We start from the raw sequence: 230,258 nt of genomic DNA, 5'->3' as shown, positions 1-230,258 counted from the left end.
AGCATTTTTCCTCATCATGCTTCTCAAACTAATATTCCAAGCAGATACTACCAATCCATTGGCGTTAACGTGCTAGAGAAAATCAGTTTGCCATTCCTGCTCTGGGGCAGATGAACACTGCTTCTGCTCTGCCACCAACTCCCCCACAAATACTTTTTTTCCCATTGGCCCTGGCTAACAATTAGAATGTATTCCTGTGAAATCAAACAATACATCAGTACCCATGATACCAACCCACAGAAACAATTCAAATAAGCCTGAATCAAAGGAAACAGTTTTTCTTTATGCTCAAGACATTTTAAAAAGTACTTATTTTTGTAAGGGTCAGTTCACATTTGCAAGGGGAAGTCAGTCACACGGCAATCTTTATTTGAATATAATGGAGCAAAAAATGCTCTTTTATTGATCTGATGTCCATTAAATATCTTTGCAGCTGTTACATGAATGTTGGTTGTCTGGCACATAAATGTACACACACGTCCACAGCTGATAGACTTACGCTGTACACGAGTCACCCGATGGAGCATGCCCTCACTCACACAAGGTCACACATGGCTGTCTTGGGCATTTGTCAAAACACACTTGGTCAAACATTTTGGCAATACGGGAATCAGACACAGAGGAGCATACCAGAAAGATGAGTTCACAAGAGGACCAGCTGTACTTAAGAGGAAAACTCCAAAAACCTGAAACAGAATTTATTGGGGTTCCCACATGCAGCACATATATACAGTACACTTGGGGGTAAAGGGAACATTCATAGCAGGAAGGCTTACATAGCATAAAAACAGACGAGAAACAAGACATAACAAAACGCCCAACGCCAAAACCAAGAAGAGGACCACTGCCAAGATCTCATTGCAAAGGAGAGTGAATTGTTGGGTTTTACATGTCTGAAATGGAGATCCACCCAAAATAAAAAGCTCTTCGAGGACTTTATTTACAGGATGTTGACATTAATAAAGGATGTATGGTCTGTTCAGTGTGTTCCTGGATCAAGACAAGGATACATAACCACATTTTGGATAGTATGAAACACATATCAGGAAAGAACATTTCTTTTTTTCTTTTGATTTAGGATATAGATTCAGTACAATAAATGTATAACAATAGCAGAGGAAATGAGATTAAGCCAAGCTGTCCAGTTCTATCTAGTCAGGCCTGTTAAATGTCAAAGGCAAGGAAGGAGTTGTAATTCTTCAACACCTACTTGGGTGCGAGAGGGAGATGCTTTGTAACTTCAAACAAATTTATTCCTGCTTGCACAGCATAAATAGCCAATTTGTTGTACATTGCCCTGGAAGGAACAATACTTAAAGGAGTGGTGGATTCTCTGCAATGCGGGTATTATTCTGAATCAACACAAATGCAGAAAGTAACCTTTGCATACCGACGTGAGGTTGAACTTGCTGAGTTTTTCCTTCTCTTGGGTTGATGGGCAATGCTGACCTGCAAACCCAGGGGACTCAATTTGGTGTGGTCCAGGTCAATGGAGTGGGTGGCCACGTACTGGTCAGGGCTTTAGGTAGCGGAATGCAGACCACTGTCTGGTGGGAGGAGTCTGATTTGTAGCATCTATCAATATTTGTGGTGTAAGTACTCCCACCATGGCCGATTTCAAGTTACAAAGGTGAAATCACGGGACCTGCAGTTGGGAAGGGATGCTAAGGAGCCCAGCATCACATGGTATTTCTATCACACAGACACAGTAGCCGTCGGTTATGTCAAGGGCATAGATAACACTAAAATGGAAGAAAATAATTAGGAAGTGATGAGTTCTGAGTATTTTTTACCTTTGCTTGAAAATATAATGACTGTAAGTTCACAAGTGTTAATGTTTAATAATGGCTGTTTCTCAGACATATAGAACAGACTTTTGGATACAGTGGGGGAAGGAGAGGGTGGGATGATTTGAGAGAAGAGCATTGAAACATATACATTACCATAGATAAAACAGATAGCCAGTGGGAGTTTGATGTATGACGCAGGGAACCAAAGCCGGTGTTCTGTGACAGCCTAGAGAGGTGGGGTGGGAGGGAGGGGACATGTGTGCACCTATGGCTGATTCACGTTGATGTATGGCAGCAACCATCACAATATTGTTAAGTAATTATCCTCTAACTAAAATTTTTTTAAAAAAATGACTGTTTCTCAAGTGGCTCACAAAATTCCTGAAATGGTCAGCTCTGAGGAACTGGTTTGCAGCTGCTTCAGCCCCTCCCTGGCTTTTGATGACCTGGCCCCTGTGAGTGGCTGTCAGTCATTCTCCAGGCACCTGAAATCTGCTTAGGACTCTGCACCCCAACTTCCAGGGTGGGCCGCTAGCTGCTGTGAAGCCCTGTGAGAGTCTGAGCAGAGGGCCAGGGTCTGCTTTCTCCTCCTTCCAGTTCTGGACATGAAGCCAGCATAGACATGGTAGGGTAGGCAGAGAGCAGGCACCCTCTGCAGCTTCAGCACTTAAATTCAGGACTTCCCTGGCAGTCCAGTGGTTAAGACTCAGCGCTTGCAATGCAGGGGACATGGTTTTGATCCTTGGTTGCTGAACTAAGATCCCACATGTCTCAAGGTATGTCAATAAATAAATAAATACCACCCCCACCCCCACTTGTGTGGAAGGCACCCAGCCTTCTGCACCAAGTATGAGGGTGTGTCTAGCTCCTCCGGGTCTGTGAATTCCAGGCACCTCACTGCAAGCCTTCTTGCTTTTCAGGAGTCAAGCTTTGAGCTCTAAGACTTCTGCCTCAGAGATGGACCTTGCTCAGATGGACCTCGCTCAGATCTCATGCCAGTGGTGCCCAGCACATCGTGTGCAGGAGCTAGGAAGCAGCTGGAAATCTTGCCCAGCATGGGGAGCTTGTCAAAGCCAATAGTCAAGAGCTCACACCCGCTGACACCCACTGCCCTTCCCGGGGCCTCTCCAGCCAGTACAGCATCACATTCCTTAGTCCTAAGGGCCCCGGTCAAGCTCAGCCTCGATTTCTATGCCACGAGAGTCAAGAGGAGGCAAGAGCAGGTGGAGAAGAGAAGGGAGAAAGGAAGTGAGTGCTTCCTGTCTAGAGGAGGGCAGGAGGAGAAAGTCAGTGGAACAAAAGGAAGTGGAGACTCTGGGAGGGGAAGGAGGCGGGTGGCTGAAAACCACCTTCTCTGCTTGCACCTCGGGCCCCAGCCCCCAAAGGCCGTTTGCAACTTCCAGACACTTTGCAACACCATGTGCTGGCCTTAAACTGAAGTCTGAACATCGCCCGCCACCGACTGTCAGAACTTGTTTTCTGGGTGGCTTATCTGCTGAAAGTAAAGATGAGGAAAGCTGCTCTAGGGGATCTGCAGACAGCTGACTTCATCACAAGTCTTCAGCATCAGAAGGGAAACACCCTGGAAAGCCGAGGCGGGACTGGCAGCAGCTGGGGGATTTGCTGACTCTGCTGCTCTCAACAGACTCCCCAGCACCGCCAGGAGTTTAGGCCATGAAAAAGAAGGCCCCAGAAGAAACTAGAACTTTACAGACCAACACCTCTATACAGATGGGGCCATCTTTGCTGCTGATTCTTTTCCTTTAACACACAGCTTCTTGCCAGGATATTTAAAGAAATAGCACATGTATGGCTCCACTTTCCTCATTTTCCAAGTAGGTACTAATCAGTAGTTCCTCCAACAAAGGCCAGGCAATTGTCAAAGACAGTGCCAATTTCTGAGTAGTTTCTGCACTGCCCACAGTAGGCTATTACTTCTTTTAAATTTGGAAAAATTACATTTTGTGTTTATGGGGAGGGGGTATCAACAGGTAATGGAAATCAATATAAGACATTCACCCTCCCCACCATTACAGATGTTTTCTCTTTCATTCTCCCTGTTTCCCTGTCATTATTTAAGTCCTGCAAAGGATTAACTACCTGCATACAATGCAGGGCCTCAACCTATTTAATAGCACATGCAAGTTAATAAATATTTATTCATGAGATGACAAGTGATCGTGAAAGTTCTGCCCAGGCCCTTCCTCCATCAGTGCTAATAACCTGAAACCAGGCCCATGAACTGTATCCTTGCCACTCAAATCCTGGGATTCCTAAACCGGATTGAGGAGGTCTTGTTGGAGGGAGATGAAAGTCAGTCCTGGAAACGGCTGTGTCTGGTTGGTAAGACACCGTGGATAGGAAGAGCAGTCAGTATTTAGAGCAAAAGAACATCACATGGAGAACTGTCACTCCACACCTGAAACAAGCAAGGGACACACAACGAATCAAGAAGCTACTGACAACTTTGTCTACATTACAGGTTGTGAAAGAAGCTTTACTCAAAACACACTTGCAGAAACAAAAACTATAAGAAATGTACAGTCCATTTCAGAGTGCCCTACTGTGTAGGCTTATTTTTGCTGTGGCAAGTTGACTGGTATTTCTGTAGGTTTGGTACCTGGACTAAGTACAGAGTGATATGGGAGTTAATGGAAATGCAAATATCCAGGCAACATGCCCTTAACAGTCAACTGATTGCCTTTCCATGACACCAGGTGAAGGCCAAATCCAGGCATTTCTGGCTTGAGAACCTTGAATACATGAACAAGTGAGGCGTTTTACTGAAGATAAATAGGTAAAGGCTATTTGGATATGAGACAGAAAAAAAAATTGGAGAATATCATATTCTGTTTTGATTGGCAGAGGGAATCAGAAGCTATTTCCATGGAATGCTTTAGAAACGACCCCAGGCCTTGGGAAATCTTGATTCTGCCCTAGTCTCCTCATTAGAACCTTCTCAGTATCTTGGACTCTCCTTTGTGTCACTACATTTCTTTTCCCACCTCTCGCTTGATATCCCAAGACATCCAGAAGAGCAGTGACATAACTTAGTGCAAACCTGAACTTAGATTCAAGAGATTTGTAAATGAAGGTGCATCTGACAGCTCAGGTAAAATCACGTAAGACCATGTTTCATCAATGCAATGGAGTAGAGCCAGGAGAGCTTTGGGGGGCATCCTCTCTCAAAGGACCGACGAGCGAGGCTTCTAATGTCTGCGTCCCACAGGGCGGGGCCCTTTCCTAGGCAGACACTGGGAACCATCAAACCAACAGTGAATGGAGATGACACTTGGGATTCTAAGAAGCTGCAGCACAAACAACACGGGAACCATCTCACCTGTCCCACAGGGCCTTCCCAAACAACTTCCTGAGCTCTTGCAAGCTTGTCTATTTTTTTCAGTTTCTAAATTCAACCTGTTTGGTGCTTGTAAAGATGAGTTTAGCATCAGAAGAAGGTAGACAGTAAGATGAACCTATTTTTGTGAGGGTCTTCTAGAGTCTTGGACTAGTCCCAGCAGCAAATTAGTCCCAATCCTTTGCTCCACAGATGGGGCAACTGAGGATCAGAGACGCTCAATGACTCACATCCTCCTCAGCGAGATCTGGGTCTCCCTGTTGGTTAGTGGGAGAGTTTGGGCTAGGACCCATCTGTCTTATCTCCCAGGGTTAGTCCTTAGGGTGTAAAATAATCCCTGGCTGCTGGGTTTGGCTTCCAAGGCAGTGAGATTAAATGAGAGGAGGGTAAAACCTATTACTGGGGGTATAATGTGGTTCAGGACTTACAGAGTGGAACAGCTGGGTTTATTTCCTACTGAGAGGACCAGTGATAACAACAGGATTTGGGAACATTCTGGATTGATTCAAAGCACGTGAGGAAATTTTAGATAGAAAAGGAGTTAGAGATCTAGGAGCCAGCGGGACTGTTTCCCAGGCTTCCATTTACACATGTACTCTCATTTTCTTTCTATTGCAGATGAAATGAGATGCTGGCTGCGTGTCCGAGTGCCAGCAGCCTGCTGCACTGGATAGAATTGAGAGTTTCCGTCTAATCGCACGGCTCTATCTTAATCCTGCTCACCCCACAACAAGCCAGACAGGCCACACCACATAGCTGGGGAAGAACCTGAGCTCTCTCATTGAAAATGCCAGTGTGGGTGGGGAACAATGTGAAGGAGGCAGGGAAAACTGCAGGGAAGGTGGTGACCAAGAAGGTTTGTGACCACAGACCGTCCAGGAGATTAGAAGAGATCCCTCTTGGGCCACCTGGGAGGTTTGGATTTAAGTGACAAGAAGGTCAAGAAAGGTCATTCCAAAGGGGATGCATGCAGGCAGGTCTCATCTGGTGTGGTTCTGCTGGTTAATCCTATTCTGATCCATCAAGCATTCAGATAAAATTCTATGTAAACTGTGCTCTGCATATTTGATGCATTTAAAACGATCACAGACATCCGAGACATTTCTAAAAGTAAAGACAGTACAGTAAGCAAAGTTGACTGTGGCAGAAGATCTGGAGATAGCAGCATCCGTGCATGTTTCTATTTCTCTTTTGAATGGGTTGGTGGAGATACACTTGTCACTTGAGCAGTTATCACTGCACAGGTGACATTCAACTAAAAAATCTGCTCAGGTCCCCAGATATGTCTCTTTGAAAAAGATAAGCCAAGGGGTAGGTGGGGAGAAGAGTACATAATGAAGAACATCCAGGATATGTTCATGGGTTGTCTGACTTGTCTTTGTTTTCCAACAATATTCCAGAAGGCAGAGGTGAGAGTTCTGCTTCTTTCCATTGACAGCATTCTAATAGATTTGTTGATATTGTTCTACTAGATCCCGTCCAGTCTTTACCGGTTTGCCTTCTTCCAGCTGCCTTTGTAGTTTGGGGTTTGAGTTTTCCTGATATTCTGGCCCGGAGCCTGCATCCCCAGGGAGTTGCCCTCTTCCTGTGAGCCCCCCCACACCAGGCTGCCGCCCCATATAGGCCTGAATTACTTCAAGGGAGAGTCGATTAATGGCTTATGTTAATGAAAGCAGCTTTTCACAGTCTGAACTCTGCAGTCTGGAGCTCTAGGAGGATCAGGAGGAAGGGGAGAGAGAGGCGGAGTGCCCTCTGGGGTGAAGACAACTTTGAGTGTCATGACTCTTGGAAACAAAGGCTCTCCCTTCCTGGAGGCCCAGGGCCATGACCTGTTGGAAATGCCTATAATAAGTAACAAGGATAACCCTCTAACAAGACACAGGGAATTTAAAAAAGGAATATTGTTTTAATATGGGATTTATTCCTGGCTGCTGGTCATCACTGCAAGTTGACTTGGAGGTTTCAGATTTCAAAGAAGATGAGTAAAAAGGACCAGCGTGGAGGAGCGGCGGCCCCAAGGGCTGAGAAGGTCACACAGCTGACAGCCTGTGGGAATGTCCTGCTAGCCTCTCTCTTGCAGGCCAGGAGGATTCCAGAGGTAAAGTGAGCAGCCAAAAGCCCCCAGGAGATGCAACCCTTGTCTGCCCAAGGGCTCCATGGAGCTCAGCGGGCTGCGATTTCACACAGAGGCAGCGGCTGGGAACACACTGACCGGCTCCAGCCAGGGGCACTGCTAGAAAGTCCAATGTCACTTCCCCAGGGATACTAGCCCCAAGACACTGGTCCCCTCGAGGTATCATTTGGCATTTACAAATGGCTTTAGGTCTGAATTTCTAACTCATTTTCAATTTACAACAACTTAGATGGCTAACAATCTGGAGAAAGAGTTTGCGTGAATGACGGAATCAGGTGGGCAGACCCAGTTAGAAAGTGGCTTTTTCCCATTAATTGTGTTATCTGGCAAGATGGATGGCAGCTGTGGGTGGGAGCAGGGCGGGGGTGAAGGCAGGCTGAAGATCTGAGTTCTGTTCATCTGACATTCTGAACCACGTGCCACAATCACAGACATGACTAACGGCCCTTTTCCTCCTATTTTTCAGAATTTCGTCAGGCTTCCTGGCAGAAATCTTGCTCATGTCACTCACAGATCTTTGTTGCTAACTGCAGAGCCTCTATTTTTCTTGTCAGCAGAGTCATCTTAATTGTCAAGCCTGAAAGAGCTCCACCCAGTTCAGTTTGGTGCCGCAGGGCTTTTTTTTTCTTTTGAAAGGCCCTGCTGTAACAGCAAGAATTGCTGGGTGTCCTTTTCTAAGTAAACAGGAAATATCACTGCAAAAAAAAAAAAAAAAGAATCTCTTCCCTCAGCACAGATGCACTAATACGCCGATTTATCTTTCCTGTGAATGCTGAATTAGGAGCAGGATTGTTTCTTAGAGCAGTCCAGTCCTCTTCTTAGCTTCTGAACCTTACACTGAGGAGGATCTCAGGAAGGCTCGACTCACAACACACTTAAAAAATTCTGATTTCTGGAAGGCAGTAGCATCGCAGTTAGGAAAGACAACAATGCATGAAAAAAAAAAAAAAAAAAACCCAAACCCTGCAAAATCACACTGAAGGGATGAGACGGTATGCATCTACATTGTCGTCACAGCAGGTTAGTGTTCTGGTATTTGACCACCCTTCTGGAGCCTTGAGTCAGTAAGGGGAGTTGACCCAGGGCAAGAGAAGGAAGTACAGGATGGATGGCTTTTTTCCATTACATCAGGACCTGGGTTCGTGTGTCAGGCAGGCGCAGCCCCACGAGTCCTCCACACACCAGCACGGTGGAGGCCAGGAGGATGGGGATAGCTTTGGTGATGCTGACCAGGGAGCCAAATATCAAGTTTCCCAGGACGGCCGCTGCTTTGCACAGTGCGTTCAAGAAGCCAAAGCCTGTTGCCCTGCAAAGGACAGAGACATGAACAAGGCTGAGAAAGTGTCTTCCAAGAGTCCAACTTTAGACACAAATGTCTCCTATAAGAATTTTCAGTGATCTTCACGTAGACTATTCTGTATATCCTTATTTAGTCGCTCAGTCGTGTCTGACTCTTTGTAACCCATGGATTGTAGCCTGCCAGGCTCCTCTGTCTGTGGGATTTCCCAGACAAGAATGCCGGAGTGGGTTGCCATTTCCTTCTCCAGGGGATCTTCCTGGCCCAGGGCTGCAACCCACGTCTCCAGCCTTGGCAGGTGGATTATTTACTACTGAGCCACCAGGGAAGCCCTGCATGACCTTAGAACAAGTAATTAGCTATCTGTCAGCACATCTGGAAGCAGAGAACCCCAGCTGCTGGTATCAGTCCTTCAGCCCTCTTTTGACTTTCTTGCCACCTTGACTGATTCTTATTCGACCCATGAGCTTATTAGTGAACAGAAAGAGAATGGTCAGAGAGTCAGAAAAGTTTCTTCTCTCTTCCAGAACTAAATTAAAATGTATGACCATATATGTCTTTAAATTTTACTTTCTACTCCCTACTTCCTCTTAGTTTAGTTCATTTATGATGTTTTAAATAATTATAGAACATAGGAACTTTCAGAGAAAATCCAGGATGACTGGGTTGCATTCATTTTTCTCATACCATGGAGGTGAACTATTATGACTTCATCCCAAATGTTTTTGGTAGCAAGCAGAAACTCATCCCTGAGCTTGGTGGCCTCAAATGAGCTAGGGGGCCTCAAATGAGCTAGGGACACATTTCTTGCACCCTCGTCAGAGTTCTGGGTGGATAATCAAGCCCAAGACAGAGGAAAATCAGATTGAAGGCCCATAGAAAACCTTGCTTAATTCTGCTGACATATAATATATGCAGGTGGTATATAAATAAGACGTATCCCATTTCTTAAGAGATTCTTCAGAAAAGAAAACTTTTACTATCTTTATGGGTGTTGAATATAATTTTACTATGGTCTTCTAGGCAAGAAACTTCATCTTGTTCATGAGAGTACCGATACTGCTGACATCATGAGATAATACGGATTTCCTCTGCCTTTATGCCAGCTCACTGTTTTTTAGCCTGTCACTGGGTACACATGTCTAATAAAGGCACACTGAATGCAGGGTAACTGCTGGATACATTTTTTCCCCTCTAGAGAGATATGTATTTTATATGCTGTAAAATGCAGTACTTAGTACACGTCTTTCTTTGACTGATTTGTAAATTTGTTAAGTGTAGGTTTTCCTTTGGCTAGTCAGGACAACTACTTATCATGACTTATGCTATTCCAAGGGATACTTTCTACAACGTGTAGATATTTACTACAGGGATTATACAGCCATCCCCCTTCCCACACCACAGGAAAGGGAAGGGCACCTCTCTTGTGCTGAAGGAACCAAGCCCTTCATTTTGCTGGTTAGAACAGACCTACAATGGGCAGCAAGCGCTACCTTTCTTTTCTGGCCAAAACACCTAGAGCGTCGAGTAAGCGGCCTCCGCAGCGTCGCAAAGTTGCCAACTGTTTGGATCTTGGAAGGGGTGTAACAGAATCTCTGATGGAGGAAAACAGGAACTTCTCGAGAAGAGGGTAAGCTCATTATGTATTCTTCTTTTTCTTTTTGGTTTGTTTTTAAAGAAAGAGACTAGCAATAGCAGCAACCACCAGAGAGGAGATTTAATGTACTGATAACTATTTTCAAATGAAATTGCTTGAAGGTTACATGTTGGGTACCACAGAATACGTAAGTAGAATGACACCATCATCTTCGGCTTCCCCTAGCTCCATTGGAGATGCCATGAGGCCAAACTGCCTTTTTTTTTTTAATTAAAAGATTTTTTTGAGCAGTTTTAGGCCTCCAAAAACTGAGCGAAAAAAAAAAAAAAATTTCCGTATCATCCCTTGCCTTGCACCCCTATTGTGAACATCTTAGTGTGGTTAATTTTTTATAATTCATGAGTGCATGCGTGCTCAGTTGCTCAGTTGTGTCCGATTCCACATGACCCCATGGACTATGGTCCACCAGGCTCCTCTGTCCATGGGATTTTCTAGGCAAGAACACTGGGTTGGGTTGCAATGCCCTCCTCCAGGGGATCTTCCCAAACCAGGGATCGAACCTGTGTCTCCTGCATCGGCAGGCGGATTCTTCACCACTGAGCCACCTTGGAAGCCCCGTGTTACAACTGATGAGGCAAAATTAATATATTATTATGAATTAAAGTCCATAGTTTACATTAGAGCTCACTGTGTTGTGTGTTTTATGGGCTTTGACAAATGTATAATGACACGTATCCACCACTACAGCATCATGCAGGACAACAGTTTCAACGCCCCAGAAATCCTGGCAACCTCTCATCCTTTTACTATCTCCATAGTTTTGTCTTTTCCAGAATGTCATATAACTCAAATTATATAGTATGCAGCCTTTTCAGACTAGCTCCTTCCACTTTTTTTTTTTTAACTGCATGTTAGTTTCTAGATTCTAGAAGTATAAATTACCCAATGCATCTTAAGGTAGTGAGATAAGCTGTATTGTTCTGAGGAAAATGGCCGGGCTGTGTGTTACTGATGAGCGAATGGGAAACAGTCTATATGAAGAAGTCTCCTGATGCTAAAACTGCAGAGTGAGCCAGGGAGAATTTGTACTGGGGCTAAAATAACCGCATTTTGCCAAGCTATCAAACACTGGCACAACTCAGAACAGGGTATAAAATACAGGCAGCGATCTCCTTTTATTACTGAAACTATAACAGAGGAATAGCTGACTTCCTGAGACCTCAGAGCAGCACCGAGAGAGACGTGTCAGGAGCATCTGGTATCTGAAGCCTCTAAATAAGGTGGTCAAATTCTTATCTCCTAAGAATCTCTGCTTCCATTTATCAAGCAGAGGCAGTTGTTTGGATGACAATCTGGTGTGGCTACAAAGCACACAGCCTCCTTAGTGTTGGCACTCCAGAAAACATGACTGTGTGAAATAACAGGTAAGTTATTTCTTCAAATACTTGAAGCTGGAGGGTGTGATTTTCTACACACAGCAGACACAGTTGTATTAGAAAAATCATTCTCAAAGTGGCTCTCCCTTGGGATTATCCGTGTATAAGTAAAGAAGCTTTTCATTAGTTCATTTGTTTCCTTGTTCTTATTTAAAGGAAGCCATGAACTTCCACAAACACCCCAAGCACAAGTTACCTTGTGCTCAAGTCCTTGGAGGCTGGTGTTACGTAGTTAGAATAAGGAACAGGTGTCTAAAATAGTGGTGGCTAAAAGACAAAGAAAGGGAAAAGCACACGAAAATAGGACAAAGGAAGGTCTGAGGACCAGAGTGAGAACCTCAGGTGACAAAGAGCCCTCCTGGCTAGCCCAGTTTACACAGGACAGGCTCGGGGGAGGAGAAAAAACATATAAAAAGAGGAGCCAAAACTGAGCCAGGGGCTTCTCTACTCTTTGCCTCTTTTGGGTAGGCCCACCCTCACGCCTCGATGTATTTTCCTTTGCTTGCCAAATAAAACTGAGTCGGACGTGACTGCAATTCTTCCAGAAATATCTGCACTTTTGAATTGGTTTCGATTTACTGTTATGTACTAATGGAACCTACAGAAGAAAAACATCCACTCCACCTCTCCAACAAATGTTTTTTGTTTCTGAATTCCCTTTAGAATCCAATCATATCCATATTTTTGCAAATCACAGGATTTCTACAGGTTTCCTTTTCTGCTTTCCCCCAATCAGTCATAAAGCTGCTTGTCTCAGGTTATTTGTGTTTTGATTAAAATGAAATGATATAGCACAGAACCATTATTTCTGTAACCATAACACTGGATAACAGAGCTTTCCAAACTTGGGGGAACATAAACAAGATTGCAATGAACACCTTTACATATATCGTGCGTGCTAAGTCACTTCAGTCATGTCCGACTCTTTGCAACCCTATGGACTGTAGCCTGTCGGGCTCCTCTGTCCATGGGATTCTCTAGGCAAGTGTACTGGAGTGGGTTTCCACTTCCTTCTCCAGGGGTCGAACCCACATCTCTTATGTCTCCTGCATCAGCAGGCGGGTTCTTTACCGCTAGCGCCACCTGGGAAGCCCCCTTTACATACAGGATCTTCTTTGTTTGGATGTGTTCAATAGGAAATATCACACAGTACAACACAGCCAAGAGAACACGTTCATGATGCGGCGTGGGGAGACTGAGGACAACGAGGCACACCATGGTCCTCAGGGGAGGCCACTCCAAAGGCTTTGCACAACCTCTTCTCCTGCCCTCTCCCTGCACCTGCTGTCTTACTTTACGCTGCTTTGCACAGCTCATTTTCACTAGAGGTAATCAGTTTCTCATCTAACCTGCATCATTTCCTTTCCTTCCAGCAATTACCTGGACTCTGGACAGCGGTGAAAGCTCTCCCTGCTGGACTGGCCTCCTTCCTGCTCCCCTCCTAAACCTCAGGGCTCTCCCTTTGGGGTCTAGCCTTATTTAGGTCCTGGCTACATCTCTAGGGTGGGGCTGTGGAGCCTTTACATTGACTCATCAAAAACTTCTTTCAGGACTGGCACAAGGATGCAAAGGATGCTTGTGAAATGAACTAAGGAATTTTCTGATATCTTCACAATACACTGGAAGTATATTTCTGTAATGGGCATTAAAAAAAAAACTGAAATAAAGTTAATTTACAATGTTGTGTTAGTTTTTGGTGTACAGCAAAGTGATTCAGTTTTATATATATGCATGTGCATATGTGTATATACACACACACACACACACATATTCTTTTCCATTATGGTTTACTGCAGGATACTGAGTATAACTCCCTGTGTGATACAGCAGGACTTTGTTGTTTATTTTATTTATAGTAGTCTGTATCTACTGGGCCTCTCTGGTGGCTCAGACAGTAAAAAATCTGCCTGCAATGCAGGAGACCTCGGTTCAATCCCTGGGTTGGGAAGATCCCCTGAAGGAGGGAATGGCAACCCATTGCAGTATTCTTGCCTGGAGAATTCCACAGACAGAGGAGCCTGGTGGGCTGCAGTCCATGGGGTCGCGTCGAGTTGGACACAACTGAGCAGCAACTAATGCACCTGTATCTACCAATCCCAAATGCACATTTTAATGGACATTAGTTGGTCCATGTTTGTGTATTGATGCCAGACTATCACCTTGCTTTTGCGGAAGAAAAAAAACCAAGTTTCACATTCTTAAATCTGGAAGGACTGAATTCAACTGCTTTCTAGTTTTCAAAGGAAGAGAAAATTTGTCTCATCTAAGCAGTAAGTGTAGGTGTGTGGTGTGTGTATGTGCCCTCCTTAACTTAGAAGGTGGCATCCCGTATCACAGCAAGCAGGGCCTTCCTTACAAACAAGTGGAGGACTTTCCTGCAGCTGTGAGCTTGAAGGAATCCCTGGGCCCAAAGTGGGCCTCCATCTCCCTCCCAGCCTACAACCACCAAGGATTGTATTATTGCTTGTTCCTGTTTAAATGCAAATATATTCACAGACAGTTCATAATGGAAGCCTTTGTGTCTTATCATTTATCTGATAAACCTCAGCTAGGAAGTGAGTCCCTGGGCTGGGGTAAATAATGACAGAATGAAAATGAGCCCTGGGAGGCAACCTGGAGTTCATTTAAGGCCACAGTTGATGGACACGTCTGTACACCCCCAAATACCAGGTAAGCTTCTTAGAAACTGATTCCCAGAGCCCCACCCAGACCTAATGGGAGGTCACAGACCAGGTTTATGGGTGCTGAGAGCCACAGCAGACAGTCATACATCTGGGTTGTAACACAGACACTCCCAAAGAAGTTATTGAGTAAATAAATTAACAATATTAAAATTCATACTGAGATGGATACACATATTTTTCTTATTCTTCCTATTAAACATAGCTAAAAGTCCTCAATGTTATAAAATAAACCTAAGACGACTCTGGAAAATAAAGAAAAATGGCAGAGCTGCTACAGAGCTGGGTAATGGTGAGTTCCTGCATTTTCTTTTTGCTTCATAGATCTGAGACTTGGAACTTAAGAAGCTGGCAAAAGAAAATACCAACAGGTACAGATTTAAGTAACACCCGAACCAAAGCCTGCTCTCTCTACCCAAAGGGCCAGGATAGAGGCATCCTAGCAAGACAGAAAATATTTAGATGATAACCTCTCTTCTCCAACCAAATACCAGAAAAAAATTGTAACTCAACTGCCAGCCACACCAACAAAGGTCGAGTGGAGCATCTGGACTTCCACCCTCATGGGCCTGTAATGAGGGGCCTCAACATCACCACTGGGGTGGTGTGGGGGAAGGCTAAGCAGGAAGCTAGGATTTTCATCCCTCCTGGCCAGTAATGAGCTTGTCTCTTCTTTCCCTCCACAGTATCAATAATCATGAGGGGAGCCTGGACTCCCACCCCTGTGCAGCAGGAATGAGGATACCCTTTCTTGGGTGTCAATGGAGGTTGAATGGGAACCTGGACATCTACTTCCAGGCAGTAATGGGTGGCATCCCTTCTCCTCCAAGAGAGGTGTTTGGGGAAGCCAACCAAAACTAAAGGCTTAATAAGATCAGAATGACTGCTTTCAATTGAATACTACTTGTCATCTGAATAACCAGGAAGATCTCAAATAGAAAGTGACAATAAAGAGATGTCAACATTGAGATGACGGAAATGTTAACATTATCTGATGAAGATTTTAAAGCCATCATGATAGTAAGGCTTCAGTAGGCAATTATGAGGGCTTCCCTAATGGCTCAGATGGTAAAGAATCTGCCAGTAATGCAGGAGACCCGGGTTCAATCCTTGGGTATTATGAACATGCTTGAAACTCTTGAACACACTTGAAATATAGAGCACATCATCAAAAAATAGAAAAGATATAAAGTCTCAGGAAAGAAATAGAAGACATAAAGAAGAACCAAATTGAAAATTTATAAATGAAAATACAATAACCAAAATAAAAATCTTAGTGTTCAGGCTCAACAGCAGAATGAAGGAGAGAAGTGAAAGAATCAGTAAATTGAAGGTAGAACAATAGAAATCCAATTTGAAAAACAGAAAATAGACTTAAAAAAAAGGGCATCAGCAACCTGTAGGACCATAACAAGAGATCTAATACTTATGTCACTGGAGTCCAAGAAGGAGAAGAGAAAGTATTCAAATAAATGGTGGCTGAAATTTGAAATAATGGTTCACAAATTTGGCAAGAGACACAAATCTACAGATCCAAGAAGCTGAAGGAATCCCAAATGTGATAACCCAAAGAAATCTACACCAAGACAAAGAAAAAAATTTTGAAAGCAGCCAGAAGAAGCACTTTACCTATAGGGAGAAACAGTTAGGTTGCTAGATTCTCCCCTCCAAAAATGTTGCACCTGTTTTTAGAATTCCCACAACAGTCTCTAAGCAGTAATTTTACCATCACCCCTTCCAGTTAACATGAGTTTTTTTTATCAGTCTTTAAAACCTTGGATTTTCTGCATAATAAAAGAAAATTATATATTACCATTGTTTTAATTTGAGGGCTTCCTAGTTTGCTTCAAGATGGGGTTGGTCTCCATAAAAACTAACCATATGATGAGAGGCCTGGAACTTTCAGCCTATCCTGCCCCACCTTAGGGAGGGGACAGAGGCTGAAGATTGAGTTCAATTACAAGTGGCCAATGATTTAATCAATCATGCTCACATAATGAACTCTTCATAAATCTAGAGAGCTTTCAGACTGGTGAATGCATCCACATGCTGGCAGGGCAGTGCACCCCAAACTCCAGGATGACGTAAGCTCCTGTACTCAGGAGTCTTCTGGACCTTACCCTATGCACAGACATAGCTCATTTTACTGTACATCATTTTATTATACTTGAAAGATACTGTATTTTTTAACAAATTGACCATTTGTGGCAACTCTGGGTCTAGAAAGTCTATCAGCATCATTTTCCCAGCAGTATTTGCTCACTTCTTGTCTCTGCGTCACATTTTGGTAATGCTCACCAAATATTTCCATTACTATTATATCTGTTATGGTGATATGTAATTGAAACTTAGCAGGACCCTGTGGGGCTTCTGAGCACTAAGGCCTCTCCGTGTCCCCCATTCCTTGTTTGTAGGGAATAGACTCCAGCCTCCGTGAGGTCTCCTTGAGTCCCAGGGGCAGATTCGAACTATTGCTAATCAGGGAAGGGAAGGGACGCTGAGACAAGGGAGGAGCCAAGAAACAATAAAATCAGGACCTGGGGCAGGTCCTGATTCTACCTCAAGGGATACACACAGACATATCTTTAAGGCTTTCTGGGTATGCAGTGGTAAAGAACCCACCTGCCAACGCATGAGATGCAAGAGACTAGGGTTGGATCCCTGGGTCAGGAAGGTCCTTTGGAGCAAGACATGGCAACCCACTCCAGTATTCTTGCCCGGAAAATTCCATGGACAGAGGAGCCTGGGGCTACAGTCCATGGGGTCGCAAAGAGTAGGACAGACTGAGCACAGAGAACTAAAACCCCCAACAAATGGAAGATGTCGGCATTCTTCATTCCAGATTAAAGGACCCAGAGAAGCTCTTCAAGAAGACCACCTGAGGCCAGAACTCATTAGATTACCTGAGACCAGAGAATAGACACATGTGTATGTATGGCTGAGTCCCTTCACTATTCACCTGAAACTATCCCAACATTGTTAAGGGCTATACCCCAATACAAATGTTTTTGGTGTTAAAAATAGAATAAAGGAGTGTAGGCCCTAATCACACACTCTAATCTAATCAGCAGCCCTGCCCTTGAACTATAATAACTTGCTATAATAACTCCTCACCAAATCTCCTGGGGTTGGGACAGTTTTCGAGGGTAAGAGCCTGTGTGTCCCTCTTTGTCTGGCAAAGCAATAAACTCATTCTTTTCTACTTCACCCAAAACTGTCTTGGAGATTTGATAAGGCACCGGTGCACAAAGGCTGAATTTTGGCATCATTACCAGAAAAGAGCAAGGGATTAGAGGTTGTTTAGAGAGTTGAGGACACAGGGCTGGAGATGAAGCTCTATAAAATCTCTTGAACAACAAGATTTGATGGGCTTCCCGGTTGGCAAGAGCACAGAAGCACTGGGAAGGGGTGGGCCTGGATGGGGCACAGAGCGCCGTGCTCCCCCTGCTGTTCACACCTTGCCCAATGTGTGCATCTCTTCTGTCTGGCTGCTCCTGAGCGGGAATCTCTTATAATAAATCAGTAAATGCGAGGACATGTTTCCTTGAGTTCTGTGAACCGTTCTGCCAAGTTATCAAATCTGAGGAGGGGTTGTGAGAACTCCACTGTGCAGCCAGTCGGTCAGATGTACAGGTGATAATCTGACTTGTGTTTGGGGTCTGAAGTGAAGGCGCTCTTGTGGGAATGGAGTCTTTAACCTGTGGAATCTGATGCTATCTCCAGGTGTGTGTGTGTGTGTGTGTGTCCGTGCACGCGCGCGTGTGTACGTGCGTATGTGTGCATGCGCACACGTACTCGCACACACGCTTGTCACTCAGTCATGTCAGATTCTTTGCGACCCCATGGACTGTAGCCCACCAAGCTCCTCTGTCCATGGAATTCTCCAGGCAATCATACTGGAGTGGGTTGCCATTCCCTTCTCCATGAGTGAACTCCGGGAGTTGGTGATGGACAGGGAGGCCTGGCGTGCTGCGATTCATGGGGTCGCAAAGAGTCGGACACGACTGAGCAGCTGATCTGATCTGATCTGATCTCCATGGTAGATTATATCAGAACTGAGTTACATTTTAGAACATCCAACTGGTGTCTACTGGGAATTAAAGAATTACTTGGTATTGGGGAAAAAATAGCTCCATATTTGGTGGCCAAAAGTAAAGTATTGAGCATGGAGGGAAAAAAAAAAAAAAGCCCAACTTTTCCTTTAAAAAAGTGTTTGCAGTGACTGCTCAGCTTTATTTTCTCTGGCACAGAAAAGGTGCTGCTCAATAAGTACACAAAATTTTAATTTCAACATTTCCTGCCTCTTTATGAAACAGTTTAGAGTAGCTTATAAAAGACAAAGGGTTTCCCGGGTGGCTCAGCAGTAAAGAATCTGTCTGCAATGCAGGAGCCACAGGAGATGTGGGTTCAATCCCTGGGTCAGGAAGATGCCCTGGATAAAGGCAAGGCAACCCACTCCAGCATTCTTGCCTGGGAAATCCCATAGACAGAGGAGCCTGGCAGACTATAGTTCATAGGGTTGCAAAGAATCAGACACAACTTAAGTGACGTAGCATGCACACATGCATAAAAGACAAAACTAATAATACAAGAATACAAGAGAGCAAACCAAGATGAGGAGGAGCAAAGCAAATATCTGGACCCTGGAGATGTAACACTGACACAGAGACTCTGTCTCTTGATGCACAGCAGGGAAGGGAATGTGAGGAATTACTAATTTCTATCATATGAAGTGAAGAGACAGAGCACCTCTTCAGAGTAGGTCCTGAAATGCCCTGCAGATCCAGTGGTAAGCTCTATAGAGATGAACGGTGCTTTCACAGTCAATGCAAATGTAACCCCTACTAAGAGTCAGAGGTATAACATCACAGATCAAGTCCATACTGTGGGTGACAAGTGTGGCTTTCAGGTGTTACAACTTTCATAGCACTTAGATTATATCCTAAGTTATGTTCCCTGAATAGAATCATTTGCCCTGGGATTCTGATAGGAGTTGGCTATTAAATGGCTCATGAGGCTACTTTTTAGTCAGAGTGTTCTTTTCTGATCATTAAGGACAGATTCTAGAAACTGGGTGAGGAGCTGACAGTGCTAAAGTTCTGGTATGAAACAATTATAGCCTCTAACCAGAAGTGTTTGTTGGGATGTATTCTATTCTCCTTCCACAGGGAGAGAAAGCCAGAGGGTACCACACACAAAACACTTGGGGTTTACCTCTAACAGCTGAGCCACAGTTCAGTGGAGCCCTCCCATGAGACCCAGAGGACCGCAGCAGAGATAGAAGAGAAGGTTTTAGCCTGAAACAGCGTAGGTCATGCCAGCTAACTCATTATGGTGCTGGCAATGCAGCTCTGGCAGATAAGTTATCTCCCCATCATTTAAGAAAGTGACTTCCTGTATATTATCTTGCAACATCAAATTAAGTGGTAGAGAATATTTGCTAGCAGCAGCATGGTCAAAGTGAGGATGCACTTTGCCAATTTCTGAGTCCTGGTCCAGCTGCCATGCTCTGAAATGCATTTCCAGGTTTCACTGCTCCAGTAACGGAATGTAAGAGGAACACTGTGGCAGGCTGGTGCCCCCAGGACAAGCAGGACCCCTCTAAAGCTGGCTTTTAGCACAGCAATGCCAAGCCTTCCTGAGACCGCTCACTGGTGGCCTGGAACACTTCCACACAACTGGTCTTCCTTCTTCACTCTTTCATGGGCTCAGGCTTGCATTGTGGCCAGACTACACCTCTCTCCCTGTTTTCTCTCATAACTTGCATTTCCTTTAACAAAATCTGCATGTTTAATCCCATTTTGTCTGCTGCTTCTCAGAGATCCTGAACTAATACACAGAGCAATTTCTATCTTTATCTTGCTTGATGTTTAACCTTTCTGAAGACAGAAACACAGCAGGTCCATGTTTCTCATGGACGACCTGCCCAGTTCATGGTGTTTTGTTTTTAAGCCAGGTTCTTGCCACAGGAGAGTACTCACCCTTTATCCTTCCATTCTATAGCAGAGGGATAAGGGGCTGATTTCATCTAAAATAGTATCAAACTTTTATAATGCAAAATTAAAAGGTTGCAGTCTATGAAATAACTTTGCTTTAATGAGGAGGGGCTTAGTTTAAATGTCTAGTTTAATCCACACCTGGGCCCAGTTTACAGAATGAGCATGAAATAAAGCTGCAGAGTCTTGATCTTGCCTTGGCAGCACCCTCGTCCAAGATCCATGACATCCATCCCAGGAGCTTGCCCACAAAAGAGAACTACTGTTGGTTTAAAGAAGGAAGGAGATGCTGGACATGGGTTGCATGGTCCCTTTCAGAGCCTAAGTTATCAACAGGAGGTTATTAATTAGAATATCTGATAAGGAGAAGTCCATCAGAGTTCCCAATGGTCTGCAGGGAGGTGGATACAGGAGAACATATAAGGTTCCTGTAAGCTTGGTAATAGAAATTCATGAAGAAGAAATATAAGTTAGAAAGTCTGGGCGTGCAGCAAATGTACCCCACTGTGGCCAATAAATAAAAGAAGGGACTCAGGATCAGTGAAAATTGATATCCCAAATGTCTCTACACTGTCCTAGGAAAAACCCTCCTCCACTTCAAAGTCCAGAGAATCCTGACTCCATGCTCTAGCAGACAGGGCTCCATGGTGACAGAGCAGGCACAAAATAAAAGGCAAAGGCCATTTGTCTTCACGTGTGGCAAACGGCAAAACAGGGCTCCTATTCTTCTAATGAATCGGCTGCTGAAGCTCCACCCCAAGGCCCTCCTGTTTTGTCCTTTTTATGATATGAAGTGCAGAGTCTTCATGTCTCCATTTTGGAACAGACGCGTAATTTTATTCTAATGGTGATCTTTTTGTGGTCACTGGAAATGTGTTGGGCTTCCCTTCAACAGACCAGCAAGGTCAAGAGGTGTGTTCTGGAGACCTCTCCGTGTTGCCTTAATGCAGAGCTCATCTAGGCATTTGCAAACATGAGGTAAAGACCTTCTCAGGACCAATGAGGGGTCCACAGAGGCTCTTGCAGCTGATCCCTCCCTGCTTCACTGTATCTTCCTCATAGCCAGCAAGCTAAGTCATGGTCATGGTTAACTCTCTTCACCGGCTTCATTGCCCGAGTAACTCCTGCTAGCTACTATATTCCCCAACATGTTCTTTTTAAAATATATGAGTAGATGTATAAAATAAACCAGCTGCAAGGACCTATTGCATAACACATGGAATATAGCCAATATCTTCTAACAACTATAAATGGATATAGCCTTTAAAAGTTGTGAGTCACTATGTTGTACATCTGAAACTTTTATATTTAACATCAACTATACCTCAAAAACACAATCAGGTTTAAAAAAAAAACTTCAGAGCTTCCTTGGTGGCTCAGTGGTAACCAATCCACCTACCGATGCAGGAGACATGGCTTTAATCCCTGATCTGGGAAGATCCCACGAGCATCGAAGCTACCAAGCCCAGGTGCCACCAGTGCTGAGCCTGTGCTCGAGAGCCCGGGAACTGTGGCTACGAAACCCATGTGCTGCAGTGCTGAAGCCTGCGAGCCCTACAGCCCATGTTCCCCAGCAAGAGAAGCCTCCGCAATGAGCAGCCCGTGCACTGCACTCTCTAGCTGCCCTCACTGCCTGTAACTAGAGAGCGTCCCCAACCCCCTAACTAGAGAAAAGCCTGTGCAGCAACAAAGACCCAGCACAGCCAAAATAAATAAAAATAAAACAAATATTCAAAGTGTTACTTCAATGTGTTATTAATGTCTAATAAATTAAATACTCATGTATACTCAAAAGCCTTCACAGTTCCTAGGCAAACCTGATTTTCCCATACCACATTATAGTTAAATGTAACTATAATATTTAGTATATATATTAATGCTAATACTGAATATATGTTTAACTATATAATACACATATTACATATAGTTAACTATATAATACATATATTGCTATAAAAATATCTAGCTGTAAATAAAATAAAGCTGTAAAGATCTGGGAACAATTTCCATTGTAACTATTCCAACGTAATATTTAGCACTGAATTCATGACTTTCCCTTCTCAGCAATCATCATAAATCCCCAGGAATGTTTTCAAATTGTGAAACTAATCTACAAACTGTTTTCAAAGTAATAACATTTTTATGGTACTGAGTGTAATAGTCAATGAAGAAGAAATCATGTTTGGCCTTATTAAAAAATGAAGAATAAATGAAAGATATGAATAGAACCTACAACTTCATAAGCCAGATTTTTTTTCTTTGGAATTTTGATTTGGGGAGGAAATGACAGTTTGGCTGATTTTCAGTGGTCCCATGGGGCTCAGAGCACCTCTTGCTGGAGGCCCATTTCAACATACCTCCGATCTGTAGGGTACAGCTCCACGGTGACCACATCAAGAGAGTTCCATGCCGAGATGGTCAGCCCATTGTACAGACACAGCATGCCTATCATCATGGATTCGCTGGTGCCAAACCAAAGGAAGAAACAACTGATCCCCGAAAGCACCATAGAGCCACCTGCCAACGTAGCAGACAAAAGGTGGGGGTGTTTCCTGTTATCTCAGTAGAGCAAGGACCCCTGGTTCTCTGACATCTCACAGCAAAACTGAATCCCAAGAGGAAACTGCACTCTGGGTTCAAAAAGCTCAGCTACCGGTACATTTATCTGTATATAAGCTTTACCTCTCAACTACCTTCTGAACACAGCAAGCATGAAACACACATCACCAATTACTCAGCTACCTAAGTAGAAAAATAGACATTAGTCACACATAATTAGTTTTTCAGTCTGTTAACTCACAGAAGTGGTTCAAATGAGATGTAATTAGACATATATATATATATATATATATTTTTTTTTTTTTTACTAAAATTTAGTCTTAATGAAAGGTCTTAGGAAATTTCTCCTCATTTCTGTGGGATGCAAATCCTAGGGGGGTGGGGAGGGTAGCAGGAGACAGGCTCCCTCTAGATCGCAAGGGCAGCTCCTCTGTTTTACACGAAGCCAAGCACATACCTAGCATCGTTAAGCGCCCAATTCTGTCCATCAGGAGAGCAGACACGATGTTCCCTGGCAACACTGCCAGTGTCCCCAGGAAGTTGACAAAATAAATCCAGTAGGCACTATAGTCATCATCAAAGGTAAACTGGCATCCTGTCTTGTTGTACAAAAATGTGCTGTTTTGAAATCTGCAGTTAATGAATTTATATGGCTCAAAATCTGCGGACATAAAGAAAGACAGTTCAGTGCATCAGGCTGGCACACCCATATGAGCAAGCTTGCCAAGAATTCAGAAAAAAACCATGGTATTGGAAGCTCCCTGAGGGTTTCAGAGCTGGCCAAGGCACAGGGTCTAGTCAAGTACCCTGGGTTACAGGGTCCCAATGCAGCTGAAGGAAGGAATCCCTTTATTGCATAAAGGAATAAATTAAGTCCAATTATTCTGATTTCTTATGGTTGGTCATTGCTAATTATACTGCTTGCTGACTCCTTTATGTTGTTACTTTGTTCTAATTACCATGTTACGTAAGGACCATCATTAGAGTACTAATAGCTTTTACACTACAATTACAAAAATAATTTGTTCTAAAATGTGCATGAATCAGCCTTACTACTGCCATTTTATAGGGCTCTGAAGCAGTGAGAAGAAAAAGGACTTCCCTTGGGTCCTTGAGGCTGAATTTGCAAGTGAAGGTTTAAATGAAAGAACCCACGGAGGAACCAGAGTTGGTCTCATTGGACAGTCACCAGCATTCACTGCTGATTTTTTTTTCTAATTTTATTTTATTTTTAAACTTTACATAATTGTATTAGTTTTGCCAAATATCAAAATGAATCCACCACAGGTATACATGTGTTCCCCATCCTGAACCCTCCTCCCCTCCTCCCTCCCCCCATACCATCCCTCTGGGTCGTCCCAGTGCACTAGCCCCAAGCATCCAGTATCGTGCATCGAACCTGGACTGGCGACTCGTTTTCTTACATGATATTTTACATGTTTCAATGCCATTCTCCCAAATCTTCCCACCCTCTCCCTCTCCCACAGAGTCCATAAGACTGTTCTATACATCAGTGTCTCTTTTTGCTGTCTCGTACACAGGGTTATTGTTACCATCTTTCTAAATTCCATATATATGCGTTAGCATACTGTATTTATGTTTTTCCTTCTGGCTTACTTCACTCTGTATAATAGGCTCCAGTTTCATCCACCTCATTAGAACTGATTCAAATGTATTCTTTTTAATGGCTGAGTAATACTCCATTGTGTATATGTACCACAGCTTTCTTATCCATTCGTCTGCTGATGGACATCTAGGTTGCTTCCATGTCCTGGCTATTATAAACAGTGCTGCGATGAACATTGGGGTACACGTGTCTCTTTCCCTTCTGGTTTCCTCAGTGTGTATGCCCAGCAGTGGGATTGCTGGATCATAAGGCAGTTCTATTTCCAGTTTTTTAAGGAATCTCCACACTGTTCTCCATAGTGGCTGTACTAGTTTGCATTCCCACCAACAGTGTAAGAGGGTTCCCTTTTCTCCACACCCTCTCCAGCATTTATTATATCACTGCTGATTTTTGTCCTGAACTTGGATCTAGCCAAAAGGCGTTGCAGATGATGGTGGGTTCTGCTGAAAGGTAACGAGGATCAAAACAGTTATCCTCGCTGATCAAAATCGGCCTAAAAAGCTGGTCTCCTGAGGTTGAATGGGTTGGAAGACAGTGAGGGACCACTGTTTAAACAAATCCTAAGAACCCTGACCCCATCCTCACTTGGAGCTAGGCAGAGGTGGCTCCTGTCTGAGCATCAAGAAGCCAGGGCTGGTAACAAAGTGGCGCTGGTCCTTCTGCTGGTGTTGGGCCATTATTTTGACCTCATGGGACAGAGCGACCAATGTGTGGGGTGATAGAGCAGGGGCTGTGTGATCAGATGAGCCTGGGCTCATATGTCAGCTATGACCAGCTGAACAACTGTGGCCAAATTACTGCAGTTTTTGAAGCTTCAGCTATTGTGAAAATTAAACAGGACAATGAGTGTCTAATAACCTGAGGTAGGAACCAGCATATAGTCAGTGTTCAGTCAATGTTTGCTTCCCTAAACTTTTTCCCTGGGGTGTTTCCTAGACTCCATTAAGTGGATTGAATTAAAAGACTGTATGTGACTGAGCATGTACTGTCCATCTCTGTAGACTGTAGTTCAGGCCAGCTCACTTAAGCTAACAGCAGAGTTTGAAATCAAGACTGTCAAATGACTACAGGTTAATTCTCTGCTTTAAAAATTATTCACCACAGGATTATTATTATTATTATTTTTTGCCAACTTTGAGCTCAGCCTGTTCCATCTGCATTAAATACGACAAAAACAGTCACTACAAGCTCAGCTTTGATCCAACCTGATGGAGGGAGTTTGTTCATTTATACTTTAACGTTCACTTCCCCCATAAGCGTCTGCCCACACCTATCACCAAATAGGTATCACGTCTCTGCCAAGAGCCAGGGCTGTGAAGAGGACCCAGGCAGGGTTAAGTGGCACACCTACCTGTTTTGTTAAAAACGGTTTCAATAAATGTGCAGTTCTTGAAGTAGGTGTTGACTGAAGTCACATCCTCAAAGGTGCAGGACTTAAAAACTGAATTTTCGAAAGTTATAGATTTGAACCTGATCCCTGCAAATCTGTCCAACACACACAAAAAATTCATGTCAATGATTGTGTCTATCAGGGTACAAAGTTAAGTCAAACAGATTTAGAGATGTGATGTTCCCCTACGGGCTGTGCTAAATTGCTTCAGTCGTGTCTGACTCTGCGACACGATGGTCTTTAGCCCACCAGGCTCCTCTGTCCATGGGGCTCTCCAGGAAAGAATACTGAAGAGGGTTACCTGAGGTTCCACTATGGACTCTCTTAATTAAAAAGGACAGTGGCTTCTGGGTTTTCTACACTCTTAGCTCTCCCCCCTCTTCCTCGTGGAGCCTGTCCTTTTGACTATCTCATTGCTCCCAATATTATTTTCCACCAGAAAAAGAGATGGCATCCAAAATAACTTCATGTAGGCTTCAGCAATGTTGGTAAAAGGGTGTTTGTGGGGTATACAGTTGAAGGCATTGAGCTTGGAGATTACCTGTGGCTACCGATTCTTTGTTTTTTAATCCTATCCTCCCTCTTGCTCCTTCACATATGCCTTTATTTGAAAATTCTCTATTTGGGGTTAACAGCTGTAACTTGAGCATGTGTTCCCATGCTTACTTTTATTTCCAAAGCTGATAACCTGAAGACTCTTTATTCTAGTGTAGGGACTTCCAATTATCTTAAAGAGAGGATGGGAGAATCACTTATGTGACAAATGATTATCTCAAGGGTCAAGAAACTTATTGCTCACAGTCATTTCCAAGAATATTTTTCTTCTCAGTGCCAAGAGGTGTTCCTCAAACCAAGCTGAATGACCATAGCTCGGCCTATTTTTGGAAATGGTAGAATGATGAAACTTGCTCTGATTCATTTTGGGTGATGCAAGAGGGAAGGTGGAGATGATAATAGTCACAATCATTCTGACATCTTAGAAGAGTTTATGGTTCAGATATTAAGTGTTGATAAAGACCCTTGGGAGACATGTATACATATCTATCAATGTGTCTTGGTAATGTATTAAGAGACTGTGAATGTATCCTTCACCAGTCATTGAGAGGAAAATGCTTATTCAACTGGGGAAGAAGTTAATACACCATATACCAGTGTTGTTAGGGCAGAAAGGGACCAATCCTCTTAGGCAAGGAAGATGACTTAAAAGTAATTTACTATTGAGATTTTAAAAATTATCCTCACTCTAATGCCAGACTGCATTTGTCAGCTCAGAATGCGCTAAGTGCCTACGAGACCAACCTCCATAAAACATTCACCCCCTACTCTAGGAGTTCAGAGGAAGATCGCCTAAGCCATAAATCTATCTACAGAAGGAGGGTAAATCATGGCACATTTTAAGAAGATCACTAATTTTCTGAAGTGAAACTGCATTTGGAAAGGGGAAACAATTTTTCCTCCCCCCCAGGGGATGCTATCTGCATAGAACACACATGGAGAACAATTCAAAATGTTCAAAAAGGAAAAAGTAAGTCTTTGCCCTCCCATCCTCAAGCTACCCAGTTCTTTTTCCCAGAGAGGACCACTATTGTCATTTGCTCGTACGCTCTTCAGGGAGCGCTCTGCAGACACTACTCTACACTTTGCTTTGTTCTCCTCAGAGTCTACTTCAGAGGCCACTCCTTATCAGTACACGAAGAATTGCCATTTTAGAAGGCTGAACAGGAAAACTATTTTTAAAAACTGAGTTAGTGGTATTTCAAATTTCCATGAAAGACAAAAAAATTTTTTTCTATCACCTTCTAAAATAAACTTATGGGCTTTACAAGGATTTTAATATTATTAAAATTATTAATCATTACATTGCCAAAGTAAAGAATTTCTCCATGATTGACCATATTGGAGACCATATGACCATACTGTCATATATTTTTTTTAAATATGACATACTAGAAATTTCTAATGGGATTACAATAATTTTTAAATAATGAAGTCAATTTTCAACCTAGAATTCTAGAGCACTTGACTCCAAGATTTCTGTAGAAAAACAAGTACAGATTCAAGTCAGTATTTTGGGAGGGAGAGTAAAGGTGATCCTCTGTGGATCAGGCCTCCCAGTGAATTGCCAATCCATATAGTTACCTCCTAGTTGGTAACTCTCCTTTTCATTACACAAACCATAAGCATCCCACAGAATTAATTTTCATCTTTCCAAACTGGTTTTTGCCCAGAGAAACTTTTATCAATTATGTTTGATTTTTACTTTGATCTCTTTTTAAATTGGGAGGATTTCCTAAGAATGATGTAAACCAACAGAAAGTCATACCAGCAACCATTTGCTCAGATAAATAATGGGTAGAAACAAGGACCTTGTCTGTCCTTTTCCATCTCCAAAAAAATAAACCAGACCATTTCTTGAATCAGTTCTTCCTCCTCATCACGAGGAGTTCCACACTCCATACTCAAAAATGTCCTTTGCTAACTTATCTTCTATTTTTAAAGCCCTTAACTTTGGAAAATCATTCCAATTCTTTAACTGAAACTTTCTCTGATACAACTTAACCCCAATTCTTGAACCAGCATAGTGGAGAAGGGAGGAATTCTGAAGAGTAGCAGCCCCCTTTTCCAGAGACAAAGAACAGGCATGAAATTACATGTCAGATTTCCTCTTTGAGTTAAATAACACTATAACCTGTTTTCTCATAATCCTTACTCTTCCCTTCCATAACTTATTTTGCTCGCTTTCCAGGGCCTCTCTGAATTTTGTTTTCATACCAGTCAATTTCACTCCTTTACAAATGGGAAGTAGCTCAGTTTAAGAAGTAATTTAAGTGAATTCACTGATATACGTGTATCTTTTCTTTAAAGGCCATTTGGAAGCATTTGAATTCAGTCTGAAAATGACTACATGTACAAACTGAAAAAAAATTGTGCATACGCATATTTTAGTGTTATGAAGGCAAATAAGAAATACATTTTTAAGATGAGGTAGGATTAAATGATTTAAAAGTTTCTGGACCTGCCATTGTCACATTCCATTCCGGTAATAATCTGATTTGCCATTGTAAAGTTAATAGTTGCATTTGAAAATTTCACTTTTGGTTCATCTACATTTTTCAACACATTCGACTGCAGATGTTTAATGACATCGGGGAACCAAACAGATAATCCGTAGTACCTGCAAAGACAAAGAAATGTGAGTTTGTAAAGGTGTTTGCTTTCAAGGGTTTTGATCATCTTTACTATCATTATTCTGAATTCTTTTTCAGGTAGTTTGTCTATTTTCCTCTTCATTTTTTTTTTTTGGACTTCTGTGTTTCTAGTTTGTTCCTTCATTTGTGTAGTATTTCTCTGTCTTTTCATTATTATTATTATTATTTAACTTATTGTGTTTGAGGTCTCCTTTTCCCAGCCTTCAAGGTTGAATTCTTTCTTCCTTTTGGTTTCTGCTCTCCTAAGATTGGTCCAGTGGTTTGTGTAAGCTTCGTATTGGGTGAGATTTGTGCTGGGTTTTTTTCATTTGTTTGTTTTTCCTCTGATGGGCAAGGCTGAGTGAGGTGGTAATCCTGTCTACTGATGATTGGGTTTATATTTTTGCTTTGTTTGTTGTGGTTGGGTGATGCCTGGTCTTGTATCTAAATGGTTTTCTTTGTGTGAGTTCTCACTGTTTGATACTCCCTAGAGTCTAGAGTCTTGGAGTCAGTGCTCCCACTCCAAAGGCTCAGAGCTTGATCCTTTTTAAAGAATGATCACATTTCAGGATTCCATATCACAGAGAAACCATCTTTTCCCGTCACTTCACCTGGAGCTGCTGCCGGAGCTGTGGCCATGGCCGTCACCTGGAGACCCAGTGGGTGCATGCTATAAAGGTGTCTCTAAAGGTGCCGGCACTCTAGTGGCCATGACCATCTCCCTGCTATTTTCAGAGAGGTAGTGGTTCCTGGAGAAGCACTGCTAATTAGGACTGTGCCCCACTCCCCCTACCCCCACCCCCGTCCCTTAGCATTATGGGTCATCAAATAGGAATCTCATTGGCCCTTCCTCATCACAGGTCTGCAAGAATCAAGCTAGAGGGATGGCCTGGGTTTCCCTGGAGAATCTCAGGTCCTGAGTCTCTCCTTGGGAAAGAGACATGTGTAAGAATTCTATCCTACACAGGCATATCCTGGCCCAGAGGTTTCTCCTCATCCCCTCAGGCTGCACTGAAGAATCCTATCTCCTAGTCTCTAGCTACAAACTCCTGGGGTCCCCAAACTGTGAGGGCCCTTAGAGAATGACCTCTTTATTAACGGATGATTTTTCTTGGTTCCTTCACTACTGTGGTCCTGTTAGCCTGGGGGGCAGAGCCCATGCCCTCAAGGTTCAAGGCTGGGAAAAAGGCCATTTAAGTATTTATTGGAAAAGCCAGGTTATTGCCCACTTTCTACCTCTCGCTGGTAGTATGTTATTCTAACAGGTTACAGCTAAGCCACGCTGCCATGATCTTCAAAGCAGTAGCCACTAACCACAGGTATGAGCAGTTAAATGTGACCAGTCCAGATGAGACATATGTATGGGAAAAATGTAAAATTAGGTCATTAATCGTATTGATTAAATGATAACATTTTGGACAAAACAAGTAAAATAAGATATATTATTAAAGTTTGTTTCACCAGTTTCCTTTTCCTTTTTTTCCACCCCTTTTTAAATGTGACCACCAGGACATTTAAAATGATGCACGTGGCTGATGTTATATCTTCACTGGACAATGCGGCTCTAAATTGGTGCTTCCCACCCAAAGCAGGGTCTCTGGACCAGCACCATCAGAATCACCTGGGAACTTGTTAGAAATGCAGACCCTCGGGCCTCATCCAGACCTGCTGAATCAGAAACTGTGGGGTGGAGTCCTCCAAGGAACTCTTCTGATACTCAAGTTTGAGAACCACTGCTCTGATTTATCCCCAGTTACACTGAGCTACACAGCGGAAGAAGTGGTTATGAGAATCACTTGTGCATATAGACAAGCTAGGTTTAGAATCCTGGCCTTGCCACTTACCAGCCATGGGATCTTGGGCAAGTTATCAAAGCATCAGTTACCTGCCATCTCTAATATCAGAATGATGAGAGTAACCACCTCCCCGGGTAACTGCTTGGATTAAATGAAATGCAAAATACCCAGCACATAGCGAGTGCTCAAAAGGCTAAGTCGTTTTTATCATCAGCATTGTCAACAGGATTCCTGAACCATCTCTGCCTCAGGATTCCATAGATTCCAGCCTCTTGTCTTCACATATCATGAAATAATTACTGCAGGGGTATGAGTGGTGGCCACTGAATATGAAATGACTCTGGAGGCAGCAACTCTGCAGGGCTCTCTATTTGTATCCAGAGGATATAAATCTTCAAAAATGTCAACAATGAGGGAAGCATGACACCCTGGAACATTCATCATCAATAACATGGAGGAGTTTCTGCTACGTTCCATTTCTTCAGCCAGTGTTTACTGGATAGCCACTGAATGCTACACATTGTGTGAAGTTTCAGGGACTTTATAAGGAAATTATAAAGCTTAAAATGTGGTCAATAACAGGTAAGTAAACAAAAGAAATCATAGATATTATCCTGTAACTCTTCATATTTCAAGAGCAAGACATTTGTTTTGCTTTTTCTTTGGATCTAGCCAGTGTTTAGCATATAGTAGAAACTTGCATGCATCCATGCTAAGTCGCTTCAGTTGTGTCCACTCTCTGCGACCCTATGGAGTGTAGCCTGCCAGGCTCCTCTGTCTGTGGGATTCTCTAGACAAGAATACTGAGGTGGGTTGCCATTTTCCCCTCCAGGGAATCTTCCTGACCCAGGGACTGAACTTGCATCTCCTTGACTTCTGCATTCAGTTCAGTTCAGTTGCTCAGTCTTGTCCGACTCTTTGCCACCCCATGGACTGTGGCATGCCAGGCTTCCCTGTCCATCACCAACTCCCAGAGCCTACTCAAACTCATGTCCATCGAGTTGATGATGCCATCCAACCATCTCATCCTCTGTCGTCCCCTTCTCCTCCCGCCTTCAGTCTTTCCCAGCATCAGGGTCTTATCCAATAAGTCAGTTCTTCTCAGCAGGTGGCCAAAGTATTGGAGTTTCAGCTTCAACATCAGTCCTTCCAGTGAATATTCAGGTCTGATTTCCTTTAGGATTGACTGGTTTGATCTGCTTATAGTCCAAGGGACTCTCAAGAGATTTCTCCAACAAGTTCAAAAGCATCAATTCTTCGGTGCTCAGCTTTCTTTATAGTCCAACTCTCGCATCCATACATGACTACTAGAAAAACCATCTAATAAAATAGCGTTGACTAGATGGACTTTGTTGGTAAAGTAATGTCTCTGCTTTTTAATATTCTGTCTAGGTTTGTCATAGCTTTTCTTTCAAGGAGCAAGTGCCTTTTAATTTCATGGCTGCAGTCACCATCTGAGTGATTTTGGATAAATCAAGCCTCAATAAAGTCTCTCACTTTTCCATTGTTTCCCCATCTATTTGCCATGAAGTGGTGGGACCGGATGCCATGATCTTAAGTTTTTTGAATGTTGAGTTTTAAGTCAACTTTTTCACTCTTCTATTTCATTTTCATCAAAAGGGTCTTTAGTTCTTCACTTTCTGCCATAAGATAGTGTCATCTGCATATCTGAGGTTATTGATATTTCTCCCGGCAATCTTGATTCCAGCTTGTGCTTCATCCAGCATGGCATTTCGCATGATACACTCTGCATATAAGTTAAATAAGCAGGGTGACAATATACAGCCTTGACGTACTCGTTTCCCAATTTGGAACCAGTCTGTTGTTCCATGTCCAGTTCTAACTGTTGCTTCTTGACCTGCATACAGATTTCTCAAGAGGCAGATCAGGTGGTCTGGTATTCCCATCTCTTTCAGAATTTTCCACAGTTTGTTGTGATCCACACAGTCAAAGGCTCTGGCATCGTCAGTAAAGCAGAAGTAGATATTTTTCTAGAACTCTCTTGCTTTTTAGATGATCCAAAGGATGTTGGCAATTTGATCTCTGGTTCCTCTGCCTTTTCTAAAACCAGCTTGAACATCTGGAAGTTCACAGTTCACATACTGTGGGAGCCTGGCTTGGAGAATTTTGAGCATTTCTTTGCTAGCATGTGAGATAAGTACAATTGTGTGGTAGTTTGAACATTCTTTGGCATTGCCTTTCTTTGGGATTGGAATGAAAACTGATCTTTTTCAGTACTGTGGTCACTGTTGAATTTTCCAGATTTGCTGGCACATTGACTGCAGCACTTTCACAGCATCATCTTTGAGGATTTGAAAGAGCTCCACTGGAATTCCATCACCTCCACTAGCTTTGTTCGTAGTGATGCTTCCTAAGGCCCACTTGACTTCACATTCCAGGATGTCTGGCTCTAGGTCAGTGATCTCACCATCGTGGTTATCCGGGTCATGAGGATCTTTTTTGCATAGTTTTTCTGTATATTCTTGCCACCTCTTCTTAATATCTTCTGCTTCTGATAGGTCTATATCATTTCTGTCCTTTATTGTGTCCATCTTTGCATGAAATATTCTCTTGGTATGTCTAATTTTCTTGAAGAGATCTCTAGTCTTTTCCATTCTATTGTTTTCCTCTATTTCTTTGCACTGATCACTGAAGAAGTCTTTTCTTATCTCTCCTTGCTATTCTTTGGAACTCTGCATTTAAATTTGTCCCCAAAATTGGCAGGATGATTCTTTAGCACTGAGCCCCCTGGAAAGCCCTGACAACTATTTATTGAGCACTTATTTTGTCCCAGGACCATATATCAGTGAGCAAAACAGTTTAAAATCTCTGTTCTCACAGAGCTTCCAGAGGAGGAAGACAGAGCTTTCTTTATTCCTACAGAATGAAAAAGCTTTTTGTCTATTAGAAGATGATAGAAGGCACAATGGGGAATAATAAAGCTGAGAAGGGGACAGGGAATCTGAAGGGGGACTGGGAAGCTGCAGTTTTAAAAAGGTATTTGGGGAAGTATCACTGTGAAGGTGGCATAGGAGGAAAGCCTCAAAGGAGGAGAGAAATGAGCTGGTCCACGTCTGGGGGCAGGGCACAGACCCGAGATGGGACATGTTCAAGAAAGTTCTGGCACATTGGAGGAAGAACAAAGAGGCCAGCGGGGATGGAGCTCCGCCAATGTGGAGAGAGCGGAGAAATTATGCGAGCAAATCATCCTTGGTCTTATTGAACTTTCCAAACACTGTTGGTTTTGCCATCCCAGCTTTATGACAACATACAGAAATGATTGCTTGATAAAAACTGTAACTGTTAGCAAATCTAAAATGAAAAAAAAAATATCCTAGAGTTAATAGCATCACACAGTATAAGAGAAGGAAGCAGCAAGGTTGGGAGTTACAGTATGGAAATTTAAAGATTTCGTTTACCAAAAATGTAAGGACCACTTACCCAAAGGATAGCGTGAACCATACAATCGTGAGTTTTATGGTATTTTCCCTGACTGGGTAGGTGAAACATCTCATAAAAGTCAACCAAATCTGTAAAATATCAGAGAGTTAGTTTTCTTATGCCAGTCCCTAGGCAACTCTACTTCCCAACCCCCTCTGACAAATTATAAAATTGTTGCCTCTTCTTTGGGCTGGATTCATTTGGACTTAAAGTGTAAAAGCTAAGGGCTGCTGCTGCTGCTGCTAAGTCGCTTCAATCGTGTCCGACTCTGTGCGACCCCATAGACTGCAGCCCACCAGGCTCCCCCATCCATGGGATTTTCCAGGCAAGAACACTGAAGTGGAGTGCCATCGCCTTCTCCAAAGCTAAAGGCTACAGGACACCAAATGCTGGAATTTGTATTTATCAGCTTCCAACAGACAAAGTAACTCGAGATGTTGGTGTACCCGTCACTGGTAGGACTCCTTGTTTAACACCTGCCCTCCCCCCAAAAAGCAACATCTTGGCTACCCCGCTGATCTCAAGGGAATCCTATTACCTGGTCCCACACCAGGAGTCAGGTGCCCTGGGCAGGAGGGGGAAGAGCCCCACTCACGGGGTGGATTCTGCCAACCCTGTTTCTGACTAACCTCCAGCGACAAGCGAGCCCGCGAGTCAGAGGGGCTTGATACTTACTCCATACAGTTCTGTGCGGATGCGAACGGAGCACCTCCTGAACCATGTTCCTGTGTCGCTCTCAATTTCAATCAGTTCATCTATCTGTCTTGGGGTTTTGATTCTGTTTACCTGTAAGGAGCAACAGAGGGCAAAGTGCTGAGTTTTCGTCTCTGAAGTTGTAGCGTTTAGGCTTACAATTTGTTTTTAAAAGGAGTGAAAGCTGACGCCAACCAAAAGGAAGCAGGTGTTTGATACATAAGCAGGTATCCATAAATAGGAGACCACTGGTGTCAGTATACAGACTCAAAGGCACCTAAGAGAACAGAATAAAGAATGAATGAGAGGGTGAATACCATAAAGAAGAGGGGGAAGAGTAAGTAGTAATGGAATTAAATGAAACGAAACGCCCTTCTCTGAGTCACGACTCAAAAGGCACACACTGGGAGGTGGGGGAGGGAAGGATTCAGAGTTTGGGATTAGCAAACTATGACAAAGAGAAGGGATAAACAACAAAGTCCTACTGTACGGCACAGGGAACTGTATCTTGTGAAAAACCATAATGGAAAAGAACACGATAAAGAATGCATATACATGTAATGAATCCCTTTGCTGTACAGTAGAAATTAACAACATTGTAAATCAACTCCATTCCAATAAAATAAACTTTAAAAAAAAGGCACACACTAGCAGATAAAACTCCAGATAGAGTCACTTGTGGATTAAGAACTACTTTGCTTAGACAAAAGTGACTGAACACACTTTTCTTTGGAACCTACTTACTTGATGAATTTGGCTCCTAAACAGAGTTCTTAGAGCTTTCCCATGTAACTTCCATTCTTGACCCTTTCTTCCTTCTCTCACAGCCAAATAGTGTGTGTTCAGTCATGTCTGACTCTTTGCAACCCCATGAACTGTAGCCTGCCAGTCTCCTCTGTCCATAGGATTTCCCAGGCAAGAATACCGAAGTGGGCTGCCATTTCCTCCTCCAGGAGATCTTCCTGGCCCAGAGATCAAGCCCATGTCTCCTGCGTTAGCAGGCAGATTCTTTATCCCTAGCATCGCCTGGGAAGCCCAAGCCCACAGTGACTAGTCAGCAAATACCCACAGGCGACCTGAAGGTGAAGTCCAATGACTGAGTTTAAGTTGCAAGCACCAAGACTGACTCTTCAGTGACAGAAGGGGAACAAATGATGGAGGTATAGCCTGTATCCATGACTTAAGCTAGCCTCCTTCTCCTAAGGAAAAGAGCCAAGAGTCAGGAGAAGCAATACCTTCAGCACACAGAATGAAGCCTGAAAAGAGGTGGGGTTGGAGGGGAAGGGAAGCGCTTTCCCTTTGTGGACCTATCCCATCTTCCCTTGTTAGTCATAATCTACCTGCTTTTGACAAAGCTGAGAGAGGACAGAAACGTGCACACACACTATCCCTGCCAGGGATAACTTCTGAATAGATCTTTCTGGAGAGACTGCCAACATCTGAAGCAGTACTTCTACTGCACAAAACCAGGTACCAAGACTGGCTTTTGACAGAGGTGATTTGAGGACCCTCGGTATCTTTCAAATTATACCAGGTGGGCAGTAGCCTGTCCCTGACTATATAAAGAAAGATGTCTGTATTTAGTGACGATGATGTCTGAGTTAAAAGCAGGATTGCAAATAGGGTCAGCTACAAACCATTCATTATTTTGTGACACTTTAGAGTTTTGTTTTCTTTTTAAATCACAGGGGTATTCCTTTTTTTTTTTTTTAAGATAGCATCACTGACTCAATGGACATGAACTTGAGCAGGTCCCAAGAGATAGCGGAGGACATGGAAGCCTGGCATGTGGCAGTCCATGGGGTCGCAAAGAGTCAGACATGACTTAGTGACTGAACAACAAATTCTTGGACATGACTTAGTGACTGAACAACAAATTCTTTTTTTGTCCTGAATGAAAGATTCATTGAATTCTATCATGTTTTACAATTTTCAAAAGTTCCACACAAATGATTTCATATGATCCCATAATAATTTGTTTTTTTTCTCCTGCGCCTTCACTGCCCCTCTCCTCTCCCCGCTTCCCCCCACTGCTAACACTAGTTTGTTCTGTATGCCTGTGAGCCCACTTCTGTGTTGTTACATTCACTAGGTTGCTGTGTTTTTTAGATTCCACATAGAAGTGGTACACAGTATTTGTCTTTCTCTGTCTGAATTATTTCATTTAGCACAATGCTCTCCAAGTTCACCCATATTGCTGTAAATGGCAAAGTTTTATTCTTTTTTATGGCCGAGTAATATTCTACTGTTTATGATATCATCTTCTTTATCCATTCATCTGCTAATGGACACCTAGACTGCTTCTGTATCTTGGCTATCATAAATAATGGTGTGAACAATGGGTTGCATGGGTTCATGTATCTTTTCAAATTAACGTTTTTGAGTTTTTTGGGGGATGTATACCCAGGAGCGGGATTGTTAGGTCATATGCTGGTTCTATTTTCAGTTTTTTGAGGAATCTCCCTACTGTTTCCCACCATGTCTTCACCAATTTACTCTTCTCACCAACAATGTACAAAGGGTCCCTTTTCTCCACATTCTCACCAACATTTGTTATTTGTGTTTTTTTTGACGAAGGCCATTCTGACTCAATATATTCCTTTTGAGAGGCTTCTTCTCCACTCATTAATGTTTGTTTGTTTGTACATTCTTTCATCGGCATCCATGGGAGCCAGGACTGGTATAGACCCTGGAGATGCAATCATAAAGCATCGTGCTCTCTAAGCAATTACCATATAAATTAGAAAGTATCCCAGTGGCAATCTACATCAGATGGGAGAGACATACTGTACAGAACACCCAAGCTGACCTGGGAGTGAGAAAGAAGACTTGATGGACTGTGGAATTTGAGCTGGAGCTTATGGAGAAGTATGTCATTTGCCATGTGTTATCAATGATTTGAAGGGCATTCCAAGTGGGAGGAATACCACATGCAAACATCCAGAGGTGTAAGAGAAAAGACTGTATTGGAAACTACAATGAATCTTTGTGATTCCTGAAGAATGGTGCAAGGGCAGAGGGCAGTGAATAGGGAGGAATGAACCAAATGAGCGGCAATAAGGGTAGAAAGTAAGAGACAATGATGAGAGATATTTAGGATGGAGAATAATAAGACATACTAGATTTTTTGGACATAATAGAGATAAAGGAAAGAAAGAAATAGGATAGTTTTCAGGGGTCTAGTTTTGGTGGTGCTGGTGGCACTTGCTGATAAGTCTTTGGACAAAGAAGAGATTTGGAGACTCTTCAGGTGCGAAGTTCAGATTTAGAAATTCAGAATTTGAAGGGCCTCTAGTACATAGGAGTATGGCCACAAAGCCCTTCAACATGTATGTCTGGAGCTCAGTTTGTCCATTTGGAGAAAAAGATCTGGGAAGTAGCTGAGATCAGCTAAGGAGAATGTGAATGAACTTAAAAGAGGAGTTTGCTGCAAACAATGTCCTGAAAAACAGTATTCAAGTTAGGTACACAGGAAGAAGACCTTTGAGGAAGGCATGTGAATTCGCCGTGTTGTAGATATAATAAGAAAAAGATCAAATGTGTCATGGCAGAATCCTGTAATGACCTTGGAAGTCACATATAAATGATTGAAATGACCCATTCTTTTAGAGTGGTCAAATCTTATTCCCACCTAATCTTTATACAGTCATATTAATGTGGATGATCATGAATGAACTTGGTAACTCAGACTTTCTGGAAGAAAAAGCAGGTTAGCAGGACAATGAGGTTCTACAGAGACACCTTCTCAGAAATCTTGGGTAGAGGGTTTATTCTCAACCGGCTGAGAAGAGTTAGGTGACATTGAGTATCTACATGACACCTCAAGATTCCTTTGCCGTATGATCCTTGAATTTACTCTTTCTCTGTAGTGCATCTACTCAAAAGAAGGGTTCACTCAAAGGATTCCAGGTCCTCAATGGTGAACATCCATTATTTACCTTTGTTCCTCCATTACACTGCAGAAAACATTTATATTAATTAAGAATCTGTGATCATTTAGACAGAGGCCAGACTGAATTATACCTTCATATTACAAAAAATCTGTTTCATATTAAAAATGTAACAAGTCAATAAGTGTCAAGGGATTGTTTAATCAGGAACTATTTCACTTATTTTAAGAACTATAACTGATACTGTTTATAAGACATTGAATATTTTGCTTATATCACCTTTAAACCTAACTTAGACATTTGGCGTAATTACATGTTGCCTACATCAAAGGATTTAAAAACCACTCTTTTTTATTTTGGTGGAGGTTCTGAGAAAAAAAATACTGTTCTTTCCAAAAAATACTATGCGTTCAATTTTTTATTAGTTTAGACGAGTTTTCCCATTGAGAATACATTTTGTAACTGGAGGATGGAAGACCATTCCATGCAGAGGTAAAAGCACGTACAACAGCCATGCAGCAGGTAAAACAGCAAGCATGAGATACTGAGAAACGAGTGGTTGGTGCAGCCAGAGGGGAATTTACGACCAGGCCTTTTCTGAAAAGGTTTCTCGGCCTTTGGCATAGAGGATTCACTGAGAAGCAGTACTCACCGTGAAAACCTTCTCAGGCTGACCCCGTGCTCTCATGTTTGTGTCGTGAATTAACTTCAGAATCATCCAGGCTTCATCGTGTTTTCCAATCTAAAAGATATGAGTAGACAGTGAATGGCCAGGAGGTGAAACACACATGCTCCCCGATTTTCCGATCACCATGTGATATTGTCAGATCCCATTGGGTGCAACAGTGCAAACGGTTTAGGTCCATCCCATTGGAAACACAGACTACCTGGATGCCCTGAGTGCAGCAGCACCTCAAGGAATAGTGTTTCCTTTATAAAACAATAAGGCGCATTTTCTTCAATGAGGGAAACCACTTGCTTGAGGAGGAACATTAGCGCTTTCAGGCCATGAGGCAGCCTTTTCGCCTGCTGGTTGTTGAAAGTATGTCTCCATGAAACCAAACCCTCCATAGTTCTGTAGTAGGAAGGAAAAATGTACCTCCTGAAGAGGCAAACATACTCTCCTAGGGTTAAAAGGAACTTGTTTCAATGTCTCTGACTTCCTTGAGTATTTGTAATGACGAACGTTACCTCCAGCAAGAACCGTGGGCTTTCGGGCATGAACGTGAGGGCCACCACCGAGGAGGCACAGGGGAGCGCGCAGACGATGACAAACACACGCCAACTGTGGAACTGGTAGGCTGACCCCATGCTGAAGCTCCACCCTGGGGAAGGAAGACGGGAGGGGTGAGGGGGAGCGAGGACCCCACGCCACTGCGAGCGTCCACACCTGGAAGCTGGAATGGTCAACTCTTACCACCCCCAGAAGAGTGAGCTGATCTGGGCATTAGCCACAGTGACCAGCTCATCTTGAAGATGGCCAATAACAGTGCTGAGAATAAAGGTGCTCGCAAACAAAGCGGGCTGGGGCTAGGGATGGAGGTGCAAGTATATTTCTGGACAAACTGCAAAGACCAAGGTCAGTGAATTTGGGACAGTGCTTTCTCCAGCAGACTCCTGGGCTGGGTATCCCCTGTCTGCTCCTTCAGATCACTCTGGACCCTTGTCTCTGCTGTAAGCCAGGAACCGGCCCTCGGTGGGCCACACCAACTGGCTGCCTTGTCCATTGGCTCCCAGCTGGGCTGGATGAAGGAAGCACTGGCAGGAGAACAGAGCGTGGGATCAGGGTTCAGGGTATTTATTCCCCTTCCCTCCCTTCTCCCCTACCCCTGGTCGCATGGAGGTTTGACAGTGGGTGTGCTCTTCCCTGGGAACCTTCTCATGGGACCACATCTCTTGTCAGGTTCTGGCAATCCCACTCTCCTCCTGACCTCTGAGGCGCAAGTGAGTACAGGAGGCCCTTCCGCTATGAGCTCCAAGGTGCTGTATTATTCTGTGTGGGTTTCTCTTAACTGCTCCTGCACAGCTCTTTGCAGTGACTCCTGCTGAGGGTGTCACTGCTTTCCTGCCAGCACGCTGACCAGCACAAGGATTAAGAACTGGCATTTGCCAGCTTCCACACACATATTCCATACACTAGATTAAGAGAATTTTAAATTACTAGCTTCTTATTATAATATAATGTAAACAAGCAAATGGGATACCAACAGAAATCTCTTCAAGAACTAAAAGAAAACCAATATTCGAATGAATATAAGATGGTTGAAAGCAACATTCCACCATGATTATAAAGGAGAAATAATGAAGCATATCAAATCTAACTGAAAACAGAGATTTATGGTGGCAGAGATGAATTATGGTGAGGCAAAATTCTAATTTTTGCAATGCTTGGTATTTAGAAGGCTGCTGTGAGCAAAAGTCAGAGAGTCTACATTCCATCCCCTGGAGAGCAGTGTAATTATTCACTGTTTGCCCAGGGGCCAAGAGAGATTCTGAAGGTGACATGAACTCCTCAAGGCCAGGCAGCTGAAGTTATATACCAGAACCTTCTCCACTGGGGTTTGAGGTGGAATCTTATACCACACATGTCCTCATGCCTGTGCTCGCTCTTAGACATGGAATTTGTTGATAAATGATGTAAACACCAATGACATGTGACATCAGCCTTAGATTCATGAGCATTTTCTGGGAATTTAATACATGAGGACTCTGTGGACTGCTAAATTAACTACATCGTAAACTATGGGAGGGGATGTCTACTCTCAATGTTTTCTGTAGCAGAAGTTCAAATGTCTCAAATATCCAAAATACAGAGGAAATTCTATGATGGAACTAAGAAAACATACCATGTTCACTTCACATTGGATCTGAGAGCTTCATACAAAGGAATTCTTTTTCAAAAGGGCTGGAGCCACAGAAACGGGTCCCCATGTGTCTCTGAGCTCACCTGCTGCTGGCTCCCTCGCTCCCTTGGTCCATCTCACCAACATGCTGCCAGCTCTCTGAAAGCACAAAGCTGAGTTCTATTTTAAGGGCTTTGCCTTACTTCCCAGGAAGCCCAGCCTTGCATTGAAAGGATGGTGGCTGTACGTCAGCCAGCCTTTCTGAGAGTGTTGAAGTGAGAGACTGTTCAGTATTTCTTGTCCTCAATGAAGTCCCCTCAGGGTCTTTGCATTTGACATTTCTGTGCCTGAACTGCTCTGAGCATTTGCACATGTGGATGCTTCCTTTGGACTTTCCAGGTCTCAGTTTAAGGCCATTTCTTCAGAGAGGCCCCAACCCTCAATTCCACTTTTATCCTCAAGGCCTGTCTTATTGTCTCTACAGCACTTACCATTATGTAAAGCTGTGTATTCACTGATTTGTTTATTTGTTTACTGTCTATCCCTTTCCACACCATGAAAGAAGAAATTCTGCTTTTGTTGTTCATCAATATCTCTTCAGTGCTTTTAGCAAGTCCTAGTCCATAGGAAGTATTCTTTAAATATTTGTTAAACAAATGCACGCACACACACACTCATGCACATGCATACCTTTTTGTGTGTCTGTATGTATACATGAACATATACAGAATCACTGAAGGCTACTAAGACATTACTCAGGTTTTCTTTTGAACATTGTTTTCTGAATCTGCACTGAAAAAGAACAACAACCCTGATTTACTTTTTCAGTTAAATTTGCAGTTTGTATCCAGTAAAATTCATTCATACTTTTTAAACTACATTGTTCTGTGAGTATGATAAATGCCAGCATCATATATCCATCATCATAATCAGGATACAAACTGTTCCATCACCCCAAAACACTCCTTCCTGCTGTCTCTTTGGAGTCAGTTCAGTTCAGTTCAGTTGCTTAGTCATGCCCGATCTTTGTGATCCCATGAACTGCAGCATGCCAGGCCTCCCTGTCCATCATCAACTCCCGGAGTTCACCCAAACCCATGTCTACTGAGTCGGTGATGCCATCCAACCATCTCATCCTCTGTCGTCCCCTTTTCCTCCTGCCTTCAATCTTTCCCAACATCAGGGTCTTTTCAAATGAGTCAGCTCTTCGCATCAAGTGGCCAAAGTATTGGAGTTTTAGCTTCAGCATCAGTCCCTCCAATGAACACCCAGGACTGATCTCTTTTAGGATGGACTGGTTGAATCTCTGTGCAGTCCAAGGGACTCTCAAGAGTCTTCTCCAACACCACAGTTCGAAAGCATCAATTCTTTGGCACTCAGCTTTCTTCACAGTCCAACTCTCACATCCATACATGACCACTGGAAAAACCGTAGCCTTGACTAGATGGACCTTTGTTGGCAAAGTAATGTCTCTGCTTTTCAATATGCTGTCTGGGTTGGTCATAACTTTCCTTCCAAGGAGCAGGCGTCTTTTAATTTCATGGCTGCAATCACCATCTGCAGTGATTTTGGAGCCCAGAAAAATAAAGTCAGCCACTGTTTCCACTTTTTCCCCATCTATTTGCCATGAAGTGATGGGACCAGATGCCATGATCTTCGTTTTCTGAATGTTGAGCTTTAAGCCAACTTTTTCACTCTCCACTTTCACTTTCATCAAGAGGCTTTTTAGTTCCTCTTCACTTTCTGCCGTAAGGGTGGTGTCATCTGCATATCTGAGGTTATTGATATTTCTCCCAGCAATCTTGATTCCAGCTTGTGCTTCTTCCAGCCCAGCGTTTCTCATGATGTACTCTGCATATAAGTTAAATAAGCAGGGTGACAACATACAGCCTTGATGTATTCCTTTTCCTATTTGGAACCAGTCTGTTGTTCCATGTCCAGTTCTAACTGTTGCTTCCTGACCTGCATACAGATTTCTCAAGAGGCGATCAGGTGGTCTGGTATTCCCATCTCTTTCAGAATTTTCCACAGTTTATTGTGATCCACACAGTCAAAGGCTTTGGCATAGTCAATAAAGCAGAAATAGATGTGTTTTTTTTGGAACTCTCTTGCTTTTTACATGATCCAGCAGATGTTGGCAATTTGATCTCTGGTTCCTCTGCTTTTTCTAAAACCAGTTTGAACATCTGGAAGTTCACAGTTCACATATTGCTGAAGCCTGGCTTGGAGAATTTTGAGCATTACTTTACTAGCGCGTGAGATGAGTGCAATTGTGCGATAGTTTGAGCATTCTTTGGCATTGCCTTTCTTTGGGATTGGAATGAAAACTGACCTTCTCCAGTCCTGTGGCCACTGCTGAGTTTTCCAAATTTACTGGCATATTGAGTGCAGCACTTTCACAGTATCATCTTTTAGGATTTAAAATAGCTCAACTGGAATTCTATCACCTCCACTAGCTTTGTTTATAGTGATGCTTCTTAAGGCCCTCTTGACTTTACATTCCAGGATGTCTGGCTCTAGGTGAGTGTGAGTGATCATACCTTCATGATTATCTTGGTCGTGAAGCTCTTTTTTGTACAGTTCTTCTGTGTGTTCTTGCCACCTCTTCTTAATATCTTCTGCTTCTGTTAGGTCCATACCATTTCTGTCTTTTATTGAGCCCATCTTTGCATGAAATGTTCCCTTGGTATCTCTAATTTTCTTGAAGAGATCTCTAGTCTTTCCCATTCTATTGTTTTCCTCTATTTCTTTGCATTGAACACTGAGGAAGGCTTTCTTATCTCTCCTTGTTATTCTTTGGAACTCTGCATTCAAGTGGGTATATCTTTCCCTTTCTCCTTTGCTTTTCACTTCTCTTCTTTTCACAGCTTTTTGTAAGGCCTCCTCAGACAGCCATTTTGCTTTTTTACATTTCTTTTTCTTGGGGGTGGTCTTGCTCCCTGTCTCCTGTACAAGGTCACAAACCTCCATCCGTAGTTCATCAGGCACTCCATCTATCAGATCTAGTCTCTTAAATCTATTTCTCACTTCCACTGTATAATCGTTAGGGATTTGATTTAGGTCATACCTTTGGAGTCAACCCCTCCTCAAAGCCTAAGCCCTGGCAATCACTGGTCTGTCCTCCATCCCTATAATTTTGCACAATGTCATATAAATGGATTTATATTATACACATCTTTTAAAATCTTGCTTCTCACACTTAGCATAAGGCATCTGTGCAGACTGTTGCTCATATTAATAGCTTGCTCCTTTTCATTGCACAGTAACATTTCATTGTATGAATATTTCATTTGTTTGCCCACTCACCAGCTGAAGGACAACTGGAATTTCTCCATTTTTAGGGGATTATAAATAAAGCTGTTATAAATATTTCAGATGGGTTTTTGTGTGTTCCAAAGTTTTCCCTTTCTCTTGGGTAAATATCTAAGAGCAGGCAAATCCAGTCATTTAATTAGTTTAGCTTTATGAGAAATCGCCAAACTATTTTCCACAGTGGCTGTACCATTTTGCCCTCCTACCACTAGTGTTGATGCTTTTCAACTGTGGTATTGGAGAAGACTCTTGAGAGCCCCTTGGACTGCAAGGAGATCCAACCAGTCCATCCTAAAGGAAATTAGTCCTGGATGTTACTTGAAAGGACTGATGTTGAAGCTGAGACTCCAATACTTTGGCCACCTGATGCCAAGAGCTGACTCATTGGAAAAGACCCTGATGCTGGGAAAGATTAAAGGTGGGAGGAGAAGGGGACAACAGAGGATAAGATGGTTGGATGGCATCACCGACTCAATGGACATGAGTTTGAGTAGGCTCCGGGAGTTGGTGATGGACAGGGAGGCCTGACGTGTTGCAGTCCATGGGATTACAAAGAGTCGGACATGACTGAGCGACTGAAGTGAACCAAGCAACTAGTGTATGAGCGTTCCAGCTGCTCCACACCCTTCCTACCACTTCTTTGTTAGTTTTTTTGGGGGAGAGGGGTAAGTTTGGGCCATTCTATATGTGTGTAGTAGTATCTCATCATGGTTTTAATTTGCACTCCCCTGATGTCTAGTGAGACCTTAATATACTCTCTGTTCATTCATTCTTACTCTTATTGAGTGCCTCTATGTGCCAGTCACAGTGCTGAGATGTGGAAGCAAACACTTACTCCCTGCCCTCAATGAGTCAGAGTCCAAAAGAGGAGGCAAATGTGTTAACAGACATGATAAATATTATGATTCATGCTAGAACAGGTTCTAAAAAGAGGGTAGAGGGAGTACAGAAGGGATAGAGGTGTCAATCCGAAGGAGTCTTCTCTTAAGAGCCCTTGCCAAATTTCTTGTCTGATTCAGGTTCGTGAACACAGAGAACAAATTCTTAAATTTCTAACACTCAAGTGAGAGAAACAGTTCAAATCAGTACCAAAGAAGTAGGTGAGACCGGCCAAGACTAACTGTGCCGTGCCCAACCCCCAACTCTCTTCTACTACATGACAGCCCTCTGACTTGGAGAGAGAAGGAGAGCCCTTGACCCAAGTGCGAGTCCCAGAAAAGGAGCTCACCCCTCCTTGCCCTTCTGGATATGCCCTGGGCTGGGGCAGGGGGAGACTGATGGATGACCTTCTATGGTCTGAATGAGGGATCGACAGAGTGAGGGTTTTGAGAAATGACCCTGCAGATGCTTTGTAAAACTAAAGTACCACTATCAAGATTAAACACGAATGAAAGAATGATGGGGTGAAACACTGGCTGTTGTAACTCCTCAGCCATGAATTCTCAGGACCCCTCCTCTCCAGCTCCATTTCAAGATGAGTTATATTTGCATTTGCAAGGGACACAAAGCCCAGACCACAGACATCAGGAAGTGGGGAGCCATCAGCATGGAGTGAAGGACCAGACCGTGATACGAACCACATGCAACTGGGAGAGTGGTTGCTGCTTTAGGATACTCAGCCACACTTAGTAAAATGGATCCTTTTCTTCATGTTGGCACTATGCCTTTTTTGTCTTACCAAAAAAAAAAAAAAAAAGATTCTTGCAGAGAAGGTGGTTCTAATTGTCCTCTGGACTTTGTTTAAAAATACCTATTAAAATGTCATACTGAGGGATTTATTTATTCATAATGTAAATTGCATGCAAGGAAGGACCTCAATTAGGGTATTACAAAAAGTAGTGACTGCACTGTGCTAGTCAGTGCAGCACTAATAAGAGTGTTCTGTGTCTTGCATGATAATCAAGGCCATTTACCAGGCTCAAGCTGATATGCTCTGGGACTGCAGAAACCAGCTGCCTTCCCAGCTGCCTGACCGTCTGAAATCTTTGACGGTGCCAAGACAGAAGTGTGGGCTCATGGAGAAGAATGCTGGCTTTCATGTTCTTTTCTGGGTTTTCTCCCTGAGCATGGGTGAGTTAGCACCTACTCTGTTGACTCACATTTGGTTGCTAGTTATCTGATACGATCAATAATCCAGTCTTTAGTAAGAAGGTAGATTTTAGGGATAAAACACAGATCCAATGTTCCAAAACATTACTATTAATTAATATTAACAAAGATAAATATTATAGGTCAGATCACTTTTCAATAGCTAAGAATTAAATCACCTATATTTATGTGTCAGTGGTGTTAACTCACAAGGCACATTGCCAGCTAAAGTTCTCTTTGGAAAAGTGGCTCCCAAATCCGTTTTTCTCAAGTGGTCAATAAGCTCAGGAAGTGAACAAGGATCAGATGAGTTTCTGCTTTTATTCTGATAGAAATAAAATGTTATTCCCTCAACCTGTCAGTGGTTTAAAGTATAAACACTGTCTAATCAGCATGAAACATTAGTCCTCAGCTAGAAACCTAGACTGTCATGCATCTAGCATCATCTGTGACGTCGTTAAGATTTAACCAGGTGCAGCTGGACAGTTCTTGTGGCCGATATCAACAGAGATTTTTCACTTTCTTCTCATTTGTTAAAAACAAAGTGGGTGGAGGCAGGAGAACGTGAGGATGTGTGAAATAGTTAAACAAACTATGGTACAGCCATGTTATGGAAGACCATATAAACACTGGCAAAGAATGAGGCAGATTTGTCTGAACTGATTTTGGAACTGTCCAAGTTACACTGCTCAGTGAGTTCATTTCAAAACTGTAAATAATAGTGGTTTCACTTTTATATACACATAGACTATATCATTATATCTAGAATACAAGTGGGAGGAAAAGACACCCAACCACTTTACATGGCTATTCAAGGTAGGGAGTGGGAGCTCTTAGGGGCCTTTTGCTTTGGCATTATTTAATTTCTGAGTTTTGTATCACCTTGTATTACTTTTAACTCAAAGGGGGGAAAAAACCTTTTCAAAGAGTTGCAAGCCTTTGGTTTTTCTGAAATGTAAGGTCCGATGGGAGAAGAGAGAATACAAGGAAACTCGAATGATTGCCACGACATATTTGGCATTCACACAATTTTCAGAACTAAACTAACGTTAATTGTGATTGTGATGCATCCAAGTGTTGGCACCACAGGGCTCACTTATGAGAGCAGTGAGGAAGTACACCGGTGTCTCTGAGTAGGAAAGGAAATGGTATTTACAGACTTTTCATCTTTACAACTGTAACCACTTATAGGTTGATTTTGAATTCTCAGGCCAAGGCCAGTTACATTTCAAGCAGTAATAGCATGAGCACCACTGCCGATAGGGATGCATAGAGCAATCTCACACACACACGCACACAGACCTGGCTAGGATCTGCCTGCAGTACATAATCATGCCTTTAAGAAGAGAGAGTCAATTCAACTGGATTTCCACATTTGAGGAGGATGGCCCAAGGGGACCCATCTGTAAGAGCCAGCCCACGCAACATGCTGACCTTTCTTGCTAGTTTTCTCCGTTTCTATTTCCAGGCTCTGGTCCCACCATTTAGAATGTACAGAGCCAGTGGTAAACAGCAGCAGGAAGTTAGATTACGGCCCTGGTTCCTGAGTCTGGCTTGTGATCCTAAACACACTTTTGAAGAAGCAAGCTTCCTAATGGCTTTTGCAACACAGAAATTCATGGGCTTATTTTTCAGGGTGTATCTGCTGTGAGTGAGCCAAAGATGAAAAGAAAGAATGAGAGGAACTTTCCAGAAAGAGTTCCTGGTAAAAGCATGTAAGACTCATTCAAGCGTGATGCTTCCCAAGCTTCACTGACTGAAATAAGTCCAAAGGCTTAAAAAAACCTGACAGCATAATGTGTGTGTGAGAGAGAGAGATATGAGTATGTGTCTGTTTCAAACAAAGGTCCTTTGGAATTTTCTTTGTAGACAGATAATAATATAGTACTAGTATAATGATGAAGAAGAAGTAAAGTGAAGTGAAGTCGCTCAGTTGTGTCCGACTCTTTGCGACCCCATGAACTGCAGCCCACCAGGCTCCTCTGTCTATGGGATTTTCCAGGCAAGAATACTGGAGTGGGTTGCCATTTCCTTCTCCAGGGGATCTTCCCGACCCAGGGATCGAACCCAGGTCTCCCACATTGTAGGCAGACGCTTTACCATCTGAGCCACCAGGGAAGTCAGTATAACGATAATGTAGGTCAATTAAAATTTTATCAAAGATTTTCATAAAAATATACACCACAATAGCCTATAGGATAGTCAAATCTTGACCATATACAAATGAAGCTTGTATCATAAATGCATATAAAGGCAGCTCATTACTCTGTAAATACACATTGACTATATTTCATATTTATTATCTTATAGCACATATAAGCACACATTAACTTTCCTTCTCTATTTTACTTACATAAATATTTATTTAAAAGGAACTGTATATGTTTAGAGACATATTAATACATAAACTCTTACATAAGCTGATGTTCATGGACAAATAATAAATCAACTGTATTCATTTTGTGAACAGACATTGTCTTAGGAAACCAAAAAGCAAACAAAAATAAATATTGGGAATTACGTTGGTCGGAAGGTTCTAAGATCTGGTGCCTGCACCAGTTGAAGTCACAGGAAAACCTCTCCTTATAGATCCATGGTAAGAAATGGAACGCTTTCAAAACTGAACCTAACAAAACAAACTTGTAAACCACAGTTTGTACTGACACAGGTGCCCAAGGCTTGGTAGAAAACTTGTAGCAAAGTGATACCTACACCCTATATTAGCAAATCAATCTGCTTTCAAATTAGTTGTCCTTATAATACTATTTTTTTCCTAAAAAAATGAGAAAAACATACATACAACTTCATGGCCCCTATTCTACTTCAGATGAAGATTTCCTTTTGTTCTTTGCACATGGTGTCAGCAAAATTTTGCTCATGATCAACAAAAGCTCTCTCTTCCTTCCCAGCAGATTTTTAATGACAGAGCGCAGAAGGATGCTCAAGGAATCCATTCTTAGAAGAAAGTTTTTCTCCCCTGGTTGAGGATGAGGAAGGGGTTGTAATATTTCCTGTGTTATGACAACAGAGGTCAGCCCAAGTGTTCTCTGTTGCTGGTGCCAAAGGTCACCCTCATACATCTCCACTAACTGCTGGCCTCTCTACCTGCTCCTGTGTTTCTAGCCCTGTTTCTTGCCTTGTAGCCTCTCATCCAGAACAAATCATTTAACACTTGACAAGCGAAACAGCTGCTTAGCTCATGATTCAGGCCCCAAATGGCCCTTAGAGTTTGGTCATTTATGTTGAAAAAATTCCCTTTGCACTGGCTAGGAGATACATGTGATCACAGTGACCTGGGACCTTAGAAAGAGGACATCACATCATGCTTCCAGGCACACTGGGAGAGGTCCACTCCATGAGCCCCATAGCTGGATACCACTCGCTTGTATCCAGTTTAATCCCACCCCAAGAAGAGCCTACTGATTATCTCAAGTTCCTGATGTTCACGGTCATTAGATTGTTCATGAAAGACCCCAGCCTGAGTGGAGACACTCAACCTCCCTTCCTCACAGCCTTCCAGACCAGGAACGTGGGTGCCAGCCTCTACTTCCCTCTCTCCCTGTGTCTAGTCAATCACTGAGATATAGGATGCTGTTTTCTGTATTTCTCCCAAATTTGTCTCTTTCTTTCCACCTCTGCTTTAGTCCAGGCCCTCATCCACTGCCCAGGTCACACCAACAGGCTGATCTGCAGCTGACATGGGTCCACAGGGCCATGCCCATGGCTGCAATACCGAAGCATGCCTGTCACAGTTATGCCCTGAGTCCTGAGCTGTGGACCTCGCCATGGACCAGCGACAGAAAGGTCTGCCTGGCCCCGCAGGGGCTCAGGACCTGCCTCCACTGCTTTGGCTTTCTTCTCCTCTTACTGGGAAAAGACCTGTTGTTACATGATTTTAGTATCACCTCTCTTTTTTCTTCTATGAACATATACTAATTTTTTAAATTAGGTATAGCTGATGTACAATATTATATAAGTCTCAGATGTACAGCATAGTGATTCACAATCTTTAAAGGCTACATTCCATTTTTAGTTGTCATAAAATACTGTCTATATTCCCTCTGCTGCACAACATATCCTTGTAGCTTATTTATTTTATACACAGTGGTTTGTGTCTCTTAAAACTACTCGTACCTTGCCCTTCTCCACTTGCCTCTCTCCACTGGTAGCCGCTAGTTCGTTCCCTCTGAGTCTGCTTCTATTTTGTTATACCACCAGTTTGTTTCATTTTTTAGATTCAATATATAAGTGATATAATGTAGTATTTGCCTTTCTCTGCAAATGGGAAAATACTCTTTATGGCTTAGTAGCATTTCATTGTGTACATATACTACATCTTCTGTATCAATTCATCTGTTGATGAACACTTAGGTTGCTTCTATATCCTGTCTATTGTAAATAATGCTATTATGTACATTAGGCGTGCATCTATCTTTTCAAAATAATTGTTTCATTTTTGTTTTCTTCAGATATATACCCAGGACTCTAACCACTGGGTCATACGGTGTTACTATTTTCAGTTTTTTGAGAAATTGCCATACTGTCTTCCACAGTGGCTGCACCGATTTACACGCCCATCAGCAGTGTACAGTTGTCTCTGCTCCCTCATCAGCATTGGTTATTTGAATACCACCTGTTTTTAACAGAGCTTTCAATCAGCTTCCAAACTGCCTAGTCTAGTCTGACTTCCATATATCTTCCAAAGACCTTTCCATGAGAAAACTGAATCACAAATTCACTTACAGCTTAAACCCTTTCAGCAGTTCTCCATAAGCCTAGATTCTTTAGTGTGGCCACAGGGCCCTCCAACACTGGGTTCCTGCCCACCTCTCCCTCCTCATTCCTCAGAAATCCCTCCTTCCATCCTTTGCTACCTGCTGTGCATCATCTTTGAATCTTAACCCCTCCTCATCCTTGTCAATTTGGAGAACTCTTAAACTGCAGTCTTCTATTAACCAAGTAGAGAGGACCATCCTTTGTAAATTCTTATAGACACATTAAAAAGTATTCACTTCCCCCACTGAGCTATCTTGGGATCCTGTGAAGTCCCATGGTGCCCGATAGAGAGAGAAGTCACAGTAGAGAGTGCTCATTCATTTGTGAGTCTGTTCCTGGAGGGCAGGGACCATGTCTTATTCATCTTTTGTACAAAATGTGTCAAAGAATCGTCACTTGACAAATGCTTCTTTAATTAATTTATAAAAAGCCTGTTCTTCAATTCCTTTAAGATTAGAGAATTTGCCTAATACCTTCAAAAGTGACTTTTTGGAAACATAATACTATATTGCCTAATTTCCAAATATGTGGAGTTTTGCTCTTTTGTAACTGATTTCTAGCTTAATTTCCTTGTGGAAGGAGATCATGCTTGGTGGTTTTTTGAAACATGTTGGAACTGCTTTACAATAGAGTCTGTGGTCGAGTTTCATTTTTCTAGTTTTATTGAGGTATGGGTAGACAGTTAAAAAATGTATATATTTAAGGTATATAACGTATATATTTAAGGTATATAATGTGACAATTTGATATATGTACAGCTTGTGAAATGATTACCATAATCAAGTTAATACACATTTACTCACATTTAAGATCTACCCAGTACATTTCAAGTACACAATACAGAATCATTATGTATCGTCACTATGGCACATACAGAACTATAGTCACATTAGATCTTCAGAACTTATTCATATTATAACTGAAAGTTTGTACACTTTGCCAGTGTCTCTTTATTTTCCCTAGTCTCTAATGTTACATCCTGACAACAGCTAGATGGAAAGGGGGCTCCCTGCTAGGGCAATGTATATATTTTCTTTTGGACAAATGTAACAATTCCCCCACACAAACTGGACTTCCTTTGGAAAAAGAAAACTCGAAAGAGTTAATATACTAATATGTAACTCAGGTACTTCTTATGTGTTTAAAGCATGTTTTATATAGATTGTTTGAAGATAAAACACAGCAACTGAAATCAGTTCAATTGTTGGCAGAAACCCAATTCACTCTTGCCCATCCCTGATTTATGACCCTGCAGGAGACATATAAATGCTATTTCTCCTCATCTGCCCCCCTCCTTCCCCTTCCCCTTTGTTTCAAAATGTCAGGCATCCACCCAGAGTTACATTTCACCTTTGCTCTCTGCAAAGGATGACTGCTTGGGTCATTAATCTTGGCCCAGAAAGAAGTTCCTTGCTGCTACCGACTGGGGAAATGATGGTCCTGGTGCATCCCAGGGAATGGTTTTCTAGGGCTATGGCGCCACAAAAATCAAACCCAGAGTGACTGAGTCTGGGGTGAGCGCAGCAGTTTTTCATTCAATGTCACCCTCTCTGTTAGGAGAAACGACATAATGACTCAGGACACTCAAGGCGACGGAGCACTAGAGCACAGCATACCACCGCCCCAGCAGAGTGGCCGTCACACCAGCTCTGACGGGAACCAGCACCTACAGATTCCCACGTGGGCTCCCCCTTTCCTCACGATGTCACACCCGCTCTCATTACAGCTGTGGGAAAGGATGGGAAGCTTTGAGGAGCAACTGAAGCCTCCTAGGGGGATGGAGATGAAGTGCATTCAAGGCTGTAGGAGATTCCAGGTTATTTATAGCACACTAGCCATGTGCTGGGCACCTCACACACACCACCTTGTTTAATACATCAATGTTCTTGTTTTCCCAGCCAGCCCCACTCCTATCCCCAGTCCAGGGTAGCCAGATAAAATCAGGTCATCAGTCAAACCTGACCTAAAATTTTTTAGTATAAATATGTCCCATGCAACATTTGGGACATACTTATACGAAAAATTATTTGCCATTTCAAATAATTTCAAAATTATTTGATATTTACTTTTTAAAAATTCAAGTATAGTTGATTTGCAATGTTGTATTAGTTTCAGGTATACAACACAGTGATTCAGTTAGACACAAATATGTATCTCTTCTTTTCAGATTCTTTTCCCTTATGCTGCTGCTGCTAAGTCACTTCAGTCTGACTCTGTGACCCCATAGACGGCAGCCCACCAGGCTCCCCCATCCCTGGGATTCTTACAAAATATTGAGTATAGTTCCCTGGAGGTCCTTGTTGATTATCTAGTTTATATATATTCTCATAGTGTGTATATATGAATCTAACTTAATTTATCTATATATATATTATAGGAGTGTGTATATGTTAATCCAGTCTCCTGATTTATCCCTCCTTCACCTCTCACAGCTTTTTGGTAAACATAAGTTCATTTTCTATGTCTGTGGGTTTATAAAAGTCTCATTAACTAGGTACCCGAGTTGCACTGTTATTTGCTAAATCTGGTAATCATACCTCAGGAGACATCTGGCAATGCCTGGAGACAGCCTTGAATACCTCGAGCTTGGAGGAGGAGGGGTTCTACTGGCACCTAGTGGGTGGAGGCCAGAGATGCGGCTAATATCTTATCCAATGCACAGGACCGCTCCTCCACCCCCAGAGAATTACCCAGTTCAAATGTCAACAGTGCCTATGATGAGCTCCTGCTGTGGTCACTGTGCCCATCTGTGGTACAAATACCCAAAGGCAATGTAGAGAGAATAAGGACATTATAAAGCTGGTTTTCAAACAGAGGTTTGAAAACTGACTTCAGAAGACTTTAGGTCTCATTCTTGTATGAATGCACTTTGTTTTTACACTAGATTTTGTTATTAAGTTATAAGCTCTCTTTTTTTGTTGTTATGAAATTGATCTATAGGGGTTGTCATTTTTTTCTCCTCGCCGACTTTTAAATACACGCTAAAGAACAAGTAAAGGCACATTGTAAGAATAAAGGAGAGTTTTGTTCCCTTGGGGTCTTGGTAGAGGGCAGCATTATCCATCAAACGCTTTCTGATAATACCTGCAGCTTATAAATGCCTATTACTACAAAAACGTAATGACCATCTTTCTTCAATGGGGCCTCCTGGCGGACCAGTGGTCAAGAATCTGCCTGCCGATGCAGGAGATGCAGGTTTGATCCCTGGGTCAGGAAGATTCCCTGGAGAGGGAAATGGCTACCCACTCCAGTATTCTTGCCTGGAGAATCCCATGGACAGAGGAGCCTGGTGGGCTACAGTCCATGGGGTCACAAAGAGTCAGACATGACTGAGCGACTAACACACACACACACACACACACACACACACACACTGTGATCCAGAAATCCTACACCTGGGTATTTATTCAAGAGAAATGACAATCTAAACAGAGCTGAAGTTGCTCAAAAGACTCGTATAGGGCTTCCCTGTTGGCTTGGTGGTGAAGAATCCACGTGGCAATGTAGGAGACACAGATTCGATTCCTGATCCAGGAGGACCCCACATGCCGTGAAGCAACTGAGCCCATGTGCCACAACCACTGAGCCTGGGCTCGAGAGCCAGGAAGCTACAGCTACGGAGCCCAGGTGCCTAGAGCGTGTGCTCTGCAACCAGAGGAGCCACTGCAACGAGAAACCCACTCTCTGCAACCAGAGAAAGGCTTGTGCAGCAACAAAGACCCCGCACAGCCAAAAATAAATACATAAAATCATTGAAAAATGACCTGTATAAAAATGGTCAGAAACAGCCTCTGGGAAAATGAAAATTAACCCCTCTCTTCCCCACTCTCCCAACCAAAAGCCCCACATAAAACCGGAGGCAAGTCAAATGTTCATGGACAGGACACTGGAGGAACATCTATACAATGGGATACCATTTTACAATAAAAAGGAATGAACTACTGACACATATAACAATGTGAAGTTTTAAGTGAACTTTTACAACATTATACTGAATTAAAGAAGCCAGAAAGTTCCCTACTTTATTCATATGAAATTCAGCAACAGGCAGAACTATTCTTTGGCTATAGAAACCTGAACAGTGGTTGACTCTGCGATGGGGAGTGGAGGGACTGACTGAAAATGGATGCATTTATCTAGATTTGGGTGGTGGTTACACATGGAGGCGGAGAAGGCAATGGCACCCCACTTCAGTACTCCTGCCTGGAAAATCCCATGGATGGAGGAGCCTGGTGGGCTGCGGTCCATGGGGTTGCTGAGAGTCGGACATGACTGAGTGACTTCACTTTCATTTTTCACTTTCATGCATTGGAGAAGGAAATGGCAACCCACTCCAGTGTTCTTGCCTGGAGAATCCCAGGGATGGGGGAGCCTGGTGGGCTGCCATCTGTGGGGTCACACAGAGTCAGACACGACTGAAGTGACTTAGCATAGCATAGTATAGCATACACATGGAGGTATATGCTGTGTTGCTGTGCTCAGTCGCTTAGTCAGGTATGACTCTGCGACCCCGTAGACTGTAGCCCACCAGTCTCCTCTGTCCATGGGATTGTCCAGGCAAGAATACTGGACTGGGTTACCATTTCTGACTCCTGGGGATCTTCCTAACCCAGGGATCAAACCTGAATCTCTTGTGTCTCCTGCATTGGCAGGTGGATTCTTTAGCACTGAACCACCTGTGATGTACACAAATGTCAAAATCCATAGAATGGGACACTTAAGAGGAATATTTCTGTATGTAAACTACAACCCCAATTTAACACACAGTGGTCAGATGACAACAGCAGCAAGATTGCATTATCAGCAATGTACCAAAGCTCCTGGCACAGGACTAGATACGTTATAAATTAATCTGATTTGGAAGCATTCAAATTAGCATTATGTCAACTGGATGCATCTGAAGAGGCAACATTCCTTTTGCTGTTCACACCCCAGGTGACCAACGGCCAGGCAGGGCTCATGCTCAGCACTGAAGCTCCTTCCATGCTTTTGGTCAAGCTCTCCTGGACACAGTTAACTCCTGCAGAGGAAATTCTAACCCTGGGGACTGAGGAAGCTCGGGTCATTCCTCCATGCTAAAGGGACACTTCCCGAGGCTGCTGCCCTTCTGACAGTGACCACGATGCTTGGAATGGTCTCTGGCAGCGCTCTAAATGAATCAAATGCAAGCTATAGCTTGCTTAGTGAATCACCACACAGTCCAGAGTTACTACGTCTTAGAAGTCAAACCACAGAAGGGATAGTTCTGATTTTGGTGACCTCAATGAGGACTTCACCTTGTACCATATCCCTCACAAACGCCACACACACACACACAAACCAAAGACCATATTTTGCTCCAGAGGCAAGAATAATTGTAAAATTATTGAATAAAATTATATGTTAATTAATAAGATCAATAAATAAGTGGAGAGAGCAAGGGATTTCTTTGTTTAACTCAGGGACTCCTGAAGTCTGGTGCCTGTGGGACACCTGTGGAGGTTCCTAAACACCACGGATATCTGGAGCTTGGTGTGCTGTGAAGTCTGACAACCAGCCTGGATAAACAAAGTGGAGGTGTGCTTTGATGTAGATTAAGGAAGATTACAAACGGTTTTCAGAAGTCGGGCAGTCATTTTCATTTGGCATGAGGCAGGTTGAAGAACGTCAAGTACAATTTTAGAGACTGACAAGCTTAGTACCAAAGAAGGGACTTGTTGGTCAAGTCTGTTTTATAAAAGCCTTTGCCTTCTGAGGGCACAGCAAAGATGTGAACTGGCCAGTGTTGGTCAGTTTTATGAAGGTCTTGAAAAGATCGACATAGTGACATTTTTAAAGCGGGGTGAGGGGAGGGGCAGGTTAAGAAAGGATTCAGGAGTGGGCAGGATTCTGGCCGGGAAATGAGTTTCTGTGGAAACTGCTCTCCTTCTATCAGAGTCTAGTTTGCAAAGGCAAATCAAAGAGAATTTAAAAGAATACCTCTTGGGTTCTCGGATAGACTGACTTTATAAAGGTGACAAAGGAAGGAAAAGTTTCTGCTGTTAAATCAGAACAGACATAAATATCAGAGCTAAAATGCATCCCTTATCCATTCTAGGGTGTTCTAAGAAACCTGTGACTAGACGGACCTATAAGCAAAGCTATGGTTTTCCCAGTAGTCATGTATGGACGTGAGTTGGATCATAAAGAAGGCAAAGCGCTAAAGGATTGATGCTTTTCAATTGTGATGCTGGAGAAGACTTTTTAGAGTTCCTTAGACAGCAAGGAGATCAAAATAGTCGATCCTAAAGGAAATCAGTTCTGAATACTCAATGACTGAACACTGAAACGCTGGACTGGAGGAAGCACAGCTGGAATCAAGATTGCTGGGAGAAATATCAATAACCTCTGATATGCAGATGAAACCACCCTTATGGCAGAAAGTGAAGAAGAACTAAGGAGCCTCTTGATGAAAGTGAAAGAGGAGAGTGAAAAAGTTGGCTTAATGGTCAACACTCAGAAAACTAAGATCATGGCATCCAGTCCCATCACTTCATGGCAAATAGACGGGGAAACAGTGAGAGAATTCATTTTGGGGGGCTCCAAAATCACTGTGGACAGTGACTGCAGCCATGAAATTAAAAGATGCTTGCTCCTTGGAAGAAAAGCTATGACAAACCTAGACAGCGTATTAAAAAGCAGAGACATTACTTTGCAAACCAAGGTCTGTCTAGTCAAGGCTATGGGTTTTCCAGTGGTCATGTATGGATGTGAAAGTTGGACTATAAAGAAAGCTGAGCACCAAAGAACTGATGCTTTTGAACTGTGGTGTTGGAGAAGACTCTTGGGAGTCCCTTAGACTGCAAGGAGATCCTACCAGTCCATACTAAAGGAAATCAGTCCTGAATATTCATTGGAAGGACTGATGCTGAAGCTGAAACTCCAATACTTTGGCTACCTGATGCGAAGAACTGACTCATTTGAAAAGACCCTGATGTTGGGAAAGACTGAAGGCAGGAGGAGAAGGGGATGACAGAGGATGAGATGGTTGGATGGCATCACCAACTCAATGGACATGAGTTTGAATAAGCTCCAGGAGTTGGTGCCAAGGAAGCCTGGCATGCTGCAGTCCATGGGGTCACAAAGAGTCAGACATGACTGAGTGACTGAACTGAACTGAACTGATTCTGAAGCTCCAATACTTTGGGCACCTGATGCAAAGTACCACCTCACTGGAAAAGACCCTGATGCTGGGAAAGACTGAAGGCAGGAGGAAAAGGGGATGACAGAGAACAAGATGGTTAGATGGCATTACTGACTCAATGGACTTGAGTTTGAGAAAACTCTGGAAGATAGTGAAAAACAGAGGAGCCTGGTGTGCTGCAGTTCATGGGGTTGCAAAGAGTCAGACATGACTAAACAACAGCAAAAAAAACCCCAAAACAAAATGGTAGACTGTGATTAACCCTAACCAACACTGGGGGGCACCCTGGGTTCACAGGATGCAGAGATGTGGTGTGATGAGGTGCTCTTAAAAGCCTTTCTCCTGCTGACTTTCACCTGCAAGTTTGAGTGGAAACTATCATCAATTCAGACACATTCCTGTCCTAAAGCTAAGGCCATGAAAACTGTTGTGCCTTTTCTTTCCTGCAGGGCTCTCCTTCACGTGCATTCTAAGTCAACTGCTGCATTCCTAAATACGACCTGGCAAGATATCTCTCTGGCGGGATAAATCTATAGATTAGAAAGGCAGTGTGCCCTCCAGCTCCGAGGGCCAAAGACCTAGCCAGGGCAGTGGAAGCACAAAGCAGCCTCAGTGAGGGTTAGAGTATGAGATGGAGCCCGTCATGGCTGGAGGTGAGTATTGTTTAAAGCGGCCCCTGCCCATTATTTCTTTTTTTTTCCCATTATTTCATAAAAGTGAAGTGAAGTGAAAGTCGTTCAGTTGTGTCTGACTCTTTGCGACCCCATGGACTGTACAGTCCATGGAATTCTCCAGGCCAGAGTACTGGAGTGGGTAGCTTTTCCCTTCTCCAGGGGATCTTCTGAACCCAGGGATTGGACCCAGGTCTCCTGTGTTGCAAGTGGATACTTTACCAGCTGAGCTACAAGAGAAGCCCAAGAATACTGGAGTGGGTAGCCTATCCCTTCTCCAGCAGATCTTCCCAACCCAGGAATCAAACCAGAGTCTCCTGCATTGCAGGTAGATTCTTTACCAATTGAGCTATCAGGGAAAGCCTGATTTCATTAAAGATCCAGCATATATTCTGCACCCTCACCTCTTTGTTAGGTTTTGAGTTTTAAAAAAGGGATCAGGAAAAACCTGAGAATGGACTTGAGGAGCTGAAGTGAGCCAGCCCCTCCTCTGTTGGCCCAGGGCTCAGCAGACCCCTGGGGATGAGGTGGGGTGAAGATATTAATGAATTTCACTGGGCCAGGGGGTTTGGTTTTAATGAGGACAGCATGGTGCTGCCAATGGAAAGGTTATTTGAAACCAACCCACAATCTTGGATGTAGGTAGGCAGAGTTCAATAGAGCAGAGGAATGTCTATTTAGACACAGACCCAAGCTGGGACAGTGGGGCCTGAGGGCAACTCTGGAGTCACAGTAAAGAAGGAAGTGTGAATCTGTGAGGACTCATGTGAGAAAAGAACTCCAAAGTATGGGCCAATAGAGACACAGAGAACAAATATATGGATACCAAGGTGGGGAGGGCGGGAGGGGGAACTAGGAGACTGGGATTGACACACACACGTGATACTGTGTATAAAGCGGACCACTAATGAGAACCTATTGTGTGGCACAGGGAACTCTACTAAAGGCACTGTGCGGACCTGAACGGGAAGGAAGTCCAAGAGGAAGGGGATGTAGGGATAAGTACGGTTGATTCACTGTGCTGTACAGCAGAAACTAACAAATTATAAAGCAACTATACTCCAACAAAAATTAATTTAAAAATAATAAATACAAAAAGACTAAAGTCAGGGCTGAGGGAAAGAAACAACATGGACGGGCTGGGGCAGACAACAGGGTTGGCACACACAGGAAATGGACCACGTGAGAAGACGCCCTTAAGACCCACTGGTCTGGCATCCAACCACGTGAAATAATAATTATAACCAAAGAACTGCAAAATACACTCATGAATCTTTGCCTGGAAAACAGAGACTAAACAGGAAAGACTGAGCTAGAAACATTTCTTAAGAGTTAAAGCTACAGTAAGTTTAGTCGCTCAGTCGTATCTGACTCTTTGCCACCCCATGGACTGCAGCACACCAGGCTTCCCCATCCATCACCAACTCCCGGAGCTTGCTCAAACTCATGTCCATTGAGTTGGTGATGCCATCCAACCATCTCATCCTCTGTCATCCCATTCTCCTCTTGCCTTCAATCTTTCCCAGCATCAGGGTCTTTTCCAATGAGTCAGTTCTTCACATCAGAGAGACAAAGTATTGGAGTTTCAGCTTCAGCATCAGTCCTTCCAATGAATATTCAGGACTGATTTCCTTTAAGATTGGTTTGATCTCCTGCCAGCACAAGGGACGCTCAAGAGTCTTCTCCAAAATCACAGTTCGAAAGCATCAATTCTTTGGCACTCAGCTTTCTTTATAGTCCAACTCTCACATCCATACAGGACTGACTACTGGAAAAACCATAGCTTTGATTAGATGGACCTTTGTTGGCAAAGTAACGTCTCTGCTTTTTAATATGCTGTCTAGGTTAGTCAAAGCTTTTCTTCCAAGGAGCAAGCATCTTTTAATTTCATGGCTGCAATCACCACCTGCAGTGACTTTGAGCCCCCACAAAATAAAGTCTCTCACTGTGTCCATTGTTTCCCATCTATTTGCCATGAAGTGATGGGACCGCATGCCATGATCTTAGTTTTCTGAATGTTCAGTTTTAAGCCAACTTTTTCATTTGTCTCTTTCACTTTCAGCAAGAGGCTCTTTAGTTCTTCACTTTCTGCCATAAGAGTGGTGTCATCTGCATATCTGAGGTTACTAATATTTCTCCCGGCAATCTTGATTCCAGCTTGTGCTTCTTCCAGCCCAGCGTTTCTCATGATGTACTCTGCATATAAGTTAAATAAGCAGGGTGACAATATACAGCCTTGATGTACTCCTTTCCTGAATTGGAACTAGTCTGTTGTTCCATGTCCGGTTCTAATTGTTGCTTCTTGACCTGTATACAGATTTCTCAGGAGGTAGGTAAGGTGATCTGGCATTCCCATCTCGTTAAGAATTTTCCACAGTTTGTGGTGATCCACACAGTCAAAGGCTATGGAGTAGTCAATAAAGCAAAAGTAGACATTTTTCTGGAACGCTCTTGCTTTTTCCATGATCCAGCGGATGTTGGCAATTTGATCTCTGGTTTCCTCTGCCTTTTCTAAAACCAGCTTGAACATATGGAAGTTCATGGTTCGTGTACTGTTGGAGCCTGGCTTGGAGAATTTTGAGCATTACTTTACTAGCATGTGAGATGAGTGCAATTGTGCAGTAGTTTGAGCATTCTTTGGCATTGCCTTTCTTTGGGATCGGAATGAAAACTGACCTTTTCCAGTCCTGTGGCCACTGCTGAGTTTTCCAAATTTGCTGGCATCTTGAGTGCAGCACTTTTACAGGACCATCTTTCAGGATTTGGAATAGCTCAACTGGAATTCCATCACCTCCACTAGCTTTGTTCGTAGTGATGCTTTCTAAGGCCCACTTGACTTCACATTCCAGGATGTCTGGCTCTAGGTGAGTGATCACACCATCGTGATTATCTGGGTTGTGAAGATCTTTTTTATACAGTTCTTCTGTGTATTCTTGCCATGTCTTCTTAATATCTTCTGCTTCTGTTAGGTCCATACCATTTCTGTCCTTTATTGAGCCCATCTCTGCATGAAATGTTCCCTTGGTATCTCTAATTTTCTTGAAGAGATCTCTAGTCTTTCCCATTCTATTGTTTTCTTCTCCTTCTTTGCACTGATCACTGAGGAAGGCTTTCTTTCTTTTTTTTTTTTTTTTGAGGAAGGCTTTCTAATCTCTCCTTGCTATTCTTTGGAAGTCTGCATTCAAATATATATATCTTTCCTTTTCTCCTTTGCCTTTAGCTTCTCTTCTCTTCTCAACTATTTGTAAGGCCTCCTCAGTCAACCATTTTGCCTTTTTGCATTTCTTTTTCTTGGAGATGGTCTTGATCTCTGCCTCCTGTACAATGTCACGAACCTCTGTCCATAGTTCCTCAAGGACTCTATCTATCAGATATACTCCCCTGAATCTATTTGTCACTTCTACTGTATAATTGTAAGGGATTTGATTTAGGTCATACCTGAATGGTCTAGTGGTTTTCCCTACTTTCTTCAATTTAAGTCTGAATTTGGCAACAAGGAGTTCATGATCTGAGCCACAGTCAGCTCCCAGTCTTGTTTTTGCTGACTGTATAGAGCTTCTCTATCTTTGGCTGCAAAGAATATAATCAATCTGATTACAATATTGACCATTTGGTGATGTCCATTTGTAGAGTCTTCCCTTGTGATGTTGGAAGAGGGTGTTTGCTATGACCAGTGCGTTCTCTTGGCAAAACTCTGTTAACCTTTGCCCTGCTTCATTTTGTACGCCAAGGCCAAATTTGCCTGTTACTTCAGGGATCTCGTCTTCCTACTTTTGCATTCCAGTCTCCTATAATGAAAAGGACATCTTTTTGGGGTGTTAGTTCTAGAAGGTCTTCAGAGAACCGTTCAACTTGAGCTTCTTCAGCATTAGTGGTTGGGGCACAGACTTGGATTACTACAGTTATATTATTGTGGTTCTGATCATTCCCAGCAGGAGAAAGGCTTTCTCATATCTGAAAAAAAATCTTTGGTCACCTTGCTGTATTAGAAATTAGTAACCAGAACCACAGACCTTAAAGGAAGCCTTGAATGATAGTAAGAGTGATTATTAATATTACACTGAGCATCTCTTTTTCCTCTTCCATGGGCTAGGGAAAAGCTAGATATCTTTGTTTAGCAGAGAATATTAAAGTGAATATTAAAAATTGTAGACAAAATCCACTGGGCAGGGAGGGGGTGCTTATAAAGCAAGTAAAATCCACCCTGAGAGTGTCATTTGTCTGGAATGATCTTGAAGAGGGTGGACTTGATTCAAAAGGATACTTTTGATCATTTTTCTTTATCCTCAAAGAGCATTTACTATTATTTCCTAGTTATAGAAACATTTGCTTAAGTGGTAAATGCAAGCAATGTACAATACAATATAAAAGAAAGCACATCATCCCCAGTCTCATTACCCAGAGATAAACATAATTAACATTTTGGATTTAATACAATTATTAGCATTTAATTAAGCCATGAGAAGGTTTAGTAAGAGTCTTGGGAAAAGTAGAAGCTTCACTCACTAAGGGTTTTAAAGAACTATGAATCTTGGTTTACAACATGTTGGGGGCAATGTGTGTATTTCACACAATACTCAGCCACATCTGCATCAGTCATGGCCTTTGTTAAAAAGGAGACAACAGGACTAAAGTGGATTCACCTGTGCTAAGCCCATGTTACCAGACCAAACTACTATCTAACCTAATGGCAGTTTCAACCTTCTCCAGGAATATAATCTAAACCGGTCAGCCTGGAATTTCCTGGTCAGCACTAGTGAGGTAAGGCCTAAAGACCCCTTCCATCTCCCAGAGGGTGACCTAAGCCTGAAACGATCCACTCTTTGCTGGAAATTTCCCTTTCCTGCCCCCCTTTCTGTCTATAAAAACCTTCCCTATTTTGCAGCCTGGCGGAGTTCCTTCCTATGGACTTGATGGGGTGTTGCTCAACTTACGAATCATTTAAAAAAGGCAATTAGATCTTCAAGTTCACTTGGTTGAATTTTTGACATTTAACACCTTATGTGCTGGAAAATCTCCATAGAAAACAGGTAGTTCATAAGGGCTGGGAGAGTGAGATCACTGTAAGGCTAAATACAGAGGTTGGAGTAATGCCTATGTTAATATTGTGCTCCAATTGGGCTTTCAGAACTTGCTTCCGCCAAATCTCTCAGGCATAAAAGAAAAAGGGTTTTCGTATTAATGCTATCATTCTGCCACACTGGCTGGCAAGAATTGTAGATGCATTACATTTCCACTTCCTGCCATGTCCGATGAAGAAAGCAATTCAGATTAAACAACAACAACCAACCAATGGGAATAGTCTGCAGAAGTTTTTCATCTTACACTGGAAGGTTAAGTTATTTTTCCCTTGTAACACGTGTTATAAGGGACTGTTTCTAAACTAAATTATGCCTGTGCACGTGTGCTTAGTCGCTCAGTCGTGTCTGACTCTTTGTGACCCCATAGACTGAAGCCTGCCAGGCTCCTCTGACCGGGACTCTCCAGGCAAGAATACTGGAGTGGGTTGCCTTGTCCTCCTCTGGGGGATCTTCCTGACCCAGGGATCTAACGTGCATCTCTTAAGTCTCCTGCATTGGCAGGCAGGTTCTTTACCACTAGCGCCTACCACTTCCACCTGGGAAGCCCCAAGTTATACCTGTAGATAAAGCTTAAAGATTTCAACTTAGTGATTAAGGATCCCGATATCAACTCCAATGGAGGGAAGGGTGTTTCCTCACACATCCAAGTAATTCTCAGAGACCATCTGTGTGCTTTACAATTTAACTCAATTCTGACTCTATCTGCTTGGAGACAACATCAGATTCCACAGGTTAAGGGTTCAGTCCCATAAGACTGCCCTCCCCACCCCCAACCTCAGAGGCCAACCTCAAGCCCAAGTTGTTGTCCTCTGTATCTGACCAATTGGCTAAAGATTGGAGGACCCCCTCTTTGGGTTTGAATAATTTACAGTGGCTCTCAGAAGCCAGGGGAATGTTCTATTCACCAGCTTGCCAGTTTACCATAAAAGACAGAACTCAGGAGCTGTTAGAAGAGATGCGTGGGGCAGGGTGGGGGTTGGGGAGGGGGGCTTAGTTCCACACTCTCTCCCAGCACCACTCTCCCAAAATCTCCGTGTGTCCACCAACCCAAAGCTCTCCAAACCCAAACATTTTTGGATTTTTAATGGAAACTTTATTACTTAAGCATGATTAAGTCATTGGCCATTAGTGATAGGACTCAATCACAAGCCCTTGCCCCTCCCCTAGAGGGTGGGGCAGGACAGAAATTTCCAATCACAAGTTGGCTTTACCCATCCTTAGATGCTGTCCAGTCACCTCACGAATACAACAAAAGATAGCTTTATCACTCTCAAGAAATATCAAGGGTTTTAAGAACTTGGCACCTGGAGCAGGGTCAGAGACCAAATACATATATATTTCTCATTCTAAATCACAATATCACAGTGATAGTAATTAACATTCATTTCACAAAGATAAAATCCTCATGGTTAGAATAGTTAAGATTTTGGGTGGCTGAGAGGAGATGTGGTGGGGAAAGGAAGAAACCTGTCCTAGAGGTATTCAACTCTGCCTGTGGATGCCTGCCATTCATTCCCTTCCAGGGAATCAGAGATAAATGTGGAACTGAACTCTATGCTCATCGAAACTTCCATATTTCTAAATTGATATTTACATTTTCACCATAGCTCTGTATATACCTAGTGCCAAGGGTAACTTTTCTGGCATACTGTAAATAACTGCAATGTGAAATAAAACCATGATGTCATTCCTAAAATCGAAGCCAATGGAATCTAAATACCATAACAATTTGGAGTTGTCAACAGTTGCTTAATAACCACAAGGACAAACTCTGAATTTAAAGGAAAATTTACATGATCTCCTTGAAGTTGAAATTCCATTTCACTTTCCCCATGGGATTCCAACCTAATGTAAGTACATTGTTATGCATGAATCATGTGGTTATGATTTTATTGATCAGTCTATTGATATATATACTTCTCTGCAACAAATACATGTTCTAAATTGAAAATATCTAATAGCATTCTGTGTTTGCAAGTCTCTAAGTGATCAAAAACATCACATTGACTTAGCTATCGTTACAATTATTACACATTTGATCAATATAACAAAATATATCAGTTTGTAAATTTCTGACAGTTTTTAAACTAAAAAACAAAGTTTTACTGGAAGCATACCTTTTACTAACATGAAATGGTAGGTTTTTCCCCTCCAAACTGGTTCATGTATCCCTGGATGAATATTATGGCTAAAATGAGACTGTGCTGTGTGCTTAGTCACTCAGTCACGTCCGGCTCTTTGTGACCCCAAGGACTGTTGCCCACGGGCTCCTCTGTCCACAGTATTCTCCAGGCAAGAACACTGGAGTGGGTTGCCATGCCCTCCTCCAGGGGATTCTCCCCACCCAGGGACCGAACCTAGGTCTCACGCACTGTAGGCGGATCATTTACCATCTGAGCCACCAGCGAAGGCCAGTTTATCATTAATTCTTTTTCATATACATAAGTAAATGTGAATGGGGAGAGTTTAACTTCCAGCTCCATCATTCAATTCTATGAATTCTGAGCTTTCTTTTCTATCATCAGACATTGTTAATGATCTACTAGCTTACTTGGTTAGAGTCTTCAATTTTGTTAAAAGCAAAAAATTAAAACAATCTGACTGCAAAAAAAAAATGTATTATGTACTCATTAGAGTCACTTTCTCACCTGTTACACTAAAGGATTACCTGCTGAAGTTGCTAGCAAGTGCTACCCGTCTCTTGCAGAGCAGAAGAAGGGTGTGTTCTTGGGTAGATCAATTTAAGGAAAGGTTGCTTATGGAAGTAGAGCTTCTGAAAACTATCAGAATAACTTCACCTTGGAGAGTGAGTTTGCATACCCTAGCAAAAGATCAAAAGGCTCTGGAGTTCGCCTGGAAACAGTCCTAATTCTACTACTCAGTGACCTGAAGCAAGGCATGCACACCTCCTGAACCTCAGTTTTCTCTAATGATAAAAAACCCAAAACTAAAACAACCCCCCACCCCCCAACAACCTTCACGATATCTGGAAGCCTGAACGAGGTAATGGAAGTAAAAAAGCTTTGAAAATTGTAAAATTTCCAGTCAGTGTTAGATGCTGTGGTTTTCATCACTGTTTGACACTGATGGCCCCAGGGTAACAACTAAGACCAGGACGCAAGCCCACAAGTGGCGCCAATCCCTGGAATCCTTGTTCATCAATTAAAAGCGTTAGTCTCCTGAGCCTCCAACGATAAAATAATGAACACATACAGGGCTAGTTCAACCACTGGGTAGCGTTGGTTCTCAACTGTGGTCTCTGAACCACCAGCCTGGGCACCGCCTGAGAACTTGATCAGGGCACATTCTCTGGCTCCACTCAGATGGACAGAATCAGAATCTCTGGGAGTGGGACTCCGCACCCTGCATTTTAACAAGCCCTTCAAGGGACTGCTACATGCCACAGTCTGAGGACGGTGCTGTTCAGGATGCTTTCAGTGTGGGAACGGACTCGATTTTCCCAGAATAATGGCTGGTGGAAGAACACAGGAGGAAGCACTGAATGAGAATTAGTTCTGTATCGACATGCCAGCAAACTCCCCAGAGGTGGCAAGCGCTCTTTCGGTTTACAGACGGTTCAGACGCAGCAATCGGTCTGCAGCTGGTCAGGGTAAAGAGAGGACCGCATGGAAAGGGATGCGGGGTCCACTCAGCTGTTTCCAGAGTGTAACCTGAAAGCTCCTATGATACACAGGCTGATGGCTGCTCCTCTTATGGGCAAGAACAAGAAATCCTTTTGGCTTTTGCTGTTTTTTCCAAGTGGACACATAGCTCCTTTCCCCCAGTACAACCTATTGAATGCATTTAGAAAGCAAGTGGAAAGGGGTGGTTCAGAAACACTAGATGTCAGTGGGGTCTTGATGCTGTTTCCGCAGGATGCCGAAGGAAATAAAGTAAAATAGCAGCCACAGCACTAAGTCAGTGCACCTAAGTGGCAAGCTTTAGATTACAGCCTGACAGGATGCCTTTAATGCAGTCTTTTCAAATATAAAGAATTTTTGGTTAACAACATAGGTAAGAAGTAAAAATTAAATTTTTGTTATCATATTTCTAACCTAAGTTGGGACTTATCTTGGTCAAATATGAAGAAAAGCAGGAGCTGAAACACACAAAGCAAACAAACAAAAAGTCAATATAACTGAGTGAGGCAAAGATTGAACATCTGTGTAATGGATAAAGAAGAGGTGGCATCTACATGCAATGGAATATTACTCAGCCATAAAAAGAACAAAATAATGCCATTTGCAGCAACACGGATGGACCCAGAGATTATCACAGTAAGGGAAGCAAGTCAGAAAGAGGAAGACATATCATATTATATCACTTATATATGGTATCTAAAAAAGATACACATGAGCTTACTTACAAAACGGAAGTAGACCCACAGACATAGAAAGCAAACTTATTGTTACCAAAGGGAACAGTGGGAGAAGCAGAGGGGAGAGAGAAATTAGGAGCTTGGGATTAACATATGCAAACTACTATATATAAAACAGATAGCCAACAAGGACCCAGGGCACTCTACTCAATTTTTTGTAGTAATCTACAAGGGAAAAGACTGAAAAAGATTGTGTGATTGTGTGTGTGTGTGTGTGTGTGTCTGAATCCTGTGCTGTACACCTGAACTAATAATAAAAAAAAATTGAGCATCTGTTGACATTTCTTTACCAAAGAAGTAATCTTGGAGCCATGGGGACACAAAGAAGAATTCGAGTCACTGACCACTCATTTTCACACCTGGTTTCTGCTTTCCCGAGGAAGTGAGTTGGGAAGACCGAAAGATCCCTCTGCAAACCAAGCCTCCTGAACAGAACGTTTCAGTTGTGTAGCTGAGACCGCAGTGGCCCACGGAGGGTTAACACTGAGTCGCTACCACTGGAAAAAAATCTCATCATGAGAACTGCGGCACAGAATTGAGCTGCTGTCTGGCTGACAGAGCCGAGACTCGGGAGATTTATCCACCCCATGGCTCTCCGCAGGCTTCGATCGGGTCTGGCTCTGTGCAGCCACTGACACCGCACGTAAGCACAGCCAGCCGTGCGTGTCAGCCACACACCCACCCGCTGCCACTTCATGAGGCGGAGTGGGGCAGTGACGTCCTGTCCCTGCCACGGCTCTACCATGTCAAGGGAAATCTGAACAGACGCACATTTTAAAAACCCCAAAATATATTTCCAGTGTATTTTTTAAGCTATAAAGTAGTCATCTTACTAAACTAATAACAGCAGTTGCTGGTATTAACACAATTATTCAAAAGCCTCAGCTTATGTTAAAACACACCTCAAGGGTACGTACTTTTCCAGTGCCAACGTGGAATGGTCAGTGAATAATGGGATACCATAACGTGTCTTTTCAGTTTACTTCTCATGGTGCTTTTTTTAAACTTTGTGAATATGAGGGCAAGGTAAAATTTATAAAAGCTTTGAATCTGGCACAGGATAGTTCCTGTTTGTGTGAGTGCATTAAAATTTTACAGTGAAACCTAGAGGAAACAAAATCTACCAGTGCTTCCAACCTAATGATTTTATAAGCTCGGAACAGCTGTTAACTGCTCCATTGGCTTTGAATCATAATATATGGTAGAAGCCAGCTTGCAGATTGCAGTTTGTGGTTTTGTTTGTGTCCCTTAAAGAGAGCCTATCCAAGTCCTTTACTCCTGCGTCTTTAGAGTTGGTCTAGAATTTAAGTTTAATTGTTGCTGTTCAAGTTGCTCAGCCGTGTCCAATTCTTTACAACCCCATGGTCTGAACAGTGATATAACTATTTTTAAAAGGTAGAATGCTGTGTTCTCTGGATGGACCAGCTGCAGTCACAGCATCACCACACTTCTGCTCTAAAACCTGTTCTTTCCTCTCAGCATACAGCTTCTGGAGAGTCCCTCTTCATTCGGTCATTCAGCGATCATTTACCGAACATTTACTACATGCGGGGCGCTGAGCTGGAAAGGTGGCTGCTCTTCATGGGCTTCATTGTGTCTTTCCCAGATACGCAGGTTGAAGTGCTACTACCCAGCACCTCGGAATGTGTCAGCATTTAGAGAAAGGGCTTTTAAGAAAGTGATAAGTAAAAAAAAAAGATGGGGTTATTAGAGTGGGCCCTGATCTGACTGGCACCCTTAGAAGAAAAGGAGGTTTAGACATAGCACAGACAGAGGGTGGGCACAGCAGCAAGGCAGCCATCTACAAGCTAAGGAGGGAGGACTCAGAAGGACCCAAACCTGCCAACATCTGGAACTCAAAGGAGTTTTAGCTTCCATAATTGTGAAAAAATAAATTTCTGTTATGCAAGGCCCTCAGTCAGTGGTGGTTTTCTGTGACAGCCAGAGAAAATGAACACAACTGCTTTAGTACAAGTCTGCTTTTCATCTGAATGACTGCAGACGATCATCTGACGACAGAGGAGTGGGGAAGGCAAAAGCACAAAGATGTGTTTCCTCCCGTAAGAGCATTACCAGCGCTGCCGCACTGTGAAGGCACACAGGACATGCATGTGGCATTGCCATCAGTAGCTGAGCACCAAGAACTCTCCAGGCTTTGGGCAATTAATTTTCCACCTTCAATCTGGCTTTGCATTTCCGGGTACACAATCATTGTGATCATCAAATGCCCCACGAGGTGGCGAGGGACTGTCTGAGATCTGCTTTGAATTTCATGCTTTACTATTTATTTATTTATAAAGTACTAACATGTATGTAGTCTTTCATTTTCAAATTGAATTTTAGACACTAATGATAACAGGATTGGGTGGTTTGTTTTCAGTTTTAATACAGAAAGAAAACTATTTCTGGTCCAGTTTTGTTTTGTTTTTTTTTTTTTTACAAATTCTGACTGAAATTCTAAATTCAAGTGGACATATTAACTGCTTCTCAATAGATGGTTAGAATCAACCTAGCTCCCAGATGCTGTTACTTTCCTCCCCTTGGTATGGAGCAATTTTTTTCTGTCACTTTCTGCATGTAGGCATGCAGTAACTGGAGAAAGGAACAGGCATCACCAGCAATAATAACTTATAATCTGAAATGAGCACACAGATAATAAATAATAACTTCACAGGAGAAAAAGAGCTGTACTCAGAAAAAGTTATTATTATTATTATTTTTTTTTGCTATTTTTCTTCCACAATTCACAGTACCCACTTCTATCTCTAGATGTGGAAAGGAACGATTGTTTTAATCGAGTGAGAGTTACAGATTGATAGGGACTGAACATGGTGAGTGAGTAATGAACCTACAAATAATCACATCATATGAGATGGTGAAGGCAGGGAAGCCTGGCTTCTGCAGTCCACGGGGTCACAGGGAGTCAGACACGACTGAGGGACTGAAAACAACAAATGCCACGGGAAAACATGACTCTGTTACAATGCTTACCTGCAAAATTTTAGGTCACATCTCTTGCACATGGCAGGTGCCACATAAGACACAACTGTTTTGATCTTGCTATTTCTTCTTATCTTTAGCATTTTCTTAGGTCATTCAGCACTCTGGTTATTAGAGCACCCTTTTCCAAGGTGCGTCAATATCTTTGGCCTCTAGCATACCAATAAGGACACAAGGACAATGGTGCTTAAAAGATCCTGAGCTAATTTATCAGGTCTCGTCCTTCAGTTTCCATTCTGCAAATATGACTGGTGTTGACACCCTCTCAGCAAATCAATCATTTCTAATCATTCAAAGGAAAAGTAAGGGCAGCCCTTGACTCTCTGAGAGTCACCCACGTCATCCTCACTTGACCACCCTTACCTTCCATCCATGGGTCCTGATTCTGTGTGTGTTTCACCAACTCAGGCTCCATTTTGCCAGCACAAGAAGGTGGTGACAGGGTGAAAAATACAAGTGTGCATCTGTGTTCGTGTGTGTGTGTGTGTGTGTGTATGTTGGAGTGGGAAGGGGAAGCTGAGAGTCTATGGGGAGAAGGGAGCAGAACCACTGTCTTGCTTAGTTGGGTCTAAACTGGGTCAATACCAATTACTTCAAAGCACTCCTTATTCCCTTCCCTTCTGTTCTAGTTTTCTAAGAAACATATTCCTTCTGCAGTCTGCAAGTCTTCCCACTCTGCCACAAATGCAAGTAAGGTGCAGAAGGAAGGTAAGTGGTGTGTGTTTGTGTGTGTGTGAGTGTGTGTGTGTTTTGCTATCTACGATTCTTGGAGCATACACCCAGAACAAGTCAGACAGATTTTCTTCTTGAAAAGGACTGAACTTGACCCGTTGTTTTGACAGTCTGTAGCAACTGAAAAAATATGTCTAGGGGCCTGTCAGAGTGAGGTTCAGTTCAGTCGCTCAGTTGTGTCCGACTCTTTGCAACCCCATGAATCTCAGCACGCTAGGCGTCCCTGTCCATCACCAACTCCCGGAGTTCACTCAGACTCAAGTCCATCGAGTCAGTGATGCCATCCAGCCATCTCATCCTCTGGCAACCCTTTCTCCTCCTGCCCCCAATCCCTCCCAGGATCAGAGTCTTTTCCAATAAGTCAGCTCTTCGCATGACATGGCCAAAGTACTGGAGTTTCAGCTTCAGCATCATTCCAAAGAAATCCCAGGGCTGATCTCCTTCAGAATGGACTGGTTGGATCTCCTTGCAGTCCAAGGGACTCTCAAGAGTCTTCTCCAACACCACAGTTCAAAAGCATCAATTCTTCGGCGCTCAGCCTGCTTCACAGTCCAACTCTCACATCCATACATGACCACTGGAAAGACCATAGCCTTGACTAGACGAACCTTTGTTGGCAAAGTAATGTCTCTGCTTTTCAATATGCTGTCTAGGTTGGTCATAACTTTCCTTCCAAGGAGTAAGCGTCTTTTAATTTCATGGCTGCAGTCACCATCTGCAGTGATTTGGGAGCCCAAAAAAATAAAGTCTGACATTGTTTCCCCATCTATTTCCCATGAAGTAATGGGACCGGATGCCATGATCTTCGTTTTCTGAATGTTGAGCTTTAAGCCAACTTTTTCACTCTCCACTTTCACTTTCATCAAGAGGCTTTTTAGTTCCTCTTCACTTACTGCCGTAAGGGTGGTGTCATCTGCATATCTGAGGTTATTGAGATTTCTCCCAGCAATCTTGATTCCAGCTTGTGTTTCTTCCAGTCCAGCGTTTCTCATGATGTACTCTGCATAGAAGTTAAATAACCAGTGTGACAATATACAGCCTTGACGTACTCCTTTTCCTATTTGGAACCAGTCTGTTGTTCCATGTCCAGTTCTAACTGTTGCTTCCTGATCTGCACACAGATTTCTCAAGAGGCAGATCAGGTGGTCTGGTATTCCCATCTCTTTCAGAGTTTTCCATAGTTTATTGTGATCCACACAGTCAAAGGCTTTGGCATAGTCAATAAAGCAGAAATAGATGTTTTTCTGGAACTCTCGTGCTTTTTACATGATCCAGCAGATGTTGGCAATTTGATCTCTGGTTCCTCTGCCTTTTCTAAAACCATCTTGAACATCTGGAAGTTCACGGTTCACGTATTGCTGAAGCCTGGCTTGGAGAATTTTGAGCATTACTTTACTAGCATGTGAGATGAGTGCAATTGTGCAGTAGTTTGAGCATTCTTTGGCATTGCCTTTCTTTGGGATTGGAATGAAAACTGACCTTTTCCAGTCCTGTGGCCACTGCTGAGTTTTCCAAATTTGCTGGCATATTGAGTGCAGCACTTTCACAGCATCATCTTTCAGGATTTGAAATAGCTCAACTGGAATTCCATCACCTCCACTAGCTTTGTTCGTAGTGATGCTTTCTAAGGCCCACTTGACTTCACATTCCAAGATATCTGGCTCTAGGTCAGTGATCACACCATTGTGATTATCTGGGTCATGAAGATCTTTTTTGTACAGTTCCTCTGTGTATTCTTGCCACCTCTTCTTAATATCTTCTGCTTCTGTTAGGTCCATACCATTTCTGTCTTTTATCGAACCCATCTTTGCATGAAATGTTCCATGCTTCATGCAAAGATGGGCTCGATAAAGGACAGAGTGAGGTAGGCAACAGTAAATAAGATAGTCCCCTGGGTAGGAGGACCACAAGTCTCACTTAACTCTGATGGTACAAATCAACAATTATCCAAGACAGACACTTATATTATTGATGGTCATTTTTCTATTTAGATCGTTACTAGGAAATTTTGACTTGTCTCCTGGTTTCCAGTAATTTGGGCCTTATAATGTGACAAAAGTGAGGGAATATTCAGGGAAATAGAAAGGCTTAGGCTCGTACTGGGGTCTTAACTATAAATAAAAGGAATTGTTAGGTTTTTTTATTGTGCAGTTATCCTCCAAACATGCAGGAGCCCCTGGGATTAAATCATGGAGTCAAGAACTTGACATCTGCTGTTGGTACTGGTCAGAGTATAAGCAAACTTAAAAGATAAATATGAGCTCAGAGTGTAAGCAAACTTAAAAGACAAACATATGCCCTTGAAAATTCCCCAACCACAATCTCTATTTGCTGGAAAACATCCTTTTACGTTTTACATTTTATCTTAAACACACTCTTATCCCTCTACTCTCCCTGCCTCCCCACCCCACCTTGCCTAGTGGATGGATCTAGAGTCTTTTTTTCAGTTTTTACTGCACTGTTTTAGTGAGCCTTTTAGCAAATTGTCTTCTTTGATTAATCACACCTCTCTTCCTAGCTCTAATACTTCTATCCTTTAAGTATCCTTAGATCAGATGCCCATAAATCACACAACGCCCCAAGCCAGCTACGAATCAGTCACAGTTTCAGTTAGCATACAGATTTAACTGCTGTCATTAATAGGGACTGCAGTAACTAGAAGGACCACAGCTGACCCAACACTTAAGATTGGGTTATGGCCCTAGAACGCTGTGTACTCACAACACTTACAATATCTATTACTCTTAACTCAGGGATGCCAGGGAAATTCTGAAACAACAACAACAACAAAACCTGCTGAAAAAAAAAATCTAGGTTTTTCGGACAGTCTCTGTTGACTCCTATTGAAACAGTCCCTTGGTTACTAACCTTGATAGCTTTTCTTGGCTCTCATCTGCTTCGATTCCCTGGAACCTTCAACACAGATGACTCAGCATCCGGCATGAACCAAGCTCTTGAGTCACTGCCTTGTCACCTAGGAACCATCCCAGTTCCCTATTCACACGCTGGCTGCTCTAACAGAGTGGTCCTCTGCCACCACGGTTTGGCCATTCAGCTAATTCATTCATAACTAATTTATTCATTCCACAAACATGCACTGAAGACCAGACACTGGAGAATCAACAATGAGAGCTTCCTGACTACATGGAATTTATAAACTAGTGGGAGATGCAAAAATAAATACATAGATAGGAATTAGAACCTAGTGCAACAGACTGCAGGTGGAAGACACACAGCGTGCTCTCAGAGCGTTCAGTGGAGGGGATCTAATCTAATCTGTGCGTACCAGGGAAGGCTTCCTGGAAAAGTGGACAGAAAAGTTGAGTCCTTTAGGAGTTCTTTAGAAACATACAAATTCTCGTCATGAAAAGGATGCATGCAAAGTCAGTGTTTAGACACTGGATCTCTTCCTTGCATGAACTCTTCATGAGTGTGGTCCCTTTGTGTCTATATACCTTACCTGTCCCAGTAGACGTATGCTGTCCAAAATGGCAGCCTCTAGCCACATGTAGCCATCAAGTCCTCGAAAGATTGCTGGTGTGACTGGGGAACTGAAAGAGGAGTTTTTAAATTCATTTAAACAAAACTGATGCTTGATTATTAGAAAACAAGTATGTTTGGAACAACTTGGGTGTGAGTCTATTTCAACTGTAAACTTCATGAAATCTAAATACCAAGCAAGCATTTCCAATAAAAACTTGTATCAAAATTGAGATTTGCTGTATACACAAACTACATCTCAGATTTGAAGACTTAGTGCCAAAAAAGAATGCAAAAGATCTTGTTTTTGTAAACCTGTTACAAGTTAAAATCATATTTTTGGATATTAGGCTGAATAAATTTTAATAAATTAAAATTAACTGTATGGTTTTACTTTTTAATATGGTTACTAGAAAATTTAAGCTTCCACATGTGACTCACATTGTTTCTATTGGACAGAACTGTTAGACCTTGAGTGTTTGGAAGGAGGGACTGGGTCTCACTTATCTTTCAGGTTGGCACTATGTTCTGTGTATAAATACTTGTCAAATGAGTAAGACATTCGACACTTGGGCAAGTCCCCATCAACAAATACTCCATCCGACATCCAGTCCACATTTTTGGAAAGACTACCACAGCAGTCTTGTTCTAGGCCCAGGAGAACGCAGCAGTGTGAGACAAGGTACTTGCCGCCATGAAGTTTCATGCTGTTGATAACTAGAGATGCTATGATGAATGTAGAATGTATATCATAAGTCTGTGTAACAGGACAGGCATGGGCTGGGCATGGTTTTGCTAATTTAGGCCAGGAGGTCAGGAACGGCCCCTGCAAAGAGTGGAGACTGGAATGTGGTGAGAAATCAATCCCTCTGGGAGGGAAGAACATTCCAGGAGAGGAGACTGCATGCACAAGCACATTGGGAGGGAACCGCGCTTGGCACAGCGCAAGGCTGGTGTTGCTGGAGTGCCTAGAGTGGGAGAGAGCAGCAGGATGTGAGATGAGCCAGGCCCCATCAGGCAGGGCCACGGCGGCCACAAGGACTTGAATTGTACTACCAAGTGAGACGAAAAAACACAGCAGCCATAGGGTGGGAAATGGTTGGACAGACCTGTGTTTTTAGACTCTCCCTGGTCTTCTGGTTGAGTACGAACTGGAGGACACAAAGGGGAATCAGAACGTTCACTTAGGTGACTTTGACATGAGTCAACAGCAATTTATTGGAGATCCCAGGGCATGGGCAGCAGGGACAGAATGAGAGAAATCTGGACCCCCTGCTGTGTACCTTACTACAACTTTCAAACAATCATCTTTTAAAAATCCATCTTATAAAAAGTCACTCCTTATAGTCAAAGCATTACAGTCGACCCACAATATATTCACAAGGACTGTCTCTTCGCTCCTAGTCCTTGTCTTGGGCTCTGCCGAAGAAGCCTGAGAGGGAAGTCTTTCAGTTACAGCACATAATCAAATCTCTTCAGTAAGTATTTGCTGACTGTAGAACTGACACAAGAGAATTTTTGTGGAATCCTTCGCTAGAAGATTGCAGACTAGTCATGGCTACAGAAAATATGCATTTCCTCAGTTTCTCAGTGCATTTCTATACTACAAACATATCTATACCTACATGCACACATTGCTATCACTTCTTGAGCTCTTGCAGTGGTGCCTTCACTGGTACCAAACACTTGATGTGGGTCATTTTATATAATTCTAGTAACAACCCAATGAGTAGGTGCCACCATTTTCATTTTCTTGATGAAGAACAAAATGCTTAAGGTCATGCAGATGGTAGCTGTAGAGTGTGGCTTCAAGTCAGTAACATCTGGGTTTAAATTCCAGCTCTGCATCCACTATCTACATGATCTCAGAGCCTTTTGTTTCTTTCTCAGTAAAATGAAGTGTGTTTAATCTGAAGCCACAAGACTCGTGTTCTTAAAGTGTGGTCCTTAGACCACCTATATCAGAAACATCAGGTTCCTTTATTGAAAGTACAAAGAGGTACGTGATCCGAGAGTTTGCATTTTTAATAAGCAGAGAAGACAGCTAATATATTATATCTTCTCTGCTTATTAAAAATGCAAACTCTCAGATCACATACGTCTTTGTACTTTTAATAAGGGAACCCTGATGATTCTGATGTAGGTGGTCCAAGGACCACACTTTAAGAACACGAGTCTTGTGGCTTCAGATTAGAACTGGACATGGAACAACAGACTGGTTCCAAATAGGAAAAGGAGTACATCAAGGCTGTATATTGTCACCCTGCTTATTTAACTTATATGCAGAGTACATCATGAGAAACGCTGGGCTGGAAGAAGCACAAGCTGGAATCAAGATTGCTGGGAGAAATATCAATAACCTTAGATATGCAGATGACACCACCCTTATGGCAGAAAGTGAAGAGGAACTAAAAAGCCTCTTGATGAAAGTGAAAGTGGAGAGTGAAAAAGTTGGCTTAAAACTCAACATTCAGAAAACGAAGATCATGGCATCCAGTCCCATCACTTCATGGGAAATAGATGGGGAAACAGTGGAAACAGTGTCAGACTTTATTTTTGGGGGCTCCCAAATCACTGCAGATGGTGACTGCAGCCATGAAATTAAAAGATGCTTACTCCTTGGAAGGAAAGTTATGACCAACCTAGACAGCATATTGAAAAGCAGAGACATTACTTTGCCAACAAAGGTTCGTCTAGTCAAGGCTATGGTTTTTCCAGTGGTCATGTATGGATGTGAGAGTTGGACTGTGAAGCAGGCTGAGCGCCGAAGAATTGATGCTTTTGAACTGTGGTGTTGGAGAAGACTCTTGAGAGTCCCTTGGACTGCAAGGAGATCCAACCAGTCCATTCTGAAGGAGATCAGCCCTGGGATTTCTTTGGAAGGAATGATGCTAAAGCTGAAACTCCAGTACTTTGGCCACCTCATGCGAAGAGTTGACTCATTGGAAAAGACTCTGATGCTGGGAGGGATTGGGGGCAGAAGAAGAAGGGGATGACAGAGGATGAGATGGCTGGATGGCATCACTGACTCGAAGGATGTGAGTCTGAGTGAACTCCGGGAGTTGGTGATGGACAGGGAGGCCTGGCGTGCTGAGATTCATGGGGTTGCAAAGAGCTGGACATGACTGAGCGACTGAACTGAATTGAACTGTAGATTCATAGCTAGAATTTGATATATACTTTTTTTAAAAAAAATTGGTCATTTTACATTTATATGTTATTTCCCTGAAGTGCTTGAAGCTTCACAAAATCCTACATTTAGAGGCAATGTCACGGTTTGGTTTCCTTTGAAAAGAACCTGAGACCAGGACTTGAGTGCAAATAGTTTATTTGGGAGATGAGCCCAGAACATAGGTGTGAAGGAGCAGGCAGAGTGAGAGAAGGAAGAAGGAAAAATAAAGAGTTCATTACTGAACTGGTTATTTCTAGCGGAAACAGGAGCTCAGTCCCACTGGGAACCCCTAGGGAAAAATGTAGAATGTGTCACAGAATGGTCCCTCTGTAAAAGGTGAGGCTAAGGCATTTTTTCACCACCTCCTGCTAGTAATTAGTTAGAGCTGTCCCCTAGGAGTTAACTTCCTTGTGTATTACAGCTGAGTCTGTGTGGGGCTCAGAGGTCTTTGGAGAGAACTCAGAGGTAAAAAGTCAGAGACCCTCAGTGGAAGCTTGAGCTGGAGCACTGGCAATGTGTGCTGTACAGTCCACACTGTGCTGATGTCAGGGGACCAGGGATGGAGAGCAGGAAACGAAGCACATCTGTTTCAGGCAGGGTTCACACAATTGCTGCTTAATCTAATTGCTCGGTTTTGGAGAGGGGATCTGGGAAAGCAGTCTTTCACTGGCAGAGAACCAAAAGCATATTCTTCCCCACACATGCCACACTTTCATGCTGTGTTGGAGCTACCACAGCATCTCTGCAGGAAATGAAGACTCTTAAAGAAAAAGAAACTGATTCTGACATTAGGGGGACGTCTTGATGAAAGAGACTGCCTATTGCCAGAACATGCTACTCTGAGCCTCCCCCACTCTCCACCTAACTTAGTCAACAAGCACCCCAGTGAGTGAAAGTCGCTCAGTCATGTCCAGTTCTTTGTGACCCCACAGATTATACAGTCCATGGAATTCAACAGGCCAGGATACTGGCGTGGGTAGCCTTTCCCTTCTCCAGGGGGTCTTCCCAACCCAGGGATCAAACCCAGGTCTCCCATATTGCAGGCAGATTCTTTACCAGCTGAGCCACAAGGGAAGCCCAAGAATACTGGAGTGGGTAGCCTATCCCTTTTCCAGCGGATCTTCCTGACCCAGGGATTGAACTGGGGTCTCCTGCATTGCAGGTGGATTCTTTACCAACTGAGCTTTCAGGGAAGCCCTAGTACCTCAGAGGAGTAATATAAATATAGAATGAACAAATTCTTATCCACAGAATTTTCTGCCAGATTTCTGTGTTTCACTCTTAAATATGAACAGATAGCCGAAGATCTCCAGATACCTAAGGAAAATGTTCAACATGAAAAGTCAAAACAACAGAAAAAAAAGAAAAAGCTCAGAAGAATAGGCAATGCAGGAAAAAAACAAACAAACGAAAAACACTGCTCACCAGCTCTCCAAGCCCACCACCCCCAATCTTCAGAACTGTAAAAGAACATGATACAGCCATGTAACAAGAAACAGTGGCAAAAAAAAAAAAAAAAAAAAAGAACCCACACATATATCTGAGCAATTTTTAAAAAATAGTAAGAAAAGACATGAAAAGTCAACAGAATGAAAACATGAAAAGTCAAACCTACTAGACCGTAGAGCAAAAAGATAAACACATGGACAGTAAGAAAGAGGAGATCAAAATATTAGAGGATTAATCCAGGTAATTCAACACCCAATAGACAGACATTCCAGAAACTGAGAACAGAAAAAGTGGCAGGAGGCAATCATGGAAAAGAAGAATTATGAGGGAATTCCCTAGGAATGAAGGACATATGCCTTCAAATTGAAATGGCTCAGTAAGCCCCAGGAAAGTAAGAAAAAGAGAAACAAAAGGGACATGTGAAAGTATATTACAATCATGATATCATGGATAAAGAAAGAACTCACAGAAAGAAAATACAGGTTGTGTACAGAACAAAGGGATTCTGAAAGGCATCAGATTTATCAACAATACTGCAAGCTATATGACAATGGAGCAATATCCTCAAACATTCTGTGGCGAATTGTTGACCTAGAATATTATACCCAGCCATACTAACTATCTAGGGCACGGTATAAGGACCAAAAAAAAAAGGTGATGGTCAAAATGTCTATGGATCCTGAGAACTGGAATTAACTCAGGAGAGCAGTGAAGTCCCAGGATAATAAGTATGCAGAAGACCCAAGAAACAGGATGACCAAGGACTGCAGGAGAAATGTTTTCAGTAAAGAGTACTGGAAATGATATCATCTAATAAATTTCATCATGCAGAAAACTACATTTAAAGGCTGTAGGTGTGGAAAGACTTCATGAAACATATACAAATCCAGGTGAATGAAAATATAATACACCTATTAACTCCAGGAAAGAAATCATACTCCAAACACTATTTGACTCAGCAGAAATCAGAATAATGTAAATTCTGATTACAGATTTAACCAAACATTATGAGTTAACTTTATTGAGAGTGCATAAAGAGAATTTTGGGGTGGGTGGGGAGTCTAAGAATACTAATTCTCAATTTCCATGCCAGTCAACAGATAATATGCAACACAGACACAGCAAGGGAAAAATTATATATCTATATAATTTAGAAAAAACTAGGCAAATAGAGGAAATAACTCTAACAGTTGAAAGAAATTGCTCTTGAGAAGAAATAATGGAGGGTGCAAGAGCAGGATATGGAACTGTTTTTTTATTGTTGTTATCATCTTAGTGGTGTCTGCTTTTTAGGACTATGGATAAAATTACTCTGATTTTAAAAATTTAATAAAATCTACTCTGAAGCTCAGAAGTAACTTTCACATGCCATCCACCGTGCCAGAAAGCCAGTTTATTTTAATATCCTTAGAGGATTGGTTCCAGGACCCCCTGAGAGTATCAACATCCATAGATGCTCAAGTCTTTACAAAAGATGGTACCGCATTTGCATATAACTACACATGTCCTCAGCTTCCCAGGCAGCTTGGTGGTAAAGAATTCATCTGCCAATGCAGGAGTTATGGGGTGGATCCCTGGGCCAGAAAGATTCCTTGGAGGAGGAAATGGCAACTCACTCCAGTATTGTTGCCTGGTAAATTTCTTGGACAGAGGAGCCTACTGGGCTACAGTCTATGGCATCACAAAAGGGTCACACATGACTGAGCATACATACATATCCTCCAATATGCTTTTCCCCCATATACTTTAAATCATCTCTAGATTACTCATAATACCTAATACAACATAAATGCTATGTAAATAGTTGCTGGTATGTGGCAAATTCAAGTTTTGCATTTGGGGATTTTCTGGATTTTTTTCCCCAAATATTTTTGATTTGAGATTTGTTGAATCTGAAGATGAGGATACTGAGGGCCAAATGTAATTAAAGAGTTATATATATTAAAAGTCTTTGGGCATGCTGCTGACATGGTGAGTGGTATATCTGCCGCACACACACACAAAAAGCGATCTCATTTTATTCTAGAGGAAAATGGATCAGCTGAGACAAGGGATTTGGTTCTGTAAGAAAACATGGGTCTCTCCACTGAACCCTGCAGCAGGTACTTTCTAGGTTGAGATCATTCTGTCTTCCAAAATACAGAAATCCTTTCATTTCATATAGGATGGGGTGGGGTAAATAGCTCCTATCACCAACTGTTTCTTTTCCACTTTAATCAATTTAGATGCAAGAGATATCACGCTCATCTGTAGGATATACAATTAACTAAATATATTCATTGTATCTGTGAGCTAAATACAGAAGAAACAAATGTGGACTAGTACAATCATGACTTTTCCTCTGGATCTGAAAATGGGTCAACAGACATTATATTTATATATATATATAATATATATACATTTGTATATCAATTATATTATATAATTATATATTTATATTAATTAATATGATGTCTTTCTCTGGATTTGAAAATGGATCAACAGACATTATGTTTATATATATAAATAAGTATATTTACATAAATATGTTTGGGTGGGCTCTGGGAGTTGGTGTTGGACAGGGAGGCCTGGGGTGCTGCAGCTCATGGGGTCACAAAGAGTCGGACACGACTGAGCAACTGAACTGAACTGAATTAATATACAAATAATATGAAATATATAAACATAACATATTAATTTGAATATTAAGTATATTATACAACCATATTAATTAATATATGCCAATTAATTAACTATATATTAATTAGTCTGCTGCGCTAAGCAAATGCCATGTAGAATTGACAGACTTCCCTGGTGGATCAGTTGGTAAAGAATCCGCCTGCAGTGCAGGAGACTTGGGTTTGATCCCTGGGTTGGGAAGATCCCCTGGAGGAGGGCATGGCAACTCACTCCAGCATTCTTGCCTGGAGAATCCCCAAGGACAGAGGAGCCTGGCAGGCTGCAGTGCACAGGGTCGCAAAGAGTCAGATATGACTAAGCGACTAAGCACATAGTAATACTGTTTGCACTTAAAAGTTTATATTCATTGGATTTTAATTTTTCTTTTTAATTTCACTCTTTCCCTCCATAGATATATTTAGCATCATATTACGGTTGTCCCTAGTTAGAGATATTCTGTCTCAGCACTATAATACTGAATGCTTTGCTGGGTTTCCCAACTAATGTATATCATGTCTTAGAAAAATCCATAACTCGACAGGAAAAAATCTAATGAAGCCTTGTTTACCTTGTCAAGACATTTCATGGCATCTTTGCATTTTACTAAAAATATCCATTTATTCCTTCACTATGCAGCTTTTTAGATACTGTAAAATATCTCATTTTTAAAATCCACCCCCCTTTCTGCATGGGTAACTCTCCCTTTGTTTTGTCTTTTTTCTGACACTTCTGTAGAAAAATATCACTTTAAATCAAATTGCACTTAGGTGATTTGATCTTGAAAAGCCAAATGAATAGCCATAGGCAAATGATTAGCTGGTTCTAAAAGTAAAATAAACATGAGTGTACTGCCATTCACCTATGTTAGTTCTTCCATCTCAACTGCTCAAATACCCCCACCTTAGGAAATACAGTAAATGATTCTGATGGTGTTTGGCTAGCACAGGTATTTGCTCTAGCTTTTATCTCTTGATTACAGTCACTGAAGGATGAGCAGTGTGAAATCACTCACCCAGTCACCTTTCATTATAAATCAGGTAAGTACAGGTCACCCTTTTGATTGGCTATAATACACTGCGTGAAGGAAGTTTCAATTTCCCACTAAAGTCTGCACCAGAGGGAGAAGAGAAAAAAAAAAAAAAGAGCAAATCAATAACTTTTTCCCTCCAATGAAACCATGATTTATAATGCTCCTATGGAATGTCAGGACGCTTGTTTTTTTTAGGACAATGACAGCAATATTGCAGCTAACCAATGACAATAAAAGTCTGAAATCTGGTGATTATCTTCTGCTCAAACCACTGCTTTATTGAGGAAACCAAACAGTACACCAGAATAAAACATCATCTCTTTGGACCCCTCCAATTTGGAAATAACAGTATCACAGGCATAAAACATCTGGTCCTTTTTGAGTTAAAAACCCAAATAACTTTCCTCTGAAAAGCTGCTGCACCTTTCATATAAGCCCATTGGAGGCCAGTCTTGAAAATTCTGTGCTGAGTTTGACAAAATAAGTATTCTATTTGGAATTGTGCTTTAGTATTTGAATCATAATTTTCTTCAGAAATGTGCATAGACTAGTATAATAGGGACCATGGTGATTACTGTGGATTTTTGTTACCTACATTTAATTTTGTTGGAGGCAAAAAGGGCAAATAAGAAATCACTGTGGTGAGGAAGTTCTAGAAACATATAGAAGGTGCTTCTAAATTACTGGCTCCATTAAATATTTATTGAATAACATGTCACAGTCATACAAATCAAAGTGATATGCCACTTACACCCTGGTTTCTAACAATGCACAACACTTGAAAGAAATAAAACAGCATTTGTTTAAAAGACTTATAATACAGAACCTGCCTAATAGAGCTTGTCTCTCCTATTGTGAATTAATGCAGCTCCACTGTTCTGACATGAAAGTTATTTCACTCACTGGCTCCAGGACCGGAAGAAATAAAGTCGGCCTTGAGCTGCAGCGGTGCCAGCATGTTAACCACTGTGGCTTTGAAGACTAGAAGAAAAGTAGCTGAACCAAAGGCAGGTGTTTTGGAACCTTGACAATGACTCTGATTATACTATCGTCAAGGTGCTAATTAGCCCTGCAGATTCCTGCCTTAGGAGATTCGTTCTGAGAGCTCTTAATCCATTCCCCAAGCTTTACCAGCTACTCGCCACAGGGCCTCAGGATGTTGGAATTAAGGGGCGTAGCAAACATTTTCTGGTGCTGTGTGTCAGGGACTGAAGCTTGCAGGACCTGTGGGCGCGGGGATATAGGTCAGGAAAGATGGCACCTGAGTCTCAGTGTGGAACTCTTTGTGCTACTGTCTCTCTGGTCCTCACATATCTTATGCTCAGAAAATATTTAGTAAACCATTAAAATGAACTCCAGTGAAACTTTTTGACATTTTCTTTTCTTTTCCTACCTTAGGTGTGGTGGGTGGAATTAATTACCCTCCCACCAACACATTATCAAGAGCACAATGCAGATCACGTGCACCGTTATTTCCCCCTTGCGTCAACATGTCCCATCAACTGCTGTCCGACCAGCACCCCAAGAGTCAGTATGGTTTCATTGCGGATTTGAACCTGAGGAAAATCCTTGGAAAATAAATACGGTGCCTTGTCACATAATATGGCAACATGGTGGTGCCCTCATTTTGTCCTATTCTCTTCACTCAGCACTGTTCGATCATCTCTCACGTTGTCATTTCTGCTTCTAATCGATGCAAAGTATTCCATCACCTTTGGCGTAGCCATTACCCTCGTGGTGGATAGAGATTGCTCCCACTCCCTCTTCTTACAAACATCACTGTGAATGGTCTTACGCATGACCCCTCACCGACACATGAATTTTTCAGGGTATAAGCCAGGGATGGAGTATGCTAGGACAGAGTGTCTATCTTTACACATTCGGATAAGCAACGTTTGAATGTTCTTTAGAATGACTGCCCCAGTGCACACTTCTCTACACGCATGTGTGCCAAGTCACTTCAGTCGTCTCCGACTCTACATACTTCAGAACTGTACCAGTTCAGGCCCCCACCCCCTTCTCCCCAATTCTCTCTTCCTCCTCACTTCCAGTTTTTAGCCACGGAGGCCCCAACCACAGGATGGCTTTGAAGAGGAGGGAGGGCTTTGTCTCCTGCCGGTTGACCCCCGTGGGATGTGGGCCCTGTCCCACACATCACTACTCAACACACACTGGGCACCACCTTGCCCTTTCTTAACAGGAAAAGGTAGGGGCTAACATTAGATCTGGAACTCAAGTGAAAGAACCGGAAAAGGAGGAATGTGCATGTAGATGAGTGGGAATTGGAGAGTCTGCTTTGGGAGGGTCAGTTGGCCTGGCTCGTTGGTAACTAAACTTCCTGGAGGATTTGCCTCCCAAGTCCAAATGGAAATAAGAAATATGACTCCTGGAAGGAGTAGTTGCTCTCCATTTTACAATTTTTCTATCGATTTCTAACTGTCCAGCTTGAAGGAAAAAAGAAACGAACTTGAAATCTGGAAGCCAACCTCTTCTATCCAGAGGAGATTCTCAGGTTCTAAAGCAACAAATGGCATTGCCAAGTCGAGTGGCATGGGGAGAACTCTGGGCGGCCGAACTGCCTTTTCCTACTAGGAGGGGGTTCCTCAGCCTGGCATACACAGGGATGGGAGTAGGAAGGGCAGGAATCAATGGGGTTCCTGTTTTCCGCCAATTTATACAAATGTTGGTTCTAGAAATTTTCCTGCTCTCCTGGCTAGGCCATTTGGAAGATCCATCCTGGAAGGAGGAGGAGGAAGGGAACTGCCCCTGAGTTGAAGTCTTTAACGGAAAGCTGGACATGAGCCAGAATGGGTTCTTGAGTGTCAAGAACTTGACATACGCAGCTTCTTGAGTGTCAGCCCAGGAGAATTGGAACCCACACAGTGAAGCCACGGAGTGTGGAGGCACACTGTGTGGTTCCGGATTCCTGCTCCTCCGGTTTACTAGCTGAGTGACCCTGGGGAAATACTTAACTTCTCCGGGTCTCTGTTTCTCATCTGTAAAATGTACATAATGATAGTGCCTCTTCATGGGATAGTTATTAAAAAATCAAGGATTAATATATTACTAAATATATTTAAATATTTATTCAAATACTTAAAATATTTTACATATAACCATATATATTATGGGCTTCCCTGGTGGCTCAGAGGTTAAAGCATCTGCGTGCAATGTGGGAGACCTGGGTTCAATCTCTGGGTCAGGAAGATCCTCTGGAGAAGGAAATGGCACCCCACTCCAGTATTCTTGCCTGGAGAATCTCATGGACAGAGGAGCCTGGTGGGCTACAGTCCATGGGGTCGTAAAGAGTCAGACATGACTGAGCGACTTCACTTTCATGTATATTATATATACATATTTATATTATATATATTACTAAAACTAGTAATACCTGTTAGTGAAGAGACCAACACGACATCTTTCCAGGAGGTGAGTGGTGGGTTTTCCCTCACACCCACCTCTCAAGTTCCTCCTATTCCCTCCCCTGGCAAGGTGACCTCAGCCTCAAACATGAAACCACAGAAGTCTGGAGAGCAAGCTGTCAGTTTTCTTTCCTTAACAATCTGGATTTTTCCATCCTCCCCACTCTGCCAAGTCCTGAGTGCAGCACAAAATGACCCTTCTCAGCATGACAGTTAACTCTTATTCCTGGAGCCACTCCCCTGTGAGGCTCCTCTGCTGTGAACCACAGACTCCCAGGCCACTGCATACCCCCTTCTGCTTGGTGTTTCTTCCATCAGGGGTCTCGGTGCTCATCAAATCATTACCATGTGGACAGGCTTTTCTTTGAGAGACACCCAAGAGGATGGCATTTGGCTGGAACTGATTCTCAGTAGGGGGACAGTCTCCCTGCCTTCTTCTTCTTCTTGTTCAATCACTCAGTCATGTCCAAGTCTTTGTGAGTGACTCTATGGACTGCAGCACGCCAGGCTTCCCTGTCCTTCACTATCTTCCAGAGTTTGCTCAAATTCATGTCCTTTGAATTGATGATGCCATCCAATCATCTCATCCTCTGTTCTCCTCCTGCCTTCAATCTTTCCCAGCATCAGGATCTTTTCCAATGAGTCAGTTCTTCGCATCAGGTGGCCAAAGTATTGGAGCTTCAGCATCAGTCCTTCCAATGAATATTCAGGGTTGATGTCCCTTAGGACTGACTGGTTCGATCTCCTTGCAGTCCAAGGGGCTCTCAAGAGTCTTCCAGCACCACAGTTTGAAAACATCAATTGTGTGGTGCTCAGCCTTCTTTATGGTCGAACTCTCACATCAGTTCTGGGAAAACCATAGCTTTGACTATACGGACTACCTGCCTACACATTGTCTAATGAATGGCTAATACTTCAATAAACACAACAGTCTGGATCCCTCAAGCAGCCTGCAAAGGCTACTGAAGACGCTTTAGAATTGGAATGTGAGTTATGGGCCAAAAGGAAAAAAAAAGGAGAGACAGTAAGGGAGAGAGGAAAATGCCAACAACCTAGAAGCTTGAGAATCACTTTCAGTTACAATAATGAAGCAGAAGCTTAGCAACGGCAAAACCTGGGGCAGCCAGTTGGCTACTTGCAATTCTGGAGTTCTGAGTAACAGCTCCTGCTGAGGTCTGAGCTGGCTGAAACATGATGCAACAAACCTCACTTCGAACCCCAGCAGCCACAACTGTCATCAGGATGGAAATCCATTTCTAAAAATGCTGGGTCACAAAGGAAGAAAATAACCTCACAGCATAACTTTGTTTAATGAAACTCATGAGAACTGGGAGCAGCTGTCTTGGCTCAGACATGTGGAGGGGTGTAACATCACTGTTGAGGTCATTTATTCCATCACCCTGTGACTCAGTCAAAACACTTATTATGGGCTAAATTGGGCCAGGCACTGTGATTGGTACCATGGAGGCTATAAAGATGATGAAGTTTTTTTTATTAAAGTATAGTCGATTTATAATATCATCTTAGTTTCAGTTATACAGCATAATGATTCAGTCTTTTTGCAGATTATTTTCCATTATAGGGTATTTAAAGATAATGGATATAATTCCCCATGCTATATAGTATATCCTTGTTGCTTATCTATTTTATATATAGTAGCTTGTATCTGTTAATCCCATATCCTTAATTTGTACACCTACAAGCCTCTCCCCTGTATTATTTTTTAACATTTGACAAGTGATATTACAGAGTATTTTTCTTTTCTATCCAACTGGTTTCACTAAGTATAATATTCTCTAGGTCTATTCACATTGCTGCAAATGGCAGTATTTCATCCTTTATAGGTGAGTAATATTTCATTGTGTGTGTGTATGTCCATGCACACACACACACACTCCACATCTTAAGCCAACTGTTGATGGACACTTAGGTTGCCTCCCTGTCTTGGCTATTGTCAATAGTGATGCTATGAACATTATTCATATTCAGAGTAGCGTGTGCATGGGTGCTTGTGCTCAGTCATGCCAACTCTTGGTGACCCCATGGACTGAAGCCTGCCAGGCTCCTCTGTCCACGAGATTGTCCAGGCAAGAATATTGGAGTGGGCTGCTATTTCCTCCTCCAGGGGATCTTCCAGACCCAGGGATCAAACTCTCGTCTCCTACATTGGCAAGTAGATTCTTTACCACTGAGCCACCTGGGACATTGTGTGTATGTAAAAGATGACTAAGTCTTGATCTCTGGCCTCAGAGTCCAGAAATTGCTTAGAATACTAAAGAAACATTTTTTTAATTGAAGGTATGAAAGAATTCTAAAAACTAGCCCCAGAAGAAGGCAGAGATGTATACCAGGAAGAAGGGCATGGTGATTTTCTTTGTGAAAAGAAAACACTAAAACACTGCACCCAGTCAGTACGTTGGTTTACTGTACATGGGCGAGTGGACCCAAGTTTGGTTCATTAACAACAAGATGAAAGTCTTCATAAACCACCAAAGATAATTCTCCTGTGTGATGATGATGACTGCCAATCAGGTACTCTGCATCCCACCCTTCCCTCAGGAGGTCCCTGCGGGACCTTCTTCCTTCTCACTAGACCATGCTAAGGCCCTGCATGTCTGGCATCACTAGCGCACTTCCAACCTCTAAGCAAAACTATGCCCTCACTCTCTGGTCACTGGGACTCCTCCAGGGACCCAATTCCACTCCCCTTGGCTTAATGGCACAGTTGCTCTGTGTACCTGATGAACAGGAGTCCCACCTGCCTTTCTCTTCATTACGAAAATCTTCTTCCCACACAGACTCCCAGAGATGTGTTGTCTTACCCGTGAGCACAAAGTAATTACCTGTCTTCTCCCTTCCAGGTCAGCTTAGCTCTTTGGCTTCAGTTCAGTTCAGTTGCTCAGTCTTGTCTGACTCTTTGCGACCCCATGGACTGCAGCATGCCAGGCTTCCTTGTCTATCACCAACTGCTGGACCTTGCTCAAACTCATGTCCATCGAGTCAGTGATCCATTCAACCATCTTATCCTCTGTCGTCCCTTTCTCCTCCTGCCTTCAATCTTTCCCAGCATCAGGGTCTTTTCCAACGAGTCAGTTCTTCACATCAGGTGGCCAAAGTATTGGAGTTTCAGCTTCAGTCCTTCCAATGAATATTCAGGACTGATTTCCTTTAGGATTGACTGGTTTGATCTCCTTGCAGTCCAAGGGACTCTCAAGAGTCTTCTCCAACATCACAGTTCAAAATTCTTCAGCATCTTAGCTTTTTTATGGTCCAACTCTCACATCCATACATGACTGCTGGAAAAACCATAGCTTTGACAAGACAGACCTTTAAACCAGGTGGTTCCTAGGCCAAATTCGGCACCTCGCTTACAAGTGCATGCTATTTGGTTCATATAGTGTTTTGAAAAATTTTTGAAAAAATTGGTTCATTATGATAGAACCACTTTGGAAAACACTTTGTTTCTCATCAAGTTACCCACACTTACCAAACAACCCAGGAATCCCTCTCCTAGGAATTTACCCAAGAGAGATGAAACTTCATTCACACAAAGATTTACACTCAAATGTTCACAGCAACATTATTCTTAATAGCCCAACTGTAAACAATCAAAAAAGTCCATCAATTGGTGATTGGATCAATAAACTATGGTCCATCCGTAATGGATGCTACTCAGCAACAGAAAAGAATGAAACCCCAAACACCCAACTAGTATGTGGAGGAATCTCAAGGACATTATGCTAAAGCAGAGTCCAGAGGTGAAAGTTTTATACTATATGATGTATTTCATTTACATAAAATTTTACAAAAGATGAAAAGCATATCTTTGCTTACCAGGTGCCAGGCATGATGGGAGGGACTTGACTGCAAAGGGGCATGAGGTAACTTTTTGGTGATAGAAGAGTGTTTTATCTTGATTGAGTTGGTAGTTAGAGCTGTATCCTTTTGCCAAATCTCATCACTTAAATTGATGTATTTTATTCTAGCTGTATTTGTTTTCTGTTGCTCTGTAACAAATTATTGCACTCTCAGGGGCTTTAAAATCACAAAAATTTATTATGTGAAGTTCTGGAGGTCAGAAGTCCAAATGGACCTCATTGCACTAAAAGTCCAAATGGACCTCACTGCACTAAAAGCAAGATGTCAGCAGGGCTGTATTCCTTATGGAGACTCCAGAGGAAAATATATTTCCTTACCTTTTCCACCTCTTGAGGCTGCTTATATTCCTTGGCTCAGGGTCCCCTTCCTCTATCCTTAAAGCCAACACCACTAAGCCAAGTCTTGCCCATACAACCGCTTACCTGGTTCTTCCCGCTCCGTTTTCTGCTCTTACGGACCTTTGTGATGAGATTGAGCCCACCAGTAATCTCTCCACTTTTAGGTCAGCTGATTAGCAACCTTAATTGCATTTAACCTTAATACCCCTTTATCCTGTAACCTCACATACTCACAGGTTCTGAGGGTTAGGGTGTGGATGTCTTTGCAGACCATCATTCTGCTGACCACATGGCATATTATATCTCTATAAGGATACAGTTAAAAATTGGTAGACTGAAAGTTGGAGAGACTTCATATAAATATCCAGAATACTGCCTTCTCTTGGTAAATCAGATCTGGCCACACCAGGCTTCAATAGTTGTGTGGCTAAATCTGCTGCAGCTGAGTAGCTGCCAACAGTCATATCTGACCCTGTGCGACCCCATAGACGGCAGCCCACCAGGCTCCCCTGTCCCTGGGATTCTCCAGGCAAGAACACTGGAGTGGGTTGCCATTTCCTTCTCCAATGTATGAAAGTGAAAAGTGAAAGTGAAGTCGCTCAGTTGTGTCCGACTCTTAGCGACTCCTTGGCTGCAGCCTACCAGGCTCCTCCATCCATGGGATTTTCCAGGCAAGAGTACTGGAGTGGGTTGCCATTGCCTTCTCCAGAGAGGACACAGACACTGTCAAAATTTGTTTCAGTACTATTTCTTGCCAGCTTCACCTATTTACATCACCTGCTTGGTCACTAAGATATTTACACTGGCCACCTCAGTCTTAAACTGTTAAGTCAAATGAAACCAAGACTCTCTGACTCTTCACATGTCCCCTTCCCTTTTCGCTCCACTCTCTCTCACCCTCCACTTGATCTGTCAGGCTGACGTGTTCTCTCCATCCAACTTGTAACACCGTCTCTATGTTGAAAAACACAGTGGAGTTCAACCTGGCTCCAGCAAGGCCAAATTCCCAAATCCATCACAGCATTTGAGAGAGGGGTTCTGTGAACTCACACGCTAAACAGCGAAGATGAAAATTAAAGCTTGGATTCAGGATTCATCACTGTTACTCAAGAAGAGATGTTTCCCTACACCTCCACTTCAGCCTAGAAGCATCTCTAGCTTCCAGCTTGGGGCCAGGCACAGGGTAGATACACAATACATGTATGCTACCCCCAAAGTTCAGTGTAATATCTCATAGAGCAACTTAAATAAAGGCTAAATCTCAGTTTAGGGGCGATGGAGGAAAAGTACTGAGATCCATTTCTTTGTAGGATAACTTCAACTTGAAGACAGAAAAATTACATTGCTCCCATGATTCTCAACTGATTTCCTAACCCTTGCCAATCATCTCATCAAGATATGCTTTGAATCATTGAGAAGATGGGACAAGGGAATATGCAAATGGCTGAAACAGCAAATCTCTTCTACTACTATTGGATTAAGCAAGTAACAAGAGTGCTTTCTAGTTAGGATGCTCATTTGATCAAGATCTACAGTAACCATCCCACTCTGCTCCAGCCCACAGCATTTTCTCTCACCATATCTTGCCCCCTTTAATTTTGCCAGATTTAGAGTCTGACCACTGCCATGTCCCCACTACACAGTTCTCAGGCTCACTGTTTTCCAGCCTCTTTGCAAGAGTCCTCCCAAAGCCTCAGGGCTGCTTTCTGTCCTGTATACTTCAGAGTGTGAGGAGGAGCACAGCAGATGAGCAGATGAGCTCACTGGGGAGTGAGCGTAAGAATGAGGATTACGTGGGCAATGCAATTCAACCTGTCCCCAAGGGGAAGCATACTCCAACAGTAAATAAAATACTGTGTGCGTGTGCTCAGTCGTGTCCGACTCTTGGCAATCCCATGGACTGCAGCCCACCAGGCTCCTCTATCAGTGCAATTTTTTTTCAGGCAAGAATACTGGAATAGGTTGCTATTTCCTACTCCAGGGGATCACCCAAGCCAGGAACCAAACCCGCGTCTCTGGTGTCTCCTGCATTGGCAGGTGGGTTCTTTACCACTGTGCCACCTGGGAAGCCCATATGAAAAATCAGGCACTTCCTAAAGAAGAAACACCTATAAAACTTGAGAAGACTCCATTAAGAATTACTAAGATACCCCCATCATAGCTTCCACCTCAAATCCTGTCCTATTGAATAATCTATTCTAACGAGCTCTCCTAGGCATTGATTGTGTATCTTCAAGAATTACATAGCTATGCTCAGTGTTCAGTCGTGCTAAATGGTCACACAGGCTAGGAGGCCACACCTGGGTCTTTAACTGGGCTTGCCTTGGGACCCTCCAAAAGCAACTCAGAGAAAATCTAAGCTCAGTTTTGACAGAAAGACAACTGCACAAAATATAAACATTCAATCAACCCATAAGAGAACAGAAACTTCCAGGTCATTCAGCATCAATGCCTCTGCTGGTAAGTTACGTAAAAGCTGAAGTTTGACTTACTCCTTACAAATGAAAGAATATTATACTTGTAGAAAATAGATGGGCAGCTCTATGGCCTTTGGCCTTAACAATCTGGGCAAGCGAATGGAGTATTCCTCTGGGGACCCCGATATGCATATAGCAGAAAAATGAAGTCCAGATTGTATAGCTTGTATCTTGAGATATCAGGGAAGCCTTCTCTACCTTCCCCATGAAACAGTAAATTTCTCTTGCCCTCTAAGCAAGTTTATTGACAGAAATCTGGGGAATAATTATATGCTCAAACAAGGAACATTTTAGAAGATGACAATTTTTATATCCCCCCAGGTGACAGTTCATTTAAAGGCACAGCAGTTGGTTTCCAAGACTTGGTAATGGTGCTAATTGTAAGGCTTGGATAACAGACCTAATTAGGTTAATGACAAACTCAGCCCAGCAGGGGTATTTTCAGGACTGTGCTTTTCAAACACACACACACACACACATTTTGTCTAGTTCATAATATAGAGATGTGCAGAGAAATGAGGCAGGAAGTTCTTATAGAATCATAAGGCTATCATTTAGACTTTATTTATACTTCAGGGAGAAAACAGGGTAACTGTTTTCAGAGTTAGATTTTATAGTAGGCATCCAACAAGAAAAACAATGGAAAAAAGGAATAGTCTTCAAATGCGTTCAAAGCAGGGGTGATTTTGATGGCTGGAAGGCCCCTTTTTCGCTAAGATCACAAAGAGTGGTGCTGTGGACTGAACTGTACCTCCCCAAATTCAGAGCTACAACCCTAACTCCCAGTGTGACTACATCTGGATGGGATCTTTATGAAGTACTTAAGGTTAAGTGAGGCTGTAGAGTAGGGCCCTAGTTGGATGGAAGAAGGGGAAGACAGCGATCTCTCTCTCTCTTCCACATGAGGACACAGCAAGAAGACAGCCAGAAAGAGAACCCTCAGCCAGAAACTAAACTGACCGGCCGCTTGGTCTTGGATTCCCCTACTTTCAGAACTGTGAGAAAATAGTTTTGGAGTGTAAGCCACCCAGTCAACGGTATTTTGTTATGGCGGCCCAAGCAGAGCAGTATATGCGGAGTATCCACGTTTGGAGCTAGAAGCTGGGCAGGGCTGAATTTTTCTCCATAAAAAAAGGAGAGTGGGGTGGGCAGCGCAGTTAGGTTCCCGGGGGAGGAGACAGAAGCCCGTGAAGCTGCTTGCTGTGTGGGAAGGGGGAGAGAGAAGACACAAGATAACCCTGGAAGGAAACACAAAAGTCAAATGAGGATTTATGAACTGGGATAAAAAGTGTGTGATGTAAAAGCCTCTTAAGACGGTTTCTTAGATATCTTCAGTAAGGCAATTTTTATAATAGAATTCTGGGTGTGGTCGGCTTTTCTTATGCAAATGATGGAGGCTGAGCGCTTAGAGCGCTCGGCAAGAGCTGAGATACATTGCTCAGATACACGAGGTGATGGGTGGCTGCCATATGGGTCATAAACACACACTGTAGGGACCACACAAATGCTTCCAAATTAGCCTCTGCGTTGCTCTTTGAGGACACATCTTAGTTTTGCCATGTCTGGAGAACATTTTGAAGAAATGAGAATCAGAAGGCTGGTTCTAATTCCCAATCTTCCATTTTCTGTGTCACTTTGGGAAATGACAAACTTTCTATACGGCAGGCTCTCCATTCCAAAAATGAGAATGACACTGCTGCTTTTGTTTCCAAGACTATTAGAATACATAAGGTGGTAAATGTGGAAATGCCCTTCAATTAATTTTGTTTTCTACTTTTTATTTTGAATTCGAATCACAGAAAGTTGCATAGGTAGTCCAGAGAGATCCCAGCTACCCTTCTTCACTCAGTCTCCCTCAGTGCTCGGAAATGAAGATCTTAAACAGCTGTTGTACAACACCAAAAGCAGGAAACTCACAGTGGAATATGTGTATAGGTCTTTGTCATTTTATCACATGTGTGGATTTACATACCCACTTGCATTCAAGACATTAATCCATCAATACAAAGATCTCTGGAGGCTACTCCGTTAACAGTCATACCCTCGTCCCTTCTCCGTCTCCCCTAGTCCCACCAACCAATCACTAAACTGTTCTCCATCTCTTTGTCATTTCCAGATGTTATATAAGGATATCTTTTGAGGTTTTTTTTTTTTTTTTTCACTCACAAAATGCCCTTGAGGTCTCTCCTGGCTGTTGTATAAACTGTTCATTTACTTGTATTGCTGAGTAGAATTCTATAGTATTGCAGACATTTTGGTTGTTTCCAGTTTGGGGCTATTACAAACAAAACTGTCCTAAATAAGCATGCACAAGTGTTTGTGAGGACATATGTTTCCATTTCTCTGGGACAACGCTCAGGAGGACAACTGCCAGTTGTACGTTAGGTGTGTCTAGTTTTTTTTTTTTAAGAAAACTCCAAATTACTTTACAGCATGGGGCACTATTTTGTGCTCCCACCAGCAACAGATGAGACATGCGATTTCTCTGCATATTCACTAGCATTTGGTATTGCCATTCATTTCTTAAACTAATTTTTATACTCTAAAATGTACTTGTTATTCCATTTCAAGGCAAACCCTAATATCAATAGCTCTTGCAGGATAAACCTCTATCTATAGTAAATATCTCAACTTTTCTGTCTTTATTTATTGTAGATATAGGTGCTATGATCCCTACTGGAGACCAACTTCTCCAGGATCTGTGGAAGACATTCTGCTAGTCAGGCTGGGGTTCATATCCCAGCTTTGGGGAGAAACCCAGGGGTCTAGTCAACTGTGATCTGAGGATGGGGGAAGTCTGGCCCACTGAAATGCTACCAAGGGCTCACCTGTCTGAGGCTTGCTACAGCCTTGTACCTACATTTTCTGAAACCGGCATATAAGGGTCACTCTAGCCCTAACTGTTGTTTCTTTAGTCGCTATGTCATGTCCAACTCTGTGACTCCATGGACTATAGTGTGCCAGCCTCCTCTGTCCATGGGATTTTCCAGGCAAGAATACTGGAGTGGGTTGCCATTTCTTTCTCCAGGGGATCTTCCCTACCCAAGGATCGAACCCGAGTCTCCTGCATTGGTAGGCGGGTTCTTTACCACTGAGCCACCAGGGAAGCCCAGCCCTAACTGCACCCACCTTCATATGGGCTCAGATTCTCCTTCTGACACACGTCAGTCTGTGCTAAGCACCTTATCTGAGTGAGGGCCTGGGACACCTTGTCTATGACACACGTTGGTAACTATGATTTTCTAACCACAGGTGGTACCCCTAAGGATTGCATCTTGCAAAGAAAACAACTCTTTTTAATATTCCCGTTCCTTCTTCCTCCGTTAGCTCAACCTCCCTCAGCCCCATTTACGGAAAGAAAGCTACACTTAACAAACACTTGTGTCAGGCACTGTGCTAAGTAACCACTTTTTGTATACAGTCCTCTAGTACAGGAACCCTGTAAGGGCATTTTGCCCATTTTATAGATGAGGCCACTGAGAGTCAGAGAGCCTAAGTAACTGTCCTAAAGGTGACAGAGCTGGAAGAGTGGCAGAGATGGCTTGGAACCAGGGCCTGTCTTATGTCAGCCCATGCTGCCTGCCTGCATCCAGAGTACAGGATACCCTGCTACTGAGACAGAGCTTGGTTCTGGGGATGTCCATGTAATGCACAGGTCAGCTAGTGATGCATGTCAGCAGGTAAGGGCCATGGGCTCTTGTGCCACGTACCTGGGGGGTGGCACCACGCCTTTAAAATGGATCTTTATATGGGATGTGCCCTTTGGTTTGTTTTCTCCAACAAACACGTGGATGGAAAATTCTGATTCACAGGGCTGAGGGCTACCAAGATTGTATGGTATTGTTTATTCCTTGATTCCCTCTCATTATCTTTACATTTTTTCTCATTTTTTCTCCTCTCTGCTTCCTCTGATCTCACTCTCTAGCTAAGGTTTACACATTTTGGCTCATTTTCCCTCTTTCCTGTAACTCTGAGCTCACACTGGGCTGTGCTGACAAAGTCCAGGTTTCCCATACAGGATATGAACCTGATAGCAATAACAGCTACCATTTTCGAACACTAGTTATGAACTAGCTATTCTAGCATGATCATTTCACTGACTCCCCAAATGCTGACTTAGGAAATGGGACTGGGGGGACTGAAAAGCTTGACAAAGCTCACACACCCAGAAGCAGCGGGGCTAAGACTCAAAAATCAGCTTTCACTGTTGTCTCTTGCTGTTGGCTGCAGTGCCTTCCTTCTTGTGCACAAAATGAACATGGCCTTCCTTGTTTCCTTCATCAGCCAGACAGCTATTGGACTATCCCCTCCTACCTTCATCCCAGTTTCACCATTCGGGAGAAGAAATGCATTAGCTTCACGCTTCTTGTAACTAAAGGAAGTAGAAGACATCTTGATAATTCAGACAACCTCAGGACTATCTGTGTTTTTAAGCCCAGACACCCAGACACCCTTATAGCTGGAAGGGGAGAGATGTATGGGGTTTGGGCTTTGTGGGCGTCCCCAGCTGGTCCCTGAGGTCTGCAGCGAAGGGTTGGCATCGGAGGTGGTAGAGATGCTCCAGTGCTGAGCACAGCCTGGGTGCGTACGCTTTAAGAGCTGAGGCATTTCGTGCTGAACCGATAGCCTTCTCACTTAGCTAACTGAATCCCTTGCTGTGCACTGTCACGCATCTGGGCAGGGGACAGCACCTCATCTGACATGCACGCGAATTTCAAAGAAAATGACGACAGAGAGTTTAATGGAGCAGAAAGCGCAGCAACCCTGCAAAGACTCCAAAGCCTGGGACGCAATGAAAGCTCTCAGCCAAGGAGGCAAAAGACCCAGGATTCAGTTCCCTGTCCCATTTTCTCCTTAAGGCATCGGGGCTTGCATTCAATGCTGATGTGTCCTAATTCAGAGGGGGTGTGGGGGAGGGGAGAAAGGCTGCATGACAGCCTTTGCATCTTTGCCATCTGCTCTCACACTGTGCTTGTTCTTTTGTGAATCAGAAGCCAGTATCCACTGTGGGTCAGAAGTCAGAGGTTTGAAAAGGGGTGTGGGTCAAGAGGAACCATACTTTTTAACCCCTGCTCTCAGCTGCTGTGGGCACCTGAGCTTTGAGGCCAGGGCGTTTCCTTCTGGGCAGGGTCTTCTCCCCACTCCCTAGCTTTATGCGAACTGCTCTTTGCCACAGGTTGAAAAAGTCCCGAAGCTCCTGGCTGGAAGGAGCTGGTCCCAGGGAGATGGTGGCAGGAAAGCTGCCTGGAGCAGTGACATCCTGTACTCTGCCTCCTAACACCTCCTCAGAACCTTCAGGTGCTGGCGACCATCTGTCTCCGGGGAACACACAGCATATCGTCATCTGATGCTGGTACTGAAACTCAGCCTCGGCTGCAGGCCAGGTGGATCCGAGGTCTGTGAGCAACTCCTGGCACAGCCTATATCTCAACTTGACCACCCTGGTAGCCGTCCAAACATCCCTTCTGGAGGTTGTGTCTAACTTCCTAAGAGTCCTTCCAAGTTTCAACATCCTGAGTGACCAGCTCAAGGTTGACTTTGCATCAGAAGCTTGTCAGGAGTCAGAATTCAGGTCTCATGGCATCGGGCTCAGGTCTTGTGCATGGACTGCTCTGCCACAAATGCAGAAAGGTGACATCCAGAAATACAAGCCTGACTGCATTCCCCGTGACTATGTATATCCTTTATCCCTTGATAATCTTGCCATGTGGATGCCAATTACTAATTTCTTTCCTTCAGAGCAAATCTTATTACCAGCGTGGGAAGGGCCAGTATCTGGCTCTGGGTCGCTTTATTCTGCCCTGACTGCCTTCCCTGCCAGGGGAAAATTCAATCCACTGTAAGGTGGCAGTGGTCAGAGGTCCCCCAAATGAAAGAGGATGCAGGGGCAAGGACCCCTATACCCCTGTTATTTCTGTGGGCCATGGCACCATTTATACCCTGCAGAATTTCAGAGGGAAAACAGAAAGCTTCTGATTTTCTCAGAGGCTGTAGGGAAAGTGGATGGACTACTTTTAACCTTTAGCCATTTTTAAGTAAAAAGATGTGTCATCGCAAAGACACATGTTAAAGTTACCTTTAAAGTGTGACTCTGAACCGGATGTATGAAAAGGTCCTTTAGCCTGGATGAAACCAACAATATTAAAACTCCAACACCAACTGAGTAAGTCAAGCACACAGGTCAGGCTCACTCTTTGTTCCAATTCACAGCTGCCCTGTATACACATGAGGCAGTCCCGGGGGCTCTGGCATCACCCACCAAGAGAGGTACAGGGCTGACAAATCTCAAAACTGACTGCATGTGAGAACCACCTGGGCGTGTTAAAAAAGATATATGCTGAGTCCCGTCCCAGAGAATCTGACTCAGTTGATTTGGGGTAGGATCCAAGCATGGGTATTTTCAGTGCGTGGGGGAAGTGGTAAACTTCCATTAAAAAGTGCTTATGAAGAAGTATAACCACCATATAATGACATGCACAAATCTAGAGCACCCAGCTTAATGGATTTTTATGAATAAATCCTGAAACCTGGGCTTCCCAGATGGTTCATATGATAAAGAATCCGCCTGCCAATGCGGAAGATGTGGGTTCGATCCCTGGATCAGGAAGATGCCCTGGAGGAGGAAATGGCAACTCACTCCAGTATTGTTGCCTGGACAATCCCATGGACAGAGGAGCCTGGAGGGCTGTAGTCCATGGGGTTGCAAAGAGTAGGACATGACTGAGTGAGCACACACGTGCTCTTAAAACCCATCCCCATCAAGATACAGAAAATCACCCCCAGAAGCTTCAGCATGGGACTTTTAAAATTTAACTCTTTTATTTCGAAAAAAAAAAAATTAAAACACTTCAAGCTGCAAGAGTATAAAATGAACTCAGCAAGGGTATTTTAAAAACTCTCCCCTGTTGATTCTAACACAGAGACAGGATTAACAACAGTAATTGGCTGGGCTTTTCTTTTCCTCTTTTTTGGCCACACCTCTGGCCATGGAAAACCTTCAGTAAAACATGGGCAGAAGGTTTTAATTTTTTGTTACTAATTTCTTAACCAGGTCATTATTGGTTCCTCCAATACAGAAATTAATGTTGGCCTCAGATCCATTTGATTCTGCTGTAATGTGATTATCTTTGTAACTTTTCAAGCATTGTTTATGGTTTACAACCTCCCTCTTTCTAGCTACATATGATCTTGGGGGACTTTTTGCTCTAAATAAGAATATTTTATGTGTGCTTGTGGAAGAAAAAGGTGGGGATCACGCTCATTTTTCGTAGTTCAGCCACGGACAGTTGGCAAGGCCAGAGGCAAAACCTGGAGTCCTCCAAGGGCTATTCAAGGTCAAGGGCAGGAATGTGTGAAAGGCAGGAATCTGGAGCGAGTGAGGAAGTGAGGAAACAAAATCAAAACCAAAAGCAGTCATGTCCAGGCCCAGTAAATACACATAGACGACAGAGGCCAGCCAGAGCTATGAGCTGAGGGAGGCCAGCAGGAGGCATTCTGAGGTTGAGGCATGGTGGGAAGGGAGGACTGGAAGCAGGAGGCAGTGAAGCCGGCAGTTAAGGGGCTGTGCCGCCACCAGAGGCTGAGATGCAGAGCACGCTGGCCTCAGGAGGGGCCCAGGTGCCAGGCTGCGCCCTGCACGAGTCCCTGGCAGACACTGCCAGTGAGGCTGCAGCTGGGACCACCCAGACCCGCCAGCTTATTTCAATTTGCTCAAAGGCTGAATTGACTTAACAGTGGCTCTGGGGGCAGTGCTGGGTACAGCTGGACTCTGCCCAGGTCCTTCATCTCCTTTTTGTCTCCTGATACATGTTTCCTAAGCAACAATTCCTTACGTGGTAGCTAAGTGACTTTTCCATTTGGAATAGCAGTCTGAGTGGAGTGGGGGTTACAGGCTGCCATACAGGGGAAGTTCTGAGCATGGCTGAGGTCCTTAGGACCCAGATGAAGGAGGAGAATCTCCTTAATCCCTCAGATGGTGGCAGAAGGCAAGCCTCGTGATAGATATGAGCAGACAAGCCTCATGGTGGATATGGGTAATGGCCTGAATGAGGGCATCACTGGCCCAAAAAGTGACCGAAGAGTCTAAAAATGAGAACCTATCACACTAAAATGTTTGACAAAGAAAAGTTCTCTTCGGGACCAGTAACCAATTTCTTAAGTCTTGTGGGTGTTCTTTTTTTTTTGGTACTTGTGTTGTTAAATAAAGGTTTGGTTTGCATATAACTTTCCAGGTTTATTACAAGGATGAGTGTGACAACATGAATTTTAAAACTCAGTATGGAAAACAAATCACAATGCCTCTGAACCTTGAAGTCCATGTTGTCTTTGATTTTAGCAATGAGTTAAATTCACTTAAATTTGTTTCCTAACAGAACCACGCTTTATAATGAAAAGTTGTTCTGTTTAAAAAAAAAAAAAAGGCAGAAAAATAGAAAATGAGCAAACAGTAAATTTTTGAAATCTAATTTTTTTAGATTTCAGATAGAACAAAGAGTGAGTTTTTGAAGCCATGGTGGTTTAAATATATCCAGTGTTCATGCTTTGTCAGCTTCATCCTGTTCTCACACACACACATGCACACACACTCATACACACATAAATATGGCCGGAACAGCTACCTTTCCCTCTCCTTCTATATCGAATTCAATTCCTAGATTCTGTTAACCTCTCCTGGCATTTCACGGTTTATGGGTGAGGCACCTGGGAGCTGTGGCTTCTGACAGCGTGAGCACTGCTCAGAAACACGAAACCTTCAGGTGCCTGAGGTGGCAGAGCAGTGAGCGCTCAGGGGAGACTGAGGAGGGGAGCGTGGAGGGGTGTAGAGTCACTTCTGAAGCTCTGCAAACTGATGGTCCTTAAGAAGACGGGGCTCTCCCTGCTCCCATCCCAGTTCTGAGCTTCTGGAAGAGGTGAGGCCGCCATGGGCTGAGCCATGGACTAAGCCGAGAGGAGATGAGTCAAGGTACTCGCAGTGTCTCACACGCGTGAGGAGCCCAAGAACCACTGTAAGTCAAGCTGCCTTATAGGCTACGACCTGTGCATCCTTTCACCTCCACTTACACGGGAGCCCATGTTGACAGCACAATGGGAACACAGGAAAGTGGAGACATTGAAAACAGCAAAATGAAAAGTCTTCCCAAAGGATCGCCGGCACAGTCCTACCTCATACAGATCTCGTAAGGGGTTGGGAATGCGAATCCTAGACATTACAAAAGGGAGAGACATGATGATGGCACTGTTTTCCAATCAGCATTAACAAGAGAGGAAACGGGTGGAAATGGAAGCTGAAACGAAACAAGGGGACCGCCCGGCTGGGGCAAGGCGGGCCTCTTACCGTAGTGCGGGATGATGGCCCAGGCCATGGCCGAGGCGTAGATGCCGCCGATCATCCAGAACATGCAGAGCCAGCTCAGATGCTCGCCCCGCTTCTCTCGGGCCAGCACTTCCGCAAAGTAGGAGAACACGGTGGGGATGGCTCCTCCAATCCTGCCAAGAGGTAGGGACGGTATGTGATATCAGAGCTCGTACAGCCAGTGTGAAACACGAAGGGCAGAGCTAACGCAAGCTCTATCAACACATGTTCTCTTTCTTTTCCAGCGTATCAAGGAAGGTACATTTTCTACAACTTAGTAACTTTAATAGCGGCTCAGACGGTAAAGAATCTGCCAGCAACGCGGGAGACTGGGGTTCGATCCCCGCGTTGGGAAGATCTCCTGGAGTGGGGCATGGCAACCCACTACAGTATTCTTGCCTAGAGAATCCCCGTGGACAGAGGAGCTTGGCAGGCTACAGTTCATGGGGTCGCAAAGAGTCGGACCGACTGAGCAAATAAGCACACAGCATGTTCAAAATAGGTTTATTATCCTCCCCAAACTTGAACCTGCAATTAAACCATGTTACCAAAAGGTGGGAGTGGTACCCTACTCATGTGCTTTATATAGAGCACTTAGCTTAAGATCTCCATGGACTTTCTGTTTCTTGTTGATGTTCTACATGGTGTTTATCAAAAAGCACAATATTTGGTATGATCTAGGAAATACTTTAACACATTCAGTTCAGTTCAGTTCAGTCGCTCAGTTGTGTCCGACTCTTTGTGACCCCATGAATCGCAGCATGCCAGGCCTCCCTGTCCATCACCAACTCCCATATATATATATATATATATATGATGGTTATGTCTTGTCCATGACATGGGGACTTTGGAAAGAGATTCAAACACCTCTAGAGGGCTGACTGCAACTGATCCTGCTCTGCAGCATTGGTCCTACAGCCCTGTCTGAGGGATATGTTAACACAGGACCCACAGGGCTGCTTCCTAGACTGGCTCTGGTCCCAGTCCAGCAGATACTGCTAAATGAGTACATGTGAAAGGGGCACTGGGACAATCACATAAAGAGCTGCTGGTTTAGATTACCAACAGCGCAATGCTTCCTTCCAGTCAAGGTGATTTTAAGAGACACTGTCTGATCTCTGGATAGAGGGTATGAACAGTGACCTCTTCTCAGGTTAAGGTTCTCAAATGAGGGTCTATGGAATCAAAATTTTGTTCATTCTAGGGAGATGGGCCATAGAACTCATCAGAAGGTCAACTTGGCCTTGACTCCACAAATTTTAAGATACTGTCTAAGAAAGTAAGGTAGTATGGGAAATAATTACTATCATTCTAAACAATATGTGAATTCTTAAGATAATTATTTTTTTAAGCGTGCTACAATATAGTGAAAGTGAAAGTCGCTCAGTCATGTCCGACTCTTTGCAACCCCATGGGCTATACAGTCCATGGAATTCTCCAGGCCAGAATACTGGAGTGGATAGCCTTGCCCTTCTCCAGGGGATCTTCCCAACCCAGGGATCGAACCCAGGTCTCCCACATTGCAGGCAGATTCTGTACCAGCTGAGCTACAAGGGAAGCCCAAGAATACTGGAATGGGTAGCCTATCCCTTCTCCAGGGATCTTCCTGACCCAGGAATTGAACTGGGGTCTCCTGCATTGCAGGCGGATTCTTCACCAACTGAGTTATCAGGGAAGCCCTCAACATATAAGCAAGTTGTAAAGACAACATCTAGTGATACAGTTTTTCAAACATGTACTGATTCCTTTATGTTCATGTTTCTGTAAGGAAAATTGCTATTGACATTTCAAGTAAATTTGATGTCAAGGAATGACACTTGTATTTATCCATTTAGCAATAACTGATTTCCTGAGTGCCTTTAATGTGATAAAGAGTGACAGTGATCTTAGCAAATGCAATGAAGAGAAAGGCCACATCTGCAGCAGATGTACCTAATGAACCATGGAGCTGATAGTGTCACTCTGCACCAACTGGTAGGTATGGCACCGTTTCATGAGTCTGCCCCTGTTTATGTGGCAGTCATCTGTGGCTGGATATGTGCAGACCACCTAGAATAGTGCTTTTCAATCTACAGGCTACAAAATTAATTTAGCAAATGTCAATAGCATTTTAAAAATTGAAACAGACATGAAATATTTGAGTGACATTCAAGTAATAAGTATCATTTCATACATTTCATTCACAATAAACATTTATAGTGTGTAATATATATTCATATGTGTATATATGTGGGTATAAATATACATTTAATATATAACTATATATATGCATGTGTGCTAAGTTGCTTCAGTCATGTCCGATTCTTTGCGACCCTAAGGACTACAGCTCACTAGGCTCCTAGAATCCATGGGATTCTCCAAGCAAGAATAATGGAGTGGACTGCTTTGCTCTCTTTCAGGGGATTTTCCCAATCCAGGGACTGAACCTATGTCTCCTGCGGCTCCTGCATTGCAGGCAGATTCTTTACTGCTGAGCCCTGGGGAAGCCCATAATTATATATATACTTATATATATATATGCTCTTAGTAAGACCAACTGTTCAAAGAGTTTGAAAATCACTAACTTAGAGCATCTATATCTGTTCCTCTGGGGTATGAATGTGATGGTTCTACCTAAAATCTCCATGTGATTTCAGACGTAGCACATGGCAACTCAGCACCATCACATCAAGGGTAGCCAGCCAGGTCCAAGTCCATCAACCAGACCCCCAAACAAGAAACAGATGTATATGATGACCAGTCAGAGCTAGCTATAAACCACACCACAGAAACACACAGTTCTCTGCCTGGCTTCCTGAGGACCTCACACCATGCGTGGACAGCTAGCTGAATTTAAAAATTCAACAATGCTTCAAACAGGTTTGAAATGGTTCCATTACAACACACAATTTTAATGGGAAATAAAACATCTGTGTCATAAGTCATTTAACGCTGTTCCTTTTGTCATTTGATGTGAGGAATCTGTTTCTCTGGACTATAAAGTCCCAGGTCCCTAATCCGTGTCTTCACTTTTCGATGCAAAGGAAGAGCCTCAGTTTTTACTGATTTTTAACATCCTAATTAATGTTTCATTGGTTTTCTGGACACTCTGTATGTATGAGTGGTAACTCACACTTCAGGAAGGCACAGTTGTGTGTCAGGGGATGCCAGGTTGCTCTGAACCAAGATGAATGTATTCCAGGTGGCTACCAATGCAGTTGCATAAAAGAACACCAACTTTAGGGGCTTTTAAACAATCCTTCTGGTTTTAATTCAAAGTCTCTTTTTCAAGTTTTTTTTTGTTTTGTTTTGATTTTTGCTTTTTGAATTTCTTTTTGCATGGATGTCTCTCAATGTTTGTAAAGCAGACCACAAGGAATTCTAACATCAAGGGCTAAGTGAGTCTGAAGAAGGAGGGAAGGAATCTATTTAAATCCCTCACAAAGTCCTTCAGACTCAGAGAGCTAAAAAACAATCCAAGCATTCACATTTCCTATTGTGAGCTGATCATCTATTTGGGGGAAAACATTAACTCCTCATCATACGGTGATATCCTTCAAGCAGAGAAAAAACATTACAGTACATTGCAGTGTGCCGTAATATTAACTGTTCCTGGAGTTTCATAGCTGATCAGAGCGCTTACACATTGTTTACACTAGACCAGAGGCTCTTGGAAGGTGACGACTATAACATATCCATCTTTGAATCCCCCTTACTTGGCCTACTGGGCTTGCACTGTTTACTCGTAAGAAACGAATTGCCCCGAGACTCTCTGATGATGGAGGGAGGACTAAGCTGCTGTGACGACCTAACCTCTCCAGTGAGTGGAAACATACACCTTATGTCCTGGGCCAACATGACCGGAGAAGCTGGGGGTGCCGGCATGGCAGTTCTGACAGCAGCAGAGCCCCAAAAGGGTTCGTGAACTACTCTATGTCTTAGTGGTCACCCTCCACCACCAAATCTTATTTTAAAAGCTCCCTATTACTATTCTACCTCACTATTTTGTATGAGGGGCTAATATATCTCCTTATTTGTTTTATTGTACTAAGATACAATTTCTGAGAACACTTGAAGGGAGAAACATATCTGAATGGAGTTTCTCAAATTCTCTACGGTTATTAAATAGGGTTGACTTTGTGCCCCTCTCCCAGCAGACATTTGACAATGTCTGGAGATATTTTTAGTTATCACAGCTCAGGGGTTGCCCCTGGCACATTGTGGGCAGAGTTCAGGCACACTGCTAAAAACCCTATCATATTCACAGCAGCCCCTCACAACAAAGACTTATCCAGCTGCCAATATCAATAGTGCTGAGGTTGAGAAACTCTTGCCATGGGGATGTAATAGAGGAAATATGATACTTTAAACAGCCAGGATATAAGGCATACCATGGTTATCTTTTACACAGCAGATAGGCAGTAAATGTCTAAATACAGTTAACAGGGAGACCTCTTTATTGTTCATTATCTACTGATCAAGTAGCTACTGTTGCAATGTGCTCACGATTTCATTTTTGACAGAATATTTACACAAATGAAACAATGAGATCAGGGTGGTTTATAAAGAATTTTTCTTACCGTAGGATATTAAGTCTATTTTATTAGCTCCCATCAAGGACCATATCTTCATTGTCCATGGTAGTAGGAGGCACAAAGGGAATAATAATTGAAATGCACACTCTATTATGGGTAGAAGATTAGCCAGATTCAAAATAATTGAATTGACACTGATGAAACAGAACGTTGACATGTGGAATTTCAGAGTTGGAGCTATTTTCCCTAAGTACTGTTAATGTTAGGTGTTTACAACTTTAATTACAGAAATATAAAGAAAGTAAAAAAGAATCTGTATTAAAACACATCACTAGAATAAGCTGGCACCCCTCCAGTACCTCGTTGCATGTGTGTGTCCACTCAAGTGTGGGAACACACATAACATGCTTCTCAAAAGCTCTGCAATACTTTTCGCAATACTCAGTATTAGGCATCAAGTAAATGTCATAAAACATATTTTCCTCAGTAAACTAAGACAAATTCACAAATGAGATATAGTATAAGGCGAAGACTTATATCAGCTTTACAGACAAAATTTCTGTGTTGGAAACACGAGACATGTAAATTGAATGAGTTTAGCAAAGTGGGAAGAAGGAGAAGGCCAAACATTCCTGTCTCCACAAACCTCCTTGAAAAACTGGGAAGCCTGACTGATTTAAGTCTGCACATTTCACAGGCACAGCTCGCATCACTCCAGCCTTGATGACACCTTCGTGGTGGATTATGTCTGTCTCCGTACCTTGTCACTCGGATGTATGCTGGCTACTGAGAAGATGAGGAGGAGGTTTCTATGGTGAAAGAAGGAGGTTGTACGCAAAAAGGCCAGTTATACTTAAAATGGCTCGAAGTATGATGTTCAGGGGAGAAATTATAGAATGATGACTTCCTGTCCTGAAAAGAATTGAATAATTCTGTTGTGCTTTAATGCTTCAGTGAGCACGTATTGATAATAATGAGTAATTTTATTCTTACTTACTTCACCGCGTGATTGCCAGCCAGTGCCGTTCCTCAAACTTCCCTTTCCATTGGGAAATGAGGTATTACATGAGAATGTAATTAAGCAGGAAGTTGAATAAGCATTGTAAAGTCATGTGTTCCTTATAGATAGTAAGCAGGTGGCAAAATCCACCAAGAGCTGACTCTGGTGGCTTTATTACAAGTATTATGGGTTTATAAAAATGACTAATGAATGCTGTAGTCTATGCCAGGAATCACAATCACAAATAATTTTCATGAAAAATATCCTTTTAATCCTTGCTCAGAATCAGCAACCAAAAAAAGAAAGAAGACACTGAACTGCCAGGCAAGTTGGACAGCAATTCGGAACCAGTTCACTGTGTTTTCAACTGGACCCAGAAGTAGACAACTAAAGCTGCTGCTGCTGCTGCTGCTAAGTCGCTTCAGTCGTGTCCGACTCTGTGCGACCCCATAGACGGCAGCCCACCAGGCTCCCCTGTCCCTGGGGTTCTCCAGGCAAGAACACTGGAGTGGGTTGCCATTTCCTTCTCCAGTGCATGGAAGTGAAAAGTGAAAGTGAAGTCGCTCAGTCGTGTCCGACTCTCAGCGACCCCATGGACTGCAGCCTACCAGCTAAAGCAGCAACTCCAAAGATGGACTTCCTTTTTATGATAGTAACAGAGTATCACAGAGGAGGCTGCTCAGAGGTTTAGATGAAAGAACACAGATCTAACATCTCTGAACAGGCTAGGCTGGCACAGAAAATGAGATTGCTGTATTGATTAGAAGGCATATGTCTACTGTAAGTAATCAAGATAGAGACAGGAAAAGAATGTTTCCTGGTAACAAAACCAATCATCAAATTAGGAATAGGGATCCCTCATGCCCAGCTTTGATGCTAAAGCGTGGGGGGTTAGGGTAGCTTTAGTCTTCCCATCTGCAAAGCCGCAGCTTAAACCTGACTATTTTGAGAATATGGAGATGCACACATATAATCTGAGTAAAAGTTGTGTTTCTAAGAAAACATAATTTCAATTCCCCTAGCCCTTCTTTGCAACCATATTGGTGCCCTAAGCCCGTCAAACCTAAACAACTGCAGGCAGCAGCTAGTGGTAAAGAATCTGCCTGCAAATTCAGGAGACGCTGGTTCAATGCCTGGGTCGGGAAAATCCCCTGGAGAAGGGCACAGCAACCCATTCCAGTGTTCTTGCCTGGAGAATCCCACGGACAGAGGAGCCTGGCGGTTCCTACAGTCCATAAGGTCACAAAGAGTCGGACACGACTGAAGCAACTTAGCAACGTAGCATGCACGCAAAGCCCCTCAAACCTAAACAGATCTGCATATCCACGGCAGCAGACAGGCTGCCATGGAGGGAGAAGGTGTATTCAGAGATCAGAATCCTTATGCTGTCTTGGAAAAGATTCATCTCACTATTGAGACAGCTGGAATCAGGCACTCCCACAGCACCTAAATGATGTTGTGAATAAAGATGGTGATGACCGTTAGGATGATCTGTAAGAAGTGATGAAAAAAGACATGCAGACTTTTCCAGTCACTTGCTGTATATATCTAATCACCCTTTTCTCCTCAGTCTCCCACTCAGCTGCCATTTACCAATCCATCCATCATCCCCCCCTCCCCCGCACCATCCAGCCCCTCACCCAGCCAAGATCTGGGCCAAGGACCTGGTGCTGGAGGGACAGGCACGAAGAATACATATCCCTACCCTCATGGAGCTCACAGAGTCAGTTCTTAAAAGTGCATGTGGCTAATTTTTCATAATTATACATTATGACTTTGGGAGAACTTTTCCTCTGTTACTTCTTTCTCCCTTGGAATCTATAGTTCTTTCGCCAAAAGGTATACAGGGAAATAAACTGTGTCTGAATGGCCCACTGTTGTTGGAAATTCTCATAAAAGGCATTGTTTAAGACAGTGCTTTCCAACAGAAATACCATGTGAAGTATGTATAAAATTTTGAATTTTCTAGAAAAGATATTAAAACAAGGCTGCAGTTAACTTTTAATAAATATTCATTTAACCCAATGTATCCAAATACTATCATTTTAACATGTAATCATTTTAACATGTAATCAATCTAAAAATTATTAATGAGATATTTTATACTCTTTTGCATGTATTAAGGCTTTGGAATCCAGTGCTATGTACTTTATACTTTACAGCACATCTAAATTTGGCCACATTTCATATACTTCGTGGCTACATATGGCCTGCGGGACTGCACAGGCCCAGGAAAACACTGACTCACTGTTTATAACTTGGGTTTGCAATTATTTTTGGATTAAAGGTAATTTAGTCTGTTGCCTCATCTTCCATATTGGAAACAGTCTTTCCATTCCAATTCTTTGGGTCAGAAATCTTGAACGGATCTGTTCAAAATGTTTATTTGGTGTCTGTCATGGATCAGACATCGTGTGGTATGAAATCACAGACATTTCTCAATGAATCTGAGATAACACAGGCCTGGTGGTTATAAGCATGGAGCCAGACTGCCTGGGTATGATTTTACCATTAGCCTCTCTGTGCCTCATCGTTCTCATCTATAAAATGGGTAGCATAAATATTATCTTCCTCATAGGGTCACCATGAGGCTTTAATGAATCAATATTTATAAAGTACTTAACACAGCATCTCTCAATAGGGCAACTACTACATAGATGTTTGATAAAACATGTTTAAAAGTTGAAAAATTTTAAACAGTTCTGCGTTTTCCAATGCAGGAGGTATAACCTTACAGTTTGGAATTAGACTAAAACTCAGAAGAGCTGGGAGTCTACTGAACACATGGAAGTCAATCTATCCGTGCCCCAATGTTCTAATTTCAAAAAGGCAGGGTATTTTTGCATACTCAATTATTTTAGAAATGTTCCGGACATAAATGAGGTTCTACATAGTTTGAAGGATTTCAGTTAGTGGTGATCATTTCTATCAAGTCAAGGTATTCCGGTTATTGTACCCTGACAACAATGGATTGATATCAGTGAATGGATAGATATTGTTTAGCTATGAAGGATGCATTTATGAGGCTCCATTTGCAGAGGGAGAAATGGCCAGTCATTCTCCTACCATACACAGACACTGAAATTTCATTTTAATTTCTGTTGCTGGTGTAGTTTTCTCCTGACCTTTACGCTTAGCAGTGCCAGGCCTTCAGCAAGATGCTCCCAAGTTTGACATTGCCCGGCATCTGAAGCATTCCCATTCTCATAATTAACGGTGACTGGAAACAAATAATTTAATTCTGGGCAAATGAAAATGAATCAATGGTGTCAACTCCATTTCCCATCTTTCTAATTTTCTGTAACAAAAGAGGAGAGGGAAATGTCTGTTCCCCGATGTGAGACTCACTTAGGAAACTGAGAGACAGATGAATAATTGCTGATGCCCTACTCCTCCTTCCCATAAAACACTGCTGTCCCTGGCAGGAAGAGTGTGCCTTGTGCTGAATAAACACGTAAAGTCATACAGAATTTGGCACCTGGACACATTTGTTTCTAAGAAAATACACTCATGACTTAGTGTGGTGAATAAAGAGGAAAGCACATCTATCACAAACCCAGCCATCAGGCTCCTTTATATGCAGAGCAGGAATATAACACAGTCCTGCTAATGATGCCTCAGAAACAAAATAAGACAGGGCAAGAGGAAGCCTGTGGCACTTGCAATAAAGTCAACACAAGGCATCTTAACCTTGGATTCAGAATGCACAGTTTGCCTGTTCACAGAGTGGCCAGTTCAGAAGGACTTCACTGCACCTAAGTCCTGGCTGTGTCCCTCCTGGTCCCATCACTGAGCCTTAACCTGTGCAATGAGGGGTTTGGACTGTGACCCAGAAATTCGCTTCCTCCTCTGAAAGGCCCAGTGTGAGGAATTGGTAGACAGGCACCATACCAATGTGGAGATCCTACCAGTGCTCTGTCCATTCCAATTATGTATTCTGGAACTGGGAAGTGACCACAGGATGGATTCAGGGACCTCCTGGACTCACTGTGAGATGGATCTGAGATCAAACTCCATTGAACACCTGACCTCTGTAAGTCCTTAACTCTGAGTGGTGAACCACAGTGACATTTTGGGTCCCCTGGAATTAATGTCAGTTCAGAGCCAGTGCCTAGTAAGCTCTGAAAAGTTGATTATTTCCTTTTCTCTCATTCAGTTACCCTGGTAAAAGGCTACAGGTCCTTTTGGGGAAGACTGGGGGAAAGATGAATAGCATAAACTTCCAGCAATGTAGTAGGGTCTCCCCTTCATTCAAGGGGTTCTGGGTCTGTAAACTGGCTCAAGTCTGGAAATTGACTGAGGGCCATGCCTTTTTGTTTTTATGATGCAAGTTCAACATTTGGTCATTTAATTGAGAACTCTTCCCCTTACACAGACCAAGTAAGACTTTATTAAGCTTCCTGCGATTAAGCAGTAAAGAGTGGACAGACCTATCCTGTCAATCTCTTGGAATTTACATGCTGGTGGAGGAAAGACATATAAGAAGCAAATATTTTGGTGTATTGATCAGTGCAACCAAAAAGACCAACCAGGGGTCTGTGGGGAGAGTCAATGGGAGGGGTGGTCTGAGGTTGTGAGTGCTGAGGGCCCAGGAAGAAGACCCCGTGAAGCTGAAAGGATGGTGAGAGTGATGCTCCTGGGAAATGTGTGGAGAGTTGCAGGGTCTGAGCACCAGAGTTCCACAACGGGAAAAAAGTGCCAACATTCTGAAATTTTCCTTCCTTGTTCACCGAGTTCTCTTCAATTTAAAACCAGATCAGACGTGGATAAGGGAGCTGCCTGGTGCATAGAAATAACAAGATCTCCTATTTAAGGTCTCTAGGATCAAAGTCTTAATTCTTTGACTCAAGTTTTAACTAACAATGTTTAAATAAAAGGACTATGTCAAAACTTCAGCTGCTTATGTTTTCAGTGTGTAAGTGATGGATGTGGAAAGGGTTTGAACAAAGCCTTTTAAACAACAAGAGCCTTCACGCAGAAACTGGCTTTTCACTCACAGTTTTGTCACCATTTTCTCTTCATCTATGAGCCTCCCACACCCCTTGCTGCTGCCCCATAAAGGACACTGACTAGTTCTTAGCATATAGAGAATGGGAATGCTTTTGAATTGTGGTGCTGGAGAAGACTCTGGAGAGTCCCTTGGACAGCAAGGAGATCAAACCAGTCAATCCTAAAGGAGATCAACCCTGAACATTCATTGGAAGGACTGATGCTGAGGCTGAAGCTCCAATACTTTGGCCACCTGATACAAAGAACCAACTCACTGGAAAAGAACCTGATGTCAGGAAAAATTGAGGGCAGGAGGGGAAGGGGACGACAGAGGACAAAATGGTTAGATAGCATCACCAACTCGATAGACATGAGTTTGAGCAAACTCTGGGAGATGGTGAAGGACAGGGAGGCCTGGTGTGCTGCAGTCCATGGGGTTGCAAAGAGTCAGACGCGACTGAACGACAACGGGAGGGCTGTCTGTGTACCTTCCCTCTCCAAGCAGACAGGAAGCATCTAGGGGCCAGGTCTCATCTATAACTGTGAAAGGTCCTCCATGGTTTCAGGAGAAGAGAAGGTGTGAAAGAGTTTTGTTTTTGAGTTGGAATGGAATTGGAGAACATAGAGACTCAGCTGAGAGTGTCCAGATGAACCCTCGCTGCCAAGACAACCCCTCTGTCATCCGGGCAGCTCTCCATATGTTAGGAGAAGGCAACAAGGCACCAAACTCATCCAAGGAAGAGAGACCGATTTCTTCACTTCCCTTAACAGCTGTGTTTCTCAGGTCCCCTCAGCTGCTGGATCCTACAAGGTCCTGAGTGTTTCGCTACCTGGGCCCAGGTGAGTAAGCTCACATGGCTTCCCCGCAAGCCCCACTCCCAGCTGAGGGACTCTCCAACTATTCTGGAGAGCAGGGATGCTCCATTTTACTTGCCTGTTTTCTTCCAAGTCTTTGCCCGTGATTAGTCTTTTCTGTTTCCCTCTGGGAATCAAAGTCGGAAAGAAGCCTCTTTTCCCCTCTCCATCTGCTGTCACTTTAAGGCAAGATTCAACATGCAATCTCACTTGATCCTCATACTCAAAGGTAGGATGCAAAGCACTATTTTCTCCCTTTCACAAAAGCAGCAGCAGGCTGGAGGGCCCGCGGGACTTTCCCAAGGGCTCACAGTAAGGCCAGGGGTAGGGTGGACTTGAATTTCTGGACTCCCCATTCTGAGCCCACTTTGCAAAGGCATTCAGTGCATTAGTCTCTCGGAGCACAATTGATAGAGGGTAGCTGAATTAGCAATGCACAGTCTGTGCTTTGCCAGGTAAATTTTCTTATTTAGAGGTCTGCAGCCCTGAGCTGCTGGTTGAAAAATGATGTGTCGGCAACAAAGAAGCAAATGATGTCATGAATATACCCAAGCCGTCTCTGTCTCTGTGCTGCCCTTGAATTAGCTTCTGGACAGTCCCTTAGTCTGGAGTATGCTACAGCCACCAGAATGGCCCTTTTCTCTGCAGTCAATGGAGTTGCCCATGTCTTCATCTAGACTGGCAATGAAAATTGCCATAATCATCCAAACCCGGCCAGGTACTTTTGAGTCTATGGATATTGTTGATATTTTCTGGATAAGGTTGTGAATGGAAAGGACTGGAAAGTTCAGAACTTGGGTTGTTAGGCTTCTTCTGACAGGCTAGCGGTATTATGTACATAAAAGAAAAAGCAGGAGGAAGTTCTCCTGTGGCAAGAATGTCTTATCCTATGGACCCTGAGATGGTCCTTTAACAAGCAGCTTTAATCGCACCTGCTCTTCCTCAGGTATCTCACCTCACTCAGCACTGGCTTGGCTGCAGCCCTCTGAATTCATGACCCAGAAATCCTCCCCACAGATGACGTGTGCAGCCAGTCTCACACAGAGCCTTGAACACCAAGCATCCCCTCTGCTAAGAAAAAGCCCTCTTTCCCCATTGATAAAAAGCAAATGATTGATTCTGATCATTTTTTCCAAGGAAAAAATATTTTCACACTTTCCCAAACTTTCCAACCCTCCTGCTTTACTGCAGTGTCTTCACTCTAAGGAGAACTCCTGAGATTCCTGCAACTTAGTCACACATTTGCCAAGTGCCCCTGTGTGAAGAATATGTCAAAGCAGGAAATGCAAGAGACATGGGTTTGATCTCTGGGTCGGGAAGATCCCCTGGAGTAGGAAATGGCAACCCACTCCAGTCTCCTTGCCTGGAAAATTCCATGGACAGGGGAGCCTGGCGGGCTACGGTCCATGGGGTCGCAAAGAGTCGGACACTACTGAGCAACTGAGCATGCACACACATCCTGTGTGTAGAATGTAGCACAGATGAGGTTCCAGAAGATAAAAAAAGAACATCAGAAAAATCTGTGGATCCACCAATCTCAATATGTGAACAAATCTTGTGGCAGAAAACAATATAAAAATGTAAGTGTTTTGAATGAATTATGAAAGTGAACCATTAGTCTGCACGGGGAAACCTTTGTACTCTTAAAATAATCCACTTACATGGTCTTTCTCTTTGATGTCTTATATTCTGGTTAATCTTAGCTCTGATTTTAAAGTACTACCATATGTAATTAAGAGAGATGGGCTGCAGCTTTTTGACCTTCTCTTTGGGCAAAACTGGGCTTTGCTGTGTGGTGACCAACATCATCAACCACAACTGATCGGCTTCTCAAATTCATAACCCAGCACAGATTCCTGCCCCTTCTTCATTCATTTTTCTTTTATTTTATATTATTCCTATAGATTCATCTTATGCTAGACTCCCTCAGAAACAACATCTCTAAACAACATCTTAAACAGAGTTCTTAAGCATGAATCAGAAATTTTATATTTACACTATTTTTTTTTCCTATTCAAGCAGTTTCTTGGACTCTCCTAATTGAAATATTGGGTTTTCCTAAGCTGTGGATTTGCTTAATCTAGTAACGAGTGCTTCAAGTTCTTTAACAAAAACGACTAACCATTGGTTATACTATGCCACTGCACTTGTCAATAGCACAACTTCTGTTGATTCACCAGAAGTCAGGAACCTATAAAAAGAACCTATTGCATCTCATGAAGCAGGCTTCCTACTTAGTTAAATATGCTATTGGTGGTTTAGTCGCTAAGTCATGTTGCAACTGGTTGCGACCCCACGGACTGTAGCCTGCCAGGTTCCTCTGTGGAGGGGGTTGTCACTTCCTTCTCCAGGGGATCTTCTGGACCCAGGGATCAAACTCAGATCTCCTGCATTGCAGGTGGTCTCCTGCAGTTACCATGGATCAATTAAACAATATTTACTTGAGACCCTCTCATCTTGGATTTAAGAGCATTGTTGAATGGTTCAAACCTTTAATTAGTTCATAATAGGTAGGACTAAAGCTATTTCTGGCTTAAATTTTTAGAAGAAAAAAACATCCACTCATAAATGTGCACTGCCACAGATATAGCATTCCTTTGAAAACAACACCCATTTCCTAGACATAAAGCACTAAAAGAATCAGCCAAGGGAACACAGATGCGTATTCCCTTCTCTTCTGGATTTAAAGGTTGATAATTATATTTCTAAGAACCAGCATTATGGCTCCTAAGGCTGACACAAAGATGGGAAAGGAAATGCATTAAGGGATAATTTTTTGGTAATGAGAGCCTCTAGAGTGGAAAACACGTACATTATGTCTTTATGTAGAATAAACACATTACTATAAAATCCGAAAGAGAAAAGCCTTACCCGAATCCAGAAAGTAAGCGACAGAAGAGAAAGAAGCCATAACCTTGGACAAATGAAGACAGGAAGGCAAAGAATCCGTTGATAGACATGCAAATCAGAAGGGACTGCTTCCTTCCCACTTTGTCTGCCAGGCCTCCCCAGAAGAATGCCCCCACCATCATGCCGAGGTAGACTATGCTGCCTGCAACACACAGAAAACAAAGAAACACGTCAGAGCGGGCAGGAACGACACTCGGAACAGCAAGTGAACAAGGGGCAGGAGACGTCCTAGAATTCTGCGTGGGAAAGCAGCTCCTTTACAAATAGATTCTGCAGGATCCATGAATCCGCTTTCAAGCTGGAAAACAAGCTCTGTGGGTTTCCTCAGGCTGCCTTGGGCGATGGCAAGGGCAGAAGATGAGACGGTCACGTTCTCCCCAGCCTTGTGGGGAGGGTACCCCCAGTGGGCAGGCATGAGGAGTCCCCATAGAGAACAGTCCCGCACTTTGATTCATGGCTGTGTCATCTTTGGTCCAAATGCCCAGCTTAGCACCACAGCAAGGCCGAGATGGGGACTGAGTCAGGGGCTCCCAGGTCAAATGGATCCTTTAGCCTGCTTCAAGCCTGCGCTGCAGCAGATGACCTGGGCCACAGCCAGACTCCTAGGAAACTTCTACAAGATCGCTAGGTTCTTTCTCTCTGGTTCTCCTGAAAACCCTGGCCCTTCCTTGAAAGGAAGGGATGTTAGGGAAGGTTAAGTTTACAAGAGTTAATCTCAAAATGGTCTCTCCCAAATCCTGCTCAGAAAAGAAAAACTTTTTCTTGGCATCAGGAGCTTAAGAAGAAGGAAAATCGCTGCTTGTGGTTTGGGGTTGTTCAACTCACCATGGTTGGCTTTGCTTTCGTAAAGGAAACAAATGGAAAAATCAAGAGTTAAATAGATGCCCCTCTTGGTATCACTGAGCAAACAGCTGAATTTTCCAATTCACTTGCTTCTTCTAAAAAACCAAGCCCTCATAAACTCTGTCCAGAGTTTTCCATAGGATGATACAATATTAGGTATGGCAAATGTTATTTTTTGGAAGGTTTCCAAAAGGGTATGCAAGGTCTAGGGGAAATGGCATAATTAATAAAAAAGAGTTTTGGCTTTAAAAAAGCTGCCCGCTACATCTTTTACTCAATTCTGCCTTTTTTCCTTTGCTTCACCAAAGCACCATTTGAGTAGTCCCTTCTCAAACAAGTGTTGAAGGTGCCCAGCAGCATTTAGGTTACAAGCTGAGAAAACACTACCTTATTTATTGCTTTAGGTTAGGGAAATATCCTCCTTAAACATTCACATGAATTCATTTGCTAACAGTTAATAAATTAATGAGACCCAGAAGGAAAGCACTTGGCAAGGTCTGGTGACCCCACATCAATGACATGCAGACGCTGCTCTGCAGACAGACGAGTCTAGACAACTAGAGGAAATGGCGAACGTTGCAGCAATTATACAATAAGACACAACAGAAGCTGTTTTTACTTAGACTGGGCTGCTGAAAGGAGATGGGCGGTTATCCTTTGCCTGGGTAGGGACGGCCTACTTTTCTCTGTACTATGTGGCTGACCGTAAAAAGACCATCCTCCTCAATAAAGAGGTCACTCATATCATGAGGCCCAACGCATGTCGAGAAGACAATTTAAAGAATGTATCAGCACAGTGCACAGGGATCCGCAGAGCAGATTCACCCAGGAAAATGAATATGGGGCGTATCTCTTATTTACAGCCTAAGAGGCTTGAATTTGCCACTCATGCCTCTCAGAAGACTAATCAGTAAGCTAAGCTGCTTGATGGACTTCTCAGGTTAGAACGAAAGAACCTGCTTGCCAATGCAGGAGACATAAGAGACGCGGGCTCTATCCCTGGGTTGGGAAGATCCCCTGGAGGAGGTCATGGCAACCCACTGCAGTATTCTTGTCTGGAGAATCCCATGGACAGAGGAGCCTGGCAGGCTGCAGTCCATAGGGTCGCAAAGAGTTGGACGTGACTAAAGTGACTTAGCATGCATGCGTGCAAGCTGCTTGATAATAATGTCTGTCTTTAGAAATGCCTACAGGTCAGAAAGTGAGTTGCATTGACCAGGAGCAGCCCATGGCTGTTGCCATCTAAAGACTTGGGACTCTTTCTTGTGGCTCTGGCCCCAGGAACAAAAGTGGTCACTGGTACTTGTGGAACCCTTACCAGTTCTAAACTCTTCCGTGAATTAACTTGCATAATCCTCTCTACCACCCTTTGAGGTGAGTACTATGGGAACACCATTCATTGGTGGGAAGCTGACATACAGGGACATTAATGATCTAACCACAGAGAAGTGAGTGCTGCCTACATCCCAGTCCGTCTCTTTGTACAACATGGTAATGATTCCTTTAACCCTCCTGGCTGCCCTCCTGGGAAAACATCCCAGTTTGTCCAGGCTCTTGGGTGGAGGTAACATCTAAAATTGAAAGTGGTACCTCAAAAGTCTCAGAGGTGCCTTCTCCCTGGACGCCACCCTCATAGAATTAGAGCTAAGTCTTGGGTAGTGGAAAATGACGGATGGGAGCTCGGGGGACATGCTGCTTCGTCCCACCCAAGTATGTGACCTGGGATGCACTGCTTACTCTCAGGTACTCCAGATGGGTACATCCTGACCCTTGGTGGGGGAGGTAAGGGAGCTGATGCTGCCAACGGCTGGGTGGTGCTAGAGCAAAAAGGAAAATCCAAGTTCTTGCTACGAAGAGCAGCACAGACGTGCTAAGTCACTTTAGTCGTATTCAACTCTTTGCAACCCCGTGAACTGTAGCTCTCCAGGCTCCTCTGTTCCTGGGATTCTCCAGGCAAGAATACTAGAGTGGGTTGCCATTTCCTCCTCCAGAGGAATCTTGCCGATCCAGGGATGGAAGCTGTTATGTATCCGGCAGTGGCAGGCAGGTTCTTTACCACTAGTGCCCCCTGGGAAGCCCAAAATGAGTCGGTTCCTGTGCCATGCTCTGAAGGAGCTATAACCCCCTTGCTTTTCCAGTTCAGAATGGATGATGGTCCTTCTGGGTGGGTCTCCGTGTCCTGTCATCCCCTTCTGGGCCATCCCTTGCAGCTACATCTTCCCTAAACCAGGTTAGAGCGTTACAGAGTAATGATTCTAGCATTTTCAGGGCTCATAACCGGATGCTACATTCCTCCGCTTAGCAGGAGTGCAAGGACTTAGCCCAACCTGGGAGCTTTTTAAACCTCAGGGGTAGTAACGGCTAAGAGCTCATTCCTGCGAGGGCGACGGCTTAGTGACTTGACAAGGGACAGAAAATCTGCATTTATTATTAGCACCCTGTACTTAAGCCCCTTGCAAATAAAAGTTAAAGATAATACTTATGAGATTTTAATATATAAAAAAGAAAAACAGCCTATTTTTCAATTCCCCCAGATATCTATCTATCTATCTATATATATATTTTTTTTAACTCAAATGTGCCCCCATGGCCAATAATTCAAACCACACAGAAAAGTATAAAATGAAAATAAAAGTCTTCTTCTCCCTAATCCTTGATCCTCTTCCCAAAGGTAACCATTAGCAATTTTTTTTCCAATTCTTCCAGAAAGCTCATACATATAAATATACAAAATGGATATCCTGTAGGAACTGCTTGTTAAATATAGGTTTTCTTCCCCCACCCTGCCCCTGTGCAGCATTTATCATATCTAGTCTTCCTTAAAAATCTTTCAGATTTTTAAGCTTAAGCAAACCAGAAATAAATCTCTGTCAGGATTTTAATTACTTTTTCAAAACACATTTCATGTATTTCAGAAGAGCATTCCCTATCAGCTAGTAGGGGAAAAACAAACAGTTATTTCTCCATCTCTATTATTTCTATGCCTAAAATAAATACACCCAATTTCCCTAAATGAGAGGCTATTAAATCCAGTCTTAAAGAATTTACAGAGCGTACCCACTATGTATGACTTTTCCTGAAGGCTAGAAATACATGGATTTATAAGTCATGATCCTTGACCTTAAGGAAGGAAAACTTGGCAAATCTTCCTCTGATGCCTACTCTAAGCCAGGAGAGAAAGGAGACAGTTTCACATCCATTATTCCACAGAACCCCGACAGCCCACTGCCCAGGGCCAGTACAGAGAGGGGCACCCGGAGCAGGACCTTCCATGGCCTCCTGGGGACACATGGCCAGACAGAAAGTGCCCTCAGGAACCAGGCTAGAGTCCCTGAACTCGCATTTACTCCATCGAGATGGCTTAAGGCGCTTATAATTCAGGGAGGGAGACCCATCACCCAGTGAGCCCCGCTGTGAGGCCTGTGTTCCGGTGGAGGGGTGACTGGGGCCGAGGGGCGGGAGGTGGCCACTAATTCTGACTGTGGCTTCTGAAAAGGTTTTTCTGAGAACGGAACATCTGAGAGGACTCTGAAAGATAAGAAAAATTTCAACGTAGTATTAAATTCCTCCACCAAGTGACAGGTTTAGAGAGAAAAAAAGTAGCATCTCAATCTGACTCTGACTAAAAATGTTTCAGATCCAAACATAATAATAATCTTTGGTGTCTACAGTGGATTACTACTGGTAATTAGACCAATTGTAGCTAGACTTCCGTTGGGCACGCTACGGACAGGATGACGCCTACCCAACAGTTTATTCCAGACAAACAGCACAACTAGGAGAGGCATGTTTCAGTCACGTGATCTAATTAAAGCCAAAACCTCTGAATATTAGCACAGGCACACACTTGAGGGGGAGAGATGTGAATAGGAGTGGAAAGGCTGCCTTGTTTTCATGACTCCATTTGTCTTCACCGTGTTGAGACAGGGAGTCCTTGAAAATTGAGGCGATGGACCAGCCTTCTCTGGTCACCACTTCTCATGAGGCTACTGACAGAATTTAAAACTATTTTAGTCCATTTTACAGGTGGGGAAACTGAGGTTGAGAGAGGCCAGCAGTTGAATTCAGGTCTTCCAGATCCTTGTTCCCCAGAGTATGATCTCTGGATCAATAGCACTGGCACCCTGGGCTCGGGGGGTGGGGGGGAACCTGCTAAAAATGCAGACTTTAAGGCTCCACTCTGGACCTACAGACTCAGGATCTGAATCTGACTAAGGTTCCCACATAATCTGTGTGCACTTTAGAATCTGAAAGCACTTTTTAGGCTGCTGTGCTTTCCATTGAAACATATAACTTCTCTGATACTTTTTTTAACTTAAAGTTTGTATTTCTCTAATACCTATTTGAGCGGGAGATGCAGACCCCAGAATATTTAATTCCAAAGACACAGAACAAGCAAGATCTTCCTACATGAGCTGGAGATATCCTAAGGGTGAGCGGAAAGTCTGTCCTCTCCTAGGACCTGCTTTCTTTATAGAAGCTAGAAGCAGACCGGCAATGTAGAGAGAGGCCAGGCTGCAATTCTCAGATCCTTCCTGAATCTAATGAAGACTGTCATTCAGCTGGGCTGTCAGGAGGTTGAACTTGGCCTGAGAAATAAATATAATCTGAAACTCACTCTCCTCCCATCGCAGTGGGGGCTCAGGACATCCTTGGCTGGCCAGCCTCTTGGTCCAGGTTTCTCAGAAGACAGAAAGAGGCTTCAAGCATCACCTCCCCATTAAGGGATTTTCTAACATGGGAGCTGATTCCACTTTATTTAATCATACCCTCATTTCCCCCAACAAATACCACATTTCCATTTCTGTCTCTTTGCTAAGCTGCTTTTGATTCTTTCTGACAATCCCTAAGGGGCACACATCTTTTCCCCCAGCACCATCTAAACCACATTTAAATGAAACAGAACAATTTTAAGAAATGGAATAGAGTGGTTTTTCTCATAATAATTTTAGCCATTAGTTTAAAAAAAATTATTTTAAGCACTTCTGTTATCTATGGCTAATGCATTACCCTATAATTCATTCCACCATTTATTTATAGATTGATTTTCAATTAAAAAAAACATTTTGTGATAGTGTTCTGAATTCAGTGATAAATAATCTCCATGGGGCAATGCTCACACTCACCTTTTATAAGTGGATTTTCTTAGGTTAAAACAAAATTATAAGTCAAAGTAAAACAAAAATAAATCTTTAAGAATAACAATGACAGTTCTAGAGATAGTTATTAAAATGAATAATATAACATCACTCATCATATTCACAGGATTGAGGGAAAAATGAGTTACTCCTTAAATTATTCTCATTATTTTTCAGATGTTACACAAGAGGCAGGTGCATTTACTGTCCCAAGGATAGGATTTTCTACTATCAACTTGTGTTGTACCCACAGTAGACACCCACTTAGCCAATTCTTACTTAGCCAACACAATGGATTAACAAACCCACCCACAACACACTGAGAATTATTTCCCATCTTCCTTCTTCTTCCAATAAATGCTTTAGGTTTACTGTTTTACACCCAACCTTTATGTGAGTTCTGCTCTTATTAGTTATGAATCCAATTAAACAGCAGTCACATAAATAATGAGATATGAGTGTGAAAGGAATGGGAGCTACTCCTATGAAACTAACTTAAGAAAGACATGGGGAAGATGGGGTGCAAAAGTAAATATTTATTTAATACACTTATTAAATAAATGTATTAAATAAACATCTTTATATTAAATATTTGTTAAAGAAATGTATTAAATTATATTAAAATTTATTAAATAAATGTGAGCAATCCAACTCAGACTGAGAAAAATCATAAAGATGAAAGATTCTGTGCTTAGATAGAGGCATATTAAGTTAAAACCGAAAATCAAACCCACCTGATGGCTATGGAGATACAGGAAAGACAAGGGGGTACTTCATTTCAAAGATACCTACTCAAAGGGTACCTTTGCTCCTGCGCCTGAAGATGGTTGAATGAATACAAGCCCATGTGTTAAAACAAAGTATTTAAGTCTCTATGTAGATCTGCATGTTTTCCTGCTTTACCAACTTTTCCATTAACTGACCAATTACCAGACTGGATTTAATTAGGTAGTGGGATGTCTACCTTGCCTCAGAGGACCCCTGAAGACAAGTTTTGTGCTTCAGGAAATCAGGTTTGCATAGCCACTGAAAGAGGCGACAATTACCCACTCTGTGGTTTATCGCGTCACTGAAGGCAGCACTGAAAGAACATCTCCTTAAGGGCAGTTCCAGAACTCACAACCTTCCTTTCCTTACTTTTATTGAAGATTCCTTTTTTTTTCACTGTGTACTGGAAAAATCCCTGGAATGACAGTCAAGACCTTCAGGACTAGTTCCAGTCTCCTTAGAACTAGCTGTAAGCTGTTCGGCTAATCTTCAGCTTCCTACATGTTAAATGGTAGGTGGTGGTCAGCCCTGTAAAGCTGAACCAGGCTGTCTTCTGTCTGGGGTAGCAGGGGACTTCTCTCCCTTGCTGGTCTCTTATGCATCCTCCCCTTCCACCCACTAATGCGGGAGCTCTCACGGCTGCTGCCCTGTGCTCCTCCTCCAGGGCCCCCAGAATGGTGGGCTACGAGTGTGGCCGACCCTTGGCCAGACCACATCGTAGTCCATCAAAGGCTGACTCCAGGGACCACTGTGCCTCCCACTGTGCCTTTGCTCCCACTCAGTTCAAAGAAGGCTGCAACATCCTCAACTACAGCTTGCTATTTCTGATTATTACTGGTTTCAAGTTCTGCTTTTGAATTAGAAATGATAACATAAAATCTCAAGTTCAGTACTTATTCTATTGGATTCTTCCATTGGATGTGCTGAGAAGTGGACCCATTATTAATGCAATGAGGGGTTGAATGGGGGAAGCAGAAAAACTGTTTTTGTTGTTCTTTAACCAAATGCAATACTCATCTTTCAGTTCAGTTCAGTTCAGTTGCTCAGTTGTGTCCAACTCTTTGAGACCCCATGAATTGCAGCACACAAGGCCTCCCTGTCCATCACCAACTACTGGAGTTCACTCAGACTCACGTCCATCGAGTCAGTGATGCCATCCAGCCATCTCATCCTCTGTCGTCTCTGTCGTCCCCTTCTCCTCCTGCCCTCAATCCCTCCCAGCATCAGAATCTTTTCCAATGAGTCAACTCTTTGCATGAGGTAGCCAAAGTACTGGAGTTTCAGCTTTAGCATCATTCCTTCCAAAGAATACCCAGGGCTGATCTCCTTTAGAATGGACTGGTTGGAATACTCATCTTTATCCCACTACTATTTACTACTCTGAACTCTGGGTCAGGCAGCAAAGAGTGAAGAGCCCAGGCTCTTGGAACATAAGGACTAGATCTGAATTTTTGCTCTACCCTTTACTAGATATTTGGTCCTGGGTAAGTTTCTTTCTTTCTTTGTGTCTCAATTTCCCCCTCTGTATAATGGAATTAATAACGATACCTTCCCACATGCTGTTTTTGAGAGATTAAATGGGTTAAAGCACTAAGAACTATGTGAAACACAGCTGTTCAGTAAAAAACAACAACTAATATAACTCCTGGTCTGAGGAAGAGAGCGAAAAGGGGAGAATAAAATGGTGATGGAAAAGAGACAAGAGGAAAAAGGGGAGGGGCCCCGGGGTGATGTAGAAAGTAAAATTACAGATCGGGGCCTCCCTCAGCTCATGTTCTGAATAGAAGCCAACTGAAACAGCTCTGGAAATGTGAGTTAATTTTTCCAAAGACTTATTCTTCTGCATCTTGAGATTATTTAAATAAATAATCAATAGTCTTCTCCTAAATCCAACCCCTGACTTTTCCCAATCACTACTATTTTTAGTAGCCACAGGTAAGGACCATTGGCGCATTCAAATGCATTTGTGGATTTTCGGAAAATCAAATAAAAGTAAAGGAAGTAATAATATTAAAGGCATATGAACAAATAAAAAACTCTTTCCAATTTGCAATAGAGAAACATTTGCAACAAAAGTCAGCTCACCTTTGCCAGAAAGAACTGTAAATATCAGATGCAGACTACAGTGCATCTCTGACTTTTACATTTGGAAAGTCTGACATTTAAGTCCGTTGGTCCAGGCAGACTGATGTAGCTGCTTGTATAGGCAGGTAATTCCATATCAAGCATTATACCACTTATTACTTAAGTCCACCTGGGCACTAAACAGCCTCTGGAGGCCCAAAGACACTGCCACTGAATTCAGAGAGCCAAATGCAGAAGGGGAGTCTCGACATGGAAGACCAACCTACTTTCTAATATTTTTCCTCAAATGGCCAGGATAGAGCACATCCACTGGATAGGGAAAGAGGTATTTAAATAATTTTGCATGGAAAAAATCATTTGCATATATAGTTCTGCAGAAAAAAGGACAACAGCCCCCTTGGTATTCAAAGCAATAAAGAAACAGGTCTTGGGGGTTAACCTGTGGTGCATCACGAATATCACACATCAATTTCACACCAGTGGGATCCCTGTCGGGCTTTCCTGGTGGCTCAGTGGTAAAGAACCCGCCTGCTAATAGCAGGTTTGATTCCTGGTCTGGGAAGATCCCCTGGAGAAGGAAATGGCAACCCTCTCCAGTATTCTTGCCTGGACAATCCCATGGACAGAGGAGCCTGACAGTCCACAGGGTCACAAAGAGTCGGACAAGACTTAGTGACAACAACAACGGGATCCCTATCTGCACAGACGTCCTCCACTCCCAGGCCTGTGCTGAGGGAGCAAGGTGGTAACTGAGTCCTTTCATGGATCACTAGGCCAACCGATGGAGCAGAGGATCATTGATCCACAGCTCTTAGTTGAGCTCCTGTGAAAAGCCAGACATCCTTCAGGGTATGAGGGAAGGGGAGGGCGGAGGACAGGGCTGCAAACAGGGAAGGGACTAGGCGCCACCTCTCAGGAGCTCAACTCACAGCCTCGTGCAGTGGTTCCAGATCGTGGCTGCATATCAGATTATCTGGGTGATTTAAGGGAAAGAACACTGATGCCCAGGCCACACCCAGAGATTCTGGGTCTGGGATAGAACTGAGGCAATAGTACTTTAAAAACAAACTTTCCAAACTATTCTAATATAAAGCCTGGGCTTTGAATCTTTGGTTTCCTGGGAATTGAAAAATCTGAAAAAAATTAATTACCATTAAAGGAAACACATGCTATAATTAAGGTGAGAACACTCTGCTTAAGGGGGAAAAAGAAGGAGAGACTTAATTAATTCAAGGGAATCTGGAAAACTCCGCATAGAAAGTCATGGTGGATCATGCTAAGTTCTGAACAATGAATAAAAATTCTCCAAGTAAGAGAGGAGAGTTCCAGGGAAGGGAGGAAGATTGAGTGCAAAGACCTGGAGATGTGTCACAGCACCACAGACAAAAGTGCCTCTAAGTGGTTCAGGATGGATAGACTTCAGAGTTCACATGCAAGGGTGACAGTGGTGAGAGATGGGGCCGGAAGGCAGGTTGAAGGCCATGCAAAAAGTCAGCCTTTATCCTCTGGGAAATGAAAAAACAGACTGGACATCATCCATGCTGAAAAGATAATTTCAATAGCCCTAGGGAGCATAAACTACCGGGCAGAGGGCAGGCGGGGGGAGACAGAGGGGTGGGGGCGGGAGGGCAAGAGAAGGGAGAAGAAGGAAAAGTCCAGACCAGGGTGAGGCAATCAAGCTCTGAGATGCCCTGAGCACAAACTTTAAGGAAGCACTCACCCTCGAGTGCTAACTCTGCATCTGCACAACCCTGAGAGTGAGTGCTTCCTTAAATTTGTGCTCTAGACACCTTACTTTCCTTACCCTGGTCCCAGCCCCAGAAAGAAACCAGCTGTTGCAATATTACTGAGAGGTAGCCCAAGGAAGGAGTGAAGGTAGCCTGATCTAAGGCTGCGGCATGGCAGACTCAGAGAAGTGGGGTAAGGCTTGAGGTACTGTTAGTAGTCAGAGCCCACAGTTCTTGGAATTTGAGGGGTGAGGCAAGGAAGAGTGGGAGCTGACACTGAGGAGTTTGCCTTGGGATGAATCACAATGAAATGAATGAAGAAGAGGGGTCCAAGAGGGGGGCAGGCCTGACAGAGCCTCACATGTTAAACACATGAGGAAGAACTTCGTATCAGTAACTCTTACTATTTTATAGCAACAAGGCAGAACAGGGCAGGCAATACAGGTATCACAGCAAATATATAAAGTAATGATCAATATAATTGATAATAGGATATATTAATACTTCATGAAGGAAGCAGGGCTTGAGTTGAGCTTCAGAATAACACCCAGGAAGAATGTGACTCAGAGGATGGGCAGAGTGGCATGTCTGCTTATGCTCAGATATACAACAGTGTGGGGGGAGGTCTGGAGTGGGAAACAGCATGAGTGGGTCAGAAGGTGAGCAAAGTATACAGCCTGGTTACAGTAGACAGGTTGGGCATGCAGAGAACTACAATTAAACTGGGTAAGGAAGAGAAAATCCTTAAAAAGCAAGTCAAGGCAATTTTAATTAATAACATAGACAAATGCTTCCCTGGTGGCTCAGTGGTAAAGAATGCATCTGACATTTTTCAAAGAACTGGAACAAAAAAAAGGGGTCTCACAATTCATAGGGAAACACAAAAGGCTGTGAATAACCAAAGCAATGTTGAAAAAGAAGAATGGAACTGGAGGATTCAAACTTCCTGATTTCAGACTATCCTACAAAGCTACAGTCATCAAGACAGTATGGTACTGGCATAAAAACAGAAATATAAACCAATGAAACAAGGTAGAAAGCCCACAGATAAACCCATGCATCTATGAGCACCTTATTTTTAATGAAGTAGCCAAGAATATACAATGGGGCAAAGACAGCCTCTTCAATAAGCACTGCTGGGATAACTGGGCAGCTACACATGAAAGAATGGAATGAGAACACTTCCTAACACCATGCACAAAGATAAACTCAAAATGGATTAAAGACCTAAATGTAAGATGAGAAACTTAACTAAAACTCTTAGAGAAAAATATAGGCAGAATACTCTATAACATAAATCATAGCAAGATCCTCTATGACCCACCTCCTAGGGTAATGGAAATAAAAACAAAAATAAATAAGTAGGACCTAATTAAACTTAAAAGTTTTTGCTCAGCAGAGGAAACCATAAACAAGGTGAAAAGACAACCCTCATAGTGGGAGAAAATCATAGTAAATGAAGCAACCGACAAAAGATTAATTTTCAAAATATACAAGCAGCTCATATAAGTCAATATCAGAAAAACTAACAACACAATCAAAAAGTGGGAACAAGACCTAAACAGACATTTCTCCAAAGAAGATATACAAATGGCTAATAAAGACATGAAAAGATGTTCAATATCGCTCATTATTAGAGAAATGCAAATCAAAACTACAATGAGGTATCACCTTGTAAAGGTCAGAATGGACATCATCAAAAAGTCTACCAACAATAAATGCTGGAAAGGGTGTAGAAAAAAGGGAATCTTCTTACACTGTTGGTGGAATATATATTGATACAGCCACTAAGGAAGACATAGTGGAGATTCCTTAAAAGACTAGGGATAAAACTACCATCAGTTCAGTTCATTTGCTCAATTGTGTCTGACTCTTTGGGACCCCATGAATTACAGCATGCTAGGTCTCCCTGTCCATCACCAGCTTCTGGATTTTACCCAAACTCATGTCCTTTGAGTCGGTGATGCCCGTCCAGCCATCTCATCCTCTGTCGTCCCCTTCTCCTCCTGCCCCAATCTCTCCCAGCATCAGGGTCTTTTCCAATGAGTCAACTCTTCACATGAGGTGGCCAAAGTATTGGAGTTTCAGCTTCAGCATCAGTCCTTCCAATGAACACCCAGGACTGATCTCCTTTAGAATGGACTGGTTGGATCTCCTTGCAGTCCAAGGGACTCTCAAGAGTCTTCTCCAACACCACAGTTCAAAAGCACCAATTGAAAAAAAAGTTCAAAACCACCATATGACCCAGCAATTCCACTACTAGGCGTATACCCTGAGGAAACCAAAACTGAAAAAGATACATGTACCCCAATGTTCACTGCAGCACTATTTACAATAGCCAGGACATGGAAGCAACCTAAATGCCCATCAACAGATGAATGGATAAGGAAGCTGTGGTACATATATACAGTTGAATATTATTCAGCCATAAAAAAGGAATGCATTTGAGTCAGTTCTAATGAGGTAGATGAACCTAGAGCCTATCATACAGAGTAAAGTAAGTCAGAAAGTGAAAGTGTTAGTCACTCAGTCATGTCTGACTCTTTGCAACCCCATAAACTGTAGCCCACCTGCCAGGCTCCTCTGCCCATGGAATTTTCCAGGCAAGAATACTGGAGTGGGTGGCCATTCCCTTCTCCAGGAGATCTTCCTGACCCAGGGACTGAACCTGGGTCTTCTGCATTGCAGGCAAATTCTTTACTGTCTGAGCCACCAGGGAAGTCAGAAAGAAAAAAACAAATATCGTATACTAATGCATATATATGGAATCTAGAAAGACGGTATTGATAAAATTATTTTCAGGGCAACAATGGAAACACAGACACAGAGAACAGACTTATGGACATGGGGGTGGGGGAGGAAGGAGAGGGTGGGATATATGGAGAGAGCAACATGGAAATATATACTACCATATGTAAAATAGATAGCCAAGGGAATTTGCTGAATGACTCAGGGAACTCAAACTGGGGCTCTGTATCAACCTAGAGGGGTGGGGTGGGGAGGGAGACGGGAGGGAGGGTCAGGAGGGAGGGGACATATGTATAGCCATGGCTGATTCATGTTGATGTATGGCAGAAACCAACACAATACTGTAAAGCAATTATCCTTCAGTTAAAAATAAATAAATTTAAAAGAAAAATAAAGAAATGCATATCCTCATCTGCCTGCCAGTGCAAGAGACGTGAGTGGGGAAGGTCCCCTGGAGAAAAAAATGACAACCCACTCCAGTATACTTGCCTGGGAAATCCCACTGCGGAGGAGTCTGGCAGGCTACAGTCCATGGGGTCGCAAAGAGTTGGACACAACTGAGCACAATACAACAGTAACATGGACAAGGGGAGCCATGATGGGTTGGTTCTTCCGTGAACAATTAATGCCATCAAAGTATCGATACTAGTATGAAATTACGAGGACACTTAAGCGCAGGATGGCTCTACCTAAAGGGCCAAACAGTAACTGTTTTAGACCTCGCAGGTGATAGATGCTCTGTTTCAGCTACTCAACTCTGTCATCACAGCACAAAAGCAGCCATAGATCTCATGCGAGCAAATGGGCAGGGTCGTGTTCCCATAAAACTATGGACAGAAACAGGGGAAGGGCGAGTCAGCCTACAGGCTGTAGCAGGCAGATCCTTGTTTTGAGGAAAAGTTTTCCTGTAGCCATGCCGGGAACTCAGAAAAGCTGTGAGCTTGTCTCGGAAGAGGTCACGGTGGTCCCTGAAGGGGCCGTCTCAGTGCAGCAGTGATGACGAGAGCAGAGGACAGGAAACCAGAGCTGGGGACGGTGAGGACACAGAGGCCGCAGGAGGAGCCAGTGCTGGTCACAGGAACAGAGGGCAAGGCGTGCTGGACGGGGAGAAACGCTAGAAGCAGCACACCAGCATGGGAGAGTGGCGAAGAGGGGCAGAAAGAAAGCAGCCATGCGTGCAGGGACACGACTGCTCTCAGACCACGAACAGAACAGAGAACAGCAATGGCTTCTGCTACCAAACGGTGGGCTGCTTTGGAAGAATGGTGCTACCCGGTGTCTTATTTCCAGAAACTCTATGAAGACAGACTTACGAGAAATTCATTAGTCTCAACTTTAGGCATAACTGCAAGCAATAAAAGGATTTTTTTCAGGACTGTCTCTTGAACATCAGCACAATGAGCAAATAAAGCATAAAAATCCGAAAGGAACTGGTGTTTTAGAGGAACAGAACAAGAAAGTAATTTTGAACGGATGTCTGTTATTACATCTTTTGATATTTTAAGCAACAGAAAGGCCTGAAAGAGAAGGACTCCTGAAGTTGATCTCAGGCCATTTCTAGACCCTGGGGATGTGACTGTGCGTGGCAGGAAAATAGGTCTGAAAACGGACTCAAAGTTTGCACTGTGCTTAATCAATATTGATGAAGGTGATTACATAAGTCCTCCAAAACGCTCTCCTGGAAAATTACATGTACATTTTCTTTGTTGCTCTTGGTTTAAGTTTAGGCGGCAGATATGAAAATAAAAACCAGAATAGCTTGTAATTGACTCCAATAAAATCTAAAGGAAAAATTCAGTAGATGACTTCTGATGCTCCGACATGACCTTCTGTTTCCTCAAACAGGTAGTTACCTAAGCTGTCAGCCCAGGGACGTGAGTGAATAAACACTGATTGGCTTTGGACTAATGGATATTGGTCCTAATCCATTACTGCTGGATTCAGGGGTGAATTCAGGACAGCACTTTTTGACATTTGAGATTTATTTTGTCATTAGGGATGAAACATCATACAAGGGCTCCTCAACACAAACTGTCAGAAGGACACTTGGGTATTTCAGGGAAAGTCACCCAAATATTCAAGTGCTGATCCACAGTATTGAAGCTATTATTTACTGGCTGATTATTCTTATTATTATTATAAATGATTTGTGTTTAGCATGAGAAGTCAGCCATCTGCTGCTCACATTAGGAAGGAAAAAAAAGTGATCACTTTGAGAGTAAGAAAAAAGTAGGAATTTTAGTCAATTACTGTATAACGGTTCAAAAACAGAACAAAGTCAAAGAACGTTGAATCCATTTTATTTTCTTCTCTAGATAAGGCATGTTAAAAATTGACCTATCCCCCATCCCTCAATCTCTCTTTTTTAAATTAATTATTTTAATTGGAGACTAATTACTTTACAATATTGTGATGGTTTCTGCCGTACATTGACATGAATCAGCATACATGTGTCCCCCATCCCTCTGGGTCATCCCGAATCCCCCTCCCACCTCCCTCCTCATCCCATCCCTCTGGGTCATCCCAGTACACTGGCTTTGAGTGCCCTGTTTCATGCATCAAACTTGGACTGGTCATCTGTTTCACATATGGTAATATACATGTTTCAATGCTATTCTCTCAGATTGTCCAAAACTCTGTTCTTTATATCTGTGTCTCTTTTGCTGTCTCACATATAGGGTTGTCGTTGCCATTTTTCTAAATTCCATATTTAAACGCCTCGTAGTCATTCTTCTCTTTGTACCCTTGTCCACCTAACTTTCCCTGAAATAACCTTCTCTTGCCTCTCATCCAAATCCTGTACCTTGCACTCTGCCTACACATTCTTTGTAAGGATGCCCCAAACTAGTTTTCATGAGTAACTTCTGTAAATTCTCACCCACATTATGAATTGTATTCTTTTGTCAGTATTTCATGTGCCTCAGTCTTATCTCTAGAACTAATCTGCAATTTGAGTCCTGCTAGGTATCAAATCTTCTAGCATCTCATTCTGAAACTGCGTGAGACTATATTGTTCTAGGCACATTAAATAATCAGCAAAATCTAGTTAATTTCATTTGAGTTTAACATAGGTCTAATTGAGAACCAAGTATCTCTCACATACAGCTGTGCAATTGATGAAACTAATGTAAATCTGGAATTCTAACCACAAGATCTTGAGTGTCCCAAGAAAATGTGGTAAATGGCATACTTGAGAGCTTTTTCTGGAAGAGTGATCCCTAAATGTACATACAGAGAGCAGGTTTCATGAGAAAGTTTCCACTAGCCTATAATAAATGAGAAAAATTAGGAAAATAATATGTCTTTTTCATTAATTTATTCAACTTAAAGGAAGGTCATATATTCTAAGCATAATCCATCCTGTTATTTTGATTGAATGTGTCTTTTGTTTTATGAAGTGGTATGAGTAGAATGAGTAATATGTGCTGTTGCAATTATTTTTTAAATGACCTTCTCTAGTAAAGTGAAAAGTTGCTTTCTCTATGTCAATCCACCTATTTTAAATTTTACTTCAAAATCTAAAAGACAGGGAGCCACTAGTATAAAACTTGAAATAGTGAGAACAATATTTTGGACATATTGCACTCTGAAAAAAGGCTAGTGGAAGAAAATTAGTTTACTAAGCCAGGGCTCGTGAAATGAACGTCTAACATGGAACAGAATAGGGAGGTCTCCTTCGTGCACGTGAGATGATCGATCACACGAGGTGACCAGAAGTCCTCAACATTCTTCCCATCAGGAGGTGAAGTCTATGCTGCCTCTTCTTGATCCTGGGTAACCACTTGACCAACAGAATATGACAAGTTATGCTGTGTGACTTCCAATATCGGATCATAAAGTTCACGTAGCTTCCACCTTGCTCACTAGAACACTCATTCTTGGACTTGTGAGGTACCATCTAAGAAGTCTGACTCCCTTGAGAATGCCATGCTGGAGCAGTCACAGACAGGTGCCATCCTCCACAGACCCAGCTGAGCCCTGGCAGGATGGCAGCCATCTGGGACCCTCCAAAACAGTCCATCTGCCAGCTAAATACCACTGAGTAACCTCTGATGGTACCCCGAAGAACAGAAGGATCTCCCAGCCACCCCAGTCCAAATTCCTAACTTGTGAAAACATGAGATATAATAAAATGCGTTCTGTTTAAAGCTACTAAGTTTGGGGGTAGTTTGTTACACAATAACACATATCCGGAATGGTATATTCCCATATTTAAAGAGTGTTTTAAAACACTTTTAAAAACATCTCATTCACTGAGATACTTAGATTATAAGGAGTATAGTATTAAGGATCATAAATCTTTCTCCACTTTCAGTTTGAGGGGGATCAAAATGGTTTAATCGTTAATAATGCTTTCAGTACTGCAAATCGTTTCAAAAGAAGAACATAATATCCACATCCAATAAGGCATTCCTGTTCCTCTGTTTAATTCCAGTGGTGAACGGTGAGGGGTGGCGGGGAAAGAAACAAGCTAGAACGTTCCCTGTCTTCCTGTCAAGTCTTTTCCTAGAAAATTCCAGGAAGGATTTTTTTGGCGGTTTTATTTTGTTTTGATGAGTGGGTTTTCAAAGTAGGAGAAAGAGAGAAATTAAGTAAATGGGGAGCAGGAATGAAGAACAGGGTGTTTTATGGGTGGTGGTGGTCGTGGGTGATTTGGTTCTAGGATGGGAGACTTGACCATGACTACAAGGAGGGAAAACAGGGAAAGAGCACTTTCTCCCCAAGGAAGTATATTAAATAGCTCCTAGCAGCAGCAGCAGAAGGAGAGCACAAGGACCTAAATTCCACATCCTCTGGAGCATGCCCGCTGCACTGTGGCACATTAATAAAGCTCAGGGGCAGTATGGAAGAGAATCGCAGCTCTCCTTTGGGAATGGGATAGCAGATTCACTTCCATAATTTTTTCTGCACAACCACCCTCCCTCAAACTGAGACCCTGCAGGATCCTCCTATTTTCCTATCTTGAGACCCTGCAATGTGTTACATCAGTGATCACTTAAATCTCACAGCACAAATAAGACTAAACGTGTTAAACTTTGACTCTTTGGGAGAGGGGGGAGGGGTGGGGGAAAAGGCCATCCTGCACACAGGGCTGTCACAAATAACAAGCTGCTCCTTGGGGCCAGGCTGGGGCCTCCCAGCTGTGTGTGAAGATAAGCAGAGCAGTGTTGCATCAGGGATCTGAGGGACTGGCACCATATTCCTGCTGATTCAGACCTCAGGATGACGCCATCACCCACCCACCTGCAACCCCACCCATCCCAATGGAGAGATGCTTACAAAGGTTCAGGACTGTTGTCAGATAAACTTGACAGAGTTTGACTGTTGCCTTTATTATTAATTCCAACTCTTTCTCTCTCAGTGGCCCAAACACTGAGTTTCCTAAAGAGAAGGACTCATTAAACTTCTGGGTTGTATTGAAAAGTTCCAAAGTCAGCTTTTTAAAATAATACATACTATGCAGGGATTTCCCAGGTGGTGCTAGTGGTAAAAAATCCACCTGCCAATGCGGGAGATGCAAGAGACCTGGGTCAGGAAGATCCCCTAGAGAAAGAATTGGCCACTCACTCCAGTATTCTTGCCTGGGAAATTCCACGGACAGAAGAGCTGTCCATGGCTACAGTCCATGGGGCCGTAAAGAGTCAGACACAACTGAGCACACACAGACATAGACATATGCAGGCTTTAGGTCTTAATTGTTTAGCAACACAAAATACAATTGTAGATCATTTTTCTAAAGCACAGAACACTCAGGATTAGAGTTAAGAGTATCACATCAGTAAATCAAGTCCCATGGTAATAGGGAAGAACAAATCTGACTCATATTAGATCTGTTTCTTTTACTTTAAGCTTTGTTTTATTGCTTTTGCTTTGAGGTAAGCATGTTACCTTTAGCCTGAAATATAAGGGACAGGCCATTTTCAAGGCTCTGACCTTTAAGGGTATAGAGTATAACACTTCTCCATTCACAAAGAGATAAAAGTTGCAGAACAGAGAATAACATTTGTCTTGCTGGAGGTTTACAGGAATATGGGGACTGGACCTATGTGGACAGCTGCAAGAAAGAGAATTCCAACACCACGAAGTCTGAAACAACCAATCACACCCCGTCCCCTTTTAGTATGAAAGAAACATGAATTCTGACATGGGTGAGATGGTTCTCTAGGACATTAGTCCACCACCTTCTTGGATTTGGGGCTTCCTGAATAAAGTCACTATTTGTTGTCTCAACACCTTACCTCTCAATTTATTGGTCTGTTGTGTGGAAAGCAGAATGAATTTGGACTCAGTAATACCAGAAGCCAAGTTTTCTAGAAGGTAGGGGAAACTTTTAATACTATTTAACTCTTTCATGTTAGATCCAATTTTTCCTCTGCACTTCAACAATTGTGACTGTCATGAATATCTGAACATTCACAAGTATATTCAGTGTCAATTTTTCATATATATGTATATATATACATATATATGTACACACACACACACACACATATTCCCTCTTACTTTAAAGGATAAATTCTCTTTTTAACTTTATTATATCTAATCCCTGGGTCATGTGAGTAAAACCTAGTCATGGTCAGATTTCCTTTTGCTTTATAACAAAGAATAACAGGAGATTACAATTTATGTTTTAGGTATCTAACTGTACTTAGACAGACTAACATAGACAGCATATTAAAAAGCAGAGACATTACTTTGCCAACAAAAGTTCGTCTAGTCGAAGCTACGGTTTTTCCAGTAGTCATTATCGATGTGAGAGTTGGACTATGAAGAAAGCTGAGCGCCGAAGAATTGATGCTTTTGAACTGTGGTGTTGGAGAAGACTCTTGAGAGTCCCTTGGACTGCAAGGAGATCCAACCAGTCCATCCTAAAGAAAATCAGTCCTGAATACTCATTGGAAGGATTGATGCTGAAGCTGAAACTCTAATACTCTGGCCACCTGATGCGAAGAACTGACTCATCTGAAAAGATCCTGATGCTGGGAAAGATTGAAGGCAGAAGAAGAAGGGGACGACAGAGGATGAGATGGTTGGATGGCATCACCGACTCGAAGGACATGAGTTTGAGAAAGCTCCAGGAGTTGGTGATGGTCAGGGAAGCCTGGCGTGCTGCAGTCCATGGGGTTGCAAAGAGTCTGACACGAATGAGCGACTCAAATGAACTGAACTGTCCTTGGCAAACTGCAGCCTGTAGGGGGAGGCAAAGACTCTCCCTCATTTCACTCAGCAAGGAAGAGCTCTGATTCTGTGAAGGACAAAATGAAAACTTCAGAGACTTAAAAATGAGGCCATGTGCTGGGTGGAAAATGATCCCTTTATTTGGACCATCTCTCTTCCGTGGAGTGTTTTACCTTGTATCATCCCCTGCTCCCACAGCCCCACTGCCCTCCTCTCTCTCCCCTTCTCCAGCTTCTCTCAAGAGCCGTGAGATTTTACCTTGCTTGGAAGCCACAGCCTAGTGATTTCATGGATGCAAGTAGAAAACGTAAGGCTCCTAGGTCTGACACAGAGGACACTCACACTCCCAGCAACAGCACAGTGAGCATGTGCGCTGACCAGGAAGGAATGGAGCAGGCAGCTACAGCCTACCTCTAGCCTTAGTGTTGTGCTACATGAGGAGCAGCCCAGCTCAGGGAAGGAGCCCACATCCACATTTGGAGACCGGGCTTCCCTGGGGGCTCAGTGGTAAAGAATCCACCTGCCAGTGCTGGAGACATGGGTTTGCTCTCTAGGTGGGAAAGATCCCCTGGAGAAGGAAATGGCAACCCACTCCAGTATTCCTGCTTGGGAAACCCCATGGACGGAGGAGCCTGGTGGGTTATAGTCCATGGGGTCACAAAGAGTTGGACATGACTCAGCAACCAAACAACAACAAATCAAGAGTGTACAGGTCTATAGCAGGGGTAGACAGACTACGTTCTTGTAGAGCAAGGAATGGTGAGTTAAGAATTTTTTTTTTTACATTGAAAAAGGGTTATAATAAAGAAGAATATGTAACAGAAACTATGAAAGTGAAAGTTGCTCAGTCGTGTTCAACTCTTTGCTACCCCAAGGACTGTATAGTCCATGGACTTCTCCAGGCCAGAATACTGGAGTGGGTAGCCTTTCCCTTCTCCAGTGGATCTTCCCAACCCAGGGATCAAACCCAGGTCTCCTGCATTGCAGGCAGATTCTTTACCAGCTGAGCCACAAGGGAAGCCCCCAAAGCCTAGCGTATTTACTGTCTGGCCCTTCACAGAAAAAGTTTGCTGACCCTGGTCTATAGCATCCTCTGTGCTTAGGGACTTATGGGGCTGCAGGTGGCAGGATGGCAAACAGAGGATTTAGGGCTTCTCCGTCTCGCCCCCCTTCCTTTCCATCAGAGCTACAAAAGGCAGGCCTAATGGAGCAAGTGCGTTATGAAATTATCTTGGTCTTTCACTATTACCTCCCATCTCCGACATCCCCAGAGGCAGGAGGACTTCACAAGGAGAGACCAAGATGAAGGCTCACTGTCGCATCAACATTTGCACGGGCAAGGGTTTTCTGACCAGCATGCTGCTGGTGTGGTTGTTTTCTAACAGCTACCGCCCAGCCCTCCAGAGGACGTCTCAGACTCTCTTGGGAAACCTCTTCTTTCCTACCAACCAAAATATTTCTCCACAAACCAACACCACTCTTTCACCAGCCTAGTCATCTCATTACCTGGAAACCTGATTCACCTGATACTTTCTTTCTTAAGTCCCTGAAGCTCCATGTGCTGTGGTCATCAGGACAGGTTTCCAAGCAGTATCAGCATCGTCTGGTAGCCTTTCGGTAAGTGGATCCACAAAAAGGGACTGATTACGAACACTATTATTGCCAGGCTTCAGTCAGCACAGGGTTTACCCTGTGCTTATTGGGTGATGGTTTGATACAGGTGATGGATTCCCCTGCTGCTATTGAGGGCAGCTTAAGAAACAAAATCCTAACTGACAAGCCTGGAATAAAATACATCTATTTAAGTTTTTGTAAAACCCTTAATCCTAGTCTGTCACCACCCTGCCACACTTTTCAGCCAACAGCTAAGACAGTTCTTCTGAAAATTACGTCAAGTTGAAATGCTAAGTACAGAGCACTAGTCACAGAGATCTGGGCCAATCTTGTCACACCAGTAAATTGGAATGACAACCATCATATTGCCAAGTAAGTCTGGGAATCAGGATGCTTCTAAATGGAACCACTAGCTGAATCTGGCCACCTACTAACCAGACACCTTTCCTGCATTAATTCATTTTTAATGTACATTCAGAATTCTCCCTTAAACAGTATGATGGGACAACTCTTCATCTTTCATCTATCTTGTGCAATAAAATGGACTTTATGTTTCTCTTTCGTTTTTTCTTTCACACGGTTACTAGAACTGACATGAGAACCCTATGAAGTCAGAAGGAGTTTAAATAACAGTTCATTAATTAATAGTGAAAAACAGGGGGAAGCTTGCTAGAGTACTTTCTGCTACAATAGCACCAAAAAGGTTTCTCAAGATTTACGTTCCACCAGAAGAATTACTGAAGCACTGATGCCTAGAGGGCAGACTCAGTCACAAAGGAGCAGAACAGGGGGATTTCTCTTCCGGGTTAAATTTGTTACTGGAGCAGCCCTGGAACATCTTTTCAGAACTACTAAAACCCCCAGGAAGCTCTCCCATCAGGAAGCTCCCATGAGCCTCTTATCCTTCTTCATCAGAGGGCAGACAGACTGAAAACCACAATCACAGAAAACTAACCAAACTAATCACATGGGCCACAGCCTTGTCTAACTCAATGAAACTATGAGCAGTGCTGTGTAGGGCCACCCAAGACGGGTGGGTCATGGTGGAGAGTTCTGACAAAAATGTGGTCCACTGGAGAAGGGAATGGCAAACCACCTCAGTATTCTTGCCTTGAGAACCCCATGAACAGTATGAAAGGCAAAATGATAGGGTACTGAAAGGTGAACTCCCCAGGTCGGTAGGTGCTCAATATGCTACTGGAGATCAGTGGACAATTAACTCCAGAAAGAATGAAGGGATGGAGCCAAAGCAAAAACAATACCCAGCTGTGGATGTGACTGGTGATGGAAGCAAGGTCTGATGCTGTAAAGAGCAATATTGCATAGGAACCTGGAATGTTAGGTCTATGCTGCTGCTGCTAAGTCGCTTCAGTTGTGTCCGACTCTGTGCGACCCCAGAGACGGCAGCCCACGAGTCCCCACCGCCCCCCCCCAACTGACCCTGGGATTCTCCAGGCAAGAACACTGGAGTGGGTTGCCATTTCCTTCTCCAGTGCATGAAAGCAAAAAGTGAAAGTGAAGTCACTGAATCAAGGCAAATTGGAAGTGGTCAAACAGGAAATGGCAAGAGTGAACATCGACATTTTAGGAATCAGAGAACTAAAATGGACTGGAATGGGTGAATTTAACTCAGATGACCATGATATCTACTACTGAGGGCAAGAATCCCTTAGAAGAAATGGAGTAGCCATCATAGTCAACAAAAGAGTCCAAAATGCAGTTCAGTTCTGTTCAGTTCCTCAGTCGTGTCTGACTCTTTGCAATCCCATGAACCGCCGCATGCCAGGCCTCCCAGTCTGTCACCAACTCCTGGAGTTTACTCAAACTCATGTCCATTGAGTTGGTGATGCCATCTAACCATCTCATCCTCTGTCATCCCCTTCTCCTCCTGCCTTCAATCTTTCCCAACATCAGGGTTTTTTCAAATGAGTCACCTCTTCACATCAGTTCAGTTCAGTCCCTCAGTCATGTCCAAATCTTTGTAACCCTATGAACTGCAGCATGCCAGGCCTCCCTGTCCATCACCAACTCCCGGAGTCCACCCAAACCCATGTCCATTGAGTTGGTGATGCCAATCAACCATCTCATCCTCTGTCATCCCCTTCTCCTCCTGTCCTCAATCTTTTCCAGCATCAGGGTCTTCTCAAATTAATCAACTCTGCATCAGGTGGCCAAAGTATTTGAGTTTCAGCTACAACATCAGTCCTTGTAATGAACACTCAGGACTTATGTCCTTTAGGATGGACTGGTTGGATCTCCTTGCAGTCCAAGGGACTCTCAAGAGTCTCCTCCAACACCACAGTTCAAAAGCATCAATTCTTCAGTGCTCAGCTTTCTTTATAGTCCAACTCTCACATCCATACATGACCACTGGTAAACCGTAGCCTTGATTAAATGGACCTTTGTTGACAAAGTAATGTCTCTGCTTTTTAATATGCTGTCTAGCTTGGTCATAACTTTCTTTCCAAGGAGTAAGCATCTATTAATTTCATGGCTGTAGTCACCATCTTCAGTGATTTTGGAGGCCACAAAAATAAAGTCTGTCACTGTTTCCCCATCTATTTGCCATGAAGTGATGGGACTGGATGCAATGATATTAATCTTCTGAATGTTCAGCTTTAAGCCAACTTTTTCACTCTCCTCTTTCACTTTCATCAAGAGGCTCTTTAGTTCCTCTTCCCTCTCTGCCATAAGGATGGCATCATCTGCATATCTGAGGTTATTGATATTTCTCCCAGAAATCTTGATTTCAGCTTGTGCTTCATCCAGCCCAGCATTTCTCATGATGTACTCTGCATATAAGTTAAATAACCAGGGTGACAATGAACAGTCTTGACGTACTTCTTTTCCTATTTGGAACCAGTCATCGTTCCATGTCCAGTACTTGGATGCAATCTCAAAAACAACAGAATGATCTCTGTTCGTTTCCAAGGCAAACTATTCAACATTACGGTAATCCAAGTCTATGCTCCAACCAGTAATGCTGAAGAAGCTGAAGTTGAACGGTTCTATGAAGACCTACAAGACCTTCTAGAACTAACACCCCAAAATGATGCCCTTTTCATTACAGGGGACTGGAATGGAAAAGTAGGAAGTCAACAAACATCTGGAGTAACAGGCAAAGCTGGCCTTGGAGTACAGAATGAAGCAGGGCAAAGGCTAACAGAATTTTGCCAAGAGAACACACTGGTCATAGCAAATGAACATAGCAAACTCTCTTCCAACAACACAAGAGAAGACTCTACACATGGACATCACCAGATGGCGAATACTGAAATCAGATTGATTATATTCTTTGCAGCCAAACGTAGAGAAGCTCTATATAGTCAGCAAAAACAAGACCTAGAGCTGACTGGCTCAGATCATGAACTCCTTATTGCCAAATTCAGACTTAAATTGAAGAAAGTAGGGAAAACCACTAGACCATTCAGGTATGACCTAAATCCAATCCCTTATGACTATACAGTGGAAGTGAGAAACAGATTTAAGGGACTTGACCTGATAGACAGAGCGCCTGATGAACTATGGACAGAGATTTGTGACACTGTACAGGAGACAGGGATCAAGACCATCCCCATGGAAACGAAATGCAGAAAAACAAAATGGCTGTCTGAGGAGGCCTTACGAATAGCTGTGAAAAGAAGAGAAGCGAAAAGCAAAGGATAAAAGGAAAGTTATGCCCATTTGAATGCAGAGTTCCAAAGAATAGCAAGGAGGGATAAGAAAGCCTTCCTCAGTAATCAGTGCAAAGAAATAGAGGAAAACAACAGAATGGGAAAGACTAGAGATCTCTTCAAGAAAATTAGAGATACCAAGGGAACATTTCATGCAAAGATGGGCGCAATAAAGGACAGAAATGGTATGGACCTAACAGAAGCAGAAGCTATTAAGAAGAGGTGGCAAGAATACACAGACGACCTATATAAAAAATATCTTCATGACCCAGATAACCACAATGGTGTGATCACTCACCTAGAGCCAGACATCCTGGAATGCAAAGTCAAGTGGGCCTTAGAAAGCATCACTACAAACAGAGCTAGTGGAGGTGATGGAATTCCAGTTGAGTTATTTCAAATCCTGAAATATGATGCTGTGAAAGTGCTACAGTCAATATGCCAACAAATTTTGAAAACTCAGCAGTGGCCACAGGACTGGAAAAGGTCAGTTTTCATTCCAATCCCAAAGAAAGGCAATGCCAAAGAATGATCAAACTACCTCACAATTGCACTCATCTCATACACTAGTAAAGTAATGCTCAAAATTCTCCAAGCCAGGCTTCAACAGTATGTGAACCGTGAACGTCCAAATTTTCAAGCTGGTTTTAGAAAAGGCAGAGGAACCAGAGTTCAAATTGCCAACATTCGCTGGATCATCAAAAAACCAAGAGAGTTCCAGAAAAACATCTATTTCTGCTTTATATGCCAAAGCCTTTGACTGTGTGGATCACCACAAACAGTGGAAAATTCTTAAAGAGATGGCAATACCAGACCACCTGACCTGCCTCTTGAGAAATCTGTATGCAGGTCAAGAAGCAACAGAACTGGACATGGAACAACAGACTGGTACAAAATAGGAAAAGGAGTAAGTCAAAGCTGTATATTGTCACTCTGGTTATTTAACGTACATGCAGAGTACATCATGTGAAATGCCAGGCTGGATGAAGCACAAGCTGGAATCAAGATTGCTGGGAGAAATATCAATAACCTCACATATCAGATGACACCACCCGTATAGCAGAAAGTGAAAAAGAACTAAAGAGCCTCTTAATGAAAGTGAAAGAGGAGAGTGAAAAAGTTGGCTTAAAGCTCAACATTCAGAAAACAATGATCATGGCATCTAGTCCCAACACTTCATGGCAAATAGATGGGGAAACAGTGGCTGACTTTATTTTTCTGGTCTCCAAAATCACTGAAGATGGTGACTGAGCCATGAAATTAATAGATGCTTACTCCTTGGAAGGAAAGTTATGACCAACCTAGACAGCATATTCAAAAGCAGAGACATTACTTTGCCAACAAAGGTCCACCAAGTCAAGGCTATGGTTTTTCCAGTGGTCATGTGTGGATGTGAGAGTTGGACTATGAAGAAAGCTGAGGGCTGAAGAATTGATGCTTTTTAACTGTGGTGTTGGAGAAGACTCTTGAGACTCCCTTGGACTGCAGTCCATCCTAAAGGAAATCAGTCCTGAATATTCATTTGAAGGACTGATGCTGAAGCTGAAACTCCAATACTTTGGCCACCTGATGTGAAGAACTGACTCACTGAAAAGACCCTGATGCTGGGAAAGATTGAAGGCGGGAGGAGAAGGAGATGACAGAAGATGAGATGGTTGGATGGCATCACCGACTTAATGGACGTGAATTTGAGTAAACTCCAGGAGTTGGTGATGAACAGGGAGGCCTGGCATGCTGCAGTCCATGGGGTTGCAAAGATTCAGACACGACTGAGCGACTAAACTAAACTGAACTGAATTGAAAACCCCTAGGGCCAATATATTTTCAGGAGAGGGAGATTGTTTTATATTTTATGAGACAATCTATTGAGAACCATTGTTCTCTGAACTTTGCCCACTTATTAGAGTATAACTTAGGAGAGAGAGAGGTGAGGTCTGACGAGGAAGGGAAGATATATTCACCCTAGGACACCAAGAAAGCTAGGAAGTGGTTGGCAGAGTGAGTGGGCTTAAGAAATAATGGGAAGAGAAACAGCCACCTCCTAGGGCGGACCTGTGGATGAGCACTAGGCTTCGGCCAGAGAGATCTGTTAGCCTCCACGACACCAAAGGAGATGAGGAATTCAGGAATACATTTTTACATAATTACTCTTTATGGATCTAGAACATATGAGCATTTCTAACATTTTATGGACTCTTCTACACTTTCTGTTTTTTTTGCCCATCTGCTTTTGTTTCTGGCCAATGTGATTACAGGAGTTTTAACCATTATTGATGACCTGTATCCAAGGTGAGAATGGGACCTGGGGTGAGTAGTTGTGATAGCCAGGAGGGGGTCTGGTAGTTGGGTAAGCAAGGGGGTGAGTCAGCTAAAGCAGGGGGTTTCAGGGCCATGGGGTGTAGAGACCTGGAGGTCAGGGGGAGCCAAAAAAGGCTGCACTGGCAGGAACCCTCTAGTGAAGGGCAGTCAGATCTAGGAGTAAGAACTCTGAGCCCAAGGATTTTGATTCTACCTAGAAGAAACCCATGATTCATATGCAGGGTCAGGAAGCCCAGGGGCACTGGGAGCATTTACACATGAAACTCAGGGACTCTTTTACCAATATGGCCTACCAAGACTTATTGCCATCCATTTCGAGCAGAAAGCAACTAGAGGAGATGTAATGGGTGGATGACATCACTGACTCAATGGACATGAATTTGAGCAAACTCCAGGAGATGGTAAAGGACAAGGAAGCCTGGAGTGCTGCCGTCCATGGGATCACAAAGAGTCAGACACAACTTAGCTACTGAACAACAACATATCACCATCATGTGAATTTTAAGAAAGGGTCTGGACACCATGAATGTGGATTCCATGGATTCTGCCTCAAACGTAAAGGCGGTTTTCTCTGTCCCACAGTGACTTATTTTTCCTTTATCATTTTAGAACCCAAAAGTGGTGTGAAGTGCATTGTCTAAGTTAGGATTTTTTTTTTTTAAGCCTAGGAATGACTCAGTCAGTAAAGACTGACTCCAACTCCTGGGCCTAAAGACTCTTCACCACCAGCCACTCAATGGAGGACTGCATGCCTTCTAGCCAGATGACGCTTATTAGTCATGTGATCTTGGAGAGACTAATTAAACCTATCTGGGCATCAGTTTCATTGTCTGTAAAACACGGATAATAATACATTCTTCACTGGGTTACTAATAAGATAAAATCATGTAAATCTTATAAACTCCTCAGAATGATTTCTGGTGCATAGTAAAACCTATGGCATCTGGTACCATCACTTTATGGCAGATAGATGGGGAGAAAGTGGAAACAGTGACAGGTTTTATTTTCTTGGGCTCCAAAATTATTGCAGATGGTGACTGCAGCCATGAAATTAAAAGATACTTGCTTCTCGGAAGAAAAGCTATGACAAACCTAGACAGTATATTAAAAAGCAGAGACATCACTTTGCCAACAAAGATTTGTGTAGTCAAAGTTATGATTTTTACAGTAGTCAAGTTAGACATGAGAGTTGGACCATAAAAAAGGCTGAGCACCAAAGAATTGATGCTTTAGAACTGTGGTGCTAGAGAAGACTCTTGAGAGTCCCTTAGACAGTAAGGAGATCAAACCAGTCAATCCTAAAGGAAATCAACCCTGAATATTCAGTGGAAGGACTGATGCTGAAGCTCCAATACTTTGGCCACTTGATATGAAGAACTGACTCATTTGAAAAGACCCTGATGCTGGGAAAGGTTGAGGGCAGGAGGAGAAGGAGATGACAGAGGATGAGATGTTTGGATGGCATCATCGATTCAATGGATATGAGTTTGAGCAAGCTCCCAACAACTATTGGGACATGGTGAAGGACAGGGAAGCCTGGGGTGCTGCAGTCCATGGGGTCACAAAGAGTTGGACAGGACTTATCGACTCAACAGCAACAACAAAACCTATGCAAGTATTCGCCACTATTATTATCTGGGTTTTCCCACTTGGAAAGACAAGTTAATGCTGTCTTCTTCTAGCTCACAGAAACAATATGAATGCATGCACTCAACTTTGCAAGTCGTGGCAACTTGGGGCTTTTCCCTTTACACTAATCAGTCACATTCAAGGCCACCAAGACACAAGGTCTAGGAGGATATAGAGGTGGAAAGGACATGAGATATAGAGTCAAATTACTTATTTTCCAGATGAAAAACTTAGCCCAAACTTGATGGTCTTAAAGTTAGTTTGGTAACAGGACTAGAATTCCATAAAGTAAACTTGCTAGGTTCTGAAGGTACAGGTTCAATGCCTACTGTGTCAGTATTACCATTGTTTATTTGGTAATAAAACAGACTGATCCCCAGTCTGTTTTTCTTTTCAGTAATATGATCAAATGTGAAAATATCTTAAGCTCTGCAGAAGAGGTTACATGTAATTATGGGCTTCCCAGGTAGCACTAGTGGTGACGACTATACTTACCAATGCAGGAGATGAAGGAGATGCAAGAGACAGGAGTTCAACTCCTGGGTCAGGAGGATCCCCTGGAGTAGGGAATGGCAACCCTCGAGTATTCTTGCCTGGAGAAGTCCATGGACAGAGGAGCCTGAAAGGCTGCAGTCCAGGGAGCCACAAAGAGTCAGACACGCCTGAGTGACTAAGCACACACACAGGGCTGGCTGAGGGCTGGGCCTGACGGTACTGCACAACTCATTCACGTGCCTTAACTTCCTTCCAGTGTTCTAATTTTGCATCATGTACATCAAGTAGAGAGACTTCCTGTGTCATGGAACTTCAGGCCCAAGCATGTCCTTTTAGAAAAACCTTTTGATTGGCAAACTTGACTCTTGATTATTGAACCCTATATAAGTGGGCCAAGAGCTCTGCTGCAGAAAGCTTGGCCAGTGGTGTCCAAAACAATGAGTCTGTTGAACAATCAGGGTTCTGTTGTTAGTGTAAATCCAAAAGATCTCTGCCATCTTTTGGAAGGAACATAAATGGGGCCCCCCACACTGCTACATTCCAAAACTTGAAAGTGAGGGGCAAGTAACCAATGAAGCATTTTCTGAGACAGCATTTAATAGGTGCAGCTGTCTAATGGTTGGACCCCACCTCATAGATACCTGCAGGATTGACTTACCATAAGATCAAATGATGACTCCACAAAGGTGCCTTTTATTTTAACTTGTTGCAAGCTCCATTCCTTCTATTACCTTACAATCAGATCTGGGCTAAGTAAAGAGATTTAACTACTCAAATATGGGTTTGTTGGTTCTAATTACAAACTTGCAATTAAGAAACCCAGTTTGCACTTTCTTCCTCTTCCCTGACTTTAAAAGACTTTGGAATCGCCTCAGATGCCACAGTGCAGGGATGTGGAACACTGTTGTGCCACCTGTGAGGTCAAATGATAAAAGTTTCCTTTACTTTGAAAAAAAAAATGCCCAAAGCTCTTACCCCTGAGGGTATTCACACCCTTATCACTTATCTTCCTTTCTATTCTGGGCCTGATATGAGCCCAAGATACCGCAGGGCAGAAACAATATCAGGAGACTCAGGGAGAACAGTGGGCTTGAGGCCCTGGGGTTAGCTAGGGACAGGTAGAAAAGATTTTAGGTTACCAACCCCCCACCCCCACCCCCCACCCCAGTCCCCCAATCTTCCTTTCTGACCTTGACTTTGATCCTTGGCGCATCTCTGCACAGCGCTCACTCTCCTGGTCTGGGCATGCAGAACAGCTTCTACTCTGATCGGGATTCCCTTCTGCTTTCTACCCAAGAGTCTGCCCTGCTGCCCATCCCCCTGCCCCCAGGCTCAGCGCAGCTGCTCCCAGTTCTGGAACCTACTCAGCTACTGACGTGGTCTTTCTGAGTTTGGTCTTAAGAAAAACCAAACAAATCAAAAAACCCCAGCTTGACAGATACTACTCATGCTATTCAGCAATAAATAGGAACATATGATTAAAACATGAAACCACTGACGATGGGCATTACTGCTGGGGAGGGGATCAATCTCAAAAAGTTACAGACTGGAAGATTCCCTTTCTAAAATATTCTCAAAATGGCATCATCACAGAGACGGAGCACAGTGGTTGCCGGGGTTAAGGGTTAGGGAGATGTGTGGCTATAAAGGATGTAGAGGAGTAACGTGAGGTGACTTCTTTGTGGTGATGAAACAGGTCCGGACCCTGATTGTGTGGGGAGGCTATATAAATCCATATATGTAATAAAATTTCTTAGTGCGTGCTAAGTTGCTTCAGTCATGTCTGACTCTTTGTGACCCTACGGACTGTAGCCTGCCAGGCTCCTCTGCAATGGGATTTTCCAGGCAAGAATATTGGAGTGGGTTGCCGTGCCCTCCTGCAGGGAATCTTCCCGACCCAGGGATAGAAGCTGCATCTCTTACGTCTCCTGCATTGGCAGGCAGGTTCTTTCCCACTAGCACGACCTGGGAAGCCCAAATTTCTTAGAACTATCCCCAATTCTCCCCTATCCCACCACTACCAAAAAAAGAGAGAGAGAGATGTTTAAAAAAAAAATGAAGAAATCCAAAAAAAGTCTGTCTCTGAGTTAATATCACACCAATGTCAATTTCCTTATATATATTAAGGTTTTATAAGATATTATCCTTGAGAGAGGCTGGGTGAAGGGTAAACAGGAACTCCATGTACTATTTGTACTATTTTTGCAACTTCTTACAAGTCTTAAACTATTTAAAAAACATATATACAACTCAATTGTAAGGTCATGAGTTCTAGCCCCAGCAACAGCACATCCCAAGAAAGGACAAAAAAAGACATGCAGAATGTCAAAATCATACCTCAGTTGTGTGGCATTCTTAATGAAAATATCATATGGAATTTAGTGTCAAGTTGAAAAGCCTTGGTATTTAAAAACACAAAACAAAACGGAATAAGTCACATAATTTAACCACTAAAGAGTGGCAGCGAAAGAACGGGCTCATAAAGTCAAGGTGTCACCAAACATTTTGCATTATTCAAGTCTGGTTGGCCTTTCTTCCGTCAATTATTTGCTACCACAGAGTCCTTGTTCTATAGTGCAGATCATAAATATCTTCCTGACATGAACTGTGATCCCTAACACACAGACCCTGTGTGTACCTTTCCCAACACCACCAAGCAATGAACAATTCTGGCACTGTCCACCCAGAGACAGCACCAATCCCATAGTGCTGGGTGGCTCATCTCCTGCATTTCAGACCCATATCACAGGGTTCTGCCACCTGTGCTTCTGACCAACTGGCTAGTCAGGTTCCCACAGCCCCTTCCTAGGATCCAATTACTGTGCTAGAGAGGCTCACCAAACTCAGAGATACATTTTACTAACTAGATTTACCAGTTTATTATCAAAGGAAATTACTCAGGAACAGGCAGATGGAAGAGATGAATAAATAGGGCAAGGCATGGGAAAGGGACTAACTTTACCAAGCAAGCCAGACAATTTCCCAAGCAACCTGACATGTCTATTCTTTTTAGAAAAGAGCTTTATTGAGATATAATTCATATACAATCCAATTCTCCCATTTAGAATAGAAAATTCAACGTTTTTATTTTATTCACGGATATACACGATCATCAACACAGCAGCACATTTCATCACCAAAAAGAAACTCCATACCTTTAGCTCTCCTCACTGGAAACCAGTAGTTTTATTTCTATATCTGTAAGTCTGTTTCTATTTTGCTAATACACAGAAGAACTATACAAAAAATATCTTCATGACCCAGAGGACCATGATGGTGTGATCACTCACCAAAGCAAGACATCCTGGAAAGCGAAGTCAAATGGGCCTTAGGAAGCATCACTATGAACAAAGCTAGTGGAGGTGATGGAATTCCAGTTGAGCTATTTCAAATCCTGAAAGATGATCCTGTGAAAGTGCTGCACTCAATATGCCAGCACATTTGGAAAACTCAGCAGTGGCCATGGGACAGGAAAAGGTCAGTTTTCATTCCAATCCCAAAGAAAGGCAATGCCAAAGAATGTTCAAACAACCACACAATTGTATTCATATCACACTAGCAAAGTAACGCTCAAAATTCTCCAAGCCAGGTTTTAACAGTATGTGAATTGTAAACTTCCAGATGTTCAAGCTGGTTTTAGAAAGGGCAAAGGAACCGGAGGTCACATTGCCAACATCCGTTGGACCATCAAAAAAGCAAGAGAGTTCCAGAAAAACATCTATTTCTGCTTTATTGACTATGCCAAAGCCTTTGACTGTATGGATCACGACAAACTGTGGAAAACAGATGGGACTACCAGACCACCTGACGTGCCTGAGAAATCTGTATGCAGGTCAAGAAGCAACAATTAGAACCGGACATGGAACAGTGGACTGATTCTGAATTAGGAAAGGAGTACATCAAGGCTGTATATTGTCACCTTGCTTATTTAACTTAAATGCAGGGCACAACATGTGAAATGCTGGGCTGGATGAAGCACAAGCTGGAATCAAGATTGCCGGGAGAAATATCAATAACCTCAGATATGCAGATGACACCACCCTTATGGCAGAAAGTGAAGAGGAACGGAAGAGCCTCTTGATGAAAGTGAAAGAGGAGAGTGAAAACGTTGGCTTAAAGCTCAACATTCAGAAAACGAAGATCATGGCATCTGGTCCCATCACTTCATGGCAAATAGATGGGGAAACAATGGAAACAGTGACAAACTATTTTGGGGGGCTCCAAAATCACTGTGGACAGTGACTGCAGCCATGAAATTAAAAGATGCTTGCTTCTTGGGAAAAAAAGCTATAACAAATTTAGCAGCATGTTAAAAAGCTGAGATGTTACTTTGTCGACAAATGGCCATATAGTCAGAGCTATGGTTTTTCCAGTAGTCATGTATGGATGTGAGAGCTGGACTATAAAGAAAGCTGAGCACCGAAAAATTAATGCTTTCAAATTGCGGTGCTGGAGAAGACTCTTGAGAGTTCCTTGGACTGCAAGGAGATCCAACCAGTCCATCCTAAAGGAAATCAATCCTGAATATTCATTGGAAGGACTTTTTTTTTCAATATTCATTGAAGCTGAAAGTCCAATACTTTGGCCATCTCATGCGAAGAACCGATTCATTGGAAAAGACCCTGATGCTGGGAAAGATTGAAGGCAGGATGAGAAGGGGATGACAGAGGATGAGATGGTTGGATGGCATCACCAACTCAATGGACATGAGTTTGAATAAGCTCCAGGAGATGGTGAAAGACAGGGAAGACCGGCGTGCTGCAGTCCATGGGGTTGCAGAGTCAGTCACGACTGAGCAACTGAATTGATACATATTCACATTTCATTTTTTAGATTCCACATATAGGTGATATTATACAGAATCTGTCATTCATTGTCTGCCTTATTTCAACAAGCATAGTATTCTCTAGGCCTGTCCACATTGCTGCAAATCGCAATATTTCATTCTTTTTTCTGGCTGAGTAATATTCCACTGTCTATATACATCACATCTTCTTTATCCATTGGTTTGTCGATGAACACTTGGGTTGCTTCCATTTCTTGGCTTTATAAATAATGCTGCTATGAACACTGGGATGCATGTACCTTTATGAATTAGTCTTTTCTTTTTTTAATATATGTATATCCAGAAGTTGAATTCCTGGATCATATGGTAGCTCTGGTTTTAGTTTTTTGAGGAACCTGCATGTTCTTTTTCCACAGTGGCTACACCAATTTACATTCCCACCAACACTATATAAGGGTCTCTTCTCCACATCCTTGCCAACATTTGTTATTTATAGACATTTTGATAATAACCATTCTGACAGGTGTGAAGTGATATTTCATTGTTGTTTTGATTTGCATTTATCTAGTATTTAGTGATGTTGAGCATCTTTTCATGTGTCTGATATTCATCCACACATCTTGGAAAAATGTCTATTCAGGTCTTCTGCCCATCTTTTGATTGGGTTATTTGTTTTGTGGATAGTGAGTTGTATAAGGTGTTCATATATTTTGGATATTAATCCCTTATCAGTCATAGCATTTGTAACTATTTTCTTCTATTTCATAGGTTTGTCTTTTTTTTTTATGACACTTTCCTTTGCTGCAGAAGCTTTTGACTTTAATTACATCTAATTTATTTTTGCTTTTATTTCTTTTGCCTTAGGAAACAGATCTAGAAAAATACTACTACAATTTACGTCAAAGAGGGTTTTACTTATGTTCTCTCCTAGGAGTTCTAAGGTTTCAGGTCTTACATTTAGATTTTAATCCATTTTGAGTTTGTTTTTGTGTATGGTAGGAGGAAATCTTCAAATAGCATTTATTTTACATGTAGCTGTCCAGCTCACCACCACTTGAAGAGACTGTCTTTTCTACACTATGCATTTCTGCCTACCTTGTTATAGATTGACCACAGGTGCATGGTTTATTTCTGGCCTCTCTATTCTGTCCTATTTACCTATATGTCTGTTTTTATGCCAATATCATGCCATTTTGATTACTGTAGCTTTGTAGACTAGTCTGATAAGAAGTCAGCTGTCAAATGGATCTTTTTCTTATAATTGAGCCTGACAATCTCTGCCTTTTGATTGTATTGTCTAATTCATAAATATTTAATGTCATAAATATAGCTAACTTTACCACTTTTTACTTTTTGTTTTCTATGACTCATGTCTTTTCTCCTGTATATTCCACCTTTATTATTTTCTTTGAATTATGTTAATATATTCTAATATAACACTTAAACTTCTTTAATGATTTCTCACTACATTTTAAAAAATTATTCCCTTAGTGATTGCTCCCTTATAAGTGGTGAGTCATTTTTCTTTTGTTGCTTTCAATATTTTTTCCTTTTCAAATATTTGTAAATTACATATCTGATAAAGGGTTAATATCCAAATTATATAAGGAATTCCTACAACTCAATAGCAAAAAAAGAAAAAAAACCCAGAAATGATTAAAAACAGGTAAAAAAAGTGAGTAGATATTTCTCCATAAAGATATACAAACTCCCAAGAGGTACATTAAAAAATGCTTATCATCACTGTCATCAGGACAAGGCAAACCAAAACCATAATGAGATATCTCACATCTATGAGGATGGCTATCATCAAAAATCAAAAGATAGATGCTGGTAACAATGTGAAGAAAGGAAACCCTGCAACCATACTGGAAAACATAATGGAATGTTGCCCAAAATTTAAAAATAGAACTATCATACGACCCAGCAATCCTATTTCTGGGTGGTGGTGGTTTAGTTGCTAAGTCATATCTGACTCTTTACAACCCTATGGACTGTGTAGACCACCAAGCTCCTCTGTCCATGGGATTCTCCAGGCAAGAATACTGGAGTGGGTTGCCATTTCCTTCTCCGTATATATGGGTATATATCCCCAAAGAACAAAAATCAGTATCCCTAAGAGATATCTATACTCCCATGTTCATTGCATTATTACTTACAATAAAACAGGACACAAATTAAATATCCACTGACAGGTGAATGGATTTTTTAAAATGTGGTACACACATACAACGGACTATTATTCAGCCTTAAAAAGGAAGACAAGCTTGCTATTTGCAATGACACATAAACTTATAAGACATTATGCTAAATGAAAGAAGTCAGACACAGAAGAACAAATACTACATGATCCCACTTATATCAGGAATAAACTACTCAAACTCAGCAGCTGCTGCTGCTGCTAAGTCACTTCAGTCGTCTCCGACTCTGTGCGACCCCATAGATGGCAGCCCACCAGGCTCTCCCATCCCTGGGATTCTCCAGGCAAGAATACTGGAGTGGGTTGCCATTTCCTTCTCCAATGCATGAAAGTGAAAAGTGAAAGTGAAGTTGCTCAGTCGTGTTCGACTCTTCGTGACCCTGTGGACTGCAGCCTACCAGGCTCCTCCGTCCATGGGATTTTTCATGCAAGAATCCTGGAGTGGGGTGCCATTGCCTTCTCCATCAAAGTCAGCAGAGAGTAGATAAGTGGTTACAAGCAGCTGGGGCAAAGGGAACTGGGGAGGTGTTAATGACAGTACATAAATTCACTTATGCAAGATGAATAAGTCCTAGGGATCTACTGTTCAGCATGGTGCATATAGGAAATTTTATTGTATTGCATACTCTAAAATGTGCTAAATTTGTCAGTGATGGGGAGGTGAATTTACTAGTACTGTCCTCCAGCGCCAGGTGCTTTTCACACACACTCTCTAATTCTCACCACAACTCTTTAAGGTGACATTTTGTACTAGCAACTGGCTGTAAGCTATTGCACTTGGCTGGTACAAGGACAGAAGAAACATTTCTGGGCACCTAAGTTCAGGTTTAAGAAGTCCATGACTACTAGAAAGTCACTAAAACAGCTTGGACGCTTTCACCCCACTTATTCTTATCTGCCTACTGACACCCCCAAATCAGGAACAGAGGATGAGAAGTTATGGAAAAGTGATAATCACAGTGAAGAAGAAAAAGAAATTTGTAAGACAAAGATATCATTTACTTTCTCTTTCCAGTAAACTAAGCTCAGAGAGTTTAAGAAATACCCCAAAGTCACACAACTCCAGATGTAAGATTCAAATGCATCTCTGCATCAAAGCCTTTGTTCATCCTGAGCCTCTTTCCTTCACATCCTAACTGTTGCTGTTGTTCAGTCACTCAGTTGTGTATGACTCTTTGCAACCCCAGGAACCGCAGCACGCGACTTCCCTGTCCTTCACCATCTCCCAGAACTTGCTCAAACTCATGTCCAATGAGTCAGTGATGCCACCAACCATCTCATCCTCTGTCACTTCCTTCTCTTCCTGCCCTCAGTCTTTCCCAGCATCAGGGTCTTTTCCAGTGAGTCAGTTCTTTGCATCAGGTGGCCAAAGTATTGGGGCTTCAGCATCAGCCCCAATATTCAGAACTGATTTCCTTTAGGATGGACTGGTTGGATCTCCTTGCAGTCCAAGGGACTCTCAAGAATCTTCTCCAACACCACAGTTCAAAAGCATCAATTTTTCGGTGCTCACCCCTCCCTATGGTCCAACTCTCACATCCATATGTGACTACTAGAAAACCATAGCTTTGACCATATGGATGTTTGTTGTTAAAGTAATGTCTCTGCTTTTTAATATGCTGTCTAGGTTTGTCATAGTTTTTCTTCCAAGGAGAAAGCATCTTTTAATTTCATGACTGCAGTCACCACCTAATGGAACCATCTAATGCACCATCTAATGCATTCACATCCTAATGGAAACACATAAGGCATCTTAATACATGGTCTGGAAATCATCAGCAAAATCTAGGGTTGCTTCTATTAAATCTTTCTAGTCCTGCATTCAGAGCACTGTTCCTTCTGTTTAATCTTCCTGCTGGAGCATCTGTAACCAATTAGGTGCCCTTATCTGACACATGTCTGTCTCCTTCTCTGGCCTAGAAGTGCCCCCAAAGCAAGGACCACATCCTTGTGACTCCAGCACCTGGTCTGGAACCCAGCACAGAGAAGGCACTAAGAGTTTGCTAGATGACTGAGCAAAGAAAGGTAATTCATGTTGTGAACAGAGGTAAACAAAGCCCCGAGAGCTACGCCTTGGGAAAGCCTTCTTCAGCAGACAGAGAGTAGAATGCAGGTTTCCCAGGTGGCACCAGCGGTAAAGAATCCACCTGCAAATGCAGGAGACTTAAGAGATGCTGGTTTCATCCCTGGAGGAGATCAATACCCACTCCAGTATTCTTGTCTGAATTCCCATGGACAGAGGAGCCTGGTGGGCTACAGTCCATGGGGTCACAAAGAGTCGGACACGACTGAAGCAACTTAGCATGCACAAGTAGAATGCAGGAGGCATTTTAGAGGAGCTGAGAGATGTTCAGGAGGATGCTGAGCTGCTGAGGTGACAGGAAGATACAGTTTCAGCAAGAATGGGATGGTTCACATTGTATCAAGTTTAGCTTCCCAACCAGTTCCCTCCAACTCAGGTCAATCCATGTGATGAAAGGATGCTTAGGGAAAGAGGCCATGCAGAGGAATTCCTCTCAGGCCCAAAGATGGGGGAAGTGCTGGGGGTCTCTACCAAACAAGAGCAGCTCAGGATGCCCAGGGCAGGGGGCAGAAGAAGTACTTTCCTTACCCTGGGAAGAATCTGGCAATCCCATGGCCTTTCTTGGGCTTTCCTAAGGGCTTTGCAGCGATCCAGCCAGCATGCGCCTCCATGTCACAGCTATATAACTGATTTCTCTCTACCGGAGGGGGGGGCATCTCTAGGAGAACAATACATTGCTTCGTGATCCTGAAAACATATGATCTGTGATCACACACAGTGTAAGATGTGAAGCAGGAATCTGCAGGGGCCACCATCACAGAACTGTTAACCACATCTCTGCCAAGGTCCTTATATTATAAATGTAGTATGCCCGGGGCAGAGCAGGGCAGCAAACAAGAGGTTTCTTTACTCATCCAGCAATCCACAGGACAAATGTGTGGTGTGTAGTCTTAGAGGATCCTTTGACTGAGACAGTTCACCCCTAGGGATGGTCAATTGGAAGCTGCCTCTCCCCCTCTGCCCAGCTGCTCTGAGCAATCCTCTACCATTTCATCACTGCTTTTTGACTGTTTAAATGGGAACAGTAAAAGTACATTTTACTGTTAAATCTAGAGCTACCAGTAAGTGACAGAGTTTTCAACCTGGAAATATAAATAAAATGAGATAGCAGCAAGCTAACCCAGTCCGCTCCTGGTTGGCCAATTTATCTCCTATAGACACTCCAGATATGATTATTGGCATGAGCTGATGCAGAAGTACTGGATAATGGCTACAAATTCATAATTATTTCTTTGCAGAAGATGAGTAATGTTTTTTTCAGCTGCTCTAGTCTATAATATAATTATGTTATTAGCAGTATTATACAAAACAAATAGACTACAGTACCTTATGAACAATTTTTAAACACCGATTTGTTTCCTTCTCTTTAAAAACATACATTAAAACTCCATTTAGCAATTAATCTGACATCTGTCCTTTCCACTCTCTAGAATATTTTTCTCTCTGCCACAGCCAACGTCCTTAGTCAGTTATGACCACCTACTCCATCCTGAAACACCCCCTGGCCTCCAGGTAAGAGACTTTTCCTATCTTTCAAACCATTTGTTTAATGCCTTTTCTCCTCTCCCCTCCTAAGCATTCATGAAAAGTCTGCATTAGCCCCTCTCTTCCTCATGCCTGCCCCTCCAACACACACTCCTTTCCTGTATGCTCTGCATCTCTGTTCAAAGATGTCTTCATTGCCCAACTCTAGGGCCAGTTTCTGCATCAAGCCCCAGAACCTACTTCCAAATGCCTTCTTTTACGATTTCTCCTGAGCAGCCTAGTTGGCATTTCAAAGTTGACAAAAGGTCACTGGGTACCGCTCACCTGCCAGACTCTGTGCCATGGGTAGTCTGTGAACGAGACACTCAGTTCTTGTACTTATAGTACAAATAACTAAATTCATCTTCTTTGGCTCAGACAGTAAAGCGTCTGTCTACAATGCAGGAGACCTGGGTTTGATCCCTGGGTCGGGAAGTTCCCTGGAGAAGGAAAAGGCAACCCACTCCAGTACTCTTGCCTAGAAAATCCCATGGACAGAGGAGCCTGGTGTCCATGGGGTCGCAAAGAGTTGGACACGACTGAGTGACTTCACTTTCACTTTTCACTTTTCCTACACATGGGCTCCCCCCAACCTCCCCAACAACTCTGGAGCTCCAATTTGTTTAAAGCACCGCTTCAAACATAGCACCTGGGCATGAAGCCTCAGTACCTATGATATATTCCTTTTTCCTGCTCCCACAGCTAGTGGGTTGTAAAGGGTCAGAAATCCTCTTGAAAAGGCCCTCTCCCCTCTAGTCTCTCTGCCATCACCCACAGTCAGGGTCTTGACATGTATTGACTGCACAGTTCAAATGCATCTCAGCCCCCCCTCAACTCGCTCCTCAGTCCAAACACCCAGTCTCCTAAAGCAGAGTTTGTACCTGGTCACTTCTCTGCTAACATGCCCCTGGTTCCCCCAGTTCCCCCCACACCAAATAAACTCCTGGAAACTTCTCCATGAACAGATATGTCCCTAGCTACCTTTGCAATCTCTCCCCTCTGTGTATGTTCCACTTCAACAAAACTGAACATTTAATTTCCAATACTCAGTATAAGGTCTCCATGCCGTGGTGCCTTTGCTCAGCCTGTGCTCCCTCCCAGAGATAGTCTTTTTCCGCTTACATCTCTGTGAGCCCAAATTCTAGCCACCATTCCAAGCCTGGCTCCGATACCACAGTCTCCTTAAGACTTTTCCCTATCCACGCCTCCCTCAAACAGGATTCATCTCTCAGTCCTCTGCTTCCTGTATCACTTCGACATCTTGTGTCTTATGCTCTGGGTTTTGTCTGGTTGATCTTCATACCTGCCATGATAGAGGGCACAGTGCAACATCTTGGGAGAATCTAATATATGATGGATAAGCCTCTGTGAGTGTTCTTTCTGGGTGAGAACTGCTAAATTTTGAAAGGCAGCCACAAAGACATCTCTAATCTATTAATTAGAAAAACAAAGAGATAATGAAGTAGACAGACAGATGGCTCTGAGAAGCCAACCGCCTCACATATACAATCTGCCTCCACTCCGGCATCTATGTTTATGGATGAACTGACTCCCACAGCAGGATTTCTTTTCATCCCTGTTAGCAGTCTGGCTAACTCTTTCAGCTTTCAATCAGTTCTTCTGACACAGTAGCATTTTTTAATATTTTTGACTTAACTAGATTCTGCTGAGAGAACTAAGCTACTCTCAGAAAAACTATTAAATTTTCTATACATAAGAGGGGGAAAAAATCTGCAGTCACATTATAAATTTATCACCATGACTCTGGCACTGAGAAACTATTTCTACAAAGCAGAGTCACGCTGCGCCCTGCACATCCAGGGTCCGTTCTGGGATGCAGAGCTGTAAACGTGGTTAGGGACTGTCATGCCCCACACCACGTAGGAGAAAGACGAGTCTAAAGAAGCCAAATGCCCATCTTGGTGGGGGAAAAAACAACTGTGCATCCTTCAGCTATCAATAAGACATTTCCTTTTTGGGGGAGGAAAAAAAAACCTTTCTTTCAAAAATGGCACATAAAGCTTCCTTGTCCATGGATGTTATTGTTTACTCATGAATAAAGAAATCAGTCCCATTTCCATTTACCCCTTCCATGGTTTGAAATCTTGATATCATGTACAACCCTTGCTATCACAGCTGTTGGGAATGCTGCTGCTTCTTGTTTAGGGGTGTCTAGGACACAGCTACTCAATGTGGAGTTTGGAACTAACACCGATGCCAAAATCACCTGGGAGCTTGTAAAAGTATCTCAGACCCCACTCCACACCTGCTCAAGCAAAACCTGCTCCTCTGGTGACTTGTCTGCATTTTTATGTCTGAGAAGCAATGGTCAAGATGATGGTGCTTCTTCACATGGACTAAGAATAACTTGAGGCACTTAAAAAACATATACAGTTCCCAAGGGTCATCCCCTAGCACTGACTCCGAATGTCTGGGATCAGATATAATTTTGGTTAAATGAGATAATGAAATTATATGACATACATGATGCCTGACAAACAGAAGGCAAAGAGCAAACTCTAAGCCCTCCTGTTATCACTACTACCAGTAAGGTTGTCAGATTCAGCAGATAAAACCACATGGTGATCCAGGTAAATTCGTATTTTAGGTGAACAGATAACTGATAAATATAAGTATATACCAAATACACTACCCTTATGGCAGAAAGTGAAGAAGAACTAAAGAGCCTCTTGATGAAAGTAAAGGAGAAGAATGAAAAAGTTGGCTTAAAGTTCAACATTCAGAAAACGAAGATCATGGCATCTGGCCCCATCACTTCATGGCAATTAGATGGAGAAACAGTGGAAACAGTGGCAGACTTTATTTTTTTGGGTCCAAAATCACTGCAGATGGTGACTACAGCCATGAAATTAAAAGACGCTTACTCCTTGGAAGAAAATCTATGACCAACCTAGACAGCATATTAAAAAGCAGAGACATTACTTTGCCAACAGAGGTCTGTCTAGTCAAGGCTATGGTTTTTCCAGTGGTCATGTATGGATGTGAGAGTTGGACTATAAAGAAAGCTGAGGGCCGAAGAATTGATGCTTTTGAACTGTGGTGTTGGAGAAGACTCTTGAGAGTCCCTTGGACTGCAAGGAGATCCAACCAGTCCATCCTAAAGGAGATCAGTCCTGGGTGTTCATTGGAAGGACTGATGTTGAAGCTGAAACTCCAATACTTTGGCCACCTGATGTGGCAAGCTGACTCATTGGAAAAGACCCTGATGCTGGGAAAGATTGATGGCAGGAGGAGAAGGGGACAACAGAGGATGAGATGGTTGGATGGCATCACTGACTCAAGGAACATGAGTCTGAGTAAACTCCAGGAGTTGGTGATGGACAGGGAGGCCTGGTGTGCTGCGGTTCATGGGGTCGCAAAGAGTTGGACACGACTGAGCAACTGAACTTAACTGATACAAAATACTGCGTGAGACATATTTATACTAAAATATTATTCCTTTGTTATTTATCGCAAATTTAAATTTAACTGGCCATGTTGTATTTTCTCCAGTAATCCTAACTATCCCTGACTTTGTAATACCTGGGGCAGAGAAGTTAGGTAGATAGGTGGAAAAATAGATTAGGCTCAGATTGTCGAGAGCTTGAATGCCATTCTAAGGAGTTTGAATCAACCTGTACTCAACATTTTTGAGTAGGGACATGACATAACCCAAGTACTCCATCCTTTACTCCCAGGAATGAGGAAGACAAAGTCAAGTGGGCTGCTGGGGCAAGAATCCCCAGCTCAAAGATTCTTTAGGAAGGGAGACCAGAAGGTCATAGTCATGGCCAGTGACGAAGTCATAAAAAACAAAGAAGTTAAAATGTCAAAATCTTAAATTTCATTCTAAACTCTTAAATTACTTACACCCCACTTGACCCATAACAATAATTTAAACTAGCTACTTGACTTTTCTTTTTGAAGGAATAGCTGGTACACAGCTGAGCCCTAGCTTTTACGGAGAGATTTTTGTAATCAGAGAAAAAAAAAATCTAGTAACACATCAAAAGCCAAACTTCCAATATCCTTCCAATGCCTACTCTGCCAGAACCCAGAACTTTGCATCTGGATATCCCAAATACTTAGTACAAAGCTTCAGTTATAAAATCAATCAGTGTTCCTACTCACAGTCCATTTGCTCTTATTTAACACACAATTATTTTTTTAATTTGAAGTATAGTTAATTAAATGGCAACCCACTCCAGTTGCCATTGTTCTTGCCTGGAGAATCCCAGGGACGGGGGAGCCTGGTGGGCTGCCGTCTATGGGGTCACACAGAGTCGGACACGATTGAAGCGACTTAGCAATAGTTAATTTACAACAATGTGTTCATTTCAACTATAATAACAAAGTGACTTCAGTTGTGTAGTAAAGTGATTTAGAATCTTTTCCAGATACTTTTTGTGACCATGTTGTGTGACTCGTGGGATCTTAGTTCCCCTTTGTTGTTGTTCAGTTGCTCGGACATGTCTGACTCTTCACAACCCCATGGACTGCAGCACACCAGGCTTCCCTGTCCTTCCCCATCTCCCAGAGCTTGCTCAAACTCACGTCCATAGAGTCGGTGATGCCATCCAACCATCTCATCCTCTGTCATCCCCTTCTCCTCCTGCCTTCATTCTTTCCACCAACAGGGTCTTTTCCAATGAGTCAGTTCTTCGCATCAGGTGGCCAGAGTATTGGAGCTTCAGTATCAGTCGTTCCAATGACTATTCAGGACTGATTTCTTTTAGGATGGACTGGTTTGAACTCCTTGAAGTCCCAGGGATTCTCAAGAGTCTTCTCCAACACCACAGTTCAGAAGCATCGATTCTTCAGTGCTTAGCTTTCTTTATAGTCCAACTCTCACACCATACATGACTACTGGAAAAACCGTAGTTCTGACTATATGGACCCTTGTTGGCAAAGTAATGTCTCTGCTTTTTAATACACTATCTAGATTTGTCAGAGCTTTTCAAAGTAGTGATCAAACCAGGACCTTCTGCAAAGAAAGTGCAGTCTTAACCACCAGACTACGAGGGAAGTCCTGTGGATTCTTTTTCATTATAATTATTACAGGATTCTGAATACCGTTCCTTATGCTATACAGTCAGTCCTTGTTGTTTAGCTATTTTATATAGAATAGTGATATCTGTTGATCCAAAACTCTAATTTATCTCTCTCTGCTCCTCTCACTATCCCCTTTGATAACACTGCTACTGCTGCTAAGTCACTTCAGTCGTGTCCGACTCTGTGTGACCCCATAGACGGCAGCCCACCAGGCTCCCCCGTCCCTGAGATTCTCCAGGCAAGAACACTGGAGTGGGTTGCCATTTCCTTCTCCAGTGCATGAAAGTGAAAAGTGAAAGTGAAGTCACTCAGTCGTGCCCAACTCTTAGCAACCCCATGGACTGCAGCCCACCAGGCTCCTCTATCCATGGGATTTTCCAGGCAAGAGTACTGGAGTGGGGTGCCGTTGCCTTCAAACAAATAACACTAGTTTGTTTTTAATGTCTGTAACTGTTTTGTAAATAAGTTCATGTGTATAATATTTTTAAAGATTCCACATATAAGTGATATCATATGATATTTGTCTTTCTCTGACTTACTTCAGTATTTCTTTTCATTACTTCTCCTCTCACGATCTTAAAGGCCAATAAGAAATCTCAAAGTGTAAGGTAAGAATGTCAATTTGCAAATATGTAGGTTGGGAATACTTACATCAGTGATTTATCAGACTAATTCTTCAAGATGAATGTAATTGTTTCCTATATTCTGAAGCTTTATGCAGGAAACTTAGGTCCTGTAGAAGTTCTTGTTATGGAAGAATATTCGAGACATTAGATTTCCCATGAACACATGGTGTTTAGAATTGGAACCTACAAGTCTGTATTCCATGTATTTGGCTTGATCCAGATATTAGATGATCAATAGTCTGACTGCCTTATTTAAACCAAAATGCACAGTTAACAAATTCCCTAATCCGATAACACTTCCCCGAGTTCTTCAGGGCCTTCCTGGTGAGTCCCAGACTGCATTAAGATATTAAAGCCAGAGGATCAGAATCCCCACCCAGGAGTAATCTCGGACATAGGAATACAGGTGTTCAGCTGCAATAATCAGCCTTCAGGTTCAAAGCTATATTGTGAGCAATCACCCAGGGACCTTCCAGACAACAGAGGGCATTTACTATCACACTTTCACAGCTCAGAATGTACTTACTGGTGAATTTCATGAATGAAACACAGAGTTTCTCTTCTCTCCTGTCCTGTGGGCTCTGGATGGAGGAACCTTTTCAGGCTACTTGGTCCAACTCCATTTGGATGCCAGAAACCTCTCTTCCCAGAAGGATGTGAAAGACCAGAGAGAATAAGACCCAGGAATATAATGGCAATGAATTATTGAGTCTTCTTTTCCAATTTGGCAATAATGAATCCAAATAAGATTTTGCTAGTGTTGGTGGACAGGATATTCTCTAGGAATCAATAAGTATTTAATTCCAATTAGAATCACTATGACAGCGAGAGGCTAAACAGAGCCAGAGGGTACACCCACAGCAGAGATCAAACTTCCCTCTAAGACACAGAGGACAATGGCATTGAGCAGGCTGCAGAGCTGCTGATCCTGAAGCCTGCAGCACACACTTTTAGGGTACAAAGCTAAGGGTCTTAAATTTAGAGTGCTGCTAAGCTGCTAAGTCACTTAGCAGTCGTGTCCGACTCTGTGCGACCCCATAGACAGCAGCCCACCAGGCTCCCCTGTCCCTGGGATTCTCCAGGCAAGAACACTGGAGTGGGTTGCCAGTTCCTTCTCCAGTGCATGAAAGTGAAAAGTGAAAGTGAAGTTGCTCAGTCGTGTCCGACTCTGTGCGACCCCATGGACTGCCGCCTACCAAGCTCCTCCGTCCATGGGATTTTCCAGGCAAGAGTACTGGAGTAGGTTGCCATTGCCTTCTCCATAAATTTAGAGCGCACCAGATGCCAAATGATAAAGCTCTTGGAATAAAGTTCAAAGAGGAAAAACTCTGCATCACTCTTTGTTATCAGCTGGGATATCCTGGTCCACCTGGCAGCACTGGGCAAGAGCGATACACGCCCTGAAAAGATGCTCAGCACACAGGAACACAGTCACTACACTCTGTCTGTAGTCCAGGGGCAAATAACAGTCAATGGGACTGAAAAAAGGGACTCTCAGAAACTCGAAGCTGTTCTTTTCTTTCCCCCAAAATACAAACATCCAGACATAAAGCAGCTTTAGAAATCTCAGCAGAATTTTTCTTCTTTGGTTAATAACGAAAGGAATAAGGGAACAAATGGAGGGATGGAGAAAGAAATTAGGTATGCGTTCAGGTCATATTCATCCAGCCCAGGCTTTAAGGAAACTATTCTTGCTATAAGTGGTTAAAAAAAAAATGAGCGAGAGAGAGAATTCTGTATGTTCCAAGGAATTCTACACCATCCAAATAAAAACTATAGATAGAGAGGTTAAAGAGATGCTTAAGGCTTCCCCAGTGGTTCAGTGGTAAAGAATTCGCCTGCCAATGCAGGAGATCAAGGTTTAATCCCTGGGTTGGGAAGATCCCCTGGAGAAGGAAATGGAGCCCACTCTAGTATCCTTGCCTGGAAAATCCCACAGACAGCGGAGCCTGGTGGGCCACAGTCCATGGAGTCGCAAAGACAATTTAACAACTAACAACAACAATCCGGCTTTGGCCTGCCTACACTATCAAAACTCTTGCTCTGAAAATCACCAAGGCATGTGGAAATTAGGTGTTACAGTTGATAAAAGACAGAAGAAACCTATAGAGGATGTTCAGTTATCACTCAGTTCAAGCTGAGGTCTCAAGTATGTCTTGGTTTAGAATATATTGTCTTCTATCTGTTTTGTACTCGTCAACACTTGGCCACGATAATGTTTTAGTACCTAAAAATTACTCCACTCTACCACCCCCAACCAGAAAGCAGGTGGCCCAACAACGATGAGGCTCCCTGCTTCTCCAGCAGGAGACAGAACAGTCCAGAGGAAGAGCAGGAGGAAGGGGAGCCAGCGAGGCACTAGCTGGGCTGTGACAGGCGAGAGCGGGAAGGTGGCTGAGCCTGGTCGTGCTGTGAGTCTGAAACCGGCACACATCCCTCCCTGTCTGGAGGCTTTCTTAGAACCCAAACTGGTCCTCAGCAGCTCTTGGACCAGAGGTAAGATGTGGTCGGAGAGGGCTCCCTGCGAATCCACTGTGAGACGCAGCCCTGTGAGGGGAGAACACTGGAGGCCCGGCCCCTGTGCAGGGGGCTGGGAAGCTGGAGGGCACGCTGTCACTTCACTCCATACATGGGCTCGTCCCTTCAAATGAACGTCCTAGCCTGGCACAAACTGGAAGAACCATTAGTGGCGGCCAAGATCTTCAAGGGCCAGACCCGAGGGCCCATTTCAACCTTTACAAGACTCTTCTGCACCTACGAAGGAAGCACATCCCTTCCTTCTTCTAGCAACTCCCAGAGCTGCCCTCTCTCTCGGCTGCTCCTTCTCAGTCTCCTCTGTGACGTCTTCCTCGCCACCAGTCCCACAAATAGTCTTCGGCAGGAAACTGCCCTCTCCCTGGTTACGGTCTTGGGCAGCTTCACCTTAAATGAGATGGTTCTCAAAACACTCAGCGCTTCAGCTCACGTGGTGGCAGGAGCCCACCAGGTGCTCCTCTTTGGATGCCTCCCCCCAAGTCTCAAAGTGATCGGTCTAAAACTAAACCGGGCTTCCCTGGTGGTCCAGTGGTTGCGAATCTGCCTGCCAGTGCAGGGGACGTAGGTTCGATCCCTGGTCTGGGAGGAGCCCACAGGCTGTGGAGCCTGTGCCCTCGGGCCAAGGGGCTGCACCTCCTGAAGCCTGAGTGCCTGAACCCAGAGCTTGGCGACAGAAGCCACGCCAGTGAGAAGCATGTGCACTGCCCCTAGAGAAAGCCCACAGCAATGAACACCCGGCAAAACCAAATTTAATAAATAGATCTTTAAAATAAAATAGAAAAACAAACCCTTCTCCTTTCTCCTTCATGCTCAAACCTATCATCTGCCTGACCTAACTTGATGAACTGCCTGCCTTCCACTAACTGTCCTGTTCCTTCTGTTCCAAACTACCAGTGACCCAACCCTTGCTGACTCTATCTCTGGGCCAGCTCTCTGGTCCATGCCTTCCTTCCACTGCCTTAGTCAGGTCTGTTCCCCTCACAGGGTCTCCCTGCTTGAAGTCTCTTTAGCTACACTTCTCTTCTGGTTATACACTTCTCTTCTTGGACTGCAAGGAGATTAAACCAATCAATCCTAAAGGAGATCAGTCCTGAATATTCATTGGAAGGAGTGATGCTGAAGTTCCAATACTTTGGCCACCTGATGTGAAAAGCAACTCATTAGAAAAGACCCTGATGCTGGAAAAGACTGAAGGCGGGAGGAGAAGGGGATGACAGAGGATGAGATGGTTGGATGGAGTCACCGACTCGACGGACATGAGTTTAAGTAAGCTCTGGGAGATGGTGACGCACAGGGAAGCCTGATGTACTGCAGTCCATGGGGTCCCAAAGAGTTGGACATGACTGAGCAACTGAACAACAACTTCTGGCTGTGGATATTTGTTTCCTTGACTTGGTGGTGCACAGACACTTGTCATCTCTCTATGCTAGACTATGACTTCTTTGGATACACAAACCTTGTTTTGTTTTTGCTATTTCTCCTATGTTCCCGTGTGGTAACATCATGCTTTGCACATAATAAATACTCAATAAATAGACTTTGGCAATAGAAAATGAATTTTCTTAAAATGATGGTACTTATTCCCCCAAATAGCAGCTCATTAGATTAACCTCTTTTCAGTTAACAACACTATATATGCACACAGACTGTGCAGACAAACACATGCACACAAGGGATGCCCTTAACTGTCTGGAAGTCAATCTTCCAGCAAACACAAAGATGGGCATTGTCTCCTAAATAATTAAAACATAAATCGGCTAATATTTTTCATTCCTAGTTTTCCTTGAGTGAAATGACACAATGCTCAGTGGCAAGTGAGAACCAATTTTGCAAACCTTTCTCCTCCCAAAAGCCACCAAACATGGGTTGTGCATCTTCCTGTCTTGCATTTTGATCCCATTGCTATGACTTAGTGTGGTAATTATATTACAAAGCTATTATTTGCTAAAATGAAAATGGCAAAACAATTTACATGCTTGTCTAAAAAAAGACTGTGTTAGAATGCAATTGTCAGTAAAATTACAATGGCAAATAACTGAAAGGCAAGTCTGGAAGGCGCAGTTGTGAACCCATCACAAAGTTTCTGTGGGGGACTCAGAGCATACACTCCTGGGGACACACTTTTAATTCACAAAAGCAGGCAGTGTTTATGGGGAGGTGAAAATGTCTGTGCTCCAAAAGTTCCCCAGCATTATCTACACTTGTGAACGCCCCCGGGGGTATGTAACACCATCACAGTTTATGGGACAGACTGGTAAGAGCACCGTGTGGGCTACTGCACCTCCTTCGGCACCAGGAAGATAAAAGGGAAGCTCAGCTTCGACTTTTCTGCTTCCGATATAAAAGCAAGGATCATAACATGAAAAGACTGCTAGTCTATATTCAAGCCTGAAAGTATTAAATATTGTGTATTAAAATAGATGTGTTTCTAAAGATCTGTTTTCTTAAAACATTCTGCTGATATATTCTGTTAGCAAAATCTTGATAAATATTTTAATGCCTGGTAGGTAAAGGAAAAAAATTAAACAAAATTAGAGTGCTGTCTATGAAATAGATATGCTGAAATGATGAACTTAATGACTTTATACCTTCCTCCAACCCCTATTCTGCGTTTTGACGAGTGAACACACAGATGAGCCCACCAACAAAACCCGTGCAATCTATGCCCCTGTGCTCCACACTTCATCCCCCTCCCAGACTGCATCTATGGGTCTCTCTCTTCCAGTTCACCACTAAAGAAACAAATGAGCAAGTCAGACACAGAAATACAAGTATCACATTATATCACTTACATGTGGAATCTAAAAATGCGATACAAATGAACTTCTTTACAAACCTGAAATGGACTCACAGACACAGAAAACAAACATATGGTTGCCAAAGGGGAAGGGAGAAGGAAGGGATAAGTTAGGAGTTTATATTATATATAATAATACATATTAATATAATTATTATATTATTTATGATATATATTATATAGTATAAATTAGGAGTTACTTACTAAACCACAAAAAGATCTGTATACTTTTGTTTTTCAAGTTTTAGTTTTAAAAAGTCCGTTGGAAACAGAGACACCAAGTATTCTTACTCTCTTTCACAGACTCTGAAACACATAAAGGTTTGCTATGCACACAAACGTGTTCTCTGAGCAGAAGGGCTTGAAAGGTCTCCTGATTTAATGTACCACATGTCTGATGTGGACCTTACGTTTTGGGGATAGTCTGCTGTGGGCATGCTTCTTGGCCTTCTTACTTTTTCTCCCAGAGGGAAGGTTAAATACAGCATTGTAACAATATGAATGAACCTTCAGTGCAGTAGTAACTTTAAAACAAAAGTCAAATTTGCTCTCTAGATACTTTATAGCAAGGTTATATGGTTTTAATACATATAATTGAAACGTTAATATGATTTGAAATTGATTTTTAAGTCCTATGAGGAAAGGAAGCTTTTTCATTGTAGGCACAAAGGTACAAATTTGGAAAAAGCCAAAGTCATCTAAAGAAAATGCTATAAATAAGGGTAATTGAAAAAACCAACAGACATGCACATAGATTATAGGAAAAAATGAAAATTCACAGGTCCCAAAAGTGTTTAAACCACAATATTACACATAAAATTTGGAATTTGAAATCACGTTTATCAGAGTTTTGAAGAATTAATCTCTATATTTAGAAAAATGTCAGGTAAGTGTCACATAATAGCTTTATTAACTTCCAAGGGCATGTCTTTTGAAGTTAATTAAGGAGAACCTAATGCAACATTTATAACAGTGTAAGTTAAAAATATATTGCTCTAACTTACCTTGAAATGCATAAAAATAAAAGTGGGATTGATGGATAGATAGGTGGCTAGGTGATAAAGAAAACACAGTAAATGTTAACTACAGAATCTAAGTTAGAAATAGGTAGAAATATTTGGGTATCACTGCACCATTCTTTTGATTCCTTTGCATGTTTTAAATTGTTCAAATGTTGGGAACAAATGCAGGCCTCCATATGGAAAGTATGTATTCTATTTGTTAACTGTCCTCAACAAATAGAGCAGTTTCAGAGTGTGTCTCTCTGCTGGGATGCACTCACCTAGCCATCCGGATCCCGAATTTGGTATGCACAGGTCTGTCTCAGCGCTTGGCAACACGAAGCCCACGACAAACACCTCCACACCATCCGCCATCAGGGCCATGCCCAGGACAAAGAAGAGGGCCCACTGAAAGCGGCCATGGCCACACTCTTGGATTATCAGCTCATACTGCTGGGCGAGCTCTTCCTCGTCAGCTTTCCTCTCAGACTCCAGCTCCTGGCGGTCCTTATACTCATCGCCCTTGGGCTGCCCTACTGACACGATGCTGTCTTTCCCTTGGTTCATGCTGGGGATGCCCTGATACTCCCCTTCGTAGATTTCATCATCTTCATCGTGACCCTCAGTAGCTTCACTGGAGCCTTCATCATCATTGGCCTCTCCATTATAGGTTTCCCCTGGCGGATAAATGTCATCGTCCTCTTCCTCGTCTTGGAATCGACTGTAGGACCTCTGGGTGTATTCATCCTGGGCCCGATCCACTGCTTGATTCACCTTCTTTACAGTCTGTTTCTTCACCTCTCTGGCAATGTCCTTGGCGCCCTTCATCAGTGAAGTCCTATCCTTATAAGAGTCTTCCATCTTATCTCAACTGATGGCCAGTGAGAAGGCGGGAATTGTTCACAGACTGGTCAGTGGTTCAGTCCTGACAGCATCATCCACTTTGAGTTCAGAATGGAACTGCAAAAGAAGAAAACCCACAGAAGATATTTATTATTTGTTTCAATGCCTTTTCCACCATCTATTTCTTGGTCTCTTTTCACTGACCCCCACAGATTAACATACAGAATTAGCTTTTCCTTTCTTCTGAGCACACTGTTTGCTGGTTCTCTACTCAAGTGTCATCAGAACTTAGAGTATTTAGGGTTTTGCTGTTATTATTACTGTTTTGTTTTTAAGGAACTCTGTCTCCTGGGTAACCTTGCATATAATGCACAAGCATTCCCCTGAAAATACAATGAAATATCTTGCACCTTCATAAGTACATCCAACATATTTTGAAAGTGCTAGAAAGACTCTGAGAAAAATAATATTGCTTGCAGGTATATACATATTCTGCAAAGGCAAACCCAGAATAATAAAAGAATCCAGTCCGACCTCATTTCCTCACAATGAAAAAAACGAAAACAAAAAGTGCAAGCAAGTGTCCCTACATATAATGCTATCAAGTCATATACAGGCACATCTCATTTTACTGTACTTTGCATTATTGCACTTTGCAGATACTGCATTTTCAACAAATTGAAGGTCTGTGATAATCCTCAGTCAAGCAAATCTATCGGCACCATTTTTGCAACAACATTTGCCCATTTTGTTTCTCTGTTACATTTTGGAAATTTCTGTAATACTTCAAACTTTTAAATTATTATTATATTTGTTATGTGATCTGTGACCGGTGGACTTTGATATTATACCATGACTTACTAAAAGCTCAAGTGATAGCATTTTCAGCAACAAAGTATTTTTAATTAACATTATTTTTTTAGATATAATGCTATATCACAGTTAATCAATTATAGTATAATATAAACATAAATTTACATGCACTGGGAAACCAAAAAATTTGCATGATTTGCTTTATTGCAATATTCACTATACTGTGGTGGTCTGGAACCAAACCCGTAATATCTCTGAGCTATGCCTACAAATATTTATAAAACATGCTTCCCTTCTACCTTTTTTGTATCTCCTTTCAATAAATGATAACAGAGACTCACATGGCACCCAAAACAGACAATGAGTATTTCCCCAGTATGGCAGTCATATCTGTAGGAAATTGGCAGCGTTTGTCAAATGACTTCACATACACTTTGATAGTCACTGAACTAAAGACATGGATTGTCCAGTATGGATGTGCCATTTCAGGATCCACCCCCAGGCCAGCAGGGACAGGTAAGCCAAATGTGGTATCCCTTCCCAACATGCCCTGTAAGAACCCTAGGCTTTGTCCCCACCATCTTCATCTCTAGACCGTCTCACACACGCGGGTGCACACACTCCCTCCCGCCTTGTCCAACTGCAGTGATCTGCCTCCTTGGACACAGAGTCAGCAGCCTCCCCTGACCCATCACTGGGTTTCTTTTCTCACGGACAGCCCCCCTCTGTCTCAGCTCATTATACTCAGGCTGACTTCTTTCACTTGTCTGCTGAGTTGTCCTCTCTGGTGGCCAATATCAGGCCCACCTTCCACAGAAATGATATGAAAGTGAAAGTCATTCTCCTGCATCACTAATCTGCCACGGCTTGGACTGCAGCCGCATAGTGAACACTGATTTATATAATGGTCATTTTTACTTTGTTCTTTTGCATCCCGTGTGAAACACTTGGTAAGTGGCTATTACAAACATACATTTAAACTACTCATCCAGACATGACAAATAAACTTAGCAAAACAGAAAAAAGATGCTTATTTATCAATGAGTTGGGCATCATTACTACCAGATACCTACAAATGGCTAGTAGGCAAAACAGAAGCATGGCTCTGCTCAGGCCTGTATTTTGGAAGATGAAAAAATGAAATGAACATAAACAAATGATTATAAGGCTTTTTTTTCCCCCAAATGTATTCATGAAGGATGTTCCTGTTTGTTCTCCCTTATATTTCTTTTTTTTTCCAGAGAGCTGAGAGGTGAGGGGGAGGGAGAGATGGAAGGATCCATGAGAGAGCAAGATGCAAAGGGAGTGGGAAAAGAGGTTGAGGGTGGAGCATTCCAAAACTGAAGGACCAGGCAGGAAAAGAGAAAAGGAAGAATGATGATAAATGATGCTGGCAATGGACACAGGTTTCCTACTTTTAAAACAAGACACAAAATTAAAACATTTTACACAGTAAGTAAAGCCAACTGGTCTACCATCCATAAATGGATGATTATATCAGACACCTCATGCAAAGAGTTGACTCATTGGAAAAGACCCTGATGCTGGGAGGGATTGGGGACAGGAGGAGAAGGGAACGACAGAGGATGAGATGGCTGGATGGCATCACTGACTCGATGGATGTGAGTCTGAGTGAACTCCGGGAGTTGGTGATGGACAGGGAGGCCTGGCGTGCTGCGATTCATGGGGTCGCAAAGAGTCGGACACTGAGCGACTGAACTGAACTGAACTGAACTGATATCAGACACAGCACATCAGCTGTTTCCTGGGCACAACAGCACCAAAAACACCATTAAAGGAAAAGACTGGTGAGTATGAAAGCAGAACCCAAGCCCCTGTAACATGCTACCCGTGAACAGCCTGCCTATTAGTAATGGGAAGCTTCTACAATTGCTTCTTCTAATAAACAGTAATTAATGTGACTAAATGAAATCAACTCTGAATATTCATTGGAAGGACTGATGCTGAAGTTGAAGCTCCAATATTCTGGTCACTGTCAGGAGCCATGTTAGGCATTACCGACAAAATGGAGGCACGGCCCCCAGCCCCCTCTCCTCATTCCACAGGCACAGATCCTGGGATGAAGGAGTTAGGCCTTGTAATTCTGACTTGTCTTTTCCTGTCCTCGGCTGAGTTGACTGAAAAGGAATACTAAGGTGCTTATTGTTCTTGAGAGGAGCATGAGAAGGCACAAAGCCTTCTGCAGCTGTGCTCAGAAAATTATTCATAAGGTTAATCATTGACATTTGTTCAAGGACTTTTACACAAGAGTGTTCCAGGATGAGCACATAGGCTGTAGCTTGAGGCCATGGGAGGGATTGATATCTGAAGCCTATTTGTGAGGAGAATGTTTATGGCAAAGGAGTTTACTGAATTTAGGGCTTGCTGCTGCTACTGCTAAGTTGCTTCAGTCGTGTCCAACCCTGTGCGACCCCATAGACGGCAGCCCACTAGGCTCCTCTGTCCCTGGGATTCTCCAGGCAAGAATACTGGAGTGGGTTGCCATTTCCTTCTCCAATGCATGAAAGTGAAAAGTGAAAGTGAAGTCACTCAGTTGTGCCCCGACTCAGCGACTCCATGGACTGCAGCCTACCAGGCTCCTCCATCCATGGGATTTTCCAGGCAAGAGTACTGGAGTGGGTTGCCATTGCCTTCTCCGGGGTCTAGTCATAAAAATATTCAAAAGCGAAGTCGCTCAGTCGTGTCCGACTCTTTGTGACCCCATGGACTGTAGCCTACCACGCTCCTCTGTTCATGGGATTTTCCAGGCAAGAGTACTGGAGTGGGTTGCCATTTCCTTCTCCAGAATTTAGGGCTTAGAAATAATTAAAATATTTAGAAGTTAAAGATTTAAGGAATGTTGTAACGTTAGTATATTTTACTATAGCTTATAGAAGTTAAGAATTTTTAGAGACACTGTAGCTAGAAGCCTTTTTAAGAGATAGTGAGCTCAGGATGTTGGGGAAAACAGGATTTCGGAAGATAAGTAGTAAACTGAGGAATGTAGCATGAGTTACAATGTAATCACAAGTTAACTATAGGACACATTAGAGGAGGTAGATAATAGATGATAAGGCTGATTCCCAGAGAATCACTGAAGCAGAAACTCTGTTTTAAGAGCAACAATGATTTATGGAGATAATAAATCTGGGAGAAGGGGAACTGAAAATGTCAAACCTCTGGCCTAATGTTTTTGTAAAAGTATAAAAGAGAATCTTAAACTTGAAATAAATAGGCAGTCCAAAAGAAAACTGAGAGGCTGCCTCATTTCTCTCGCCGACATCGTTCATCTTTTCAGGTTGAATCCCTGCTTGCTGGAGTTGGACTCCAGCAGGTCACCAAAGATTGAAGGCAAAAGAAGGGGGTGGCAGAGGATGAGATGCTTAGACAGCATCACTGACTCGATGTACATGAATTTGTGCAAACTTCAAGAGACAGTGAAGGACAGAGGAGACTGGCATGCTCTGGTCCATGCGGTCACAGAGATGGACACGACTGAGCAACTGAGCAATAACAACAATAATGCATTACTCCAAACTAATACACATTTTAATTAATGATTAATGTCAGAAAGAAAGGAAATATTTCATATTCATAACCACCCACACTACATGCAGAGTTGATTGTAAACAACTAGATACATCTTTCTGTTTCATATGTCTGAAAATGGTGATTCTCAAAAAATCTTAAAATCATTTTTATTGAGATATAATTTACATTCAATAACATGCTTATTTTTATGCATATTAAAAGAATATAGTCCAAGAGATCTGATGCTGTACACCATGTACTTTATGTTTATTCTGGCAAGAAATGGTTGTTGAAAGGCTTATTCAGCACGGGTTTGAAACTTCTGTCCTTTATATTAACAATCTACAAAAAAAAAAAAGATCAGCATACTGAGCTCCAGATTTCAGTGGCCTGGAGCCAGGCTCTGGAGACAGCAGAAAGATTAGAAGATGGACATGACCTTGTAGAAGCTCTACTTGCTGTGTAAAAACATCCACATTGCTACTTTCTATAGCCTAGCCTTGTGAAGTGTAATGATATTTGAAGGTAACCAGCATTAAAATGCACAACCCCCTATCTGCACTGAGACAGCATTCTGAAAAGAAGATTTTGGGAAAGAGAAGAACACATTTTGAACTGAAGGAACAGACTCATCATCCCAGCCTGTCCAAATTTTTGACGGCAGACTCTAGTTACTTAAGGATGCCTCTTCCTCTCCAAACTTCTGAACTTATGTGTATATTCCCACTCTTCCAGGGGCAGGTCAAGGCCACCTCTCTCGTGAAGTTTTTTCTTTTATTTTTTGCTTAAACTATCACAGATTCCCAGTTCAGCATGGTCGGTTTCCTCCTGACACGCAATCATGTCTTCCTTTATGGTTTTACCCATGAATGCTGAAGCTCCAATACTTTGGCCACCTGATGAGAAGGGCTGAGTCATTAGAAAAGGCCCTGATGCTGGGAAGGATTGAGGGCAGAAGGAAATAGGCACAACAGAGGATGAGATGGTTGGACGGCAACACTGACTCAAAGAATATGAGTTTGAACAAGTTTCAGGAGATGGCGAAGGACAGGGAAGCCTGGTGTGCTGCAGTCCATGGGGTCACAAAGAATCAGAATGAATGCCATGGTCTTCTCTATTGGAGTGTCAGCTCCTTGAAAACAGGAACCCAGTAAACTAAAACACTATAAAGCAGCATTATTTATTATTAAATTAATAAATGAGGACACAAGCACCATAAGCGGGCCAGCTCTCTAATTTCCCACTTCACGAGGGAGTTGTCTGTATTAGCAGACAACTCTCCCCAGAGTGCAAGTGGATCACGTGTTCTCCTAGGTGCTGTAAGAAGAAAAAGTTCTACAGCAAATCAGTTGGGAAATTTCTATTTCTGACTTCATATATTCTTTTCCAGGAGCACCACAGTGCAAAGCTTATTAAAAAGAACCTTGTGTAAATGTGTTATCCAACCATTTCCCAAATCTTCCTAATAACAGAATGCCCCTACCCTCAAAATGACACCAAAAAGCAGCCTTAATTATACACCATGAGGAATACTGTGTTAAGATAAACACCAAGATCCTTTAAAATTCTAATGTCTCTATTATGAAATATCATAAAACTCAGTAATTAGAGTTAATTGAGGGAAACAGGATAAAACCATAAAGTCTACACTAAAATAACATTTTAAAAATGAAACAGTGTTTCCTTTAAGTTCATAAAAAACCGAAACGAAGTTTTCAAAAAGTAATCCTTATGATTTTTATTTTATTTTTTTAAATAGACTATCTACGAAAATAGAGTATTTAGCATCAGATCAGATCAGTCGCTCAGTCGTGTCTGACTCTTTGTGATCCCATGAATCGCAGCACACCAGGCCTCCCTGTCCATCACCAAATCCCTGAGTTCACTCAGACTCACGTCCATCGAGTCAGTGATGCCATCCAGCCATCTCATCCTCTGTTCTCCCCTTGTCCTCCTGCCCCCAATCCCTCCCAGCATCAGAGTCTTTTCCAATGAGTCAACTCTTCGCATCAGGTGGCCAAAGTACTGGAGTTTCAGCTTTAGCATCATTCCTTCCAAAGAAATCCCAGGGCTGATCTCCTTTAGAATGGACTGGTTTAATGTCATTCAAAGAGCCAGAAAATTTTAATTATGTTTAATATTCCTTTTATGCAGTTTTGACACAATAAACTTGCTCTATGAGGAACAGCCTCTCTAAGCCAGGATAAACTCAACAGTTGTCTAAATCTCTACAAATTTCACAGCAGTGAAATCTAAAGACTTTAACCAAATAGCAAACCTGCTTATATACATGAACTTTTCTGAAGGTCCTAGACCTCTTGTTAGAAAGAATATTCTTGAGTCAAAGTGAGCAGTACCCTCTTGAGGAAGTATCTTAATTCAATTTAATGCAACAATATTCTTTCTGATCTCAAAACTAAAACACACAAGAAATAATTGGAAAATTCAGAAAAATGACAAAGAATAAAACAGTATATATTTTTACAACCCAGAGATTCCTAATTTCAATCTTTAGGCCATGAAGATACCTGAGCTTGTGATTAACTTAAATCTTACGGTACACACAGACTTGAAGCCCTTCTCAGACTACTCTATTAACTCTGACTCTTCAGCTATGACTTTTCTGCATTCATAGGGTTAGAACATCTTAAATACTAACAGGACTCCATTATATGTTTAGTAGTTCTTGGCTGGGAGCCTATCTTCTCAAATTTGAGAAGTAGTTCTCAAATTTCAATCTGGAATCACCAGGGAACCCCCAAGAACATTCAAGGAAACTGTGAGGTCAAAATAATTTTCATAAGAATAGAAGATGTTATTGAACTTTTTCACTCTCAGTTTTTCATGAGTGTATAGTGTGATTTTCCAGAGGCAACAAGCTGTGCGATGACATCATTTCTCTGATGGTTAACAAGACTGTGTACTTGTAGTTTCTTGCGTTTTAAAAGTTTCACAGTTTTAGTTTCTTAATATGGTAAATATCAATAGATACAATCTATAAAAATTAAAGTTCTTGTCTTTAATAATTTTTAAGAGTGAAAAAAGGGTCCTGAGGCCAGACCAACAATTCAGAACTCTGGTTCTATAGGGATCCTCTCCTGCTTGGACCTGGAGTTGTGGATGCTTCCCTTTAGAGTTTGCTTGTCTGGTTTTTTCCTACAGGCTGTGGCTCAGATGGTAAAGAATTGTGCCTGCAATGTGGGAGACCAGGGTGCGATCCCTGGGGTGGGAAGACCCCCTGGAAAAGGGAATGGCTACCTACTCCAATATTCTTGCCTGGTGAATTCCATGGACAGAGGAGTCTAGTGGGCTACAATCCATGTGGTCACAAAGAGTCAGATACAACTGAGGAACTAACACTTTCACTTTTCACTTTGAGCTTGCCTCTGCTACAGCCCCATCAGGCTCTCAACGATCTGAACTAATTTTTCCATCATTAGCTCAGCTCTAAATTTCCATATTTGCAGAGATATGGAATAATGTGGTAATGTGCATCACTGTGGTAGATCTTACTGGGAATTCCTGAGGTTAAAGAGAGGGCCTAGTTTTTATATATATCACACTGTCCTTCGGAGAGGTTGTGGCCATGTATAACTTCTAAACGCATGTAGGAAAGCTATTTCTATGATTTTTGCCAAATTAAGAAAACAGTGCTTTGTCATTTTAAGTTGCATTTGATTACTAGTGAAATTAAACATCTCTTTCTTTGTGAAATCTTTATCCTTTGCCCATTTTTGTATTAAAGTTTATAGTGAATTCAATCGTGGCTCCCAGAAAGATACTAAGAAGAACTGTACAAAAAAGATATTAATGACCAACATAACCACAATGGTGTGGTCACTTACCTAGAGTCAAACATTCTGGGGTGTGAGGTCAGATGGGCCTTAGGAAGCATTACTACAAGCAAAGCTAGTGGAGGTGATGGAATTTCAGCTGAGCTATTTCAAATCCTAAAAGATGATGCTGTTAAAGTGCTGCACTCAATATGTCAACAAATTTGGAAAACTCAGCAGTGGCCACAAGACTGGAAAAGGTCAGTTTCCACTCCAATCCCAAATAAAAGCAATGCCAAAGAATGTTCAGATTACTACACAATGCGCTCATCTCACATGCTTACAAGGTAATGCTCAAAATCCTGCAAGCTAGGCTTCAATAGTACGTGAACCAAGACCTTTCAGATGTACAAGCTGGGTTTAGAAAAGGCAGGGAAACCAGAGATGAAATTGCCAACATCCACTGGATCATAGAGAAAGCAAGGGAATTTCAGAAAAACATCTACTTTGCTTCCCTGACTGCGCTAAAGCCTCTGACTGTGTGGATCACAAGCCACTGCTGCTCACCAGGAGCTCCGAGCCTCCCAGACAGAGCAGCAGGAGCAGCAGCCACAGGTGGGGACTGGCAGGGAGTGGACTCTGGGAGGGGTGACGAGAGAAGAGGCTGGGGACAAATCGCTAAGGCTTTGAGACCACAGCAGGGACCTGAAGTTTTACTCCAAATGGGATGGGTTCAAAGTATGAGATCTAGGTGAATATATCTTAATAACACCCTGTTGGTTTTATTAAACACTGGAAATACCTCTTTTCTTTCACTGTATCTCTTCAGCCCCACTCTTTCACATCTGTTGTGATCTTTATTCTGACTACAGCCATTTGATCATGGATATGACAACTTCAGAATAAATGCAGCATTTATTAGATGTCATTGAAGACAGGTTTGAGGAAGGAGGAGGACAGCTGGAAGACAAGTTCCTCAGTACAGAGTCATCAAAGAGAAAAATTCAAGTCGTAGATGTTCTATGTGCATTTTAAGTTGCTTCAGTCATGTCTGACTCTTTGCAACTCTGTGGACTGTAGCCCACTGGGCTCCTCTGTCCATGGGGTTCTCTAGGCAGTAATACTGGAGTGGGTTGCCATGAGCTTCACCAGGGAATCTTCCCAACCCAGGGTTTGAACCTGTGTCTCTTGTGTCTCCTGCATTAGCAGGCAGGCTCTTAAGCACTACCACCACTTGGGCTTAATAACAACCTGTGATCATTTACCCTTCTCCTCCACATTCACTCAATCTCTCATCAGACATTACAAAATGAGACTAGTTTCAGTTTCCTCTGCTTGCCCATCACCAGAATTAGAAGAAAGAAAAAAAATAGACCCAAGCAATTTATAAATAAGTTTAAAATTGCATGTTTAAAAATTGGCTATAGAGCCAGTCAAATACTAGTGTCAGGCAATTACTTAGACAAAAAGATGAATCACATAAGAGAATCACATACATCATCTCCGTGGAACAAACACCAGGTCATTCCTAAAATTATACAGAAACTCCACAACATCTCTTGAGTAAACGGGTGTCCTAGGCAAATTAGAGTGACCTAAATGATTAGATATAAACAGTCACCTTTTTTGTGAGTTAAACACACACCTGGATTCCCTGATAGCTCAGTTGGTAAAGAATCCACCTGCAATGCAGGACATCCGAGTTCGATTCCTGGGTTGGGAAGATCCTATGGAGAAGGGAAAGGCTACCCACTCCAGTATTCTGGGGCTTCCCTGTGGCTCAGCTGGTAAAGAATCTGCCCGCAATGCAGAAGACCTGGGTTTGATCCCTGGGTTGGGAAGATCCTCTGGAGAAGGGAAAGGCTACTCACTCCAGTATTCTGGCCTGGAGAATTCCATGGGTCTCAAAGAGTCGGACACAACTGAGCAACTTACACTTTCACTTTCACACTTGCACACTGGGTTCTAATCCTGCTTTTGCCACTTACCACTTTTTGTGACACTAAGCATGTTATCTGTGTTCTTAACTCCTCGATTGCATTACCTGTAAGATGGGGAATAAAAATGCTGTTGGAGGGGGATTAAACAAAATAACATCAAAAGGCAACTCTTGGCACATGGTACCTTCTCGGTCACTGCTGATTTACTTTGAATTAAAGAAGAATAAAAAAATGTCATTTATAATATAAGTCACTGTCCAGCAGGAAGAACACTGGCAATTTCCTGTTTTGAAAGGAAAAATGACCATTAAATGAAGGTTGGCGGCTCTCTTCTCCAGCCAGGAGCATCGGCTGGGGAGTCATCAGGGCCAGCAACTCTTTCAGAAAAGACTCGCCCTGGGTGTTTGTGGCTGTTGCTAAGACACACGCTAAGGTTTCTCTGCAAGGCAAGCTCCAAAAAGAATGACTGTCTTCCTGTCTCTTCTTGCGCTTTCTGAGTGAGTCAGGCAATGTGATTAACATATTTGCAGTCTTAATACAATTTAAAAGCAAGACGGCCTCATTCACATTACACTGATAACAGCAAAACACCTCTCCTGGACCTCAGTTAGCTCCCTTGGATGTCAGCAGGCACAGAGGACAGACGCCGTCCCACCCAGGCTCACACAACGCGCGCCTTAACGCCTGGAGATGACCTGTTTGCTCTTTCTGCCATGCCCATGTTTCGCTTCATAAATGCTTCATTTTGCAACGTCCCTTGGACATGGTTACAACAGTGGCAGCCTTTGTTTACTTCAGCACCTCCCTCCGAGCACAGGATGAAACCCCAGGGTATTACCCTGATTGATGCTGTACTCACTGTTCCCGGGGCTCGTGGTCCGGAGATATTCTCACTGCCTCCATCCATGCTCTGTGGCACAAGGCAGGCACACTTTTGCAACCAACCAGGTGTCTTTTTAACAGTTTTTTTTACAAAAACAAAACCTTATCAACCAGGTGTCTTGGTACACAAGTCTCCACAGCATGATTCATGAGGCAAGAGGACTGGTCTATTCACCGACTCAGGGTTCCACGTTTCCCTCTTGGTACAAGGTACTGCCGCATGCTCAAGGCAGCCCCTGCAGGATGGGCACCCTTTTCTGTTGTCCAAAAAGCACCCTCTTATGTGGTCACTGGGGGAAAGAGTTGCTCAATTAATTCACACACAACATTGTAAATAAGTGGCTATGGAGTTCCTCTTTGAATTCCTTGGTTCAAAAGGAAATATGTAAATTGTGGAATTTGGGTGGATAAGTTAGATACTGGAAAGTCAGAATTCATCCATCCACCCATCAGACCAATAGGTCTGTAAACAAAGAATCTGTGGTTTGGTTCCTCTCTTAATCTTGGTGCCCAAAGCAATCCTGGACACTCACTTGTTCACTACAACCAACACCTATTTCTCATGTGCTCAACAGAAGGGTCCAGACTCTCCCTAGACTCTGCATATAGAAACGAAAGGCACAGCTCCTCACCAGCAAGGAATATGGCCAACAATCAAACATATAATTGGCTTACAATGTGATAAAAGCTATGTGTTGCCACATGGTATTATGATATATTGAAAGGTTGTTGCTGAACCATGAAAAGACCCTGGGATTCTTGGCCTCCGGAGGAGAAGAATTCAATCTGGGATCAGAGACGAGGCTTGATCGCTCAGAGCTTTTGTGTAATAAAATTTTATTAAAGTATAAAGGAGATAGAGAAAGCTTCTGACATAGGCATCAGAAGGGGGCAGAAAGAGTACCCCCTTGCTAGTGTTAGCAATGGAGTTATATACTCTCTAATTAGTTATTTTTTGGGGGCTCCAAAACCACTGCAGATGGTGACTGCAGCCATGAAATTAAGAGACGCTTACTCCTTGGAAGGAAAGTTATGACCAACCTAGATAGCATATTCAAAAGCAGAGACATTACTTTGCCAACAAAGGTTCGTCTAGTCAAGGCTATGGTTTTTCCTGTGGTCATGTATGGATGTGAGAGTTGGACTGTGAAGAAGGCTGAGCGCCAAAGAATTGATGCTTTTGAACTGTGGTGTTGGAGAAGACTCTTGAGAGTCCCTTGGACTGCAAGGAGATCCAACCAGTCCATTCTGAAGGAGATCAGCCCTGGGATTTCTTTGGAGGGAATGATGCTAAAGCTGAAATTCCAGTACTTTGGCCACCTCATGCGAAGAGTTGACTCATTGGAAAAGACTCTGATGCTGGGAGGGATTGGGGTCAGGAGGAGAAGGGGATGACAGAGGATGAGATGGCTGGATGGCATCACTGACTCGATGGACGTGAGTCTGAGTGAACTCTGGGAGTTGGTGATAGACAGGGAGGCCTGGCATGCTGCGATTCATGGGGTCTCAAAGAGTTGGACATGACTGAGCGACTGAACTGAACTGAACTGAATTAGTTATTATAGTGAATCAAAAGAATGTCTGGAGGTTGTAAAGACCTCACTAGACCTACTCCCATAATTCACATTTTAAGATAACAGGATTATCCAGAAGGTTTTTTCCAGAAACTGTCCTCAAGCAGGATACATTATTGTTATATAATCCTAAGGAATGTAGAGGGAAAAAAAATGTTTGTCCTTTCTTTCTCCTTGAGAATTCCAGACCCCTCTCTCTTTGGGGACTCCTAGACTTTTTATCAACTTGCCTAGGAAATGACTCTCTCAGCATTATGATATTATGGGATAGAGCAGGGTCTAAACTGAGTTAACCAGGCGAAAGATGGACAAGTACAGCATTCACAGACCAAGGACTCACCCGATCAAAGGCCATACTATGAACTCATTATACGCTGAAAATTTTTTTTAAAAAACCACACAGAAAGATGTAGTGAGGGCCTTTTGTACACCTGCATCTGTGTGCAGAATACAGGTGCAGGTGTGCAAACAAAAACAACAAATAAAAGTAAAAGCAAAAATGGATTTCCAGTACCTCCTGTCGCGCCTCTAAGGCCAACAGTCAAATTCAACCTTGACCGTACTTGCTCAAATTAAAATGCTTAGTTTCCTCCACTAGCCTTTGGATGCCTCACCTCTTCGACATTGGTACCCACTACAAAGTATCACGGGGAGGGAGGTATAAGAGTACTTTCATGATTGACAGAAATATATGATCAACACCTGTTTATACACGTTTCCCAAAATGCATTCCAAGAGCTATTAAAAAGTGTTCCTCAAAAAGAGATTTTATGGACAAGTAAGAGGAGGTTAGTCACTTCCCTCCACTGCCTGTTACCTGATTCCAGCCAAAATCCCATCACACCAGGACACTGCAATGGCTTCCTCGCCAGTATTCCTGGTTCTACCTTTGCCCTTTAGAGGCTCATCTGCACAGAGCAGCCAGAGAAATCCTTTCCAAAAGTAGGGCAGGAATAGCACTCCCACACCAAGAACCCCCAGGGGCTTCCTCCTTACTTCCTTTATTTCTACACAGCCAGGCCTGCCTCCTCTCTGGCCTCATCTTCCATGTACTTCCTTCCCTCCACCCAGTCCACTCCAACAAGCCAGGCACTCTTCTGCCTTAGGGCCTTTGCACTTGCTAGTCTCTCTGCCTGGATCACTACAACCGCCCCATCCATCCTATCTCATCATAGATGTCACCTCCATGCAGAGCTGCACACGTACTAAGACAGTGCCCCCACATTACCATGTTCTGACCTTTATGCTGTTTTTATCATCTATCACCATCTAACAACAGACTATATATTTTTTATTTGCTTATTGTCTCTCCTCCAAAACTATCATCTCCATAAGAAAAGGGTCTTTTTCTGTTTTGTTCTGGCTCAATTCCCAGCACGTAGAAGACTGGCATGTTCCAAAATTATTTGTTAAACAAATCAACGAATGGAACACTAAATGAAGCAGAACTGAATTTCATTGTTGTTGTTTTTACAGACCTTCTCAGAGCCTTTGCTTGGCTGCCACATGGTGTGCATTCTCCCTCCAATAAGGGGAAAGAGCATTTTCACCTCAACTTGTCTGACCCTGCTGCCCCAAATGCTACAGAAGAAGCATACTCAAGACTAGTCTTGGGGAACCCTCTTCAGGGGTGAGACGCATCTGGAAAGAAAATATTTTTTTCTGGTGCTTCCAAAAGGAGAAGTTTCCCTCGAGAAAAAGAGAGAGGTCTTTTCTTGCTCTCAAATGCAATTTCCACAGCACAGAAGCAAGATGAACACAATGGCTTCTCAGCACGATTCCAAGAAAGAAAATTAATTTCCATGTCTCTTGGTCTAATCTTGGGAAGGCAAATTAGTCTGATGTTCTTGCTGGGCTGTGTTCTGCTGTTCACATGGCCTATGTGGTCAGTGGAAAGATGCTTGCCTTGGTCTTCTAGTCTCCATCAGCAGCGATGGAATCTAATTATAACAGTCCGACACTTCAAATGGAGCTACACTGCTGGAAATATTCAAGGTGAAGGGAGATGGGCAAAATACATTTCCTTTCCAGAAAAGTGCCTCACTTTACCCTCTATCACCCCTCACTCATGTAATTCACAGTTAATAATTTTAAGTCTTCAACTTTTTTTTTTTAATTTTAAATTAAAACCAAAAATTTTTGGCTGTGCTGCACAGCATGTGGGATCTTAGTTCCCCACCAGGGATGGAACACACACCCCTGTATTGGAAGCTTGGAGTCTTAACCAGACCAGCAGGAAAGTCCAAGGCCTCAACATTCAATCGTCACCTCTGCTCTAGTCATAAGGAAATCACATGTGATTCTTTTAAGAAAGAGAGGTCTAAATTCTTAAGAACAGGTCTAGATAAAAAAAAAAAACAGAGTCAGTTGAAAGAACGTATCATTTAAAGGGCCAGTAAAGAAAGAACTCCCAGGCCATGGTAACATTAGGAGATTTGTGACTGCCTGTGGCATGCAGAAGCGGATGGGCGGGAGAAGGGCGCAAGAGAGGGGTGAGGTGGGGACCCAGGAGAAGGGCTTGCAGCCTCTTCCCTCTGGATTCACCTCCTGCTGGGGCTCCAACCCACACAACTAGCTGGAATCCAGGGCACACTGTACCCACAAAGGGCTGGGACAGGAGGAGGGATGGGTCATTCCACTCGCCTGTTTGAAGGCACGAAGGGCTAAGGCTAGCGTGGACTTCACCTTCCAGTGGATTTTAAATCAATACCAGTAGGTGCATGAACCAGGTTTTGAAAGATCTGTGATGAAAAGGACAAGTGACTTGGGCTTTAACAGAATATCTGGGATGTCTGGGCTCTGAGGATCTGCCCAATTTGTCTGAAAAGAAATAAACAAATGCAGGAAGTAGATTATTTTCCCCCGGCTGGAAATGGGTCCATCTGTTCTAAACTGAAGTTTTTGCTTAAGTGAGAGCTTTGGGTCCTAATGATTTAAAAGATCCTAAAAAGCTCTCTAAACACAAGCAGAATCAATCAGGCTCATCTGCTCCCTTCACCTGTCTCTTGCAAGTTTCCTCACAGCACATGATAAGGAATCTGCAATACAGGCTTATTCAGCTCCCAGCCCTTGCCTTCAGAAGATGAGTTTTGGTGTGTCCCCTGTACAGCACATGGAGAAGGCGATGGCACCCCACTCCAGTACTCTTGCCTGGAAAATCCCATGGACGGAGGAGCCTGGTGGGCTGCAGTCCATGGGGTCGCTAGGAGTTGGACATGACTGAGCGACTTCACTTTCACTTTTCACTTTCATGCACTGGAGAAGGAAATGGCAACCCACTCCAGTGTTGTTGCCTGGAGAATCCCAGGGACGAGGGAGCCTGGTGGGCTGCTGTCTCTGGGGTCACACAGAGTCGGACACGACTGAAGCGACTTAGCAGCAGTAGCAGCTGTATAGCACATCAACATTTATAAAGTAATTTCTCACTGGCTCCCCGTTTACCATCTGAGTCAATAGGGAGGCCCACACTTAGAGCCGTTCTATAGATAAAAGTTGAGGTTGAGGTGAGGGCTGTACTGGGACTAGCTGGTTTCCATGAAGCCAAGGCTCAGCGTCTTGCTCTAAATCCTGTTCTCTTTCATCTGTAAAGTCACACTGAACCTCAAATACAAGATCTTAGCACCTCTTCACCAACCAGGCACACTTTGCCTGCTTTGTGATATGTTTCTTCCCAGTCTGGCTTGCCCAATTCAATTTCTTCATAAAATGCACAAAAGGAGGTAAAACTGAGATTCAACTGAGCTCCAGGGCTTTGCCAGGATTGGCGGGCTGACAGGATGGCTTGTGCCCCATAGCTCATTCAGGCACACCTGCCTCAAGCCCTGTGACCCAACAGAGCACAAGTGACCACAACTCAGGGGCCCTTGCACGGCTCTTGACTGTCCAATTCCAAATGTTAACTCCACAAATCTTGAGGTCTGCTAAGTTAGATCGATAGTTCAAGCAGGAACGTGCCTTTGCTTGAGAGAGTGCCCAGCCTTCTGACTTCCCAGGGAAGTAGAGTAATTCCACCAAGTGATGCTGCCCTGCTGGAACTCTCATGCCCCACGCCCTGCAGTTTCAGAGTACGCCCACGAGTGATACTCCGTGTCCTCGGTTCCAATCAAAGGGCACCTCTGTGACAAGCCCTCTAGAAAACACTTTGATATTTAGTAAGGAGACACCAAGTACATTTGTGAGTTGATGAAAAATACTGTGGGCAGTCATTCTTCTGAAGAATAGATGGTAACAACATGGAACCCCTAACTGTTATCCTATTTCTATGGAAAATCAGAACTTAAGTCATCGTGTCTTGAAATATCTCTTCTGGGCACAAATCATCATGTCGGTTTCTTAATACATCTTAGACAGAGAAAATTCTAGGGACTCCACTCAAAAAAAAAAAAAAGTAAACTAATGAAGTGCAGAAATATATTATAGTTTCCTAGGGCTGCTAGAGGGCTTCCCAGGTGGTGAGGTGGTAAAGAATCCACCTGCCAGTGCAGGAGAAGCAGCCCGAGGTTCGATTCCTAGGTCAGGAAGATCAGTTGCAGAAGGAAACGGCAACTCCCTACAGTATTCTTGACTGGAGAAATCCCACGGATAGAGGAGACTGGTGGGTTACAGTCCATGGGGTCACAAAGAGTTGGACACAACTGAGTTTGTGTGCGAGTACACACACACACACACACATCCCACACACCCACACACCCACACACCCACAGGGTTGCCATGTGGCATAAAACAACAGAAATGGATGAATAGTTCTGGAGACTTACAGAAACCGTGGTGTTGGAAAGAGACGCAGAACATCAGGGTTTATGCAGCACCAGTGCGGGCCCAGCATAGTCACCTCTGAAGGCTGAGCACCCCAGCTTTGTTTTGGGTATCTCTTATACACGGTAAACTTCCCACTCAAACAGCTCAGATCTGTCCCCTCCCCAGGTAGCCCTCGTTCCCGTGGATGAAAGAGTAAGCAAGATCTCAGAAGCAAAAGCAGTACTGAGCCCCAGCAGTTTAAAACGAGATAACAGAAGGGAAAGCAGAAGGTCGTTACTCTAACTGAGGGCTTTGATCTCGCTCCTATCTAACTGAACATCGGAAATCAAATGTTCGTAGGGGCCGTGCCTCCTCTAAACTCTGTAGGAGAGAATTGCTCCATGCGTCCGCCTAGTTTCTAATGCTGGCCAGTAATCCTCGGCTTGCAGCTACATCGCTCTGATCTCTGTCCTGCATGTGGCGTTCTCCATGTGTCCGTGTCCAAACTTCCCTCTTCTCATAAGGACACTAGTCCTACTAGGGTCCACCCTGATTTCCTTATCCTAACTTGATTACATCCGTAATCAATCAAGACTCAATTTCCAAATAATGTCACATACACAGGTCCTGGGACTTTGGGCTTTAACACATTTTTTGGGGTGGTGTGTGTGTGTGCAATTCAACCCATAAGATTCATTCTATTAGAAAACTGATTGTAATTAAAGCGAACCTGTATTTGACCATACTTAAGAACTACAACATATCTCATTAGTGTTTTCCTATCATCATTCCCTCTCCGATTTCCAAAATGAGGTTGGCACATGTTTTAAGCCTCAGAGAGATACTGACCAGACATAGTAAGTGGCAAAATTTTTGTAACCTCAGAGGTTTAGCCCTTTATATCTCCTGATAATAGCACAGAAAGAAGAAAAATAGAATATTTATGGACATATATGAAACACTCCTATCCCTTTCCTTTTCTCCTTTCATTCCTCCTTCACTGAAGCCTTCATGTAACTTCAAGTCATATGTAATGAGACAGCAAGTGATTAAGACTTGAAAATTCATTCCTGAACACAAATTCTTCTTTGGAGTTTCCCCCTCCAAGGGGCTGACATAAATTCACAAAGACCATCACAAGGAAAAGAAAGTCAGGCAGCCTGCACTCGTACATTTAGTTTGCCAGTTACTGGCTGGGGGATCCTGGGCTAAAGTCAGCAGGACAAAGGTGAAAACCCCAGGAAAACAGCACAGGCACACAGCACATTAGCTGAGCAACCTCTTCTTCATCTACACAACGCCAGACACCATAGCTTTCTTTTTTTCAGCACAATCAACCAAATTAACAAGTTGTCTCCATTTGCTTGAGGATGGGAATACTGAACTCACATTTTATTTCCATTTGATCCCTAGGTCAAGGTGCAGAAGATAATTAAGGCTTCAGCCTGAAAACACAGTGTATATACACATAATTTTTCTAGAATAGAAAGCTATTTTTCCCCTTGAATATGGTGAAGAATAAAATTTCAACAACACTTGTGCTTAAAAATATAGATATATATTAAAACATTTCTTTAGAGTAAGTTCTGCTAATGTTTCCCACGTCTCTCATTTCTGATAAGCCTCATGTCTGAACTGGAAACTCTCTGCTCCCTTATTCCTATTTTTGCCTCTCACTGTGGTTCTTCCAAATTTTTTCTCAGTCCTCTTCATGTCCTCCTTTATCCCTTCATAGGAGATATCACTCCCTTATAATGGACTACATTACAGAAGTTATTTTACTATTTTCATATTATTGTTTAATCATACATCTTTGTTATTACTTGTTAAAAAAAAAGTATTTTTTTAAATGCCTTCTAAATACTTTAAAAAATTCTTAAGGTGCTTTCACATCACATGATTTGTTGTTGAGTCCTCACCCTCTCTCTGTCAGTCATGGATTAGTGACTCTTAAAAAGTTCCCTATGCTCAGTGTAGACAAATAACTTCCAAAAAAAGAATCCTGTAAAACAAATATATTCAACATTTGCCTGCAGTGTTGTATAGACTAAATGTGAGTGATCTTTTCTTGAAATGTGTTTTTTTGCATACTTAGGTATAAAGTAAAGTTTAAAAGGATCTGTAGACATTTTACTGATTTCAAGAACTAAGCATTATTCTAAAACAGCTGATCTTAACAAAATATTGCAAAAATTCTTTTGAGAAAATTGCTCCTTTATGGGTCTTCAAATACTCCTCATATATCTTATGTAATCAATTCTTAAATGCCATAGTGCCAAATGGAAGTACAGTTAAAAATAATCTGAATATTCCAAGGTACCATTTGCAATTATATATAAATGTATATGTAAAAATATGACTCTTATATCAGTTCATTATTCTACCACAGCATTTTCTGAATGGGTTCAGTAAGTTAGAGAAATATTAATAGGTGTTATTGTATATTAAACATTTAGGATTCACAAAAACAACACAAGGTCTCATTAATCAAAACGTTTCAAATCCTCACCTTTTGCAATGTTCCGTTGCTCTCAAATTAGAATACTTCAAACTTTGTTACTGACGTTGCTTTTGGATCACTTACAGATTTTCCTAAGAAGTCCAATATTGGAGGTGTGTATTTTCCCATTGGATTATTCGGTCGTTTCTGGCAGCATTTAATTCTGTGTGTTCTTATTTTTGTGGTCTACTTTAAACCAGTGTGTGGCACACTTCTTGAGCTTCTGCTGGTGATCTGGACATACATTTATTCTTTCAACATTCAGCAGATATTCACTGCCTTTCTGCTGTGTGTCAAGCACTGTTCCAGGCACTTGGGATGGAACAATGACAGGCGAGGTCCTTACTGTGGGGAGTGTTCATGCTCGCAGGGGGAGAAACACAATAAGTACACTACAGTAAACCACATGGCTTATTAGAAGATCGCCTATCACATGAAAGATAAAGAGCAAGGTGAGGGGGATTGTGAGCGGGGAGGGGTGTGTCCTAGTAATAACTGGGGTGGGCGTCACTGATACGAGATTTAGGAATGAATTAAGGGAGATGAGTGTCATCCGAGAGGACACACAGAGAAAGAATTTCAGGGGAGAGAAGACAGAACAAAATCTCTAAGTCACAAACGTGCTTGGTGTATCAGAGGACTAGCGAGGAGGCCGCTGTGTGTGCAACAGAGTGTTAGGAGAGTGGCAGACGGACTCAGAAAGATAACGAGGGGTCAGCTAATGCAAAGCCTTGGGGACACTTGCAAAGACTGTGGCTTTTATTCTGAGTATGATGAGGACCATTGCAGGGATTGGAGTAGAGAAGGAAAATGATCTGACTTCCTTTTACAAGATTCCTCTGGTTCCTATGCTGAGAATGGGTTCTACAGGACAAGTAGAAGCAGAGACCAGGTGGGAAGCTATTGCAGTAATTCAGATGGTTCAGACAGGGGTTGGGGTGGCAACAGCAGAGATACTAAGAAATGGTCAGATTCTGGATGTGGTTTGAAAGCAGAGGCAGACACAAGGACTTCCTAATGCAGAGTGTAGGAGGAAACAGAGCAAAGGGAAGGATGGATTTTCCACATACTGACATGAAGCAGGCTGCAGGAGCAGCAGGTTTTGCTTGGGGGTGGGGAGATGGGGTCAAGAATTCAGTTTTTGGACAAAATCCACTTAATACATTGATTAAGCATCCAGTGGGGATGCTGAGTATGTAGTTGAAGTTCAGGGACAGAGTCTATACACATTGGGGGAGTCAACAGCATCCAGGTGGGTTTTACAGCTATAAGCATGGATGACGGAGAAGGCAACGGCACCCCACTCCAGTACTCTTGCCTGGAAAATCCCATGGACAGAGGAGCCTGGTGGGCTGCAGTCCATGGGGTCGCGAAGAGTCGGACACAACTGAGCAACTTCACTTTCACTTTTCACTTTCATGCACTGGAGAAGGAAATGGCAACCCACTCCAGTGTTCTTGCCTGGAGAATCCCAGGGATGGCAGAGCCTGGTGGGCTGCCGTCTCTGGGGTTGCACAGAGTCGGACACGACTGAAGTGACTTAGCAGCAGCAACAAGCATGGATGACATCATCACCAAGAGAGTGATGTGAGTGTAGGTAGAGAAGAGAGGAGAAGAGAGGGAAGGACCATACCCTGAATCACTGGAAGCTGATAAGGTTGGAAAGAAGAGGATCCATTAGCAGAGTATATTGAGAAGTAATCTATGTAGCAAAAGGAAGCTCAAGACGATGCAATTTCAATGGAAGTTAAAACTAGGGAGGTATGAAATCATCCAGGATCCAGTCAGGAGACTGAACTGAAAAATCAATGTAAATAATTGGTAAGCATGAAATTGCTAACCAGGTAACAAAGAGGATGAAAGGAGAACTCTAAGGTATCATGAGGTGGAAATCACAAGAAAAAACTACCACCTCTAAGGTTGACAGAACAAAGAATGACGTTTGAATTTTTTAATAAGCTTAAAGGAAGGGCCCCACAGAGCTGAGCTCAGTCCCCTGAGAAGCAGGTGCTGCTCAGCTGGTGTAGGTGTTTCTGAGCTCAAAAGAGGGGCTCCGTGGGTCTAGGAACCCTTTTTTAAAGAGCTGTCAGCCATCTGGTGCTTACGTCTTGAAGAGGGCTACGTGAGGTGGTATATTAGTTTTCCAGGGCTGCCGTACACATTACCTGTGTACAGTATTACCTGTGCACAGGCATTACCTGTGTACGTTAATGTATACACAAACCCGGTGGTTTGAAACAGCAGAAATTTACCCTCTTGCAGTCTGGAGGATTGAAACCTTAATTCAAGGCATCAGCAGGCCCGTGCTCCCTCTGAAGGCTCTGAGGGGGAATCTGATCGTGGCCCTCCTAAACCTGGGGGCTGACAGCAAGCCTTGCTGCTCCTAGGCTCAACACATGACTCCAATCTCTGCCTCATCTTCACACAGCCTTCTTATAAGTACGTTAGCCATCAGGTTCAGGCTCCACTCTAATCCAGAATAAGTTCAGTTGCTCAGTCGTGTCCGACTCTTTGTGACCCCGTGAATCGCAGCACGCCAGGCCTCCCTGTCCATCACCAACTCCTGGAGTTCACTCAGACTCACGTCCATCGAGTCAGTGATGCCATCCAGCCATCTCATCCTCTGTCATCCCCTTCTCCTCCTGACCCCAATCCCTCCCAGCATCAGAGTCTTTTCCAATGAGTCAACTCTTCGCATGAGGTGGCCAAAGTACTGGAGTTTCAGCTTTAGCATCATTCCTTCCAAAGAAATCCCAGGGATGATCTCCAGAATGGACTGGTTGGATCTCTTTGCAGTCCAGGGGACTCTCAAGAGTCTTCTCCAACACCACACTTCAAAGACATCAATTCTTTGGCGCTGAGCCTTCTTCACAATCCAACTCTCACATCCATACATGACCACTGGAAAAACCATAGCCTTGATTAGATGGACCTTTGTTGGCAAAGTAATGTCTCTGCTTTTTAATACGCCGTCTAGGTTGGTCATAACTTTCCTTCCAAGGAGTGTCTTTTAATTTCACGGCTGCAATCACCATCTGCAGTGATTTTGGAGCCCCAAAAAATAAAGTCAGCCTCTGTTTCCCCATCTATTTGCCATGAAGTGTCGGGACCAGATGCCATGATCTTAGTTTTCTGAATGTTGAGCTTTAAGCCAACTTTTTCACTCTCCTCTTTCACTTTCATCAAGAGGCTCTTTATTTCTTCTTCGCTTTCTGCCATAAGGGTGGTGTCATCTGCATATCTGAGTTTATTGATATTTCTCCCAGCAATCTTGATTCCAGCTTGTGCTTCTTCCAGCCCAGTGTATCTCATGATGTACTCTGCATATAAGTTAAATAAACAGGGTGACAATATACAGCCTTGACGTACTCCTTTTCCTATTTGGAACCAATAGGTTGTTCCATGTCCTGTTCTAACTGTGCTTCCTGACCTGCATACAGGTTTCTCAAGAGGCAGATCAGGTGGTCTGGTATTCCCATCTCTTTCAGAATTTTCCACAGTTTATTGTGATCCACACAGTCAAAGGCTTCAGCATAGTCAATAAAGCAGAAATAGATGTTTTTCTGGAACTCTCTTGCTTTTTCGATGATCCAGAGGATGCTGGCAATTTGAACTTTGGTTCCTCTGCCTTTTCTAAAACCAGCTTGAAAATCTGGAAGTTCATGGTTCACGTATTGCTGAAGCCTGACTTGCAGAATTTTGAGCATTACTTTACTAGTGTGTGAGATGAGTGCAATCATGTGGTAGTTTGAGCATTCTTTGCATTGCCTTTCTTTGGGATTGGAATGAAAACTGATCTTTTCCAGTCCTGTGGCCTCTGATGAGTTTTCCAAATTTGCTGACATATTGAGTGCAGCACTTTCACAGCATCATCTTTTAGGATTTGAAATAGTTCAACTGGAATTCCATCACCTACACTAGCTTTGTTTGTAGTGATGCTTCCTAAGGCCCACTTGACATCACATTCCAGAATGTCTGGCTCTAGTTGAGTGATCACACCATCATGACTATCTGGGTCATGAAGATCTTTTTTGTACAGTTCTTCTGTGTATTCTTGCCACCTCTTCTTAATAACTTCTGCTTCTGTTAGGTTCCCTTGGTATCTCTAATTTTCTTGAAGAGATCTCTAGTCTTTCCCATTCTATTGTTTTCCTCTATTTCTGTGATCCACTGGAGAAGGGAATGGCAAACCACTTTAGTATTCTTGTCTTGAGAACCCATGAACAGTACGAAAAGGCAAAAAGATAGGACACTGAAAGATGAACTCCCCAGGTCAGTAGGTGCCCAATATGCTACTGGAGATCAGTGGAGAAATAACTCCAGAAAGAATGAAGGGATGGAACCAAAGCAAAAACAATACCCAGTTGTGGATGTGACTGGTGATAGAAGCAAGGTCCGATGCTGTAAAGAGCAATATTGCATAGGAACCTGGAATGTCAGGTCCATGAATCAAGGCAAATTGGAAGTGGTCAAACAGGAGATGGCAAGAGTGAAGGTTGATATTCTAGGAACCAGCAAACTAAGATGGACAGGAATGGGTGAATTTAACTCAGATGACCATTATATCTACTAATTCAGAATAATCTCATCTTAACTAATCACATCAGCAAGAACTCTGTTTCCCAACAGGTCACATGCTGAGGCTCTTGGGAGACATGAATTTTAAAAGGATAATAGTCAATCCAGTGCAGGCAGGTTCTTCATGTGCTAGAAAACCTGTAAACTGCATCATATGCAACCACAGAAAGTCACTGCCACTTCTGGGGTGAAGAGGCTTTTCTAAGCCATGACACTCACAAGAACCACATATAGACAAGAAGCCAGTGGGATGCAAATGAGAAGAAGAAAACCTTTCTTCCTCCTCTAGCCTCCCAGGCTTCCTCCAGTATCCTCTATTGCAGAGCCTAACAAGTAGCCATCCCAGAAAACTAGTTTGCAGTCTCATCTTCAGTATCTCAAACATAATTATGGAAAGGTAGGTTTGGTGCCAAGAGATAGTATTTCAACAATTGGCACAAGGAGGGAATGATCAATTGTGTCAAAAAGTTGCTGACAGGTAAAGAAAAATGAGAATTGATCTTTGCCCACTGGAGTTAGCTTCAATTGTTCCATGATCATATAAGTTCAGCAATCGCAGTTTGAGGACTCTGTTGGACTGGCCCGGCTTTTCAGCACTGTGGCCAGCTCCTTTCCAAAAGGGCTCAGCTGATTCTGACAACAGAACAGTTAATAGCCACCATACAAACGTGTTTATCTGCCAAACGCTCACAGTGCTACCCACAGCCGCCACAAATCCTATCACTCCTTCTGCTGAATTTTATTTTGATGTTTGCAAAAGAGTTAAAGTCACCTTGGAAATGAACATATTCATGAGGCCAACCATAGACCACTAGAGAGGTTACCAAGGAAAATTAGGCAACAGACCTAGAATAAAATGAAAATTCAGTTCTCTTCCTCTTTCTTCCACTTCTCTAATTTCAGTAGGAAGTCCATGGAGGATTGAAAGCAACTGCTAATGTTTTCTTAGTCTGTCTCTTTGGAGGGTGACAGAAGCCAGTAAAAGTAGTAGAGAGAAATTGTTTTGGTAAATACAGAGCGAATTCAGTGCACACTTTAGGGCTTTAGCTGCATCCTTGATATCTCATTGATTTGGGGGGAATATCTTTTCTGCTTTTCTTTAAAGTAAAATTCATAAAACATGCTAATTTCCTGATTATTTAAAAGCACATAATACAAAATAAAAACAAAGAAAAAACAACATAAAAGTAGCATTGAACTGTGAATGAAGAAGTCTGCATTCTAAGGCCATCTTTGTAATTAACTGGCTATATAGCTTTGGGAAACTGTTTTAGTGGCTTTGGTTGGTTTTCTTCATATATTAATGAGATTTATAAAGAATCTCAAAAAATTCTCAGCTTTTGACCCGTATTGCCTAACTACTAAAACTAGCATGTATGGTTATCAGTATTATGATCTGATTACAATGAGTTTTGATGGTGGAAATTACTTGAGAATTTTACTTCAGTATCTGAATTGCTACTTTTTTGCATCTTTCATAGAAAATGACAGTACTCAACAAACGTATAAGCTAACAGGAAACTAAAACATTGAAAATCAAATTTGAAAGAAAATGCCTCAGTTGTCTGACACTGTTACTTCTTATTTAACATTGATGATTTTCTCTTCTTTGACATTAACCCATTATCTAAAATAGATTATAAAACAGACCCAGAAAGCACTTCACGTATATCTGCTTGTGTCTAAAGCTGATGAAAGGTGGCAACACTACGAAGAGCGCACATCATAATAAACGTGGGACGGGCTATCAAGCTAAGTTAGCTCTATGAGGAAATATGGAATGCTGACTTCTTGGTATTATTTCTGTGTGTCCAGAAATTTCAGGTTTTACATTTGTGATACATCTCAGAGTCCAAAACCATCCAGAAGAGCTTCTGCTAAATGCAGAAAGTATGGGGAAATTCAATTAACTAGAATTGCATTAGAACACATATCTGGTCAAACAAAACTGATAGAGAAACAGTAACCATGGGTATTACTTAAATACCTTAATTTGCAATAGTATGTTGTTGCTGATTAATATTACAAAAGAAAATCACTAAATTTGGTAAAATCTAAAAATCATCTAAAAGAAGGGAAAACAGGACTTCTGCTAGATTCTCTTTGGGGGTGTGTGTGTGTGTGTGTGTGTTAAGCAACCATTCCATTTGGTGATATTTATCAACTGTCAACGTAAGGTTGTAATAGAGGTTATATTCTCATTTAATATTTGAAGCAGGAAAACATTTTCCTTAAAATTGAGAGAGATTTCTTGCAAGAATCCGTTTTGTTTCTTGTGCAGAATATAGCTGTATTTCTCAAGCTTTCTTACACTAAAGAAAGGCAATGAATGGTCTTATCTGTCTGTGGCTGCAGAGATATCAGAGTCAAAAAGTACAGAGTGCATTTTTTCCACTATTTTTAAAAATATGTATTTAGTTGGCTGCTCAGGTCTTAGTTATGGCAGGCAGGATCTAGTTTCCTGACCAGAGATCGAACCCTGACCCCCTACATTGGGAGCTCAGAGTCGTAGCCAGCGGACCGCCAGGGAAGTCCCTTTCCCACTATTTTTATTGGGCCAAAACATTTATTAATTACTATGAATTTACAGATCTCCATTTCAGTGACTCAAAACTTGAGTGTCTAGCAATCAGGTGCTTTGTGTCACCAACAATCCAAGTTCCCAAGCTGGCCAAGGGTTGTTAAGGTTTTCTCAAAGACGAGTCTGTGCACCAGCAGTGTTGGTGCTACCTGGGACTTGTTAGAAATGCAGAAGCTCAGGTCCCACGCAGACCTAGTCAACCAGAATCTGCATTTTAATAAGATCTTCAGATCATTTGGATGCACAGTAAACTCTGAGAAGCACTGCCCTAACATATCAATACTCACATTTGTTTGTATCCTGATACAGCTTTTTGAATACAAAAAAAAAAAAAAAATTACAGGTACTGATGAGGAATATTAGCTGTGTACGCCCAAAGCAGTGTACCACACAATCCATAACAAAAACAGATGAACTGCTTTATACAAACACTTTTAACTTAACCATCTTAAGAGTGAATATGAACAACTATTGAATATCTGTATAGAATAGGTGTGCCATGTAGTTAGGGTCACCCCAGATTCCTGGGACAGTCCTAGTTTACATCTCTTATCCTGGAATGAATTATTGACAGCACCCCACCACCTTTTAAACTAAAAAGCCCTCATCTGAACAATAAATTATATGGTCATCCTACTTAAAATGTGCTAAAAAATGCATCATTACAACCTCCCCAAAAGATTTAATTATAAAATACACGATATTTGGGCCTCACTAGTCACCAAATGCTGAAGAAGCTGAAGTTGAAAGGTTCTATGAAGACCTACAAGACCTTTTAGAACTAACACCAAAAAAAGATATCCTTTTCATTACAGGTGACTGGAATGCAAAAGTAGGAAGTCAAGAAACACCTGGAGTAACAGGCAAATTTGGCCTTGGAATACGGAATGAAGCAGGGCAAAGACTAATAGAGTTTTGCCAAGAAAATGCACTGGTCATAGCAAACACTCTCTTCCAACAACACAAGAGAAGACTCTACACATGGACATCACCAGATGGTCAACACCGAAATCAGACTGATTATATTCTTTGCAGCCAAAGATAGAAAAGCTCTATACAGTCAACAAAAACAAGACCAGGACCTGACTGTGGCTCAGATCATGAACTCCTTATTGGCAAATTCAGACTTAAATTGAAGAAAGTAGGGAAAACCACTAGACCATTCAGGTATGACCTAAATCAAATCCGTTATGATTATACAGTGGAAGCGTGAAACAGATTTAAGGGCCTAGATCTGATAGATAGAGTGCCTGATGAACTATGGAATGAGGTTTGTGACATTGTACAGGAGACAGGGATCAAGACCATCCCCATGGAAAAGAAATGCAAAAAAGCAAAATGGCTGTCTGGGGAGGCCTTACAAATAGCTGTGAAAAGAAGAGAAGCAAACAGCAAAGAAGAAAAGGAAAGATATAAGCATCTGAATACAGAGTTCCAAAGAATAGCAAGAGGACATAAGAAAGCCTTCCTCAGCGATCAATGCAAAGAAATAGAGGAAAACAACAGAATGGGAAAGACTAGAGATCTCTTCAAGAAAATTAGAGATACCAATGGGACATTTCATGCAAAGATGGGCTAGATAAAGCACAGAAATGGTATGGACCTAACAGAAGCAGAAGATATTAAGAAGAGGTGGCAAGAATACACAGAAGAACTGTACAAAAAAGATCTTCATGACCAAGATAATCACAATGGTGTGATCACTGACCTAGAGCCAGATATCCTGGAATGTGAAGTCAAGTGGGCCTTAGAAAGCATCACTACGAACAAAGCTAGTGGAGGTGATGGAATTCCAGTGGAGCTCTTTCAAATCCTGAAAGATGATGCTGTGAAAGTGCTGCACTCAATATGCCAGCAAATTTGGAAAACTGAGCAGTGGCCACAAGACTGGAAAAGGTCAGTTTTCATTCCAATCCCAAAGAAAGGCAATGCCAAAGAATGCTCAAACTACCACATGATTGCACTCATCTCACACGCTAGTAAAGTAATGCTCAAAAATCTCCAAGCCAGGCTTCAGCAATATGTGAACTGTGAACTTCCAGATGTTCAAGCTGGTTTTAGAAAAGGCAGAGGAACCAGAGACCAAATTGCCAGCATCCTCTGGATCATCGAAAAAGCAAGAGTTCCAGAAAAACATCTATTTTTGCTTTATTGACTATGCCAAAGCCTTTGACTGTGTGGATCACAATAAACTGTGGAAAATTCTGAAAGAGATGGGAATACCAGACCACCTGACCTGCCTCTTGAGAAATTTGTATGCAGGTCAGGAAGCAACAGTTAGAACTGGACATGGAACAACAGACTGGTTCCAAATAGGAAAAGGAGTATGTCAAGGCTGTATATTGTCACCCTGCTTATTTAACTTATATGCAGAGTACATCATGAGAAATGCTGGACTGGAAGAAACACAAGCTGGAATCAAGATTGCTGGGAGAAATATCAATTACCTCAGATATGCAGATGACACCACCCTTATGGCAGAAAGTGAAGAGGAACTAAAAAGCCTCTTGATGAAAGTGAAAGAGGAGCGTGAAAAAGTTGGCTTAAAGCTCAACATTCAGAAAACGAAGATCATGGCATCTGGTCCCATCACTTCATGGGAAATCGATGGGGAAACAGTGGAAACAGTGTCAGAGTTTATTTTTTTGGGCTCCAAAATCACTGCAGATGGTGGTTGCAGCCATGAAATTAAACGACGCTTACTCCTTGGAAGGAAAGTTATGACCAACCTAGATAGCATATTCAAAAGCAGAGACATTACTTTGCCAACAAAGGTTCATCTAGTCAAGGCTATGGTTTTTCCTGTGGTCATGTATGGATGTGAGAGTTGGACTGTGAAGAAGGCTCAGTGCCGAAGAATTGATGCTTTTGAACTGTGGTGTTGGAGAAGACTCTTGAGAGTCCCTTGGACTGCAAGGAGATCCAACCAGTCCATTCTGAAGGAGATCAGCCCTAGGATTTCTTTGGAAGGAATGATGCTAAAGCTGAAACTCCATTACTTTGGCCACCTCATGCGAAGAATTGACTCATTGGAAAAGTATCTGATGCTGGGAGGGATTGGGGTCAGGAGGAGAAGGGGATGACAGAGGATGAGACGGCTGGATGGCATCACTGACTCGAAGGACGTGAGTTTGAGTGAACTCCGGGAGTCCGTGATGGACATGGAGACCTGGCGTGCGGCGATTCATGGGGTTGCAAAGAGTCGGACACGACTGAGCGACTGAACTGAGTCACCAAATTCTGCTCCTGTTTAACAGTAATAAGCAGGAAAGAGACATTCCACTGCAAAGACAGCAAGGCAACCATTTTCCTTTGGGTGGACAAACAAGAAAGTGGTGGTAGTAATCTTCTCCTTTTAACTGTTCAGCAATTTTTTCTTAAGTCACTAGTGTTAGATTTGTGACTTATCTTTACTAGAATCTAGCATAAGGTTGAGGACAAATCTACATTTATTTACTTTATTATTATTTTTTAATCTCAAATCTTTTTATTTAGCAGTATAGCAATAGAAGCATGCATTTTATAGTCACCTAGAGACCTAAATTAAGTTTTTTCTCTATACATCTACTACTTTTAACACAGTCAACTCCATTTCTGTGTGATCTTCATCTATTTTCAATTTTTTAAACGTACTTTATACTGGAGGATAGTTGATTGACAATGTTGCGTTAATTTCGGGTGGAGAGCAAAGCGGTTCAGTTGCACACATACATGTAACAAGGACCTACTGTATAGCGCTGGGAACTCTGCTCAACACTACGTAACAACCTAAATGGGAAAATCATTTGAAAAAGACTAAATAACATTTACTTGCTTTAAGTTTAATATATGTTTACAGTGTTGCAGAAAGGGCACCATGATTTGGAACTATCAGAACTGTTAGGGGAATCTCAGTTTTAGTCTCCCATGAATGAAAACACCGCTCAACAAATGCCCCACCTCTATGTGCTAAATGGACAACAGGCACACTAAAAACCTAGATAAAGAACAAGAAAACCAACACCATCATCATTCAGTGTTGTGGGTGAGCCTGTGGAAGGAAACAAAGGCCAAGGAGAAAGGTGGGAGACACAGGTACAGAGGAAGACCGCGCCATCCGCTGGCTGTGGGGCAGAGTGTAACGAGGTCAAAACACGGGCTTGCTAGGAATCAGCTCTGGGAACGTCAATTCTGCCCGGCTGATCACCCTTGTAGAGGTATAGTTCTGCAAGTTTTCACAAATATACCACACATCACAATCAAGACCTGGAACAGGTTCTACCACCCTCCGAATTTCCAAGACCATCTGTAGTCAACCTTTCTCCTAATTTCAGCCCCTGACAGCCATTTTTTGCCATTTCCAGAATGTCACATAAATATAATCATACCGTATGGTACCTTTGTTTCTGACTGCTTCCACCTGCATTTGAGATTCATCTTGAATGAGCTTAGACACAGATAAATGATAAAACGAAATTCCTCTCTACTCTGCATTTCCATGACTACAAATAGGCATGAGGGCTAAAAAAACGGTCAATACTGAATCAAAGGCAATGTAATTTTAGAAATCCATTAAACAACATATTTCAGTGTTCTCAATTATACATTACTACACACTCCATAGTTTCTCCACACAGTTTGGCAGACTGACGTTATAACAGAATTGGAGGGGGTGGGGAGTGAAGCATACCAGGTGATATGACAAAAACTACTTGTGCAAATATTAACGAGTCAAACAGATGAAAAGCAAAATCCACCTCTTCCAAATGCTAAGCCTTCATTAGCTGTGGACACAGATGACTCAAGCCTTGGCCTTCCTGGGCTGGTGATAAGCATGTGCTCAGTCGCTCAGTCGTGTCCAACTCTTGGCAACCCTGTGGACTGCAGCCTGCCAGGCTCCTCTTTCCATGGAATTTTCCAGGCAAGAATACTGGAGTGATCTGCCTCTTCCAGGCGATCTTCCTGATCCAATAGAAGTACACTGATGAAATAGACTGCTAAAGTCAAGATCTTGTTTCCCATTGATTAATAATAAACATTTATTGAACACCTCTCAGGAAGGCTACAAGCGAACCATCTAAGCCAAAGAGTCTCTATAATGCTCTTACAGAACTCCACAGAATACACAGACTCCTTGGTGTATGGAGAGAACCTGGATTCTGAAGCCCCACAGGTATAAATTCACTATTTACAGTTCCATGACCTTAAGCAAGTAGCATATGGTCTCTGAGCTTCAGCCTTTTCATTTCTAAAATGCATTACCCTCTACTGTCATCCACAAATATTCCTTGATCATGCTAGGCCCTGGGTCATCTCTAGGTCCACAAGGATGAACCTTCAAGATGTAAGACAAGGAAATGAGCACTCACAAAACCATAGCAAATGCTGTCACTGGATAAGGAGAAGGTGGTTCCGTGGTATGTTGGAAGGGTGTCCAAATTGGACCTCGGAAGATCAGGTTAAGACCTCCCTAAGAAATCTATTAACACCTCCAGGGAGTCCTGAAGGATTCATGGGAGTTAGCTAGGTGAGTGGTGAAGTAAAGGGTGACAGTCAGTGTAAAAGGCTCAGAGGAGGCAGGGGGAGGGCGTGGGGCCACCAAGAAGGAATTGCTGATAGAACTCAAGGCCTTGAGGAGCCACTGGAGACTTAATATGAAATGAACACGGTCTTTTTGTACTTGACAACAAAATCTGGTAGAATAAAGAACTGAAAAGGGACAAGACCAAGGGGCCTGTTAGGAAGCTATTACAATATTCTAAGTGAGAGATGATGGAGGCCAGGATTCAGATTTTGGTAAAAGACAAAATAACAAATGTCCGGCTTCCGTGAGCTGGGAACTCGGCAAATGGTAAGGGCCTATTAGCAAGCTGCTGTATTATTCCAAGTGAGAGATGCTGGTGCCCAGGACTTATGCATGATGAAAACTAAATAACGAATGCCTAGCACCATGGCTGGCATGTGCTGGGAACCCAGCAAAGGTTTGTTACCTTTTTTTTTCCCTTCTTCCCTTGTAATCTATCCATTGTTCCAGTGGCCATGCAAGTAAAATCCTCTTCCAAGGAGTAAATTTACAAACAAATATTCTTCTTAACAGATATTTTCAGATGTCAACAGGGAAGAAATACATTATATTTTACCTCTAGTTTTAAGGGATGAGATTTCCAATAAATGTTGATGTAAATGCAATTTCTTTGCAACCAAATTATTAGCATATCTTAGTTCACTGTAATAATGAGTTTTTAATCACTAATATTAGCAGACTCTCCGATCACTGATGATCACATTAAACTGTTTAATGTCTTCATAGAGTTTAAACAACTTAAGACTCAGCCTGCAATACAGGAGACCTGGGTTCGATACTGAGTTGGGAAGATTCCCCTGGAGAAGGGAAAGGTTACCCACTCCAGTATTCTTTCCTAGAGAATTCCATGGACTATATAGTCCATGGGGCCACAAAGAATCGGACATGACTAAGTGACTTTCACTTTTTTTTAAAGATTATTTTAATAGTTTCATTTTTATTTACTGTTTGTCTTCTCCCCCACTAGAATGTAAGTTCCACAAGATCAGGACTTTATCACCTGCCCCCAGTATGCATCACCTCTGCCTCCAATACCATGCCTCCCTCTCTCCTCGCCTGATACAATCCTGCCTGCCCTTCAATTTCATCTCAAAAACCGTTGCTTCTGAAGTTTTCCTTTATTCCTGAAGTCCCCAGTTCTCAGCTAGGATGACTCTGAATGCCCACCACTCCTACCCTGAAATGTCTCACAAAGTTTGGATGTGTTTCTGCTTGTGACAACTGGAGGGGAAAACACACCACTGGCTTCTAGGGGGTAGAAGCCAGGGATGCTGTTGACCACCTTGCAGTGCACAGCGCAGCTCTCTAAAGAGAAGAACCATTTAGTCCAAATATCAATAGTGCTGAGACTGAGAAATGCTGCCTTAAGCAAACGTCTTTCTGCTGCCTTTCAAGCACCGTGGGGTTTGGAACTGCTCTCACTGCACTCCCATTCTGCATTGTGCAGGATGCCCATGTAACTTGTCAGAGCCACCCTCCCAGGTCTGTATGTTTGATGCACATCTCATTTTTCCCAATGAGCACAGCATAACCCTTGCTCAAGGGAGACATCGATTTGTTGACTGGAATTGAACTGAAATTTCCATTTCATTCAGTTTTCTACTTAAGTCTATTTTCTCCTGTTTCCTGTTAATAAAAGAAAATGTAGGCACCGTGTTTTGTGCGTTTAACCTTTGAAATACATGAAGACTGTTATTAAATAACTTATCTGTTTTCTTACCTCCAGAAAAAACTCCAGGGCCTTCTATAATCTCATCAGGAAGAGTACACATGAAGGGCAATAACTGGGTCTAAATTGGATTAAATTAGTTTTGATGCTAGTCTCATTACATACTGTGAATCTGCATTTATTTCATTTAGCACATCTATAGTTTTTTAGCCAATGGACAAATAAATAAATATCCAAGCTTGACATCCAGTTGAGGCAGCTTTTCTACAATCAGGACTAAATAATAAATGCCATGATTTATCTAAAGCATCTTTTTTTCTTATTATCCTAATATTTAACAAAGTTAAAACCATTTGCTGACTTTATAGTTGACTGACCTTATAAATATCCAGTAAGCAGTTTCCAATAAAATATTATGGTCAGTCTGCTGAAAGAGCTACACATCTTGAGACTTTCAGCACATTTTAAAAGCTTGACTGAGGCAGGATTCACATCTGATCACCAAGTCCAAATTTTACCTCTTCTGAGATATGAGAAATCTATTGAGCTAAGGAGAACATACAAATATACCCTGGTTCTTAGAATTAAGTTTGAAATTTTGAATCAAAGACTCAGCTTTCACTGAAAAGAGGGAAAATCTCATACAATCAGAAAGATCATCATAAATCCTTCTCACTTTTACGAAGGTAAGCTGAACTGTCTTGAATATACACCCAAATGGCCTCCAGGCTACGGACGAGCACAGTGGCTGGTGTGACAGCTGTCACGCTGAGAAGCTGGACATCCTGATTCTCAATGCTGTCAGTCACCAGGAGATGGTGAAAACCATCATGAAAGAGCATTTATTTTGCTGTCATATGTCAGCCAGACTGAAAACCAGCGGCTAGTTAGCCTTTTCTTCCCCTCCAGGCAGAAAAGCAGAATGTGATCAGAGGACCCTGAGAAGGCACGTAATTAACACTGCCATGGTCTGAGTGAAGATGTCACAACCATTACCATGGGAAAGAGGAAATGAGACACACACACACACACACACTCCATGAGATATACACATGCCTGCTAATGTGGCCAGCAGGAGGTGCAGAAATAACTTCAAAAGCACCTCTGGGAGCCCCAAGATCTCAGACCCACACTTTATTACACTCTAATCTGAGACAAAGACAGGTCATCATCTGACTTTTAAAATTTCACAGTACCCAGTTTCAAAACCATCTACTAAGTGGAAAAAAAATGGCACCCCAATCCAGTACTCTTGCCTGGAAAATCCCAGGGACGGAGGAACCTGGTGGGCTGCAGTCCGTGGGGTCGCTGAGGGTCAGACACAACTGAGCGACTTCACTTTCACTTTTCACTTTCATGCATTGGAGAAGGAAATGGCAACCCACTCCAGTGTTCTTGCCTGGAGAATCCCAGGCACGGGGGAGCCTGGTGGGCTGCCGTCTATGGGGTCGCACAGAGTCGGACATGACTGAAGTGACTTAGCAGCAGCAGCAGCAACGCTATCTAACATGAACCATTCTTTTCCATCTTATTTAGGAGCTTCACTCAATGGAATACGATGCGACACCAAACGCCTGATGCAGTCATCAACAGAACACTCTGTAACACAGCAATAAGAAGGGAATGCATAATGCCAAGAAGTGGGAGTAAGTGAATCAGCTATGCACCACAAAACTGATTCATCACAAAACCTTTTCGTCTTGGCTCAGGCCCCATCAGTGAGCAATCTGGGTGGGGCTCAAAGGCCTCCAAATTTTCCATGGCCAGTAGGATTGATTCATCAGTATCAGCCCTTAAGAAGAATCACATCACCCTCCTGATGTTAAATAAAGCTTCAGGCATAAGATGACCTGTGTTCCTGAGTCTCACATTCAATTATGTTAATTATTGGTTTTCTCCTTAGATTTGCTAGGAAGTGGATGTTAATCTTTACAGAGTTGGATTTTTTTAAATTTATTTACTGCCTTTGAATGTAATCAAACCTTCTTGTGCACACACATCTGTATCCCAAAAGGCAGACATGATCATTACATACTCAGGTTCATGGTAATGAATGTTTGGGACAACAATTAGCTGTAATGTATTCATCAATAAATGAGGGGAGCTCTGCCCCAACAAGTCCCATGCTCACCACAGATAAAGAGTGTGATGCCCTTATCAATATGCAAACTCTAGATTAAAAAGCACACAGAGAAGCATGTAGCATCTAGTCCCAGGTCACTTTTACAATGTCCTCTGATTTCTTCCTTCTGAATTACTCTTACACCAATTTCAGTTGGTAGGAAAATATTCTTATCTTTGAAATATGGACCAAAATAGGTCACCAAGCTTTCACTCCCTCTTTTGTCAGTCTCTTCTGGAAGCAATTCAGAGGGCTCCCCCTCTCATACACAGAAGACTCTGGCAGGGCATTCACAGTGTCTGGCAGCGGCCTCAGAAAATAATACGTTTTAAAAACAGGTTTAGAAAGAAACCACCAGACTCCTGCTGGGAATCTCTTATGGTTGTTGGAACAACCATCTTGGAACACATCTCTTTCTCTCCTCTATGCCTCCCCCTGGTCTTACCTAGCACTAATCAAGATTAGAGTGGCACAGCAGAAACCCAGTGCCTTCACAGCTAAAGTCCTGGACTGCTTGAATTTAGGGTAAGCCTCAGAAATAGAACTATGATACAGGCTTGTATGTGCTCTACAAACACACCATTTTTCTAGGGAGGTCCAGCTCACACCCCACCTCCTTCACAACCACTGTTAGAGAGAGAGTAATGTGACAGCTGTCACAGAGCGAGCACACTCCCCTCAGGTACAGCGCTAAGATGGAAGAGACCGCCCTGTGTTACAGCTTGCCCCTCCCCACCCCCGAATATAAATCTTAGTACACACAGTGCCAAAACACAGAGAATCTAGAGCAGTCCAACAGTGCCTACTAATTACATATTTTGCAATGCCTTATTAAATATTTTTCACAGATGAAATAACCTGTCTGCACACATAAATTTAAATATCTATATAATATCCTAACAGTAATAAGTAAAATTCAAAGAAATAATAAATTATGCTTTAAAATATGTAAATGTCCCAGTGTAGTGGCTCTAGAATACAAAATGAAGACAAGGGATGCTTGCTTCTAAATGTGGTCACCACGAATGCAAACAATACCAATGTAGACAAATAGAGGTGAGCTTATTAGCAACTTGGGCTTCCCTGGTGGGTCAGTGCTAAAGAATCTGCCTGCAATGCAGGAGACACAGGAAGTTGCGGGTTTGATCCCTGGGTCGGAAAGATCCCCTGGAGAAGGAAATGGCAACTCACTCCAGTATTTTTGCCTGGGAAATCCCATGGACAGCGGAGCCTGGAGGGCTACAGTCCATGGGGTTGCAAGAGTTGGACATGACTCAGGGACTAAACCACCATCCATTAGCAACATAAATATCACAACTAGTGTTTTGTTAGTACTGGTGATGGGACCTTTGAAAATGATGAACAACTCTTGGTAAAATTTTAAATAAAACAACATAGAATCTTCCCTTGATTTACAAGTAATTTCACTCCTGGAAAATATACTCTATGTAAAAACCATATAAAATACTTGTAGATCAGTCGGTAAAGAATCCACCTGCAATGCAGAAGACCTGGGTTTGATTCCTGGGTGGGGAAGATGCCCTGGAGAAGGAAATGGCAATCCACTCCAGTATTGTTGCCTGGAGTAATCCCACGGACAGAGGAGCCTGGCGGGTTACAACCTATGGGGTCGCAAGAGTTGGACACGACTGAGCAACTAAGCACACACAGCAGGCTTAAATTACAAGAAACAAAATTTTCACCTATGTGGGCATCGATGACAGTACCGGAAAGTTGTACAGCGTGTGAGGCAATGCTTTGTTACATGGAACTCTCCTGTCATCCTGTCTTTGGTCAGCAGAATGTGGACTGAAGGGACAAGCTACCAGTTCTGAGCCGAGCCTTAATAGGCATCACATGTTCCCACTTACCTTTCTTGTATTTCAGCCATCTCCATGCAGAAATACAAACTGAGAGCCAATTATTCCAAGGAGGATTAAAAGCCTGAACCTAACCTGCAACTTGGAGAAAACCCAACAAAGGTCAACCTAGATCAGCCAGCGCTCAGTCAATCTACAGATGCGTGGGTGAAAAGAAATGATTATTACTTTCAGTTACTAACTTATAGAGTGGCTGGTAAGGCAGCATGACTTAGTAATAAATGTCTGGCATATACTTGCCCACCTAGCACAGGGGAGGCAAAGAGGGTTAAAACAGAAATAGAAACGTCAATAAGAGACTTGTGATGTTGGACAGAATGTGGGAGGAAGACTGGGTGGAACCCAGGGAACCGGCGGAAGCTAACTGGTGCTATATAAACACAGTGCTGCTCACTGGCTGTAGGGGCCACTGGGTATGGGGAGAGCCCTGCAATAAACCACGCCGATGCCAGTCTCATGAGCTCTCTCCCCTGCAACCACCCTGAAGGACAGAATAGGCAAGTCTGCCATAATCTGACAAATTCACGTAAAGCAGGCAGAGACATGATGAGGACTGAATAAGGCCCATGGCTATCACAAATAAAATCCCTGTCCTCAAAACTCAAGTTAAGGGGTTCCTTTATCCTTTCAGATTACAAACACAGATATCATTAAATAATCAGTAGGCCCACAGAAAGCCCATAAGTATTTCATTTTTGCCAACATTTTTGCCTTCAGAGAACTTGATATCTTCTATAAACCTCTCTATCATTTACACATTTTAAAAATTAATTACATGTATCTATCATTCCATCTACTTACTAACCTTCTGAATTTTTAGGGCTGTTATTCAATGATAAATAAAAGAAATAGTGAGCTTTAAAAACTGTATATAATCACAGGCAATGATTACAGGTTCAAATGGGCTAAAGACTCATTTTAAATAATTCATATATATTTTTTAAGATCTTCAGATAACACTGCATGACTCTGTAAAGTTTCTAGAATCTTTACAAAAAAACTGACTAAGCCTATACTAGCCAAGGGAGTGAAGAAAATACAATTAGATACAAGAATCACAGGGTTCACAAAATAAAAACAAAGCAGTGATTGTAAAATTGTACGTAACTATGCAATAAATTTGACAACCTGGCTAAAATTGACAATTTTTTTTAAGGCTGCTTACCAAAACTGACACAAGAAGAAATAGAAATTCTAAAATTCTAGAGCCTTTATCTATTGAAAAGAAATGATTTTGTAATTAATCAGAGGCTTAAGAGCAGAAGATGAAGTTCCATACACGTTCAATTTCAGCAAGTTAGAAACAGAAGGAAGCTTACAGAATCCGGTATGAGTAGCTGTCAAATGGCAGAACCTCTCTATCATCTACTTGGGGGATGTAGACCTCGGGCAGAGCTGCCCTGCGGCCAGCAGTGTGGAGCAAGCCTTCTCTGACTCCAGCACACTGTAGACTGGACGTCTGGGAGTCTAGAGTCAGCATTCTGGCACAGCCGTGACGTTCTAAGGTACTTCGGCAGTTGTAAGGCTCTGTCAAGCACTGTCTCTGATGGTGGGCATGAAAAAACAAGGCATCTGGGCAGGTTAGGGAGAGTTGGGGCTTCCCTGGTGACTCAGGCAGTAAAGAATCTGCCTGCAATGAGGGAGACCTGGGTTTGATCCCTGGGGAAGGGAATGGCAACCCACTCCAGTATTCTTCCTGAAGAATCCCATGGACAGAGGAGCCTGGTAGGCTATAGTCCATGGGGTCACAAAGAGTCGGATATGACTGAGCAACTAACACTTAAGGGAGAGCTATGCTAAGCACCTCCAAAGGACTGAAATCAGAACAGCAGAAGTGGGTTATGACTAAAATGGACATCCAAGGAGCTTCTGGGGCACAATCTCCTCCATGATCTGGGTTTTGTTTAAAAACATGTGCTCAGTTTATAAAAATCAATTCAGCCATACCCTTCTAAAAAGCACACTTTTCTGTGTATTATACTTCAATTTAAAAAGATTTTTTAATAATTAAAAATATTTTTAGCCCCTATGTGTCCAGTGCCAGGAGTTACAAAGATCCCAAAGTTTTGGGCTCTTGCCTTGAAGTTCAAGGGACTCAGAGTCTAGGAACTCCTGAGTTAAGGGACTCAGCTCCAGTGGAGGGGCCACTGTGACACAGGATGAGAAGCACTCATGTTGTATGGCTGCAAGGGGACTGGGAGAGGCAGAGAAAGGGGCCCTAACTCTGCTGTGGAGGGTCATGACACGTGATTTTTAGGCTGAGGCTTGGAGGACAGGTAGGAGCCTTTGCCATGAACCAATGTGCGGATGTTCAGAGCGGGGGAGGCAAGATGGTGGGAAGGAGGGCATGCCAGGTCCACAAGAAGAGAAGATAAAAAAAGTGCTGACCTTCAGGCCCATCAAATACACAGTCACAGTAGAGAATGAAGATCAAGCCAGTCAATCCTTAAGGAAATCAACCCTGAACATTCATTGGAAGGACTGATGCTGAAGCTCTGATACTTTGGCCACCTGATGCAAAGAGCTGACTCATTGGAAAAGACCCTGATGCTGGGAAAGACTGAGGGCAGGAGGAGAAGGGGACGACAGAGGATAAGGTGGTTGGATGGCATCACCAATTCCATGGAAATGAGTTTCAACAAACCCTGGGAGATGGTGAAGGGCAGAGAAGCCTGGCGTGCTGCTGTCTGTGGGGTCGCAAAGAGTCAGACATGACTGAGCGACTGAACACCAACAGTAGAAAGAATAATGTTCCTCAAAGTAAAATGTGCAGCCAGTTAATCTAGCTTATGACAGCTACTGGACACATAAGAGTTACTGATAACAAGGGTGGAGGAAGGTGGGAGGGACTCAGCTTTAACAACCTAGGTCAGCAACCCGGAGTCCTTCTCACAGGCTACTGTATCGAACACTGATAGGTTTGCGCCTTTGTTCTCTCAAAATGAAAACTGCTTTATACAGTACCAAACTAACTTATGTTCTCAAAACTTTGATTATCTTACTGGTATTATGAACTGGAAAGACATTCACAGGAAAAACCAGCATGGCTTCCTACCACTTAAACATCGGGACATATTTATATTTATTTAGATGAGAAATAGCATCACAGGGACATCTTGAAATTAACCTTTACCACCTTTACTGATGCCTTAATTACAAAAGGTAATATGTGTCTATTGCTGAAAACTCAAAATGATTGAGAAATATATCAAGTAAAAGTGTCAGATCCTCTCCATCTTTTTCCCCAAAGATAACAGTTTGATCTCTTTATCCTTCCAGACTTTTTAACATACCTTAATTTTTTAATAGTGACATGCTGCATATTCTGGCTAATATTAATAAATTGCTATATTTTTAACTAAAACATAATTTCAAAAATAGTTCCAGTAACATCGGTTCACCTCAGTTGTTTCACTGGCAGTGTAGTGTTTCACTATTTAAATGCACCATAATTGATGTGATCATCCTCTGATGCGCATTTAAGTTGTTTACAGCTTTTCACTCTTGTAAGTAATGATGCCATAAACAGCGTTACAAAAATGAGAAGATTTATCTGAACATTCTGATACCATGAAGTATGTCTGAAAGGGAAGGACTAAAATGTCTCCCAGGAAAGGACTCATCCCAAGCAAAAGGCAATTTCAGATCCACTGTTTATAATCTAGGACAATGGGCTGTCATCAGCGGGGGATGAGAGAATGTGAGCACAGGACACGGTGTCACTGGGAGTGTCCGCTTGCCAGCCACGTGCTTTCACATACTCTCTAAACTCCCCAGGGACAGCGAGAGTACCTGGCGGAACCAGCGGATGCTGGGATGCTGGAGCCAGGGCATCCTGGGCACAGGGAGGCGGCTCTGGCAATGCTGCAGTGATGTTGCTGCAGGGCACTAGGGATGAGGACCGAAGGAGTGTCCCCAAGGATGCAAAGAAACAGTGAGAAATCTTTAAAGGAGGCTGGGAATCCACAACAGGGGGGAGGAACAGGACCAGAGAAATGGCTGTAGATGTTATTGTGGGTCTATAATTCTACCCTCACACTGACGTGGCCCACAGGAAACCCAGGCCGCAGATTCAATTGGATACTTCAAAAAATAATAATATTTATACTTAAATTACTTGTGTGTTCAATGCAGCTCATACTGTATTTAATGGGTGTAAACTGGGGCAACGCTGTCACATGTTGAAAATAAGAATATGAGGGCAAATTTGAGAATGGCTCCAAGGAATCACTGGACAGTCACTTCTTAAACACAAACACACATAAGCAGAAAAAGTGGCATAAAGAAAAAAATGGTATGCTTAGAACTACTAAAAAAAAAAAGTAATATTAAGATGAGTACATCTTAAATCAGGCTGTGAAACTGAAAGTCACTCAGTCGGTGTCTGACTCTTTGTGACCCCATGGACTATACAGTCCATGGAATTCTCCAGGCCAGAATATTGGAGTGGGTAGCCTTCCCCTTCTCCAGGGTACCTTCTCAACCCAGGGATCAGACCAGGCTCTCCCACCTTGCAGGCAGATTCCTTACCAGGTGAGCCACAAGGGAAGCCCAAGAATACTGGAGTGGGTAGCCTATCCCTTCTCCGGCGGATCCGCTAGTCAGAGCCTGACGTGACAAAGTGGGTCACCTTCTCTACCTACTGCCAAAATGCGTGGCTGTTCCTTGCCGCAGAGGCCCCAGTGCTGTGTGACTCATCTGGGTAATTGAGAGCAAAGAACAACATCTCAGATACTTCTCTTAGAAAAACTGCAACCCTCCAAGATGACTATTTATCTTGGGTGAACCTGCAGATTTTAAAACCTGAATAGTGGAGGAGATACCCGCCTAAAACAGCTGCTGGTGGTCCTGGTTTTCCTGAAAGGCAGACCTGGAATTTTGAGACCCTGGTTCAGCAACTGCAAGAGCAGCGATGGGGAAGAGAAGGTGACTGAAGGATAGGAGACCTAAGACTAGTTTCTTCCAAAGCTCCCAGTGCTTAGTCAAAGATATGGTTACACCTTCTGGTCATAACCAGGTGAAGACAGTCAGGGAATAGTGCAAAGAACACTGAATTTGGTTCAGTCAGTTATAAGCTATAGGAAAATCACAAATTCTCTGAGTAATGCAAGGTCCTAGGGTCATTATGAAGACAAAATATAATACTCCCGATGTCCATGTTATATACAAACGTGCGTGGGTTACCAGGACACACAACGTGATGGCAAGGTCCAATGTGAAGGGAAAACGGGGCATGCTTTGTTCAAGGAATTTTAAAAGGTGAGGGCAGAGCATAAATCAAACAAAAGACCCTTCCTAGGACTTCCCAGGTGGCTCTGCTGCTACTACTGCTAAGTCACTTCAGTCGTGTCTGACTCTGTGTGACCCGATGGACGGCAGCCCACCAGGTGGCTCTAGTGGTAAAGAATACGCTTGCCAATGCAGGAGACACAGGAGACGTGGGTTCAATCCCTGGGTTGGGAAGATCCCCTGGAGAAGGAAGTGGTAACCCCCTCCAGTATTCTTGCCTGGAAAATCCCATGGATGGAGGAGCCTGGCAGGCTACAGTAGATGGGGTCACAAAAGAGTTGGACATGCTTAAGCGCACACACACATACACACACACACACAAGTGTGAGACCCTGTTGTGACTACATACACCACAGGCCCATGAACCAGCCTCAGGAGTCACTGCTCACCAGATGGGTGCCCTGCTGTAACTGCATAGGTGAGTCTCCAGAGCACCCTGCATTTGGTCAATAGTCCAGAAACATTCAGGATTGCATTGCAATAAAAGTAAGTAGGATTTCATATATTTAAAAGGACCCTTTCATTTTATAAGACAAACATTGGGAGAAGAGAAAAGGTACCTTTTATTGTATACTGCCTACAAGGTAGGAGCTTTATGTATATTTTTCCTATTTAACCTCCACATACAACCTTAAAAAGTAGATATAAAAATCATCTTTTCACAGCTCAAGAAATTAAGGCTCTGAGAGGTTAAGAAACTTGTCTATGATTACACCATTTTTCTCAAACAGCTCATTAATTCATCTGATAATGTTTACTAAGCTCCTTCTAGGGAGAAAACAGGAAGACAAAACAACCACCTCGCCCCAGTCCTGTCCATGGATTCTTGGAGTTTAACAACTTAGTCAGGAGAGAGAGCTATTCATGAAAGAATCTCATTTTTTTTTTTAAAAAGGAAATGTAAAATTAATGAACTTTATAAACAGAGTTGCCAGATTTAGCAAATAAAAATACAGAATGCCTAGATAAATTGAAATTTCATATAAATAATAAATAATGCTTTAATATGTCTCATGCAATATTTGAGACATTTATGTTAAAAATTAATTGAAATTTAACTGAGCATGCTCTTTTTCTCTGACAATCTTATGGAGAAGGAAAAGTACACTGTGATTGGGGAGGGCATTTTAACCTCACAAAAGAGGTTCAGGAGGCTTCTCCAGAAAGGGAAGATTGGACTGAAACCTAAATAACACCAGGCATTAATGTGAGGAAGGCAGGCTGGAGCAAGTGATGAGCTTGCCATGGCAGGAGAAGACTGATGTTTGAAGGCTGCTAGGATGGGAGAGGTTCGGGGGTTAGGTAACCCGAGGTTACGGAAGTGAGCTGGGGCCAGACCACCCAGAGCCTTGCAGACTTTGAAGGCCAAGGTTTTCAGTCTTTATGCCAGTAGACAGACCCGTCTATGTCACGCTCCCTCTGCCTACGCCCGTCTGTCTCCACAGAGTCCTTCCCAAACACAGACTTCACTCTGCCTCTGCCTCTTACCAAAGAAGCCAGCCATCTTGAAACCTGCCTTGCCAAGCTAGAATGTGATCCCTCTGAGAGTTTCAAGCAGACATTCCATCAGTACCAAACAGAAAAACACAGCTTAGAGAGCCCACGTGTTCTGGGTCCCTGCTGCATGGCCAAGTACTATTTCAAGTGTTCCTGCAACTGTGGTCCCCAGACGACAGCATCCAACCCATGGGACAGAACCTGAGAAACTGCACACTCTGGGCCACACAGGAAACCACGCATTTGGGACGCCTGGGATGGGGTTCAGAAATCTCCACCTGGACAAGCAACCTGGGGGAGCACATGACTATTCAAGAATTCTGATCTATTAGACTCTTCTAGGATTTCTAGTTCACAGGGTTTTCAAAGAATAGTAAATGACAGGAGAAAGCACTCTAACTTGTCATAAATCTCATTGTGCTCTTAAATTATAAGAGGGCCTGAGTGCTATACAAAGACTAAAACCCATCAATACAGTTTACAGTGTCTGGTCTAAATCATTTGTATCACCTACTGTCCACAGGAAAAGATACAGCAGGCACGGTGTGCTTTAGGTGGTCAAGAGAAAACATTTAAAGTGTCATATTAAAGCGAACTCAATATTCACTTTACATTAAACTGAGATTATTATTTTTCAACTCTGGTCTTTTTAAAATGTTTTAACTCATACCCCTCATGGCATAATACAAAATCTAACAGACTAATTACAAATACACAGCCATGGTCCCATGTAAAATTGCAATGAGTTAATTAAAAAAAATCTCTTATATTCTATTTATAAGAAAAGTTCAAATTTAAAATATTATGTATTATATATTTCTTATATTTTATGGAGGGAAAGAACATTAGAATCAGAAAGGACCAAACCATCCAATCCAGCCCTCTTAGTTCATCTCATTTTGTTTACTTCTTTCCAGGGAAACCACTTGATATATAATGGCTACCAACCTTTCCTAATTACAAGCGGTGTTTCAGATAAACTATATAGTGTCTTTATATCCTCATTCCAGCAAGAATTAAAACAGTAACTTCATCCCCCCTCGTTATTTCAGCTATGTCAAAAAAAAAAGAAGCTTCCAATTTTATCCACTGCAACATTTTACACTAGCTACTCAACAGAGATGGAATTTAAAAAGTAAAACTCTAATTAATTTCACAACGTTGTACCAAAGCTGCATGGAGTTGATGGAGGGGGGCTGCCTCTCCTAGGTTTACAGACTTTATCGAAATGATGAGTTTGTGTTAAATGAATAATGGTATCCATGTCATAAGCCATGGCTCAGACAGAAATCTCAGCAACATGGAACCAAGAAGCAGTGATGATCATAGATTTTCTCCTGATACAGCTGCATAGAATTAAAAGGACATTTTAACTTATACTCTTCACGGGAATCTACCATCATGCATGAGTAACATGAATAGCAACATAGTGACCTGATTCGGAAGGCATTCTGACACATCAGATACTTTTATTCATGAAACATGTCATCAAGAAGTCTACCTCAGAATAAGAGCTAACACCCCTAATTACAGGAAATGGATTTTCTGGTACTTGTGGTCAGGTAATATACTGCACATTTTGATGTCTTCTGCAGTAATTGCCTGTGGAAACTACATTCTGTTTTCTGAGGGACCTTCCACACTTACAGAATATGACAGTATCAATAATGACTAGGATTTTTACCTAAAAGCTCCTAGGCTAGTGTGCTGCTCAGACCCAATGCTACTTTCAAATGTCATTGGGTCATGAAAAATAAATTTAATTTCTCCACTACATCATCAAAACACTCAGATGCAATCCAGAGCTTTCCCTCCCCTGCCCCCCTCCTCCAGACAGCCAGCAGCTAATGGCATTTGATTTTATATTAGACTGCTAGGACAAGTCTATTGTCTGCATTTGCTGACACTGAAGGCCAAATTTCATTAAAGGAACAGTGCCGGAGGAAATCGCCAGACTTTTTTAAAAAATATGTTTTCTCTTTCCTTAAAGGGATTTTGTTTTATAATATTTGCCATGCATACAGAATACGTACGTCCAGAACTCTGAGACGCTCTCTTTTGTCCTCAAAACAACTTTTTAATAAGAGCTAGTCTCAGCTATTTTTCACATTTCTCAAACACGGAGGATGAACCCAAAAGGGTAAGTCACTTGCCCATAACATAAGGTGGTGACATAACACAATACTTGGGGGAAATGAGACTAGGACCTTTAACTCTCTTCTCTTTAATAACTACGTTCCCTCCTTTCTCCCGTTAACCCCTCAACTCCATCACTCCCTTCATTCATTTTGCCACACATCCTGCCAATGTGGGCTCATCCAGGAAAGCCGGTAGAAAAATCTTTGCCATTAGGTTTCCAGAAAGTGGGGTCCTTTTTTTGTTGCTGTTGTTAATACATAGAATGAAATGTGGATTGGCCTTTTTATTCTCTACCAGAGAATGCACTTGGAATACGGTTTTCAACACATTTTTAGGAAGAATGTGGGCACATTGTTTTGCAAGCCTTTCTCAAGCTCCACTTAGAGGCCGGGCCTCCTAACAAAACTCCTGAAGAACGGTGAAGGAATGGATCAGCGCTACAGAATCCGAAGAACCTCAACATCAAAGCTTTCACAGGAAAACTGGCCGTGAGCACGAGGCCTTTCGGAACTGACCACTGAAAATGAGCGGATGCCGGATTAATACCCAATTCTCCCCCAGGGTTAAGGATAGCAATGGAACTGAAGCAACTTTCCTTCTCGCCCTGTCAGTCGGTTAAGAATGAAGGGAGGAGGCCCAGAGTCGGAGGAGACCGTCAGGGAATCCCTGTCGCAGCGCCTTAAAAGACGCTCCATCTTCTCGGTCCCCGGGGAGCTTCCGGCCTCTGCGGCGCCTCGGCTGCACTGCGGTGCACTGCGGAGCCGCCTGCCGGCCCGCGGCCGGGGCCCTGCGGGGCTTCCCTCGCCGCCCGCCCCCGCCGCAGTCCGCCTGTCCTCGCCTCCGCCCGCGCCTCCCCTAGTCGCCGCGCCCCGCGCCGGGGCCGCCGCAGGACATCCATCCTCCGAGAGCCTTTGACGCACACACGCGCGCTCCCAGACGGAGACTCCGCCGCCTCCCGCATCCCCAGCCCTCGCCCCCGCTCGCGGGCCCGCATTTGCATCACTAACGCACGCAGCCAGTGACGCGAGCGCCCTCCATCCCCCTCCACCTCCCCGGCTCCGCCGCCCCGACTCCCCCACCCCGGCTCGGGCCGTCCGGCGGCACCTCCAGCCCGTGTGACTCAGCCCCTCCCTCTCCGTCCCCGCACGCCCACACGAAGGCTCTGGGTTGAGCATCTGAGGCTGGGTGCCCGCTGCCCCCAGCCAAGTTCATCACCGTATTTCGTAGTCCTGGTGGGCCCAGCCCCAGGCTGTCCCTTCGGCACGCTGGAGGAAAGTCTTCCCAGTTCTAGAACCCAGAAGCCGGGGGGAAAGAGCCTGCCAAGAGAAAGGGTCACTGAGGTGGGGGAATCGCCTCCACCGCCCTTCTCAGCACCTGAAATCATTTCGGTAGTTTATTTAAAGGTGACGGCCCCTCTCCCCGCGGAGCTTCACACCAGTGGAGCTCTCTCGCCGCGCCTGGCACACAGTAGGCGCTCAGTAGGTTTTTACTAAATGAAGGCACAGTGTGGTTAAGCGCAGACACACACAGACCCGCGGGGTTCCGGGCTCTCCAGCCCTCGCTAGTTCTGGTGCGGACACTAGACTAGACGGGGGCTTCGAAGATCTGGGGAGCGGGGAACAGACCTTACATCTCAGGTGTTTCTTTTAGGCTTCCGCAGCGCCCACTGCGGCTGCCTCTGATCTCCCGCCGCCCGCCCGTCTGCAAAGGGATTCCCGGCTAAAAAGTTGAGCCCAAGGCTGGGTTGCGGTACAGGGGTACCGGCGAGGCGCAGTCGGACACCCGGCCAGGGTTTCGTAGCTGCTCGTTTTAAATCAGCCTCCTCCTGCCCATCGAATCACAAAAGCAAAGGATAGTAGAGGTCCCTGCAGAACGAGGGCGCGGCCCCCGCAACCGCCGCAGCTGCCCACCTACCTCCGTCGAGAATCCGGGATAAAGCGCGCCCGCTTCCCCCAGACCAAGCCCAGGCAACCGGGGGTCACTCTATCTGCTTTACCCCTACTTCCTCGGTCCTGCTCCTACAAAGGTATCCGGCCGGCCGGGCAGCACCTCGCACCTGCAACCACCTCCCCGTGGGCGGGTGGGGCAAAGTTGCTTTTTCTAAAAGGCCACGAAAAGTTCCCCAGGCTGCAGCGCCCGGCCTGCTGGTCCCGGAGGGACAAGAAGTAGCGGCGGGAAAATCCGCCCCCGCTGCCAGGGTCCCCTACTCACCTCGCCAGCCGCCGGACACCCACTTCCTAGGACAGAGTCAAGCCTTCAGCCTTCAGCCTCGCTCCTCCGGGGCGCCTCCGTCTGCCGCGCTCTCCCGCAGCGCGCGGAGTGGCGACTCCTCGGAGCGGCGACTCCTCGGAGCGGGTCAGCCACGAGAGGCGGGGCGGGTGAGCGGCTCGGGGCTCGCAAGCTGCGATCCTCCTCCTCCGCCTCCGCCGCCTCGCCTCCGCCCCCCGGTGCTGCAGTGCCGGGCAGCGGCGTGGCGAGAGTACGAGCGGCGCGCGAGGAGGGAGTCACGGCGCGCGGGGGAGGCGGCAGCCGCGCACGACTAGCTGCGGGGCGGGCCAGCGCGCTCCGGGAAGTCGGCGTCTTGGGCGCTGCGGCGGCGGCGCGGGATGGGGCGGGTAGGGTCACCCCCAAGTCGCAGGTACTTTTGGAGAAGTCAGGGCTCCGAGTTCGCAGTAGGAGGGTGAAAAGGGACCCATTCTTTAATTAGTCACTGGGTGTGACGGTGCGTTGCGCACCTGGGGGCGGCGCCCGGAGTCTGTCCGGTGGGACCACAGGGAATCCCGAGTGTGGGAGCCCGCGGGTGCCTAGCGGGGAAAGGCGCACCTCCTGTTTCTGGGGCCTGGGGGCTGACCTGTTTAACTTTGACTCGGCTTCCCCGGGAGCCACCAGGCCGGGCTAGGTGCCCCCACCTCCCCCTCCCCCACAGTGACATACAAGTGGAGGCGAATCTTGGGCGCAGCAGGAGCAGACGGGGAGGGGGGAAACTTTGCCAGTTGCCTAGGGTCACCCCAATGCCAGGTAGGGCCAGACAGCCGGACTCAGGCAGACATCTGAAATGGCCTTTGGGGGGGAAGCTACCTAATTTTTTTTTTTTTTTAATTGTTTTAACAGCCAAGGGAATTTTGTTAGTATTTTCAGTAACATTTCGCCCCTTGACGTGCTGGGGACGCCAGCAAGAGTCCCCCCTCGTTTCAAAGTGGCGGGGTTCAGCAGCTCCGGAGAAACCTGCCCCGACAAGGCCACACCCAGGGCTGGAGCGGCCACCAACGCAGCGCAAAGGAGGGCGTTGCTTCCCTTGGACCTCCAGCCGCTGCCCCTTCTTCCCCCCCATCTCCGATGCTGCCCGCTAGACGCTGCGGGAAGGGGGGCTTCGCCTATTCCCGACCCAACCAGCTCTGGGCTCATACTGAACTAAAGCAGGGTGGGAATCGGCTGCAGAGGCAGGTGCCTTCCCAGTGATCACTCCTCGGGGGAAGGGTGACCTGAAAGGAGACAAAGCACAGTGCTTGTGTAGGCTTCTGTGAGTAGAAGTCACACACACACACACACACACACACACACACACACACACAGAGTCTATCTGCCAGTGTGTTCTATTCGTGTAAATGTGCCTGGATGATTGAATGGACGAATGTGTGGATATAAATATAAATACTTCATGAGGGGAAAAACGGTCTCTGGTACCTAAGGCAGCCTGGGGCCCAGAGAGGGTGATGGGCACAGGAGGCTGTTCACCCTCAGCAGTGCGGTAATGTGAGCGTTTTGCTGGTCTGTGCCACTACGCCTGATAACTATGGAGGGAAGAAAATACAATCAATCCTTGGCCTGTCACTTGCCTTTCTCTCCATTTTGGGTACTCTAGAATTTAAGATACGATTCCCGTGTACCATAGAACCTCACCTGCCGCACTGGTCCTGAAAACCTCCCTGGGTCTTGTTTCCGTTAAAGATTTTGCAATTTGCAACCATACGTGCTCCTGAAAAGTAGTCAGGCAACATGAAAGTCGGGGAGCATACTCATTTCATTTCATTTCATGGATCCTTCTGCATTAAATAATTATTTAAGTTAATTATGTAGGCTAAGGGCTTCCCTTGTGGCTCAGCTGGTAAAGAAACCGTCCTCCAACCCACTATGTGGGAGACCTGGGTTTGATCCTTGGGTTGGGAAGATCCCCTGGAGAAGGGAAAGGCTACCCACTCCAGTATTTGGCCTGGAGAATTACACGGACTGTATAGTCCATGGGTTGCAAAGAGTCAGACAGGACTGAGTGACTTTCACTTTACTTCACTTCATATAGGCTAAGGGGCTTTCCAGGTGGTGCTAGTGGTAAAGAACCTGCCTGCCAATGCAGGTTAAGAGATGCCATTGGATCCCTGGGTCAGTAAGATCCCTGGAGAAGGGAATGGCAATCTACTCCATTCTTCTTGCCTGGAGAACCCCATGGACAGAGGAGCCTGGTGGGCTATAGTCCATGGGGCTGCACAGAGTCAGACATGACTGAAGCAACTTAGCATGACATATAGGCTAAAATTATTGTTGTTACCTTCAGAAGGAAAATATATCTCATGAGAGTGCCTATAAATCCAGTATTGGAAATAAAATTGCAAAAATTTAAAAAATCACGTCTTACCCAGATTGCCTATGTATTACATATGTGTGTGTGTGTGCACATGTATAATTTTGAGCTCCCATTTGCAAAATGTACTGGTAATTCATTGGGTTTCCAAGTGGATACCCTGTTGAGGACTTCTCCCCAAATGTTATGGTATAATGGGTTATGTCCCCAGTGACAGAAGTTCAGAAAACTGTGAAACAAACCTTTAAAATGATCAATGTGCTCTGTTATTCTCTCTCCCTTAAATCATTCCCCTGTGCTGTCTATGGAAGATATTTAAAGGAGTGTATAAATTTTTCTTGCTGCTGAATTTTCATGTCTTGATGCACTTGAAGATAACAGCTCCTACAGGAAAATTCCTGAATGTATGTTTGCAGGAAATAGCCAACTTAAGACCAGGTCGTGCTGGAGGAGGATTTTTTCATGTTGTCTCTCTGGAGCACAGCTTATCTGTTTGGAGCACTCACATGATGGTCTGCAGAGGCTCCTTGGCTTATCCTCCACAGGCACTCTCATTTTGGGGTTTCACCTAGTGCACCACTTGGCCCTAGGCCTGTTGGATCAGGCACTCAGAACTGTTGTCTTCACACCTTCATTACCAAAGACATGTTTCTCTCCTTAAAGCACTTGTCCTGTAGGAGCTGATGGAAGGTAAAGTGAACACCTTCCTTGTCCCCGCAAATCCCAGTATTCTAAAGTTACTGCTAAGTTGCTTCAGTCGTGTCCGACCCTGAGCGACCCCATGGACTGCAGCCTACCAGGCTCCTCCGTCCATGGGATTTTCCAGGCAAGAGTACTGGAGTGGGGTGCCATTGCCTTCTCCGTCTAAAGTTACTACACACTTACAAATCAGGAATTGTGTTCCTTCGTGTAGTGGCTGCTTGTGATGCTACAAAGCAAGCTGTTAAAGACACCTAAGGAGATCAAAGATCCATCCTCACGTCTACAAAATGGGCTCAATAAAAATAATTCTTACTCAGCACAGATGCCATATTGATTAAAATTGATAACATACTCAAGAAGCACAGTGCATAGCACATGGTGGGCACAGAATAGTCCCCTTTCTCCTTTTAGCAACCAGAGTGAGGCTTTCCACAGGCTCTGCCCTGGAGCACTAGCTCTATATGATGGTGCTCCTGCAAGCTCTAGCTTCCAGAACTGGAGTCTAGAGAGAGCCTCACACACTCGGTCCAAGGCCACACCTCTGCAGTTCTCCTTACTTTCCTCATCAGGGGTCAAAAGCAAGGCATAGACACTTACCCTTCATACCTCCAAAACTCAGAGTTTTCCCAACACTGTATATTTTGAACCTAATATTAATCTCATTAAGCCTTTCAGTTCAGTCGCTCAGTCGTGTCTGACTCTTTGGGACCCCATGGACTGCAGCATACCAGGCTTCCCTGTCCGTCACCAACTCCCAGAGCTTACTCAAACTCATGTCCATTGAGGCAGTGATGCCATCCAACCATCTCATCCTCTGTTGTCCCCTTCTCCTCTGGCATCAGGGTCTTTTCCAATGAGTCAGTTCTTCATATCAGGTGGCCAAAGTACTGGAGTTTCAGCTTCAGCATCAGTCCTTCCAATGAACATTCAGGATTGATTAAGCCTTTAATGCCTACTTATATCAGTTATCACAAGCAGTCCCAGAATTCCAAGTGTGTTTATCTCCCCTACACTCTAAAGCTCATAAGGCTCAGCACATCCTGTATTTTTTCCTTTCCTCCCTCAGGGCTTATGGAATGCACAATCCACCATTAGCCAGAAGTCCTTTATCCTCACCCTCTTCTCTGAATGTTCCCTTCACTTCCTGCTCTCATGGAAGCCTGCATCCCCCTCAAGGAGGCTGCCCCTCCACAGCCCTCTCAAGTGACGGCTGGTTTTTTTTTTTTTTTTTCCTTCTCCAGTTCTTGTATCACTGTCAGGAAGTAGGGAGGTGATATCCTTCTTGTTCTTTATTACTGCTTCCAAAACATTCTTCATCCCTTCTCTCTAAAACCTGCAACTTTGAATCTTACCTTCTCAGGTTATTTCACCCATTACTTTTTAAAATTGAAGTACAGTTAATTTACAATGTAGTGCTAAGTTTCAGGTGTACAGAAAGTGATTCAGTTACATATATGTATATATACATATTTTTTTCATATTCTTCTCCATCATTGGTTATTAAAAATATTGAATATAGTTCCCTGTGCTATATCATCCATTAGTTTTAAATGTTACTTTCATGTTCAGACCTCCAGGTCACTTTGCACCTTTCCTGATAATTTTAGCTCCTAGACCGATGCCACTCCATAAATGCTAATCCTACCTTGAAAGTGAAAGTGTTAGTTGCTCTGTCATCTGACTCTTTGCAACCTTTGTGACCCCATGGATAAAGCCCACAAGGCTTCTCTGTCCATGGAATTCTCCAGGCAAGAACACTGGAGTGCATAGCCATTCTCTTCTCCAGGGGATCTTCCCAACCAAAAGATCAAACGCGGGTCTCCTGCATTGCAGGCAGATTCTTTACTTACTGAGCCAGCAGGGAAGCCCTCTAAACCTGCCTTATCTTTGCCAGTTTAATATACACAAAGATGTTCATTCCAATCAGTAGTACTCTTAGTCCTGAGCAAGCTTTGGTGAGGGGCCTCTGTGCTTTAGAATGCTTTACTTGAAAGGAAAAAACTTCCAAATTTCCATTAAACTATGAATTCAATTTAGTATTAGACTGGTAATTTCCCAGGGCACTGGCAGAAGGAAATGAACATAGTTTTTGGAGGAGCTCTTCTTCCTTCTAGACTTAAAAAAAAAAAAAAAAAAAAAAAAAAAAAACTCTTAAGTAAGTTTCTAATGAAAATCAGAGGCACATAATGAACACACCAGGAAGGATGGCACCATGAGGGAGAGCTGGAATTAACAGAAGAAACTTCAGTCCTTCCTTTGATAAAAGACTCCAAATGTTGCAGTTATTGGCCAAAGTTGTTTTTTTTACTTGAATAAAATGCAAGCTTAAAAATATTTGTAAGCAATAAGAAACTACAAGGAATGACCAGTCCTATTTGAAAAGGTACCAATCAACCTTCTATCCAACTTTGCGTACACACACATCTTACTCCCTCCTGTTAGAATCCTGATTTGATTTAGGGATCCATCTTTTTTTTTTTTTTAACTGCACTCATATGTTGAACAACACAGTTTTACACAGAATACTAAGCACTTTTCTTTGTATTTTACATATGGGCTTGGAATTCTATTAAAATTCATACCATCACACTACCAAATCTAACTCCTAAATAGATGAATTACAATTTGTTTAGGTTTTAAAGTCTTAATGGCAATAGCCATTATTATGACTATTATATTAATAATTGTATTAATAATATAATTATATAAAATGATAATATGATGACTATATTAAAAATTATTGATTGAAAAATAAATTAAAGAAAGAGCAAATAAAATTTTACGTAGTCTTATGTGCCCTGAAGGAGGTGGTGCCTGATTTGGAGCAGTTTCTCCTATGTCCAGGTAATCTCCTATTTTGAACTTCCGTGACTTCAGCTTCATGAGCCATAAGTCTTCTTTCTGCTAGACATTATGCTACCAATTATTTTTATTTGATGGCCAGGTCTTTTAAGATCTGTAAGAACAATTTCAAAATTGAGGTGTAAGCCCCACTTTCTAGGTTCTGGGTAGATTTCTTCTGCTGATCAGTTCTGTCAAGGTTGCATCCGTTCAAGTGTAAATCTGCAGCTGGGTGGGCCTTGGGAGAATGAGTCCAGGCCATTCTGCTGTTATTGGTACTGAAGTTCCATGGTGGTGGCAGCCCACACGTCTTCTCCCAGGGAATCCACCACTCTCTTCTTCCTGCTGCCGGCAAGAGAGATGCTCACTCTGACCTCTGATCCCTGCAAACAGCCAGCAGCCACCATTTTTCACATGGACACATGCTTTCGGGGTTGATCTCAGTATATCTTGATCGGTCCAAGTTCAGTTCAGTTCATTTCAGTCGCTCAGTCGTTTCCGACTCTTTGCAACCCCATGAATCGCAGCATGCCAGGCCTCCCTGTCCATCACAAACTCCCGGAGTTCACTCAGACTCACGTCCATCGAGTCAGTGATGCCATCCAGCCATCTCATCCTCTGTTGTCCCCTTTTCCTCCTGCCCTCAATCCCTCCCAGCATCAGAGTCTTTTCCAATGAGTCAACTCTTCGCATCAGGTGGCCAAAGTACTGGAGTTTCAGCTTTAGCATCATTCTTTCCAAATAACACCCAGGACTGATCTCCTTTAGAATGGGCTGGTTGGACCTCCTTGCAGTCCAAAGGACTCTCCAAACCAGTCATGAAATTCCATTCCCCTGTCCAGTGGTTGGTTTTTGGGCACAGACCTGTTGCACAATTCTGACCAGTGATATGTGAAGGGAACACACCTCTAGAGAGGTTTTGGGAATGACTTCTTCACTTCTGAAACTATGAATGAAGAACAGAAGTCTCATTGCTGTTTGCAGACATTATCATGCCTAAATGTGACCTATGGAACTTTTCCAAACGTCCTGTAATCAAGCAGGGGAGGCAGTCTAGTGACAAAATTCATGAAGGACGTAAGAGCCAAGTGAATTTGAGAGAAGTGGAGCCAGAGCCTTGTGCCACACCTGGACTAGCCCCACCTCTGCTGTCTGGTAATGAATTTCCTTATTTTTAAAAAAAGCCACTTAGAGTCTTTTCCTCACAGCTTAAAGTGTTCTTATGCTGACACTATTCCCAGCTCTAGAAGAGTAGCTGGCACATGGAAGATTCTCCGCAAACGTCTGCTGACTTAAATTGAGCTGGGTGTCAAGTTCATTTCTACTTGAGAAAACAAGAAGGACGTCTCCATCTGTCAGTCCCTAGATCATAGATTGTGTTTGGTAAACATTTGCTTAAAGCCAGAATGGCTTCAGTATCTTAATAGGCAAAATGGAAGTCCAGATGGAAGGCTGAACATAAAAAAAGAAAATTACCTCACTGAAAACTCAAGTTCTGGAAGAATCTTCTGCTCAAATTGCCAGGGAAGGAGCTACTCCAGGCAGGGTCAGAAAAAGGGAAGTTTAAGACATCGCCAGCCTCCTCTTTTGGCTCCAAGGGGAAAGCAGTGTGTCCCCCAGGAGAGTGTGTGAGGGCGGAGATGTGGAAGGGAGTGGAAATACCCACAGGACACATCCCTTGGTAAAAAGAGGCAGAATTTGATGTCTGGAAACCCTGCTTGTTAAGAAGCGAAGAGCTAAATTAAAGGAGACTGTAAGCTATTCAGGGCTGATCCCTGGGTATACTCCACGGGTCCAGAAACGTCCCCTCTATGTAGGTTTGCTCCCGTATGTATCCACGTGGCTAGAATAAACTATCTTTGTCACTCAGAAAACGTCTAGCTTCAGTGGACGTGACTACTGATAAGACACAGTGTGCAGTCTGCGTTCCTGAGGTCTCAGTCCCAGGAAGAGGAGCCCCCATATCTGAACAGAGGCCAAGAAAACAGAAGCCACCTCACACAACATCATGGGCACCCCCCCCCCACCAGTCATAGTTAGCAGATACCTGGGAGAATCACTCCTGTGAATAGGCAACTCGCCTGATCCAAACTGCCCTCAGTGACTGCACAGTGCATGCCTCAGCCTAGCCGTGTGTCCCATGTCCATTCCCACTGGGGGGCACAGAGCAAGCGCTGAGTGACGAAGTGGCCAGGGTGACTCAGCACGTCTCTGACTTAGCACCCTGGTGCTCATACACCGGGCCTGTGAATCCTCAACCTCCGAGGAGAAGGAGTGGGTGGCACATATTCTGTCCCATGGAGGGACAGTTCTGAGGACTGCTGCATATGCTGGGATAGCACCCAGGTGCCCGCAGTGGTGAGCAGCTTATTTACCAACAGTTGGCTGACTTCCCCCTTCCTTGTCTGACTTCCCCGCCTGCTCAGCGTACTTCACAGGATCATCTCTTCAGTACCTACACGTACTCATACCCTGAAGTGAAGCCAAAGTGTTAGTTGCTCAGCCATGTCTGACTCTTTGCAACCCCATGGACTGTAGCCTGCCAGGCTCTTCTGTCCATGGAACATTCCAGGCAAGAATACTGGAATGGGTTGCCATTCCCTTCTCCAGGGGATCTTAAGCCAGGGATCAAACCCAGGTCTCCTACATTGCAGGCAGATTCTTTACCATCTGAGCCACCAGGGAGGCCCACTCCACACTAACCCCACAATAAGACAAACCTCTGGGCAAAACCGGCCGTAATCAGGCCCACATTCTCACCAGCTTTGTTCTCAGGAAATCCACCTCATTTCCTGTAGCCCCACAGCCTCTTGAAAGCCCACCAATTCCCCCAACACAATGTCTTCTGTATGAGAGATGCTATTTCGAATAATTGTTCAAACATTTAGTTAGCCTTCTATATCCTTTCTTGAGCATCTCTGTCCAAAATGAGACTTGTCAAGGGTCTTTCCATATGCCACAATG

At 43.0% G+C, this 230,258-nt stretch overlaps 1 protein-coding gene across 2 annotated transcripts; it reads right to left on the bottom strand.

Moving 5' to 3' along the window:
• Window positions 1–402: 402 nt before the first annotated feature.
• On the bottom strand, window positions 403–221,558 carry SV2C (synaptic vesicle glycoprotein 2C). Of its 2 annotated transcripts, XM_070377234.1 has the most exons (13): window positions 221,387–221,558; window positions 171,546–172,224; window positions 118,403–118,583; window positions 104,156–104,307; window positions 40,065–40,198; window positions 39,526–39,615; window positions 34,966–35,076; window positions 34,291–34,379; window positions 28,882–29,040; window positions 25,827–25,960; window positions 23,306–23,509; window positions 22,647–22,806; window positions 403–8,588 (listed from the first exon to the last, which is right to left on the bottom strand). In XM_070377234.1, the coding sequence occupies exons 2-13, from the start codon at window positions 172,123–172,125 to the stop codon at window positions 8,405–8,407; spliced, it is 2,178 nt and encodes a 725-aa protein (XP_070233335.1). In that variant the 5' UTR covers window positions 172,126–172,224; window positions 221,387–221,558; the 3' UTR covers window positions 403–8,404. The 2 variants fall into 2 exon arrangements, with proteins under 2 accessions (XP_070233335.1, XP_070233336.1); XM_070377235.1 differs by lacking the exons at window positions 118,403–118,583; window positions 221,387–221,558 and having other exon boundaries at window positions 171,546–171,677.
• Between the last annotated feature and the right edge of the window lie 8,700 nt (window positions 221,559–230,258).

Source organism: Bos mutus, chromosome 10, assembly GCF_027580195.1.
Source record: "Bos mutus isolate GX-2022 chromosome 10, NWIPB_WYAK_1.1, whole genome shotgun sequence".
Classification (NCBI taxonomy): domain Eukaryota; kingdom Metazoa; phylum Chordata; class Mammalia; order Artiodactyla; family Bovidae; genus Bos; species Bos mutus.
Note: the sequence above shows the minus strand (reverse complement) of the source record. Positions and strands in the feature narration are given on the sequence as shown.

What these genes read in the sequence shown, in the direction of transcription:
- SV2C (XM_070377234.1), bottom strand. Translation starts at nt 172,125, where the DNA reads ATGGAAGACTCTTATAAGGATAGGACTTCACTGATGAAGGGCGCCAAG. An exon ending in AGCCTGAGAAGGTTTTCACG is followed by an intron (nt 35,077 to 39,525) that starts GTGAGTACTGCT and finishes TGCTCCTTACAG; the next exon opens with GTAAACAGAATCAAAACCCC. An exon ending in ATGGAATGTGACAATGGCAG is followed by an intron (nt 25,961 to 28,881) that starts GTCCAGAAACTT and finishes TGTGTTGGACAG; the next exon opens with ATTTGCAGGGATCAGGTTCA.